The sequence below is a fragment of the Anolis carolinensis genome, chromosome 1, assembly GCF_035594765.1.
Source record: "Anolis carolinensis isolate JA03-04 chromosome 1, rAnoCar3.1.pri, whole genome shotgun sequence".
NCBI classification, from domain to species: Eukaryota; Metazoa; Chordata; class Lepidosauria; order Squamata; family Dactyloidae; genus Anolis; species Anolis carolinensis.
Window position 1 is genome coordinate 222,031,443 of NC_085841.1, and position 288,358 is coordinate 222,319,800.

General features: G+C 40.3%; 1 protein-coding gene and 1 long non-coding RNA gene across 2 annotated transcripts; one reads left to right on the forward strand and one right to left on the reverse strand.

Moving 5' to 3' along the window:
- Positions 1-46,244: 46,244 nt before the first annotated feature.
- Positions 46,245-226,309, reverse strand: kcnj3 (potassium inwardly rectifying channel subfamily J member 3). Its single transcript, XM_062965632.1, has 3 exons — positions 224,904-226,309; positions 213,292-213,508; positions 46,245-58,650 (listed from the first exon to the last, which is right to left on the reverse strand). The coding sequence occupies exons 1-3, from the start codon at positions 225,582-225,584 to the stop codon at positions 58,061-58,063; spliced, it is 1,488 nt and encodes a 495-aa protein (XP_062821702.1). The 5' UTR covers positions 225,585-226,309; the 3' UTR covers positions 46,245-58,060.
- Positions 198,387-202,004, forward strand: LOC103280046 (uncharacterized). Its single transcript, XR_507116.3, has 3 exons — positions 198,387-198,675; positions 199,693-199,914; positions 201,510-202,004. It is a non-coding gene; the product is annotated as an uncharacterized LOC103280046 (long non-coding RNA).
- Positions 226,310-288,358: the final 62,049 nt, after the last annotated feature.

The window sequence follows — 288,358 nt, forward strand, 5'->3', positions numbered from 1 at the left end:
GTGTAACATTTACCGTGCTATCTTCCACCTGATCTGCCATTAAGGTCTTTGGACTGTGCTCGGTCTGCAACCTCCCCATCCCACCCCCAGGAGTGCATGACTCTGGTGGTTATGCCTGCAGGTTCATTGGAACACGCAAGCTCCCTCAACACGACAAAGTGACAATCCATTGAGGGGCCTTCAACACCCTTCCAAGACACCCCCCTGGGCTTCTCTTTTTCTGGCCAAAAAGTGAGAAAAGGGATTGTTTCCCCTGGAAGTCTTTTGGGAGCAGCAATTCTCCTTCTGCATAAATCACAGAGACCTTCCCCATAACACCTAAAATATCAATTTTTCAAAATAAGAAATTGATTTCTTTTTGGTGTATAGTCAGAATGAGGGAATCCTCCACATGGGTCCCTGGATCTTCTGCAGTTATAACTGGGTTATAAGCTAATGTACACCCAAAAAGCGACTTGGTGCTGACAGCGATTCTTCTATAATCCATGCTTTGGAGATTGCTGAAGAATATGCTGCAGGAAGAACTGAGTGTCTATACTTGAGCAATTGCTCTTAATTACTATTCGGGGTTTAGTCACAGAAGTGACCTCAAAAATGATGGTGGTTGCTTGTGGCAGCACAGTGAAAGGGAAGGGAGAGAGACTACATTTTCATGAGTCAGGTGCTACCAGACTCCCAACAACAGAAACCTGAGAGAAGCCAGATGGAAGTGGGGAAAGACAGGGAAAGGACATGGGATGGTTGACATCCCTGAACAGGGAAAAGCATATTAGGGAAAAAAAGAAGATGACTTTCCCCTCTTTTATGTGACAATGTCCTTATATAGAATTATATACAGTAGATCATAATTTTTTGGTACATAAACTATTTGCTGTCAGATCAGAATTCAATGGTAACAGTTTAAATGGCCAGCTTTTGTGCCGCAATGCTTGCTTGTTAGCAAAAAATGACACCATAAACTTAGGGGAATTCTTATCTATCTTGAATAGTGTTGGGTTTTATGTGATTTTGTTATCGATATTGTTTGTTCAGTTCTACTTGTTTTTATCTGATCTGTTGATCATAATAAGTTATTCATTATGTGGACTTTAGAGAATCAGTTCAAGATTGGGAAAGGAGTACGGCAGGACTGCATACTTTCACCCGACCTATTCAACTTGAACGCAGAACACATCATGCAAGGTACGGGACTTGAAAAATCCAAGGTTGAGTGTTAAAATTGCTGGAAGAAACATTAACAACCTTAAGTATGCAGATAACACTCTGATGGCTGAAAGTGAGGAGGAGCTGAGGAGCCTTATCACCAAGGTGAAAGAAGAAAGTGCAAAAGCCAGGCTGCAGTTAAACGTCAAGAAAACCAAGATTATGGCAACCAGACCAATTGATAACTGGCAAATAGAGGGAGAAACGTGGAGGCAGTGACAGACTTTATATTTCTAGGTGTGAAGATCACTGCAGATGCAGAGTGCATCCAGGAAATCAAAAGACATCTATTTTTTGGGAGGAGAGCAATGGCCAACCTTGACAAAATAGTGAAGAGCAGAGACATCACACTGGCAACGAAGGTCCGCATAGTGAAAGCAACGGTATTCCCCATAGTAACCTATGGATGCGAGAGCTGGACCATAAGGAAAGCTGAGCGAAGTAGGATAGACGCTTTTGAACTCTGGTGCTGGAGGAAAATCCTGAGAGTGCCTTGGACTGCAAAAAGATCCAACCAGTCCATACTCCAGGAAATAGTGCCCGACTGTTCACTGGAGGGAAGAATATTAGAAGCAAAGATGAAGTATTTTGGCCACATCATGAGAAGACAGGAAAACTTGGAAAAGAACATGATGCTGGGGAAAATGGAAGGAAAAAGGAAGAGAGGCCGACCAAGGGCAAGATGGATGGATGGGATCCTTGAAGTGACTAGCTTGACCTTGAAGGAGCTGGGGGAGGCAACGGCCGACAGGGAGCTCTGGCGTGGACTGGTCCATGAGGTCACAAAGAGTCGGAAACTACTGTGTGATTGAAGAAGAGAGAATCAGAGCCCATCTGCACTGACCATTTAATGCAGATTGAAGCTAGTTTGAAACTGTGATGATGCAAAACACATAAAGGCACTTTCTTCCATGTTTGGTGGACCTGTATGGTGATAAAAAAGTTTGGGATAAAATGAATAAAGAAGCCAACAAAATGATTACTAAGAAGATTAAGAAAAACCCAGAAATGTGCTTACTGAGTTTGTTTCAGGAGAGAATGGGCAAAAATGATGTAGAAATTTGCCAATATAGTTATGTGGCAGTGAGAATCATTACAGAAAAATCTTAGAAGAGGTGCTTGGATACATATCAGAGGAAGTGTATAAGTTTTTACACACTCCATGGCTCAGAACCCCTGTACTATATGCTCTACCTAAAATACATAAGAACATCAGGCCAGTTCCTGGCCATCCTATTGTATCAGAATCGGGTTCTATTTTAGAACCATTAGCTACATTTGTGGACTACTATCTACAACCCTTTGTAAAACAGACTTCATCCTATATCAGGGACACTAAATACTTTATCAATATCACTGAACCCTTGGTGATTCCAACAGATGCAGTTCTGATGTCTGTAGATGTAACATCACTGTACACTCGCTTTCTGATAGAGACGGCATGAATTATATGTGAATCTACTTTGAACAGGAGGTCTAATTACCACCCACCCACTTTCTTTTTGTTGGATCTTCTTGAAATCATCCTCAAAAAAATTAATTTAAATTTGACCAAAAATATTATTTCCAAGTACAATGAGTAGCCATGGGCAGCCCTGTCGCGTCATCTATAGCAAATTTATTTATGGACAATTTGGAAAAGAATGCTAATTTGAATCGTACAAATAACCCTGTAGCGGACAGCATAATCAAATACTGCATATTCATTGATGACATCTTTATTCACACCATGAGGCAGTAACATTATTATCTTGGATTAATGCCATTCACCTCAAAATCAAATTTACAAGGAACATCATTTCCACATCCCTGGTTTTCCTGGATGTCCTGGTTATAAACGAAAATGACTGATTGAGAGTGAAAAACCACTGTAAAACCACTTATAGAAACTCTTTGTTACATTATAACAGTTACCACCATTGGGCATTTAAAAAAATCTACCCTTTGCACAGATGCTCAGGAGTAAATGTAACTCCTTGACCCCACAGGACTTCAATCATGAGATTGAAATGACAAACCATCAGTTTAGAAACAGGATATCCAGAACACATAATACAATCATCTTTTTTAAAGGTTGCCAGAATTCCCAGATCTAAACTTTTAGAGGACAAAATTAGACCAAAAGTAGAAAGATTGGTATGGCCACTTACTCTTACAAATATGTCCAATCTGGCCATTAGAACAGTTAAGAAATACTGGAATTTGATAAGTGATATCCCAGGATGTGAAAGACCCCCATTGACAGCACCTAAAAGAAGCAAAAACATTAGGGATATATTGGTACAATCAGATATAACCCATAATGCCCAGACTATCAAGTCCAATCTGATAGGCAATTACCGGTGTTATCATTGTTCAGTGTGTCGCCAATTGGTGGAGACAAAAATCTTCACACACCAACATCCAGCATTTGAATTTAAATTCTCCCATTTTGCAACTAAGAGTGTAATTTACATGATCATTTGTGAATGTAATCTGTCATATGTGGGTCAAATTCGCTGAGAAGTGAAATCTAGGATCATTGAACATAAGAGTAAAATCAGAAATCACTCCAGAGAGTCAATACTTTACAAGCATTTTGATGATCTACAGCAGGGGTCCCCAAACTAAGGCCCGGGGGCCGGATGTGGCCCTCCGAGGTCATTTACCTGGCCCCTGCCCTCAGTTTCATAATATAATATATTGTATATACATATAATATTGATAATAATATTATAATGTAATACAATATAACAGTAATAATAATACCATATAATAATATTAATTATATATTCTATATTACATATAATATTACTAATAATATTACAGTATAGTGGTATAGCTTAATATAGTAATAATTAATGCTAATATTGTGCTATGCTAATAATATATATTGTATGTACATATAATTTGTAAGCCACTTTGAGTCCCCTTTGGGGTGAGAAGGGTGTGATAAAATTGTAGTTAATAAATGCAGTAAATAAATAAATATTAAATAAATAAATTTTAGACTTAGGCTCGCCCAAAGTCTGAAAGGCACACAATAACAACAACAACAACAACAATCCTAATTTACTTGACTATCTCATTGGCCAGAAGCAGGACCACACTTCCATTGAAATCCTGATAAATGTATGTTGGTTAAAATTGTTTTTATTTTTAAATATTGTATTGTTCTTTCATTGTTCTTCTTGTTGTTGTTTTGCACTACAAATAAGACATGTGCAGTGTGCATCGGAATTTGTTTGTATTTTTTTTCAAATAATAATCTGGCCCCTCAACAGTCTGAAGGATTGTGGACCGGCCCTCAGCTTAAAAAGTTTGAGGACCCCTGATCTACAGCATAACCCTGAATCATTTAAATACCATATACTGGAAGTGGTTGCACAATCCAAACATATGGACCTCAACAATAAACTCCTACAAAGAAAAACATATTGGATTCTGAGATTACAGACAGAATATCCACATGGCCTAAATGAACAAAATTTGTATAGTTGTTATCAGAGCTGGCCCTAGGTATTTTTCAAGTGTAGGAGAACAGAATTTTGGCGCACCCCCCCCAAACCAATCACTGAAAAATAAAAGCGTTGGATAAGTGAAAATGTTGGATAATAAGGAGGGATTAAGGAAAAGCCTATTAAACATCAAATTACATTAAGATTTTACAAATTAAGCACCAAAACATCATGTTTTACAACAAATCAACAGAAAAAGCAGTGTTGACTGTGCCCCCGTATGTTTTGCGCCCCAAGCGACCGCTTAATTCACCTCATTGTTGGACTGGCTCTGGTTGTTATATATAGAGTTGTGGTTTCATTCAAATTATTCAAATCACACTATACATCTCAATTTGAGTACATTGAGGGCACCCACAGCACCATCTGGTGTCTACATTTTTCATTCCTTCAGCCTTAAATGAGCTTCTCTGTCTTTTTAATATTTTACATCTTCCCCCTTTACAATGAGGGATCTCTCAGACTTTTCTGATACTCTCAATTAGAACCAAACACACAGCAGAGTATCCCATGGATGCACATTTATTCTGTAGAATACGTTTACAGCTTGATAAAACATTTATTTTCTGTATATGTAACTTTCAAATGCTTAAAGCCACATTTTGTTCCTTTTCTTTAGATTCCACTATGTATAAAAACCTGTATCTCTAAGGAGAACAAGTGTCAAGTTTATAACTATTGTAAGTACCTTAAAATGTGTTTTAGTATATGATGTTCAATGGATATATTTGCAGCAAATGTTGATGTATATAACAATTTCAGACCACCAAAAGAAGGCCTGGAGTAAGGCCGAAATCGGTCGTGGTTGGCTGATTCATGTTCAACTCGACATAAGAACACACAGTGTCGATATTATATCAGAGTGATTGTACAAAACCCATACAATATTGTTTGTGATTACTGTGAATTTTAACAGTATAATAAGTATAACAGTCAAATTATTAGCTGAACTTATTTATTTTCTACTTTGTATATAAGTGGGCTATTTGTGTTGGGCTTACTAACTCAGGAACCCATTCATAAGGAGAGGAAACAAAGAAGAAAATTGTTAGAAATTGCTAAAAAATCAAGATTGGCCTTAGGATATTTTTAAAAAGAAGACAAAAATAGATTTTGAAATAGCCAAACAGGGGATTTATTAGTGTAATGACAAGGTCAGAATTTTGTAAGATACTAGTTCTATATGGTGTCATGTCAGAAGTTCACGGGTGGGAATGTGGAGGTGGCAGGACAGGAGGAATAATACTTGAATTTTGATTGTTGAATCTCAAAGATTGTATGTTGTTTTGTTCATGTATTACAATAAAAATTTATACAAAAAAAGAAGCTGTGGTGACCAGACAACAAAAATCCCATAATAATGTGTGAAAGAAAGCTCTTAATACACATCAGTACTCTGTGGTTTGTGTCATCACCATCCAGGCCTCAAACGGGTTCCAGGATTTCCTATAACCACTTTCTTCTATATCAATTTGTGACTGCATGAAATTATCATTGTAGATGGGGTGTTAGTCTGAGCTAGAAAAGAGAATCAAACCTTTCTATTGCTTTAAGCAATTTACTAAAAATAATCTATTTGGGGAAAATAATATAGTCATTTTTTTTTTACAAAAACCAACTTAGATACTATATGTTATTGTGAAATTGCATGCTACCTTCTTCAGCAAAAGGTCAATGCCCTAGTTATTATTTTCTGCTGGAGTAGAAGAACTCCCATTATTTTTGCAACAATTTGCTCTGATTTCTCCATGACATTCCAGAAAGTCTTATAGTTTATCTCTTATCTCTCACAGTGTGACAGATAACAATGTGACATGAGCTTGTTTTTTAACCCTCCAGAGAAGCAAGTAGTGCTTGTGAAAGTCCATTTTATTGAAGTGCTTTTAATAGATGTGTGGTGGGTGGTATGAAAGAGAGAAGGTAGAGAGAGAGGGGAAGAGAAAGGTCTCTAGACATTCAGGTTGAGGCAGAAGAGTGCCTGGGGGAGACAGGGAAAGTAACACCAACAGTAAAGAGAAAGAAGAAAGGAAAACTTCAGTCAAGTTGTAAAATAATGTATGTAAGAAAGCAATTCTGGTTTGTCTCTATGCCATGGAAGACCATGGAATTGTACAGATAAAGAATTTAGCTATAAATGTCCAGTTCATCATGTGGCAGAACACACTTACAAAAAAATCAATATAACCTTGACTAGTTGGGTAGTTGTGCACAGTGTGTTAAAGCGTTGAGCTGCTGAACTTGCAGACCAAAAGGTCCCAGGTTCAAATCCTGGGAGTGGAATGAGCACCCGCTGTTAGCCCCAGCTCCTGCCAACCTAGCAGTTTGAAAACATGCCAATGTGAGTAGATCAATAGGTACCGCTCCCGCGGGAAGATAATGGCGGTCCATGCAATCATGCTGGCCACATGACCTTGGAGGTGTCTACGGACAATGCCGGCTCTTCTGCTTAGAAATGGAGATGAGCACTAACCCCCAGAGTTGGTCACGACTGGACTTAACGTCAGGGGAAAACCTTTACCTTTACCTAGTTGGGTAGAAAAAATTATATTAGATGTGCTACCTTTCTTTATTGTTCCTTCAGTTTATGGTGATCCCATGAATGAGAGACCTTCAAATCTTTCTATCAACAATAGCCTTGCTTGGGTTTTCCAGATTCAGGTCTATGACTTCTGTGATTAAGTTTAAACATCTAGATCCCCAAAAAGATGTTTAGCCATTTTTCTTTTCCTATTGCCTTTTATCTCATTTTTTATAATCAGGCACGTTGTCTCGTGATATGCCCAAAGTACAACCAGTTCAGTGAAGTCATTATAATTTCTAAGGAGAGTTCAGGCTTTATTCACTCTACTACCCATTTATATGTTCTTTTAGCAGTACATGGTATATGTAGAACTCATCTCCATTACCACATGGTTATTTTTAAAGCATATTTTGGCATTATTTTGTTTATGCAAATGATTAGCAGCAGAGCAGACTCAGCACCCATTAGTATCAATGCCAGCATTCAAGTACCCCGGACCTGTTTTAAATCAGCAGTCATGTCACTGTTTTGACTACCTGCATATAATATATTCTTTGATAAACAAGGGTATTTGGCATTCCTATGTTAATCATAGAAATGCCTAATAATAATAATAATAATAATAATAATAATAATAATAATAATAATAATATAGAATAGTATAGTTGAAAGAGACCTCATGGGCTATCCAGTCCAATCCACTGCCAAGAAGCAGGATATCACATTCAAAGCACCCCCAAAGCCATCCAGCCTCTGCTTAAAAGCCTCCAAAGAAGGAGCCTCCACCATAGTCAGGGGAGAGAGTTCCACTGCTGAACAAGGAAGTTCTTCCTGATGTTCAGGTGGAATCTCCTTTCCTGTAGTTTGAAGCCATTGTTCCGTGTCCTAGTCTGCAGGGCAGCAGAAAACAAGCTTGCTCCCTCCTCCCTATGACTTCCCCTCACATACTTGTACATGTCTCCTCTTAGCCTTCTCTTCTGCAGGCTAAACATGCCTAGTTCTTTAAGCCGCTCCTCATAGGGCTTGTTCTCCAGACCCTTGATCATTTTAGTTGCCCTCCTCTGGACGCTTTCCAGCTTGTCAACATCTTCCTTCAATTGCGGTGCCCAGAATTGGACACAGTATTCCAGGTGTGGTCTGACCAAGGCAGAATAGAGGGGGAGCATGACTTCCCTGGATCTAGATGCTATACCCCTATTTATGCAGGCCAGAATCCTGTTGGCTTTTTGAGCAGCCGCATCACATTGTAGGCTCATATTGAACTTGTTCTCCAAGATCTTTTTCACACGTACTGCAGTCGAGCCAGGCATCCCCCATTCTGTATCTTTGCATTCCATTTTTTCTGGTGAAGTGAAGTATCTTGCATTTGTCCCTGTTGAACTTCATTTTGTTAGTTTTGGCCCATCTCTCTAGTCTGTTAAGATCGTTTTGAATTCTGCTCCTGTCTTCTGGAGTGTTAGCTATCCCTTCCAGTTTGGTGTCATCTGCAAACTTGATGATCGTGCCTTCTAACCCTTCATCTAAGTCGTTAATAAGTATGTTGAACAGAATCGGGCTCAGGATGGAACTCTGCGGCACTCCACTCGTCACTTCTTTCCAAGATGAAGACGACGCATCGATGAGCACCCTTTGGGTTTGTTCGCTTAGCCAATTACAGATCTACCTAACCGTAGTTTTGTCTAGCCCACATTTTACTAGTTTGTTTGCCAGAAGGTCGTGGGGGACTTTGTCAAAGGCCTTACTGAAATTCAGGTAGGCTACATCCACAGCATTCTCTGTATCGACCCACTTTTTCTCTTCACAAGGAGACTCAAAGTGGCTTACTCTAAAAGAATTTCAATCTACAAATATACAAACATTAAAACAGGATTAAATATAATTGGTATTAAAACTCAGTTAAAATCTATCAAAACATATTCAAACAAGCAACCAGAGTAAATATCTGCCAAATATTCTGAATTTTACACTGTGGCAAGCCAAACATCCTCCAAATGTGGTGAAAATGTGTCAAACTCTTTTTTCATGATGTAATAAAAACAGACAGACAAATAATAACTTTATTTAGATATTGTATTTTTATTTTATTTTATATTAGGCAAATTTTATTTATGTAAATACTATGACACAAATCGTGCAGTAATAGTTTCATTACATATTAAAGCTCCCAATACATGTCCCAATCCTTCAAGACTTGCATACTCATTTCTACTGGAAGATTGCCACATCAAGGAAACTGATAATTATTTGGCAATCATTAGAGTTGTGCATGGATTCGTTTTCAAAAATGGTCTTCAGCTGGTCTGGCTGGTTTGGCCAGTTCGGACTCCCATAACGGCATAAGCTCTACTGTCATTTTTTTTCCAGCCACAACAGAAAAATGGCTGCTGAAAGATGGCTGCTTTCAGATTCTTTCAGCTACATGTGGATACGGGGAGGGAGATCCTTGCTACAAGGGAAAGAATCCCAGAATGGGTGTTATCTTAAGACCTTGCCGTAAATCAAGGTCTCCTTGAAAGACTGAAGGGAAAGGATTGCAGAAATAGTGGTATCTTAACTCTGGTGCTTTTAATCCAGTCCTTACTGAAGGATATACGGACGAACAATCCCAGAAAGAGTGGTGTCTTAACTCTGGTGCTTTTAATCCAGTTCTTAATGAAAGATATAAGAACAAACGATGCCTAAAATGATAGGAAGGGGAACCTGGGAAGTTCCCCTCCCCCATTGCTGACAATGTGCCAGTTCGAAAACAAATTCTTCAGCTTTCCAGATTGAAAACTGATTTCTGTCCTCCTATATTTGGGAGATTTCTGAAAAATAGATCAGGGCCCCCACTGAAATCTGGGACACCAAAACAGATCACAGTTTACCCAAATCACACAACCCTAATAGTCATATATAAACTATAAATACATTACAAATGGAGATGGGCTTAGTATACCTTTTTTCAGGTCAGAGAATTTTTTTTATGTAACTATCATTTTTTAAAAGATGGCAATAAGCAATAGCCATTCTGAAATGTAAGTGTATGTGTAATCATGATGATGCAAATTCAAGTACAGTTCTGGTAGCACAACATGTTTAAAATGTAACAATTATTAAGACTTTAAAATTATGAGTAATATCCTGTGTTCTAGAAACCTATTATGTGATTTATCAGGAAATTGAGCATGCCAACTAACTCAATTTGTAATGATATCAGGAAACAGTGGGAAGGCCTGAGATAGTGTTCTTGTACTCAGACTCTTTTTCTGAGATGAGCAGAGTAGAAATCAGTGACTAGTGAGGTAATAATTTATAACAGTTAAATATCTAAATAATAGAGATAGAAATTAATACAATACCCTTACTGTCACATGTCATCCCTCAACTGCTGAGAAGGAAGAAAAAAGCTTGAGTATATCAGTCACAGAAAGATTCGGAGAAATGAAATGAGGAGCAGGCTTTTTCTAGACTCTTCCCTCCTACTAATCACTTCATACAAGCATTAATGCCTATTTACTGCCAACAAACCATATCCCTATATCAGCTGAAACATCATTAGAATACTACATATAATGCCCAACATAAGCATTGATCATTGTTATATATTGTGGAGTTTCAACTGCTCTGAATGCTGTGTGCTTATTTTACTACTTAAACATCTTTTGTATTGTGCATTAGTCTTAATTGTCCTTGAGAGAGGATTGGCTGGAAAAAAAATCAAATTAGTGTTCCTCACAGGCTCTCTTGAAGCAAATTCTGTGTACGTTCCATAGGCCCTAATACTGTCGTTAGTCCTGAGGAGGAGACTCATTGAATCAATGGAATTGATCTACATGTTGACTCCCATCTGAACAAGAGACTCAATGAATCTACTTGAATTGGGACTGAATAATAGGATGATACCTATAGTCTATATGGTAAGTATATTCCAAGCAAGCTGTCTAAATTAGGAAAAAATCTGATCAGCTGTCCAGACACAATTCAATGTGAATTTTATATGAACAGAGTTTTATTTATATGGTTGCAACATAAGTTTTAAAGCTTTTATTTATTTCAACTCATGAATAACTTTTTAAATGATGTTCCATATTGGTCTATATAGCCCTGTGAAGTTTGCATATTTCACATATGTTAGTCTGTAATATAAGAATATCACAAATATACCTCCAAAACTATTGTGGGGTTCCCACTAGATAGCCTAAAAACATTTTTACAAGTAATTACATAAAGCTATACTCCAGGGAAATTCACATAGTAAGCATCATAGTTACAATTTTCAAACTAATGTTACTTTACGTTTCTAAAAATAACTAGAATCTTTAAAACTCATTTCAATTGTATTAGTAAGTGTCACTCCAGCTAGATAGATATAGATATAGATATAGATATAGATATAGATATAGATATAGATATAGATATATATATAGAGAGAGAGAGAGAGAGAGATACATTTGGATAACATGGGGAAGGGTTAACACCCCTATGGTGTTCGTTTTGCTGTTCAGAAGATTTCGCTTCACTTTATGGCCCCATAATAATTGGATTTTGAAAAAAATTGCATGTTGTGAAAACAAGGATTGGTGATAAAGCTTCAGTTGACACACTTTTTCCCCATGGTAATTCTTCCAGGAGTGGGTTTCCCTTCTGAGAGGTAAATTTGTCTCACTTCCTGGTGTCTCACCGCTGTTCTTAACTACGAGTTGTTTGTAGGTTGGATGTTTGCAACTTACTTTGTACAGGGACTGCCTGTACTTATAAAGTCCAAAGACCAAATTATGACAATACCTTTATTAGGGAAACAAAAGGCACTGTCCTACCTTTCAAAGTTTACAGTCCTTTTTCTTTCCTTACTTTCCTTCTCCATGTGATTTTAACCTTTCTTAACTCAGTTAAGAATGGGGAAGGAAAGTGAGAAACACAAGTTAAAACTATCCAGTTTCACTTCTGTTACATGCTTTCCCTGTTCCATCACCAAAATTTATCCCCATGTCTGACAGCACAGATATCTAAGGGATTAAACAGGCTGAGGCCCCTTCTACACTGCCCTATATTCCAGGATATGATCCTTGATTATCTGATTATCCCAGATTATCTGGTAATGTAGACTCAGATAAACGAGTTCAAAGCAGATCATTTGGGTTCAGATGCTGGGATATAGGACAGTGTAGATCCAGCCTGAGAAAAAGTGCCTGTTTGTTGCTCTCTCTCTCTCTGTGTAGCTCATTTCAAAAGATTTTTTGTAAAAACCCAATGCAGCAATAATAGACAATATTTTCCTTTTTATAGAATATCCAGAACAGTTTTGGGGTGAACAAACATTTTACCTACCTAACAATGAGGATTTTTTATTGTAGGATAGATTGCATCAAAAGATCCAATTTTTCAAGGTTAATGTGAACTCTAGATGGGAAGGTGAACACATGGTATGTACACTAGAATAATAAGAGTTTTGACACATTTTACCTTTAGAACTTTATTGTAAACTTGTATTGAAGCATGTGCTGTGCATATTGCAATTTATCTGCCTCCTTCCAGTAAACGGATTTTTTAAAAAATAGCAGGACTATTTGTCTTTTAAAAATATTCACCATACATAGAATTGTGAAATTGCTTCCATATATATATATATATATACACACACACACACAAACAAACAAACAGTGGGAGGGCAGAAGCCTAGGCAGAACTGCAAATGCAGGACAACAAATTAGTGCAGTTGTGTGAATAAAGAGATGTATGACAATGGAGGTGCTTGTGCTAGTTTGTACCACTACCTGTGGTCAGACAAATGCTGTGGAATATCAGTCTTGTGTGACAACGTCTTTTAAAAAAGAAGTCATGCTCAACAATTCTCAAGAGCCAGTAGTGAGCAATGACACAGAACACATCTCACACTGGCCAATTTTCTATAACATTACAACAGGTAGGCGTGGTTCCCGGAGTGAGGTGCTTTGTAATGTCAAATGGAGCAGCAAAACATTCTTGTCTGTCTTTTCTTATAGCCTTTATCTCTAGTCAGGTTAGCCCCATCCCATCCCACCATGATCAAGAGCTTTCATTTAACCTTCCTTAAAATAACATCTGAAAAAAAGTGTAGGTGCTATCATACCAGCACCCTCCCTTTTTTCCCTCTGAAACCTTTTTCACTATCTTTGTCTGATGAAAGAAGCATGTGAAATCTAGAGTGGTATACTTTTTGGTTAACTGAATAAAGGCATCTCTACAAGATGGCCTTTGGATTTTGTTCTCTGGTCAGTTTGTTGTTTGTTGTGTCTGTCTTTCAGTCATTTTTAACCTATGGTGACCATAAAGCATGGCAATACAATATATGGCCCATGGGCCACATGCATCCTGAACAAGCCTTTGTTGTGCCCCACCAAACATCCCTTACATCACAACACCCCCTCCCCTCCCTGCTACCATTGTCATCATGCACCATCCCCACCACCATATAATCATAGAATCATAGAGTTGGAAGAGACCTCACGGGCCATCCAGTCCAACCCCCTGCCAAGAAGCAGGAAATCGCATTCAAAGCACCCCCGACAGATGGCCATCCAGCCTCTGCTTAAAAGCCTCCAAAGAAGGAGCCTCCACCACAGCCCAGGGGAGAGAGTTCCACTGCCGAACAGCCCTCACAGTGAGGAAGTTCTTCCTGATGTTCAGGTGGAATCTCCTTTCCTGTTGTTTGAAGCCATTGTTCAAGCTTGCTCCCTCCTCCCTATGACTTCCTTCACTGCACAGCTTCACAAATTGTTGTGTATCCCCAACTGTTGCCCCCCACTGTCATCACCACTACCACATGCCCTGGGAAGGAAGGAAGGAAGGAAGGAAGGAAGGAGGGAGGGAGGGAGGGAGGGAGGGAGGGAGAGAGGGAAGGAAGGAAGGAAGGAAGGAAGGAAGGAAGGAAGGAAGGAAGGAAGGAAGGAAGGAAGGAAGGGAGGAAGGAAAATTAAGGAAAAAGGAGGGGGGAGGAAAAAGAGGGAAGGAGGGAGGGAGGAAAGGAGAAGGAAGGAAGGAAGGAAGGAAGGAAGGAAGGAAGGAAGGAAGGAAGGGAGGGAGGGAGGGAGGAAGGAAAATTAAGGAAAAAGGAGGGGGGAGGAAAAAGAGGGAAGGAGGGAGGGAGGAAAGGAGAAGGAAGGAAGGAAGGAAGGAAGGAAGGAAGGAAGGAAGGAAGGAAGGAAGGAAGGAAGGAAGGAAGGAAGGAAGGAAAGAAAAAGGATGGGAGGGAGAGAGGGAGGGAGGGAAAAGAAAGGGAGGGAAGAAGTCACACACTCTCAATCTCCAATGAAGACAAAGGAAACTTCCCTTTGAATAAATCTTGACAAGAAACCTCTGTGATAGAGTTTCCTTAGGGTTGCCCTAAGTCTAAAATGACTTGAAGGCATACAACAACAACAACAACAACAACAACAACAACTATTATTACAATTCTAATTAATCATTAATTATACTTTACTTGGAAAGTGAGGTGCTGAAAACCTATTTGCAGTTGCAAGAGGCTTAGCCTGTCTAATTTCGGCCCCTTTCTACTCCCAAGCCGGGCAGTTCTGTCCTAAGGCAAACCTAGCACAGGGTTTCCTTGGCAAGATTTATTCAAAAGAGGATTGGTAGTTGTCTTCCTCTGAGGCAGAGAGAGTAGGGGTCTCATGGTTAAGTGGCAATTTCTCATTGCTCAAACCACAATACCACACAAGCTCATTCCTGATTTCTTGAAAAAAGTTACAGTTATACCCTAAAAGTTTGTTATTAGAATTCTAGTATCATGTGGTTATCCTAAAGTTATTGGAGAAAAGACACGAACTGCAAATCACTAGTTTTATTTCTAACTAGTCACTTCAAAGCTTGGCTCAAATCAATATTCTGGGGGTGGGGGGTGTATCTCAAGTTCATAGTGGCTAATACAAATGTACAGTGCTTCTGCTGTTAAAGCCAATTTGCCATGGCTTTTGCTGCTATTAGACATTTTAAAGGGTTAGTTTTGAATGGTCCCATTGGTGTTCTAGGGTAAATTAATTTTAAGAGGATAGTAGTGAGCCCAGGGCTGATAGCTTTTGAAATTCTCATCCATCATTTGTGAAGTACAGGTAGAGGAAAATATCCTAGAATGTGTTTATGCCTAGAGTGCTCTCAGCTGTCACCCCCAGAATCCCATGTCTTTCAGTGGACTTTTGGCAGGAGAACTTCTCACTCCATTGTGCCTGCCTTCCTTATGGGCCATAAAACCACTTCACCTATGGCCCTGTTGCTAGCAAACAGCTTATAAAAAGATCACAGGGATTGACAGGCAAACAAAAAGGCCATTAGAGCTGCAGGAGAACCATTCTCTGAACTCATTAGAAGCTGTGCTGCTGTTAAATATTTCATAATTTCTTGATTCAAGAATTTAAAAATATTTACCTACAGAATATTACAGGGTGAGATAGTTGGGCTTTGACTAGCAGTATAGAAAAGAAGGAGGCAATATTATACTGTGGGGCAAAACAGGCATTAAGTGGAATGGTCTCCTCAAGAACAGGAAAAGGGGTCCAAAAGACGAGGCCTGTGCACATAGTACCTATAGAGAGACCACCAGAAAAAAAGCAGATGATACATCCTTCCCAGAAGACTTCCCTTTAGTTCTTTTGTTGACTTTTGCCATCATTGCACTTCAGGTGCCTGCATCTACAGATTGGAGAGATATTGTCTTGGGAGAATGAAGTGTTCCCTCCACTGGTTTTTCAATTTTAGAGTTCTCCTGCCCCATTAAATACTATGGCAACAACTGTGCCAGTAGTTTTCTTGTGCAAACTCAATTTCATTCTGAAACCATAATGTACTCCAGGGCTTTCAATAAGGAATCTTAAGATATAGAGGGAATGTAGGAGATTCTCAAGGTAGTGCTTATGCCTTTATTTGAATGTGACCTTCCAAGATCACTCCCAGGCTACATGTATTGGAACCATATTAATATAATTGTGCATTACCCAGTGGTGTCATTAGGTTTGGTTCACTCAGTTCAGTAACTAGTGGCGTAACCTTTAGTCACTTGTTAGCCAACATTGCCACCACTTTCTCAGCATCTCACCTTGGCTCTGCCACTGGTCTCCTCAAATGGAGCAGTGATGTCTTGTAGGAAAATTCTCCTGTTGAGTCTTCTTCAGCACTGTCCATGGCCAGATCTCCTGGCGCCTCCCTCAACATCTCAGCTTGTACAGCTCCTTGACTAATACTGGCATTGGTTCCTGTTAAAAAGGAGGAAAAGGGAAGGCAGGAAAAAATATGCAGAAGGAAGCTCCCCCACAGTGGAACTCAGGGCCCTTTTACACATGCTCTAAAATGCGGGAAAAAACAGGATAAAATGAGGGAGGTGGCTATATGATGTTTCACAAAAATGTGCACTGATTCAGATTAACAACTGAAAAACATGTGTTTAAAGATGTACTTAAAGCCTGTTTTTCACCCCAAAAATGCACATATTTGCATGAATGTATATCCCTGTAACGGCGCTCCATGCAGTCATGCCGGCCACATGACCTTGGAGGTGTCTATGGACAACACTGGCTCTTCGGATTAGAAATGGAGATGAGCACCAACCCCCAGAGTCGGTCTCGACTGGACTTAATGTCAGGGGAAACCTTTACCTTTACCTTTTATATCCCTGCAGTAAAGGAAAAAAACATGATTTCATTTGTATACCCTGGTGGTAACTGCTCCAGTGCGTGTGTGCATTTTAAAATCCTGGGCTGTAAACAAATGGAGCCACAGACACACAGGTAGCTAAATGGAAGCACAAACGGAAAGCAATTACAATGAGAACTCTCTGCAAACATTATTTTGTTTATGGAATTAAACAGAGCTTGACTTTACAGTAGAGTGTGGAAAGACAATAAAAATCTACTTGTGTGTACATTTAGATATCAGCATGAGTGCATAAGAGGTCCAGCACAACTCAGAGCATCAATGTTTAAAAAGTGAACTTCCGGCAGATGTCCCCCATCTATCTTGCAGATTTCTAAAATCTGCTACAAACAAAGGTGTCAGGATGGCGAAGGACCATTTACCAGGATAACAGGTCTGTGTTTAGACTTGCTGTCAGGTCCCATGATTTTTCCTCACTTATTTGTTTTGCATTTTGACACTGTCTGGAAGCACCATCATAGGAAGGAATCTCCTTCTTTGGAGGCTTTCAAACAAAGATTGGATGGCCATCTGCCAGGGGTGCTTTGGTTGTGCTTTTCCTATATGGCAGGAGGTTGGACTGGATGACCCATGTAGTCTCTTCCAACTCCATGATTCTATGATACTCATTTTGGTGAAACCCATGCTAATGGTGTCACTTGGTGTAGTATGCTCTCCTTGAGTGCTCCTGGTAATGCCACTGGCATTGCTTGTTTGATATACTAAAAGTCCTAAGTGCTAGGGGGCCTTGTGGGAAGAACAGAAGTTTTCAGCTGTAGGGCTGCAGGGCAAATGTTGATAGACTCTATTGGGCCTACATAAACACTCCAAATAAATTTTGATCTTTTCCAATTATTGGCTTCTAGTTGGAACAATTGTTTGTTCCAATTAATATATGTCTTTCAACATACATAGCTGTTGACTTAGGTGTTGGGGCTAAGAATTAAATTTAAAATGGTAGAAAATTGCTGGATTACAATGTCCAGAAGACCTAACCAGCATAGCCAATGAAAAAGAATGCTTTTAAGAACATTTGAAATGTTGGAAAACACACAGAGAAATACATTGTATTTTTTACAGTCAGATGTTGCCCTGTGGTCTAGATCAGGGCTTTTCCACATCTTTCCACCTAAGCATTTTTACATGTTCCCAGGTATATAACCAAATAAAAAAAAATATAAAAACCAAACATTTACTGACAAGAAATCAACATTTTTGCAATGCCTGCTAAACAGGTTGATTTTCCTTTTTATGAAGTACAGCTGAAGTATCCTCTCCAGAGTCCATTATAAATGTTGCACATTGTTGCTAACAGATTTATATATATCAGGGACATTTAGAATCTCTTTACTGTTGTCCAAACAATGCCTCAGGTAAAAACAAATTAATTCAGACTAAATAAAATTATTTCAAATTAATTTGATATCCTATTAGAGCCAGGCTTTCCTGAAAGGCCCGGGTCTAATCAGGTATAAGGGCTTATGGGTATCCACTTCCAGGTAGTCCTGGGACTACCTGAGAGTGAGTCACCATTGTCATCCAGAATCTTTTGGGCTCCTGGAGCCCAAAGGTCTGGGATGGTGCCCAACCTCTCATCCTAGCCCCCAATTTACCCCCCAAAAGTAAGTAAAATGCACCTTGCTGCCATAATTTTTCCTCCCCCCCCCCCCCAAGTCTCCTGGTGCATCATTTTCTTGCATTAGGAGGACATGAGGAGGAAAGTTATGGCAGCCAGGTATGGTTTACTTGATTTTAGATGTAAATTGGGGGGCTTCGGGTGGCTTCACTTAGGAGCAGATTTTGGTACTGTCTAGAAGCACCCTCTGAGTTTCAGGACTATTCCTGAAATTTCAGAGTCAGAACTTGAAAGCTGGGGATGGGCCTTTGCAATATGATCAGAGATAGACCCTGTTGATATTAGAAGGATGATATTACTAAGATCTGTTAAGGATATTGAGCATGAATGTATATGCAGAAAATTAAAAAACACACACCAAGACTAGAAATCTATTGGTCCCAACTAGAGCAGACTTGTTGAATCAATTGAATGACTTATTGAATGAAGAGTCAATACATGGTAAATTTCATTGACCCAGTGGAACTACTCATTGTGTGACGGGCAATAGGCTGTAGTCTAACAAGTGAGGAAATATGTTTTGTGTGTGTGTGTGTATCAACTTGAACTGTTTTTCTATCTAAGTAGAATTTAAAAGCTCTGAAAGTACTGATTGGCAGCTGTGCAAAATCCCTGCTTCATTTAAAACAATGTTCAGTCAGCCTCCTGGACTGAATGATTTGCATCACTTGGAATGATAGAATATTTGAAATTAAAGCATCATTAGAAAAAGAGAGACCCATTTTAAGGAGGGAGAAGGATTTGATAGATACAACATTTTAAATCTCTCACACATACTCTAGACAGATACTAATGGATTAAATCAGAATCATGAATCGGTAACAAGGAATGGGAACTCAAGAAAACCTATTCTCTGTATGCATGTATGTGCCTTCAAGTCACCTGTCAGCTTATGGTGCTCCATGAATTTCATACCGTTTACTTAGGGAAGGAAAACTGAGAAGTCATTCACTTCCTCAGAAATATAACCTACAGCATCAGGTATTCATTGGCAGTATCTCATTGAATTACTAACCAAGGCTGAGATCAGACAGGATTTGGTGCCATAGCTATTTTCATACCAGCCTCTTCATTCTTATTTTTATATTCTGTTACTTTAACTGTTAGGCAAAACAGTAAATTTTTGACCTTTTAGTAGTGTGTCATTTTTCATAACAAACATATGTTGTAGAATTACTTGACTGCATTTAGCAGTCAAATTATGTGCTCAAGGTCCATAAATTATTCCTCTTTCATTGATTTTTTTTTTGGACTGATATTTGATCCCAGTCACTGGGATATGTGCAAGCTGGATTCAGTGGTAAAGAAATCAGAAAGCCATATTTTTCATCACTTGATAAAGTAGATATAACTCACTATCATGATTCAGCAAGAAGCCACACAAATTTAGATGCTCCACTAGGCTTCCTATTCTTGAAGATTTTCGAACTGTAGAATCCAATAAAAGGACAGATATCAGGACCACTACTGCTAATATCTATTTTGTAAGCCCCAGTCTTTGGAATGTGGAATTATGAAACACTAGGTCTTACAAGCAGACCTCTATAAATCTACTCTAGAATAACAGTTGGGTATGGGGTAGCATCACAAGCTCTGAGGCAGGGCTGAGCTTCTATCTCTGTCCTGGGGCGCCTGCCAGGATGGAGGGGGGGCGGGGCCTCTTCCCAAGTGCCTGACGGGGCTGAACCACTATACACCGCCCCCATGTTCTAACAAGCGCCTCAGGGGAGGTATACAGAGGCTCAGCCCTGTCTCATGCTCTTGGGAAGAGGCCCTGCCCCTAGCCCCACCCTTTAGTCCTAAAAGGCCTCTCAGGAGAGGTATAGAGGCTCAGCCCTGTCTCGGGCTCTTGGAAGGAGGCCCTGCCCCCTTCCCTAGCTCCGCCCTCTGTGTCCCAACAAGCACCTCAGGAGAGGTATAGATTCTCAGCTCTGTCTTGGGCTCTTGGAAAGAAGCCCCGCCCCTTCCCTGGCCCCGCCCCCATGTCCTAATAGGTGCCATCACCGCCCCCCTGGATTGCTGCAGCACCCACCAGGGGGTGGTAGTGCCCACTTTGGGAATCACTGATCTAGATGTAACAATAGGCAAGGGTGAGGAATGATAAATTGCTGTACAAAAACAACACCATGCTTGTTTTACAAGCACAAGTCAGAACAAAGTTGTTGAATTCTTCAGTCCATTTCGCAAGTTCCCAAAGAGTTTTCAAAGATATCTAACATCTTTACTAATATTCTCGTATATTTTTCTTTGTTATGTTTTGAAATGTTTACACCTACATTTAGAAAAAAATGTTTTATTTCTTGCATCATCGGGATGTTTTGCCTTGGATGTTTCTCCCCATCCCCACCCCTTCTGGGAGTCAAATAATTTTACTGTCTCGTGTAACATCTGTGCCAGAATCCTGATACAAAAGTGTCAGACCTCATTGCACGCAATCAGTACCAGGACTGTGGCATGATTAAGGGTTATTTATTTGTCAATAGGTGGGGGCAGCTTTGATACAGAGATGTGGCAGACTCACAATAGATATTACCTAATGTTGTGTGATATGCCAGTTTGTCACCCTGGTGCAATAAAGTCCTTGGAGGATTTTTCTTTTTTTACTTCCAACACTGAACAGGAAAAACACAAAACTTCTGTCAGATATGGACCTTGTTATCTTCCTCAAAATAATTAAAATCTTTGGCTTAGGGATTCATTTGCCTTCAATGGATCTCTGGGAATTTATCCTGTTTGCTGAATGAAACCTTTAGGAGGTGAACCATAAACATTTGGCATTGCCAAGTTAAAATGCAGAAAATGCTTACTTTATACCCTCTGTACTGGAGCCCTTCCTTTACAGAGTTAATTGCAATAACATTATTTGATAAAACTGTAGGTTGTGTTTTTACATTTTAAGTCTATTTGATTTTACATTAGTGGTTTCTACTCCCAAGAGTAAGATAGAAAGACATGCAGTGTTAAAATGGGATGCTTGACATTTCTGAATGGCATTTTGAGCAGCAGGGACTGTCATCCCATTACTATTTTTCTTAGCAACAGAAAGTGCAGATACCACTTATTAAGAAATGTAATTCATCATGAGTCTTTCACCTTTACACTCTAAGAAGATGGCATGACTTAAAACTTCAATGTAATTTCAGATTATGTCTCTCTGAATCTTTATGCAAAATGGAGAAGTGCTTTAAAGTTGTTGTTTTTTAAAAAAAAACACATGGGATTGCCAGGACAACAGTATTCTACTTGAGATTTCAGGGCCAAAATCTGAAACCTATAGACAGCCCCTGATACTATCACACGTAACTGCTTATGGTAACTGCTTTTCAAGATAGAAATCTAGCCCCAAGATTCCTCCCACTTGCCCTGAATCCAATATTTAGATATCTATTTCCTGATTCTGAATCAGTACACTTTCCACCTATAGGTTGTGTGAAATGTACCCTGGCCTTGGAAATATAGGCAAAGTTGCAATCTACGGTATTCACAATGCATTTCCTCCATTCATTTCAATTGGGTTTTGGTTACTCTTGGCACAGCAACTACTTTGGTTATCCTGTTGATTGTCTTTGATTTCCTGGCATCTTATAAAATTGTTGATCATGTTATTCTTCTGGAGACGCTGTCCAGTTTGAATATAGTGATACAGCATTGCACCTTTTCTGTTTGTACTTGCAGCTTTTTTCGATGGTACTAGATTTATTTTATTTTAACTCTGTGACATTTACATTGCAGGAACTCTAGGGTTCCCTCTTTTTCTCCCGTGCTCTTCAGCATATATATGAGATTGTTAAGTGACTTATTGAGAGATATTGGATATCTTGTCATTAATATGATGATGAGACATTGTTCTCCTCTTTCTTCCATGTAATCTAGGAGGGGTGGTGAATGCAGATGAATTCTTCATTGCAGAAAGAGAATAACAGCTGCCAATGTAAAACCACATCCAAACAGGACAGAGGCATCATCTTAGTTCCTTTGTCCATCTGTGTGATGTGCAACCTGTTCTGGACAGAGTTACTATCTTCATAATGCTGAGTGGGGAAACCTGTAGACCATGGAGGACTTAGGACATACCATGGTACTTTCTGGAACATCTGAAGGAAAATATGGATTTCCCCCCCCCCCCCCCAAATGAAATAAAAAGCCTTCCCGGAACAGGTGAGGGGGGGTCACAATGCCATTAAAAGTGGTGTGGGAGGGCACTCGAGCCACCAGAACAGCATTGTGAAATTGTCCCACTGATTCTTGGCACGTGCTCACTCCTTCACAGAAGGATAACATTTATAGCCTCGAGGCATTCTGTCTTTTAGAGACTCAAAATAATGACTTTTATTACCTAAAGTGTTGATAATTTGGTTTCTGTGATATTTTTATGATTGAAACCATGCATTGAACTATACATACACTTGGCTTAACATATCAGTAGACCACTGTCCTTCCCAGAGAAGGTGCAGAAACCACTCCATTCTTAACAATAATGTACCCACAGCTGGACTGTGGGTTCATTGACCCACCATGTAGACAAGCTTCTGTCTGGCAACAATGCAGGCCCAAACCAATATTTTTATGTGAGTTCCACCTACATTATGCACCTGGGTAGAACTACCTCTTTTAGTTACGAAATTCTCAGACTGGGTTCACTTCTCTACTTATTCTCTCTCACACACACACACACACACACACACACACACCCAAGCTCTTCCAGCTCTGCTCTTAACAAGAACACAGTGCAGGCGAAAATGCAAAGGAAGATCAAATTGGAAGTCATGCAGCTAATCTTACCCAGTATTTTCTGCATGTGGCAGAATAAATATAGTGGTGCTAGCAACAGCAAACATAGAAATTTTTGTAAAGAGCTGCTCGCATCAATCGGGGATTTTGCTCACTGTTTCAGTGAGACCAGTTGGCTTACTCCTCCCATAGGAAATTAACCAAAAAGTAAAAAAGAAGAGTTTGCCATAGATATAGCTTTTTATTGCTAGCAAGTGGGTTTCTCAGATATCAAAACAGACATGAAATTCATACTATCCTCACCAAAGTTTCCTCTGAGAGCAATGGTGTTGTTGTTTATTTCCTAGGAAGATCTAGTGTGCACAAACAGATTTGGCAGTTACCGCATTGGCTTCTTTTCATGAAAAATCTGCACTGTGAGTAAAGGACCAAACTTGGCTGTTGAAGTCAATACAAATGTCTCAAGCATCATGACAACAAGATAACATGGAAAGTATTACACCAAGGAAGCATCGGCTTTTTCAGGCATCAAACATTCTTCAAATGGACTTTGGAAGGTAATGTTATAGCTTTTTTTTAAAAAAAAAACAAAAACAAAAACAAGGAGGTATATTTAGATCATATTCCTAAGATTTCTGGAGCAGACCCAATTTAGTTCTACAGTTCCCATCAGCCCTAGCCAAAATAGCTAGTGGGTAGCATATGGGAATAGCAATCTATCACTATCTGGAAGGCCACATGTTCCGTACACCTGTACACAGAGCGCATATGTGTATACCACCCTAGTTTGGTTTGTGTTATTTTCCTTTAGTAAAGCATTGTTTTCATTTCAGAGCTCATCATTTTGCCATCCAAGCCTTTGGCAAGTGACATTTCTATACATAAAAATGTGAGCATTATTTTTCCCCCTCTCTCTATCACACATAGGCAGACACATATCTGTTATAACTAAAGCTCAATTGAAATTCCTTATATAAAATTATCATATTCCAATGGGAACACTATATGCACCTATACAATTATAATTATGACGTTAAAATGTATGATTATAAGAATTAATCTCATACTGTACTTAAGTATTTTCATTGTATCATCCAAACAAAACACTCAATTTGCCTTCTAGTGGGTTTTTAAACTAGTACACTATCTAAAATTATATCTAGCTCTGTGAACATAAAAAGAAAACTACTTAGTTTCCCAACTTCTGCATTCCAAATGCATTTTTGCCTAATGATGGAATTATTTTGCCTAATGGTTTTCAACATGAGAGATTATCCACTATTTGTTTTATCATCACAGTCCTGGGGATAGTCCTAGGTGCAATAGAAGCCATCGGAGAACCATCGGACTATCTACACAGGCCACTTATTGCAGGGCCACGTCAGCAGGACAGAGTCCAGATAGTCAAGCAAGACTGAACCAGATTTAGCTCTGCTGAACAGTCATGCCTATGGTTGTCCAGCAGAATTGATCAACCATATAGTTCCCGTCCCTTCTCTGAAAGATGCACAGGGACAGCTAGATGCTTTTTGGGGGCTCCATGGCTGCAACTGCAGCAACAACAAAACAACACGGATAAGTACCACCCTATTTTCCCACATTGCAAAATACAGGGAAAGCATGATAGCAGTACTGAGTCATGTAAATAGTAGGAGCAGTTCCAAATTAGAACCAGCTCAGCTGTTCACACTTTGGGGATGCTCCGGAGCATTCCCCAACTTTCCCTAATTTGCATTGGGGGCAAGAGGACTCCATGTATCATGTAAACCCACTGCATGGTATAGTGCCCACTTAGATATGTCCCTAAAAAGCTGCCTACTCTTTATGGAAATGTCTGTAATGTTGTGCGGTATTCCACATTCAGACTGCCATTAAATGCAGACTCTATGGTGCAAAGTTGTTTTCATCCTTTGTGTACTGTCTAGGCAGATGAAGAGTGATGGAGTATGCTAAATTTTGTTTATTGGACTTTGGTGTGACTTTGGCCTGATGAATGCATTATCCTAACACACGTTTTGGAATATTAAACAAAGTTGTGTGTAATGTGGCTCAAGTACCTTTGGGGGTGGGGGGTGGAGAGAGGCTGTCATGCAAAGTTGATTCTGACTAACATTTACAGCTTTGACTAGAAATACAATAGTCTCACTTATCCAACATAAAGAGGCCAGCAGAACATTGAATAAGTGAATATGTTGGATCATAAGGAGCGATTAAGAAAAGCCTATTAAACATCAAAATAGGTTATGATTTTACAAATTAAACACCAAAACATCATGTTATACAACAAATTTGACAGAAAAGGTAGTTCATTACACATTAATGCTATGTAGTAATTACTGTATTTACGAATTTAGCACCAAAATATCACAATGCATTGAAATTTTGGCAATTCTGCAGATGACCTGCTGAAATAAAAACTGGAAAGGAGCCCTCCGAAGCCTTACCAGCACAAAATTCAAGCCACTGGATCTTTGGCTAAATTTGGGAAGGATTTGTTGATTCAGACTTATTTTTCATGAGATCCTGCTCTGCTGCCTCAGGGGCAGGGTGGCAGCTGGTGATGTGATTGACACCCTCCAATCTCCCAGAATCCTCCCAAAAACAGAAGGGGGGCACCCGAAATTCAAAATGAAAAAGGAACAGATTTCTGCCATTTCGCACACCCCTACTACTGATACTTATTGTAGCTTCAGTGATTTATTTTAAGCTTAAATCAAATTATTAATCCTAACTAGAGTACCTAATTGCAACATTAGAATATAATATGTATTGACTTACCAGGTTTCCATTGATATTTACATTTGTTTTAGTTGCAATTTGGGATCTAACAGTAGTTTAAAAATGGTGGGAAAATACATTTTCCAAATGTCAAAAAATTCTGATAAAGAAACTCCTGGACTGACAGGAATTTTGCAAAATTCACTGAAAACAGCATTCTCTGTACAAAAAAATTATTATTTCTGCATAAACCTGCTTGCTATGCAATGTGTGTTTGCTGTGTATGAATTTTATGCACAATAAGTACTGAGTTTTGAATAGACTTTGAAAACTGAGTTTTGACAACATTCTTTTAGCACAAGAAAATTGCTAAAATTGCTTATTGCTTCATTTGAAAATGAAATTAATGGAAAATTATGCCCCTATGACTATCCCTTTCAGTTTTACCACATAAAATGGACACACTAGGAGGCTCATTATCTTTGCTCTTTTGCTATTAACTTATCCTTTTGCTTCTTTTTAGGGGCATCAAATAAAAGCACCGATTATTCAGTAAGACTTTTTAAAAGGTCATTTTGCTTATTAGAGGAAGAAAATGACATCTTGTTTTCTACAAAAGGCTTTTTCTGTTGAGTGTTTTAAGAACCGCATTTCAAGAAGGATATTGGCAAGCTAGAACAAGTCCTAAAAACCATGTCCTACATGGAAAAGCTTAAGGAGATGAGTATGTTTAGTCTAGAAAAGAAAAGATTGAGAGATGGCATGATCAAGATGTTTAAATATGTGAAAGCTTGATTTTTGGTTGCTGCAGAGACTAAGACATGGAGCAATGAATTCATACTATAGAACATAAAATTCCACTTGAATAATATTGCTCCCTGACAGTCAGAGCCGGCCCTAGGTATTTTTCAAGTGTAGGCGAACAGAATTTTGGCGCCCCCCCCCCCCAAACCAATCACTGAAAAATAAAAGCGTTGGATAAGCGAAAATGTTGGATAATAAGGAAGTATAAAGGAAAAGCCTATAAAACATCAAATTACATTATGATTTTAAAAATTAAGCACCAAAACATCATGTTTTACAACAAATCAATAGAAAAAGCAGTTCAATACATGGTAATGTTATGTAGGAATTACTATATTTGCAAATTTAGCACTAAACATTGAACAGGGATATAGGGCAGTGTGGACTTAGATAACCCAGATAGCCCTCAGTATTTTAAAAAAAACCTCTAAAATCAGGACAATAAATAAAGAACAACACTCTGAAAACAGAAGAAATCCAGACAGTAAACAATCAGGGACAGCTAACTCCTCCCAAAAAAAGATTCTCCCAGGCAAGAAGAAGCCAGGCCTTGAAGCCACAGGGCCATTAAATGCTAATCAAGGTGATTAATTACAACATTCACACCTGCTTCAAAGAAAAGTTCTTTCTCCCATCCTGGACCTTCTACAGATATATAAACCCCACATACCTAGCTTCCAAGTTCCTACAGACCTCACAATCTCTGAAGGCCCCAAAGGTGGGCTTGCGTGGTGCAAAGGTGGGTCTGCGCTGGCCGGAAGGCCCAGCGCGGTCGCTGGAAGGCCCGAAAGAGAAGGAGGTGGAGAGTGGTGCCCTCCTCCCAGGACGATGGTGCCCCCGGGACCATGGCGCCACAGGCAAATGCCTATTTCGCCTTATGGTTGGACTGCCTCTGCTGACAGTAAGAGCTGTTCAGCAAAGGAATATGCTGCTTTAGTGCCCTTCTAGACATTTAATGCCAGCTCCTCTCTGAATTTATACCACACAGCAGACACAAACCTGACAATTTTAATGCGGGGGAGGCAGTCTTCAGACCCTCATTTTCCTTCAAAACATATTGGAGAGGCCTACAATGCATGTTGGCCTCTTTTACGGAATTCCTGTCTCATCATTTTGAGGATGGGATGGATGGCTCTTGTGGTGTCTTCCAAAACTATAAATCAATGATATCTTCAAACTAAAACTGACCTTTGAAAGCAGCATTATAATGAGGTATGTACTTTAGAAGCATCACACTCTTCTCATTAGAGCTTCACCTTGGTCCTGTAATGTAAAGTTAAACTACTCACACTTTTATTGTTTCACGAGGGTGATGTATTTTTTAGCAAACTGACATGTTGATAAGAGGTTAGTACTGAAATATTAATAATAGTCCTAAGTAAATGTGGATTTCCAGATCAAAGAAAGACATTTTTGGGTGCATCCAGACAGTGGCAAATTGCGGGATAAACAAACCCTGGACCTCAGAGCAGGTCCCCACACAGACCTACTGGTCCTGGACTTTTTTCCCTCACTGTGTCTGGGGATAAAATCGAGGGTGGATGGGGAACATCTGTCAGAAGTTTTTTTAATCACTCAATTATGCACTGATGCTTATATGTGCACATGTGAATATCCTACTACAAATATGGAAATCCCGAACTTTATATGACTGTAGGACCATGCAGTCATGGGAAAATCAGCTTTGTTTGCCTGAAACCAGGATAAAGAAAGACGTTTTTGAATTAGGTTTTCCCTCTATTGCTCTTTTTCACTGGTAAAACAACCATCTTATGAGCATGAGACATGTATCCAGTTTTGCCCTGGATCCTGATACCTTCACACACAAGCCTCACCTTTTGTGAATATATCAATATACACAGACACCTGCATACATACAAACACACATTGTTTTATGCTGCTGTTTTCCTATTACTCCTACTGTTTTGGTGCGCTTAATTGTTTCCTCCAGGATGAGTAACATTAGTAATCCCAGCCAACCAGGACATTAGGAAAGATTCTCTTTTTTTCACAAGCATCACCAAAAATCATTAGCAAATTAAACAACTCTTAAAAAAAACCCAGCTAATACTGTTATTAAAATAATTGGCACAATTAAATGCTTCCCAAACAAATAATTTCTCTTCTAAGTAAACATGGTGCTATGTTTAATTAATGTATGTTTCCCCCTTGGGGTGAGTAGAGTGGCAGTTTAAAATGGCAATGTCACAAGGCTCCATCATTCACTGGCAATGAGTGAGTATAAAAAGTTACGAAGAAGGGAAGCTTTTAATTTGGTTAATGGAGACTATATTCACAGGGGAGAAAAGTTTAAAATAACATTCTTTGCAGACAAAGTAACCAAAACCAAAGAAGCATGTATGAGTATGTGTTGTGTTTGTGGAAGGGATAATTTCATGCACTCTATTGTACTTTTTGCTCTTTTATCAGTATTGATATCAGTTGCATATACTGTACTTGTAATAGTAATTTGGCCTGTTCAGAATCCAATAGCAGGTTTCATGAAGGGAGTTTCTAGAGTAGGTTTGGAATTCCTTCTCTAAAAGAGATAGAAGGGTTATTTTAAAATATTCAAAAATGTCAAAAATTGCCCATGTTATTCAGTTTTCAAGAAACCTTAATGAGAGGAATCATGAACAGTCGAGAATTTTTGTAGTTAAGGACTTAAATGAATGAAATAATGGGGTGTGTACAGTCCCTCCACATGTCAGTTCCCAAAGTTGTGTTTCCTGGGGGAATTGTGAAACTTCCTGTATGATACTAAGGTCCCATCCAGTTCAATCTACATTATAATGGGAGTGTAAATGGGGACTTAGTTTATTCAAACCTGTCCGAATTCTTGTATTTACTCTTCACTGCATCATTTCCCCCATGTGAAGCATTTCCTCTGACTTTATTTTTATACCTATGCTTTAGTATTTTTGTAATTTTAATGTTAATAAGTTTAATTAGATCACAAACCCCCTGTTTAGAAATGAACATACAGAAGTAACTGTTAATAATTAAGACAAAAATTGCAATAGGATTTTTTTTTAAAGTATGCATAGATTGATATAGACAGAGGTGAATTCTTTGCTTGTCAAAAAAGTCAGAGACACATTTAAATATAGAGGCAAAGAAAGGTACAGTGCGACTTTGTGTTCAGTAAACAGTACAGGAGAGGTATCATCTTCAAATAATAGGAAGTACCCAATAAAAGGCAAATCTGATGCTCTTTGGGTGCTCTTACTAATTCTCTCAGGAAACTAATAAAGGTGTTTCTTTCAACAGAGTCTTGGGGCACATCCAGACAGGTGCTAAAGTGCGCGTCCTTCTGCGTCTTCAAGTGGACGTCCAGATGACATCCCACAGAAAAGAGATTGCATTCACCACAAAGCAGGGAAACCCAGCTTTGTGGTGAGATAATTTGATAGTGGGTTTGATCCATGCCTTCTTGAAAGGCGGTGGCCAAACCCACTATTTCCACTGACTGGACTGCTTGCTCAGAAGTTCTGGACTCAAAAATAAAAAGGAAACTCACCAGGAGCCTGAAGGAACACACCAATGATGCCCAAAAACATGGGGGGGGGGAGGCAAATCACCCCTGGCTCCTCGCATGTTTTCAGGAGTCATTGATATGTTTCTTTAGGTAGGAGGAGAAGCGAAATGGCTCCCAGTGAGTTTCTTTTTTATTTTTGAGGGTTTTTTTCATGGAGGGAGCGGGTGGATGGCCACATGTTATCCTGGAAATACTCAGGATGGCATGTGGACAGCCACCGGGAAAAGTCCATTTCCCCCCTGCCTGTGTGGGTTTAAACTCTCTTTGGAGCAGGTTTCTTAAACCTGCTCCAAAGTGTGTTTAATGTATGTTTGGAACTGCCCTTGGTCTTCCTTGAATATTTATTCTTCTCCATGGCTACTATGGGGTAAATTTGAAATAATTACTACCTAATTAAAGTAGTGTGATTTCACTTTAACTGCCCTCCTATGACTTCATTATATGCAAGACTGGGATGTATAGTTTGGGGAGGCACTAAAGCAGTCTGGAAAAGATTCAGAAAACCTCACCTAACTGCAGATCTTCGGATTCCATTGGATAGAGTGGAATCACAGCATAATGACTGTGTGGAGATTCTGGGTTAAGCCCGAGGCTCAAGTAAAATATTATGTTCTCCCAAGAATAATCTTTGAGTATGAGGACAAAAATCACTTTTGCTCACTAGGTAATAAAATAATGTCTAAAATCAATTATGCCTGCTTTACCAAGCTTGTATTAAAGATTCCTGTTCTTTATGCATAACTCTGTAGTTTATCACCAACGTTTCTGTAATAAAAAGATAACAAGAAATGGCAGAGTGATCAAAATGACTGGGTTTTTCATATTGCATTTTTATGTCAATATCTTTGTTTTAATCAGCATCAGTGCAATTTCTCTTCAAAGCATTGCTTTCCTTTCTTCTTTCTTTTAAAGATCTGAAATATGTCATCAGCTGAAGTTTGTGGTGAGTAATTGCTCCCTGACCCTTACCCAAAGAAACTAACCCAAACCAATGTCAAATATTAATATATTGTTCAAAAAACCTAGCATCTTGGAAGCTGTAAGTGTAGATGGCCCCATGTTTTAGTGGAAGCCATGAATAAATGGAACATATTATTTCTGTTTTGGAAAGTCTTGGCTTTCACTCAGTTGGGGGAATTTGTGTGCAAATTCCCTGAACTGTGTCTATGTGAGCTTATTTGTTAAATAACAAATAAAGTCCCTTTGGGCCTGCAGAATTAATTTTACAGTTTTCTGGATCCTGGCTATGAATTAAAATGAAATTCATGCTTCTCACATGTTTGCTTTTAATGCTAAAATGCCAATCCACTTTTGACAACCCTAATTTTGAGTCGAAGTACTATTTGAGATGAGTGCAGTGCTGTTTTTGCTAATCTGTTTACAGCCTTGCCAAGTGCGGGATGATTGCTATGAAACAGTACTTGAAATATTGCTGCAAAGATGTGTGTATAATCTCCTCGATGAAGCACCCAAGCTGTTATATCACAGTCTGTTTTTTTAAAAGACCAAGATGACTCTTTTGAAATAAACAAAAGTTTTTTCATGTTTATTAGTTTCCTGAGAGAATTTGCTTGTTGATATAATCAGCAATTAAAATTTAAATTATTCATTTCACCCTCCAAAAATATAAGTAATATTCGAAATAGTTTTCAGGATACTATCTTCAATCATTTGCTAGTGGGATAAAGGTAAATATTAATTACCACATTTGAAGATGACAAATAAAAGTATGCAAAATCTGAGAAGCAAAACACCAATGCACTCCCTAGAAAAGGAGATTTATGTACAAAATGTTGTTTCTGGGTATAGATACATAGGATAATTTAATTTGGTTCTCTCTTTCCAATTCTACATATTTCTTTAAATATGAAATAAATGACCTGATTATATTTTTAAAAGCATGTAGGGGGTGGGGAGAGTAAAACTAACAGTTACACTTTTTTTCGTGTCAGGAGCAACCGGAGTTGCTTCTGGAGTGAGAGAATTGGCCATCTGCAAGGATGTTTTACCATCCTTGTGGGAGGTTTCTCTCATGTTCCCACATGGAACTGGAGTTGATAGAGGGAGCTCATCCACGTTCTCCCTGGGTGGGATTCGAACCTGGCAGCCTTCAGGTCAGCAACCCAACCTTCAAGTCACAAGGCTTTTATCCCCTAGGCCACCGGAGGTTCCTAACAGTTACACTAATCAAGGCATAGTGGCTTTGAGTATATTTAATTATGTAGTTGGTGTTGAATTTGTGTTATTTGCTGCCACTTCTATCTTACAGGCTCCTTATCTTTAACCGTTACAGGGCTGCAAGATACAACCATAAGCTTTCTATGTTAAGAATAGCTTATGTACCCACTGAATTTAGCTGGTACATACAGGTCTAACAATTAAATTCATCTTGTTTTTGATAACAGCTAAAGAAAATCACAATAATCTTCATTAATAGGTTGGAAATCACTTGACATTTTAAATATCTGAGTATGAGAAATTAATTCTGTACTCTGAATATGATTTCTATCCCTTCACAGCAGTGGTTCTCAACCCGTGGGTCCCCAAGTGTTTTGGCCTACAACTCCCAGAAATCCCAGCCAGTTTACCAGCTGTTAGGATTTCTGGGAGTTGAAAGCCAAAACATCTGGGGACCCACAGGTTGAGAACCACTGCTCCACAGGAATATCTTTTTTGCCAGGCATCCTGTTCAGTCTTCATGATGTCATAACGGTTTGGGTCCAGACTATTTGACATCCTGCATTCCTGTTTATTTATTTATTTTTTAACTATTTTTATTAATGTTTTTGTGATGCAACCATACAAACTTATGGATAAAAACAGGGGAAAGGAATACATTGGGGAAGCAGTGAAGGGGCGGGGAAAAGGGGAAGGGAAGGAAAGGAATAAGGGGTGGGGGGGGGAAGGGAAGGGGAGTAGAAGTACATAGATACAGACAGCAATTCCTCAAATTAATTCATTTTAAGTAAGTTATAATTTGTGACCGGGTCCTCCTATTGATTTGGTTTATACTTTTGTTTTGAGGTACATGTCCACTTTTTCCCAATTTCTCCTCTTGACAGGTTTGTCTCTTAGTTCTTTCATATAAAAAGTTAGTTGGTCCATGTCCCTGATTTCTTTCACCTTCTCTAACCAAAGATCTAAGTTAGGAATCTGTTCAAGTTTCCATTTTTTGGCCAGTACTATTCTGGCAGCAGTTGTTGTATATATGAATAATTTGTCATCGTTTAATTCCCAATTTAGTGCAGGATCTAAGATCCCTAGTAGATAGGATTCCTGTTTATAAACTTGTTCAGACTCTGCAATCATCGGAGGGGGGCTTTCTCTCTGTCCCACCCCCATCTCAAGTGTGGCGGTGGGGATGAGAGAGGGGGCCTTCTTCAGGGCCGTAGCCAGAAAAAAAATTCGGGAAGAGTTTTGAAAATTTCGGGGGTGGGGTTGAATCCCTGACCCACCCGCCCTCTGGGTTCAGACCTGTCAATATCTGCTTGAGATAGTGCCTGGAGGGACTCTTAATTTTTTGCGTCTCATAGACTTAGCATGGGGATTTGGTTAACCAGTTAAAATTCATGAGTAAATCAGGTTTTTTTAACCTGAAAATTTGGGGGGGGGGGGGGTTGAACCCCTACCCCCCCCCCCCCCCCCGGCTAAAGGCCTGGCCTTCTCCGTAGTTGCCTCTTCCCTCTGGAACTCTCTCCCAAAAGAAATTAGAACAGCCCCCACACTCCTCTCTTTCAAGAAAAAGCTAAAAACTCACATTTGCTCACTTGCTTATGGAGAGGAGGAGGATTAACATCACTGACTCTTTTATGGATGAAGTTGGCAATTATTGTTTTATTGTAATTTATTGAAGAGCCAAATTTTTACATCGTATACAGTTTTAACTATCTGCCTGTATGTTCCTTGATGCTTGACAGTTTGATTCATTCTTTTAGCCAATGTCTTTTATTTTGTTTTAATTATATGTATACATGTATTAATGTTTTAGATAGCATTGAATGTTTGCCAATTTTATGTTTTATGGTTGGAAGCTGCCCTGAATCCCTTTGGAGAGAGAGGGTGGGTTAAAAATAAACTCCATGGCACCTGGAGAAGAAGGAGGTGACCCAGTCATTCCTGTTACTGAGCTGTGGATCCCAACTTCTAGGTGGCCCCCCCAGGCTAAGTTCCATGCAATTTCCAACTAGCTTCATTCTTGAGTCCTTCAAAACCTCCTCCTTGATTTTGAAGGTCACATGAATGAGGCCAGTTGGGAATCATGCAAGACTGGTGCGGGGGGGGGGGGGGTGGCGGCTTCCTAAATAGCCTCATTTATACTGCTTGCCTCTCTGGTGTGCACTGTTGGGTACATTACACTCGAGGGAAATCCACTTTTTGTAATGTGCACCTTCAAAATTAAGTTGTGCATTACATTTGATGCTGCATTATACTTCAGTAAATACGGTATCAAGAAGAAATGAAGTGACATCTGATACAGAATCTTGGTCTCTGTTTTTCAGTACCTTAATACTGGAGGAGGGGAAAGAGTGTCAAACAGTATCTTCATGAACTTGGTGATGAATGCACCAGCCTGCCCATGCTCTCAGACTTGAAGGGTAAATCAGTCTTGGAATCTCATCAAGCATTTATATGTGATGAAAGGTTTCTTTCTGGTAGCACCTTGATTCTGGAATATAATCAAATAAATTTATTGACATTTTGACACCAGTCTGAATCCCTCATGATGTTTTGTGCACTTAGAGTCAGTTAAATTGCTGAGGCAATTAACCTTCCTGCTAACCATTCATTGACTGCTTATTCATTTTACTAACTGCTTTTATTACCAGCTTCTTGAACAGCTTTTATCAATTGTGAGATTTTTTAGGAATTATTTCCTGCAATACATTTTACTGAGGCAGGGGAAGAGGAAATGCATTCTGTTTGTCTTTTCTCATGATTCCTAACTTAATTCTCTAAGATCTACGCAGCTAGGACCATAGAGATAGTTATCCTACTTCTGTTTGAGATCTATATTGAACTGTGAGACTTTGGGAATTCCTCCTTGACTTTGTTCCCATGCAGTTGAGTATGAAGGAAGCTTCAGTTGCCCTTTAAGCCTTAATCAAATCCAAGTAATTCTTGATTGGATTAGAAAATTGGTATTAGTTGTGAGCCACTTCTAAAGGTAAAGGTAAAGGCTTCCCCTGACGTTAAGTCCAGTCGTGTCCGACTCTGGGGGTTGGTGCTCATCTCCATTTCTAAGCCAAAGAGCCGGCGTTGTCCGTAGACACCTCCAAGGTCATGTGGCTGGCATGACTGCATGGAACGCCATTACCTTCCCGCCAGAGCGGTACCTATTGATCTACTCACATTTGCATGTTTTCAAACTGCTAGGTTGGCAGAAGCTGGAGCTAACAGCGGGCGCTCACTCCGTTCCCCGAGTTTGAACCTGGGACCTTTTGGTCTGCAAGTTCAGCAGCTCAGTGCTTTAACACACTGAGACACCGGAGGCTCCGAGCCACTTCTACACTGCCCTATATCCCAGGATCTAATCCCAGATTATTTGCTTTAAGCATGATTATATGAGGGCTCTTCCAGACAGGTCCAAAATGCAGGACTTGTCTTGCTTTTACCTGATGTGTCCAAATGACGCTTCCAGTAAAAGCGAATTATTTAAACACACTTAAGTTAAGGTCTGCATGCACGCATTACACATAATGATTGCCAAAGATTGGAAAGGTGAAAAATGCTAAGCATTAAAAACTGGAGCTACAAACTGTGGGATTACAATATCTGCACTGTTTAGGTGCAGATGGCCAAGATTTCTAATAATTTGAAACATGAAAGCCATGAAGTTTTTGGAAGAAACTGGAAGCTAGCTATAGCATATCTGATGGGAGAATTTAAAAATAATAATAACAAGAGGAATCTATTGACCTAGAAATATGCGGGGTAAATAAAATGAGGATAAACTCTACAAGAATGGCAATGGAAGCCAAGGTGGTGGGTACACTGGGGGTGGGGTGAGGGGTAACTGCAAAGTGGGTTGTGGGCTGTCTATGTATGTATACATGTTTGCATATGTGTATTGTAGGGTTATTATAATATTAAAATAATTTAAAAAAACGTAAACTAAGCTCCGTATCTTTATAAAAGTTTTTATTTTACTTTATAATCATAATTGTAAAAGTAATACTTCCCTTTCTTTAACATTTTTAACCTTTGCCTTCCAAATCTTCCTGGAAGGGAGAGGGAGGGAAAAATATATAGCTAAGCTCTGTATCTTTCCAGGTGCTGGGACTGTGAGGATTGACTCCCGGGACACAATCCCCACAGCCATCCCGTTCTGCAGGCTCCTGGAGCCTGAAGGAGCAGGAGGGCGTCCATCCCTGCTCCTTCAGCCCCCCATTTCCTTACAAAAAAATTACCTGAGGGGGTTGCCAGCAGTGCAGGCCCCTACACAGAGTCCTCCTGATGTGCAAAAGTGGCATGTCAGGAGGTAGGGCATCAGGAGCCCCTCCCCACCTCCTGACATCATTTTCATGCATCAGGAAGACACTGCAGAGGGGCTTGCGCTGCTAGCAGCCCCCTCCAGTAATTTATTTGTGCAGACATGGAGGGCTAGAAAGCGGCTGTTCAGGGTTGGGGTTGGGTGTGGGGACACATCATGAGTATTGGAGCGGTGTAGGAGGGGCCTCCCAAAGTGTGAACGGTGTTGTGTTCTTTGTTCCTCCTTCATAGCTAGGGAATTCACCAGGGAAGTCTAGTGAGTTTGCAGGTTTTGGCACCAACAAAGGCTGTGTTTCGAAGTTCGGGAACAAGTGGCCCTATTGGCTGCTCTATATATTTTATTACCCAAGACTGATTATGTGATATAGTTGTATAATGGTTTGAGTGTTTGACTAGGATTCTGGAAGACCAAAGTTCAAATCCTTTCACAACCATGGAGACCCACAGAGTGATTTTAACAAATCACATCTTCTCAGCTTTAGGAGAAGAAATTTACGAACCTCCTCTGAAGTTGGATCTATACTGCCCTATATCCCAGGATCAGATCCCAGATTATCTGCTTTGAAGTGGATATTAACACGCTATACTGCCAGATATTCTGGGATAAGCAGATAATCTGGGATCAGGTCCTGGGATATAGGGCAGTGTAGAACTCACCTGAATAAATCGTAAATCCTGCCAAGAAACGTCTATGAGAAGGTTTCTATAAATCATTGGAGCTTACTTGGACTCTAAAATAATAAGAATAATGGACATTACAGGGTTAAATATGTCAGCTTCATGAAAGTAAAATTTATTTTCCATTTGAAAATAAGAACTGGCAATTCATTTGCTGTCATTTCTGCTTGATTCTGGTCTGTGTTAACATTTAGCATCTGCTGACACATTACAGTCATGAACGATAAGACGGATGGGGAAAAATCAATCAATCATTATTCAATTGTTTAAAATGACAAATTATAGCATTGAAATTTTGTTGTTTTTTATTATACTTGTGGAATTCCTATAGCTGGCAAACTCTACAGTTATGTTGTTCAGGAAACACCTATGACTATATTCAGTGGACTTTGGTTTTTTGCCAAACTTCTCTTGTTACATTTTAAATTGCATTTTTGCCGCATGGGCCTCCAATGACCATTTTTTTCCCCATTCAATAGGATAATCTGTTCTGTTTCCACCAAGTAATGAAACTTTCAAGTTCTGTACTTTGTTTGGATTTTGACACTCATGGATTGGGTTGTTTTGTTTTGTTTTTTGTAGTGCCGTGCAAAATTTTGAAAGTGGTTTATAAGTCGTATTAATTTTGGCAAAATACATATTTACAACACGGCTTATGAACCTGAACTTGAGGCCCCCAAAACTGAGGCAGAACAAAACTGGGGTCCCCTGAAATTCTGTAAAATAGGGTAAATATTTAGTTAATAATCTATGTACAGTGTTCTCTCACTACTTTGTGGTTCGCTTTTCACGGACTCGCTGTTTTGCGGGTTTTTAAAATAAGCATTAAAATAATATTATAAATCATAAAAAATTATGATTTACAGTGGCGATGGTCTCAGTCAGGTGCGGGTGGTGGGGCAGAGAAGGAGTCCAAATGGCAGCAGGAGAAGAATGAGGTGGTGCCATGCTCCCCTGCCTCTTTCTTCCCTCCCTCCCTCCCTCCCTCCCTCCCTCCCTCTTTCTACTTCCTTCCTAAGGAGAAGCTTAGCGCCCCTACTTCGTGAATTTTCACTTATCGTGGGTGGTCCTGGAACATAACCCCCATGATAAGTGAGGGAACACTGTATTATATTATATTCTTACTGACCATTTGTTTTGCAAGGGTCCGCCTCCTCCTCCTCTTCCCCCTTTGCGCCAGGAAGGAAGTTGGGTGCTGCATTGAGCTCTCCTCCACCTCTTCCTCCGCCTCCTCATCCTCCTTTTCACTGAGAAGAGAGCTGGGCACCACTTGAGCCCTCCTCTGCCTCTTCGTCCTCTTTTGCACTGGGAAGGGAACCAGGTGCCACAAACAAATACAGCCCCCCACCAGAAAGTAAATCATAGCATTTCCATGGGAATCCTCAATTGCTATCTCTTGCCTTGCTCTCTTTCAATCAAGCACTGAGGCCCTTTCTACTAGGGGTGTGCAAAATTCCTTCAGTCAATTCAGATTTCAGATAATTTTGGAGATCTGGAAGCCGAACCACCAGACACAGACTGGGAAGCACCCCTTTTGAGCCTTCCCAGAACAAAAACGGGCCACCTAATCTTTAGGCCAGGGGTCCTCAAACTTTTAAAGCAGAGAGCCGGTCCACAATCCTTCAGACTGTTGAGGGGCCAAATGATCATTTGAAGAAGAAAAATGAACAAATTCCTATGCACACTGCATATGTCTTATTTGTAGTGCAAAAACAACAACAACAACAAGGAAAGAAAAATACAATATTTAAAAATAAGAACAATTTTGACCAACTCAAACCGATCAGGATTTCAATGGGAAGTGTGGACCTGCTGCTGGCCAACAAGATAGTCAAGTTAATTAGCATTATTGTGTGCCTTCAAGTCATTTCAGATTTTGGGCGAGCCTAAGTCAAAAATGTATTTATGTATTATTTATTTATTTACTACATTTATATCCTGTCCTTCTCACCCCGAAGGGGACTCAGAGCGGCTTACAATTTATATCTATATACAATAGATATAATAGAACTATATTAGCATTATATATTACTATATTGAATTATACCACTATATTGTAATATTATTAGTAATATTATATGTAATATATAATATATACTTAATATTATTATATGGTATTATTATTAGTATTACATTGTATTACATTATCATATTTCTATCAATATTATATGTATATACAATATTATATTATTAAAACTGATATAAAATATTATATTATAAAACTGAGGGCAGGGGCCAGGTAAATGACCTTGGAGGGCCGCATCCGGCCCCCGGGCCTTAGTTTGGGTACCCCTGCTTTAGGCTAAAAGAATTGGGGAAGATTTATAGATTCAGACTTATTTTTCATCATTAGTATTCTGACAGTTCATTTGTTTTACAAGCAGAAGCAGTAATCTCTCCATGGTAGTGTGGATGAGACTGAGTGGTGATCACAGCCACACTTGTTGCATCACATTTCTCAACCAATGAGAGGGCTGGTTCTATCAACCCTCTTGTTGTAGTTTTTTCAAAAAATTATTGGTAAAAACTTTAAAGTGTCACAAAAATCAGTGGATTAACAAACCATTCTTATACTTGGGGGGGGGGGGTATAATTTTTAATGTGTCCTACAAGTGTAGAAAGTTTCATTTTCATAGCCCTAAAATGAGCCCTCTGAATGTTCCTGAATGCAGCCATCTGCATCATGTTTCTCAGCCAATCAGAGGGCTAGTTCTGTCCATTCTCCTCTCCTCTTTTGGCGTGCACTGTTTTGGACTTTAAATCAAATAAATCCCTGTTTTAGTTTTTTTAAAAAAATGTTATTGGTAAAAACAGTGAGGTAGGGCAGTTTGAGACTGATTAATTGAAGATTAGCTACTCACTATATTTTAGTGAATTTCTGTAGCAACTTTAGGTGACCTTGCCACAAGGACAGGAAACCCAGGATGGTCTGGGAGATCTTTTTTTTTTTTTACCTCTGTTAACATATGTGGCTACAAGCAGGTTCCCAAATTCAAAGAAAACAAACCCAGAAATTGCTTTCAAGTTTAATTTTGGAGGACATGTGGGGGTATCAAGGTGTTTTAGAGGGTTCTGCAGGCTTCAAACTCTGGATCCACGTGGAACCAATGGAGTGCATTTAGCCCACACCTGCTTTTGTAAAAGATGGGAAGGTCCACCGGTATTACAGCTTTCTGCCCATTCATTTATTTCTGCTTGAATCTGTGCAATGATACACCCAGACTTTATAGCTATTAATCACCATAATGGCACTGCTCCATATTGTTTCAGCAGTGTAATCTTCCATGAAAAGCATATGTAGAATGTACAACAGAAATTAGTGTAAAATGGTTAGGATATCTTTGTATTCTGCATATATTTCTACTTCTATAGCTGGCTTTAAGACCAGTTTGTTAAGTTCTCATATATTGCTGTTTTTAATGGGAATTTGCCTTGATTTTCATTGAGACAATAGCTTGGATTAAAAGTACTATGAACAGAAGGAGAAAATGCATCAGCAGTGTTCTGCGAACTCTTGCATAAGAGCCTTTGGAGGACTTCCCACTGTGCCATTCCACAGTCTTGGAGGCTGCATTACAGCCAAAGAAAATAAGGAAAAATACCGTCTGCAGTGTATTGAAAAGGCTTGTGAATTAGCTTTTACAAAGTCATACATAACAGACTGCATTTTCTAATGCCCTTCTGTGGGTGGAAGAGGCCTCAAACTGGCAAAAGGACACTATGGATCCAACTCAAGGTAATTTTCTTCCCTGAAGCCTTATATCAACCCTGACCTGAAATATTTGACTACCTCAAGGCAAAGGAGAATGTGATGCCTCTTCCCAACATGCTATATATAGAAATGTTGATTACAATTCTACTGGAAGCTTACATTATTCAAAATTAATAATGGGTTTGGCTGCTCCAAAAAAGACAGAATAAAGGGCAGAACTGTTTACATGCAGAACAGATCAGGTGTCACACCCAATATTTTCTTCCACCACAGGCCAAAAGGTGGTGTGAGTTAATCGTAGAACTTCTAGAAGTGCTACAGTTACTTTGTCTTATTTAAACTGAATACGTTTGTCTCTGATATATTGTGTACACTGGTAACTTAGGCTCCTTCCCCGAGTATCTTGACTATTACATTTCTGATGAATGGATCTGCCAGACATATACCCTCCAACATTTCACTGGTGAAAACTGAAACAAAAGTGACCAAGTAACATCAGAATGGAATCAATATAGCAGGAGTCATTAATGAAAAAGCACAGGTAAAGATAGGCTACATCAGTTTGTTTTTTCCTGAGCCTAATGGGAAGTGACGACTCTGAAACAGAAAAAGAGGGACATCCAGACAGGCCCAAAATGCGGGACTTGCTTCAGTTTTACTGGAGGCATCCAAATGATGCCTCTGGTAAAAGCAAATTAACGCAGAGTAAACTGGGTTTTCCCGTTTGCTCTGCATTAATTAAACTCATTAGATTCAAATGTTTATGAAAGATCTGGGTCTAATGAGGTTTGTGGGGACTTACTCCTGGGACTGTTTCTGCAGTCCTGCGGGTGAGTCCCCACAGCCATTCAACATCTTCAGTTTTTGAAAAGCCCAAAGGACCATGATGGCACCCACCCCCTCCCCCCAGCTTCCAATTTACCCCCTAAAACTTACTGAAAGAGTCCCTGGCTGCCATGGAGCCTTTCCCCGTGTTCTCATGGCATGAGAAAATGATGCCTGAGGAGATGGGACGGGTGAGGATGAAAATTCTTCCACTTCCCCCTGTCTCCTCATGCATCATTTTCTTGCACCATGAGGATGTGAGGAGAGGCTCCATGGTGGCCAGGGATCCTTTTCAGTAAGTTTTTGCCACCCTGCTTCTCCGGGCTTTTCAAAGTTTTAGGAAGTAAATCAGTGGCTTCGAGGTGGCTTCATGTTATCCCGATTTCAATCAGGATACCATGTAGCCACCCTGGGAGGGAAATCCCAGGGTTGTGGAAGAAGTGGGGACTAGAACCCACACTGAATTGGGTTACTTTAACCCATTTCAGAACAGGTTTTAGCAATGTGCAGAAGCACCCAGATAGACCTTTCTACCAGTATTTTCTTCTCCACTGGTGGTAGCTGCATGTACATAGTGGTGAGGATGTGTTTGATTCAGTGAAGCTGAGCAAATTTTTATTTAACATTTTCAGGCAATTTATATCTCCACATCAGGCAGAAAGCAATGCAAATACCACCCCTACTCCCTAACCCCTGCAACCATGTACTACCTATTAATATCCATTTTTTTCCGCAGCCCCCTTCAAGGTGGCAACAGAAAGTGATACATCACTTCCTGCCCTCATTTTGAGAAGGATTGCAAAAAGAATATAGAGGTATTTGAACTTCCTCTAAGGATGTTGGTCCATGGGGATCATAGATGGTGAATGGCTTTTAGTTCTTATGTAGTTGTCCACCTCTAGTGTAGGGAATGCAAGTAGAGGAGGGTAGCTGGATCTAGAACAGAAATTCTATCTGATTGTACTGCAAAACTCCATTAAATGTATTAAAGTCAAACCTCTCCTTCAGTAAATAATATTTCCTTTTATTTATAGTTCTCCTTCTTGGTATAAAGGACATCAATTCATATTCAGGTCCATGCTGATCCTTGGCACTGGGCTCATTTTTTGAAAGATTTGAAAGAGGTTTTCAGGATGCATATAATTTCATTTACTGATGAAGAATAAGCATATGTAATCTGAGATATGTACTATGAAAACACAATGAAGCTGTGAATAGAATTCTTTAGTGTTTTCCTTTTCAATGAGTCTAATCATCTGTTTTTGAAATGAAAGTGACATGGATATTGGAAGCGAAACATATGCAAGAGCAATAAAAGAGGGTGAAGCAGTGAAATGCTCAGTATAGATGAATTTGTACAAAGTTCATCACATTCAGACCATATGCATAGAATAAGCAGCACATTTATATGTTCTGGGCTTAAAACAAATGGATAATTCAAAGAAAACCTACTCACTTTTTGCCATGTGCTCCGTTTCTATTAATAAGATTGTTTCAGCATTGTGGGATGCAACGTGGATTGAAAAATGAAATAAAAGCAATGCAATGAGAGTTTGATGCCTTGTTTCTGTTAATAAAATAGAAAGACAGGGTGATTCTACGAAACATTTTAAATGATGCTCTTTTTTCAATGGTTGTAAGCAAATATAAATGCCTTCGAGAGACCAAAGATGAGTAAAATTTGAACTGAAGGGACAGACTCTTTGTATACTTAACCAAATATTTTCAAACCAACCCAAGGTATAGATTTTGCTTGGCATGTATGGATGACCTCTCCTCACTGGAATGAATGAGGGTCTTGTACACTCAATAATGTGCCTGGCAACAAAAAGTCATTTAACCTTTGCTACAAGTTGTATATTGAGTGGTCTGCTACCTGTAACTGTAGATTCAACAAGGAAGGATGAGACAGAAGACATCTGTAGCCAAAAAACTATGGTTTCATGACTATCTTAGGCCCCACCTACACTGCCATTATAATGCAGATTGGATTATATGGCAGAATAGATGCATTTAATACAGTTCATTCTGATTATATGAGGGTGCTTCCAGACAGTCCAGAAATACATGCCAAAGTGGGTTTTAAGAACCAACCTTGGTGAGGATTTCTGTCCCCACTTCCACCCAAAAACCTGGGCTTTCTTGGAGGGGTGGGTAGTTACATGGCATTCTCATTATTGGGATGGCATGCAGCCACCCTGAAGCCAAATTTATTGGGGGGGGGGGGAGAGGAAAATTCATACTTCCCCCCCTCTTCCAGCACATCATTTCCTCATGCCTAGCGCGAGGAGGAAAGTTATGGGGGCCAGGTAAGGTTTTTTTATTTTTTAGGGGGAAATGGGGGGCTGGGAGGAAGGGATGGGTGTCATCCCAGACCTTTGGGCTCCTGGAGCCCAAAAGGTTCAGGATGGCAAATGCGGACTCACCCCCAGATAGGCCCAATACCCCAATAGACTTGGGCCTTTCAGGAAGACCTGGACCTAATGGGGTATCAGAAAACCCTGGTTTGTTCCCAATTAATTAGTTTTTTTCTGGAGACGTTGTTTGGATGCCTGCGTTAAAACTGAGATAGGTCCCACTTTTTGGGCCTGTCTGGATGGGCCCTGAGTCTACACTGACCATATAATGCAGTTCATTATATGGCAGTGTAGATGGGACCAGAGTTAATTTCTGTCTGCGATCATTGAATCTGCTTAAGGAAGTTACACAGTATCCTATGATACCATTTCCTTGCCTGCTTTTCAGGCCACGTGGGGCTCCTCATATGGTCCTCTGCAGGAGGAGTACTATCTTAAGCTCTGTATCTTTAAACTCAGTTGTCTTCTGCAGATGGAGGGGAAAGTACCACAGAAATAGTGGTATCTTAAGCCCTGTCTTTAAACTCTTCTGCAGACGGAGGGGAAAATATCACAGGAAGCATGGTATCTTAAGTAACTCTGATGCTTTTAACCCAGGTCATAATGAAGAATATAAAGATAAACCATGTGATTGCCAAAAATGATGGGAAGGGGAGGGGAATTCCCCCACATTGCCACCAGTTAATGAACTGAAATAGTGGGGCTGGGCACTGGGTTTTGTGTGGTGTGTGTGGAGCAGCTTTGACATTTGGCAGTAAGGAATGGTGCTGTTGTAGATCAGCCTGAGACTGAGTCAAATGGGGAATTAAGTTATACAGAAGGCTCCCAGGAAAAAAGCACCTGGAGATACGGAAATCAACACAGACCTTTGTTTACAGATCAGTGCAGACAATAGGCATTGCAGGATGGAGCGTTGATGTGGAAAAGTGGGGGAGAGATTTCAAAGGAGACAGAATGCTTTCATGGGCAGCATTTAATTGGCAAGCTGTTTATTTTCAAGTTAGTTCAGGCAACGGAGTGTATGGAGTAAGAAGCTAGGCCTGAGTTCCTGGTTCATGTTTCAAGTCAAGTCATTTGGTTTTGGGATTCATGTATCTTGGAAGTTTCTTTGTTCCTTTTTTGTATTCATGATCAAGTTTTACTAAGGATACCCTGTGCTTGTGGACTCAAACTGTTCATTGTGTTTCTTGGCTAATCTGTTTGAGACATCTGAATTCCTATTGGATTATTGTTTATTGCTAAACCTTTTTGGATATACCTCTTCTTTCTCTATTCCTGCATTTTTGCTTATATTCTGGATTCCTGTGTGGTGCTGTGATCTTAGGAGTTTCCAAGCCTGGGGTGCAACAGGTGCCCTGCCTCCTTCTTGCTGCTGCTCCTAGAAGGAAGGGCAAAAGAGGGGAAAGAGGGAATGTTTTTATGGAGATTTTATTTATAGAAAGAAACAAAATCTGTAAAAATTGGGGGATGATCCAAACGTTTTAAAACTTGGTAGCAAAAAGTGGTAGATGTGCTCTCCATGTGTGGTGATTTTCACCCCTCTAGCCCTAAAACTGAGGGGAAGGAGAGCCTGGGGAAGCCCATCCACAGTGGCAAATGGGTCATTTTTTTTTTTAATGCAGGACAAAAACGCCCACTCGGAAAGGCGCCCATTTTCAGAAGGCACTCCAAAACAAAAATGGGGGGCTTATGAATGAAACAAACAGAAATGGATAGCAATCCTATACAAATGCACAAGTCTAATATGCATCTATAATAGAGTGAGTCTTCAAATGAAGTCCACGATACCATTTTCTCTTTGCCACCTCTAAATAATATCAAAACAAAATGGACATTTTTTGCTTTTACTCCATACCCCGATAGTGATGTCAATTAATTAGACAAACACTGAGATTGAAATCCAGCATTTTTGGAAAGTTTAATATAGCTTTAGATAAAACTGAGCTTGCAGTATTTATGAATACAAGAGTTTGTTAATTTTATATTATCCAAATATACTTGTACATTTATACAGTTATAGATTTCATGCCAGAAAATGCAACCAGCTGTTTCTAATTTGAATATATACAATTTACAGTAAAATTCAAGCATAAATTCAGCAGTCAAAAACACAGACCTGCTGTGCAGCCGAACAGAATTGGCTTTGTAGCATAAGCACTAGGGCTGGGCAAAAATATGAATAATGAAACTAAAGTGGCTGCTAAACTATGAACAAGGCTATTAAATGCAAAAAAAATATTAAAAGTTGCTACAGTAGGAAAACAAGGGCTAAATACATCCTTTTGAATGTTTAACTGTTCTGGGGAAAGCAAAAATATTTTAATTTAAACACACAACACAGTGCTAGCATACCAACGAGAATGCTTAACAATTATTCTGGCAATAAAATTGAAAATCTAATTTAACTTAATAATTCAGACTCTTTTTTTTCCTGTGGCAAAATATTTCAGATGCTTTGACTGGACTAAAAGTAACCTTTTATTTCATTGTGACATATCATATATTCCTAGCAGAAAATAAAATGGGGACAAAAAGAATCCAATAACAGTGTGTTAGTTCACAACACAGAGATATCATTTTGTAATTGCTGTTATTTCTATGCAATCTTGGAGCCTAATGCATGGTTATACAGTTGATTGTGCAAAGGTTTAATAATAAAATGTGGATAAAGTTAACATTTAAATTAATGAGACAGATACCATCAAATGTGTAACCTTTACACTTAAGCAGAGAAGAAGAGAGAAGGAGAGAGTGTGAGAGAGAAAGATTTAAGAGACATTGCAAGGTGGGATTCTTTAAGTGATGTATTCATAAGAAAATAATCAAATGCATATTTTCAAGAGGCTTGGATGTAGAGAAATCATGTGCAAGTTCTTTGATCTGATACACAGCAAAAATCTGGTCACATTCTATATCTTTGATGTGTTCTTGTTACTGTTTTGTCAGTGTATTACAGACAGCACAATGACATCACATTTTGATCTAAACATGCATTTCAAGCCAGAGATTTCAAATCAGCAAATAAGTAAATGCAGAGACCATACAAATGCCATATGATTGTGACAATTATGTCCCCGTGGTTTCTGAAATTCACTTGGTTTCTCAAGTATTGTAGAACTGTCAGCTTTTCATTACTTAAAATAGGTCACAAAGCCCCCATCTGACATCTACACTGTCATATAATGCAGTTTGAACTGCATTGAACTGGATTATATGAGTCTACACTGCCATGCAATCCAGGTCAAGTTGCATTATAATGGCAGTGTAGAATGGGCCAAAATGGCATGTGATAGATCTTGTAGAACCCTTGCCATCAATACATCCCGACTTATGAATGGCCACTCATGGTTTCAAATGGTTCAAGCCCTTTATGAAATTAACGGACTTACAAAGTTTTATTTAGATATTTCTTAGGAGCAAATGTGAGGGAAATTTGTGGGTCTTACTTCCAAGTAAATATGCTTAAGAATGCACTATGGTTTAATGCTGTCTCCCACACCAGCTAACAAATTTTCAGATAATTATGTATAAATTGTCTCACAGGGAGTCTAAAACTTGAAATTGACATCTTAAAGTAATTAGGTATCTTCCATATCACTTCATAAAACATTTCAAAAGAGGATTTACAAGACCTATTCTTCCATTTTTCCCCCAAAGTCCCTGTGTCAAATCTCAAGATGTTCCATATAGTTTTCCAGTCTTCTAGAGTAGCTTTTGGGATGGCTGTCGCAGGAGGAGATGGGAAAGCCCTATTTCATAAATGATTCATCAAAAAAAGTAAAAACATATCATTGCGGAGCAGTTCACAATTTCCGATACAAGTTATCAAGTGACTGACATTCATAAATTGAGTAGATCCTCAATGCATCAAAAATATGAATATAAAATGTTCAGAAGTGAGGATGATCAGAACAGAACCTTTGAACAGCATTGTAAGGGATTATTTCTGTCTATTTCAAAAGTAATCTTACTTAGTACATTGCCTCCTCAACCACATTCTCTAATATGAAATGATTCACCCCCAACAAATCAATAGGTAAAGGTAATCCCCTGACATTAAGTCTAGTCATGTCTGACTCTGGGGGTTGATACTCATCTCCATTTCTAAGCTGAAGAGACGGCCTTGTCCGTAGACACCTTCAAGGTCATGTGGCTGGCATGACTGCATGGAACACCGTTACCTTCCCGCTGGAGCGGTACCTATTGATCTACTAAAATGTTTTCAAACTGCTAGGTTGGCAGAATCTGGGGCTAACAGCAGGAGTTCACCAGGATTCGAACCGCTGACCTTTTGGCTTGTTGGTATTTACCATTATTGATTTATTACCCTAAATCAAGTCAAAAATCAAAACCAAATTTTTGCAGTTCAAAAATCTGCCTGAACTTTCAGTTTGGGTATTGTTTGCCTCTTTTCCTTGACCATGGATTAAACTGAATCTACACTGCTCTATATACCCTGATCTGATCTCAGATGATCTATTTTTATCCCAGACTGTCTGGCAGTGTAGACTCATATAATCCAATTCAAAGCAGATAATCTAGGATCAGATCCTTGGATATAGGGCAGTGCAGATCCAGCCCTTGTCTTTGAGTAAAATACTGTGCTCTCTTGGGCTGCTCTTTAATAGGTAAGAGAAATTTTGAGAGCCTGTATCATGTGATGGTTTTAGCCTACAACCAGGGTTCATTTTCCTGCTTCAACATGGAAACCCACTGGATGACCTTTAGTGAATCACAAACAGGCTGGATCTACACTACCTTATACCCCAGAATCTGATTTCAGATTATCTGCTTTGAACTGAGTCTACACTGCCAAATAATCTGGAATAAGCAGAGAAAGGTGGATTAGATCCTGGGATATAGGGCAGTGCAGATCCAGCCACACTCAGCCCTAGAAAACCCAGTGATAGGTTGACTTTAGGATTGCTATATGCTGGAAACAATTTGAAGGCACACAGCAACAATGAGAATTTCCTTCCTACGGATTCTGACAAGGCCAGAGGAACTGCTGCTGAATGACGAACGGTGGAGAGAGACAGAAGCTGGATCTACATTGCCCTATATCCCAGGATCTAATCCCAGATTATCTGATTTGAACTGGATTATACAAGGCCCCATTTCCACAGAAAATGGGATAAAACGGGGGGGGGGGGGGGTTGCAGCTAGAAAACATAGACTGAAAATCCATTTTTGATTGTGGGACTGCATACGATAAAAATGCACGTGATAAAAATGTTCACACAAAATCTAATATCAGACCAAAAGTGGGCTGCTACAGAGAGCTGTATAGCTCCCAAAAATGAGATTTACTGGTGGTATGCTGGTATAGAGTGCTCCAGCACATATCCTCATTTTAAAATCTTGAGCTGATGAGGGATGCAAACAGATGGAGCCATAGACATACTGGTGGCTAAATGGAAAAACAAGAGGAAAGCAATTCCCATGAGAACTCTCTGCAAGATTCCTTTGTTTTCATATTTGTGAAATGAAATGGAGTTTGAATTTACACAGTGGGCACCAGCATGGCAGTCAAGTTACCCCAAAGGGAAACGGGGTTCAAGAGGGCAAACCTGAAGGGACCAGGAGGGTGACGAGAGCTGATGACAGGAAATCTGCTTGTGTGTACTTTGTTATATCTACATCAGTGCATTAGTGCTCATAAGTACTGGCAAAATGCTTCTGAAGTGCAGCACATCTCTGAAGGTCATTAAGAAAAAAAAATACAACCTCTGGTGGATGTTCTATATTTTTTATGGTTCCCTTCAATCCACATAAACCAAAATCTTTGTAGATGCAGTGGAACCATTTCCCAGGACTAATGGCTCTATGTGAGGATTCTGTTTAAAATACCAGGTTTTTTAATCCCACTTCCTTACTCCAGATTAAGCAACTGTCTGGAAGGGCCCTGAGTATACACTATCAGATAATCTGGGATCATATTCTGGGATACAGGGAAGTGTAGATCCAACCATAAGCTCTTGAATATCTCCTTGCATCCTGGCTAAAGATTTTGTATTTTGTTGAAAATAACATGTTTGCCTAAAGTTTTCATAGGAGACCTTTGTTTTGCATGGAGAGAGCTGCAATTATCATCTTATTTGGAAGGTGTTTTACTGCATTTATTTACCTCCCCATAGAAGTCAAAACAATGTCCATAATTAAGCCACCAGTGTTTTTATATTAAACTATTTTCTCTTCCTACAGGCACCAATGGCATTATTCATCTTTTTCCCTGATTACTTATGTGTGCAGCACACTGTAAACAGAATTATTATAGGCTATATTTTATGGGATACTTTTAGAATAACAAGTAATACTATTAGAAATGTGGCTCTTGTTTTAGTGCAAAGAGTAGGAGAAGAATTATATGACTTTCCCAGTGGACTTTTTCAAGAAATGCTATTGGTTTACAATTATATGAATTTGATTTTTTTAAAAACAACTGAGCATGCAAGATTCATGCTATCTGGGGTGGGGAGGTGGGGGAAAAGCCCTAAAAGTGCTGTAAATATGCCTTTCTCAAGTTTACAATGGATAAGAAGCTTGTGCTTTTATAGCTAATTTGCTCCCAACTATTAATTGGAAAAATCAGCCCTTGTGAGGCTTGTTGTTGAATTTCTATGGAAATTCTATAGATCACAGCAGATTAGGCTGAGCCCATTGGGAGCTCACGCAATGCTTTGTAGTGGCTTCTGAATGCCCATAAGTGCGGTTTTCATCTGTGTGAAACCACATATCTGCTACTGATTTTGTAATCAATGGAATTACACTGCAACATTAAGCCTGGAAAATGAGGCTTGCTATTCAGCTTTGCACCCTGCAAAGAACTTGTTCTGGCTTACTTTGCTACTTATTAGAAAACAACTCATGTGCAAAACTGTTGTTCTGGCTTTTATTTCTTGTTTATTCAGCAGCATTTGGGTTGCTATAAGAGAATGTAGAAGAAGCACAGATGTCATATACTGGTGCAGCAGCACCAGTGTTTGCCTGTATACAAGCTATGGCCATTTTGATATATTTGGACCCTTATACCTGATATACTTACTGTATATACTCACGTATAAGTCAAGGGCAGTTTTGGGGACCAAAATTATGGATTTTGATATGAGTTGTGAATGTTGAGGGTCAATTCTGCAGAGAGGAGAAAGCACTAATGGCACCTCAGGGGGCCAGATGCCCTTGACTGCTGTTGCCATTTATTTGCCCATTCATTCAAAAAGGCCTGAAGTGGTGCTGCAGTGGAGACAGTAGAAGGGATTGGTGCTTCTTTTAGGTTCCCCCAGAATGAACTAAGCATTCACCTTTTGCCAGTTTATTCTGAGAAATGGGTGGTTCCATTTTGAAAAGAGTTAAGGTCCTGCAGTCACAGAATAAGACCCAAGAATGAGTCAGTTCAGGTTTTTTGGGTTGATTTTTGGACTAAATTTTTTACACTTAGATATGAATACATATAGGATAACCTATTTTTCTACCAGTTAACATGAATACAGTGTTGGGCCAGAAATACGATTTTTAAAAACCCTTGTGCAGCAACTTATAACATTCCAAGCACCTTAAAGAAAGATTACTAAGGACCTAATCACATTAAGACTGGTACTCACCACACATTGTGGCAAATTCAGTGGTGTCTGTCATGGGGCATGGGAAACACTTTGACCCACACCCAGAGGCGGTCCAACAATGAGGCGAATTAGGCAGTCGCCTGTGGCGCAAAACATACGGGGGCGCAGTTGAGACTGCTTTTTCTGTTGATTTGTTGTAAAACCTGATGTTTTGGTGCTTAGTTTGTAAAAACTTAATGTAATTTGATGTTTAATAGGCTTCCCTTAATGCCTCCTTATTTTCACTTATCCAACGCTTTTAATTTTCAGTGATTGGTTTGGGGGGGGGGGCAAAATTCTGTTCGCCTACACTTGAAAAATACCTAGGGCCGGCTCTGCCCACACCTGTATCACCTGCCTTCCCCCTCACATCCCACGGAGGGAAAAGCATTGCCTCCGTGCTTCTCCCCGTTGTTTCCTATGCCTCATGTGTTGTCACCACTGTCCCCTGTGACACTTCCACTTTATTTGAGGCATGCAGCTCTGCTGAAAGTAGATTAATGTCATGTGATGGAAACCAGTGGGTTCTGTGCCCCAAGTGAAGTGGAAGGGTCGTAGGATGGGCAATTTTGTCCATCTGATGATGCTATAAATAGCAATATTTCTTGTGATTTTTTAAAATCTATAACACTGGCCAACACACATTTTCGTAACCAAATATAGACCTGTTTCTGCATATACCAAAACGAGTACCATTTTCCCCCTTATCAGCTCTAGTTTTTTAGATGGAGAATATATGCCATGTACCAATCTTCATCTGCTCACTCATAGAAATTCTTCATAACTCTAAGAAACTAGAGCTCAAAGCAATGTTTTGAATCAGTGCACCAAATAACCTCAGGAACAGGCGTATAAACATCTAGAAAATACATTCTTCATTTCCTTTAACACACCCATGAAGAATCTTGGTAAATTCACACTGATAACTATTGCCAGAGAATGCTATCTGTAATGTGAGAACCCCCTCCCCCAAATAAAAATCTACAAATACTAACGCTGAAGGACCAATCATGAAAGAAACCTCAAGGTAGATTGAGACGATTAGAACCATTATATAAGTCTCTAAAATTCTTAATCTTTCCCTGGGGCAATGGATATTCAAGAAGCTATTCAGGGTGATAATGTTAGGCACATCTTTAAAAGTTATAGATAAATACTCTCAGAACATTATAGAAGCTTTCCAATAAGCAGCTGTTCTTGTCCAGAGCTTGGACTCTTAGGCTTGAAACTCAATTTGATAATTTCTCAATATTACACTTTGAGAAATTCAGTAACATAAACAGTAATGATCAAAATTATTTAACCTGGTTAGAATCCTTTTGGGGGCTGATATCTTTGTAAGTGAACTTAGGTTTGTGAGAATTAGAATTATGCAGTTATGTAACATCCACAGCCAACAGAAGGCTGCTGTGATGTTACTAAGTAGCAGAGCTAACCAAGTGCCAAATACAGATTGGTGCCAAATGCTCACCAGGACTGATGCACAAGCAGCACCACATACATAAATCCTGGTGTGTATCAGATTGTCCTGATATATCAGTCTTAATTTCTACTGAGCACCAATACATATGGGCACTCTTACTGGGGTATTGTTACATATTGGTAAAGGGGCTTCTTAGCACCTATATGACTGACTACTTATACTAATGTAGCAGCTTATGATTAAACCATTGGTGTGGGACCAGACCAGGGGATTTACACAGGATGACATGGAAGTTTCCACTGTTGATCTTAGGGAAGCACATTTTGTTACTGGCTTTTTCAAAATAACTATTTTTTTTGTTTTTAAAGTTGCCTAATCCAACTTAACCTCCCCCCCCCCCCCACCCATGTATTAAAAAGATATTATGGCATGACTGTTGCTGAGAAATGTAAAAGTCTAGAATGTCTAGGAAATGTCATGGTAGAAGGCTATCCCAAAGTATACAATCTTGTCATAACAACATCTTCAGTTTGTCATTATCTTCAGCTTTTTCTTTTCTACTTCACCAGCACATACACTTCACTCACTTTTGCAATGCTTTCTTTGGTAAAGGTTAATAAGGAATTATTTGTTACAGTTAGAGGGCTCTGACCCACTGTAAGAACAGCAAAAAAGTGGATAATCCTACACATCGGTCAGTAACTTCAAAATTCTTAATATGTTGTTAACAAAAGTTAACGTGAACATTTTCTGAACAACTGAATCACTGCATCCTTTCTGCTTTCCAATTCTCAATCAAAATGTGCAGTCTGCAAAGAGCAGTAGCAGAGTAAAGCTTATGAACACAGAGCTTAGGGAATTCAAATACAATCTGTAGTACAGTAGAGTCTCACTTATCCAACACTCGCTTATCCAACGTTCTGGATTATCCAAAGCATTTTTGTAGTCAATGTTTTCAATACATCGTGATATTTTGGCGCTAAATTCGTAAATACAGTAATTACTACATAGCATTACTGTGTATTGAACTACTTTTTCTGTCAAATTTGTTGTATAACATGATGTTTTGGTGCTTAATTTGTAAAATCATAACCTAATTTGATGTTTAATAGGCTTTTCCTTAATGCCTCCTTATTATCCAACATATTTGCTTATCCAACATTCTGCCGGCCCGTTTATGTTGGATAAATGAGACTCTACTGTACATTCAATTCAAATGATTATGTATTTGACAAGCCCCACTTTTCTTTGCACCCATCTTATCTTAATTGTATTATTAAAAGAAAATGGTGTTAGAGGAGGAGAACGGTTAAAAAAACGGAATGGGAATGATGGTTGTGGGGTGGGAGCTAAACAGAAAAAATGGGTGATAGAACTAATGGGGATTTAATTATCCAAGAACCTAGAACTGTGTTAAACACTAAATAATTTCAAATGGGTTCAATGCAGCTCACCCCCAAATAATATATATTATTTATATTTTATACAACATTGTACAACAGAAGTCAGTCAAGAATTTAATCAATTGAGGTGGAAAAATTACTGTAGAGTCATTATACAGACATTAAAAGGACTCCAAATACATTCCTTTTCTACATGCAAGGACACCTGTAGGCCTAAAATGCTTTCCTGAAAAGTCTAAAGTAGAATTGCATAACTGTATATCATTACATAAAACATAATAGAAACCAGAATCCCAAGTACCCCATACCCAAAAAGAAAGGGCATTGGATGCCTGAGGGCCTCAGCCTTCTGCTCAGCAAACACATCTAACTTACTTTTTCTTTTATGTTTTCCTTCTTTTCCAGTGTTAGCTCTTCTGTTTCACAAACCCAGCTATCTGTTCTGGATTCCAAAATATTCTTTGTCCTTCTCTTTCTTTTCCCCTCTCCTCTCCTCTGCTGTCTTCATGAAGAAACCACAAAGATTAGTATGCCTAACAACAGATCATTGTGATATATTGTTTTCTAATTCCAAAAAAAAAATCTCTGAAGCAAGAGACCCTTTTTTTTTTTTACTAAATTTGACAGCAGAAACGGCATTTGTAAATTCTAATGAATTCTAACAAAGTATATTTATGACTTCCTTACTAATTGGGGGGTCTAGAAACACTAGAACAATTTTGTACAATTAATACCTTAATGAATTCGTTCCAAGCTCTAGTTTTATCTGAGGTTCCCAACATTCAACTTTACTGTCTGAAGGACTAGATCCTAAAATTTTTATTTATTTAGTGTAAGGAGTGGGTTTACCATTTGCATATCTGTCAAAAGCAATATGCATAATGAAGTGAGAAAATATTTCTTTTTGGAATTTTTCTTCTGTATTTATTTAATAAATATGAAATAAGTTTTCAAATTATGTCTTTTGGATTTCATGCCTTGTTTCTAAAAAGAAAGGTCTTTTAAGGCTATCACCCACTTTCAGACATCTTTACAAAGATCAAGTCTGTCAATAGTAGCAACAAGGTGGTGGCAGGAGGAAAAAGATGGCAGATGCAATGACAGTGAAGGAATGAAAAGCCACTCTCAGCATTGCCAGGGAAAGACGCCTGATGGCCTTGAGCAGACTATTTCTTCGATGTCTGCCGTACAGTGATGTGAAAACAAGGTGTTCTGGCATGAGCTATTACCTAATAAGCAATATCCCAGAATACTTGTAAAATACATAAACAAACACAATATAGTCTGTGCAGTAGGGGAACTATAATGACCCTATAGCATACAATAACACCATAATCCCCAATACAAAGCTCAATACAATACAGTGCAATGAAAAAAAGCAATAGAAAAACAGCAACTGCTCTCAAATGGAAATTATCTCGGTCTGATATCAATCCCAATGTATGAAAGCTTCAGGGGTCCAAATCTGATGATAAAATCTTCCAAAAGGGAGTGAACTGGCAATTAGTCAGGTAGCTACTATGCAGAACGGACAGAATAAAGACGGAGCACAGAATGGACAGAATAAAGATGGAGAATTTCCATGAGCAGAGTCTATTTTTCTTGATGTTATTATGCACGGTGTGAGTCATTACTTGTAGTTGCTAATCACCTTATCACTTGAAGAAGGGGAGTTTTCTTCCCAAAACAGGGTATTAGCAAACCTGGACACCTCTGTATGGACCTTTACAGCTCTTCTGAATCATGAATGACTTCATTCGCAGAGACTTTGTGTTTTGAGAGCTGTGCTCCATGTTTATTCTGTCCATTCTGCATAGTAGCTAGCTACCTAACTAACCACTAGTCCACTCCCTTTTGGAAGATTTTATCATCGGATTTGGACTCCTGAAGTTTTGATACATTGGAACTGATATCAGACTGAGATAATTTCCATTTGAAAGCAGTTGCTACTTTTCTATTGCATTTTTCATTGCATTGTATTGTACTGAGCTTTATTTTGGGAGTTATGGTGTTACTATATGCTATATGGTCATTATAGTTCTCCTACTGCACAGACTATATTGTGTTTGAGCAATTACCTGCCATGTGGTGTAAAGCACCTAGACTCCAAGAACACAATCCCATTCACCCCAATTGCTGGAAAATTGGCAGCTTTTTCTTCTTGATGATGACCTAAGGTACATCTACACTGTAGAAGTGATGCTGTTTGTTACCACTTTAATACCATGGCTGAATGCTACGGAAATATGGGAGTAGTTGTTTGATGAGACACCAGCACTCTTTGGTAGAGAAGGCTAAAGACCATGTAAAATTACGGCTCACATTATCCCACAGCATTGAGGCATAGCAGTTAAAGTGGTGTCGAACTCATCACAGCTTCAGGAATCTAGCAAAAGTGGAAGTAGCAGTGTAAAATACAATTACTCTCCAACAGGATTCAAGTTTTTTTATATAAAGCATAGCTATGGGGTTCTTGTAGCAAAAAAGAGGGATATGCTAAATGAAACAATTAAAAAGTTTAAGGCTATATGTTTTGGTGCTTGAACCTCTTCATACGCTTTGCCTCAACAAAGAAAATGTGCACAATAACTCTCCGAAGAAAACATTCTAAATTGCATCAAGAAAATGGGCATGTTTCAGCCAGTGTAAAACACTTGGACATTCCACTGCTTGAAACAGAAAATATTTGAGGACTTATTTAGATTTTTGAAGTTGCACTCAACCCTCCTATACAATTCTTCACTTGTAAAGAAACTGTTATTAAGTGGAAAAGAGACTTGAGAGCAGAAAACTTTTCCAATGTGGAGGATATAATGGACAAAGCTTTGATGTCCAAAATGGTTAACTTTGGCTGAACTGTACCAATTACAAATTAATCTATAACTTGTCTGCTGGAAACCCACTTTTAAGTTTTACATACTATTTAATACTTAAGAAATATAGGAGAATAATATCCCATTTACATTTTTTTTTCAGAATATACAGTATAAATATAGTAAGAACCATGCCATAAAACTATTTGCAAAATTTGCACACTATTATTGCATGCTTATGGTGATACTACATGCCAATTAATATTAGCTTTTTAGCTTTCATGTGGCCATAAGCCGAATTTCAGATCTTTTGCCAAGTCCTCAGTGTTGGTTAATGATGTTGTTTCCAAAGGCATGTAGTTCTAAGCAAAACTGGTCACCAAATGCTATTTCATTGTGTTTGTTTTTCTGCCCAAATTGGGCTGAATGGCATTCAGACTTGAAGTGGTACCCAGAAGGTTTGTTCATGTTATGTAAATCGATCAGAATTCATTTTCCTCAGTTTGGGGGGGAGGTTTCCCTCCATTCTACCTCCCCCTCCTCCCGATAACTTTTGAAGTTTTGGTGGCAAGTCTGCCATAGACTGGCTCATAGGATCTGATAACATCTTTGTGGTTTTAGATACAAGTTTCTCTTCTGAATTACCAGGGACAGAACTAATTCGCTGAAGTTTCATAGGAAGGTCCCCCATGCTGTAGGCCTTTTCAGATGTGGTAGAACTCATTCTCAGCAGCTTTTTAGGAAAGTCTTCTCTTCCCGTCATTTTCTGCAGTTTTGAGGGTAGCTTTGTACCAATGTCATCTAGGCCATCCAGACATTCCACAGAATTATTCCTCTCCTTACTGTTACTTACAGCTGGTGCTATTAAAGGGGAGGACATAAGTAGCATTTCTTCCTGTTCCTTCACACTGTAAGGTGCTGTAGGGACTTCAAATGTTGCATGGAATTGGGAATAGTCTACTTTGAAGAATCCTTCCTCTAAGGAAATAACAGGAAAGAAACGATGACCCCAGAGAACTTCATCTTCTGTGTAGGATGTTCGGGCTTGACAAGTCATCCCTATTGTAAAAAAGCAAACAAATATTTGATAAATCACTTCAAAATAAAATTATCTAGACTACATTTAATGTACTTGGCTTTAATGTTTTGTTCTGTGGTCATAAACATATATAGATTTAAGTCAAATTGCCAATGATTCAGATATTATAAGAACCACATGAAAGTAATTTTCACATCACACAATGGATTGCATGCAATCCCAAATTTTGTTTTTAGCCTCGAGTGCCCTTTTTTGGTCATTGCTGAAGGGGAGAATCCAATACTTCCTTGGGCAATGCCCACAATCACTCAAAATGTTGGTGAAAACTGGTTGTATCCTCTTATAGTCAGATCTGTGATGTTAAATGCATCATCTAGGAACTATGTGCATAAGAAATAAATAAAACATTAAAAAATTGTGTTTACACTTGGATCTCATCTCTAATAGAACTTATTATTTATGCATATACAAATATAATACAGTTATTTCAAAAAAAATTGAGAGTCAAAAACATTTTTGGTGCCAAGCATGTTGAATTAGAAATATTCAGCCCATACCATGTGTGTGGTGTCCATTTTTAACTGGAGAGACCAATGATCAAATCCTAATTCAGCCATAAAGCTCACTGGAGTCTGATGCTGTTTTCTAATCTGTTCTGTGACTCAAGGGATAACAGAGTATAACAAAGTAATAAATCCTATTTATGACTTGCCACCTGATGCATCTGAGAAGGATAGACTATAAATAATGGGCTACAAAGAGAAATTCATGACATCTAAAAGCATATTCGGGATCATCTCTGCAGTCAGTGTGTCACCTTGCTGCTGCTTAAAACAAAATACATTATAATGTTCTAGAATCTGTTTGGGAATATAGCTTGCAGTTTGTGGCAGTAATTCTGATTCCTTATCTGCTTTTTTACCTTCAGGAGACAGTGAGGAACATTAATATTATGTAAGGCAAATCAGACAGAGCTAACACAATATAAAACAAGAAAGTGCATTATATATGACGGGCAACAAAGTACTCATACCTTTATTCTAATGCAAAAAATACTTCCCTTCAAATATAATCATTGTTTAATGTTTTTCTCTGCCTGGTTTTTCTTTTTTAAATCTAACCACATAGATAATATTCAATGGGTAATATACATTTGTTTTCACTTCCAAAGATATTTTCTATTTCCAAAAAGAAGTTAAGAGATGAAAAATCACAGGTTTTACTGAAAATGAGAGAGAAATGTAAGATAAGCACATGGACTGTTCACCAAGAAATTCAAAATTCAATTGCCAGATTATATTAGGCATAATATCTACTCAATATATTCAATTATAGCAGTTCAGAAAGAAAGGTTTCCATTTACATTTACAAACCTTGTAATTTTTAAAAGAAAAACGGAAGGTCAATGTGAAGGATTGAAGAAAAGGAAGGAGTGACAAGGCACATTGAACTATGGAGGGCAAAGAGGCATCACACTAGATACCTATCATATTAGCCATCTGTCGGGGGTGCTTTGAATGAGATTTTCCTGCTTCTTGCAGGGGGTTGGACTGGATGGCCCGTGAGGTCTCTTCCAACTCTACTATTCTATTATTCTATTATTCTATAGTCAGGCGAAGCGTCCAGCTTCACTGCCAAAATGAGGGCAGCTGGAGCGAATTTGTCACCCCACTCACCGTTCCCTCTTAATGACACTTTCCCCATCACATGGGGGAAACATTGCCCTCCTGGTGAGGCTCCGTGTTGGCTCCATTGGAGCCAACACAACACAGGAAGCCTCCCATGTTGAGAGGGAAGCATCGTATGATACTTTCCTTCCATTTGGAGGAGTGGCCTCCACAGGAAGTACCCTTATGTCGTGTGATAGACGGCGGGCCCATCCATCCTCCAGCTGGAGTGGAAGTGTCATAGGATGCTTCCAAGGGTGAACAGAGACACAGAAGCACACACAAAGTTGTTTATTCTGTTGGGAAAAAATGCAGATTGCTGTACTTAAAGGACCACCAGAAACATTGCAAGATAATTTAGATCAGAGTAATAGTGGTAAGAGCATTAACTAAAAAAATAAAACAAGCACAGATGATCTGTATCTTCTGCATTCAGGACCCCAAAATGTGCATTCATCATAAAATTATGTCTATTGAACTGAAACCCCACCATATAGACGGTAGATTCCCATACTTTAACTCAAATAATTCAGTTGCCAAAGAAAATGTAATCTGCCATGGAGGGCCAATTGTAGACAAAAGACACCTTACTGCTGACAGAAGAGAGATATATTACATATGCATACAATTATATGCTAAACAATTTGTTGTAATTATTTTTCACAGGGATATAAATTGCTTTAACAGCCCACTTTTTCTCCCACTGTTACATTTTGTTTATGAAGTTATCATATAAAAAGAATGACACTGCATAGCAGGCAATGTCGAAATTAATTATAGACACAAAGTAATTACTCTGAATAGTCTAGACAAATCTGGGTTCTTTATTCTGCTGCTCTTTATTAGTTATAGCTGCCCTGGAAAAAGACAAACAAGAAGGCCATAACTTTCACCCTCCCTAGGTTCAGTTGGAATCTCATTTTAAAAGGCATTGTTATAAAATGAATGGGTGAAAAATGAACTCCATGGTGTTAGATACTGGGTACAATATGCCAGAAAATGATGAAATACAGCTGGATTGAAGTGAGAAGTCCATTCTACTCATCATGTCTTCCATATGATAATAAATCTCATAAAATGCTATGCATAGCCTGCAGAGACATCTCACTCTCTTCTTCTCAAATTTCCAGAGTCAATACTTACAGAGGCCACTGTGGCCTCTACACAGGCCCAAAACACATGATAGGTGACGGGTTTACCTGAGGAGTTCAAATGATCCCTCAGGTAAACCTGGGGTAATCCAAAATAAACTGGGACACTAACGGGGCTTTTACCTCCCTCAGATTTAGAGCTATCAAGGCTTTTGCCTCCCTCAGATTTAGAGATATTGGGATGAAAATTGCTACAACTGTGGTACATATTTACCACTCTAAGCCCCTGCATGCCCAAGTTTCAGAATGTTTCATTCATCTACTGATTTTTAGGATATTTTGACATTTTTGCGAACAACATTTTAAAAAATACAGGAGCTATTCCTCAACTTTCTCTAAAATGACACACCATAGCCAGGGCATCCTTTTCCCCAAGTTTCAGAAAGATTCACACATCCACTGATTCTCAGGGAATTTTTAAAGTTTTGCCCATAAAAAAACCAAAATAGGTACCTGAGTCTTATTCGATTTAGTCCGGGTTTTAAAAACACCTACAGAGATTTGAACCTTAAGCTAAGGTCTGAATCTTTACAGGTGAGGGCTTTGTGAAAACCGACTCCTAAGACTGCTTCTGCAAATTCCTCTCCCGCCCCCCCCCCCCCCCCCACCACCACCTCCTGAAGCATCATTCTGACATAACTTCAGAGCTCTCTGTTAGGGATCTGCACTGCCTGCAGGCCCCTCAGGTATGTTTTGGTAGAGGGAATGGGGGACTGGAGGGGGGCTGGATGCCTTTGGTTGACCCGGGATGGCATCTAGCCCCCCCCCCCCAGGAAAAGCCCGGATTTGGGGGTTGGAGTGGGGACAAAGAGGAATTGAGATTTAACCTCCTGATTCCGACTGGGACTTTAATATGTCTGGGAGGGCCCTGTGTAGATGGTGCTAGATCTGCACTTGCAAATAATGCAGTTTCAGAATGCGGTTTAACTGCATCGAACTGGATTATATGATTCTGCATTGCCATATAATACAGTTCAATACAGTTAAACTGCATCCTGAACCTGCATGATATGGCAGTTTAGATACAGCCGGAGTTATCTAAGGCTGAATCTAAACTGCCAAATGATGCCCATTCAATGCAGTTCAAACTGTATAATATGAGTCGACGCTTCACTGACCGCATAATGCAGTTCAAATCTTGTTGTTTTGTACTCCCCCACCCCATCATTGTGCCACCAAAATAAGCACTTTCCTTTGCAATATATCCTGGGGGGAAAGGGGGTGGGGAGACTTCCTTCATTATACCACAAGGGAAGAACATCTTGGAACTGCTGACACTTTTCATGGGGAAGACTGAACCACATCAGGCAGCTGGAAGTGGCATGAAGTATTACATGCACACCAATAAAAGGGGTTGACAGAAAAATTCTGCAAGGCTAGATTTAGAAATCTATTTAAACAACCGTCTATTATCATTTAATGCATTCTACTTTGTTACACCTGATGAAAAAATAAGTGACATTCGTGTCATACTGCTTTAAGCAACAATTAAATATTTGTCTTCAAACTTGAGTCTACTGTCATGGTGAAGCGATGTACTGCTTTTGTGCGGTCTAAGGATTCATTAATGTAGTTCCCCAATACATTTAGAGCTTCAGTAATTCAGCAAGATCGCATGCATGGTATACATAATTGCATTTCTTGGTTTACGTTGCTGTTTTCTTGCCCAAGATTGTCCTTGGGGCAGCATTCACATTTTGCTGCAAAAAGGAAAATCAGGCTTTTCACAAAAGCTTTTCTTCTTCCACCATTACCAGCATCACCACCAAATTATTACATAACATGATTTTTGTTCATAGTACTATTCAGCAGGAGACTTGATATGACAGCAGAGCTCAAGTTGTTTGAGAAAGAAAATGAATTCTATTATTTTTATATGCACATAAGTAATGCATGCTTCTTTCCCTGCCAAATAACACCTGCAGTTCACATTTATTCCCCTAGCAGTGTAATAACCCAGCACTGCATAGGAGAGAGCTGCCTAATTCTTTCTGTGCTTCTGGAAATAAAGGTAGCTTCTATCATTATGGCTGAAGTAATCCAATATTGCAATCCTACAAACTTCAGCAAACCACAGGATTTAGGGACAGATTGCACTGTATGATATCTGGTATTGGCACATTAGTACAACACCAATGTTTGGTTTGCACCAAACATTGGTGTTTTTTCCTCAGCTGCTTTTGTTCACGTAGAATTGGGAACTTAAAGAAACCATTAACATTTATAATTTTTGGTGCTTGATATTTAACTCATTTGTAACATCCAGTATAAGTGTATATATTATGTGGAATACATTCCTTGAGTTAGCATGAAAATGTGAAATCCCTGTTGAAATAAATGACTTCTGGTAAATGTATACCATAGAATAGGCTGGAGAACCTACAACATGTCTACGACATGCCCTCCTCTCGCTCTCGGCTAGTGGGGACGAGAGAAAGGGCCTTCTCGGTGGTAGCCCCCTGGCTCTACAACTCCCTCCCGAGGGAAGTTTGATTAGTCCCAACTCTGGCCACATTCTGGAAATAGTTGAAAAACTGGATATTTCATTGTGCATTTGACTGAATCGTCACAATTGACGCTGTCCTATACCCAGCCATTGCACTGTATCCTGGCCCAGCTCTACAGGTTGCAAGATATTGCACATATATAAATTCTATTGCCTCACTCCAATCTTGAATATGCTAACTGTGCCTTGGTTATTCGTTAGTTGAGTATGTTTTTATTGTATTTTATATGCCTGTTTTTATATGTTTACATGTTTTAAATGCATTTTGGTATTGTATATTATGCTGTATTTGGACTTGTTCCCCATGCAGAGCCGGCCCTAGGTATTTTTCAAGTGTAGGCGAACAGAATTTTAGCGCCCCCCCAAACCAATCACTAAAAAATAAAAGCGTTGGATAAGCGAAAATGTTGGATAATAAGGAAGTATAAAGGAAAAGCCTATAAAACATCAAATTACATTATGATTTTAAAAATTAAGCACCAAAACATCATGTTTTACAACAAATCAATAGAAAAAGCAGTTCAATACATGGTAATGTTATGTAGGAATTACTATATTTGCAAATTTAGCACTAAACATTGAACAGGGATATAGGGCAGTGTGGACTTAGATAACCCAAATAGCCCTCAGTATTAAAAAAAACCCTCTAAAATCAGGACAATAAATAAAGAATAACACTCTGAAAACAGAAGAAATCCAGACAGTAAACAATCAGGGACAGCTAACTCCTCCCAAAAAAAGATTCTCCCAGGCAAGAAGAAGCCAGGCCTTGAAGCCACAGGGCCATTAAATGCTAATCAAGGTGATTAATTACAACATTCACACCTGCTTCAAAGAAAAGTTCTTTCTCCCACCCTGGACCTTCTACAGATATATAAACCCCACATACCTAGCTTCCAAGTTCCTACAGACCTCACAATCTCTGAAGGCCCCAAAGGTGGGCTTGCGTGGTGCGAAGGTGGGTCTGCGCTGGCCGGAAGGCCCAGCGCGGCCGCTGGAAGGCCCGAAAGAGAAGGAGGTGGAGAGTGGTGCCCTCCTCCCAGGACGATGCTGCCCCCGGGACGATGGCGCCACAGGCAAATGCCTATTTCGCCTTATGGTTGGACCGCCTCTGTCCCCATGTGAGCCGCCCCAAGTCCCTTTGGGGAGATGGGGCAGGATACAAAAATAAAAGTTATTATTATACAGAGAACACTGCTTAAGCATTTCAAGGTGCTCCAGTGTGACTCTATGGACAATTTCCAATGGAAGCATACTGTATAATGCTAAAGGACTTAGAAAATGCCTAGAGAGAATGCTTTATTCAGAATTGGATAAATGAAATTGCAGGTCCCATTTCCACAGATACAGAGGTCATACTGTGCCACTGGCCAATAATTTTGATGAGGGAAAGTTTTCCATCAGTACATACCCAAAGTAGCTGGTGAAAGGGTTACAGATTAGGTAATAACACCCTAAAAGGCCCAAAATTCATAGAATCATAGAATTGCAGAGTTGGAATGGACTTAAAGGCCGTCTTGTCCAATTCTCTGCTGTGCAAGAACTCACAGCTAAAGCACTTTTATATGATATCTCCAATGTCTGTCTAATGAGTCTATCACCCACTGAGACAGAATAATCCACTGTTTAACAGTTCTTTCAATACTTAAGATTATTTTTTCCTGGTAATCTAAATCCATTGGAGCACTAGAAAGCAAGCTTTCTTTACCATCCATATGCCATCTCATTGAATATATAAAGATGGGTACCGTATCACCTCTCAATCTCTCATCAGTCCATTTCTCTCTTCTTACTGTAGCCTCTAAATCCTCTAAAATTCAAATGTTAGAGGTGGAGGACCATTGGATGGGGTTTGATTTGTTGTAGGATGTTGTAGATCAGTCACCCCCAAACTCTAGCTCTCCAGATATTTTGGACTTCAACTCCTCGGCTGTCTTAGCCAATACTTTTAAAATCTTCTGTCTGGTTTATCAGGTTTTTTTTAAAGGCAAGTAAGCCAGTTCTTTAATGAATATAATTCTTTTTATTAGAAATTTGACTATGTTGAAGATGTCACTCCTTCCTAAATATTATTGGACTTGTTTATTTGCAAACTAAACTCTTTTTTAAAAAAAAATAGATATTATATTATCTATTATATTACTTATAAATTATATAATGAATAGCTTCTTTGGAAATAATCTCTGCTCTAAATCAGTAGGAAAAAAATGGTAATAATAAAATCTAATGGTTTTGTTTTTATGACTACAAATACCTAGTTAAGATAAGGATAAAAATGTGTTGGACTAAAAATATTCACTGAATTAATCACTGAATGGCAAGTCAACACTTATATATACACTGTTGATTCAACGCCTTGATAGTAATTCGAACTAAAAATTAAACTAAGTGCATTAATAACAAAGCACACACACACATGCAATTTGAAGCAAGGTTGAATATTATCAGTTCCACCTGATTCCTTGATTTCTAATCCAAGGATATGAATCATATGGTCCTCCAGATGTTGTTGGTCTGCATCTTCTTGGATATGGTCATCTCTGGTCACAATGCAGAGTATGCATATCTACTTGTGGTTTCTTGAGAAGTGGCCATCAAAAACTACCAAAATGGTATGCGATATCCTAAATATTTAAATCAAGGGCAGGAAACACATGGCCTTCCAGAAGTTATTGTAATGTAACCACCATTAAACAAAGTCAGCATAGCAGATGGTGAGGGGTGATGTAGACCTCAAAACAGTAAAGGACCAAATGTTCTCAACATTTACTTTTCCCCCATCTAGAATTATTCATAGAGTTGAAATGAGGAGGCTGTACTAAAAAGGGTTTAGTAGTTTTGTATAAAGCGTAACTTGTCTGAAGATCTATATATTTTTTTAAGCTACCATTCTGGTGCCAACAGAGCGGTGCTGAAAGTGGTATTCAAATCCAAAAAAGTGCCACTAAACAACTTCACTGTAAAAGAATACTAATGCAGATACAGAAAACCTGCTATCCGAAATAGCAATGCTAGCTAAGTCTTTCGTTGTAAATTAAACTAACATATTTTTTTTTAAAAAAAATGCTTAACAAATGTTTCTAATTGTCAGTGAAAAGTGGGGTGGAAAGGGATTTACCAGAACTGATATAGTAACAAACAAAACTTATTTAATAAATGGGACTTATTTAAAATACAGTTTGAGCATCCCTTTCCAGGACATCAAACATACTCCAAAACCGAAATTTGTCCAGATGAGTGGCTGAGACAGGTTTCTGAAGCTTCAATTTACAAAAAACTTGACTCATGCACAAAACTATTAAAATATTGTATGCAATTGCTTTCAGGGTAGGTGTGTAAGATATACAGTAGAGTCTCACTTATCCAACCTTTATTCATCCAACATTCTGTATTATTCAATACAGTCTGCCTTTTAGTAGTCAATGTTTTTGTAGTCAATATTTTCAAATCTTTGCAATGTTTTGGTGCTAAATTCATAAATACAGTAATTACTACATAACATTACTGTGTACTGAACTGCTATTTGTCGATTTGTTATAACATGATATTTACCAATTAATAGGCTTTTCTTAATCTCTACTTATTATCCAACATTTTCGCTTATCCAACATTCTGCTGACTAGGGTTGTCCAAATATTCGTTATGTTTCTCGTTTCGTAATTATTTCGGATTGTTCTCGTTTTTTGAAACAAGTATTGAAACGTTTTCCCTGGGCGCAACTGGCAATGTAATTTGAACCATCGTTGGCCCATTCTCTAATTGTTTCTTAAAATTTTCGTTAAATTTTTTCCTTCCAAATTTTTTTTAAAAAGATTTTTTAAATTTTTTAAAAAAAATTGTTGCTGGTTCGATATTGTGTTTTTTTTGGGGGAAATTGGCTGGGGGCTTGGGGCAGAGTCCTTGCTGTGGCTGGCTTTAGGGAACTTTTTTTTTCCAAAGGACGTCTGCGTCCCTGCTAGTGCTGAGCTTGGGGTGCTTTCCATCTACTCCTGAGGGAGACCTTTTGCCTTTCTGTTTTCTTTTTTGGAATTTAGCAATCACCACATCAGCCCTTCTTTGCAATCCTGAAAGTGGGGGGGACTTGAAAATAATAGTTTCCAAAGGACGTCTGCGTTCCTGCAAGTGCATTGCTTCCCTCCCGCTCCGTTTGTAATCCCAAGCCCCCGGGCTGAGTGTTACTGCAGCAATCACAAAGACACACATTGTTTTCAAACCTAAAGGGTACATTGGAAGAAATAGTTTCCAAAGGACGTGGGGCACCCGCCAAGGCATTGCTTCCCTCATGCTCCATTTCTATTCCCAAGCCTTGGGCTGAGTTTTATTTCTGCAATCACAAAGTCAGACATTGATTTGATTCAATAGAGGGTCCACAGCAATTTATAGTTTCCAAAGGACGTTGCCAATCCTGTCAAGGCATTGCTTGGCGTGTGCTGCATTTCTAATCCAAAGTCTACACAAGTAGAAGAGGGACTTTTACAGTGATAAGAACCCAATTGAACAGGAAATAAGACTTTCAAACCAGGAACAGGTTTCTTCAAATATTGAAAAATAGTGTATTATAAAAAGTTATGAAAATTTGCCAAAACTCATAGGAGACAGGAAACATTCTGCAATTTGTTGAGCAAAGAGTGTGGAATGTGTTCTCCCACTGTACCAAATTTGATGAGAATAGCTCAAGAAATGAGGGTGGGAGACCCCCAGAAAAGTCCCTCCCGGTTTCCTGTTTTTTGGCGATTGCGCATGCGCGTCCACCATTTTAGAAACATTTTAGAAACATTACGAATTTTCGGAAATATCCGAAAATTTTGGGTGAAACATTAAGAAATAATTTCTATATCGAAGAGCCGGCACCCCCTACTTTAGAAACGAGAATTGAAACATTTTTTCCATCGATCGGACAAGCCTACTGCTGACCCATTTATGTTGGAAAAGTGAGACTCTACTGTATATGAAATATAAATGAATTTTGTGTTTAGACTTGGATTCCATATATCTTTTTGAGTAAATACAGCTATTCCAAAATTTTTAAAAATCTAGCCCCATTTCAGGTAAAGTATACTCCACCTGTATTGTTAATCTAAATTCTAAAGCATCTACTGAATGCATCCACAGATCGGAGCCATCACTATTCAGTTGGTATGATTACAACAATATATTGATTTTTCAAAATTTAGCTGTCCTATGATGTTTAAAGAAGATGAAAAAGATTAAGAGAAAACGTGTCATTCTTTCTGTGCCTTTCCATGTGGAACAACTATGAATAATCTAATGAAAATATTATTAGAAATAAAAAATAGTGCATACTAAAACCAATTACTTTTTACTCTGATGCATAGATGCATGTACATATGACAACCTACTTCACATATTCCACTGATGATCCCAATAATACAGACAAATGGGTCAGTAAAGTCTGTATACTAGATTTAGGCTGTGTCAAGTGCAAAGCAGCCAGGTCATATTATTTATTGTATAAAACCTTTCAAATTCTATTCTTCTATCCCTGACATCACAGATTCTTGAGGTTTGTGTGACCTGATTCTATCACCTGCCCAGTGCATTTAGTCATTTATCAAAGATGCATTCCTACTAAATTTCTAAAGACACAATTTTAAATTTGCCTACTATCACTGCTTAGAATAGCTGACACTTAAATTTCTGTTCTGTTATGATTCCTTAGCTTCAATCATTCATTAGAAGGTGATGTGTTAAGACTTTTGTTCACAGAAGCATAAAAATAGTATGCTGGGATGTTTCTCTTTGTTCTTTAGATTTATGAATCACAAAAAAGATACAGGGAAAACTCAACTTACAAGCATCCCTACTTACGAGCTTTTTGACTTACATGCCCTCACTTGGCCGATATTTTGCTATGAATTATGAGCCTTCCTTTCTGCCCTGCTTTACCTGTCCTGCTCAATCTCCCCTCTCATTGTCTTCGCTTACCTTGAGCCAGTCACACTCTCTCACACACAAACAAAATGGCAGCTCTCTCCCAAATCCTCCAAGGGAAGTCAAGCAACCATGACCAGAAATAAGCCAAGAGGAAAAAGAAGCATGGCCAAGGAGAGGGGCGTGGATGGCATGCAACTCATAAACACAATGCAACATGGAGGTGGCGGGGTCAGAGCCCAAGTCGGCCACAACCTGAAAAGTATGCTGCAGGGAAAGAGGGCATGGAGTGAAGGAAGGAGGGAGGGAGGTCGCTGTTATTCAGGCAGCACAGGTAGAAGTTGCTGCCAAAGGAAGATGTGGGTGCGTGGTTGAGGGTGGCACTGGGGGCTTGGGTCTGGTGTCCAGTCCCAGCAGTGGCAGCTGAGGTGGTGGCATTGCTGATGTTGTTATTGGTGACAGCTGAGACATAGGTGGGTAGGGCAATGAAGACAGGGCATGAGAGCCATCAAGGCAAACATTGGTGTGGGGTTTTTTTTGGGGGGGGGCTGGAACAGGTTCAATGGGAAATTTTGATTTGACATATGAGCAAATTGAGTTATGAGCTTGATTACAGAACAAATTAAACTCTATAAAGAAACAATGGTGCGAGCTTTAGTGGTCAGCCATGAGTACAGAAAACTCACTGAATTAACTGTTGAGTGGTGAGTCAATTTGTGATCCAATCCCAATAATGTCATGTTCTCTGTTTAGTGGGACTAGTGCAGAATTTAAGACAGTATTAACAGTCCAGGGGGAAAAATACTATTCTTAGTGGAAAAAAATGAATACAATAATTCATATGTTAGAATACATTAACAGTATTTACACCAAAAGAAGAAACATGAATAATGTTGCAGCGCTGGATGGCAGAGACACCTCAAAATCACAATAGAGTCCCAGACTATAAGCGAAGCAAGTTGTTTATTGAAGAATATATGTAAGCAATAGCAAATCAAAGTTCAAAGTCAATGAAACAAGGTTTGAGTCCACCAATTACAAAATACTTGAGGGTCATGAAGCAAGGTATCAAAATTAGTCCAAGGAATAGGAACAAAACTGGAACAAATAACAGGATCTTTGACTGGAACAAGGGATCCAAACTACAAAACTTTCAGGAACAATGATTGGATAATCCAAAATTCCCCAAGAACAAGAATTGGAACAAAGCACAAGATACAAGGCTACATGAACTTGGTATGAAAGTCCACAGGAACATGAAACAGGATTCTATGAAGCATGAAACATGAGTCCATAAACAGGAACAACATTCTCGATGACCAAAGTTACCACCTCTGAAAATCTCTCTCAGAAGCGGTTTTTCTTAAAGCTGAAATCAAGGCCTCTTTCTGTGGGAAGTTTGCTCTCAAACCCCTTTCTCATTAGCAACCATCTGCTCTGTCTCAAAACCTCCCTTTCTTGTCTCTGTTGACATATAGCTTTCTTTCTGTCAACCTCATTAGTCTTATCACAACTGGAATGCCCATTTGCCAAGGGATAGTTTGACCTTGACACTTCCAAGGAATGTGGTTCAAGCTGCCTGCTTGAAACCATTGCATGCTTGCTCCCAGAATCCACAGGAACAAATTCTGGATGTCCAGGAAAAGCAGCTTCATCCAACTCTGGCAACATGGGAATCCTAGGCCCCAACCCAGATTCATCTGACAAGTCAGGTGCAGGTACAATCACAGGCTGAACAGGCACAACCTCGGGCTCACCTGACAGGTCAGATGTAAGCTGGGATACAACAAATAAAGGATCTATTTCACAAGAGTGGTTTATTGAAGTATGAGCAAACTATCCCACAGATTTATTTATATTTATTTACTTACTTTATTTCTACCCTGTCTTTCTCCCCATGGGTACTCAAGATGGTTCACAATTACATGGCACAGCTCAATATATTTAAAAACAGCAAACACACAAATTATTACCAGCATTATTACTATTTTTTCATGCTGTATATAACTCCTAAGACCTACCAAAATACAATGAACACAAACCCAACACTAACACATTATGTTCTTACAGTGCATATAATTTACAACATTTTAGTTTGCTTTATAGTCCTGCATGTAGTTGGCTTTTTCATATCTCACAAACTTCAGTAGTGCACCATATTTTACCCTTTCTCATCTTTACTACCTTTAATTGAGTTTATGCTTTTAAACAAAAGATTCACAGAGAAAAATTAAGAATACAGTAATTATGATAATGGTGATATACTAAATTACACAACATTTGAAAATGCATCCTTAAAACATAAGATATTTTATCTCTAATCTACAATGTTATGGTCTTAACTATCGGCTTTTTTCATTAGGCAACTAAACTATATGACTAATGATATTTTGTCTCCTTTTTGTATGCTCTTTGTAGTTCTTTTAGCTAGGAAAAAGAATTGGTTCATTAAGAAATCATGGGGCCAACAGCTCTTTTCTTGCTTTCATTAAGTTAATAGTCCTATTAAGATTTAACAGAGTTTATGTACTAATAACATCTATCTCAGCATACATTCTAATTGCACTTAGAAAGACAACTTGAATGGCATACAATGTTTATGTTAACAGCTATCTTACAAATCATTTTATAGCATTCAAGCTGCTTGCTTTCTACTCACTTAAAAGATATCCAGCATATAAATGAGCAATTCCTTTTGAAGTATAATAATCATATTCTCTGTATGGATACTCATGTACAAAAGAATGCCCTGTGAGATATCCTAGTATTCAAGAGAAAATAATGCACATCAATTGCTACTGTACTTTCCCTAATGAGCAGATGTAGGTAACTGTGACCCATCAGATATTTTTGGACCCATGGCTAGATTGGTTACAGTTGGTGGGAACTATTGGTCAAAGGTTATCAATTTCTGAGAAGAGATGAAATGGGAAGATACTTTTAATGTAAGTCTCCTTTATTCAGAAGAGGAAATGTCACCCAAGTTAGGGCTCATCTACATGAGTTACATACTCCAAAGTCTACATGACATACAGGGCCTTCTTGGAATAAGGTCACTAACAAAGTTTTGCTCTGTGTTAGGAAAAGTCAGGGAATGCTCTGGTACTTCCTCAAAGCTCTGAAGCAGCTCTGCACTTTAAGGATGTGTGAAAAGTTGGACTTGGTCCAATTTGGAACTATTTACATGGGCCAGTGCTGCCATCCTGCTTTCCACACACTTCAGGGTGACACACATAGGTAGTAGATAAATATCACTTTGAGCAACTTCAATATCTTCATTACTGAAGTTGTACCATTTTGCCATCCCATAGTCTTGCAATCATCTTAGTACTTTCTCATGAAAGAAACTACAAGATATCAACATTGTTATACTGAAACACTTGGTAAATACAAGATCAAAGCCTCTTCAAATGTTATGTATTTTAGACTTCAATATTTAATTTCCAGATTGTATTTTACACATGTCCCTAGAAGTTATTATTTTTGAAATATTTTTTATTGTTAGGAAGGAATTCAGAGAAAGGAACTAGCAAAACCACCTCTGAGTATTCCTTGCTGAAGAAAACCCTATCAAATTCATGAGATCATCATGTCGACAGATGTCTTGAAGGCACATGCACACAGTTTTGTTGTTGTAAACGTATTCCCATAGCCAACATATAAGTGATTAAATACAAATTACATCTAATGAGGTAGAACTTTGGGTTTTGGAACAGAAGATCTATGACTGTACTAAAGGACAAAACACAAAATAGAATTGCTTTTGCTTCAGCTAAGATAGTAGACCATCTAACTTTTCATTTTAGCTAGTGAAAAAATGCTGCATTTCAATCCCAGGAGCAACAAAAAGCCCCAGGAAGGCTGAGTTATCCAGCTATTTCGAGAAAGCTTTTAGGCCAGAACTACACTGCAGATTATCTTTTTTCTATGTCTGAAGTCTGTATTGCCTTGCTTTTATTTCGGCTAATTAATATACAATGGTTTGCTACCTCCAAATGTTCCACATATTAAATTAGGTCCTTTTTTTTTAACATGCTTGATTTTTCAGTAAGTGGCTAAATACAGTTGAATTCTCTCATTCTTTTTTAAAGCCAAATTAAGTGGATTTGAAAGATTTTCTTAATGCTATATAGATAAAGACATTGCCCATAGATTTCTTTTTCAGTTAAGTAGAACATGAAGAGTTAGGAGGATAGCATAATTTTTGTGCAGATAACGCAAGAAAGGAGTCAGCTGTTTACCCCGCTACCCCTCATCTGGCACCCATTCATATATCACTAGGCACTATTTGAAGACTTAGGAAATGGGAGATCTTTCCTTCCAATTTAAAAAAGAAAGCAGAGACAGCTTTCTGTGAAAAGTTGTGGGATAAAATTGAGATATGCTCTTTCAGTTTTCTTTTGCTTGTCTTTCAGCTGCTTCCAGGAGAAAATCAGCCAGGATTCCCTGTGCTCTTTTGACTAAAAGAAAAAAGACTTGCATTCTGTCAGCCATGTGAGATCCTGGGAGCTATGAAATGATGATGGAGCAACATAACTGCTCTCCATAAATGTCAATCAAAGCTCAGGATGCAGAAGTTTTGGATGGAAACACAAATTTCCAGAAAGAAACCTGTGGACAGTGAAAATTTTAGAACATTAAAAGTAAATGAAATAATTAGCTTACTTGGGCTGAAAGAGGTCCACTGAAATCACTCTAAGGTAATTCATTCAAACACTGACTTGGTGAAGTTATTGCAATATTTACTTCAGAGGTATCTGTACCACAGACTTGAAGAAGTTTTGTATCACTTTGACTGCCATGGGTTTATTTTGTGATTCCTAGAATTTGGGAAGTTATTTGAAATTTTCTGTAGACATGCAGAACATTCGAATAACTTCAAAAAGCTACAATTCTTATGCTTTCAGAGGATGGAGCCATGGCAGTTCAAATTGGGCTGGAACTGTTTACTGTAATCTACATTACACAAAGTGCAGATAACCATGCTAATATGATGTGTAAGAGTGCTGCCTAATTTAAACTGAGAAACACATCTACATGGACTCTTTATTCTGAAGAGTGGTGATGATAAATCAGCTCCCTGAAGGCTGCATGGTGCATGGAGCTGATCTTGCTTCAATAATAATAATAATAATAATAATAATAATAATAATAATAATAATAATAATAATAATAATAATAATAATAATAATAATGGGTTGTTATGTGTTTTCTGGGCCGTATGACCATGTTCCAGAAGCAGCCTCTCCTGACGTTTCACCCACATCTATGGCAGGCATCTTCAGAGGTTGTGAGGTCTGCTGGAAATTAAGCAAGGGAGGTTTATATATCTGTTAAAGTCTAGGGTGGAAGAAAGAACTCTTGTCTGTTGGAATCCAGTGTGAATGTTGTAAATAATTGTAATTAATTCTGTTCTAAAATCAGAACAGTAAATAAAGAACAACACTGAAAACTGAGGAATTCCAAACATGAATCAATCAGGGCCAACTAACAACTAACAAAGGATTCCCCAGGTGGGAAGAAGCCAGGACATAGAGCTGGCAAGGCCATTTATGCTAATCAAGGTGATTAATTACAACATTCACTGGCCTCCAACAGACAAGAGTTCTTTCTCCCACCCTTGACCTTCCACAGATATATAAACCGCACCTTGCCTAGTTTCCAATATACCAAACTACCTCTGAGGATGCCTGCTATAGATGTGGATGAAATGTCAGGAAAAAATGCTTCTGGAACATGGCCAGACAGCCTGAAAAACTTACAGCAACCCAGTGATTCTGGCCATGAAAGCCTTCGACAACACAATAATAATACATATCCTGCTTTATCTCTTCTGAATGAGACGCAAAGTGGTTTAACATTAAAACATTAGCATACAATTTAAAATACGCAAATATGCAAACATTAAAACAGAATTAAATATAAACAGTATTAGAAAATTCACAGTTAAAATCCATTAAAACATGTTCATACTGGATTTTGTTAACAAAAATTATGGATTGCTCCAAATTTTCCTTGAGAGCAAACCATGACTTTAAACTCATGTAAACAGTTGGGCTGGTTTCAAGATGGCCATCCTGTATTCCCTGGGCCTAGGTGGATGGCACCTACCATCTCCCCACTGTTCTTGTTGTAGCACTGCTCCAGGCACAAAGCAACTGGGGTCTATTGCTCATCATCTGAAGAAAGGAGAGGTGATTCTCCCCAGCTGACGTTATTTCAGGCGAGAGTGATGTCCACCAGGCATTGCACAACCACGGACCTCTGCTTCAAGAACAGGACAGAGATGGTAAGAGTGGCACTGCTGAATGGTCAGGACTCCTTCCTGTCTCCACAGCAGCCAAGAAGCTGGGGGTAAGAACCATACCAGGCTGATCTGGAATTTGATTTGGGATAGTGTCCATGTAGAACAGTCCTAGAACTTCATTGGGTGTTTCTAGTAACCTCTTGGTTGCTGTTCACTGCTATTTAGTGGCCATATCACATAATTAGAAGTTCTGATTCAAGTGATTTGTATTCAAGCACTGCATACTAAGCATATCACTCAAAGGCTTTGTTATATCTCATTACAATATGAAAGTGCAAATCAGAATCTGTCCTTACATAATAACTCCTGAGGTTTTGTTTTTTTTTTAAGAGAAACTAAATAGAAGTTTTGGGCTGAATGGGTAAAACTTTAAATTCCTTCTTGGAATAGCTACTTCTAGCCAGCAACTCATTGGTGACAAACTAGAATTCACAGCAATCCTGGCTTACTTACACACGTGGCTTCTTGTTCTCTGCAATTAAATTTTAATCCAGAATATGTGTCCGCTATTTTAATAAAGAAATAAATTAAACGGGTTAAACTGCTAAGCTGATGAACTTTCTGACCAAAAGGTTAGTGGTTCAAATCCAATGAGCGGGGTGAGCTCCCACTGTTAGCTCCAGCTTCTGCGACCTAGCAGTTTTGAAAACATGCAAATTTGAGTAGATTAATAAGTACTGCTCCAGCGATAAGGTAACAGTGCTCCATGCAGTCATACCGGCTACATGACCCTGGAGGTGTCTACAGACAATGCCGGCTCTTTGATTTAGAAATGGAGATGAGCACCAACCTCCAGAGTTGGACATGACTAGACTTAATGTCAGGGGAAAACCTAGCCCCCAGTGGCATAGTGGGATAAAGCCTTGTGACTTGAAGGTTGGGCTGCTGACCTGAAGGCTGCCAAGTTCAAATCCCACCCGGGGAGAGCGTGGATGAGCTCCCTCTATCAGCTCCAGCTTCATGTGGGTACATGAGAGAAGCCTCCCACAAGGATGGTAAAAACATCAAAACATCTGGGCGTCCCCTGGGCAACATCCTAGCAGACGGCCAATTCTCTCACACCAGAAGCGACTTGCAGTTTGTCAAGTCGCTCCTGAAACGAACGAAAAAAGAAAAAAAGGGGAAACCTATACCCTAGAATAATTACGATAAAGCATTACTTATTCCTTCAAATGAATACATGGATGCCATGGTTTTTAACTATGAATATGTTTTGATGAATTTTAACTGGATTTTAAAATGCTGTTTGTTTTTATGTTATGTGTTATGTTTGAATATTTGTATATTTTAAATTGGATACCCATGCTTTTATGTGAAGCCACTTTGACTCCCCTTTGAGGAGATAAAGTGGAGTATAAATAATAAGAATAAAAATAATGAATACATCTTTTTTCAAATGAAAACATTCATTCATTCTCCTTCCAACTTAATCAGAAGGCTGGTCTCAGCCAACTGGACGTCCTATAATGAATGATATGATGACATGACGCTGTGTTACTGCAAATGAAGGCAGTTAAGAGTGAGGAGCAATACTTTCTGTGATATCTAAGTGTTTTCAGATTAGTGAGTTGGCTTACTTTACAGAGAGGGATACTTTCTCCCACCTTTCAATGCATTCTGTCAAGAGTCACCAAAAAGATTTCCCTGTCACAGTTGCTGAAAACTTCAACCAAAATTTCCCTTCCTGGCTTGGACCTAATTTTAGCTACCTTTAATATTTCTACACACCTACATTAGGCATTGATTTATTCATGTTATTTATCATTTTCTGATAATTGTATTATCTCAGGGCTGTTATGTCAACTTTTCCAGGGGCCAATAGAAAGGGATGTTTCAGAACATGAACCGTTCCCTTCCATTTCCAAAAGTCCAATTGATGTTTGGGGGAGCACTTTTTTTAAAATGTCAACAATGCAGGTGATACTTTCAATTTATTTAAAATGTTCATTACTACTCCTGTAGGTAAACATTTGATATCTTGCAACTGACAATATCAAAAGGTCCCTAGTGATGTATTTTTATATTTAGGATGCTCAACAAATTACATTAATAATAAGTACAATTTACAGACTAAATTAACTTTTGCCTTATGGAAATAACTGCTTACTATTTTTGGCTTGTAATGCTACCCTTACTTGAAGACGGGTGCTGTCATCATTTGGCGTTTACCAAAATGTCTACTATATTTTATTATAGAACCACAGATGGTTTAAATATTTAAAAAGCAATTTATCCTAGTGTTTCATTGTAAATGTTGCTATCACAGGGAAGAATTAATAGTTTCCAACTTATCTCCTTCTTACAAGAAAGCTATTGAAAACTGCACAGCTTGTGACTTCTTGTGTGAAAAAAATGCATGTGGGGTTTATGAGCAGAAAAAAAATCTAAACACGATAAACACAATCTAGTCATATCAAATAGATCAAAGTTTATGACCTCTGGGGTATCGAAATGACTAAAGCAATCTGCTGCATAAGCCCCCTTTCACACAACAGTATAAAATCTCACATTATCAGCCTTGAACTGGGTTATAAGGCTGTGTGGACTCAGATAACCCAGTTCAAAACAGATATTCTGGATTATTTGCCTTGATATTCTGGGTTATATGGCTGTGTGAGCCCTAAGTTGCCATCACACTAACACCCTGGGTTAAGATTTTTTCTGAGGGCCCTTCCACACAGCCATGGAGCTTTGTTCTGTGCAAAATAAATTTTCTGCACAGAAAACAGCATTTTATGTTTGGAATATAATATTTCAAAGCAGAACATGTTTTCTGTTTTCAAAATGCTGTTTTTGGAGCAAAGGTGCAAATGTTGTGCAGAATAATTATCAACCCATGAAGAAACCAGCATAAAGGAAATGGCCAAACTACATTTTTGCTTCCTTTGAGAAAAACATTAGTGAACAATTACATCCGTAATCCTGAATCACAAGATATCTTACTTCCATATCACTTTCATTTTAGCTCCCATTATGGTCTTTTTGCTTGAAATTATAAGAAGCAATAATTCCACAGTGCATATCCCAAAATGATTTATATTTTGACTCTCAAGTTATGAATTGACAACTGCAATCATTCTTCTAAAGTTTCATTTCTATCTCCATATTTCTGAAAACCATTAGATGTGTTTTTACATTTTCAGTATACTCTTACAGAAGCAATAGGAACTCCTTTGTCTACTGGCATATGAAATTCATATGAGATTCACAGCTGCAGTCAAACAGAAATAAGCCCATTTATCTATATCCCATATTGAATATTTCAGTCTACCAAGAAAGCATGCATATGGATTGGGTGATTTCCATTCAACCTATTCAAAGATCATATTGGTTTGACTCTATTAGATCACATCAGTTCCCTCTGCCCTTTGCTTATCAATCCAACACTGTAGAGCACAAGAGGAAGTATTACATTTATCTGACAGCGTTTATACAATGTGATATAAATAAGCTATAGTTAACACTGTTCCAAAAAAAAATGCTGACCCAAGGTAATCCCCCAATTCTATCTGGATTTTGCAGGTCTACTCAATCATAGTCTATAGCCTGGGTACAGCTGGCTGTGAATTTGCATATACACAGCGAAACTTTAAGGAGTCTACAGGTGACTTACGCAACTTGGACAATGAATGTTCTAAAATTACCTTTCCATATTTGTACATTGATGAAATACTGAAATATTAAAAGTGTGTGATAAACTTCTTGCATGTGATCAATGCTTCTATTGCTGAAAAGCTTTGCAATTACAAAAGCAACTCTGCACAGTGTTCCCTCAAATGCTTCTAAGCAGGGGTCCTTTAAATTTCACTTGTGACAATTTCCAGGGCAAAAGTTGATGCTGGATGTGGATAACTGGAATTGTTGCTCAATGTATTTGGAAGACACAATTAGTTCAATACAGGTTTAAGGAAAACATAAAACCCCTCCTTGCAAGCCCTCACAAAGAACATTTTTGAGCTTCCACAAGGACAAATGCAAGATACTCCACTTAGGCAGAAAAAATGAAATGCAAAGTGGCTCAACAGCAGTACGTGTGAAAAAGATCTTGGAGTCCTCGTGGACAATAAGTTAAACATGAGCCAACAATGCAATGCGGTGGCAAAAAAAAGCCAATGGGATTTTGGCCTGCATAAATAGGAGTAAAGTGTCTAGATAGTATTTAGCCTGTAGAAGAGAAGGCCAAGAGGAGACATGATGATCAAGCATAAATATGTGAGGGGAAGACATAGGGAGGAGGGAGCAAGCTTGTTGTATGCTGCCCTGGAGACTAAGACGCGGAACAATGGCTTCAAACTACAGGAAAGGAGATTCCACCTGAACATTAGGAAGCACTTCCTCACTGTGAGGGCTGTTCAGCAGTGGAACTCTTTGCCTTGGAGTGTGGTGGAGACTCCTTCTTTGGAAGTTTTTAAGCAGAGGCATGATGGCCATCTGTCAGAGGTGCTTTGAATGTGATTTTCCTGCTTCTTGGTAGGAGGTTGAACTGGATGGCCCATGAGGTCTCTTCCAACTCTATGATTCTGTAATCTATGGTTTTGTATTTCATAGTTGTTGCCACTATGTTGTCCTGCCCCTGCACCACCTGTACCAGAATTGCCTGATGTCTTCTACATAATCAGCATTATGTCATGATGATACTGTCTAACCAATCTGGTTGGGGCTGTCCCTGCATTTTTTTATTTCCTCTGTACTGTCCTAATTCAGGGAAACAGAATATTGTAGATTCCTTCATTAATAACAGTTGATCCTCCACATTTGTGGTTTTGGCCTTTGTGGATCTGATTATTCACAGATTTGATAAATTAACTTCTGACTTGGAATCTCTAGGTCTTCTATGGTCAACATGCTCTAGTCATGCTGGAGGACATATAAATTTCTAGAAAGAACACCTTTCTATGAATCTTTAGATTCTCCAATGTGATTCTATATTCAGCTTCCAGTAGAAACTGACCATAGAGTTGTGCTAGAAGACCAAAAAGTCCTTAGAATGATGTTCTCTTGAGAAATACAATAGCAATGTATTTATTTGCAGTTTTTCACTTTCAAGAGGGTCCTATGCTCCTAACTCCAACAAATGTTGAAGGCTGCCTGTATTAATATTTACCATTGCCATTACATTCAGATTGCACATTTTCCTCCAAAGAAACATATCTGTGAGAAACAAGTATCTTCAAAAGATGTGAATAATAAATGTTGGAAATGTCAAGATCATGAAGAGTTCAACTACATACATACATACATACATACATACATACATAGTGGACTGTAAAATCGGCGATAAATTTGTGGGGATAGTGGAGATGTGGGATATAATAGAAATGGGCATGCCGATGATGGTTTTGAGGGATAAGTCACTGGAAACATTCTCAGAAGAATGGAAACCTTTTTGTCTGAGGAAAAGGGAAAACTTTATGTTCAGGTTTGGAGATATAAACTGTTTGGAGATATTAATGTTAAAATAAGCAGAAGTAAACAACTTGTTGGATATAATGTGGAAGAAAAATGTTAAATTATAGAGAAAATGACATGAAAGCAGAGTTGAGATGTATGTTGTGTATCTTGTTATGTAATTGTTGTTCACGTACGTCTGTGTTAATGTAGGTATAATTATCATTGCTTTTCTTTGTGTCGTTTTTGGTTATTTTTTAAATTTAAAATATTGACGGGGGGCATATCTATGAGGTATGTCAGACTGAAACATAGTGAGAAGTCCAAGATCATTCAATGAGCTTTATTTCTGAGGCGGGTTGAATCTGAGGCCTATTCACATTGCCATATAATAACAATTTGAAACTGCATTATATGATCAGTAGACGCATATAATACAGTTCAATGCAGTTAAACTGCATGATATGAATTAAATTGCATTATATGGCAGTGTAGATGGGGCCTATGTCCTCGGTCATGTCCTGGTTGGATGGACCCATGAGTTCTGAATTGAGAAACTGGCACTTTCCTTGTAGTGAAATGCGTCTAGGAATAAGACATGGCTATCTTGGCAATAGGAATGCTTCCTTTCCTAGAGTAAACAATATTTCATCTCTTTCACACATATGGAAGGGACAAGTTTTTTCAGATGTTTATATTTAATTCAGCTCTATTCTGAATTTTTTCAAACACTCAACATTCTATACATTAGCATATCCATGCCTAACACTATAATCTAGACTAGTAACAACAAAAGGTATGAACTAAACAAATATATCCCTCCTGAATCCCAAGAGAGACCCATCAGGATGTTTTTGTTCTGCTTTGTCTTTTAAGAATCTGATAGCCAAGTACTCAAAAAATACATACACAGACACCATAGCAATATCCAAATATGCAGCTCTCATTTCTACTGGATTCATTTTAACATAAATTCTGCTGAGAAATCTGAAGCTTTAATTTTGTTTCTCAATTTAGAAGCTTTGTGTATGTGCCAGTGCTATAAATACTTTTATTCCATGTTCAGAGTCCTCTGTTCTCCCTGGACACATTTCCATTTATAAAAATACAGTGTTAAGAGTCAGGATATTTTTGACCAAATTTCTTATGGAGAGGATTTATAATTCTTTGCCTTCACCACAGTCACCTTAATTATAATAAAGAGTAAACATTTATGAAAAATGGGTTTTTTTTCCAATAATTATATGAGAATTAAGTGATTGCCTGGTAAATTCTGCACTAAATGTGGTTGCTTGGAACCACTCTCATAGCCAGAAAAGAAATTGAGAAGGGAGGGATTTTATTTTTTAAGAATGAAAAAATTACACAAAATAATTTAAATTTCATAACTTATTCTATATTTTTATATAAACTTAACTATATCGTATTTCTATTTTAACTACAAAGTTTCAATTCTAAAAAAAAAACCTTGAAAATGACTCTTAATTGGTAATTTAGTAGTTACAAAAGAATACCAAAATACCTGTCGGAAACACTGTAAAACTGTGTCAATACACGTTGACAGAAATCAGGTTTCATCAATAAGTAAAGGTAAAGGTTTCCCCTGACGTTAAGTCCAGTTGTGTCTGACTCTGGGGGCTGGTGCTCATCTCCATTTCTAAGCCGAAGAGCCGGCGTGGTCTGTAGACACCTCCAAGGTCATGTGGCCTGCATGACTGCATGGAATGCTGCTACCTTCCTGCCAGAGCGGTACCTGTTGATCTACTCACATTTGCATGTTTTCGAACTGCTAGGTTGGCAGAAGCTGGAGCTAACAGCAGGCGCACACTCCGCTCCCGGGATTTGAACCTGGGACCTTTCGGTCTGCAAATTCAGCAACTCAGCACTTTAACAAGAGCGCAAATCCAGTCAGTCTTTCTTACCCCATTGTACTTCTTATGTATATTTTAAAACGTTTAAGATTTGAAAACAATCTTTGATTTATAGCTGTTAACACTGGCAATGTTGCAGAAAACTGAAGAAGTTTCTTCAGAAAAAAACTGTATCACAGACAAGATATGCTTCCAGTGCATTTGATGGTTTTTCTGCAGGTGTAATCTTTTTGCATTTTCTACACCATAGGTCAAGTCTGCCTTGAACAGATGCAAGGAATCCCAACACCTCTACCCATAGACTCTGTCATTGATCTTGCTGTGTCAAAGTTCTCCTGCAATTCTTTCACAGATCTCAGTGGCGCAGGGGGTTAAATACTTGTGCCAGCAGGACTGATGACTTGAAGGTTGGGTTGTTGATCTGAAGGCTGCTAGTTCGAATTCAACCTAGGGAGAATGTGGATAAGCTCCCTCGATCAGCTCCAGCTCCATGTGGGGACATAAGAGAAGTCTCCCACAAGGATGGTAAAAACATCACACATCCGGGCATCCCCTGGGCAACGTCCTTGCAGAGGGCCAATTCTCTCATACCAGAAGCGACTTGCAGTTCCTCAAGTCACTCCTGATGCAACAAAAAACAGATTTGTTCCTTCTTAAAGCCAGTTCTTGTCAGCCACAAAGGACAATAGTTTCTACAATTGGCAGAGGTTTCTTTATGTTATCTTCTGCTTTCTTCTTTTTTTTATCATGATGGCATCAAGACTTTTTCCACTGTGAATTAGCAAGAAGTTTTCAGACAAGCACAAGTTGTTCTGATGGGACTCTATTTTTTGTGTCCATTGAGGACCTTTAATGCATCTTTTGATAGCACAAATTGTTTAGCAACCAATGCACCAAGCTAGAGGTCGTCTCTCTATTTTCAAGTATTTTCTACTCATTTCAAGTCAAATAGGTGGCTCTGAATAAAATATACCTTGAAAGATAATGTCAAATATTATTCTATTCATTATTTGTGGTTTTTCTTTTTACAGAAAAAATGCAACAAACAGCACTGGAAAGAATGCAAGAAACAGCACTGGAAAGAATGCAACAAACAAGATAGGACTTGGACAGTCTCATAAAGAGAATACAGAGTTGCTTGTGACTGGAAATAATTGGGTGACAATAACGGTCTAATGATGATAAGGTAAGAGTGTGCATTTGTGTGTACAAATATGTGGCCCATATTCAATTGTTAGTCCTTATTAGAGTCCTTGAATCCTTGGGAATTATTTCTTCAACAGGTCTGTTGTAACTTGGACTAACAGCTAAAGTCTTGCTCTTTGGCATCAAGGGAATATCTACATGGACACAATAAAGTAGCATAGGCAAGAATCAGTCCCATGCTATCTCCATGAAACACTCACAAGGGGCTTGGTGCAGTTTTGCCCCACATTAGCTAAAGTCAGGGAAGACTCCAGAGCTTCCCCAAAGCTCTATAAAAGCCCCACACATCATAGTCATAGATACAGACTGGATTTCACTAGTTCTGCTGTTTACACAACCACACAGGCATAGCATTTGTCTTGGTGATCTTGTTGCTATTGTAGAGGTAGCCATGGAGTAGCTGGCAGCCCCTGGATGTTATTGCTGATGTTTGTCAGTGCCTTCATTTCCCCCTCCTCTCTCCAAGTTATGTGAGTGCCCTTGTAAATAAATATCAGTCACAGAACCTAGAAACAGAAATTCTTTGGAGCTCTGTGGCCACTTCAACAATGGCAACAGGATGACCAAGCTAAGGGTGGCTGCCCAGTAAGGTAAATAAAGATGGAAGTGGACCATCTCTGGGTTACCTGTCTGTGTAGATGTGCTCTAGGTCTTCAATCCTCTTTTATTTTTTTTATTTTTTTACAAAGGAGTAGACCCTCTGATGTAATCAAAGATATTACTGTCAGCTCACCACAGCCGCTCCTGAATGAACACACGAGACTCTCTGTGATATCACCAGAAACTTTACTGCAGGAAACATAAACATCAGAAAAGCCAAGAATGGGAGACTCCGGCCAACCATCCTTTATATACCCTCCCCCTCGTTTGAAAAGTCTCTTCCCGCTCAGTAAAACCCCGCGCAAATTCCCCGCCAAGTCCAGCAGCCGTTTCTTCTCCGAGTCCTGAGACGCAGGTGTCTTATCAATGTCAGTGACCCTGAAACTCAGAGCCACATACAGGCTCTAGTAGCAGGGTTCTGACATATTACCATGAAGAAATTGTGCATGAACTCTTCCTTTTATTCCTTCAGGAAATATACCAAGGAACATAAGACAATGTTCAAGCATCTTTTCTCTGACCATAATAAAAATAATAATAAGGGAATGGAAACTGTGCTTGATTTTCAGTTAGCTGGCAAGGCAATCCTGAGCCCCAGTCTTAAAATAGTCACTCTTAGCCCAACCTTCCCCACAGATTTCTCATAAGGATAAAGGAATTATGTGAGCAAGAATTATGTCCCCAATTTTTTGTTCATCAGAGGAAAATGAAATAGAAAGGGTGAGAAATAAAGCAAATAAATTACTTTAGAGGCAAGAGATTTAGGCCATTCACTCTTTAAGTGATTGCAGGGAAGGATCTAAACACTCTCCTCTAATATGAAGCAGGTCCTCATGAACATTACATTCAGAATAATTATAGTCTAAAACTAATCCACTCTTAGAGTGAATCAATTAAAACAGATAATTTTCAAACACATTACAGTGTTCCCTCACTTATTGGGGGGGTTACTTTCCAGGACCACCCGCAATAAGTGAAGTTCTGCGAAGTAGGGGCACTATATTTATTTCAATATTTACACATTATATTAGTAGTTAGATGGCTTTTCTCCCCTTTGCAAGCCTTCTTCCTGCGCTTCTTCCTCTCTGGCACCTGTTTCCCTTTTTGTGCATGTGCCTCTCTCTCGTCGGCATCCAGAGTTGCCCGGCTGGATGCCAACGAGAGGGAGGGCGCATGTGCAAAAGGGAAACTGGCACCATTTGTGCATGTGCACCTCTCAGAAAAAGAAACTGCAAAGCAGTGAGGGAGTGAAAAGCAGACCACAAAGTAGGGAGGGAACACAGTACAACAAATGTACAAATGCCAGGACACAAATAGCTGAAGACCCTCTCTCTCATTCCCAACAGCCACACAAACTGAAACAAGGATTTAGAGATCATTCAACATTTCAGGACAAGTCTTCCTTTTTAAGGAAATCTGCACAAACCGAGCATTGCTTCTGTCAGTACACAAGGCTAGCTTTGAAATGGTAGATGTTAAGAACACATGGAGCTTTTAAAAAGGCTATATATATAGATATATACATATATATGAAGGAATAGACTATACAATGATGAATACAGTGATCTGAATTTAAATAGGACATCATAAGGATAAGATAAAACTTGATTCGGTCATCCAAAGTCTTTAGAACCAAAGCTTCTGCTTCTTGGCATTAAAGGACTTTTTAATGCAACATTATTAAAATTTTTGGGGCTTTTTGATGTTAATCCCACATTTTATTCCAACTAAAATTTTCCAGTTTTAGCAGGTCTATTTTTTTTAACAGTAGGAGAGATAATATTCTATTTCTACTCTTGTTTCAGTGTCAGATATGTTAAAGCTTTAGGCTTTAGGTTGCTATAAGAAAGGTTTCTCTGTAGATTGTACTGAGTCACATCCTCAGCAGAATTTTTTAAAAAAACACAAGACACTTACTTTTGGAAATGAATGTGAATCTTCAAAGGAATTTTTGTGAAAAGGAAAACTGTTATTCAAGGGGGAAATGTTCTATAGAGTTTTTTACCCCCTCCAAAAGGTTTGAAATGAAGAACAGTCCAATAATTCTTATAAAAAGCTTGCAGTCAGTACTGAACTTAACCTTACTTTAACAGACAGTTCTGTTTATCACAAACTCATAGTTAGATACACCAATTTCAATGTCAGCTCCTTTCTACTAAAATTCAGCTGGTCTTAGCAGGCAATGCTATTGACAGGAAGAAGAGGGCTTATAGAAGAATATTTGGTCTTATGGATATCTTTAAAATGTACTGTTGAAACAGAGTGGAGAGGGATTCAAAGTTTATGGGATATTGACACAATACCCTTATATCCAACAGAACTCAGCTTTATTTAAGCAGAATCAAGGAGAAAAGGGCATATCCTTTTCTACTGCAACATTTTACTAGCACTATTCTCATACTGACTGTATATACTTGTGTATAAATCGACCTAAGATATAAGGTGAAGGCAGGTTTTGGGGACAAAATTATGGATTTTGATATGACCTGTAAATAAGTCAAGAGTCATTCCACAGAGAGGTGAAAGTGCCAGCATTGCCTCAGGGGTGGGTGGGTGTAGTTTCCACCATGATTTTCCCAAGGCCAGATGCATTGTCATGGTGGAGAAAGCAGTGGAGTTGGTATATCTTTTATGTTCTCCCAGGACAAACTACTCTTTCACCTTTCACCATTCTACTCAGAAAAGGAGATAATGTATAATAATAATAATAAAACTTTATTTATATTCCACCCTATCTCCCCGAGGGGACTCAGGGCAGACTCCAACAAACAAAAAAGGCAAACATTCAATGCCTTAGTGAAACAACAGATACAAACATAATAGCCCAAAATAAACCCACTTATAACAGCAACTTATAACATGACATCTATAAAATTAAATAAAATGTAACATATCAAAATTATATCTAACATAAAACTTAAATATAAAATAGCCACAAATATTTACAGGAGCCAACAAAGACTCACTAAGATATGTGAGTTACTTATGTGGCCCGTGATGTTAATTGGGCAAACAAGGTCTAACAAAGCCCAATTAGAATAATAGTGTTCAGTCAGAGGTCTAGTGGAGGTCTTTCATCATCTAATCCTCCTCCTCTCCATATGCTAATGAGTAAAAGTTTTCAGTTGTTTTTTTTAAGGAGGGGAGGGAGGGGGCCAGTTTTATTTCTTTAGGGAGGGTGACTACAAAGAAGACCCTCTCTCTCATTCCCAACAGCCATGCTTGAGATGGGGGTGGGACCAAGAGCAGTGCCTTCTCCGCAGACCATAGTGCCCAGGTTGGTTTGCAGGAGGAGATGCAATTAGTCAAATAGCCTAGGCCTGAACCGTTATAATAGTAAGTTATAGTATTTACATAGACCCATGGATAGCTCATCCCAGGTTTTTTGGGTTGATTTTTGACTGAAATTGTTAGGTTTATATATGTATACTAGCTGTGCCCGGCCACGCGTTGCTGTGGCGAAGTCTGGTGGTATGGGAAATAAAGTATTGAGGAATTGGTGGTAGTTAAGGTCAAGGGTAAAGGTTTTCCCCAGACATTAAGTCCAGTCGTGTCTTACTCTGGAGGTTGGTGCTCATCTCCATTTCTAAGCCGAAGAGCCGGCGTTGTCCGTAGACTCCTCCAAGGTCATGTGGGATGACTACATGGAGCGGCGTTACCTTCCCGCCGGAGCAGTACCTATTGATGCACTCACATTTGCATGTTTTCGAACTTCTGGGTTGGCAGAAGCTGGGGCTAACAGTGGGGGCTCTCTCCGCTCCCCCAATTCAAACCTGTGGCCTTTCAGTCCAGAAGTTCAGCAGCTCAGCGCTTTAACACGCTGCACCATCAGGGATATTATTTCCTAAAGGTTGTGAATATACAATATTTCTGATTGGTTTTTTTTTGTTTGTTGGAGGCAAGTATGAATGCTGCAATTAGGAAAAATGATTAGGGTGTAATGGCCTTGTAGCTTTAAAGCATGGCTGTTTCCTCCCTGAGTGAATTTTTTATTGGGAGGTGTTAGCTGGCCCTGATTGTTTCCTGTCTGGAATTCCCTTGTTTTCAGAGTGGTGTTGTTTGCAATATTTTATGTGCTTCTACTGTCTGTGGCCCTGAGAAAACAGAGGATTTTCCAGACTTTGATGATGGGAATACTTTGTTGGGAGGTGTTAGCTGGCCCTGATTGTTTCCTGTCTGGAATTCCCCTGTTTATTTACTGTCCTGGTTTTAGAGATTATATTGTTCTGCATTATTATATCCCAGTAATTATTTCATATTAAAGAAGAATCTCACTTATCCAACATTTGCTTATACAATGTTCTGGATTATCCAACGCAGTCTGCCTTTTCATAATGATTTTGTAGTCAATGTTTTAAATTCATTGTGATATTTTAGTGGTTTTTAGTGTCTTATTTTCGGGGAAACACGGTATCCAACATAAACGGGCCGGCAGAACGTTGGATAAGCGAATATGTTGGATAATGAGGAATTAAGGATAACCCTATTAAACATCAAATTAAGTTATGATTTTACAAATTAAGCACCAAAACATCATGTTAGACAACAAATTTGGAAGAAAAAGTAGTTCAGTACACAGTAATGCTATATAGTAATTACTGTATTTATGAATTTAGCACCAAAATAGCACGATATATTGAAAGCATTGACTACAAAAATGCGTTGGATAATCCAGAACGTTGGATAAGCGAGTGTTGGATAAGTGAGACTCTACTGTAAATACTACATAGCATTACTGCGCATGGAACTACTTTTTCTGTCAAATTTGTTGTATAATATGATGTTTTGGTGCTTAATTTGTATAACGATTACCTAATTTGATGTTTAATTGGCTTTTCCCGAATCCTTTCTTATTATCCAACATATTCACTTATCCTGCCGGCCTGTTTACGTTGGATAAGTGAGACTCTACTGTATATTTCTAATCTTATATTATCTGCTCAGAACTGGATTATATGAGGCTCCTTCTTCACAGCTGTATAAAATGCACACTGAAGTGGATTATATGGTAGTGTGGAGTCAAGATAATCCAGTGCAAAGCAGATAATATAAGATTATAAATGGGTTATATAGCTGTGTGGAAGGGCCTTGAGTCTACACTGCCATATAATCCAGTGCAAATTAGATAATCTGTGGAAGAAGTCTAAGTGAGGCCTAAATCTGCCTGTCCCCTAACTGAAGCCTGGCTGTCCCTTGGCTGGTTGCTAGGCAACCAAGTGGGCAGAGATTAGCCCTCTAAACTGGCAGCAATTGGATAAAAAAATTATTGCTCTCCCTCTAATTAGGACTTTATTTTTCTTTTCTTTTTGTTGTATCAACCTTGAGGCGTGGATGATGGGTTGTGTTGTCAAATTTTGAGGTTGGGGGGCCTGTACTTTTGTTGTTTTGTGAATCGCCGTGATGCCATCACTCTTTTATATATATAGATGTAGGGAATTACAAGGAGGAGAAATATAGCAGCCGAGACACACTAGATTACTGGTGTTGCTCAATCGTTTAGTCATCTCCAACTCTTCGTGACCTCATGGACCAGTCCACGCCAGAGCTCCCTGTCGGCCGTCACCGCCCCCAGTTCCTTCAAGGTCAAGCCAGTCACTTCAAGGAACACTAGATTCCAACACAGCCCAATTTTATGTAATTCCATTTTTTGGATCCCACAATACTTCCAAGAGAAGTCCAGAGAAAGGCGTAATAGAGAGCAGCATTCACAATGTCAGAAGGGAAAAATTAGGAGTTAAAAATAGCATATATTGAGAAAATATTTTAATTCTGAAGCAAACTCTCAAAACCAACAGATCAAATAATAATATTTTTTCTCTCTTATACATATGTATATTGGAATACCCATATTCATAAAACAAGATCAAAGTCATATTCTTATTAATTTATGATAGTTAAATAGCTTATTAAAACTAGGATGCATAATTCAAAGTGGATAACATTGCACAGACGTTTTCTCAGTTAAGATTTGTAACCTGCAACAAAGGTATAAAACCGAACTGTCCCATTGAAGTGTATGGTAAATGTTTTCTTAGCACATCATATTCTGAGCTTATCAGAAATATAATGTTGTTATAAAATGTTTTCCCAGCATCAGTCCAGCTCCTAAACTGTAATACATACCTAATAGCATCCCAACTCAAAGTCATGATTGCTGTTTATGTTATTATTTTATTTTTTCCACGTCTTTCACTGCTTCTTAAACTGTGGGTCTAAACTCTAAATGGGATCCCCTTTACTCAGTGTTGGGGTCTCGAAAAATTTGGCAATAGTATAAGGTTTCTGAACTAAATCTAGTGACTGTTCTACAGTACAACCTGCGGTGTTCATAGTGGACTTTGTAGAACAGGGGTCCTCAAACTTTTTAAGCCGAGGGCCGGTCCACAATCCTTCAGACTGTTGAGGGGCCGGATTATCATTTGAAAAAAAAAATACAAACAAATTCCGCTGCACACTGCACATGTTTTATTTGTAGTGCAAAAACAACAACAACAACAACAATGAAAGAACAATACAATATTTAAAAATAAAAATAATTTTAACCAACATACATTTATCAGGATTTCAATGGGAAGTGTGCTCCTGCTTCTGGCCAATGAGATAGTCAAGTTAATTAGGGTTGTTGTTGTTGTTGTTGTTGCTGTTGTTGTTGTGTGTCTTCAAGTCATTTCAGACTTTGGGCGAGCCTAAGTCTAAAATGTATTTATTTATTATTTATTTATTTACTGCATTTATTTACTACATTTGTATCACACCCTTCTCACCCCAAAGGGGACTCAGAGTGGCTTACAAATTATATGTACATACAATATATTATATTATTAGCATAGCCCAATATTAGCATTATATATTACTTTATTGAACTATACCACTATACTGTAATATTATTAGTAATGTTATATGTAATATAGAATATATAATTAATATTATTATATGGTATTATTATTAGTGTTATATTGTATTACATTATAGTATTATTATCAATATTATATGTATATACAATATATTATATTATAAAACTGAGGGCGGGGGCCGGGTAAATGTCCTCGGAGGGCCGCATCCGGCCCCCGGGCCTTAGTTTGGGGACCCCTGTTGTAGAAGATGCTTCAGCATCTTCCACAGAGTTCACTGTAAGGAAAATCAGACTGTTTAGCAAGCCTTGCAAAAACAGATTTGTTATTAGTAAATGTTTGATTATAACACCTGTTTTACATACACATGTACCCACACATAATAAAAGTGAAAATATGTATGTGTGTATGTGGCTGGAGTGTCCACTTACACAGACAGGGTCCCATTTCCACAAATAGCTATAGCTCCCACTACGCAGGAGACACCAATGGCCCTCCCTCCAATGACATTGCAAGTTATAGCAAGTGCCATGATCATGTACAGCCCCTGCCAATGATCATGTACAGCCCCTGCCAATGTCCTCCACAAACACAAGACTGACAACCATCCAAGTGAAGGCTTTCATACAGGAACAATTTCATCCTAGATTTTGTGTGTTTCATTCACCACAGACATCCCAGTCTTTCTTAGTTTCTCCATTGGTGTGAAATTTTCTTGATCCTGCCCATTACCTCTCTCATAACACTCTCCTACTCTTTTTTACAGAAAACAGAGCAGAATTGATCACCAACTGAACAGACTGGAAGGGTTTGGGGTACTGATTCAACATAATGGAAATTGTAGTTCACTCTGCATCAAGACACAGCACCGTGACCCCCACCAGCAATGGACCTGGACCAAATTTGGCACACAGAACCCCCATGACCAACGAAAAATACTCAAGAGGTTTGGGGGAATGGACCTTGATTTATATGAGTTGTAGCTCACATCCAGAAAGCACTGTGAACCCAAAGAAAAATGGATCTGGACCAAACTTAAAACATAAACCCGATAAGCCCAAATTTGAATAACAGTGGGTTTTGGGGTGAATTGCCCATGACATTTGGGAGTTATAGGTAGTGTTGTGACTGCGCCTTCGGGGATTATGGTTGATGGTGATGGGATCCGAAGAGGAAGAAAAAACCCTCGTGATGAGGGTTCACTGGAGGAGTTGCGCAGGAAGCGACTTAGAGAGCTATATGGGGGATCTTCTGAGGAAGATTCAGATGGGGAGTTTGGGGAAATGGATGCTGAGGAACAGGTGGTGGCTGGGGAAGTGGGCACTGAATGGGCACAGCCACCAGAGATGTCTGGGGATTTGGGGCCTATGGATACTACTGAACCTGGGGTTTCTGCAGGAGCTGATCCCACTTGGGATGCTTGGAGAAGGGAGGATGGTTCTTTAAGTGTTCATGGGGCTAAGTGTGGGCAGGATGATTGGGACTCCGATGAATTGCTAGGTACTCCGGATCCACGAGCTCTAGCTGTGTGGAGTTCAGACTCTGAGTAGATTTGGGACACCTGGTGTTTGGGTGTGATTGTTTGGTCACCCAGGAGGAAGGGGAATAAAATGGGAATGTTTGGCCAATGCACTTTGCATGTGGCAAAGTGTTGCTGAGGTGCCATTGGGATCTCTGTGTTTCCGTGAAGACTGGACTTGGACTGTGATTCGGATCTGCTGATACCATCTGGCTTGGCTCTCGCTGTGTCTTATCGTGGACCTGGTTTGGATGACTGCACCCTCTTCGGACTTTGGCTTGAATTTGACCTGGCTTCTGTCTACGCTCCCTGACTGACGATTACTCCTGGCTTCTGACTTCTGGAATTTGCTACTGCCTCTCGACCTGACCTTGGATTCTCCTGACGACGGCTATTCATCATCCCTTTGAAGCTTCAGCTTTATCTGCACTGTGGAAGCAGTTTACTGCTCTTCTAGTTTGTTTGTTTTTAAGCCAGTTTGCTGTTTTTCTTTTGGGAACTGTCCCTTTAACTCCGCAGAGCCTGCTGTCTGTTTTCAGAAACGGTTTGAAGCTAAAAGAAGCTTTTGCACTTTCTGTTATACTCTGCAGCTTTTGGAAGGTTGCAAGCCTTCGTTTATTTTGCATGTTATCTTGCAGTCAACTCTATTTGTTTCTCCAAAGCTGAATTGAAGCGTTCTTAGTTTTTATTGAATGCCAGCATGGGAAAATAGCATGGCTTGTTTTTGTGTTATTTTTGACTTATCTTCAGAATAAACTCTGTTTTGTTTGTTAACTGGCGTCTGACTCTTGACAGGTACTGGGATTTAAAGTTCATCTGCAATCAAAGAGCACTCTGAACCTCACCAAAGATGGACCTGGACCAAACTTGGCGCACAGAATCCCCTGATCAACAAAAAATACTGGAGGGCTTTTGGGGGGGGGGGGGATTCACCCTGATTTGAAGGAGTTGTAGTTCACCTACATCCAGAGAGCACCATGAACTCAAGTGACGATGCACACATGCCTGATATGCCCAAATTTGAATATTGAAGGAGTTTGGGAGGGACAGACCTCGATTTCTGGGAGCTGTAGCTCACCTGCAACCAGAGAAACTGTGACCTAGATCAAACTTGGCACACAGAACCACCATGACCAACTGAATATACTGGAAGGGCTGGGGGGGGGACTGACCTTCATTTCTGGGGGTTGTAGTTCACTGACATCCAGAGACAGTGATTATCACCAATGATGGGTCTGGACCGAACTTGGCACACAGAACCCCCATGACCAACTGAACCTACTGAAAGGAATTGAGGGGGACTGACCCACCATGATGGGAACTGTAGTTCATCCTGCAGCCAGAGAGCACACTGAACTCCACCAATGATGAATCTAGAGCAAACTTGCCTAACATGACCAACTTTAACTACTGATGGAGTTTCAGGGGTTAACCTGGCATGATGTGAGCTGTAGTTCACCCACAACCTTATGCATTTAACCAAACGCAACCTTATGCACCCACATTTTTATGCAATAAAAATGACTTTTTCAAATAACCCAGACAATGGCGGGTACCCAAGCTAATATGTAATAAAAACATTTCTGTTTTCAGCTACCTTCTAAGCTGGAATTTGGAAATGGGTGGGTGGGAAAGCATATTTGTGCCCAATTCCAGCTGTATCAAAATTTGACATGTGTTTTTTCATTAATACCTATGGGCCACATTTTCTAAAGTTCTTGTGAATATTTAACAATTACCTCTCAGTACATATCAGGAAATGACATCCATAGAATCAAAAAGTTCTCTATACCTTGTGTCATTTTGTTGCTTTTTCCAACCACTCCATTTTACTGCTCCCTCACTTAGTTTCCTCTCTCAACAGTCAGTCAAAATTATATGCATACTAAATTCTCATTGCTACCTTTGCTGGGTACTTTAATCCCTTCCCTCAATATGTATTATTGCAAACTGCAACATTTCCCAAGTCTACTAATACCTTCCGACTGTCTAGGTCTTTGCCAGCTTATTGGAAAGAACTGGCTTTTATCTGTAGGCTGCAGCACTTTATGCAACAATTAACTTTACTGATATAGTATTCACATAGACTGCAGCACTTGTGCCAATGTCTTAGAAGTGCACAGCTACACTGGTTTCTGGCAGTCACTGATTAGAGAAGTTCTTGCTACCACAAGGTCCTTTGAAGATGTGGATAGCAATATAACAAAATGCAGTCACAATTTCTAGGTTAACTCATGCATCACCAGCAATGCTTTACAAGGTTTTATAAGTTTTTACAGTGATAATTTTAATATCCATAATTGTATCCCTTCTATGGAAAGCATTTCTATGTAGTGACTGGACATTAGAAGTCAAAGTGTCAGCCATGAACTGGTGGACTGGTATATCTCTTGAACTTTCACACTTTGTGACCACATTTGTGTTGGCTGTTGACAAAGTGAGAACACTGTTAGTCTGCTTAGAAAATATTGCAAAGAAGGATGGGAGGGAAGCATTTTAAATTTGCTAAATGAAATTCAGCTATTATTACTTTAACATACAAAAAGTTATGACAAAAGGTATAATTACGACCAACTTTCAAATATGTTTAGTATGCCAAGAGTTCTCCTGATATACTTAGGAAAGGTTGCAAAAGAAATATATCTAAGGCTGGATCTATGCTGTAAAAGGTAAAGGTTCCCCCTTGACATTAAGTCTAGTCTAGTCCGACTCTGGGCGGTGGTGCTCATCTCCATTTCTAAGCCGAAGAGCTGGCGTTGTCCGTAGACGCCTCCTAGGTCATGTGGCCGACATGACTGCATGGAACACTGTTACCTTCTCACCAAAGTTGTACCTATTGATCTACTCACATTTGCATGTTTTTGAACTGTTAGGTTGACAGAAGCTGGGGCTAACAATGGGCGCTCACCCTGTCCCACAGATTCAAACTGTGGACCGTCCGGTTTAACCCGCTGTGCCACCACGGCCCCCATTATCTACGCTAATAATTATCTATACTGTAGATTAGTGCAATTTGATGCCATTTTAATTGCCATGGCTATAAGATCAAAGGAGTTATAGTTTTACAAGGTTTTTAGCCTTCTTAGCCAAAGAGTGCTGGCATTCACAAAGTTAAAACTCCCAGGATTCCACAGCATTGAGCCATGACTATTTAATTGGTATCAAACTGCATTAATTCTACAATGCACAGTATAAAATCAGAGAAACAAGTAGTGTGACTTGGGTCAGACAGATTCATGAACTCTATCTAAACACAAATCTGGAAATAACATGTGGAAATTATATATGCTTTATCAAATTCTTCAGGAAAAAAATTATTGAATGAAAAAATACAGATGTATATTAATGCATGCTATTGTTCTATATCTACTTTCTTTAGAAAAATTTGCTGTAAAATGCGACATCACATTACAATGGAAGCAATCTTTTAAACATCCCTTTCAATATGTGTGATTAATAAACAAGGAAAGAAATGTATCACTTAAATATGTGGATCAATTTCTTTGCATACAAATAGTTTTGATTACTGTCATTATTATCAAGATCCACATAATATTTTTATACAATTTGTTTTCATTTTAGAAGGAAATAAGATGAATGCACATAACGGAGCGCAGCAAACAATTAGATGAATAGTTTGATGAATCAGTACAAGTATGTTAGAAATGTCAGAAATATTAGAAAAAGAAACTTCCAGTTGTGAGTAATCCTTTCTGAACTAAAGGTTGGTTATTAAACAGTCATCTAAAAATGAATGCATATATCCTATGGACTTATATCTAGAAATTTTAGTCAAAAAATCAACCCTAAAAACTGGGTCACCTTATCCATGGGCCAGTATGAGTACTGTACCTTAACTCTTTTCTTTTCTTTTTTCCAAAAAAGGAACATTTGTGGAATTAAAGTATCCCTCCAATTATCTTTGGAATCTTTGAAGGGCTTGGTACCTTTGACCAACCTGGAGAAAGAATATATTTATTTTCATATATATCAGTTTAGACTATGAGTGATTGTGAATATAGATAGCTTGCCTATAGATAGTCCATATTTTTAATAGTCCTTATTTCGGTAAACTCGGTAAACTACTGTGATCCATTTATTGATTTCACTGTTTTTTACTACCCTGGAATTTGTTAATTAAAGGTAATATACAAATATTTCAAACGAAGAGACACACACAAATGTATACTACATTTTAATGACCTTTATTTCATGCATTGTACCATGAATAGGTGAATTACTTCAATTTTAGCTTTCAAAAATGAATCCATTAAAACCTAAGAATTTAGAAGCACAACTATTTTGAAACAACTATTTTGAAACAAACTATTTTGAAACAACTTAAAAGCACAACTATTTTGAAACAAATCCTATTGAATTCAGTAAATTTTCTTCTGGTGTGTGTATCATTATTGTAGTTTGTGGGAGTGAGGGGGGAGCATGAAAGGATTCCATTCAATAATCTAGCTTCTTTAGTTCTTTAAACAAAACTGTTGATGTTGAATATCTAACAATCACATCAAGCAGTGCAATCAAGAAATTCAAATAATTCCCCATGGATTTTAAAACTGATACCTTTTTTCTGTTATACAGAAAGAATATCACAGACAGAACAAGCACCAAAGTAATCATTGTTCATGCTTTGAAGACAGAACTATATACACCAATGTGTATTACAAAATTTCTTTACTAGTAAAATCAAAGAATCATAAGTGATGTTACAAAGCAATGGTGGCTCATGGCCAAAGTGAGAAAAGAGTTTTTCTGAAATGGACTGAGAAATGCACCCTGTTCGCTTAGTCACCCATGGAACAAAGACAATGTTCATTTCAAAGATTCACTTATGTCATTTTAAAGAGAAAAAGATAACAAGAGCTGAACATATAGTAAAAGTAAAGGTTTTCCCCTGACATTAATCCTAGTCATGTCCGACTCTGTGGGTTGGTGCTCATATCTATTTCTAAGCTGAAGAGCCAGTGTTGTCTGTAGACAACTCCAAGGTTCATGTGGATGGCATGACTGCATAGAGATACAATTAATTGTGAGACCAACAACATAAAACATTGTCTCAAAATTCATTTATTGGAATGACTTCCCTCCTTCAAGTTGAAGATGATGATAATTTATTTCTATCCTCTCTTTTCCCAGATTCCCAGACATTTTAAAAATACCTAATTAAAAATATCAAGATACAAAATTTAAAACAAGATAAAAGAATCTCAAAAATTAAAACCAGATTTAGTAATATCAGGAGACCCCTAAACTTGATGTGGCTTAGGGCAGAGCCATGTCTTAATTTGGTCATATATATATATATATATATATATATATATATATATATATATATCATTAATACTTTGTGAAAAGTTGTTCAGAGTATATGTGAAGAGCAGCATATGATCTTTTTCAAGGAGAACAAATGAATGGTGATAGCCTCCAGGCTATGTGAGATGTCCAGACCCACTGCTGACTGACTGATTCATTGTTTTAATGAATATCCTATCTTCCAGAATTGGGATGCAAGGAAACTTAAAATATAATAGAAATGTATAATAAAATACATTAAATTGTTAACATTAAAATATGAATTAAATTGGTTATACTATTTAAACACAAATTAAGGCAACTTAAAAACAGTATGCTAATATTGAACGTTCAGCAGAACCATTTTAAGACTCCTGACCACGACAGTCAGTTACTGAAGGTCTGTCCAAATAGAAAAGTCTACCTGAAGAGAAAAAAGTGAGGGTGCTAGCTTAGCTTTCTCTAGGAGACAGTGCATTGATCTGTTCATCTCTTGTGTGGGAACCAGATATGACTATGAAAATACTGGAACTAGAGAATATGCTCTCTTTCAAAACTCAAGGCCAGGATAAGATTTTTTTTAAGGAGAATATGGTTTTTAAGATAGCATAAACCCAAGACATATATAGCTTTTTGTCATAGCAAATACTCTGAATTATGCCCAGAAACTATAGATATCCTTCTTTAATCCTTTGTCCTCGTAAACAAATAATCTCTGTAGTTACTGTCCTGCTTCAGAATAAAACAAAGATACTAGTAAAGTTATCAAGAAATGTTAATGGTTTGTGAAGTCTGAAAGGGAATTATGATGTACAGGAAAAAAGTAGTTCTTGTATTTACAAATGCAAGACCACGGAACTGTGTTTTATGTGCAAAACATGCTGTTTGTTGGCAGGAAAGTCATCAAGTGGGTGAATATATTTTGGACATACACAAAATATGGTAGAGTTTGGAATTTGTTATATGCATAGTGACCCAGGTTCCATTGGACTGAGACTTTGTAATAAGCAAAATGGAATCACTGTAGTCTTTGGCATGATTGCACCAGTTAGGAATTCACTACTGACTCATGTTCAGCCTGTAGTCTACTAAGACTTCTTGTGCCCTTTCATGTGTGTTGATGCCAAGCTAGGTGTCCTATGCCATCACACCCAGGCATCTTTTAGAGCCTTAAGATGTGCTTCTTTCTTTGCCCGGGTGAACTGTGGGGGCCTTACTTTGAATCTCATGAATCCCAGTAACCAGAGTCACTTCAAGTTGAACAATCAAACAAGATTTTATTTTCTCAAAGTCCTTGGCAGACTTGGCACATGTAGCTAAGGTTACAAATACAAATAGTCAACTTATAAAACCTTGCAGACATTCCTTTCTTGCCTTTCCCCTTAGCTGCTGGGTTAACTTCCTCCAAAGGTGACGAGATCCTGAGATCCTCTCTACCCTAGCCTTGAGCTGCTATATTTAGAAAGAGCAGATCTTTCCCTATCTAAGCTCAAAGCTAGCTTGGAGACGAAGTAGTTGGAGCTTCTTCCAATGGCAGAGAAATCCTGAGATATTTTCTGCCCCAGTGCTGAGTTACTATTTTTAAAAAGATCAGGTCTTTCCCTATCCACACTCAGCACCAGTTTCAAAGGCAGGTCAGTACTTACGATGGCTTGTCTGAGCTGGCCTGGCTTGAGCACACAAGCACATCTGAGTTCTTTTCTCTTCTGTCTAGAAGGCAAAAGGCTTCTCAAAATGGAGCCTTTTTCCCCAGGAAAAGGGGCGGTCTCCAGAACAAAAAGATACTTTGCAAGCCTACAGCAGCAAAGACTTTGCTGAGCTGGCTACAAACTGCTAATGGCTAACTATCAGGGTGCTATAGAATCTGCAACAGCCCTGGAAGAAATGCAAACAGGTGCTATTCCTACAACTATGGAAAAATGCAAATCGAACCCCTGGGAGATGGAACATGTCCCATCCTATAACTGTGCAGTACAGTGTTCCCTCACTTATCGCAGGGGTTATGTTCCAGGACCACCCGCAATAAGTGAAAATCCGCGAAGAAGGGACACTATATTTATTCTATGTGTGGAGGACAGCAAACCACAGACCACTTACTACAATGCAGTATGTTCTTTATTTTAGCAATTACAACATATAGTACACTGGCAGAGAAGAAGAATGGAAGCTAAATAACCCTTTTTTATTTCTAATCCTTCCCTACCCTCCCCCTTCCTTTATTTCTCCCTCCCCCCACCTTCTAAAACCCTTTGCACACCGTAAAACCCCACGAAACAGTGAAAATTCCGGGCTAAATGTGTACATTAATATTAATTGAAAACCTGCAAAACAGTGAGGGAGTGAAAAGTGAACTACGAAGTAGTGAGGGAACCCTGTACATACTGTTAGATGTAAAGCTACTCCTGAATATTGAGAGTCATTAATCAGGATGCAGAAGTGCACAAAATATTGCATTCTCCCAAAATAGCTCACAATCGGCAATTGCATCCACCCCAAGTCAAGGGAAATCATACTTCGTTTGATTAGATTAATGAAAAAAACTGGGCAACTAAATGTAGTCATCAAACATATTTTGATATTTTTTCATTTACCTTGTGCATATCTCTAGTATGGGGTATGCACAGTTGTCTGCTCTAAGAAACTGCATAAAAGTAATTTTGACTTCAGTGTCTGCTGATGTCACACACACATGCTGTATTTGAGACTGTCATGATTTTTACTGCCACTATCCAAAGATGCCAGCATCAGCATCAGCACTATCCTTGGCTATATCTTTTGTTTGATAATACTAAGATCATTTAATAAGTTGGTAGAAGAGATTTCCCTTTCTTCCAGTTCCTACGACTTGAAAATACTAGAGAGTGACCAACCCCACTCAACTGGGAAATATATGGTGCACTGGTGAGCTGAGATTCCTGAAAATAGGATGTAGAAGGCAAATCCTGAATCCAGCACACAAACTACATTGAGAAATGGTCAAATATTAGACAGCCAAAAAATACCCAAAATAGCAGCACATTTTAAACTTATTATAAGTCTTGCTGGCAAATAATCAGGGAAAGTAGGTTGAATTGATCATGCTTTTAAGATGAAAAAAAATTCAGAATTTAATTAAGCAAATATTGACAGCATTTGTATACTTTTTATCATGTTTTTATCATGTTTTTATCATGTTTTAATTGTTTTTTTTTATATAGTATATTTGTTGCTGGCCCTCGTGGCAGAATGTAAGCCGCTCTGAGTCCCCTCGGGGAGAAGGGCGGGGTATAAATGCATGTAATAAATAATAAATAAATACATTTATCTTTCTAAAAGCTATAAATAAGATGGGGTAATCTGCTAGGATATCACTGGCACAACTCTTGCTGCTTTTAGTAGTTTATATCTACCTTTCAAAGGACAATAAATTTACTACTACTCTTTGCTGGAACAAGAATATGATAAATCATTGTTAAGCATTAGACAATGCCATAAGAAAATATTTTCACAGTCATAATTGTCATTGCTTGTTATTATATATTGCAGTGTACTGTGGGGGAGGCAGGGAGAGACATGAAAATGAAAGAAAATGCAACTTATAATAAAGACAAATAAATAAAAACAAATAAAATGGGGGGGGGAGGACAGTTTCAAAAAATTATCCACCAGATGGTCACCCTTACAATCCCCCTCCCATTTGTATTGATGTGGCAGCCAGAGAGCGCAGCATGGCTAGTGTCTGTCACTTGTCACCCGGAAGATATCAACCAAGGCACTAGAGAGAGGAGGAAATGCCTTTTCCTCTATACCTCCTTTCTCTGATCACTTGGTTTCTCCAGCCAGTATCACTCAGGCAATAAGTGACTGATATGACCCATGTCACATTCATTGGCTGCCACTATGAGAAGAATGGGAGGGAGGCAGTGAGTGTCATCCTGTGTTCCCATGCCACACAAAACTAGGAAATATGGGATGGCTGTGTAAACAGCTGCAATTGATTATATCACTGAGTCAGCCCAACTGTTTACATAAGGCCAAATCTGTGATTTGCTCTGGATTCTCGGGACTTGGTTTAATGAAGTTCAAGGCCACATTAAAGTGACCTTTGTCATTGTCATCACATATCTGACTCACCTACCCTTCGGATAAGTGGTTAGTGCAGATGCACCCTAATTAATATTTCTTAGTGTATTTTCTAATTCTGGTTACTTGACCATTTTGATTTATAGAGCACTGTATTATTTATAACTGCCATCCTTATCTTTTGGTACATTCACAGATTTTGCATCCTCTTTCTTTACAAAAAAAATAATGATTTGTAAAATATTCCCACTTAGGTCATTTCTTTTGATAAACATCAGTGCCATAACAGTGTGAAGTAGCATGCATGTGTGTGTGTGTGTGTATATATGTATGTGTATATATATGGCAATGTAGTATATATATAGTAATATAGAGTATACAGTATAAATATATGTGCCTGAGAAACTGATTCCTTATTGATCTAGTTTAATTCACCATATTGGGAACCAAGACAATGGGTCACCTTGACTAGAGCTACAATCCTGTAAAGGAGAAAATTCCATTAAACTCAACTATGGTTGGCTTCTTTACATACGTGCATAGGATAGCTCTGTAGCCCTATAATAAATGTGTTGATATGACTTAGTTTGGTTAAAAATAATTATAATGTAAACTTAGAGTCTAGAATGATTAAATATTAAAAATTGCTTTGAGTGTTTTGGAATTGTAACACATTAATTAGCATGTAACGGAAATATAAAACAAGGGTTTGATACAATACAATTAGCTCTTTTAATAGCTAATTGCAAATAATTAGAGGTCATGTGCATTACCTACAATCCAAAAACAAATTAAGACTAGTGATGTAAAGAACTTTAAAATCTTTTTTAAGACATGTTTTAAAAACATTTTCTTAGTCTTTTAAAATACTGAGATTCCTGGATTGCGAACCTTTGCGATTTAGGAGTTATTCTGCACACAATTCCCATTTTTTTTAATTGGACGTATTTTCTGTGCTGAAAGAATGTTTTCTGTGTAGGCAAAAGAACCAGTTTCTGTGCAGAAAATACTGTTTTCTGGGGTGAAAACCCCTTGAATTTTGCAAACAACTATAGCATTTTCTGTAAAGGAAAATCACATAAGCAAACTTTGTGCATAGTAAGTTCCGAATTGTGAATAACTTTAGAAAACTATGACAAAATTATATGTTGCTTCCTTTGAGAATGAAATTAGCAGAATTATTTCCTAACTTAAGACATCAAGATCTTTCAAACGATTGAAATTCTGCACCATTAAAATTGATTTATTTTAAAAATCCATGATGTAAATTGATTTGTCGTTTTTGTTTGTCAACTTTTAGCATACAGCACATGATCTCTATTTTAAACTTCACAGTGCAGATACCAGTCCTTATCTATCACCTCAGCAGAACACTGAACACCAAATATGTTTTGCAATAGACAGCTTTTTAAAGAAGCTGTCTGCTAATCACATGAGCTACAATAAAAACTTAAACTGCTCAAAAGTACTTCTCATGCATCGCACATGTAAAGAAGAAACTCTGGCCTCGGCCCAGTTGCTGCCACAACTAGGGGCCTCATTTTACTTGAGCATTTTTCCACTTCAATCCACTTTAAATTCTGTGCAGAATTTAAATTCCAGCAGAATTCTGGGGCTTGTAGTTTAAGGAGGCCCAGGGCTTCTCTAGATCAGCAGTTTAAAGGCTCCTCCCTAAACTACAAACTCCACAACATTTAAAGTGGATTGAAGTGAAAAAATGCTCAAGTGTGATGAGACCCTGATTACACTCACTAAATCAATGGGAAATGCATATTGGATAACAAAATTTCAGGGTGGAACTTATGTCGGATGACAGCTGTTGCACAGGAGTTACTGTGTTTGCTTGCCCCCTGCTCTCATTCCTTCTTTCTCATTCCCTCCCCTCCAACACTTTGTTTTCTCTTCCTCCCCCTCCTTTTTCTTCCCTCCCTCCCTTCTCCTTCTCTCTCTCTCTCTCTCTCTCTTTCTCTCTCCCTTACCCTCCCCTTCCTCCCTTCTCCAGCTCTGAGAGGGCCAAGCTCACAATGTCTGCATGGTAACACGGCTCTCTTTCCTTCCTCCATACATGTAATCTTTATTTCCCAGTAACATCACAAATGGCCACTTCACCTAGCAACAATCAATCTTTCATATAGCAACAGCTAACGCAGTGGCATCACCGAGATCTATTTTACCTAGCAACAGCCTTTGGGATACAGACAGACACAGAGAGATATATTTTGACACATATAGACATAAATATATTGATCATTATTGATCAAACAAGATTTTTCCCGCCGATAAGGGTTCCAGGTCATTACAGCACAATCCCCATTATCTATGGTCCCAGATTGATCATGGATGGGCAAAACCACAGATAATAGGAAAGCCCATTGAAATATAGGATGTCCTGTCCAAGGATAACTTAACTAGAAAATGCCTAGAGGGCATATTTCGTCAGATGTGAATAAATGAAATTGTGACTATCAGTCTTGCGAATGCAAAGTTATGTTATATTTTGCAATACATTTCACAATGGCTAAGGCTATACACAATGTTATGGGGTATAATGCTTTTTAAGGCTATATGCTATTCAGTTGTATAGAATTCCCAGCAAGGACACCCTTTGCCTTTTCTTTTATTATGAAGCAATCTCATTCTAAAGCAATATCCTCCAAAGGAGTATAAAGGAGTGCAGGATTAGGATTAGGGCTGCATTTAATAGATTAATTACTGTTGTTATTTCTCAGTATAGCTTATTTGCTTAATTTCTACTACAATGTGCTACAATGACTGCTTAAGATAGGTTTACTCTGAAATCTAATTGGCCCAACTTCTGGATGCACATCTGTGGTGAGCTTATTACATTACCTAAACACTATTAATTATTCGATTGACTTTTCTGATGTCCTCAGGTTGAAATAAATGGTTGGCACTAATGAGGCTTTTACTCTCAATTAGAAAGTTTCTTTAGAATGCAGCTTGAATTCCAGAGAGTTTCTCAGATGAGTTAATTAATGTCAACATTCAACTATTTTCTTGGAACAGATTGACCTTTTTTCTGAGCAAAGCCTTCATATCAAAAGTTATAACGCTACAGTGCTCTGTATCAGTGCTTTGTTTTATCACGGAAGAGTATAAACTTAATGGGTTAGGCAATAAATCGCAGCTCTTATAACACACTTTTGATAAATGTAACAGAAAACTATTTTTAAAAATTTATAAGGGAAGGAAATAATTATTTAATGGTTCAATGAATCTATGAAACACTGATTCCATCAAAGGCAGATGAATGCGCTTTAGTCTGTGTTTGTGTCCACTTTCACTCTTTACAATTAAAGAACTTTGATGTCATGTTAACTGCCATGGCTGCATATTATGGAACCCTAGGATTTGTAGTTTGGTAAGGAACTTGAGTTCTCTGTAAAATAGTTCTAAATAACCCATGAAGTTACAAATCCCAGGAATTCATGGCAATTAAAATGGGACCAAAGTGTTATAACTGTATAACATGAAAGCGCTACCTTTTACAATAAGCAAGGAAGTAAAATAGGAAGTTCTAGGAGAAATTCGCAAACTAGGAAAATGCACCCTGAAAACAGATTTTTAAAATCCTGTCTCCTGCAACACGCAACTGGAGTATATCTCCTTACTAATTTCTTTTCTGAAGGAATCCATTTCATTTCCACTATGAGAATGCATTCATTTCATAGTTCAGGACTTACTCTGAACAAAGTTCATACATGGAGATGGCAGAGGGAATACAAAATACATCCTGAGTTGCAAAAAAATATATCCCTGGGAAAGAAAATAGCATCAGTGTTCCCCAACTCTCAAAAATGCACTTTTCAAATGGATGTTTTTCCTTCCCTAACATGGAATGCCATTTTCCCAGATGTTGAAAATATCTCAACTGTAATATCCACACTGCTTTGAGAGTGTAATATAAAGTACCTAGGTCATGAGAATGTAAAAAACTGCCTTGATAAGAAGTGGGAAACTATACTTGACCCAGGAGCTAAGTGTGTGATTCCCAAACTCTGGCCCTCCAGGTGTTCTGGGGCATATCTGCACTGACCACTAAAGTCGGTGTGTGATTTGATATGCCCTGTGGCAGCTAAACACTGCACCTGGCTGAACTGGGTTAATCGGGGTTAACCCCTGGGTTAAACTCAGAGGAAAATATGGATCCTGAAGGTTATCTCTCAAATTAGGAACAATCTATGCAGACATGCTGGGCTGAGGCAGCCCAGGGACACGGGGTGGCTATCCCTTCCTGTCCCTCCCCCTATGCCATGGGTAGCTACTAGGCTTGAGCGATCCACAAAAAAATTGATTCTAAACTCGTTTCAAAAGTAGGGGGGTAGCGTTTCGTTTCTGAAGTCATTTCCGAATTTTGCCCCCAAAAAAATTCGAAATTAATGAAAATTCGTTATTTTTTAAATTAATTCGTTAATGGCGGACGCGCATGTGCAGTGCCCCAAAAACAGCCCAAGAGGGGGGGGGAGTTAGGGGGCTCTCCTGCACTCATTTTTTCAGCTATACTGATCAAATTTGGTACAGTGGGAGAACACAATCCACCCTGCTTGTTCGCAAAATTGCAGAGCGTTTGCCCTTTCCTAAGATTTATTGCGCAATTTTATAGTTCATATAAAAAACTTTATTTACCAATTGCAAAAAATCTGTTCCTGCTTTTGAATTGTTATTTCCTGTTCAATAGGGGTTCCTTCACTGTGAAAGTCCTTCTTCTACTTGTGTAACATTGTTTCAGTGCCCGTAAATCTGTCAAAATGTACTGCATTGGGGGCCATTGGCCAAGAGACACATTGTGCTGCCTGCCACAATGCGCAATGACTTTCCCCAGGCATCCATATTGGAGGCCATTATACCACAGTGGTCAAGCCCCTCCCCCTTCCAAGAAATGTAAGATTTGTGCAACGTTGGTTTGATTTATCACCTGATGGCAAAATGGGGGCTTGGATCCCACTCCCCTGGGGAGCCGGCCACCGTGGGCTGGCTCCCACCCCCGCCCCTTTCCCCAAAGCAGCAGGGCATGGCTTAAACTGCGGAAATAGACATGGGGCCATGGATCCCACACCCCTGCCCCTTTCCCTAAAGCAGTAGGGCGGGGGCTCAGTTGCAGAGATACACATGAGGGTTTGGATCCATTAAAAGCACTGGCAGGGGGAGTGGGAAAAATTGCAGCAAAAAGAAAGAAAAAATCAACGTGGTGATCCGAACTGCAATGGCCAAGATGGAGAAAAAAGCAGAAAGAAAAAATCCCCGTGGGGATCCGAACCCCAATGTCTATCTCAGCAGCAAAGACCCCACCCTGCGCCGGCCACAGTTGGCCGGCATGCATCCCCTAGAGAGAGAGAGAAAAAAAAACAGAGGACCCCGCCCCAAAGGAAGGATCTGGGCAAAATAGCTCAAATGTGTGCGGAAGGACAGCTGCGAGAGAAGAGAGATGCGGTGCATCGTGGGAAACTCGACCACGTAGGCCGAGAGGCAGCAAAAAGAAAAGAAAGAAAAAGGCCGCAGGCAGCAAAGACCCCACCCTGAGCCGGCCACAGTTGGCCGGCATGCATCCCCTAGAGAGAGAGAGAAAAAAAAAACCAGAGGACCCCGCCCCAAAGGAAGGATCTGGGAAAAATTGCCCAAATATGTGCGGAGGGACAGCAGCGAGAGAAGAGAGATGCGATGCATCGTGGGAAACTCGACCACATAGGCCGAGAGGCAGCAAAAAGAAAAGAAAGAAAAAAGCCGCAGGCAGCAAAGACCCCACACTGAGCCGGCCACAGTTGGCCGGCATGCATCCCCTAGAGAGAGAGAGAGAGAGAAAAAACCAGAGGACCCCGCCCCAAAGGAAGGATCTGGGCAAAATTGCCCAAACGTGTGCGGAGGGACAGCTGCGAGAGAAGAGAGATGCGATGCATCGTGGGAAACTCGACCACGTAGGCCGAGAGGCAGCAAAAAGAAAAGAAAGAAAAAAGCCGCAGGCAGCAAAGACCCCACCCTGAGCCGGCCACAGTTGGCCGGCATGCATCCCTGAGAGATCGGCCCGGCCCTCCCACAAAGTTTTCTGCTTTAGCGACCTTAGCCTCTACCCACGCCAACACCCCACCACCCAAGGGGAAGGGCATGTTTTCTTCACGTCTGCTAGTGAAATGTGGGCCCAAGCACCTCTGACCAGGGGGGCCGGCCACCGTTGGCTGGCCCCACGCCAACACCCCAACACCCAAGGGGAAGGGCGTGTTTTCTTTACGTCTGCTATTGAAATGTGTGCCCAAGCCCCTCTGACCAGGGGGGCCGGCCACCGTTGGCCGGCCCCACGCCAACACCCCACCACCCAAGGGGGAGGGCGTGTTTTCTTTACGTCTGCTATTGAAATGTGGGTCCAGGCCCCTCTGACCAGGGGGGCCGGCCACCGTTGGCCGGCCCCACGCCAACACCCCACCACCCAAGGGGAAGGGCGTGTTTTCTTTACGTCTGCTATTGAAATGTGGGCCCAAGCCCCTCTGACCAGGGGGGCCGGCCACCGTTGGCCGGCCCCACGCCCACACCCCACCACCCATGAGATCTCACCCTGCACTGCCCATTTCTGCCAAGCAGGAATTTCCTTCTTGATTGTCTCTCTCATACCACGGTGTTTGTCACATTACCCTGGTCGATCACAAACAAGATCCAAGCCTTCCGGTTGCCTGGGCACCACACTCGCATGTTTCCTAACCAGACTTCTGTGTCAACCAGACCAGAGCCCCAAAGTCTCTAGCCGCCACAAAGGCACACTCCCTGAGAGCAAACCGTCAGCGGCCCTGGCCGCACCCCTACCGGATGGACACAAGCAAGCTGGCAGTCCACAGGGTAGTCGTGGCCACCATCACATCAATAATGATTATAATAATAATAACAACAGTAAGATCTTTATTTTTATTCCCCGCCCCATCTTCCCGGAGGGACTCTGAGCGGCTTCCATGGGGCATGCCTGTCAACAATACAATGGCAGAAATAAAACCAAAAAAATATATACAAGAAAATGTTGCATCAATAACACATAAAATAAAACAGCTGTCACAGTCAGCATACAGCATTACCTGCTTAAAAAACAGTGGTGTAAAAACACGGCTCTGGTCCGAGGGCAGAATACTTCCACAGAGATGAGGTAGTTTGACAGTTAAAAATCAATAAAGTGCGAAATACTCTTGGCCTGGCAACCAATTCTTCAATAGGCAACGATCCACCACACAGTCCTCGAAGGATTTTTGGAAGAGGAAGGTTTTAAGGCTCTGATGTTAGGCTCATGTTTCTATGTAGTTGAACTAGAGGGAAGACTTGTGTGTGTCTGGTGTTATTAAAGTTCTCTAGCAGATGAGCTGGAAAGAGGGAAATGACTTCTGTTGATATACAGTTTCAGTAAAGTTGAGGAAGTAAAATAATGAAAGATATTGTCTTTATGGAGTAGAAATGAAACCAAAGAACTTAAACATAGCACAAATGTTGAGACAAAAGAAACCATGAAGACATAACTCATTGTTTTTAACAGCAATACAGAGTTTCTGAGTGGTTTGTTTCTCTACTTATGAGTCTGCGGAAGATTAGCATCACATACTGTCTACTACACCCGCTCAAGGCGATGGGACAGTGAAAGAAGACAATCTTGAGAAGTGGCGAAGGCCGAGGTGTCCCATTTTCTGCTGTGTGATTCCACCCTCTTCTATCGTCCCACCAAAAAGCCAGCAAAAAGCACTTCCGAAGCCAGAGAACATGCGCCCAGAGGTCACTAGCAGCCGCAAAGGCACACGCCCTGACGGGCAAACGGCACCGTCCGTGTGCGCGGACAGAGGGCGAGGGGACCATAAGGCGGCCGTCCCGCGGCCACAGCGTCGACCACAGCCTTTCAAGGCGATGGGACAGTGAAAGAAGACAATTTAGAGAAGTGGCCAAGGCCGAGGTGTCCCGCTTTCTGCGGTGTGATTCCACCCTCTTCTATCGTCCTACCAACAAACCAGCAAAAAGCAGTTCCCACGCCACAGAACCTGCGCCCACACATCAATAGCAGCCGCAAAGGCACACGCCCTGACGGGCAAACGGCACCGTCCGCGTGCGCGGCCAGAGGGCGAGGGGACCCTAAGGCGGCCATCCCGCGGCCACTGCGTCGACCACACCCGCTCAAGGCGATGGGACAGTGAAAGAGAAAAATTTTGAGAAGTGGTGGCCAAGGCCGAGGTGTACTACTTAATGCAGCAAGACACAGCCACAAAGGTTCTGATGGACCGTTATCTCTGTAAAGTGAGACTCTGCCGTATTCCTTCACCAAATATGTCTTACCGAAGGATCCACATCGATTATAACAATGTTCTTTCTGTACAGGAACTGCGAGGATCTGGAGAAGACCTTACAGTCCTGGCGCATTCCCGAAATATTTTTTGCCAAAAAAAAGGGTAGAGATTTGAATTTAATCCGTTCTGAACCCAAAGCGGATGCATTTCCTACCTTGGCTTTTATGGACTAAGTTCCCCCAGAATATCCTTCTTCCCATCCAGAATCGTTATAACGGGAGACAAAACCTATAGGAACCTCAGGGAACGGCCCCTAGAGATTGATTTACCCAAAAACGAAAGTGGGCAATGGTGTGTGATGATAAAGACGAGAACAGACGGGATGAGAGGAAGGAAAGCATAGTAGGATAGAGGAGAGAGTTGTTGAACAACATAGGCCAAAGGGGCAACCCCCCCCCCAACAGAAATAGCCAAAGTTAATCAGAAGCAGAGCTGCTTAAAGGAGGAGAACTGTTGCTCTAGGAGGCGTCGGTGTCAAAATCCAAATCGGGAAAATTCAACACGGGAAGGTTGGCCTTCAGGAAGACCAGTTTCTCAACTGTTTGAGGGTCCAGCAAGCTGCGGTGGGGCGTGACTACATCTCCCGCTAGGCTGAAGACCCTTTCGCTCTGCACGCTGGTGGGCGGACAGCTGAGAAACTGGCGGGCTACGTGTGACAGATCCGGCCACATGTGATCACGTGAAGCCCAATAGGCCAATGGATCACAAGAAATTATCTCAGGAGGCTCCTCAAAGTACTTGTTGACCGAGCATTCGGCCGAGTCTACCTTTTGCGCAGAAGCCAGCAAAGAGGAATAGTATGGCCACCGTCTCTGCAAAGAAAGCGTTTCCTGGTCGCGGCTGGAGATCCGTAACCCTACGGCAACCCCCTGCCAGCTCCCCGGGACTATCACTCTCGCCACTAGCGCTAGTGCTGGGGGTGGCAGGCATTTCCGGTAGAGGGGCCACTGTGCCCGTTTCCCCCACCCTTGCAGCAAAGACCTCCCTCACAAGGTTAACTAGTTGGGCCTTCCATACGGTAAAGTCTTTTGGGCAGACGTTGTACTTTAGCCGTGGATCACACAAGGCCGCCAGCATATGGACCTTGCTGGAAAGAAGTGGCTCTAGGCGTTTCCGTACAGCAAAGGACAACCTCCTCACCACCTCCTGGACCGGCGGTGTCAGCGGTCCAGCCAGGGAGTCCAGTGTTCGACCGGCCCCAAGCCTTTCTAGGTGCCTCCTTAGCCCCAAGACCATGGGCACTGCCTGGCTAAGAAGGGCTTTTGATTCCGAAAGGGTCTCTGTGGCATGTTTGAATGGCTTTAGGACGTCTACCAGCTGGGAGATGGTGTCCCACTCTTGCTTGGTTGGAACAAGCTTGCTAACAGGCGCAACCAATGTAAGGGAGATGCCGTGTACCGCCTTCTGCTGCTCGACCATGCGTTCGAGCATCTTATAGGTTGAATTCCACCGGGTAGAGACGTCCTGGAGCAGCTTGTGCTGCGGGAGGCCTTCAAGGCTCTGCCTGTCTCTCAGCTGCCGGGCTGCCTTGATGCTCCTGTGGAAGTAGCCCGCGATCTTTCTACAGCGCTCGATCAGCAGGGCGATGTTTGCGGTGCTGGCCGGCTGCTCTTCCGGGCTCTTTAAACCTTCCTTGACGGTATTGTGAAGCAAGTGGGCCATGCAGGCGACATTCAAAAACCCTGCACTTTCAACCGCTTTGATCATATTTTTACCAGCGTCAGTCACCATGAAGCCCCTCCTCATTTCTTCTGGCCTGCTCCGCATCCACTCCCCCATCATGTTTCCCAGATAGCTGCAGATGGTCTCTGCCTTGTGATCACGATCAACTACCTCCAAAGCGAGGAGTGCCCAACGATGGGATGTATCCATACTGCCTTCCTTCTCCCACCAATGTGCCGTGAGAGAGAGGTAGGAATGGCCTCCTCCCAAGCTTGACCAAATATCAGAGGTAAAATGGATGTGTCCTCCCATGGCGCTCTGCAACATCTGGATAATGCGTTCCTTGCAGCCCTCGTACAATCCGGGAATAACTTTTCTGGAAAAGGTGTGACGGGAGGGGATTTTGTAGCGGGGGCACAGGCGTTTCATAAGGCGGACGAAGCCTTCTTGTTCAACCAGGCGGAAGGGATGGTGATCAAGGGCCATCATCTCTCCAACACTTTGGGTTATCTGCTGGGGTGTGGGTAATGTTTCCCCCGTTCTCTTCCTGGCTAAAGGCATGCCCCAATCCTCCAAGGTGGACTGTGTCTGCCTTCCACCATCTACACCAGGAGAACTTTGTGTGCTAATGCTGCCACTGCAAGGGCTTGCAGCTCCCCCTCCTACCGATATCGAGGGATGGTGTCGCTTTATGTGAGATCTCAACCCCGAGGTCGCAAGATGTCTCAGGTCTCTGCCTCTGCTGATATTTGCCCCACAGTGTCTACAAACTGCCAAAGTGGCACGCTGAGTGTGGACATGGAAATGGTCCCAAATATATGACCTTGGCCTCCCCACAGCCACTGTGCCAACGCCCAGGGAGATAGGAGTCGTGGGCACCCTTTCAGCAGCATGAGAAAGTCTATGATTTGATGGTACTACCTCCTCTACCTCCTCCTCACTGTCAGTAGCGGGTGGAGGGGTGGGGTTATCAAGATCCTCACTATCCACCACCTGTAGTTCCAGGACGGCAACACCTGCATGTTCCATTGATCGTCCACTTGTCTCAGCTCCAACTGACAACTGGCTCCGGGTGGAGGGCTGTGAAATTTCAGCTGTCGAACAGCCAGCTTCTTCATCAAGTCCACCCACTCCCATCATTCCACGTTCCAGACGGATGGGACCCTCCCTAACTTTTTTGGCCCCCCACAGTGTCCGGGCTGTTGCTTGACCACTAGCAGGACTTGCTCCACCAGACCCGCGTTCAGCTGAACGCTTCATGATAACGGGAGTGTTTTGAGGTTACAGAAGGGAGGAAGGTATTGTGTTACCTTTTGCCAGACTTTGCTTTTGAATCACTGCTGCCCTGGCACAGACAAGCCCTTTAGAGCAGCAGAGCAGGAAAGCAACCAAAATCAGGGTCACTTTTTTCCCAAAACACAGGTGTTATTCTAGGGAGGAGGATGGGATGTGCAATCCTTTTGCCAGACTTTGCTTTTGAATCACTGCTGCCCTGGCGCAGACAAGCCCTTTAGAGCAGCAGAGCAGGAAAGTAACCAAAATCAGGGTCCCTTTTTTCCCAAAACACAGGTGTTCTTCTAGGGAGGAGGATGGGATGTGCAATCCTTTTGCCAAACATTGCTTTTGAATCACTGCTGCCCTGGCACAGACCAGCCCTTTAGAGCAGCAGAGCAGGAAAGCAACCAAAATCAGGGTCCCTTTTTTCCCAAAACACAGGTGTTATTCTAGGGAGGAGGATGGGATGTGCAATCCTTTTGCCAGACTTTGCTACTAGCGTTGAAAAAAGAAAAACGAAAGCCCACCCCGCCCGCACCAGGCAAAATGGCGCAGCAGAAAAATTGCAGGCCTGGTGGGAAAATGGCAAACGCCAAGCTTGTGGGGAAAAAAGGCCACAGACCCTTTGGGAAAAAAAATTCAGAAACACCCAACAGTTTCCCACCCCACTTCACCCACCCAATCTTTTCTCCCGGTCTTCTAATCTGTAGCCTAGCTCTAGCTCAGCCAAGGAAGCTGTGACGCAGCAATGTTGCCTGCCTGCGGAATCTCACTCCCAACCCACCCTCTCTCTGCAGATCCCGAAATGAGCCACGAGGCTCCCGTGCACGCTCTTTTCATTCAGGACGTACTACCAGCCCCTCCCCTAGGTTAAACGTGCTCTCTGATTGGCCACAAGGTGGAAACAACACGCTAGGTTGCCCCAGTGCACTTACACAAGTTTGGGTGATTTGCAAAACCTTTTTTTCCCAACGAAAAAAAACGACGACATAAGGAAAAGGGCCTGTCGCGGTTCGAAACCGCGATATCCAGACGTGTGGACAATCAAGGTCGTATATTGCTTCACAAGTTACAAAAGTAACGAATTAGTAATGAGTAACGGGGAAATCGAATTATTTGAGCAAGCCTAGTAGCTACTGTCAAGAGTCAGATGCCAATTTGAGAGCAAAACAGAGTTTATTCAAGAGATAGCCCAAAAAATAGACACAAACACAAAAGATGGCTTTAAAACATTTAACTTTCAGTGTTTTAAAGCAGTCCAAACAAATATATATCAAAAAGTATGCTTTAGCAACCAAACCGGATTATCCAAGGAAATAATCCGGATAAAACAAGAGGTGCTTCAATTCAGCTCTAAAAAAACTAAGTTGGCTTGGAAAAGCAGCCAAAACAAAACAAAGACTTGGAAACTCCCCAGAAAACTCCCAAGAGTCACAATCTAGTAGTTTTAACACAAGGCTCTAAACAGAAACTAAAACCGGGCAAAAGAGCTTGCAAACAAAATCAGAGCCGGTGCAAAAGGGAAAGAATGGTTCCAAACCCTTTCTGTTGCAGGCAACAGACCAAGAGGGATCTGCTTCTGAAGATACCCAAGGTTCAGCAGTATCCATGGGCCCCAATTCCCCAGGCATCTCCGGTGCCCGTGCCCAGTCAGTGCCCACTTCCTCAGCCACCACCTGTTCACCAGCATCCATTTCTTCCACAAACTCCCCATCTGAATCTTCCTCAGAAGACTCCCCATTGAGGTCCTTAATTCTCTTTCTGTACAAATCCTCCAACGAGCCCTCCTCGCGAGGGTTTTTCCTTCCTCTCCTGATCCCACCACCATCATCCACAGTCCCCGAAGGCGCAGTCACAACAACTACAACCATGACCCAGACACCAACCGTACTCTTGGGAGTCTTGTGAAGGAGGCTGGGAGGAGGGAGAGGTCATGGCTGTAGCCAGTCATAACAGGTGTGTGCGTGTGTGGGGGGGGGAGTGCAGTTAGGGTACTTGTCTAGTGGCACCAAACCATCAGCTGCATGGCTGAGCAGTAGGGAGTACCCATCACCACCAAGATGGGCAGGCTTGTAGCGAGGGGGGGGGGGGTAGGGGTTCAACCCCCCCCCCCAGATTTTTCAGGTTATAAAAAAAACCCGGTTTACTCATGAATTTTAACTGGTTAACCAAGTCTCCATGCTAAATCTATGAGACGCAAAACATTAAGAGCCCCTCCAGGTACTATCTCAAACAGATATTGACGGCCCTGAAGATGGGTCAGGGAGTCCTTATCAGGTCCGCTTCAAGTTTTTGTGTAGGAGGACCTTGGATTCCTATTTCAATAAACTCTAGCTGACTTAGCTAACAATCAGAAATTCTGGAAGCTGAACTCTAAAACATTCAGGGGACCAAAGTTTGAACAATGTTGGATGAGGTAGTCCATGAGGACATTTTCTAGAGGGTGGGGAGGAGATAGACAATGTAACAAGTTTTTCTCAAGCTCTGACTTCTGAGACTACTCTGACTACCTTTCTTGATTCAGAACCATCATTCTGTGCCCTTCTCTACACTGAGAGAAAGTGGTTCACTGAGGTAACTAACTTGTGTGTCTCCTCTGTGCCTCTCCCTGCACCAGAAAACAAAATGAATTGGTTTCTCCTGAATTCACTTAATCCATCTCTTTATTGCCCTTCTGTTGACTGGCTCACATTTTGCAGCAAGGTAGTGGTCCCAGCATAGTTTGATGAAATCAAGGTCTATTTCTACAGACCTTCTTCAGCAACACAAAAATGAATTGCTTGTGAATTACATGATTTGCATATTAGCATGATGAAAATCTAAAACTAACACAAGAGGCAGAAACCATTCTAGGTAGCTTGATGTCACCGTTGTAACCTTGTATATTACCCTAAATATTTTATTTTTGAAATTTAAAAACTGCTGCTCCATGATGGATGTTCTGAATAGCTGTACATGGTTCACTAACTCTGCAGAGCTACTTTTTAAAAATAATTTTGCTACAGTCAGTATAGAGGTTTGAGATACATTTTACAACTTATAGTCTGGCATTGCCTTGTGCACATGGATCAATTAAAATGAATCCTTTAAAATCTTAAGGAGCAATTTCACACAGTTTAATACCAACAAATCATTTGCTTTTCCAAAGCATCAAAAGTCAGGAAGGATTTTTTTTATTTTAAATAGACTAGTCTGTTTTATGAAAAGACAGGAAAGCTTGGAGAAGACAATGATGCTGGGGAAAATGGAAGGAAAAACGAAGAGGGGCCGACTAAGGGCAAGATGGATGGATGGTGTCCTTTAAGTGATTGGCTTGACCTTGAAGGAGCTGGGGGTTGCCACAGCCGACAGGGAACTCTGGCGTGGGCTGGTCCATGAGGTTACGAAGTCGGAAATGACTGAATGAATAAACAACAACAAAAGTCTGTTTTATGGTTGAATCTAAAAATGTGAACTCTGTTAAGATACATTTCTCACACTGACCCATGGACAAGCTGGCCCAAGTTTTTTTGGATAGAGCTTTTTTCTAAAATTAGTAGATTTGTACATGAGTATATAGGATAGCTTTCCTTTAAGATCTATACTGTGCATGCTGGGACACCTATATAGAACTACTGTAAATGCTACAGCTCTTGAGATGCAGGCCAATGGCCACAAGTACTTCAGGATCACAGGATATCATTGGATGAATTACATTCTATAAGAAAATCTCACAATTTTATTTATTGCATGTATAAAGTTAATTTCAAAACAAACTGTTGTACTCTCCCCATTAATCCTACAAAATTGACAAACTACTTGCTAGATACATGGGTCACATTCTGAACCTATTTATAAGTACAGTTTTTGCATCCGTCAAGTGATAATTGTCAGACAGTTAGCTGGTGGGGGTGGGGCGGGAAGAAACAACTGTTTTGATCTATCAGTAAGGCACACATTTCATTCAGGTCCATGAGGCTGTTATATAAGCACCAAGGAATGGGAAAATGAAACAAATGGGACTGTTCGACAGTTTAGTGTAAAACCTGGCACTGGGTTGTAACAGATGGGGAAATCTGTTCCTTTTAAAATAGTCCTGGAATGATAGCTGCCTCATGCAAAACTGACTGATCAAGAAAGAATGCAGATACACCAGTATAATTGGCCAAGAAAACTTGAAATATCTCTGTAAGGTTGAGTGAACAAAGGAAATGGGTGGGGTGGACAACCTCCAATAGCTTCATGCATGCAAAGAGCAGAAAGGCATTTTGGTGAGCTTCACTGTAAAATGGCCAAACTTGGGCCCTTCTACACTACCATATAATCCAGATTATCAAATCAGATAATCCACATTATCTTCTTTGAACTGGATTATATGAGTCTACACTGCCATATACTCCAGTTCAAACCAGATAATCTGGATTTTATCTGATAGTGTAGAAGTGGGCTTGAATATTATATGACTCAAAGACTGGGGGAAAACATGATTATTAGCTTAATGCTTTGTTTCTGCCTCTTGTACATTGTTAAGAGTGCTGAACTAAACTTTAAGGCTTTAAGAATGCATGAGAGAGACACTTACAAATGCAAAGATGTTATCTTCTCCATCTAAAAATAGCTATCCTTGGGTAAGAATGCAGGGTAGCTGAGCAGCCAAGCTATTTGTTTGGTGCTCCACTCTCAAATGGTGGATTTGCCATCTAATAGTGAAAGGACATTTTAAACTACCAGTGGGGCAGTATTTTAGTCCTCCAAAAATATCTACATTCAATTAATCTGAAAATGAAGAAACATTAGTTCAGGAGGCTTATCTTAGACCTCTTCCACACAGCTGTATAAAATTCATATTGGACTAGATTATATGGCAGTGTGGATTTAGATAACCCAGTTCAAAACAGATATTGTGAGTTATCTGTCTTGATATTCTGGGTTATATGGCTGTGTGGAAGCACTTAAGGAAGTTATTCTCTAATAGGAAATGTTTTTTCCTGGATTTTTTTTTTGGGGGGGGGGGTTAAATCTGTGGATACAGGGGGGGCGCTTTTCAAACCACCGATGGCCTGTACACTTCACACTCCTGTTCTGGACAGGTACAGGAGACAGAACCAATTATGTCTAGCTAGATCTACACAGCCAAATATTGCAGTCTGGACTGCATTGCATGGTTAGTGGAGTAGACCCAAATAATGCAGTTCGATGCAGTTCAAACTCATTATATACATCTTCTACACTGACCATAAAATGAGTTCAAATTGCAATTTTTTGATAGAGTACATCCAGCCTATGTCTCACCTGGAGTCAATTATGAAATTAGATGTTTAAAAGGATAATTTCAGAAGCATCTGAACTATAGAATTAATGTAGTTTGATGCCATTTTAACTGCCACGGCTTGATGCCATGGAACCATAGGAATTGTGGTTTTGTAAAGTCTTTAGCCTTCTCTGTCAAACCACCAAACTATGAATCCCAGAATTCCTCAGCTTTTAACTATGGTGATTGAAGTGGTGTCAAACTGAATTGATTCTACAGTATAGATGCATTCCTGGTGTCTGGTTTATGATACCATTTAAGGTTACCATGCCTTCTGGATCCTGATAAAGACAAGACACAAAGCCTTTTCTACTTGAACGGTGACATTTCCAACTCCAGGAAAACACCTTAGCATTTCTAAGAATTGACATTTCATCACTTTTTACTAATAGCTGACATGTATTATGCACATATTTTAAAAGTCTGTAAAAATTGTATAGGAACATTACTTCAGAACTCAAATAAAGCAAATTACATTACCATCAGTTGAGGAACATTCTGAACAAGGAAGAAATAAAGAAAATTCAACTAATTAAACTTTCTATATGTCTCTATCTCGCTATCCAATCTACTTAAAATGGAATTAAATTCTACCTTCTACTCATAGTCAGTCCCATTTCCCCCCTTAGCTGTACTTACTGGATCGGCTTCAGCTAAATATAACACCAGAGACATAACACATACTGATAATTTCAATAATACATTCCCTTTAAAAGCTTCCAAATGTACTAGGCAGTGTGCAGGACTGAAGAGTATAATAGCCTTCTGAACAGCAAGTAAAAGGGCTTTAATGGGAGAAACATATTGATAAACCAGATTCTCATTAATTTATTTTCATTTTTCCCTTTTCAATGCATCATTTTCATCAATAATAATAGAAGTTGAATATATTCACTCTGAGGATCTTGTGGTATCAGCAAGGCAAGAAAGCCTCTATATTCTACAATTTTAACTGAAGTAAAAGAATAGGTAGCTAATATTAGCCTACATTCTTATCACCCACTATCACTTTATAATGGCCATTATTCCATTCTAATGATGTTGCCAAGTTTTTGAATGCTGTGTGTAAATTATTAACAACAATGCCCCAGGTCTGTAAGAGATTTTTTTTTACAATTTCAGCAACAACCACATAACTTTTAGAGGTTCTAGCCCTAGTTCCTAACTGCAGAGTGAAAATGGGAGAGTGGATAATCCTGACGTACCAGCTACCTCCAGCATATTAAAAAATCCTGACCCTAAAATAATTTGGACAACCGTTTAGCATGTGCACACCTGCAAATTGATGACAGCATGATCCACAGTTGTAGTAATTTAGTTAAGGCCCACTTTTTTGTTTTAAGCATTCTATAAAATTACTAACAAAAATGTGATTGATAAATGATCAAAACAGTAACTATAAAAGCAAAAGAAAGTGTTAGCTATTACTGCTGTGGGGTGCCTCACCCAAAAATGTGGTGAGAGATAAAGCAGGCATCGCCATGCTCCATCCATGAGGTGCCCTTTGCACAATAGCAAATCATCCTCTATGGCTTAGCATTTAAAAGTAAGTGCCAGATTGAAAATAAGAGCCTTGATTGCCCATCCAAAGGTCATGTACTCAGCTAACTAGGCAGCCTTTTATTTGATGAACTTGAATTCAGTGTGAGCTATTTGTACCAGGCAGATGGTGCATAAAGAAGGTGGTTCAGATTTCACCATATGCAGAAAACAAGTTTCTGATAGTATAGCTTTTCTGCATGTAAAATTTTCTACAAGCCAATGAACAGGTAAATTTAATGCAAAAGTCATGTAACATGCTAAGCTAATTTATACAAGGACTGGCCATTTGTCTAATAAGCTTGTGCAATTTGGCTGGAGGGTGATCTGTTTTTGGTATTCGAATTTCATTGGGTACCCAGATCTGTTTTCAGCTAGGCAGCTGAAAGATCCAAGAAGATCTGTCCCATTGGCAGCAATGGAAAACTTATGAAGCTCCCTTTTCTGTTCCTGGGCTCCTTTTATTTCTTCCTTTCAAGGGAGCTTGGGTTTGAGGAACAGGGTTAAGGAAGCATGTGCTGCGTGCTCCTGAATAGAAAGAAAGAAGCCATGCCTGGCAGCCACGTGAGTTGTTTCAGGCAAAAAAACCATGGTGGCTGAGCCCTTGCCATTACAGCTTTCTGGAGAAGCCGAAGAAGCCAAAGGAAAATGGCTAAAATGGACCAGGTGTCTATGGACAACGCCAGCTCTTCGGCTTAGAGATGAGCACCAACCCCCAGAGTCAGACATGACTGGACTTAACGTCAGGGAAAACCTTTACCTTATAAATATTTAAATAAATTTTAAAAATATCAGCAAATTATTAGTAATCTGGAGAATCCAATTCTATTCCATAAACACAGAGGAGATTTTAAATGCAACCTATTTTCAAGTCTGGAACAAGACACTTGCAGGGGTTTTTAAATGACTACTTTGAATCGATAGACGTAAAGAGAGTATATATTATGCTCTTCTTAAACACTGCTTAGGTCTGATTATCAATCTATACCCAAACACATGTAAGATTCAATTCAACTCAAGAATATTGATTCATTGTGCCCATGGGAAAACCTCTACCGCCACTTCTGACGGTGTAACTATGTGAACGTATTGTAACAATAGCTTTACAATTAAAGGTTCCTTCGGCTTATGGTTAGGATTGAAGTCCAAAAAAGAAAGGGAGTTGAATTTCTTCTCTGCTCATGAGATTTTCATGGAGGACAAGGTGCTGTAGGAGAGGCGGGGTGATTAAAGTCACTTCCCACACTTTTCAATGGTGAGGGCATCCTGCAAGCAGGACTCTACTAAAGAGGTTCCCAACAGTGGAAGCCCAGAAGTGTCAAGTCTTGATTTCGGAATACAGATTCTAAGTGAATTATTGCAGTTTCACTTTGATAAGGCACCAGCACTATCCGGCATATAAGGTGAAAGAGCTTGTAAAACAACAACTCCCATGATTCTATAGCACTGAGACATGGCAGTTAAAGTAATGTCAAACTGCATTAAGTCTACAGTGTAGATGCACCATCTATAACATCCTTTCTGAACCTACCATTATAAACTTGGATTTTAAAAAATCAGTAAAAAAACAGACTGAGAAACTGACTATACAAACCACCAATGTGTGTATTCATGTGCATTCAGGTCACTTAGGAGCTGCAGTGGTGTGATGGGTTAAACCCTTATGTCGGCTGAACTGCTGACCTGAAGGTTGGGTTGCTGACCTGAAGGTTGCTAAGTTCTAGCTTGCAGGGATATGACAGAAGCCTCCCAGAGAATGGCAATACATCTGGGCATCCCTTGGGCAATGTCTCTGTAGATTGTCAAATCTCTCACACCAGAAGCGACTTGCAGTATGTTCTTAAGTCACATCTGACACAATAAAAAAAAAACGTACCCCCTTATGATGACCCTATCAATTTCATATGATTTTCTTAGGCAAGGAGTACTTTTACAAGGTTTTGCCACTTCCTTCCTCTAAAATACAGCTAACAGCAGGTATTTGTTGATGATCTTCCATCTAAGTACTAACTAGGACTGATTCTGCTTTGCCTCCAAGATCAGATGGGATCTGGCACCTTTGGGGCATTTGGCCCTGTGCAAACTATTCCTTTCATAGCAATATAAACACTTCTTAATTTCACAGTGAGGTGTATAAATGAAAACCAGGCACCATAATATCTCATCGTTATGGGAGATATATGCCCATGGTTTGTACACTGAAAGTTTTATGGCAGCATCTGTGCATGTTCTCATGGGTAATGAAATAACAATATTGCTCTCATGAGAGCCACAGGCTATTTTTAGAAACTATTGTAAAAGGATGGCTGCACTGCAGACTGAATATCCTTCTGTCATATTGTACACCTTTAAGAAAGTAATATAAATTATTAAATGAGTTTATAATACAATTTTCTACTCATGATAACATCCCAGGAAAAGATGGGCAATGTTTTGTTTACTGTAGTTTAACGTCATCCACATACTGTCACTACAACAAATGTCAAATTTGTTGATTTTCGTTGATGCTGTGCAAGAATGCTGAATTGCTTCATTTTGTTTTTTTATTGCATTATGTAAAAATGCATGACTCCAGGACATATAAGCAAAGTAATTGTGTTAAGTAGGCAGAGAAGGCTTTGCAGTGAACCCATCAGAGAGAGAGAGAGATGTGAGCATAATTCCACACACATTGCCAGACAAAATAAAACATCCATGTCACAATGCCCATCTGCACCATAACAGACCTGGAACCACTGAGTGTAAAGATATTTCCCCAGTGCTGATAGTACCATTGCCTGCCAGTCTATTTCTGAATCCAGCTCAAAATACTGATCTTCACCCACAAAGCCCTAAACGTTTTGGGATTCAGTGCTAGAAAAAATTTTGTATATCAATCTGCCAATTTAGTTTTATTATCTCTGTGTGCATGCTCTTAATATTTCACGTAAAGGAAGGAGCAATTCAAGATTGACATTTTTTAGCCATGTTGTCTTGTCTGCAAAACAATCTGTCAACAAAAGCTCACCTGGCACCTGAGTTGGTTTAAACAGCTGATTTTAAAGTAGATATGACTGATTTAATTTTTTAAGTAAGTTTTTATTGTAAAAACACAGGTAGAATAATATCAAAATCCATCACCATTTCAATATACATATCACATGATATTTTCTTAGTAATATTAACCTTTCTGATTCCACCTTTATCTCCCATTTGTGTCTATCGGTATTTCACCCCTCCCCACCCTCTGGGAACAGTACTTTTCTCCATTCTGATATTATTTTAATTGATCAATTGTAAAAAGATAATGGTTCATTTTTTTATATTTTCTTTTTCCTTTGACTTTATCAGTCTTCCCCATTTCTGATCCCAGTTCTTTTTTATTCGACCTGATGTGTATTTGGTTCTCTTTTCAAGGATGTAATCCTGGAGCATAAAGTCAGCTAGGTATCCATACCATTTTTAACTTTCCCACTTTCTTTGCTGTTTCCAACCCAAGGCAACAGTTGCTTGAGCAGAAACTATCATTTATTTTATAATTTCCCCCAATCCTTAATGTTTTGTTCTTGTCTAATTTCCTGGTGAAGAATTCTTTATTATTCCATACCAATTTGTGTCCTTTTAAATCTTCCATTTCCTTCTTTCCCCTGTTATAAAATTTTTGTACTTTGTCACATTCCCACCACATATGCATATATGAGCCAATTTTTCCACACCTGTGCCAACACAATTTTGTGATGTAGTTATGAGGGTTGAATGAAAAGTAATGCCTCCACCTTCATTACTTCGGTTTGGATGGGAATATTTTAATAAATCAAACACAGAAATAATCCTTAGAATGTGCTCCTTAACTACCACTATTCACTTTTCCACATAATCACCAGACAATTGGATACATTTCTGCCAACAATGAACAAGTTTTTTGAAGCTGTCACAAAAGAAGTCAACACTCTGTTTCCACAACCGTCTCACAGTACCCATCGTGCACAGATCCTACAATACAATTTTGTGTTTAACTTCCACTGGATGTTGGTCACAGAGTTATGCTGGAAGACAAAAATTCCAAGAGAGGCCTTCTCTGAGTAAAAAAATTTAATGACATTCACATTTTTTCACTTTCACAGTAGTCCTGTGCCCCTAAGCTGTGGAGGTCTGACTACAGTGCAAAGGAAATGTGGACTTTCTCTAACTGTGAGGTGTGTTCAACAAGGAGAAATGTGTGGCTGATCATTGCGATCTCATCACAATGCGTATGATGGGTATAACATTAATGGAGTCACTGGAGGGAAAATGCAATGCCAAGCAAAATATTTTTGGCAGTATACACATGTTCTTGTTCTAAGTGTTTGAAGCATTTAAAAACACACACTTCTCAGTGTTTAATAAGTTTTGTAATAAATTCCATTTGCTCCTTTGTTTTGATTTCTGATCTGGTTTGATGACTGTGTTGTTTCACAACACTAAACCCAGGAATATGTTGAGAAGGACAATACACATTTTTTTCAAATACATTAATAAAGCAAAGTCACTTGTTGCATCTTTTGTTCAGGTGAAAATGCACACCTTTACATGGGGCCATCCAGTTCTCACATGGGATTAATTGCCTATACCAACAAGAGCTATTCTATCATGTTTTGCAGAAGATAAAGTATACTCCTTGAAGTTTGAAGAATAAGCTCCACAAAATGCTGTCTTTCTCACCTTACATAATTTTATAATAAGTTTTTAAAGTATAGAAATATTACGGTCTGGGAAATTTATTGTTTTTCTGGTAGGAAATTCATTACTCAACATTACCATACATTTTAATTTGTGACATTTACAAATCTTTAAATGGGGCACTTGTTTGCAAATTACAAATTCATTTTTTTCAACCAGCTTTCCTCCTACTGTGCTCATTATAGGGCATACAACAACATTTCAAGCAAAATGGCAACTTCCTAGCTCTACTGCAACAATATTTTAGCTGCTAATTACAGAAAGTCCACTGTGGAGACCAGCCATGATCATCCTGTTAAAAATGCAATTAAAGTTTGGGCAAACAGCACATGCAGGGAGAAACTGTTCGTTTATATTAGCACAATGCAGATGCATCTATGGTGTTGCTAGGAGACAAGCTATTGTTGCATCACACGTCTTTTGGATTATTGTTTATTTTTAAAATAAAATTCAAATTCCCATAAAGGAAACATGTCAAAAATACAAGGAGATGTGGAGGGAAGAGGACAGAGAAAGAGAATGACCTGAGATGGGCAAAAAAAAAATGTTTTTTGACTCTCCAGCTGCCCTCTTGAATAGTGATGCCAACAAAAGAAAAACAGCTTTTCTTCTTTCCCAACATGGTGTCTTTTATTTTTAAGATACATTAAAGTTATGAAAGGGGATGAGATGGAATAAGCTAGTAATAGGACACACTTATGAATTGCTTAAAAATGATGGAAAGGCAGACAAGGATTCAATCCTCAAAACCCTGCTCTTAATTTGCAGAGATTATGTCGTTCATCAAGGAACCTCTGGTGGTGCAGTGGATAAAACCACTTGCTGACCGAAAGGTTGGTTGTTCGAATCCGGGTAGCGGAGTGAACACCCGCTATTAGCCCCAGCTTCTGCCAATCTAGTAGTTCAAAAACATGCAAATGTGAGTAGATTAATAGGTACCGTTTCTGCAGGAAGATAACGGCACTCCATGTAGTCATGCTAGCCATATGACCTAGGAGATGTCTAGAGACAACTAGACCGTAAAAGAAGATTCAGGGATGGATTGCAATAAACCATCTGACTAGACCTGTGGATATCTAGTTCACAACTGTGAAGAAATGCACTATGCTGATGTTTCTTCCCTGAACCACTGCAGAAATATATTTTGATTTTAATTGAATCAGTAGGTTAACTGTTTGGTCCTGTCTGCACCCTCTGTTACCTCTAATAACACATTTTTAAGCATTTCTTGCATTGCTCCCAAATTCTTCAAAAGCTGTTGGATTATAAGCAGTCATCGGACTCAAGGAATGTGCATATCCATCAAGGAAACCAACTCTCTTTTTTGTGTCTCAAAAATGTATCCATCTTCATTGTAAATTAACTTTATAGCAAACCCTTGAGAAGGACAGGTTGCTTACCTGTAACCATGTTTCTTCGAGTGTACTCTGTGAATTCACACTAATGGAGAGGCTGCGCCTGCGCAGGTCCCAACGGAAACTCTTCCCAAGCTGAAGTTTAAATTTTGGCGGTAGCCACGCCCCTCCGTCCCCGGAGGGCATATAAGGCAGCCCTCGGCGTGTCCTCCTCAGTTCCTACGCCGCTAAGGCAACGAGAAAGGAAGAGGGTTTGCCAGAGGGGAAGGAAGGGCGGGCTTGTGTGAATTCACAGAGTACACTCGAAGAAACATGGTTACAGGTAAGCAACCTGTCCTTTTTCTTCGTGTACTCTGTGAATGCACACTAATGGAGACTAGCAAGCTTAAGTCTCGGAGGCGGGCTAAGCAAACCCTGACAACGAGAAACTGTCCAAACATATGTTTATTAGACATGAAAAACATGAAAAAACATGAAAAAACCATGGTCCGAGGACCCAATAAGGCATTGCATCAATACACACCAAATACCGAGAACAGTCCGGTAAGGCATGATATAACCCTTGTAAGAGCACATGTGTAGGCAGGAACATCATTCTCCAAGGGAGAAGGTAGTAACAAATAAGGCACAAACTGTCAGAGAACAGTGCAAACATGTATCGAACAGGAGAAACAATAAAGAGAGTCACATGAGAAAAAGGTAGCCACAGAGAAGTCATAAGAGCAGAAGGTTTAGGACAAGCATGAAGATAAAACTGCTCTAGCAAAGGCTGAGTCCTTCAAAGTCCTTTGGTCTACCCTATAGTGAGACACAAATGTAAGGGGGTTGGACCAGATTGCTGCCCTGCAAATAGAGTCCAGTGGAATGCCCCTTAGAAAGGCAGTCGACGTGGAGAGACCTCTCATCGAACGCGGGCGAACCGACGGGGGGGGAGGTCGTTTGGCTAGTTCATAGGCCAGTTCAATGGCCTGGGCAATCCAATGGGACAGTCTCTGTGAAGAAATGGGATTGCCCAGTTTATCCGGAGCATGGGCCACAAAGAGTTTTGGGGTCTTTCGAATGTCCTTAGTACGGTCCCGGTAGAAAAGAAGTGCTCTACGCACATCAAGGAGGTGCAGTCTCCGCTCAAGGGAAGACGAGGGGTCGGGGAAGAAGGCGGGAAGGACAATGTCCTGGTTAAGGTGAAAGGCCGAGACCACCTTGGGGAGGAAGGTGATGTCCGGACGGAGAACGGCGCGGTCGTGATGAAAACGGAGGTAGGGTTCATCAACCCGAAGGGCCGCCAGCTCCGAGGGTCTGCGCGCTGAGGTTATGGCCACCAAGAAGGCAACTTTCCAAGAAAGGAGACGTAGGTCGGTCGAGGCCAAAGGTTCGAAAGGAGAAGCAGTGAGCTGGGAAAGGACAAGCTCGAGGTTCCACCCTGGGGTAGGAGGTTGGGCTGGTGGGCAGATGTTGTTGTATCCTTTCAAGAAGGTCTTGACGAGGTGATCGGAGAACAATGATGGTCTACCATGTTGTTGAAAGCACCAGGATAGAGCGGCCAGGTAAGATTTCATAGAGGCAAGAGAAAGTTTTTGTTCTGCTAGAGACATAAGGAAGTCCAGCACAATCGGTACCGAGGTTGGGAAAGCAGTGATTCCTCGGGAGCGAAGAAAGGAACGAAAGCGAGAGACTTTATAAGTGTAGGCCCTGGTTGTAGCCGGCTTGTGAGCTGCGCGGAGGACCTCTTGTAAGTTCTGCGGGAGGGAGGTCAGGCGAGAATCCTCCAAGCAGTGAGATGTAGAGAGGGGAGATCCGGATGCAGAATCTGGCCGTTTTCTCTGGATAAGAGGTGTGGTAGGAGAGGCAGAGTGAAGAAGGTCGCCTTGGAAAGACGAAGAAGAGCCGGGAACCACGGCTGACGAGGCCAGGCTGGCGCTATCAGGATCGCCGACATCGGTACCGACCGGAGCTTCTGCAGGACCTTCGGTATCAGAGGAAAGGGCGGAAAGAGATAGATCGGTTCCGCCGACCAGTCCAGAAGGAAGGCGTCTCCCAGGCAGCCTGGAGAGGAGGACGGGAGAAGTCTTGCCCCGTATCGAGGCAGCTGAGCGTTCTGGGGAGAAGCGAAGAGGTCTAGGGTGGGGAAACCCCATTTGAGAAAGAGAGAAAGAAGAGTCTCGGGGTCGAGCATCCACTCGTGGGAGGAAGTCGTCATTCTGCTGAGGGCGTCTGCCAAGTTGTTCTGGATCCCGGGAAGGTGAGTCGCCGAGATTTGGATGCTGCGGGCTATGCACCAATGCCACAGCTGGGAGGAGAGAAGCATCAGCTTCCTTGAGCCCGTGCCGCCCTGTTTGTTGATGTAGAATACTGCTACTGTGTTGTCTGACTGTACGAGGACAGATCTTTGGGAGATCAGGCGGGAGAAGGCTTTCAGAGCCTTGAAGATAGCAAGGAGTTCGAGAAAGTTTATGTGATTGGCCTTCTCGGAGGGAGACCAGAGGCCCCGAACAGTGAGGCCCTTCATGTGGGCTCCCCAGCCGAAATTGGATGAGTCTGTGGTTATGGTGATCGAGGGAGGAACCGAGTGAAACGGAAGACCCCTGCAGACGTTGGAGAGGGACTTCCACCAGAGAAGCGACCGACGAACATGAGGCGGGACCGAGAGAAACCTCGAGTTGGGGTGGCGAAATGGCTTGAAAACATCTATGAACCACCTCTGCAGGGACCGGAGACGGAGCCTGGCGAACGGGGTCGTGAGGACTGTGGAGGCCATGTGGCCCAGCAGTATTTGGATGGATCGAGCCCGAACCCTTCGGTGGGTCTCGCAGAAGATGATTTGATGACGGAGAGCTAGAAACCTGTCGAGCGGGAGCGAGACAGTCTGAGCGATTGAGTCGAACAGGGCGCCGATGAAGCGGATTTTGTTCGACGGGTTGAGGTGAGATTTGTCGTGGTTTAGCTGGAGACCGAGAGAATCTAGAAGAGAGAGGGTGTAGTCGACGTGTCGACGGAGTAGGACAGGGTCGGATTCGACCAGAAGCCAGTCGTCTAGATAGGGAAAAACTGTGATCCCCTGGAGCCGGAGGTGGGCAGCCACGACAGCGACGACTTTGGTAAAGACCCTTGGGGCGGTAGCGAGGCCAAAGGGTAAAACGGTGAACTGGTAGGTTTGGTCGAGGACCTTGAAAGAGAGGAAGCGCCTGTGGTTTTCTCGAATCGCCACGTGGAAATAGGCGTCTCGGAGGTCTATAGACACGAAGTAGTCTCCGCGGTGAAGCATCGGGAGGATGGAGGCGATGGAGACCATCCTGAACTTGGTTGGGCGTATGAAGACATTGAGCATGCGTAAGTCTAGAATTGGGCGGAGGCCCCCACCCCTCTTCGGGACCGTAAAGTACCTGGAGAAGAAGCTTTGAGGGTCCTGTGCCGATGGAGAAGGCCGAATAGCCCCTTTGGCGAGGAGGGTGTCGACCTCTGCGAGAATTTCTTGAGAGGGGTTGGAGAGAAGGACCTGACCGGTGGGAGGGAGTTCCTCGAATTCTAAGGCATAGCCTTCTTGGACAATTTTTAGAACCCAGGCATCTGAAGTAATAGATTTCCACCGGTGAAAGAAGGGAGCCAGGCGGTCTATAAAGAGACCATGAGGTTGATTTGGTGGAGGAGAGGGGTGCGGAGGAATGGGAACGACATCGGTACCGGAGAAAGAGTCTTTGGAAGGAGAGATGGCGTCAGGAACGCCGGATAGGTTGACCAGCGGTGGGGGTGACCCGGCCGCGTTGTCTTTGAGGTTGCGCGGCCCGACGGGGCTGTTGGCGATTTTGGTTGTTCGATACCGAGGGACGTCTGAAAGATTGCTGGCGGTAAGAAGGAGGCGGGAAGCGTCGGAAGCGTTGAGGAAACCACTTGGTGCGGTGAGCCTGGGGTTGATCGCCGCATTTAGTGGCTAGAACTTTAAAGTCATGGTTGGTTTTAAGCTTGTCGTCGGTGCCAGTGTTAAAGAGGCCCATGGCGTCGAAGGGGAGGTCCTCGATGACCTGCCTCGAGGAAGAAGATAAGCCGGAAGATCTCAGCCAGGCGTGGCGGCGAATGGCAATGGCGTGGGCGATCATCTTGCCGGCCGTGTCGCCCGTATGCTTAGCCATCTGGATTTGATGATGCGCTAACGAATCGGCCTCTTGCTGGAGGGTGGACATGACCGACCGGTCTTCGTCGGACAACTTCGCGAAGAAGGGCTGAGCTTTTTCCCAGAGGATCTGCTGGTATGCCCCCATACAGGCCCCATAGTTCGCCATTCTACAAAGTAGAAGGGCTCCGGAGTAGAGCTTTCTGCCGACCGCGTCGAACCTTTTACCCTCTCTGTCTGCAGGGGTGGTGGATTCACGACCGGAGGACTGAGAAGCTTTAACGACCATGGAATTCGGGTCGGGGTGGTGTTTAAGCCATTCTAAGGTGTCGTCATCCGTACGATACCAAGACTCGATTCTCTTCGAGGTAGGAGGGATCGAGGAGGGGGTCTTCCACGAAGATTGGATAACATCGAGGAGATAAGGTAAGAACGGCAACAGCGTGGCTGGAGGGGCCTGGGCTTGGACCCGTTTGAAAACCGGGTCAGTTACTGCTTTGGAAGTCTGTTTAATTTCTAGACCCAGGGCATCAGCCATTCTAATCATTTGTTCGGAGAAAGCCCGAATGTTGTCGGTAGGCGAAGGGGGATCCACCTCATAGGCATCATGGGGAGGAGAAAGATCGAGGCCTAAGGATACCACCGAGGCCGAGAGAGCAGAATCCGGGCGATCAATCTCTATCTCATCGTCCCCAGCCCCTTGGGGGGACTGGGGGGGAGATGACAACGCAGTCTCTGGTGGCGGCACCGCCTCAAGAGCAGGAGCTATCTGCAGCCGAGTTTGTTTGGAGGCCGAAGCCTGGACCGCTCGAGCCAGGCGAGTGGTTTGTCTACCCCGTTCCGGTGTCGAGGTCGGGGGAAAAAGCTGCTGACGAGAAGAACGATGAGAAGCAGCGGGTCGAGGAGATGGGACCCTGACCACTGTCTGAGTGGAGTGGTGGGGTGAGTCCTGTAACTCGCCGTCCGAGAGTTGGTGAGGAGAAGGCTGGCGAGGTCGCTGAGCGGGAGCGATCGGAGAAGACCTTCTAGAAGAAGTTGCCGAAGAAAGGACATCCATCTTGGAGGAGGCAGAAGAGGAAGAGCGTTGGGTTGCCCTCTTCTTAGCGAGCGGTTGTTTTGATGGAACCCTCAGGGATTTACCCGGTGTGGGAGGGATCATAGCTGAGTCGGATTGGGTCCGACGAGCTTCCTCATGAGCCCTTTTAAAGGCGATCTTCATTGCGGAGGTCGACGGAGGAGCCCCGAGCTGGGATCGAGCCGAGGAAACGGAAGCTACCGAGCTCGACGTCGAGGAAGGACCGACCCGACCAGAACGTGTCGACACCGTGGCCGTGGTGAGAGTGCACGGTGGTTTAGCGGCCTTGGACGACCTGGAGGCTCTGGACACCTTAGACGAGACCGAAGGGGCTTTAGCCGCTGAAGACGACATCGATTCCGGATTAAGCGGCGACTTCGTGCCCGAAGTCGACGGAGCGGGTTCAGGGGCGAGCGATTTTTCGTAGAGCGCCGCTCTAAGCCTCGCGGCTCTATTTTTTCGAGCCTGAGCCGTTAGGGCCAGGCAGAAACGGCAGGTACCGACGACATGTGCTTCTCCGAGGCAGTAGAGGCACTTGGCGTGGCCGTCGGAATCAGGAATTTTAGCGGCACACTGAGTGCAACGCTTGAAGCGAGTCATAGACATGAGAATCCGAAGTGAACCTTGCGGCGGAAAAAAAGGAACTGAGGAGGACACGCCGAGGGCTGCCTTATATGCCCTCCGGGGACGGAGGGGCGTGGCTACCGCCAAAATTTAAACTTCAGCTTGGGAAGAGTTTCCGTTGGGACCTGCGCAGGCGCAGCCTCTCCATTAGTGTGGATTCACAGAGTACACGAAGAAAAAATGATATTAACACTCTTATGTACAAATTGGAAACTAAAACTATCAAAAATTATTTAAACCTAGGCCATTTGCAATAATGTTCTACAAGACTATTCACTGATTATGATGGCATCAGGAATGGCTTCCCAGCATTTCAGTTTTAAAATCCATCTTAAATAATCAGCCAAATCTAAAAGGTTTTGTCACAGTAAATGATTTTTGAGGCTCATGAGGAGTGGGATGTAAAATAATCAATTGCGGACTTACAAAAATATCTCAGTGCCACCAATCTACAGATAAGATGGTCCACACTTTAACTATTTGTTGCAAGGACAGAAAAGTGATGTATTAAATGTTTGATACATTTGCTTCAAAATATCCCACTTAAATTTATGTTTAGACTGGCCGATGTTTGATACAATGTACCTTGGTGTCTTTTGTTTTTGACACTCTCCAATAAGAATAATCTTAGGCCTCTTCCAGAGAGCTGAATAAAATCCCACATTACTTGCTTTGAACTGGAATATATGGCAGTGTGGACTCAGGCAACCCAGTTCAAAACAGATATTGTCGGATTTTCCACCTTGATATTCTGGGTTATATGGCTGAGAGAAACAGAGTTTAATTAAATAACTCATTCTTGGGTCACAACCACTTTGTCAATTGCTGAAGTTGTCACAGATGACTTAGTTATTGTATACCTTGATTTGATAGAGTGAGAAGAGACTAAAGCAGGGTCTAGTTGGTTGTGCATTTAAGTAAATCAGATCAAATTTGCCAAACAGTCACTGTTGAATGTTTTTATGTTGAATGTTTTTATATTGTGGAATGATATTTTAAACTGTAAGTCGCTTGGAGCACTCTGGTGGAGAGCGACTAATTAAGAAATAAAGTGAAGTGAAGTGAAGTAGTAATGCAAGAAATGATCCTAGACATGCCACCCAGTGCTAAATTAATTGTGTATTTATTCAGTTTTCCCACTGTTCAACAGCCCACCTCTATAGCTTATAATAAAATGCCACATACACCTCCTTTAAAAATACACAATGAAATGTCACATATATAATAAAAAGGAAGCAACAGCCTAGTAATAACAGACAAGAACACTTGAACTTAAACAAAAGTTTTTCACTTGCTGCAGCAGAAGAAAGTGTTTCCAGCTTAAAAGTTCCATTTAATAATTCATTAAGTATACATATAACTTTCTTGCTAAAGAGTTACCCTTCTTGATAGGTTAGTCAAATAGAGTAACTGGCCATCTGAACCTACTCAAGGAGCTTTTTGGCTGAGTTGTTAATGTGAATATAAACCCACTGGTCCCAATATGGCATTCTAATCAGATTTGGAGAACCTCTGACCCATGAGTAATGGTAAGAGACTTTGGGATTTATAGTACAAAACATCTGGAGAGTCAAATATTACTGTCTGTGCTACAAATACGACATCATACAGCCTATGTCACTAGGATGACACTACAGAAAAATGATCTCCAACTTTTAGTCACTTGCTGTTCATCAGATGTGTAGGCTAGCTGTAAAACATCCTCTCAGTGAGAGAAGGCACACCTCTCAAATTTATATCTGACCCAATCAAAATAGATGTGACCACCATGCTTCCTGAACATTGACATTTTTGATGTCTGGATTTGGCTTATTAATTTCAATTTGATAGCTTCACACTGAAATCTCCCTTTGAAACTTTTCTGTTGGAGTACACTGGCTTTAAAGTCTGTTACAGAATGTCCTGGGGGAGTGAATGCTCACCCACTAGTTTTTGAGTATTGCCTTTTTGATGGGCAGACATAAAAAGGGTAACTCAGAAAGCAGTGGGCGAGCATTTCTGTCTCCCAGGACATTCTGTAACAGAGATGAAGTAACCACAAAAAGCTTCAAGGGAAGAATCCAACTCAAATACTCTAAATTAAAATTCATTAGCAAATTTGACCTGAAAGAGTTGGACATTAAACTAACAAAGAATTATATTGCACTTATTGAAGATTTTCAGAAATGGATTGGGGTAAAACAATGTTACTTTAAGGTGTAACAAACAGCTATCCCACAAACATATCAGAAACCTAACACAATATATCAGCTGTGATCCCATTCTGGATAAGATTCCTTTCTCTATTTGTGTTGCTCAAAATGAATTCAGTAAAAAGAATAGATCGCTTTTTAAAGCTTATTCTAAGTATTGGACTTCAGATCTACTGTGTGGTCCTATATATATATATATATATATATATACCAGAACCCATGGTCTGAGCCTCACTGTTTTGTTATAGTGCCCCTTTGCTTGGATCATAGACTGCCCTTATTATAAGTTTACTGAGACCTAAATCATTGAGTTCCTCAGTTGATCGATATGGGACTACAGCAGAGAGTGTTTGAGAATCGGGACATCCTTAGGGATACCAAAGTGCTTGTTTATAAAGCTATTGTCCTCCCAACCCTGTTATACATCTGCAAAACGTGGACTGTCTACAGATGTCACATTCAACTCCTGGAACAATTCCACCAGCATTGCTTCCAAAAAATCCCATGCAAATCTATTGGGAAGAAAGGCAGACAAATGTCAGCATGCTGAAAGAAGCAAAGACCACTAGTATTGAAGCGATGCTCCTACGCCATCAACCCTGCTGGCGACATTGTCCAAATACCCAATCATCATCTCCCAGACCAGTTACTATACTCCCAACTCAAGAATGGAAAACAGAATATTGGTGGGCAGGAAAAGAGATTTAAAGATGGCTTAAAGCTAACCTTAAAAACTGTGGCTTTGACCCTGAAAACTGGGAAGCATCAGTGAGACCAGCAGTCAAGCCAACCCTGACTGAGACCACCTTCCACCTGGAAAACAATGTCCTCACTGTGGAAGAACAGGTCAAGAATAGGTCTCTACGGTCACCTACATATCCACTGCAAAGACACTGCACTTTGAATAAGCCATCATATTCGGACAACACGGGATCACCTAAGTAAATAAGTATAGCCCTAGTTTATTAAGAATGCAGATGATATAATGAAGATGACTTGGTTCTGTAATGGGAATATAACAACAATTACCAATATAGTATTTTATAAATATCAATCTATCATATCACAGAGCTGCAGTCATTTACTATGGTCAAATGTTTTAGAGCAGAGATCCCCAAACCAAGGCCCACAGGCCAGATATGGTTCTACATGGTAATTTACCCAGCCCCTGTATTAAACTTTAGACTAAACTTAAGGATCCTAATTAAATTGACTATCTCATCAACCAAAAGGCCAACACTTCCCACTGAAATACTGGTAAATTTATGTTGCTTAAAATTGATCTTCATTTTAAATACAGTAGAGTCTTATCCGACATAAATGGATCTGCAGAACATTGGATAAATGAAAATGTTGGATAATACGGAGGCTTCTGGGAGTTGAAGTCCATATCTCTATCCTGGAAGAGATCAGTGGTGAGTGAGTTCGCCTTCTGATTGGTTTTCCAGACATAAGGAGAGAACTCACTCACCACTGATGAGTGACAAACAAGGAATTGTAATGAAAAGGTATAGTAAACTTACACAAATCCTCAAGACAACTCCCCACCTTCATTCTTTCCTCTTCCCATATTTTCTACAAATTCCCATGTAGCCAAGGTACCTCAGACTGAACCATGGCTGTGCGCGGAGATGGGGGGGGGGAGGAGAAACAGAACCATTATGCTTTTGCTCCTCCTTCAGAGTCTGCACAGTGGTACCAGCCAAAATGAAGACGAAAGAAAGAAACTAAAAACATGGATTCTAAAGGGGAAATGCTGGAGGAAAAGGAACAGGTGCATTGGATGAGAGCGTCGGATAAAACAGAAGGTTGGATAAGCAAAGGTCCGATAAGCGAGGATCTATTGTAAAGCATTCTTCTTTCATTTTTTGCAATACAAATAAGTTATGTGCAGTGTGCATAGGAATTTGGTCATGTTTTTTCAAACTGTAGTCCAGTTTCCCAACAGTCTGAGGGACCACAAACTAGCCCTCTACTTAAAAAGTTTGAGGACCCCTGTTTTAGAGGTATAAACTAGATGTAAAGTAAAAGCCATGCCCAGGTTCTCTTGCAAATGATTGTATTATTATTTTTATTTCAATAGGTCAGTGGAGTCCTTTCTGCCTAATAATTTGATCAAGGATGTGACACCAGAGAAGGAAGAGTCTAACAATTCCAGTCTAAATCTCCCTCTCTCGTCCTTCACGTGATGCTATTCACCCTGCATTATCTATGAAATATACCCCATTCACCAGCAACTAGCACTTTCTGAAGAAAAGGGAGAATTCCAAAAATAATATCGCTTCAGGAATTAAACTGCCATGTCAATGGAGATACTTTGAGGCAAATGAAGAATAGATCCACTATAGAAGACTCTAATTGCAAATTTCATATATGATATCTATTTAAGATATCTGTTTTGGGTGCCAAAGTGACTTGACCAGCCTTGGGTATTATGTAATCTCATAGAAAGCAGGAAAACATCTTGGATTGGCTTTTATCTTTTATTATATCATCTGCACAAGGGCACGGTTTATTTTTGCAAATTCTAGTAAAAAGTGATAGTTATTCTCTTTAGAACTGTAAACTTGTTGTGATTTGGCTACTTGAAGGACTATCCCTCCCACCTCCATGCAAATTTGCCCATCTCCTAAGAAGTTACATTATTTTCCTTTTTATTTGTGTTCATGGACAATTTCAACAGAAAGGAGGAAATACAGTAGAGTCTCACTTATCTAAGCTAAACGGGCCAGCAGAAGCTTGGAGAAGCGAATATCTTGGATAATTAGGAGGGATTAAGGAAAAGCCTATTAAACATCAAATTAGGTTATGATTTTACAAATTAAGGACCAAAACATCATGTTATACAACAAATTTGACAGAAAAAGTAGTTCAATACGGAGTAATGTTATGTTGTAATTACTGTATTTACGAATTTAGTACCAAAATATCAGGATATATTGAAAACATTGACTACAAAAGTGGCTTGGATAATCCAGAAGCTTGGATAAGCGAGGCTTGGATAAGTGAGACTCTACTGTAATGAAAATGAACAAAATCTGGCTACCAGTATTAATATGAACTCTAAAACCAGAACAGTAAACAAAGAACAACACTCAGAAGACAGGAGAATTCCAAACAAGAAACACTCAGGGCCTGTTAACACCTCCCAACAAAGGATGCCCCCAGACAAGAAACAGCCCGGCTTTGAAGCTGCAAGGCTATTCAATGCTAATCAAGCTGGCCAATTGCAACATTCACACTTGCCTCAGGCAGACAAGAATTCTTTCTCCAACCCTGAACATTCTTGCCTAGTTTCCAACAGACCTCACAACCTCTAAGGATACCTGTCATAGATGTGGGTGAAATGTCAGGAGAGAATGCCTCTGGAACATGGCCATACAGCCCGGAAAACTCACAGCAACCCACTGATTTAAGCTATGAAAGCCTTCAACAACACAAGTGAAGACATTTTTCTAAACAAGCATTAAAACTGCTTTGCTTTATTTCTGAAAGTTTTGTTGGTGCATTTTCTACTACGTTTATTAACTTGCTGTGTTCTAATATTAGTTATTGCACACATATTTTAAGCTGCTTTGAGGAAATCCATTTTTAGAGAAATTACAGAACAAAACAAATAAATCATTTATATTTGTATGAGATACGGAAAGGGGTAGAAGAAGAACTACTTGAATGAAGTAAGATGAACTCACGGCTTGTAACAGTCCTTTTGCTATTCTTGAGGAAGTATTTTACAGAAAGCCATACTGTTGAAAATAGATCAACCTAAGGTTGCAGGGTAGCATTAAAAATCTCATTTGCTATACACAATAATTTTCATGCATGCATTTGAATGACTCATGAGAATTCATAAGACTTCAGCGATGTCTCTCATAATTCTTACAATAAATCAATACTTTCAAGCGATCTTTCTGTCCTACAAATTCAGATAACATAAGTTTTTTTGCAGCTACTAGTCAGTGTAACTAAGAAAGGAGGGAAGTATAATTACATCCTTTTCTCCCTCTGGAGAAACTGCTAAGTGAGAAAAACTCACAGAGTATTCATTCTCTTAAGTTTCCCTGCCTTTCTTGCTACCTGTATTAACTGAAATGCTCCAAAAAATCTGCCTACAATGAAAAGTCTATAAAAACTCATCACTGGCCATTTGAGAAGCCTTAAGGCTTTTCAGAATAAAGAAGCATGCTTTGCATTTTAGAAGGATTCAGTCTGAGGCAATTTTCTCTTGGAACGTCCATTGTGTTTGTTATATAACAGTCCCCTTAGCCTCAACTGACTTCAGTGTTTTTTTAAAAAAGGGAATCATGAGCTAAATATTGCCTAAGGATCCCAAATAATTTCTTAAGAATGGACAAAAAGAGTTGCTTTTTAGGGTTCAATATATTAAAAACAAATTCTGCACTCCACTTACAATATATGTTGCAGCATTAAATAAATGAAGGGAATACGAAGTGAAGATGCAGTGTCTCAAAGGATCCACATTAATTTAGCAGCAGCTAAGCACTCTTTTGTTAGGCATAGCATTATTGTTATTAAGGATGATTGAATAAGATAGTGAAGAAGTGCCATCTCTAGGTTACTACATAATTTGCTTGGATTTGTTATACTGACCACATTACATGAAGTCACACTGAACAGAAATTTGGGTTTTAATCAAATTATCCTGTGATTGATTAGAAAGCAACCTTCCTATGATGGGAGAGTAAAACACCTAAGGCTGGGATATCACCTTAATCATAACTGGTTATACAACAATAGTTTTGTTTTGTTTTTTGCAATATTTTTTATTATTCTCGGGGTTTTTTGTGTATAATTATATATGCTACTCACTACTAGTATTAACTTGTCCATGCAAACAGTCGCTTTTTTTAATTGAACAATAAGCAGAGATTTGTTAAAGCTTGCAAGCCCTCATCCCCTTTCTTCTAGCCCAGTGGTTCTCAACCTGGGGTCCCCAAGTGTTTTGGCCTACAGCTCCCAGAAATCCCAGCCAGTTTACCAGCTGTTAGCATTTATGGAAGTTGAAGGCCAAAAACATCTGGGGACCCACAGGTTGAGAGTTGAAGGCCTAAACATCTGGGGGACCATCTCCTTGGGTCCCCAAGGAGAGGACCACATAGACCAGTGGTTCTCAACCTGGGGTCCCCAGATGTTTTTGGCCTTCAACTCCCAGAAATCTTAACAGCTGGTAAACTGGCTGGGATTTCTGGGAGTTGTAGGCCGAAGCACCTGGGGACCTCAGGTTGAGAACCACGGGTCTATGTTTTACCCGCCTTAAAGCAGCAGGCACACGTGATATAAAGTTTACAGAATATGTAAAACAATCATCATATTTCATGGCATGTGTCAAACCAAGTATGTGCTTGTGTCTCTGTATACTATTGCCTTCCTTAAAGTTACTCAAGGAAGCATGCATGACACTCCATCTTCCTATTTGATCCTCATAACCATCCTGTAGGACATTGGACTGAGAACTAATGAATGCTCAAGGGCACCTTTCAAAGTGAGCATTTCAACAGTTCCTGGCCCAGTATTCTAAGCCTTGTACCACACAGACTTTCATATTTCAAATAAAAGTTTCACAGCTGCATAAGTGCACACAGACATAGCCATTAATCAAAGAAATCTGAAGTAGGCTAAGACTTAAAAAGACAGCTATGGAGGAACCAGGTAAGATCTTCAAGTGTAAAGATCTATTATTAAAGAACAAAGTCAGAATCATCCACTTCACAGTATTCCCAATTTCTATTTTTGGTTGTAGGCACTGGACAGTGAATAAAGACAACAGGAACAGAATCTGCTTATTTCAAATGTGGCTCTGGGGAAAGATTCTACACTGACCATGGACTGCCAAGGACAAATAAAAGGGTGTGAGAGCAAATCAAGCCTGGATCCTCTCTAGGAGCCAAAATGGCTTAAGTGATGCTTTCGACATATCACAAAATCACACCATGAAAAAGAAGGCGTAACATCACTTTCTCATTCTCTAAAAAAAAATCCCATAAAATTTGGATTGATTACAAATACCTCTGTGAACAAAGGAGTTTGGCAAGCCTGTGAAAAGCCAGTCAATCATATCCTGTTTAGGTTCTTATGCACATGTCTTTACTTTTTTATTTTTATAGTATTTGTTAACAGATTTAGTGAATAAATGGGATTTACCTATATCTTGATTCATCATTTAACAATTGAGTCAATGGGTCTACTCTACTTGTCACATATTAAGAAAACTTAAACGTACATCTCTGTCTCATTTTACCAAACTGAACTCACCAATGAAACACATCCAGTTATCTAGTACAGTAGCCAATTTGGTCCCAAGTACCAAATCCAATGTAAGATCATAAGGGTAAAAGGGCAAATGAGTGATAGGAAGTTGGAACATATGGGCTGGAACTGGAGAGATGACCCATCCCAATCTCATAATCTCTTTTTATATCAATGGAGAGCATTTTGGTGTGTTTGTTTAACTATATACTACAATCAGCACAGCTCATAATGATAACATTCAAATGTAAACAAAAACTGTAAACAGATCACCAAATCATAGTTGGAAGACCCCAAAAGGGTCACCCAGTCTAACTCCCTGCCAAAAAGCAATATATAATGAAACTCACAGATGGCCATGCAGCTTCTGTTTAAAAACCTCCAGAGGAGGATACTCATCAAATATATCTAAACAAATTAATTTATAGATAGAGGTGATCCACCTCCTCTCTCCAAGCTGGAGCTTTGGCAAGCATCAGCTCTAGCAACAAGCGACAGCCAGGCGGGCAACTGTAAGGGTGACTGTCCACCAGCACCTAACCAAGTTAGGAGCTACTACATGGTGTGGTCCCCTTCCTGCCACTGGGGTGGTACAGTGTCTGCCCATGTGAACACTCTCCAGCAGCTAAGAGGCTGTTCATGAGGACCCTCCAGGGACTGATCTGATGTACTCCCCTCTAGATCAGCTCTGGGGTTAATGACCCATGTAGGTGTACCCCAAGTACAAATAAAAAATGATGGAAACAATACATTGAAGAACTATGTAAGAGACAAAAGGATGAAGTGATGCAGCTCTCTATATTCCTCAGAGAAATAATGAACTAACAATTGTCATCCCCCCATTGCAGTTTTTGAGAGAAGAATTGTAAGTCTTGTAAAATTCACCTCATCTGACCCCCTTAAATTATCTTCTCAAACTGACCTAGAACAACTTTATTATCATCTCTACTTGGTGTAAGGTTTGGTTCCTCTTTACACAGATATGTCAGTGATGGGATCAAACAATCATTCAAAAGTTATTTTATGTAATTTATTTGAAACTGTTTTTCTTTCTTTACACAATACTCACTGATGTTGCATTTACACCTTATACATGGCTTGAAAGTAATTTTATATAGTATTTGTAATACCTGTATGTGTGAAACAAAATTTGTATACACTGAATCATCAGAAAGCAAAGATGTCACTATCTCAGCCATTTGGAGTATTTCAGATTTTAGCGTTCCAGATAAGAGATTTTCATCCTGTATCTGGAAACCCCAACAAGCAGAATTAGGAATTAATGAGAACCTTTGCATTTTGGAACTTATTATGCACAAACACTACACATTTCTGCATTTTCAACATTTTCTATGCAGGGAACATACATCACAATATTTCTGCATAGAAATACCATTTTTTGTTATTGTATGTGATTTATTCTGTGTAACGTCTTTATTTCTTATTACAAGTGAGTTCTGGTGCTGAGGGTCAATCCAGGAAAATAAAATTTGGTTGTGAAGAAAGAATAATGCAGAGACAAGGTGGGGATTTTTCATATGAATTTTGTAATAAGACATGGCCAACTCTAACTCAATTTACAATACACAGATTGCAGAGCTCATTCCTGAAGTGGCAAAAATAATTGAATAGCTAGTTGTTTATTTTGTTGTCTTGAAAAAAATCACGAAAAAACCTTGAAAAAAATCATGGTTTTAAATATGAGTTTTACATATGAAATCTAAGTCTTAGCAAAAGTAAAAACACTTGAATATATGTGAAACTGCCTTTGATAGTGCTGCTTTCCCAATTCAGTTTTCTCTGTGCTTTGTAAATTTATTCTGTAAGAATTAAATAAATACTTGTTGGAACTCTATATAGATTGCCTTCTTCATATCTCTCCCTGCTATTTTATTGCCATTTAGACTTTGCTGTCCTGAGCTGTAATCCTTTAATAATGCAATAATGCAAAATCAAACTGGAGATTTAAGCTATGACCCAGAAGACTTTGCAACTTGGTCATCCATAATACTGTGTTATGGCTCCAACTGTGTTCAGTGAGTTCACCCACTCATGGTGTACACGCCATGTGCCTGACACACAGTTTGCTCTTGACTGGACTCCAAGAACCGATTCATTTTACTTTTTGATATAGAAAAGATTATTGTACCTTGTCAGTTTCACTTGGTGAATAATTCTTGTGCATATGCCCACGCGCTGTGACAGCTGGTATTTACTGTGGTATGTGGAGTTGGATTAATAACAATTAGCCATTTTCATATTTTGTGTTAAATGCCAGAGTCAAGCTGACATGAAAAACCTGAACCTGACCAAAAGCTAGACATTTTTGGAATAGATTGTGGAAATATCTCTTTGTTAGAACTGAGAAAGGTGAATGGTATTCCAATTAAATTAAAATATTTTTGACTAATTGGACAGAACTTTATTCTAGCAAACACGGGTATTGCTAGGGACAGAAAAATACATCCAGCTTGCTTTCTGCCATACCTGGTTAAAAAAAATCCCTAAAACCAACTGGAGAAAAAGCACTTATGACTTGTTGCTAACCATTGTTATTAATGTTAGCCAATGTTATGTAGTGGTCTGAGTATTCAACTATGACTCTAGAGCAGGCGTGGGAAAACTTCGGCCCTTCAGGTGTTAGACTTCAATGGGCACAATTCCTAACTGCTAGTAGGCTGTTAGGAATTGTGGTAGTTGAAGTTCAAAACACCTGGAGGGCGGAGGTTTTCCCATGCCTACTCTAGAAACTATGGTTTAAACCTCCACTTGGCTATGGAAACCTGCTGGCTAATCCTCTCACCTCAGAAGAGTGCAAAAGCAAACCCTCTCTTGAACAAATTTTGCAAAGAAAACTGAGATAGTTTGGTTTGCCTTAAATCCAAAACAACTAGACGGAGCAAAACAATGACACAGTCTTGTGCACTAGTTTTCAACTTTTGGTAAAACAGACTGTTACCATTCAAATGCTGTGTTGCTTATTTAATGAAATTAAATCCTTAAATAGATGAAGACCCGGGCTGTGGAGCAGGCGGGAGAGCAAGTCAGTGCAATTAACTGCAATGAATCACTCTGACCAGGAGGTCATGAGTTCGAGCCCCGCTCGGAGCCTATGTTTGTCTTTGTTCTATGTTAAAAGGCATTGAATGTTTGCCTATATGTGTAATGTGATCCGCCCTGAGTCCCCTTCGGGGTGAGAAGGGCAGAATATAAATGCTGTAAATAAATAAATAAATAAAAATAACTGGAAACTTAGGAAAATAGGAGGGAGTCAATTTTTCCCAAAGCTTCCAATCCTTGTTTTTTTTTTAATGGAATATTGAACCTTTTTCTTTTTATCCACAAGCAGTGTCAAGAACAGTCTATATTTCAAGTTTAGTTAGGGTGCACGATTTAAGTAATGTGCTAATAAGAGTTAGAGCCCCTCTCCAGACCAGTGGTACTCATCAACATTTGGTCCTTCAATTCTTTTGGGCATCCAAAAGCTCAGTAAGCATGGTGAATCTGAAAGTTCAAAATATCTTTGTTGGGGGGAGTAAACATTGAGAACAAATACTCTACCTATACAGTTAGTTCCAAACAATGGCAAGGCGATACCTGTTCATCACTGCCATCTTTGACCAGTTGTGTGCCATAAGGTTTGATCCAATTCCCCAAACTGTACATTTGTATAAAATCACTGGGCAGAGTTATTGGGTAGAGTTATTAGGTGAGTTATGGGTGCCATCAATATGCTGACGACACTCAGCTTGACTTTGCCTTTTTAATTGACTTAGATCCTCTGGAATCATGCCTAGATGCTGTAATGTGTCAGATAAGGTTAGATAAAGGCTGAATCCCAATAAGGTGGTTCTTTTTGCAAGTTACTAAATTATTGGGAAACATATAGCACCTTAATAAATAATACATTTTTCCAGATTTCAACAGGCATAATAGGAGCCCTTCTCAGCTATTGCCAAGGCAACAACAGAAAAGGTGCTGGTGGGTCTGTGGAAGACAGAAGCAGAAAGGATCTGGCCAAGAATTGTTCTTACTCTCTGTTCTCCATGAAGTTGTTCCCCTGCTTTAAGGTGAGAGCAGAGGCTTCACGGGAGGGTGCGAGGTGAGTAAGAACCACACCGAGTGACACCATCAGAGCGGGTAATGCCAAAATGATTGTTTATAAAAACTGAGTAGTGTTCCAAAATAAATTCAATATCTTTTATAAATAAAAATACCCCTGTTGTTAGATGTAACCACAAACATATTTTTCACAAACCCAATTAACATTGCTATATCAATATACCTAGAAAATTGTAACTCAATGCTGATTTACTTTTTAAACCTTTTAATGAGCATGTGATCCTGTTAGAGCTGTCATTAGTATCTAATTACAATAACACTTTGGATTGATTTTCTATGCATGCACTACAACCTCATGCTATTGTTTTCATTGCTGCTGGGTTTTTTATAGTCACTGATTTTTAAAATAATTATGGTATTTTAGTTACAAAACTGTAGTATGGTAAGAGGCCCATAGGTAAGATACCATGAGTTATCACATAGGGTGACACTGATTCTAGTGATGCCACTATGTGGGAGACAAATAAAATTTTCTCTCTACACTTGTATTCAATATGTGGTGCAGGGAGATAACAGTTATAAAAGCAACTCGGACACTTACCTTCCCATATTTTCATTCCTATGGGATCTTTACTGTCAGCAAATAAAGATGTCACCATGAAACAAGCTATGAACTGGGGACTTTCTGAATGTCCTCATATAATCTTTTTTCATTCACATTAATGAGTGGCTTCAAAACTGAACAAGCCTTAAATGCAATCTTATCAGTGTAAAGCACAAGAGAACAGTGAAGTCGAGAACAATTGATATCATCATCACCTCAACCAATGAAAGACCAATTTTTGCTCTGTGAGGGAAATCTCAATCTTTACATTAATTTTAGAACATATAAATAAACGGAGGGTAAAGGCGGAAAGTAGGAGGAAGTGACAGAAACTGGGTTAGTTGAAAGTCAGCTGAAAAAGTGAGATGACGAAGGATTAATCAGAACCGTCACTGCTAAATTGGGACAGTTGGAGGGCACATAATTACTTACAATCACATTTTAACATTTTGCAAAAGGTTTTGTTTGGCGCACATGAATTCTATATTAAATAAGGCCATAATTGATTTTGTGGAATGAATCACATAAATATGTAGCACAATAAATAAAACATGGAGGGGAGTCGTGAAATTTTTATTTCATTCATGTAAAAATAAACTTGCTAAAAATAGTTCTCTTCAGAAGGGAGATGAGAGACGATATAATTCTTAACCATTCAGATACTTAGACATTACTGTATAGTAATTTCTGCATTACCATATTAGATATGATACAGGTCAAATACTTCTGGGAACATAACTTCAGCTTTAAAATAGCTTTGACTGATTATGACACTATAGACATTTACTACATTTTAAAATCTAGTCTGCAATAAAAATGAAGTTTAAAGAGTTCAGGTTTCTAGCTTACTCGACAATTAGACTGAAAAAGGCCCTTTTAGATATATCCTTTTTACATGAGAAAATTATGGTGTAATGTTCATAAATAATCTCCCATATAAATGTATTTTTAACCTTTATGCCCTGATCTCAAAGAATAGCATAGCTGTATCAGCACAAGTTATGGCTCAAGCTACTATTACTACAGCATCTCATACTTGAGAAACCATCTGTATCTTTTCATTGCCAAATAAATATTCTCCCACACCATTTTCATTCAGCCCAGAGTAGTGAAGAGTTGGCGTGTCAAGCTGAGTCTACAGAATGTCACATAAAAAAAGCACGCAGGTGTGAAACGCAAAGCCAAAGGCCACAGTTAGGCCAAGGAACACAAGTTCGGGGCAATTCCAAATAAATTAAAATACTCATAAATATTGTTCATGCCTCAGACTCAAGCCAGAATTCTTAGCAAATTAAGCTGAACAAGGAATTCAGAATAATCATAACTTGGGAGAAAAACGTTCTGCAGTCTGTTGGACATGTTTTAGAAGTTGGGGAGCACCAAAATGCTAGAAAGGTAGATTTTATCTGGTCAACAAGATATGACAGGATGAAGATATTAGAAACTGGGCTAGAAAGAGTGATTATATCAGGAAATTAATGTCTAAACTAGAACTGGAGCCATGGTAGACCTTTAAGAGACTCATCTATCACCATCATATACCACTGGAATATATTAACAGTAAATAGATACAGCAGGGTTCCACAGCAGAGAAAACCGTATGTATGTCCTTTGAGTAATTGAAGCCAGATTCTTCTCACGTGATGGTGTGAGTCCACAGACCTACTGCCCCATGGGCTAGCATTTTATTTTCAATGCGGCTATATATTCACTGAACTACATCACACCAAGGAAAGTGGATTATATAATGACAATTTACACAAAAAAATCCCTATTGTGAAGAAGCATCTTTCTTCCAAAACTCCCTCCCAGTCTCTAATTGGAAAGTCGTGATCTAGAGACAGCAGATATCATTGTGAATAGTCCAGGATCACCACCTACCTGGACTTCATCTAATTGTCTTCGGGTTCATCTTCATGCGCTTAGGAAATGGAGCCCCACAGAGGACGTCTTATGACATAAGTGGGACTCTGTAATGATTTTTTTCCTAAGTGCATGGAAAAGGAGCCTGAAGACCATTTTCAGGAATCAGGTGTTACCTGACTCCAAATTGGAGAAAGTGGAGTCAAGTGGGGAGAAGACAGGGAAAAACACAGAAAGGATGTGGGATGGCTGGCCATCCCAGGAAAGGGGGAAAGATGGTAGGGAATGGGGTAAGATGGTTCCTTCCACTTTCCCCATTTCTCCCCACTGCATCTGATTAAGCCCTTGAGTGTAAAACAACTCTTTCCTGCCTGCTTTGAGCTATGCTACAGCAGTCTATTTACTGTACACATATTCTTAACAAATTCCACAAAGGTTCTGCCTTTTTTACCTCTTAGGTGATACCTATCTTAATATGATGACCAGCACCATTGATGCCCCACTATTTTGCACTGTATTTATGTAAGAAACTCACTAATAAAGAACACAGGCAGCTCCTGTTGTACAAATATTAGTTCCAGCCTAAAGCCTAAAGCCTAGAGTCTAGATGCAGTATGTTAAAAACTTTCCGGAAAGACCCAGGCCTAATGGGGTATGGGTCATGTGGGGACTGACTCTCGGGTAGTCCCAGAGGTCAGTCCCCACACCCATCTCACTTCTTCAGGCTTTCAAAACTCTGGAGAAGTGAGGACAACTCCCCCTTCCGAACCCCCCCCCCCCAGCCCTTAAAAGAAAATAAAAACATACATCCCCCCCAGCATGTCATTTCTACATGCCAGGAAGCCTGCCAGAGAGGCCTTATAGTACCTGGTAAGTTTTATTTTTTTTAAAGGCTTTTGGGTGGTTTGGTGACACCATGGCTTCCCGGAAGTTACCGAAAGGGCATGTAGACACCCAACAGGAAAAGCCCATTTTTGGGGGGAGTTGTGGGGACATAAATGTGTGCCAAAGCAGGTTTAAAAAAATCTGCTTTGGCACACAGTCCTGTCATGTCTGGTAGTGCCCTTAGTTCTATTTGCCATTCACAGGACTGGTAGGGAAATGTACATACTTCATACACTTATAAATCTACACAACTGTTAAATATTTTTAAAAGATAGACACTGTTTGGCTCATGATTTTAAAACCATATGAACATCCACAGCGCTAAAACTGGGATGAGGATGTGAGTATACACATTAACTTCACTCTCAATGTCCCTACACTTCTAGCAGTAATTTAGACTATTACATCTTGGGAGCAAAGGGCTCTGCAATCACATTTAGTGGAATGCGGTTACAAAAACAAACCTTATCTATACTTAGTGTGTGAAGAATTCAGGGAGCTGGCGGCTATATTTAACTATGTTGTGCCTCATCTTGAGCTGAAAAGAGAGGCAAGTAATAAATAAAAATGTATTATGGTGACGGTGGTGATGATGTTTATATTGGGCATTGGTCTTTCACACCGCCTGTATCTCCATCCCTAGTTTTAGTTTTTACATGTATTCAACAAATGCCTGAACTGTCTAGTTAGGTACAGATTATATGGCATGTAATGGTGTAGCAGATTTTTTTTTTTTGTGGGATGAGGCTGCTTAATAATGTAGATTTTCATACCACACAAAACAGCAAAGGACAGATATAGTCAACACACAGTATGAGTTCCTTGTGCAAAAGCTTATCCCTTCAGCAGTAACATACTAAAAAAACAAAAACAAATTTGCTAATGTACTCTCTACATCAGAAGAATTGAATAGCCTGCTGAGAAAGAAACACATTATTGACTGCATGACTTTTCTCCTCTTGAATATGGGCAGGTCTTCCCCCTCCTCCACTGAATCAGGTATTTATTTATTTTCTAAAAAGGAAAGAATAGATACCATGCAAAGCAACTCAGCAACTCTAATGTCAACAAGAGCATTTTCAGTGGAACATAAAATACACCAGGAACCAAACTTATTATATATTCCAAATAGGGTGGTGTGGGGGAGGATAGATAAGCAAATACAAAAGGCAAGAAAAGCATTCAAAAGTACATAAGTTGGAATGTATTTATTGACAGAAGGTCAGGACTCCCTCTCATCTCTGTAGTGGCCTGAAGGCAGGTGGTAAGAACCTCCTCGGAGCTGATCTGGAGTTGAAATTCCAGATCCACCTTGGGATAAAATGCTTTTCTGCTGCTCACTAGTCCAGACATGCCATGGCAGGATGGGACTCTGTCTTGAAAAGGTGTTAACATCCAAGGTGAGGAAAGGGAAGAGGGCCCAAACTCTCCTGATGTTGGATGCTGAAATACATCACTGGATTTTGCCATCTGTCTTCAAAGTTTTCCAAGTCAGTTTTAAAGAAATGTTCAGCCAGTTGGACACATTTTCTAGCAAACTAACTTCAATTATGCAAAAAAAAATCTCAATCATATATTAATTTACAATTCAGAAACTTAATCTAATCCAACTGTTCTCAATAGAGATATGCATGAACTCAGCATACAAAATGAGAACGAAAAAAAACTAATTTTAACTGGGAAAATTATTCCATAATAGAGGTTGGGGAAAGGTTTGAGATTCTTGTCTGAATACTTATATTTCCTGCCAGGCTAAAAAACAAACAAAAAAAAACATATAAAGTCGGGCAAAAGGAGAATGACACCTTCATTTCATTACATTTTAAACATGTGTCTAATTCACTAATATATTTGATTGACAATTCTCGATCCCAATTACTTGTTTCTGTTCTCTAACCAAGAAAAATATGTTTGAACTTGACTTGTCTGTGTCAGTCTAAAGTAGGATGAAGCAACAGATGAAATGAGAGGCCACTTAATTAGTACAGCTCTGCAATGAAAGAAGGAAGCTGGAAAAAAATGATCCACGTAAGTGTTATAGTGCTTTAAATCTAGTGAAATTATATAATCAGAAAGAGTTACACAAGGGAAAGTCTTATTTGAATATGCACCATTAAATAGAAAAGACATACTAGATAAGAATATAAACAGAGCTATTACCAGAGGAAAAACAAAGAAAAGGCCATGGGTGTCTGAACACCTACTGATGAAACACACTCTAATTCTTTTCTTTCTCTCCTTCCTGAAAACTACCAAGTCAGTACAAATATATTTGGTAGCCTTGAAAATGTCATAACATCTATTGGAGCTAATATTTTAAACTTAAAAATTAATCAACATCCTAGCTATTCAAGAAGGGTAATATAATTCTTCCATAACAATAAAATGACTGTGGGTACATCTACACTGTAATATTAATGCAGTTTGCCATCACTTTAACTGCCAAGGGTCAAAGCTATGGAATCATGGGAATTGTAGTTTACAACCTCTACCAAGGAGTTTTGGTGCCTCACCAAACTACAAATCCCAAGATTACATAGCATTGATCCATGAAAGTAAAAGTGGCATTGAAGCACATTAATTCTACAGTGTAGATGCACCCTGTGAGTATTAAAGGCGGGATATACTGGTAAAAGAAATAAAATGCTTGATAATTTTAAAACAGCATTACATATACTAACCCAATAACCCCCACAAAACCCTCTATAACACTAACCAGTTATCACACCAATATTACAGGTGATTAAATGAAAGCTTTTGAGAGTGATGGCGAAGAGCACCTACTGGGTTCACACTCAGAGCAGAAGTAGTCTTTTGAATCACGGACCTCCTTCTCTTTCTTAGTCATGATACTAATACAATAAATTTAGACAACTGAGAGTTAAATACACTTTACCACATTTTCAAAAAGACAGGGTACCAAAGAAGAAGAAGAAGTGGTTGGGATCATGACCCATGATCCATATCTGCTCCCAAGATTATGACTTTAAAAAGCAGTGAAAACTTATTCAAAATATACTGGTTTTTAAAGTACTTCTTGATAAAGATTAATGAATAAAACAGCTACTTAAAGTATTTGAGCGTCATGATCATCATTATAATATAGTCAGAAATGAAACCAGATGGGAGTAAAAGCTAATTTTGAAGTAAATTTCCATCATCCATTCCCTCTTTTTTGTCTTTTATGTGATTTCATAACAGTATGGCCTTTCTGAGAGCACAACAACTTTTTAGGTATAAACATAGCTTTTTACACAACTGGTGCCAATTTGAACTTTCAATTGGTATCTACACACAGGGTGTGGATCCAGTATCATGGATATATGGTTTATGGTGATATGACTCACAGCTATGGATTTATATATATAAAAAAATTACAGAGCATCTAATAAAAAAGTGAATTTTGTACACTCACCAGCACCCATGGACAGAACGGAAGATACCAGATAAATGTAGTTTCTGGTTGCTTGAAACTTACTTTTAAAAATAGGCTGTACTGATATTATGCTCCATATTATACCATACCATAAACTCTGTATTGACTTGATATTAATATGGAAATACAGTAATTAAAATCAAATAAATACAAATTTAATACAACACAGTTTTACTGTTTTAGAAACTGCAAGATGCAATTTTAGTTAATTTTTTTTTTGCTGGTTGCTTGAGAATTCCCGTTGCTTGAGTTTTCGTTAATGGAGAGTCTACTGTAGATTTTGTTCAGTAGTGCAGCAGCAAGACATTGCACGTAACAGAGTTCCACACAAAGAGGAGTTAAAGAGAAAATGTACATTTGATTGGTTTCATTCAAGGGTGTTGCAATGGTGAAATTTAAAACGTTGATGTTTTCTATATCTAAGTTTTAGCCAAATGCAAATTCTATATCTACATTAACTGAATGTGAACCGAATAAGCAGTGAATCTGGCTGTTCATATTTCCTATTTTTATTTGTTTTTATGTTTAGGCATTTTGCTTGTATACTTTTCTATTTTAGCAACTCTAAAATAGAAGATTATAAACATTTTGTTTGAGCCTGGCATGATACTGAGGTTTTATTATTTTTACCATTTGTGCTCCTGACCCCTTCTATGTTGGATTCAGAGACCAAGCTGTGATCTAAAGGATAGTCTATTATCTACCTGTCAGTAAACATTAAGTAAAGTGTTAGAGATTTGATGTTTCATCAAAAACAACACAATTAGAACTATTTGTCTTCTATATCCAAGATAAGGAGCATTCTGGAATAAGTTTTCATTAGAAACAAAAGGCAGACTTTGTTTATCTGTAATTGTACTATCTGACCCATTTTTGCTGTACTGTTGCAGTATTGTAAGCTTTGAAAATACTCTTCACATTCACTTGCAAAGTTGAATTGTTCTCATCTATAAATAAGCCATTATCTGAGTCTTTTGTTTTTAAACTTACTATTTTCATGTTTTCCTTCCATGTAAAATCTAGCTTCCACCCATGTATTTGTCTCTCTTGCTAGTGACTGAAAACTATTATACATGTAACATTCGTCAGATTTTCTCCTTGCATCACATAATGAGTCTAAGCAAGGGCAGCCCATTTGAAATATCAGAGAAAGTCATAATTTTCTGATAGGTCTGATCTGGAGTGGGATACTCCAGATCAACACTATGGGAGTCCACATTGCCAGCCTTGGTGGCTATCCACACTATGTGGCACTGAGCCAGGGTGGTGGCTGGATACAGTGGTGCTGCCAAACTAAGTGTTGCACTCTGGCCTGGATTCACCTTTGCAACCAACATCACAGAATCGTTCAGCAGCACTAACTAAACAGTTTATTGAAGAAAGCACATATACAAAGGCAAATGGCAAAAGGCAATATAAAAAGCAATGTCAAAAAAGTAATTGGAAAAAAGGTTTTCAAAAGGCAATAGTCCAAACAGCAAAGTGACAAGATACATGAAAAACTCAGGAATCAAAAAGTAGACATAAATGCATAATCAGGAATACAGAAACTTCTTTCAAAACATCAATCCATGAACATGAGCACAAGACTTTCCCAAAGATCTTAGCCATAGACTTGAACGTGGAATGACAACAAGACCAAAAGTGGACACGGTAACGTAGAATTACCTGCTCAAACTCTTTCAGTAAATAACACTGTAATGTAAGGTCCACAAGCCATGAAGTCATGCCTTTTACATCTGTTCATTTTCAAAGATTTCTCATTGTCTGTTTCACGGATTTCTCACAAACTCTCTGTGACCTTCATAATCTGACTCCCTCCTCCCGTAGATCAAGTCTCATATTGACCACAGGTGTTTTCCAAGAAGAAAGATCTTTCCCTTCAAGCTCCTTATCCTTTGTTGCCAAGGAGCAACCAGGGGAAAGGTCTTCCTTATTTTCCAGTGCCAAAGCATCTCCATCTCCTCCCTGCTCTGAAGCCATTCCTATCTGACCAGACACAGGCACATTCTCCCATACAGAACCATGATCCAAAATCCTCTCATTTCCCAGAGCAAAATGCCCATCATCCCTCACAACTTCTGACTGAACCATCCCCTCGTCTTCAACCTCTGGCTGAACCACAACACTCAGTACACCATCAGTTAACCAGGACCCTTATCTTCATCTTATTGTTCTCAGCTTAACAGAGACCTCAAGGTGTGAAATCCCTCCACTAACACTGGCTGGAGCACCAGAACAACATGGGGGGAGGATCACACACTCCTTTCCCCCTTCATTTTTTGTCCCTGAATCACCTGTCTGGGAATGCAGAATGGCTGCATGAGTAGCCATGACTGGTTCTAAATATGAACCAGGCCAACTGTTCACACATGCACAAAATGCAGGAAGCTCCATAGCTTTGGAAAAGTTCCAGAACATCCTGTGACTTTTCTTAATGTAGGGCAAAGCCACATTCATTGGCCTTGATGAGTGTTAGGGTGAATGGAGCACATGTATCTGGATGCAACAAAGTCCATTAATCCTTACCACAAACACCCCCATTTGGCCATGTAGACATGCCCTAAATCTCACATCATCTCTCTATGTTACAGCCATCAGCCTCTGATCCCAACCATCTTGATGGACCTGGGACCATCAAGAGACTGCATGAGCTACAGAAAATATAAAACAAATAAACCAAAGGAAGAGATATGGAATGGACCAAAAGTTCACTTTTATTTTTGGAATATTATTGTTGAACACTTTAGGAGGCTCTGTGGCCCATATAGATGATAAATCATCATTCCTAAAGTCTATTCACAGTACACAATTAGAACCCAAAACCATGCAAGTTCAAGACGCTGGCACAGGCTGGGGTCAGATTCCTACTCCTGTATAGTCCCACACACACTGCCTAAAAGATGGCAAATTGTATATAGTAAGCATGAATGGAGTAATGATGAACACTTACCTGATGGAAAAATAAAGCATGATTAAAATCTAATAAATTGAAATGTCAACAGCTTACTGAAGCACATCATTGGTTGACAAAGCTGGATTGCTTCAAGAAACTGGACTTAAGATAAATCACAGTGGATAGTGATGGTTTTAAATAATGGTCCCCTTCGAGGTAGGAAGGGTGGAATATAAATGTTTTAAATAAATAAATAATAAAATAGTATAACCATAAATTGCAATCAACTGAAAAAGTGATATCTTCTATATGTCTCAGGGTTGAATCAGAGAAAAAAGCAGGAGGCATAATTAAACTTTAAGAAACTATACTTTTTAATTATATACCATTATCATAACTACACCATGTCCAAAAGGTGTCTCAAAGCTCTGTATAAATCATTGTGAATTATACATTCAGTAGCAACTAATTTGGAGTTAAGAAGAAAGTCATTAATTCCACAAAATACCTCAGACACAATTCAATTTAAACAGTGCTTTTTAATAAGAATAGAATTGATAAAAAAAACTAGCCTCCTGAATGTGTTAGAAAGGCACAATAATAATAATTAGATATGTATGAAGAAATGTTACATGAGGCAGAAAACTGAGAACTTAAATAATAGCTGAAGCAGTTGTGACCCACCAAACCAATCTCTCACACATAAAGCAATACCAAATGCTTCTATTTTGGTACCTTCCCGGAGCTGCAAATTGTGATTTTTTGAGAAAGGGTACAAAAACCATTCACTAGAGAGATAGCCACAAGGTTTCCTGGGATCATACATGCAAACCTTTTTTTGGAATTCCATAATGAAGACAGGAGAGCAATAGAAACTCCTGAATTTTGCTCGATTTCAGATTATTATTTTTTTGCATCTCTGGTCATAACTTTTGTAAATTAGCATTGTTTGTTCATTAGTGAGATCATGAATCATTACTGGTATTTGTAACAAGTGGAAGAAACCAAAGAATGAGGCAATTCTCCTGCTCCATAACTTTGTTGATATGTGGATGTAGTGTGCGGACAGTTGCTCATTTAGTAATGAAACTATCTGTATATATATATATTCCTATTTCCTAATCACAAGAAAGGAGGTTTCTAATGCCTGGAACAATGTCAACTTTTACCATAATACAGAACTATGGTTAGAACTTCAGACTCTAGTTCTATGCCTCCGAATCCAGTTTCCTCACAAATGCAATGCCCTCATTGAGGAAAAAAACCCCAATTTTCAGCAACAAAAAGAAACTGAAGGCAACATAAAGCAATAGAATAACAAAATGCTTCTAATAATGCACTTCAGAAGCCTTGGCTGAAGCCAGTGAAGCATTTCCACTTCCAGTCAATCACACAGTCATAATATGATTAACCATAAAAAAACAAGTGGCAGACTCCAGTGCTGGCTAATGTAGAATCCTTGTCCATGCAATATGAACCTAAATGACAGCAGTACTGAAATATCACATTTTTCAAGTATAGAATGTGTAAGAACAACATGCAGGGAATAAGCTTGCCAGTATCATGAAATCTTAAAACAAACGCTAATAAATCAACATTCAATATCCAAGCTCTTCCTTATCATAAAAATAAGACAACACAGGCACATTAAATGATGCAGTACTTAACAGTACTTGTCCTTCTGCTTGTACTCAGAGATGAAAATAACTCCTCCAAGCTGAGAACTTTCCTGCTTACTTCTCTGAAATAAGAAAACCGTAGATTATTTTCAGACTGAGCTGCATTAATGAATCTGTGGAGCAGAACATTTCTGCAGTTCTGTGCATGGCATCGTGCACTGATCTAATCAGAAATCGTAGGGATTGAAATGAAGCTTCAAAAACACTTCGAAGTGATGGATTTGCTCACTTATTATGCTCTATAATAATTTGTCAGACTAATGGAGGAATGAAAATTTAACAGGGAAATGCTTAGTAATTTTTGAAAAAAATATTCTTCTATTAGTGGTTTATGGGTGTTATTTCTGATGAAAGAACGAGCTGAATTATCTGTGCTAATGCTGTGTTCTGAAAGGATTTGCATAACTTAATGAATATTTCTGCTTTTAAAATTCCCCAAAACAAGGCACTCAACTCAGATTCAACTGATTTGCAATATTATTTTTTCAATCAGTATCTAATTTTCCTTCCCTGGACCTTTTGTACTACTGGCCATTAAGGTGATTGTACCACCACTCACCCAATTTCAGGATACAGGGCTTGGAGATGGACAGTAGGATTCAGAAGCCTCCACATATCCCACATATCAGGATGCAGATGGACAACATAATTTAGAATTCAAAATGTATACCACAAGCTGAGAAACAGCATGTCCTTCCATGCCTTCAAATATATAATCCTGCCATTTTGCTACATATTTATGTCACATCAAAGTTCCTCCTATTCAGGATCCACAAAGAGCTGGCTGAAGCAAAGCTCCAGGTATAAAGGATGGAAGATGAAGGATGCCACTGTGAAATCTATGAAAAACAGTGTGCTTTTTCCCACATCTTATGCTTAGTTTTAAGTTTTTCCTCTTCAGAGAGGCAACTAACTTTGATAAATTACTTGGCAATTGTGGTTGCTTACTTTAAGTGATACTTCTGGTTCACTTAAGGCTCTATTTGCAATCCTATCACTTCATCACATGGGCTAATTTGCCCATCACATGCTGCTTCCTCTCCACTTTCAACATGATGCACAGGCACCTCCAGTTGGGCTCCATGACAAAAAGGGAGTGGAGGTGGCGCACGTCAATGCTGTGGCAACACGGGAGCCTTTCCGTGTTGCATTCCCAGCAATGGGGGGAAACCAGGTGGTGACACTTCCCCCATGGGATGAGGGGCATGGTAAAGTGGGTGATGCAAGGCGTGGAGTGATGGGTTCTCCATGCCCCCCACTGAGAGCCCATGGATTTACCTCAGTACAGTGTGAATCCATGGGCCTTTATGATGAGGTCCCTAGCTGAACTGATCTAGAACTCCCAGATCCCCATGGGATTAGTAGTCAAGTAGACATATAAGACCCACTGTTCCTTTTCCAAACATTTTGTATGCACCTTGACACAAACATTTACATGAATAATATTAATATTAGTAAGTTCTGCTGTACGTAGTATTTTAATCACTAACTGTAATGTATTACAGTTGTAATGTAATCTATTAATGCCCTAGGAGTACAATATTTATATATTCTATGTACTGTATTCTAATATGAGAAGTTCCTCACTGATACTTTACAGAGAATCTATGTGAAGACTATTCATTTTTTTAGTTGTTTTTTGTAATCCCAATTTTGTAAAAAAGAATAATTTCCATTTCAAGATACTCTTCACTGCAAATACAAAGCCACACAAAATGTTAATAGGTCATTCTTTCATAGTATCCTCAAGCTGGCTGACCTCCATTAATATTTTAAAAGAATCATGCTAGGTCATAATTCTGTCATTGATGCTTAGTAACAATATATTTTATTGATCATTGAAGGTAATCCCTTCACAGTCACATCTTGGAGATCAGACAAGTGAGCAGAGGACAGGGAAATTATGCAATGAACACTGAACATTTTTTTTCAAAAAAAAATACATTGCTTTTGGAAAAACAGATTGCTATACAGGCATCTTCAACCTTTTCTGTTAAAGCAATATAGCTGGCTAGTGTACAAAATGTGAAATGAAAGAAAATCAGGTTGATATAGCTGTATGTTCATCAACAAAATTATGCATTGCTAGATTCGTATATTGCATGAACATCGAGAAAACCAAAGTGCTCTTCCAAGAGGCACCAGCTAATCCCTCTGCAATGCCAGGAATACAGCTTAATGGTGTCACATTAGAAAATGTTGACCATTTCCGCTACCTTGGCAGCCACCTCTCCACAAAAGTCAACACTGACACTGAAATACAACACCGCCTGAGCTCTGTGAGTGCAGCATTTTTCATAATGAAGCAAAGAGTGTTTGATGATTGGGACATCCGTAGAGATACCAAGGTGCTTGTTTACAAAGCCATTGTCATCCCAACCCTGCTCTACACCTGTGAAACGTGGACGGTCTACAGACTTCACACTCAACTCCTGGAGCGTTTCCTCAGAAAAATCCTGCAAATCTCTTGGGAAGACAGGCAGACAGATGTCAGTGTGCTTGAGGAAGCAACGACCACCAGCATTGAAGCGATGCTCCTATGCCATCCACTCCGCTAGACTGGCCATGTTGTCCGAATGCCTGATCACTGTCTCCCCAGGCAGTTACTCTACTCCCAACTCAAGAACGGGAAACGTAATGTTGGTGGGCAGGAAAAGAGATTTAAAGATGGGCTTAAAGCCAACCTTAAAAACTGTGGCATAGACACTGAGAACTGGGAATCCCTGGCCCTTGAGCACTCTAATTGGAGGTCAGCTGTGACCAGCAGTGCTGCGGAGTTTGAAGAGGCACAAATGGAGGGCTTAAGGGAGAAACGTGCCAAGAGGAAGGCCCACCAAGCCAACCCTGACAGGGACCGCCTTCCACCTGGAAACCGATGTCCTCACTGTGGGAGAACATGCAGATCAAGAATAGATCTCTTCAGCCATCTACGAACAACCCCCCCCCCCCCCCCCCAAGATGGAAGACAATCATCCTTGAACTACAAGGGATCGCCTAAGTAAGCACTCAATAATTTGTTCCAGAGTTGTAGTTATCATTAGAAAAAAATACCTTCAAATGAATGCATCATGATTCAGCTTGTCTGTTTTCAAAGAGATTGGGGATATGGAAAATTAAAATCGTTGGCCAATATCAAAATGTTTTTTTCTTCTCATTCCTACTATTGGGTTTGTGCATTTGGAGATCATTCTTCTGGAGGGAAAGCCACAGGTTTGTCAAACAGAAATACATGTGTTTGTTTATTTTTCCTTGTCTTCCTTGGTCCCTCACACGTTATATAATAAAAATAGCTTTTTAAATCACATGGAGCAGAGCCAAGCATAAGATAAAATCCAAAACCTGCAATTATATTATTGTGTGCACAGAAAACATCAAGCTGCATTAAAAAACCTAACAGACTGACAGTGTTTGTTGACTGTCTAAAATATAGTGCCAAAGAAGTTTTTTAAAATGAGTGAGTTCCACAAAGGTGCTGGCGAAAACAATAGGAAGAACCACATTCTTCTCAAACACCTACTAACCTCATCGACTTTTTAGGCAGCAGGAAGCACATCAGGGTCTTTGGTGATGATCATAAATCACAGGCAGGTTTGTTTGAGAAAAGACAGCCTGTCAGATATCCAGGCTCTGAGTAATAATAGCTTGTGGATAGAGCAGAAGTGTTATCAGAAGAAAAACACACTCCTCTTCATTTCATAAGGCACCTGCGGACACCAGCCATTCAAAGTTTTGTAAGTTAAACCAGCACAATGATTTGTGTCCAGAAATAAACCAGACACAGGGAAATTGATCTCAGATCAATGTAACATAGTTTCCAAAGTTCAATACTAACTAAAATCTAACCATCACAGGTCAAAGGCTATGAATCTAAGTAGGAATGTGCAGCAAAAGTCTCTTCAAGTCCATTTAGTTCAAAATGTGTGAAGGATGCTATAACGGATAGTACTGATGGCCACTGAGAAATCTAGCAGAACGGATAGGGATACATCTGCCACTTCTCAATAGAGGTCCTCATTGCATGGTGAGTTCTGAATATATAGGGCAATGGGTGGACTGGTCACGCAGCATGGCAAATTTGTGGGGCAATGGGGGGGGAACCATTGCTGCACCTCTTATCCCATTCCATGGGGGGAAGAGTTACTGCCCAGTTTCCACCCATTGTTCCCTATGGAAAACGGGAAGCCTCCCATGTTCCCAGGGAAGCATCCTAGCACACTGCCAGGAAGTTTCCTCTATGGCAGTGGTTTTCAACCTGTGGTCCCCAGATGTTTTTGGCCTACAACTCCCAGAAATCTCAGCCAGTTCACCGTTGGTTAGGATTTCTGGGAGTTGAAGGCCAAAAACATCTGGGGAGCCCAGGCTGAGAACCACTGCTCTACAGAGCCCCGCCAGAAGCTGGAAGTTGCCTTACATCGTCCAATGGTGTTTGGTGAGCTTTTTGGAGGAAGCGTTCTGGCAGTGTGTTAGGACACTTCCCTTACTGCATGTGATGAGGTGGTAAGTCCTTTTCCATCCCAAATACAAGGTTGAATCCATATTATTTGAAAATTGTCCAAATAATAAACCTCACTCAAAGCAAAATAAAACAACTGCACACATTTATCAAGAGCAAGCCTAGAAATCTGAAAAATTTGATGTCAAGAAATATATCAAAATAGTATTGTTGGAATGAAAGCTATTTTAATGGCCAGAAAAGAAGTGTTATATTCAGCTCCCTCTGACATTTTATTTTACAACATTGATCCTTTATCCTAAATTGGGGAGATTCAGTGAGAGAACTCTGGTGTTTCATACGTTTTCACATCTAGCTAATTTTCAGCAAGTTATACATTTTATATAAGCAATTATATTTACAGAAGGATCTCTGAACATCAGAGCATTCAAAAAGTTAACTCTAACCCATGCCAGCAGGTGAACTATTTGCTTTCTAATTCTGTATTAAAGAGGTCAATGATGACCATGAGATTATTCAAGTCATGACACTATAAAACTATAAAAACTATAAAATGTTTTAGGTGAAAATTATATTGTAAGTGTTTAATTCAGATATCCATATAATAGAGAATTATATTGAACAACAGCTAACTAATACAACCATATCTAAGTAACACTTATATGTGACTATACTATTCACTCTGGAAATATACAATTTTTATGCATGGGAATAATTAATGTTCCATACTACTAATTAAGGAGCTCCCAGTGGCACAGCGGATTAAACCACTGATATGTTGAACTTGCTGACCAAAAGGTCGGTGGTTCAAATCCAGGGAGCGGGGTGAGCTCCTGCTGTTATCCCCAGCTTCTGCCAACCTAGCAATTCAAAAACATGCAGATGTGAGTAGATCAATAGGTGGGAAGGTAACGGCGCTCCATGCAGTCATGCCGGTCACATGACCTTGGAGGTGTCTATGGACAATGCTGGCTCCTTGGCTTATAAATAGAGATAAGCACCAACCCCCAGAGTTGGACACGACTAGACTTAATGTCAGAGGGAAACCTTTGCCTTTAACTTTACAACTAATGACTAAATGTATAAAATCTTTATTCTTTATCATAATATTAACTGTCAATTAAGTAAGCCAAAAAGCATTTTGAAAAATAATGAAAGCAGTTCAGACTGTGAGGATAAATACTGACAGTAATTAATTTCAAAGCATGTACACGCAAAACAGATGGTATATATGTATTTTAACTTCATGAATGAAGGAGCTCCAAGTCTTTCTATCATCAACAAATATCTAAAACTTCCATCTAGGTCATTAAAAATGAATGCAAAGAATTTATCATATTGATATATATAAAAATAATCAAATTTTGCAACATAGGTGGTAGGATATGACAGTTATAACTTACACATTTTAGAAATATAACTAATTACCTTATTACATATTTATAAAGTGAGCCATGGTTATCCAACCACTGTTCAAGGAAACAAAATATCAATATATGAGTTAATCTTTAACTAAAGTCAAATAATATTAGTAATTACATAATATGTTGAAACAGCAGTCTCACCTTGAATGTAAATGCCTTAACACTTAAGCAAAATGTGATATATTAAAAATCTTTAGGGAGTCAGTTATTTAATCATAGAGCATGTCTACACTATAGGTATAATAAAGTCACACTATTTTAACTGCCATGGCTCTGTGCTATGGAATCCTAGGATTTGTAGTTGGTGAGGTGCCAGCTTTCTTTGGTAGATAAGGATAAAGACTTTGTAAAACCACAACTCCCATGATCCCCAAAGCAATTAGCCATGGCTGTTAAAATGGTTTTAAAATAGAATTAATTCTACAGTGGAGCCGCATCCAAATCAGCCAAAGGGAAGATTATGTCCCAATCACTACAGATGGAGAGGCAGAGAATACTTCCATATGCAGGTCTAGCAAAATGTGGAAAATGCTAATCAGTTAAAAATGGTTGTATCTACTGAACATAAAGCAAAATACATACATATTTTTAAAAGTTGAAAAAGCAACGATCTTCCGCTTTCCTTAGGGTAAAGGTAAAGGTTTCCCCTGACATTAAATCCAGTCATGTCTGACTCTGGGGGTTGGTGCTCATCTCTAAGCCGAAGAGCCAACGTTGTCCACAGACACCTCCAAGGTCATGTGGCTGGCATGACTGCCGCTTTCCTTAGCCTAAAGCAATTTAAACCATTTAGCCACATGATTTTTTTTCAGAGTGTAAGTTATCCAAGATTACCTAAAAGCATTTTTTAAACACTATATGGACCTCATCCCATGAGGTGGGGAAAGTGGGAGGAATCATCTTAGTGTTTTGTTCTGTTCCATTTATAACAGAAATGGATAATATATTCAACCCCATAATACGGGATTGTACTTCTGTCCATTTCTACTGTAATCCTCCGTGTTCTGAGCTATGACATGGGCAAGTGTAGACTTCTGCCCATTCCGCAGTCTTCTTTCTTTTCTTTTTTAAAAAAGGGAAACTTCGCAATGGCAGATTTCAAAAATCTAGGTCTAAAAAAGGAGATATAGTCACCACAAAATGGTGATATATTGAAATTGTACAATTTCTGAAGAATACATTATTTTTTTAAATGACTATAAAAGTTTCATGCAAGAGAATTACTGATGAGAAAAAGAGCATCGAGGCTCATTTTGAGACTGCCCACTCATAACATCACTAAAATTATCTCTGAATACTCAAGAGTAAATTTCTGTTTTTTGCATTCTTCATATTTGTGTTGCATATTTTTGAACTGGCTAATCTGTGCATTATATGACTGGATTACTGGGTTACACGCACTGAACAATGTGCAACTCCAGAACTTTGCATGAAATTTTCTGCATATAAAACCTCTTTCCTCTCTGTCATTTTTACAGCTATGTGGCCAGTATAGATGTACCCTATGTCATGTCTGTGTGGTTTTCAATCTTAAAAGAACCCTCTTGTTTTTATTTTCATGGAAGAGAACCCGACCTAGTGATGAAATATATGACTGTGCACAGGCCCGTAGCCAGGATTTTGACACATAGACACAGACACACATACATTTAGCTTAGGATAGTATAGAAAGGGATTAACACCCCTGTGATGTTTGATTTGCTATCTGTGCCCCTGTTCAGAAGATTTCACCTCTGTCCCTGTGACAATTGGATTTTGAAAAATTTGGCTTGTTGTGGAAACAATAATTGAAAAGGGGCCAAAACACAAGATAAAATAAAGTGAAATGTATATCTTTTAACTATGGCTTTTGGATGGCCTGCTGATAAGTCTCTATAGTTGATGGTTTCACAAACCTAACAATCCCTCTCTCTGGTTCTTCCATGGCTCTGATGCTCCTATCTTAGGGAACCCAGATTACCCCCCCCCCCCCACACACACACACATAAACTGTTTTCCTATGGAAAGGTTAAGATTTTATTCCACCATGTTTTGGAAAACTATCCACTTTATAGAGAAATGGCTTTTAAAAATTGTGTGGTACTATTCCCACTTACTATTTTAAGACATTTTACATTCTACAAAAAGTGTGAGTGTATTATACATTTGTGTGTTTTAAACTGGTAATATTTTTTGTAAGATGCCCTGATCACAATTCAGAGAAAAAAAACTGTGAAATAAAATAAAAGGTGATGCTTATGTCGACTTATGTGGCCCCATGTAAGCCGCCCCGAGTCCCTTCGGGGAGATGGGGCGGGGTATAAAAATAAAATAATAATAATAATAATATACCTCACAACCTCTGAGGATGCCTGCCATAGATGTGGGTGAAACGTCAGGAGAGAATACTTCTAGAACATGGCCACATAGCCGGAAAGACATACAACAACCCTGTGATCCCGGCCATGAAAGCCTTCGACAACACAATTATTATTATTATTATTATTATTATTATTATTGACACAACGACGTTGTATGACACAGCAAACAAGATAGACATGCTGGATTTCGTTTCGCAAAACCACAAGTCGAACACTTCCCAAGTGTCTAGGACTGTGTGATGTATTTATTATTATTATTATTATTATTATTATTATTATTATTATTATTATTATTATTATTATTATCATGAAGATAATGACAATGATCTAGCTGGGGATACCTAGTCTTATGTACATTCACTCGCTTTTCTTCAGAAAAATGTATCTGCACTACACCTGTCAGTCTCATATTATTTTAATGGCATGGCTCCATCCTAAGGAATCCTGGGATCTGTAGCTTGATGCAGTGTTTAAAGATCTTCACTATAGAGTTGTAATCCACTCTATGTGAAATATAGTTTCCAAGATACCAATCTATATTATAGAGCTAAACTGATATAATCCTTAGCTCCTCTGTATCCTGGTACTGCCGAAGTAACTCATCAAACTACAAATCTCAGGATCCTTTGAAAATGAAATGAGCCATGGTGATTTAAGTGGCATGAAATGATATATCTGTAGATACAGCAATATTATCAAACTGTCATCCTTTCTCATCCACAACTTTTCTCCTCTATTTCTTATTTGTCCTGTTTTTCTCTTTAGAAGGATATAATCTTCACCAAGCTTTCATTTAAACACCAGCAGCTTCTCTATTGGTGCTGAAGGCAGCAACCCATCTGGAATAAGGAGCAATCTTTTCATTTGAAGTAGTGGGAAGCTGGCACTTAGACTCCAAGCACTGTTTCATTACTCACGATATCTACAGAGATGGCCAGGCTGAATGTAAATGAATGATAATATCTGAAGAGAGAACTTGAGACTCCAGATTCATTTCCACATAGACAACTCATTGCAAAGGATGCTGAAGTCAAGGACAGATTTCTTGCCTCCTGGGCCATTTGTCCCTCTTCACTGTTTTTTCATGATTTTTTTAAAGCAATCTGCAAATAATCTCAGAAGGTCATGCTTACTTTTTTGGACATTGCTTTTGGTCTAAAACAAAATTCACAATTCCTAACAGATCATTTAGGATCAATCTTAAGAAATATTGTGAAAATTAATAGTTTTGACAATAAACAATTACAGTAGAGTCTCACTTATCCAACATTCACTTATCCAATGTTCTGAATTATCCAACGCAGTCTGCCTTTTAGTAGTCAATGTTTTGTAGTCAATGTGTTTCAATACATTGCGATGTTTTGGTGCTAAATTCGTAAATACAGTAATTACTACATAACGTTACCGTGTATTAAACTGCTTTTTCTGTCCATTTGTTGTAAAACATTATGTTTTGGTTCTTAATTTGTAAAATCATAATGTAATTTGATATTTAATAGGCTTTTCCTTAATCCTTCTTTATTATCCAACATTTTCACTTATACAATGTTCTGCTGGCCCATTTATGTTGGATAAGTGAGACTCTACTGTAACAACAAACCATGCCACATAAATTGCTCAGTCCTAAACCACTTTGCAACCATTTGTTAGATAGTAGCTAGTCAGTTCTCTCTTGCCTGTACTCACTCTTCCTCCATTTTATGATGTCTTTTTATTTTTAACATGTCTTCAAGCATCACTCTTTTTTCTTATACTTTTGTTACCAGCCAAACCAGTTTTTCCTTAACCACATTCTTTTAATTCCCTACTTCATATACCACAACATCATGACAAGATTAGTTTTCTACACCAATGGTGGATAATGCTCTCTCTTAACGCTTTTTGTGTGGTCACTGCAGCTCCCATGTCACTAGTACTGGTGAATTTAGGGGAGTGTGAAGGGAATGCAATTTAAAAATCCCCAGATTTTCAAGTGTTGAGAGTGGAATTGTTCTCCAAGAGAAGACTTTGCAAGCTCACCGTATTGGCTCCAGCTTTGAGAAGCTGGAGAGAGGTACAATGAATCAAGCTTGAATCAGATACTAAAGAACATGCACCTTTAATATATGATTTAAATTGAATGAAAGAAAGAGTCAAAAGGCATTCAGTAAAATAATCTGTAAGGTAAAGGTTAAGGTTTTCCCCTGACATGAAGTCTAGTCATGTCCAATTCAGGGGGTTGGTGTTCATTTTCATTTCTAAGCCGAAGAGCCTGCATTTGTCCCTAGACACCTCCAAGGTCATGTGACCAGCATGATTGCATGGAGTGCCGCTCTCTTCCTGCCGGAGCACTACCTATTGATCTACTCACATTTCCATATTTTTGAACTGCTAGGTTGGCAGAAGCTGGGGCTAACAGCGGGAGCTCACCCTGCTCCCCAGATTCGAACCCCCGACCTTTCGGTCAGCAAGTTCAGCAGCTCAGCAGTTTAACCCGCTGCGACACCAGGGGCTCCATAGAATAACCTATATTTGAGGAGTGTAGAATAATCTATACTCAAATTATTTTTGAAATAAACAGATATGGTATTCCTATAACTACCTGATAATATCAAATTATGTCCAACACAAACATATTTCATATGCAGACAATTCAATAACCTTACTGACAGATTGTTTCTTGTTAAAAACCTTTACTATTCTTTTCGACTATGATCCAGGCCTATCTCATTATTTAGATTAGGTAAAAAAAAAAGAAAAGAAAACCAACATCTTAAATTGATAAGGACCTTAATGATTGTCATGAAAATGGATGAATATATATGCTGTTTATTTATTTCCTAGACATACCATATAGTTTTACCCCTTCCATTGTCACAAAACATACTAAATATTTATTTATTTATTTATTTACAGCATTTATATTCCGCCCTTCTCACCCCGAAGGGGACTCAGGGCGGATCACATTACACATATTAGGCAAACATTCAATGCCTTTTAACATAGGACAAAGACAAACAACAACATAGCTCCGAGCAGGCCTCGAACTTATGACCTCCTGGTCAGTGATTCATCGCAGTTAATTGCACTGGCTTGCTCTCCCGTCTGCGCCACAGCCCAGACAATTCCAACGCATATACAAAATAGCCAAAAGCAAAGGTAAAGGGATCCTGCTAATTTTGTCACAGTTATCATCAAAAGAAGGTACAAAAATCATTGGAACACTCATGGAACACATGTATGTTTCAATCCAAGTTCATGTCTAATTATTGAAAACAACTTTGAGTGAGTCTGCACAGGCATGAAAACCCAATCTCCACCTAAATTGACTATTGGCTGCCCTCATGACATTCCTGTACTTCTGGTGAGTATTAAGACTTATCCTGAGTTAAACTGGAGGTATTCTAGTACAGCTGCTTGATCGCTTCTGCTGGTAACAGAGCTTTGCTGCATGCTTTGCTTTGCGTATGCCCCAAATATGGGTGTAGTCCCTTGACAAACCAGAGACAAAGTTTTAGAACAAACCTTAGACTTCTTTTATGGAGGAGACCAAACAATGTAGGGCACTGCACTAGGGAAGCAATGTTCAACATAATATGCAAAGTATAATTTACTCACTATAAGTCAAAGCAATCAAGCAGAATCCAACAATGACTTACTCCTAACCAATAAACCAGGATACCTGTGGATCCCTTGTTTATTACATTGTCTAAATTGTATTGGTAACTCTTCATTTAAAAAAACAAAACAAATTAATAATCCATATTTGTATACTGGACAATGATCAAAACTTTCGTTCTTTTTTCCGATACCATTTGAACCTGAAATTGTATCTGCATTTTTGCTAAGAACAGTAAGGATTGAAGGTGACATGTATTATTAGCAGAAATTGTCTTCATTTTAGAATAAAACTATGATCTTGTATGTAAAGTGACATTTTTGAACTTCAGTCTCAGATATCAACCAAGATATAGCTAATTGGGAAGTGTGTTGACTAGATAAATAAAATTACTGATTGATGGATTGGGACAGATTATTAGCCAACCGAGGAACCCCGGTGGCGAAGTGTGTTAAAGCGCTGAGCTGCTGAACTTGCAGACCGAAAGGTCCCAGGTTCAAATCCTGGGAGCAGAGTGAGCACCCTCTGTTAGATCCAGCTTCTGCCAACCTAGCAGTTCGAAAACATGCAAATGTGAGTAGACCAATAGGTACCGCTCCGGCGGGAAGGTAACAGCGTTCCATGCAGTCATGACCTTGGAGGTGTCTACGGACAACGCCGGCTCTTCGGCTTAGAAATGGAGATGAGCACCAACCCCCAGAGTCAGACATGACTGGACTTAACGTCAGGGGAAACCTTTACCTTTACTTATGGAAATAGCTGGTTGTGGGGAAAAAATCCTCTAAACTGCTAATCTTTTCCTTGACAATTTATTCCCTGAAGATTTTGTGAATTCATTTCTTTATTAACCATTGAAATCTATCATTTCATTTTAGATTAAGAGAGTATAAAAAGAATTCTTAAAACAACAATGAAGAGATTCACTGTAGCAGTGTCTACAATGCAAAAGAAGGAAGGAAATTAAAGAAGTTATGAAAAATATTAATATTTAATCACCAAAGTCAATGCATCTCTCTTAGAAATATTAAAAACTATACAGATTAATAGGAATGCAAATTCCCTGAAGGTTTCACTATTTCTCCTTTTAATGTTCAAGTTAAACTGGCATTATTGTGTCAATCAAAAACACTTGGGCAAATGCCCCTAGGAAATGCCAGAACAACAGAGTACGTCAGTCTAGATGCCTCTCAGAAACCATCTCATCCAGCTGCAAAACTACAGAAGGTTCTGGAGTAGTCCAATGTTCTCTGCCTAAGAAAGTGGTGAGTACACTGAGTAGCTTTGCCCAGAATCTCAAAGGATCTCTTCTTGAGAATAGAAGTTTTATATGATGAAGCTGGAGAAGCTTCGAAAGCTTGTGTCTTACATTTTATGCATTTTGGTTAGCTCAATAAAAATATTGCTTCTATGTAAATTCTAGATGTTATTGTATTTTTCTGTATAGCCAACACGGTTACCTCGATATGTCATCTTATGCAAAATAAGCTTTAATGCTTGGGAGCATATTTCCACTGTCAGTTTATGCCAGTCTAAATAAACATTTTAAAAACCTGGAGAAAAATTCAGCTGAATAATCTCATCTATTTTTAACCAGAGGCTTTGGAAGTCCATAAAATACAGTCATCATTCATTGACGAACACTGAAATAAATCTGGACTTTCCTAACTTAAATAAATATTATTTTTCTTTCAATGTTTTTTTCTCTTTTCCTGAATCATGTTTCAAATTTGCTATTGAGAGAGAGAGATTAAACGAAAGTAATAATTCAGTACCACCACAGATATAAATACCATATATACCCGAGTATAAGCCAACCCGAATATAAGCCGAGGCACCTAATTTTACCACAGAAACTGGGAAAACGTATTGACTCGAGCATAAGATGAGGGTGGGAAATGCAGCAGCTATGGGTCAATTTCAAAAATAAAAATATATTGATAAAATTGCATTATTTGAGGCATCACTAGGTTAAATGTTTTTGAATATTTATATAAAACTGCAATTTAAGATAATAAGATTTTAATAAGATAAGACTGTCTAACTCTGAATACTTTTATACTCAAGTATAAGCCGACCTGAATAGAAGCCAGCCAGGACCCTCACTCGAGTATAAGCCGAGGGGAGCTTTTTCAGCCCTAAAAAAGGGCTGAAAAACTAGGCTTATACTCAAGTATATACCGTATATAGTCAGCTGTCACAGTGACAACAGCAGCTGCCCATCCATTTCAATACAGGAAGCACAACTATATATCTATATCTATATATGATTTTCAAGATGCAAACTGAATTGTTTTGAAGGGAATCAAATATTTCTGTTGAAACAGAGCAAGACATAAAAATGTGGCAGAACAATTGCTGTTGTGTGCCTTCAAGTTGTTTCTAACAAACAGCAAAAAGTGAACCTATTGCCATTGAATATAGCCTTCGGCATTTTCATTAAGAAAGGGGGAAACCTATTTAACATGCATTTGGTTAGTTAACAACACTGGCCAAATAATAGTTTTTTGATGTGCTGGCTTTCAAAACCATAGCAAAGGTATAAACAACATTCTAGGTCTAATATCATATCCAGTCTGAAACGCTAGAGAAAAATCCTAGAAATGCCATGTCACGGTTTGCAATATTTTAATGGAATAAAATTTACTCAGATTCTTCTTAAGTACTTAATTTCCAATGCAACTAGAAAGGTCAAACAGATTTTGGGCCATAAATATCCAAGGGAAATAATCGATAGCTAGTCACTCTGTGAAACAGCATGCAAATGGCAGAAATCTACTTAGGACTCTTGATGCTTGTTGTTTCATTGTATTTGATTTTGTTTTTCTCAAACAGAGCCTGACAAGTTTCCTTTTAACCCAACATATGTATTAAAGTGTCAGGAATAATTTTTCTCTTTTAGTGTCTCTCCTCATGTTCATCAAGTAGAGTAGCCAAGATAGGTCAAGGAAATAACGGAAGTGTTTTGAACAATGCTACTTTAAGTGGTGGCCTAAAGACTAGTTCCAGTCCATGGGCCATCGACTGCTGGTCTAGGGCAAGTTTCCAAGAAAGAAGCAAAAATTGTAAGAATATGACACCAATATGTTACTGGTTCTGGGCACATTAGGAGACAAGTTGCTGGTCTGCCCCCATCAGATAGAAAATGTCAGTTCTCCACCATTTCTTCCTTGCATGCATGAATCAAATTATATTACTGTAGTCTCCATGCTGCTGTGAGAAAAAACAAGGATTTCACTATATTATCTCTGTATGTGAATGTTCTAAAGTGTTCTAAAAAGTAATTTGTTCTCACTGGGTTTTTTAATGAAAAAAACTGTTTCACAAACAAAAAACAGTACCTTTTGTTCACAAACAAGAACAGAAACTGCCTTGAAACTGCACAAAAGTCTCTGCCTTTTCTTTTCAACAGGAATTCGTGACTATCAGGATTCTGGAACTTCATTAGGATCCTGACTATCATGAAACCCATTTTGAATATGAATAAGAAGATTCCTTTCAGCCATATGCCCAAAAATGTGAGATTAATTTGTTTAGTATGATTCTCTCTTCCTAGGATTCTGAACATTTCTTCTCCTCCTGAAAGCCCAGTTTCTTCTATAATTTGCAAAACAGATGAATCCAACAGAGGTACCAAAAGATTCATCAATTTGGGCAAATATTAGTACTTCAAATAATAGGAAATATTATAGTTGTATGACATTATAATAAAGACTACCCAAAATTAGGTTTCACTGTAGACTAATAAATGCAGACAAGCATGCTGTAACAAGGTTGTAGGTAAAGGTAAAGGTTTCCCCGATGTTAAGTCCAGTCGTGTCCAACTCTGGTGGTTGGTGCTCATCTCCATTTCTAAGCTGAAGAGCCGGTATTGTCCGTAGATACCTCCAAGGTCATGTGGCCGGCATGACTGCATGGAACGCCGTTACCTTCCCGCCAGAGCGGTACCTATTGATCTACTCACATTTGCATGTTTTCGAACTGCTAGGTTGGCTCAAAAGCAGATAATCTGGATTTTATATGGCAGTGTAGAAGGGGACCTCAAAATCTGCCAGCTCTGACCAGCCTATTTATCCACTACTTTGCTTTATTCATAGGCACTAAGCCCACAGCCTTTCCTCCTACTGCCATCTATGCCAACATAGTTCTGCTGACATAATTCACTAAAATGATTCCACCTAAATTTTGTAGTGCTATGAAAGTTTTTGGGATAAATGGTGCACACTGAACCTCAACAAGAGCTTGATGCAAATTTAAGACTGTCAGCCACCAAACCATGGCTAAGCTCAAACTATTTTGGTAATTGTGATTATCATGAAAATTAAGATCCCCTTTGATGGCTGAAAGTGAGGAGGAGCTGAAGAGCCTTATAACCAAGGTGACAGAAGAAACCACAAAAGCTGGGTTGCAGTTAAACATCAACAAAACCAAGATTATGGCAACCAGACTGATTGATAATTGGCAAATAGAGGGAGAGAACAAGGAGGCAGTGACAGATTTTATATTTCTAGGCACGAAGATTAGTGTAGATGCAGATAGCAGCCAGGAAATGAGAAGACATTTACTTCTTGGGAGGAGAGCAATAACAAATCTTGATAAAATAGTCAAAAGTAGAGACATCACACTGGCAAGGAAGAGCCGCATAGTTAAAGCAATGGCATTCCCCTTAGTTATCTATGTATGCGAGAGCTGGACAACAAGGAAGGTTGAGCAAAGGAAGATAGATGATTTTGAACTGTGATGTTGAAGGGAAATTCTGAGTGCCTTGGACTGCAAGAAGATTAAACCAGTCCATACTCCAGGAAATAATGCCTGACTGCTCACTGGCAGACAAGGAAATTAGAAGCAAAGATGAAGTACTTTGGCCACATAATGAGAAGACAGACAAGCTTGGAGAACAGAATAATGCTGGGGAAAATGAAAGGGAAAAGGAAGAGAGGCCAACCAAGGGCAAAGTGAATGGATGTCATCCTTGAAGTGACTGTCTTCACCTTGAAGGAGCTCGGAGTGCTGAGAGCCAACAGGGAACTCTGGTGTGGGCTGGTCCATGAGGTCACGAAGCGTCGGAAGTGACTGAACGAATAAACAACAAAGAATTTATAAAATAAACAAAACTGGGGTTGAATATTATTTCTGGTAGCAATAATTAGAAGATATTACAATGCAAACATAAAGTTAATTGTAATTATCTCCCAAGCCCAATGGGATAGAAAATGACTTGCAGGACAAGAGGGTGGGCTAGAACCTCAGAGAAAGCCATGGCAACCTACACCAAACTGTGGCTTGGCAATAAATCTGAAATAAATAAAAAGGGTTGCTGACGATGAAATGAAAATAAAAACTGCAATCCTACTTGTTTAAGTCAATTTGTCTTTGTTGTTGTCATTATAAGCTGTCAATTCAATGTCAATTTGTGGTGAACCGGTGGATGAGAATCATAGAATCATAGAATCATAGAATAGTAGAGTTGGAAGAGATCTCATGGGCCATCTAGTCCAACCCCCCGCTAAGAAGCAGGAAATCGCATTCAAAGCACCCCCGGCAGATGGCCATCCAGCCTCTGCTTAAAAGCTTCCAAAGAAGGAGCCTCCACCACAGTCTGGGGGAGAGAGTTCCACTGCTGAACAGCCCTCATAGTGAGGAAGTTCTTCCTGATGTTCAGGTGGAATCTCCTTTCCTGTAGTTTGAAGCCATTGTTCCGTGTCCTAGTCTGCAGGGCAGCAGAAAATAAGCTTGCTCCCTCCTCCCTATGACTTCCCCTCACGTATTTGTACATGGCTATCATGTCTCCTCTCAGCCTTCTCTTCTGCAGGCTAAACATGCCCAGCTCTTTAAGCCGCTCCTCATAGGGCTTGTTCTCCAGACCCTTAATCATTTTAGTCGCCCTCCTCTGGACGCTTTCCAGCTTGTCAACATCTCCCTTCATCTGCGGTGCCCAAAACTGGACACAGTATTCCAGGTGTGGTCTGACCAAGGCAGAATAGAGGGGGAGCATGACTTCCCTGGATCTAGACGCTATACCCCTATTGATGCAGGCCAGAATCCCATTGGCTTTTTTAGTTGCCGCATCACATTGTAGGCTCATGTTTAACTTGTTGTCCACGAGGACTCCAAGGTCTTTTTCGCACACACTGCTGTCAAGCCAGGCGTCCTCCATTCTGTATCTTTGATTTCCATTTTTTCTGCCGAAGTGAAGTATCTTGCATTTGTCCCTGTTGAACTTCATTTTGTTAGTTTCGGCCCATCTCTCTAGTCTGTCAAGATCGTTTTGAATTCTGCTCCTGTCTTCTGGAGTGTTAGCTATCCCTCCCAGTTTGGTGTCATCTGCAAACTTGATGATCGTGCCTTCTAACCCTTCGTCTAAGTCGTTAATAAAGATGTTGAACAGAACCGGGCCCAGGACGGAACCCTGCGGCACTCCACTTGTCACTTCTTTCCATGATGAAGACGACACATTGGTGAGCACCCTTTGGGTTCGTTCGCTTAGCCAATTACAGATCCACCTAACCGTAGTTTTGTCTAGCCCACATTTAACTAGTTTGTTTGCCAGAAGGTCGTGGGGGACTTTGTCGAAGGCCTTACTGAAATCCAGGTACGCTACATCCACAGCATTCCCTGTATCAACCCAACTCATAACTCTATTGAAAAAAGAGATCAGATTAGTCTGGCATGACTTGTTTTTGGTAAATCCGTGTTGACTATTAGCAATCTTGGAGAGATCTCCAAGAGCCCCAGTCATCAACTGCTTCACTCAGGCCTTCCAAACTCAAGTCAATTTACCTGCAGTATGGTCTCCCTTTTTTCCTAGTGTCTTCTAGTTTACCCAGCATTATTGTCTTTTGCATTGGCTTACATACAATGTTAAGTATATTAAGTACTGTATACAAAAAGTGCCTCCCAACTGGCTTGTATAATTTTCAACAAAACTGTATTCCATGAAATGATTTAAAAGATTTTGACTGATGATGCTAGGTGATAACTGGTGATGTTTTCCTTGGTAAAAGTAATTAAAGATTAATATTTCTTGACTTGATCAGTTTAGTTACTTCATTTGTTCACATTCTTTTTCTAATTAATAATTCAGAAAACTGAAAACTTAATTAAGTTCAATTAATTAGCATTTCAATAATTCACTTTTTATAAGGACAGGTTGCTTACCTGTAACCATGTTTCTTCGAGTGTACTCTGTGAATTCACACTAATGGAGAGGCTGCGCCTGCGCAGGTCCCAACGGAAACTCTTCCCAAGCTGAAGTTTAAATTTTGGCGGTAGCCACGCCCCTCCGTCCCCGGAGGGCATATAAGGCAGCCCTTGGCGTCTGCTCTCCAGTTCCTACGCCGCAAAGGCAACGAGAAAGGAAGAGGGTTTGCCAGAGGGGAAGGAAGGGCGGGCTTGTGTGAATTCACAGAGTACACTCGAAGAAACATGGTTACAGGTAAGCAACCTGTCCTTTTTCTTCGTGTACTCTGTGAATGCACACTAATGGAGACTAGCAAGCTTAGGTCTCGGAGGCGGGCTAAGCAAACCCTGACAACGAGAAAACTGTCCAAACATATGTTTATTAAACATGAAAACATAAAAGAAACCCTGGTCCAAGGACCCATTAAGGTATTGCATCAAACACACGCCAAACACCGAAGGCAGTTCGGTCAGGCATGATATAACCCTTTAAGAGCACATGTGAAAAACAGGAAAACATCATTCCCCTAAGGGGGAAGGCAATAGCAATAAGGCACGGATCATCAGGAGAGTAGTGCAAACATGTACCAAACAGGAAAAAACAACAAGAGGGTCGCATGAGAAAAGGCACCCACATAGAAGTCATAAATGCAGAAGGTTAGGACAAGCATGAGGATAAAACCGCCCTAGCAAAGGCGGCATCCTTCAAAGTCTTTTGGTCTAACCTGTAGTGAGACACAAATGTAAGGGGGTTAGACCAGATCGCTGCCTTGCAGATGGAGTCCAGGGAAATGCCCCTTAGGAAGGCAGTCGACGTGGAGAGACCTCTCGTCGAACGCGGGCGGACCGACGGGGGAGGAGGTCTTTTGGCTAGTTCATAGGCCAGTTCAATGGCCTGAGCAATCCAGTGTGAGAGTCTTTGAGAAGAAATAGGATTGCCCAGTTTATCTGGGGCATGGGCCACAAAAAGTTTTGGGGTCTTTCGAATGTCCTTAGTACGGTCTCGGTAGAACAGAAGTGCTCTACGCACATCAAGGAGGTGCAGTCTCCGCTCAAGGGGAGACGAGGGGTCTGGGAAGAAAGCGGGAAGGACAATGTCCTGGTTAAGGTGAAAAGCAGAGACCACCTTGGGAAGGAAGGTGATGTCCGGACGGAGAACGGCGCGGTCGTGATGAAAGCGGAGGTAGGGTTCATCGACCCGAAGGGCCGCCAGCTCCGAGGGTCTGCGCGCTGAGGTTATGGCCACCAAGAAGGCAACTTTCCAAGAAAGGAGACGTAGGTCGGTCGAGGCCAAAGGTTCAAAGGGAGAAGCAGTGAGCTGGGAAAGGACAAGCTCGAGGTTCCAGCCTGGGGTAGGAGGTTGGGCCGGTGGGCAGATGTTGTTGTATCCTTTTAAGAAGGTCTTGACGAGGTGATCGGAAAACAATGATGGTCTACCATGCTGCTGAAAGCACCATGATAGAGCGGCCAGGTAAGATTTCATAGAGGCAAGAGAAAGCTTTTGTTCTGCTAGAGACATAAGGAAGTCCAGCACAATCGGTACCGAGGTTGGGAAAGCAGTGATCCCTCGGGAGCGAAGAAAGGAACGAAAGCGAGAGACTTTATAAGTGTAGGCCCTGGTTGTAGCCGGCTTGTGAGCTGCGCGGAGGACCTCTTGTAAGTTCTGCGGGAGGGAGGTCAGGCGAGAATCCTCCAAGCAGTGAGATGTAGAGAGGGGAGATCCGGATGCAGAATCTGGCCGTTTTCTCTGGATAAGAGGTGTGGTAGGAGAGGCAGAGTGAAGAAGGTCGCCTTGGAAAGATGAAGAAGAGCCGGGAACCACGGTTGACGAGGCCAGGCTGGCGCTATCAGGATCGCCGACATCGGTACCGATCGGAGCCTCTGGAGGACCTTCGGTATCAGAGGAAAAGGCGGAAAGAGATAGATTGGTTCCGCCGACCAGTCCAGAAGGAAGGCGTCTCCCAGGCAGCCTGGAGAGGAGGACGGGAGAAGTCTTGCCCCGTACCGAGGCAGCTGAGCGTTCTGGGGAGAAGCGAAGAGGTCTAGGGTGGGGAAACCCCATTTGAGAAAGAGAGAAAGAAGAGTCTCGGGGTCGAGCATCCACTCGTGGGAGGAAGTCGTCATTCTGCTGAGGGCATCTGCCAAGTCGTTGTGGATCCCGGGAAGGTGAGTCGCCGAGATTTGGATGTTGTGGGCTATGCACCAATGCCACAGTTGGGAGGAGAGAAGCATCAGCTTCCTTGAGCCCGTGCCGCCCTGTTTGTTGATGTAGAATACTGCTACTGTGTTGTCTGACTGTACGAGGACAGATCTTTGGGAGATCAGGCGGGAGAAGGCTTTCAGAGCCTTGAAGATAGCAAGGAGTTCGAGAAAGTTTATGTGATTGGCCTTCTCGGAGGGAGACCAGAGGCCCCGAACAGTGAGGCCCTTCATGTGGGCTCCCCAGCCGAAATTGGATGAGTCTGTGGTTATGGTGATCGAGGGAGGAACCGAGTGAAACGGAAGACCCCTGCAGACGTTGGAGAGGGACTTCCACCAGAGAAGCGACCGACGAACATGAGGCGGGATCGAGAGAAACCTCGAGTTGGGGTGGCGAAATGGTTTGAAAACATCTATGAACCACCTCTGCAGGGACCGGAGACGGAGCCTGGCGAACGGGGTCGTGAGGACTGTGGAGGCCATGTGGCCCAGCAGTATTTGAATGGATCGAGCCCGAACTCTTCGGTGGGTCTCGCAGAAGATGATTTGATGACGGAGAGCTAGAAACCTGTCGAGCGGGAGCGAGACAGTCTGAGCGATTGAGTCGAACAGGGCGCCGATGAAGCGGATCTTGTTCGACGGGATGAGGTGAGATTTTTCGTGGTTTAGCTGGAGACCGAGAGAATCTAGAAGAGAGAGGGTGTAGTCGACGTGTCGACGGAGTAGGACAGGGTCGGATCCGACCAGAAGCCAGTCGTCTAGATAGGGAAAAACTGTGATCCCCTGGAGCCGGAGGTGGGCAGCCACGACAGCGACGACTTTGGTAAAGACCCTTGGGGCGGTAGCGAGGCCAAAGGGCAAAACGGTGAACTGGTAGGTTTGGTCGAGGACCTTGAAAGAGAGGAAGCGCCTGTGGTTTTCTCGAATCGCCACGTGGAAATAGGCGTCTCGGAGGTCTATAGACACGAAGTAGTCTCCGCGCTGAAGCATCGGGAGGATGGAGGCGATGGAGACCATCCTGAACTTGGTTGGGCGTATGAAGACATTGAGCATGCGCAAGTCTAGAATTGGGCGGAGGCCCCCACCCCTCTTCGGGACCGTAAAGTACCTGGAGAAGAAGCTTTGAGGGTCCTGTGCCGATGGAGAAGGCCGAATAGCCCCTTTGGCGAGGAGAGCGTCGACCTCTGCGAGAATTTCTTGAGAGGGGTTGGAGAGAAGGACCTGACCGGTGGGAGGGAGTCCTTCGAATTCTAAGGCATAGCCTTCTTGGACAATTTTTAGAACCCAGGCATCTGAAGTAATAGATTTCCACCGGTGAAAGAAGGGAGCCAGGCGGTCTATAAAGAGACCATGAGGTTGATTTGGTGGAGAAGAGGGGTGTGGAGGAGTGAGAACGACATCGGTACCGGAGAAAGAGTCTTTGGAAGGAGAGATGGCGTCAGGAACGCCGGATAGGTTGACCAGCGGTGGGGGTGGCCCGGCCGCGCTGTCTTTGAGGTTGTGCGGCCCGACGGGGCTGATGGCGATTTTGGTTGTTCGATACCGAGGGACGTCTGAAAGATTGCTGGCGGTAAGAAGGAGGCGGGAAGCGTCGAAAGCGTTGAGGAAACCACTTGGTGCGGTGAGCCTGGGGTTGATCGCCGCATTTAGTGGCTAGAACTTTAAAGTCATGGTTGGTTTTAAGCTTGTCATCGGTGCCAGCATTAAAGAGGCCCATGGCGTCGAAGGGGAGGTCCTCGATGACCTGCCTCGAGGAAGAAGATAAACCGGAAGATCTCAGCCAGGCGTGGCGGCGAATGGCAATGGCGTGGGCGATCATCTTGCCGGCCGTGTCGCCCGTATGCTTAGCCATCTGGATTTGATGATGCGCTAACGAATCGGCCTCTTGTTGGAGGGTGGACATGACCGACCGGTCTTCGTCGGACAACTTCGCGAAGAAGGGCTGAGCTTTTTCCCAGAGGATCTGCTGGTATGCCCCCATACAGGCCCCATAGTTCGCCATTCGACAAAGTAGAAGGGCTCCGGAGTAGAGCTTTCTGCCGACCGCGTCGAACCTTTTACCCTCTCTGTCTGCAGGGGTAGTGGATTCACGACCGGAGGACTGAGAGGCCTTCACGACCATGGAATTCGGGTCGGGGTGGTGTTTAAGCCATTCTAAGGTGTCGTCATCCGTACGATACCAAGACTCGATTCTCTTCGAGGTAGGAGGGATCGAGGAGGGGGTTTTCCACGAAGATTGGATAACATCGAGGAGATAGGGTAAGAACGGCAACAGCGTGGCTGGAGGGGCCTGGGCTTGGACCCGTTTGAAAACCGGGTCAGTTACTGCTTTGGAAGTCTGTTTAATTTCTAAACCCAGGGCATCAGCCATTCTAATCATTTGCTCGGAGAAAGCCCGAATGTTGTCGGTAGGCGAAGGAGGATCCACCTCATAGGCATCATGGGGAGGAGAGAGATCGAGGCCTAAGGATACCACCGAGGCCGAGAGAGCAGAATCCGGGCGATCAATCTCTATCTCATCGTCCCCAGCCCCTTGAGGGGACTGGGGGGGAGATGACAACACAGTCTCTGGTGGCGGCACCGCCTCAAGAGCAGGAGCTATCTGCAGCCGAGTTTGTTTGGAGGCCGAAGCCTGGACCGCTCGAGCCAGGCGAGTGGTTTGTCTACCCCGTTCCGGTGTCGAGATCGGGGGAAAAAGCTGCTGACGAGATGAACGATGAGAAGCAGCAGGTCGAGGAGATGGGACCCTGACCACTGTCTGAGTGGAGTGGTGGGGTGAGTCCTGCAACTCGCCGTCCGAGAGTTGGTGAGGAGAAGGCTGGCGAGGTCGCTGAGCGGGAGCGATCGGAGAAGACCTTCTAGAAGAAGTTGCCGAAGAAGGGACATCCATCTTGGAGGAGGCAGAAGAGGAAGAGCGTTGGGTTGCCCTCTTCTTAGCGAGCGGTTGTTTTGATGGAACCCTCAGGGATTTACCCGGTGTGGGAGGGATCATTGCTGAGTCGGATTGGGTCCGACGAGCTTCCTCATGAGCCCTTTTAAAGGCGATCTTCATCGCGGAGGTCGATGGAGGAGCCCCGAGCTGGGATCGAGCCGAGGAAACGGAAGCTACCGAGCTCGACGTCGAGGAAGGACCGACCCGACCAGAACGTGTCGACACCGTGGCCGTGGTGAGAGTGCACGGTGGTTTAGCGGCCTTGGACGACCTGGAGGCTCTGGACGCCTTAGACGAGACCGAAGGGGCTTTAGCCGCTGAAGACGACATCGATTCCGGGTTAAGCGGCGACTTCGTGCCCGAAGTCGACGGAGCGGGTTCAGGAGCGAGCGATTTTTCGTAGAGCGCCGCTCTAAGCCTCGCGGCTCTATTTTTTCGAGCCTGGGCCGTTAGGGCCAGGCAGAAACGGCAGGTACCGACGACATGTGCTTCTCCGAGGCAGTAGAGGCACTTGGCGTGGCCGTCGGAGTCAGGAATTTTAGCGGCACACTGAGTGCAGCGCTTGAAGCGAGTCATAGACATGAGAATCCGAAGTGAACCTTGCGGCGGAAAAAAAGGAACTGGAGAGCAGACGCCAAGGGCTGCCTTATATGCCCTCCGGGGACGGAGGGGCGTGGCTACCGCCAAAATTTAAACTTCAGCTTGGGAAGAGTTTCCGTTGGGACCTGCGCAGGCGCAGCCTCTCCATTAGTGTGCATTCACAGAGTACACGAAGAAAAAAGGACATTTCCAAAGGGAGTCACCTACAGTTGATTCAGAACAATTGGACCCCATGAGAGAACTGCTATGGTTTGAAGAGAAGATTCATAATCTGATTTTTTAGGGCAGTGAAATGTAAAGAATTAGTCAAAAGGGGACATGGAACAGATGAGAGGATGGCTGTGATCCAAGATCCATGTTAAGAGGTATAATGTGTGTTAAAGGGGAAAATGTTATGCCTACATTATTCTGGTCTTGGAAATTGCTCAAGATCTTTTCCTTCAAACTAGTATTTCACGCCCCCCCCCCCCAAAAAAAAAAAAAAAAAGAACCCAAACTAGCTACAGTCATATTAATGGATTTGACTGTAATCTATGCTGTTTTTATTTAACTAGTATGTTTCTTCAAAATCTTTTTTAATGGTTGAGTCTCATAAAACTCTAGACTGGGTGAACCTGGAAGTAAGTCTAATTGAAGACAATGGGACTTTACTTATGACCACAAATGAATAGCACTATAAAAGATGTTCAGATATAGACAGACTGAAGGCATTTTTATTCACTGAGAATGAGATTATACTACAAGATATTTAAGAAAATATTAACAGTGTAATCCACTCAGTGTAAACTGATACAAGATTACAGCCTAAATGACACATGGCGTATGATATAACTGTGTTCTGGCATGACTATGCTGTGTGATTCTCAGCCCACATTCTATGTGTAGGCAGGAAAAAAACATAGCATAACTAGCTTCTGTTGGCAGGGAAACACACAATGTGGTGATATTAGGACACAGGGTACCGTTTATTCTAAAACTGATGCAAGTATTCCAAGCTTGTAGATCTCGAGCCAAAATGGCACCACCTACACAAAAAGAGAGGTATAAGCAGTCTCAGGAAATCCTGAAGTTTCAGGTTCATCTATAGATACACAGATACAGATAGAAATAAATATAAGGATGTTTTTTAAAATGCAAACAAACCCATGCTGCCCCATAATTAATGTCGCAGAGTCAAGTAAACCTAATAAGGAGGAAAGATGATTTACAAGTAGAAAAAAGAAAAGGTCCCTTCTGCACAGTTACATAATGTGGCATGAAAAATGCCAGTCCTGGGTCACATTACAGCCACACAGAGGTATCCTTGGCAGTGGGATACTGGTCCATAGCCCTCCTCCCACTCTTCCCTGGTTCTTTTGTCAGTCACATGGCAAGGAACAAGGAAAAGAAGGCTACTACCATTAGTAGGCAATTTTTCTTTCATCTTCATAGGAAAATCAGGGGTGTAGAGGGCAGGAAGAAATTGCCATCCCACCTCCCTACCTGAGCCAGGAGAGTACGGGGTGGCTGTGGGGACAGCAATTCTGGAATCACCCTCTCCTCAAAAGTGTTTGTGAGTCTCAGTAGGTTATCCAATGAAATGATATGGTATTCTTTTGACCAAAATATAGTCTTTGGAGTTTGCTGTTATCAATGTTTTTGGGTGTCCATGGGGAGAGGGATCTTGGAACATTATGTCCCACGATTACCGAAGTGTGTGTGTGTGTCATATTATACTATAGCTGAAGTTGCCCACACATCACCACCTCCCTGAAAAGGTGTGGACCCTTTCTGGTGTGAACAAAAATATGACAAGAAATCCCAATGAAGATTGAGGGTGATGACTTAGGGTTATTCCAGATAGCACCAAATTGTGGGTTTTCCATAAGGGACAAAAAAAGGGGGGGGGCTTGAGAGGATGTCTCCACACAGACCTGTTGCTCCCAGGATTTCTGCCTGTGACGTCTATATTTGCTGCTTCGTTATGGAATTTCGAAGCTCGCATGATGATCGTCATAGGACATTCACCAGAAATTTTGGCTTTAAAAAACTTCATTAAACATGTGGAAGACAAAGTTTATCTTGCCAGGATAAAGTTTTCACCCTCTAATCAACTATTGCCATGTTTTTAGGATACATCCAATCAGGAACTGCCATGTATAACCCAGGAACAAACCAACATAAAAAAAATCCCGTATTTTCTGACTGAGGGACATACAGAGATTTGAATAACTGGATTATCCGGCCAGAACTGGGATATTCCTGCAAATAAAAATCTCATGTTTTTTCACGTTTGCAGCAATTCCTCCTGTGTTTTCAGGGGATGACGTTTGCTCGCCCACCATTTTGAACCAGGAGCTTCTGAGATAAAGGTACTGTGTGGATGGGCCCTAAGCAAACTCAGTGGGCTGACTGGATATAGTAGTGAAATTGACTGGCTGGAATTCTGGATGGAATGCATTCTGCAATATAACATTTTGTTGCTGGATGCTATTTATGAAATCTTTATTCATTTTAGAGAGAGAAAGTATGCAGTCATGCTTTGCCATTTTCAGTAGTAGTCTCAAGTTCCTCGTAGTACATATTTTTATGCTTTTTTGTCATACATTTGAAAGCATTCCAGATAAGAAGATTGCTTTGTGCATTAAAGCATGGCCAAACAATACAACACAAGACCCTCCCTCCAAAAAAAGGATAATTACAGTGCTGTGCCTTAGCAATGAAGAACTACTGAATAATGATCCTGCTTTCTCTTCTCTCCAAAAACATATCTAAATAGTGTTCAAGGATCTTCTTTATTTACATATATCAATACTCACTATGACTGCATTCTCATTTTATTATAATTACTTAAAGGTTAACCTGCACTCAGGTCCTTCTCCCAGGCATTATTTACTATACAATCATTCCAAAAAGAAAATACAAATATCCTTGTTGCATAGGGAATATAAATCACAAGTGCTTAGAAGGCTGGGAATTAACATCTTGCTTCCAGCACTTCTTAGATTTATAGAGTCTAGAGATCACAGTTTTCTGGATCATTGCACAAGCCGGTCCCATAGTGATTACCAACTTGCTTATCGCTCCAGCACTTGCTCATAAAAACACTGAAAGAAATGTGCAGCTAGAGTATACACAGCCAATTTTAAACTTCTTTGTAATCAATCGGTAAAGGTACACACCGTGATCTTAAAAAGCACCGATTATGGTACCTCACTGCAAACACGACACAAGCTGTATGAAATTCTCCACTTCCTTTCTCAAGTTAGTGAACCAGTCATCCCTTCAATGAAAGAAAGAATTCAATGTTGCCTTCTTGGTCAAAACATGTAAGTGGAGATGTCACATGTTGTTAGACTGTCAGCTACCATGTCTCTTTACAATTGTCTATGCCAAGAAGGCCAAATGGGAATTTTTGTTCTTTTGGCGTGCTTTCAAGACATTTCCAACTCATTGCAACTCTGAAGAAAGCTTGTCACAAGGTTTTCTTGTCAAGAATTTTCAGAAGGAGTTTTTGCCTTGGCCTTCCTTCAAGGCTGAGAGAGTGTAACTTGTCCAAGCTGACTCAATGGATTTGCATGACTGAGCAAGTAAATGAACCCTAGTCTGCAAAATCATTGGGCCCTTCTACACTGTTCAATATCCTACAATCCAAACAACGCCTCAGGCTAATTAATTAACTGGGATTCCCCAGTTTAATCTGCATTAATTGGGCACCTGAAAAGATCTGGACCTTAAGATAAGATCCGAATCTTTGCAGGTGCCAGGCCTGTGGGGATTAACTCCCGGTACTGCTTCTACAGACTCGGGGCTCAATTCCAACAGCCATTCTGGATCCTTGGGCTCCTGGAGTTCAAAGGAGCAGGATGATACCCACCCCCTCCCTGCCAGCCCCCCGCCCATTTCCCTGGCAGCCCCCCCCCCCCGGTAGGTTTTGGAGGGAGAAATAAGGGGCTGGAGGAGGGTTGCATGCCATACTGGGCAAACCTTTGGTTGACCCAGGATGGCATCTAGCCACCCTCCAAGAGAAAGCCCGATGTTGTGGGAAGGTGTGGGGACAGAAACCATGAGGGCCCATAGTTCAGTACTCAAACCCACTACATGATGCTGGCTCTCTCTAAATCAGTGGTCCCCAACCTTTGGCCCTCTAGGTGTTTTGGAGTTTAGCTCCCAAAATTCCTAACAGCTGGTAAGCTGGCTGGGATTTCTGGCATTGAAGTCCAAAAGACGTGGAGAACCAAAGGTTGGAAACCACTACTCTAAATGGAATAGTTCAACAAATTTGGATATAAAATGTTTCCCACCCCTAGGCTAAATTAATGGAAAACATGAATCACTGGATAAATGGAATTGGATAAACAAAGTTTTAATTTGAGCTCAGCTTGAGAATAAAAATTGCCATCTTGTAGCTCCACTAGTATCCCCTGTCCATCTGTCTTTGTCTGAAAAGCTTTGCAGCTAATTAGAGAAAATTGAATTATGTCAGTACACACAATTGCTAGAGATTATATTCCTCGCTAACCTTTGAGAATTTATGCCTAAAGTAAGGCACCAAAAAGAAGCTCCACTGCTTCCAACTAATTTACAAGGATTGATAGTAGCCTGAAATGTTAAAAACAGCAATAGTAAACTGCTAAATCTAATAGAAAACCACTCATCTACAAGAACAGCCCACTCCTGATCTGAGCTCATGTACATGATAATAAGCTAGTCCTGAAGATGTACTCAGCCTGCCCACTCATCTCTGAATGACTGTCAACAAGGTTTATTCATTTAAATTCTCCTAACACTGTTTTCTATTAACATTATCCAATCATGGAACAGCAGGATGATCCAAGCACTTTTACCTTTAAGAATCTTGGAAGTGTCATCATCTTTGATTAATTATTTATTAAATGAAAAAGCTGCATATTTCTTTAAAAATTGAACAGAATTCTGTTTCTATCCACTATTAAATAATATTACTTAAACTGGTTGTAGATTTCCTGTTTATTTTGGCAGGTCCATATAGTACACTGAAAGTGTGGCCCTTGGATTCCTCTCTAACTGCCTCTACAACCACACACATTTTCTACTTTTGCTAGCAAGGTTTGCCTAGCTGTTTAACTTTTTTATTATTATTATTGGTGGTACTTTTATCCCACCTTTCTCAATTCTGGAGGGGACTCAAGGCGGTTTCACATCATAGCAACAATTCAATGCCTTTAAAAACAGAGTACAAAAACAACAATTTAAATAAAATAAAATATTAAAATACAATTAATAACAGTTAAAAGCATTTAAAGTCCATACAACTAAGTAAATTACGTGCTCCATAGGCATAGTCTGGGCCAGTCAGTTACACATCTTTTGTATCTATTATTGCACTAGATTTCCAAAGGCTTGGTCAAAGAGCCACGTCTTCACTTTTTTGCAGAAGGTCAGGAGGGAGGGGGCTGATCTAATCTTTCCAGGGAGAGAGTTTCATAGCCAAGGGGCCACCACTAAGAAGGCCCCGTCTCTCGTACCTTCCAATCGCGCCTGCTAAGTGGGCAGGACCTAGAGCAGGGCCTCCCCAGATAATCTTAAACTCCAAGATGGTTCATAGAGGGAGATATGTTCAGACAGGTAAGTTGGGCCAGAACTGTTTAGGGCTTTATAGGCTAAAGCCAGCACCTTGAATTGTGCTCAATAGCAAACTGGCAGCCAGTGGAGCTGGAGCAACAGGGGGGTGGTATGCTTCCTGTACGTAGCTCTAGTAAGCAATCTGGTTGCCACCCATTGGACCAGTTGCAGCTTCCGAACAGTCTTCAAAGGCAACCACACGTAGAGTGCGTTGCAGTAATCTATTCGGGATATAACCAGAACATGGACTACCATGGCCTCATTCCTCTCCTAATCCAAAAATGGAATTTTTCAAGACCAGATATGATATGGCAAAAAGTCCCTTCTGAAGACAAACCAAGTCAAGGGAAAAAGGAAAAAAATATAGTAAAATATCCAACCATGGTTCCCTGGATGATGATAATGTTGATGAATGGAGATAAAAAACAGGGTGAGCAGGTTTACATGGCCATATGTTGCCCTCCACAGTCTGGCCCTTGTATCCCTGGAAGCTCCCCCTCCTGTTGTACAGCTTGGTCTCTTTGCCGTTGTCATCACTGTTGCTGTTCTTTGATCTAATTATATTGATCTTCCTAGAGATCAAGTGCTTCATATCACCAAACTGCAAGATAATTACAAGTGGCGAGAACAGCTTTTCAAATCATCATCAAAACTAGCTTAACTCATAAGAACTTTATGACTACTAGCTTACTTTCATGACCAAAGCAATTAATGTCGAGTTGGATGTGACCCTGAATATTTAAAAAAATATTTTCCACTTTCTTATGTAAGCATAAAGTTATGCCTTCCATCTTTCTTTGAAACATTTTCTTTATTTCCATTTATTGGCATATTTTCACTAGAACATGGCAACTTCAGATGATCTATAATAAAACTGGTCCTAATAAATATCTTTTCAAACAGGTTAGATATGTGTGTGTGTGTGTGTGTGTGTGTGTGTATGGAGTTGGAAGAGACCTCATGGGCCATCCAGTTCAACCCCCTGTCAAGAAGCAGGAACATCGCATTCAAAGCACACCCGACAGATGGCCATTCAGCCTCTGCTTAAAAGCCTCCAAAGAAGAAGCCTCTACCATACTCCAGGGCAGAGAGTTCCACTGCTGAACAGCTCTCGCAGTGAGAAAGTTCTTCCTAATGTTCAGGTGGAATCTTCTTTCCTGTAGTTTGAAGCTATTGTTCGGTGTCTTAGTCTCCAGGGAAGCAGAAAACAAGCTTGCTCCCTCCTCCCTATGACTCTCCCTCACATATTTATACATGACCCTCACCATGTCTCCTCTCAGCTTTCTCTTCTGCAGGCTAAACATGCCCAGCTCTTTAAAATACTCCTCAAAGGGCTTGTTCTCCAGACCCTGGATCATTTTAGTTGCCCTCCTATGGACACATTCCAGCTTATCAACATCTCCCTAAAAATGCAGTGCACAGAATTGCACAAAGTATCCCAGGTGTAGTTAGACCAAGGTAGAATAGAGGGGTAGCATAATTTGCCAGGATTTAGACACTTGTGATTAGTGTAATTATTTTATCGGTTTGATTTTACAATTTGTTTTTAACTTGATTTGATACATGCACTATATATAGCACTTTAATCCCTTCCTACCTTACCTTATCCCATATTATTCCAGTTTACTCTCTGACACTTGCTTATGCATTTTTTAAATCTTTGGATATTGTGTTTTATATGCCAGACCCCTTTTATCTCCAGTGGCTGATGCTGTATTATTACTCATTTGTTCTGATTTCATGTGTTTTATTGTATTTTTATAATGTTTAAATTGTTTATTTTATTTGATTTATGTTATTACTGTTTTGTTTTGATATTCATTGAAATTGCTTTATTCTGTTTTGTTTTGGGCATCGCCCATGTTAGCCGCCCCGAGTCCCTTCAGGGAGATGGTGGCGGGATAGAAAAATAAGTTATTATTATTATTATTATTATTATTATTATTATTATTATTATTATTATTATATATCTCAGAACCAGGTATGTATGGCTCATCACTATGTTGGCAAATCTTAAGTGCCATAATTCTTTTTAGCACATTCTCTTGGCAGCAGATATGAAGGTAGGATTTCTCTCTAATTCTTCAAGATGGTTTATATATGCATTCATTGCTTGCCTTCTTTTAAAAACACACACATATGCCATGTCCTTATTTTAGAAAGAAAAGCTGGGATGGTTAAAAAAAAATCAACCAGATGCTGGTCTTTGGTTAATTCACCAAAAAACTTTTTTTATCATGTCAGAAGCTAATTGAGAATATACTGGAAGTCACTTCTGGTGTGAAAGCATCGGCCATCTTCAGAGACATTGCCCAGGGGACGCCCGGATGTGTTACTATCCTGTGGGAGGCTTCTCTCATGTCACTACATAGAAGCTGGAGCTTACAGATGGGAGCTCACCCTGTATCGTGGATTTGAATCACCAACCTTCAGAACTTCAGATCTTCCAGAAACTGTTTACTATTTTAGATCACTGGTTGCTGCTGCTATTTTATGCTGTCTTATATTGTTGTTTGTTTAATATTGTTTTAAGATGGTGGTATGTGAATACTAATATGCTCATTTTAACTATGTTGTTGAGTTTCCCCATGTGAGCCACCCCGATTCCTCCAGGGAGATAGAGGCGGGATACAAAAATAAATTATTATTATTATTATTATTATTATTATTATTATTATTATTATTATTATTCAGGTCAGCCATTCAGCCGGCACAAGGGTTGAGTAAAGGACAATAGACAACTAAGTAGTCATATTTTATGTTGAAAAGTGTGTCTGTTGTGTGTGAGATAGAGAGGAGAAGAGGGGGAGAGGAAGAGAATCTAGTGTTCCTATAAATACAACAATATGTCACACAGTATTTTAAAGTGAACGTGCTAGCCACAGAGTGTTTGATAATGCCTCTCTAACTATAAGCCTACCAGCGATCAAAAGGAATATTTCAAATGTTACTTCTAAAAGACCGTATGCCAAGTAAGTGGTGACTCCTGAGGCAGAACAATGATCATTGCAGCATTCCCCTGCTAAAATAGTTTGTGTATATTCCGTTCTTCCAGATGGCCTCTGTTCTGTGGATACCCATGAGTAGGCACAGTAGGCACAATGAACAGGATTGAACACATTTCAGGCAAAAGATCTAGCATATCTACCAAATGCACACCCTGTCAGCTTTTGCTTAGTACAGCCAATATCAGCAATTCAACAATCTGGAATGCCGGAGAAATAGAAAAGCAAGCATTTTAAAAGATCAGGGCCTGCTGCTGCCTTTTACTAGAGTTTATTATATGTCAGTGGCCCTTCAAATATATGAAGTGTCAAATCCTGCTAGTCCCTTGACCTTTTCCCAGTTGAACATGTTAACCATCTTTGCACATATACAAATATGACATGGCAAATGCAGGGGCAAGGTTTCAACAGAATGCCCATGGCTCTAACTCTCTCATCTCATTGCATCCGAGTATAAAAACTACCCATTTTAGTTGAACTATCTCTTTCTGGTGGACAGATACAGTTTAAAGGTTTGTTGTTTTCAAAATAATGTTAAGAATGAAGAACAAATAAAGAATGAAACCCACAAACCAGCTTCCTTTGAGATTCTTCTATATCAAACTCTCATTAGCTAATAGCTTCTAGTGGAGTAGCTTATCTTTATGTTGCTGGATAATCTTATTTAAAAGAAAATATCAATTGCAGATAAACACACAATTGATGCTAATTCAATTTAAGAGCAACATATAATTGCAGTTTTGCTATGCCCAGACCTTAATTTATTTATTTTTTTAAAAAAACCTGTTTATCCTTCCTTGGTTGAAACCTCAGAATATATGATATTGAGACTGTATGTGTTTTTTTTTAAAGAACTTAAAAGAAACTTAATTAACAAGAGTGATTCAAGACAAAGGTTTGCTAATCCATAAGTAAAAGGAATTGCATAGCTTTTGCTTTTGTAAAAAACAAAAACAAAGCAAAAACACGGGGGGGGGGGTTAAAATGTGGAAAATGACAAGATCAGCTGTAATGAGTAACATAGTAAAACTGGATCATAAAAGCCTTGTTGAAAAGCATATTATATCTCAGGACACAGGCATGTAGCCGGATGGTCTCAGGGTGGTCCACGAGAAGGCCTTACATTTATTATTTAAACTGCTATGTTTGTTCATATCATGATCTGATCACCATGCTCAATATATCCCATATGCATGGGGGGTATTGGGATGATAAAAAGGTTTGCTAGGGTAGATCCTCTCTCACTCAAACTCACCCCCCCCCCCCCCAAATCAAAATCCTGGCTACGGACCTGTCAGGACAGTATTGTAATTTTAAAAGGATAGCAACACTATATGAATGAATATCCTAACATTTTTGGGGTACAAATGGAACATCTCTTTTCTGAAACTTTGAAATATTCCAAAATGGGTGGCTGAGATAATGACACCTTGACTTTTTGATGGCTCTATGTACGCAAACGTTATTTCATGAATAAAATGACTAAAATATGGTATATATAAAATTACTTTTAGGTTATGTGTATATACATTTATTAAGATATAGGTATAGGTATTCTGAAATCCATAAAAATCAGAAATCGAAATGCTTCTGGTTCCAATCATTTCAGATAAGGATACCCAACCTGTAGAGAGGAGATCCAAGCAAATAAGAGACAGATTCAAACCATATATAGAGAAAGTCTAAGAGAGAATGAAGACATTCATAATACAACATGAAATCTATTTGCAGCATTCCATAAATAATCTGAAATGGCAGGTTTCCAATTTTTCAATATCACTTATAAATATAAACTTATATCCAATATTATCATCTAAAAACAGATTCATTGAGCAAAAGATTTTTAAAGTCACTCAACTCTGCAGAATTTAATGGAATTTTGTGAACTTTAAAAGGAACATATAATTTAGCTATTGTATTTTCATATCCTTCTCGTTATGAATGAGTTATTTATTGCTCCCCACATGAAGCATATTTCTCAGTACATACAGCCTGACATAAACCTCACTTAACACACACCACAGCATGCTCGTAACTGCATATTGACATTATTGTTATGCAACAAGTTATGGTAGTTTTATTATCCATTCTTAGCTTCTAAGACAGGAATAGTCAGCCAGTGGTCTTGAAATGGCCATACTGGCCACCAGGGGACCTGGGAGGTTTGTACCTCTTGGAACATCTCCACAAATAGTCCCCAAATATCCTCTCAAAATAATCTTTAAGGTGTGTAGACCACCAGCATCTCCAATACCACTCTATCTGCTCAGATTCAAAAGATGGACACTCAGAAATTATTGGACTTGCAGCAGGCATTTCTCAAAGGTTCTTAGGCACATACCAGACATTTCACAAAGAACAAGCAACTCAACAAGGCAAGAATGATACCCACAAACTATTTACTGTAAAACAACAGAACACCTGTAATGGTCACTTATAGTCCCCATCCTCCACAAGCTACAACCAGTTCTGAAGAATAACACAGCCCCCTCATAAGCTCTGGAAAACAGGCCTTTATGGTCTATAACAGTGGTTCTCAGCCTGTGGGTCCCCAGATGTTTTGTCCTACAACTCCCAGAAATCCCAGCCAATTTACCAGCTGTTAGGATTGCTGGGAATTGAAGGCCAAAACATCTGAGGACCCATAGGTTGGGAACCACTGGTCTACAGACAGCTTCTAAATTTTTAACAATTATTCACTTAAAACAGGATTCATAACATGGATTACATACTTACTATAATAAGACAAAACCCACCCCAAACTCAGATTACAACTCTGTCCTCACATCAAACAATATTAGAGGGGTTAATAAGACCACCCACAATATTTGAAGTACATTAACATATTTTTCTTCATTGTGATATATACTGTCCTTTCCCAGCAATAACTCTCGACACTCTACCTTGGACAAATTGGACTATTTTTTATGAAAGAGTATAAAAAGACGTAAATCTGACATCAGAACTGACCATACACAAAAACCAGTTACAAAACATTTTAACCTTCCTGGAAAATTATATGGTATTTTAAAGTCATAGCCCTTGAGCAAGGAAATTACAAAAAAGACTATTATATTCAAAAATTCCAATACATTAGCAGACGTATGAACAAAATTAATGGTTTCACGGCACAGCACAATGCAGTCTGAACCCTGCCACATGCACAATGGAGGACCTTCTTAGAGCAACATCAGAGGCACTATAAATGGTCAGCTACTGGTCAAAGGACATTTAGTATAATGCCAAGTTTTTTAAAACTTTGTTTTCTCAAATATATTACAACTTGTATCCTCAGTTCGCTTCTGACATGATAAATAAATAAATGGCACAGTACTAGAGTTCTGCAACATACCAAAATCAAATCTTCTCAGAGAACGTTTTGAATGCAAATAAATTGAGTTTGGATAAACAGATTTATTGCTTTCACATGTCAAGACCTGCATCACCATAGGCAAGGGTCATGATTTGCCACTGTCTGAATCTTCTTATGTTCAGTATCATTATCACAACAGTACAAATATGCTTTATGTCCTGAGGCTTAGATATCACTCTGTACTGCATCTCAAGAAGTCAGTTTATATACGTGAAGCTCATACTAAAATTTTAAAAAGTTAGCCTTATAGATGCTGCTACACTCCTGTTCCCCCTCCCCCCACCTACCTTTTTCCTTTTTATGCTGCAAGTGCATATCATAGCCACCTTTTTGAAAACTACAATATTGAACTTGTTGCGCATAAGCAGATATCAGTCAGGTCCAATGCAAAAGACACACAAACAAGAGGAAAAAGGAACAAAAATCTTTACTCTTGTCAGCAGAGACACAAAATAAAATAGATCAGGAAATTTACATAGTCCTTGTAAGTAGCACAGAGTAAGGCTTCTTCATCCAAAAGAGTAGAAAATAAAACAAATAGCTATTCCATCATAGCAAAGAGCTTTTTCTGTTAAGCCATTGTTAATTCAACATCTCCAAACTGTATTCTAACATCCATACTGTTATACCCCATCAGTGTGGTCTAAACTTGCTTGCTGACCTACTTCAGCAGCTGCTCATAATAATTAACATTATAAGGTTTTCTTTAACACACAAACATACTTGATCCTGTTACTACTTACTGTAACAGAACTGTGGTTGATGAAAAAAGTCAGCACTCGATGTTTACAGTACTGCACAATATGAAACTGAAACATTTTACAATATAATTGTATCCAGTGAGCCAAAAGCAATGAGAGATTTCCATTGGCAGAATGGAACCAGGAATGGGCTTCTTTCTGAAACTCACTCAGGAGGATTGGGAAACCTACTGGGGTCGGCTTTTTAGGTCAACAACGGGCTTCAGGGGAGTTCTGCTATTATTGTCATTATATATTGGATTTAGACCAATGTAACAATGAAATAAAAGCTGGGAACAACATGAAAATGCTGCTTTAACAGGTAAAAATAATACTCCACAACTAATACAAGCCATCTCTATATCTTTGTGATACAGTCCAATTAAAATTGAATATTCATCTCCTTTCAGTAAAAAGCAGAACGGCTTTCACCATACGTTGTCTCAGAGACATCAGAGTATAATATAGATGCTAATCATGCTGTACACCAGGGGTCCCCAAACTTTTTATGCAGAGGGCCAGTCCACAATCCTTCAAACTGTTGAGGGGCCAAATTATCATTTGAAAAAAAATACAAACAAATTCCGATGTACACTACACATGTCTTATTTGTAGTGCAAAAACAACAACAACAACAACAACAACAAGAACAATGAAATAACAATAAAAGAGCAATACAATATTTAAAAATAAAAACAATTTTAACCATTATACATTTATCAGGATTTCAATGGGAAGTGTGGGCCTGCTTCTGGCCAATGAGATAGTCAAGTTAATTAGGATTGTTGTTGTTGTTGTGTGCTTTCAAGTCATTTTAGACTTTGGGCGAGCCTAAGTCTAAAATTTATTTATTTATTTACTATATTTATTTACTACATTTGTATCACACCCTTCTCACCCCAAAGGGGACTCAGAGTGGCTTACAAATTACAAATTATATGTACATACAAGATGTTATATTGTTAGCATAGAACACTATTAGCATTATACACTACTATATTGAACTATACCACTATACTGTAATATTATTAGTAATATATAATTAATACTATTGTATGGTATTATTATTATTAGTGTTATATTGTATTACATTATAATATTATCAATATTATATATATATACACTATATTATATTATAAAACTGAGGGCGGGGGCCAGGTAAATGACCTTGGAGGGCCGCATCCGGCCCCCGGGCCTTAGTTTGGGGACCCCTGCTGTACACCTTCTCAGTGGATATGAAGAAGTAACACCTTCCAATGAATCCCTCACATAAAATAAACAAAACACATGAACTTAACTTAAAGAGTAAATACTAGTGATATAAATTTGCAACTTACCTTGTCCCATTTTGTGTTCCGGCTTTCAGTAGGGCCCTGTTCCATTTTCATCTGACCTCCCGAAATTGGGAGGTCAGACATTTGTTCTGTTTTGTCTTCCAGGCTGAAAGATCAGTTGTCTTTCAGCTCAAAGCACCTGGGCCTATGGGTGCAAGCTTTGGGCACACACACCCGGGCCTCGCAGGGCCTGCAGTCGAGTGCCGAGTAAGGAGTACTCCTTACTCAGCAATTTGCTGCAGGCCCTGCGAGGCCCGGGTGCGTAGGCCCAAAGCCAGCACCCGTAGGCCCAGGAACTTTGGGCCTAGGGGTGCAGGTTTTGGGCCTACGCACCCCGGTCACGCAGGGCCTGTAGTCAATCGATCCAAAAAGCAAGCTTGGAGCCGATACTAGCTGCTGCCTGCCTTTCATTTCAAATTGGTTTTTGTTCCTTTCCATTTCGTGCCATCCAAATGGATGGTATGAAATGGAAATACAAATGAAACAAATGGAACAAATACCGTACACATCTCTAGTAAATACACAGAGTGAAAAAAAGTCAGGCCGAAATGTGGGACTCATACTATTGCCAATTTTATTCATTCTGATCATGTAAGCCGAAAACATGCACTTGCTGTACACATACACAATCGTGTTTCCAGACATTTTGTTTTCTCTACTATATTTCAACGCTTTGAAAAATGGGGAAATGTTTAACACAAAAAGGTTTGACCAAATAATCATTTTTGAGTGTAGCTGAAGCTCATATTCATTATGCATTTCGGTGAGAGGTTTATAGAGCAAAATCTATCCTATAGCAAAATCTATAGATCTCTGTCTCAGTACAGACAGAGAAGTATTGAATTTTCATTTCAATTCAATAAGCGTTATAAATGCACCAACATCTCTTCTGTTTATTTTGACATACTAGCCCTGGCAAATGCCTAGGATTAAGCCTGTAATGAGAACCAGGGAGGGTCAGCTTGGATGAGGAAGTACTTAAGGGAAATCTTCACCAATGAAAGAGAGAGAAACACAACTCTTCTGTGTGGCATTTTTATTACTTCTGCACTGATCCATTACTCACGAGTCTGACTTTCTGAAAGTCAATATTACAAACAGAATGCAGCTTTACAACACACTTGAACTGAAAATGACAGTGCATTATGAGCCCACTTAATGTTTTTTATTCTTCTATATTATTTTCTCATGACTCATGAGTCAAGTATTGGAATACTGAAAGGGGAAAACAGGGTAAACAGAATGAAAGTGGACACTAAATTACAACTATGGATTTGGATCAAGTTAAAATGCCTAGGTTTGCAACATTTAAAATGACCTATTTAAAATGGTGAACATTCCTTCCAAGTGACCATGCATCAAAATATTTTTCAAATTGAAAGTGGTTTTGCTTTCATTTTTGTATAGAGTAAATAAAACCAAGTTAATCTTTAAAAAGTATCGGTCAGTTACTGTTTGGTTTTAATTGGCTCCATTATTGTAATGATTAATGGAGCCAATTAAAACCAAACAGTAACTGACCGATACTTTTTATTGTAATGATTGGAGCCCCCAGATGGCGTAGTGGACTAAGTGACTTGAAGGTTGGGTTGCTGACCTGAAAGCTGCCAGGTTCGAATACCACCTGGGGAGAGTGTGGATGAGCTCCCTCTATCAGCTCCAGCTCCATGCGGGGACATGAGAGAAGCCTCCCACAAGGATGGTAAAAACATCAAAACATCCGGGCGTCCCCTGGGCAACGTCCTTGCAGACGGCCAATTCTCTCACTCCAGAAGCTCCTGACACGAAAAAAAAAAAATGTAATGATTGAGGAATCCTTTCATCAGGAGATAAAATGGAATGTTAACATTAGAAAAGTTATAAGAAAAATATCTTATTTCAGTAATTTTGATAGAAAAAAGAAAACAGCTATTCTGCAGAAGGACATAGCAAAATCATATACCGTATATACTCGAGTATAAGCCGGCCCGAATATAAGCTGAGGCACCTAATTTTACCACAAAAACTGGGAAAACTTATTGACTTGAGTATAAGATGAGGGTGGGAAATGCAGCAGCTATGGGTCAAATTCAAAAATAAAAATAGATATTAATAAAATTGCATTATTTGAGGCATCAGTAGGTTAAATGTTTTGAATATTTATATAAAACTGTAATTTAAGATAATAAGACTTTAATAAGATAAGACTGTCCAACTCTGAATACCTATATACTCAAGTATAAGCCGACCTGAATATAAGCCGGCCAGGACCCTCACTCGAGTATAAGCCGAGGGGAGCTTTTTCAGCCCTAAAAAAGGGCTGAAAAACTAGGCTTATACTCAAGTATACACAGTATATTATATTTGATTTTCAAAAGCCTTGCTAGCAAAATGTCACATAGAAATCTGTGTTTAAAAAAATTCAAATTGTCAAGTAAAGCATGTATAGCAACTTATAGGACAATGGTGTGCTTATTTATTCAGATATTAGTTCTAGCACAATGAAGATTACTTTGAGTTAAACAGGTATAGAATGATAGCCTTAAACCCCATTCCTATATTTTACAACAGTGGTTCTCAACCTGTGAGTCCCCATATGTTTTGGTCTTCAACTCTCAGAAATCCTAAAGGCTGGTAAACTGGCTGGGATTTCTGGGAGTTGTAGGCCAAAACATCTGGGGACCCATAGGTTGAGAACCACTGTTTTACAAGGTAGGAAGTACAGCTTTAGATGCAATGGTATCTTCTAAATGAGATAGCTGAAAAGCTGGTGACGAAACATCAAAGTATCACACAAATACCTTGTAGATTGTCACATTGTATTATACTCCATGCTATGGCTATTGGGGCCTGCTGCAGGAGAGACCCTGGGGCCTGAATATTTTCCACCCAGCTTTGCTGCCTTGCTCAGCCCTGGGCTTACCCACGAGAAGACCTGCAGCCACATCCTCGTTCCATCCAGCTGACCCAGCAGTCTCCAAGAAGAGGACATAAAAGGTCTGACCTATAGGCCTGGGAGAGTTGTTGGGCCCTGCTGCAGGAGAGATCCTGGGGCCTGAGTATTTGCCATCCGGAATTGATGCCTTGCTCAGCCCTGGGCTTACCTTTTACACTAGCACTTTATACCGCCTTACCCCATGGTAATAATGCATAAGACCACTTTTACTAGCAAGCTTATGTTTGGCCTGTGGGGGGGGGGGGGGGGCAACGTGATTGGGAAACTATGTTTTTAGCCTGTTTTATTGCATTTATGTGTTTTAACCGTTTTATAATTTGAAATCTTATATTTATTATTTGTATATATAATGCGGCATTGAATTTTGCCATAGTCTGTAAGCCGCTCTGAGTCCCCTTCGGGGTGAGAAGAGTGGGGTATAAATATAGCAAATAAAAAAAATAAAAAATAAATAAATAAATGTCTGCAATCATCTACAGAAAGTCTTAAGGCAGGGGTGTTCAAACTTTTTAAGTTGGGGTCCAGTTCACGGTCCCTCAGCCTGTTGGGGGGCCAGACTATGAACGCATTCCTGTGCTCACTGCATTTCTTATTTGTAAAGAAAAAACCATGAAAGAACAATACAATATATAAAATGAAGAACAATATATTTATTCATAAACGTACCAGTCTTTCAATGGAAAGTGTGGGCCTGCTTTTAGCCAAGTTAATTAGGATTGTTGTTGATGTGTGTCTTCAAATTGTTTCAGACAGTGGCATATGCTATCTCTGGTGGAGACTCCTTCTCTGTAGGTTTTTCAGCAGAAACAGCATGGCCATCTGTCAGGAGGGCTTTGATTGTAGCATGGGAGCTATAGATGTCACCTTTCCCAAGGGAGGAACCACAGCAAAGGGCAGCCTTTTTGGAAAACATGGGGTGGTAATGTGGGACAAAAACAAGGTGGAGAAAGAACGGAAGGAAGGAAGTCAGTCAGGCACTTGGCTACCAGAGTCCACCTTTCCTGGCCGGGCAGCAGCAGCAAGCACCTGGGGCAAGCAAGGCAATTGGGGAGCTGTCTTTTGCAAAGAGATAAAGAAAAAGTTGTTGGGGGGGGGGGGGGAGAGAGAAAGACAATGGGCCACTGGGACGGGATGCTCAAGGCAAGAGCCACCCGAGGAGGTGATCAGAGCAAAGACCGCTATCTTAATTTCTCTTCTCCAGAGGATCCTGTCTTTTCCCAGGCCCTAATCCCCAAGAAGGAATGAACAAACAAATGAAGAGAGGAAGGAAGTCAATAAAGAGAGGGAGGAAGGAACAAAGTCAAGAAAGGAAGGGAAGAAGGAAAGAAGCAAGCGAGGAGGCCTGGAGTGAGAGGGCCAGTGGAAATTTGAACAGAGTCTGCAATTGGTCCCCAGGCTCGACTTTGGACATGCCTGTTTTAAGGTAACTAAGAGCTGTTTTTGTACGCAAATACAGGTATTTCAAAATTCAAAATAAATCCTAAATCTAAACCATTAATGGTTCCAAGTATTTTGGATAAAGAACACTGGCAGGAATAAGACTTCTAGAAGATAACAAAAAATTCAGGCAACTACATTTTCATGTATGTGAACAACATATACATATACATTTAATATAGCATAGATAGTTTATTTGTAAAAGCTTATTAAATATTTATACATTTTGTGAACACTGGTAGAGAGTACTAATCACTTTGGAAGAGCAACAGAAACTAAACATTATTGCAAGACATGATTAGTAAGGTCTAGAAATGTTGAATACATAATTGTAGTGAAACAAGCAATGCTAACATACAAATTGACAATACAGCCTAATAGGCACATAAATTAGATTATGTTTCAAACATGAACTGATGTATTACTAGTTTTACATTATTTGAAAATCAATAATACCATGCACTGAGAAAAACTGGCAACAATCATGAAAAACTGGCAACAATCAATGCAGTGCAAATAATAAATAAATAAATACAATGATTCATGCAAACCTTTTCTTGATATTTTATGATTGCTAATAGTATAAGAATGCACTCAGTTCCAATACCAGATTCTCCAATGGCCTACTTAATTTTTCCTCCTACCAAAAAAAGCCATTAGGCTCTTTAAACTTGTATTGAAAGAGTGGACACGTCATTGATACATTGTTACAGGGAATTTCACAACCATAAGGTAATGGTTTTCCCCTGACGTTAAGTCCAGTCATGTCTGACTCTGGGGGTTGGTGCTCATCTCCATTTCTAAGCCGAAGAGTCGGCGTTGTCCGTAGACACCTCCAAGGTCATGTGGCCGGTATGACTGCATGGAGCGCCGTTACCTTCCCACCGGAGCGGTACCTATTGATCTACTCACATTGGCATGTTTTCGAACTGCTAGGTTGGCAGAAGCTGGAGCTAACAGCGGCCGCTCACGCCGCTCTTGGGGTTTGAACCTGGGACCTTTTGGTCTCCAGCGCAGTGCTTTAACGCACTTCGCCACTGGGTTCACAACCATACAAGGCAGATATTCATTAAATATCAGCCTTCAGAGTGTTTCCAACTGATGGCAACCCTAAGGCAAACCCATCACTGGGTCTTCTTGGCAAAACTTCTGGCGGGGGGGGGGGTGCCTTTGCCTTTCTCTAAGTCTGAGAGACTGTGCCTTGCCCAAGGTCAGATAGGTTCAGTCATGGCCAAGCAAGGATTTCATAGTCCAGTGCTCAAGTCACAACTTCACTCTGGCTCACTACAATCAACAATACCAAACAACACTTGTAACAATTTAATCCAATCCATGTTTTGAAAACTAATCAGAAGAGAAGATGTATACCATAGTAATGTGCACTGGAAATGCAGCATAAAGTCTCAAACATTACTTACATTCACTGACAAGCAGATCCACCAACAATACATGGTGGCTCTCCTCCCAACTTTAAGTATCATTCCCACTTCTAAACCAGGATGGTATATATTACAAATGTTCTTCAGGATCCCTGAAATAGGTTTGAAATTAATGCCATCTTATCCTCATCCAAACTTTTAGGTGTCAACATCAAAGGCCCTCTTTAGAATTCCTCCATAGATACAACCTGCAAGCTGCAACTGAAAGAAGGAAGCCACTCAAACACTGTTACTTGTTGCAGAAAATGTATACAGACACTGTGAGCAAAATCAAATGTTGGATTGAAGAGAAATAGACTCACTAAAATGGATGAGACTTGTTATTCACCATTTAAATATGTCCCATCAATTTCAATGGATCTACTTTAATTTCTTGTGCAATAGTATAATGATAATAAAGCTATTTATTATCCTGTGTGATCAAGTCTGCGTATCCAGCAGAGTATAGCTTGATGTTGACAATCACCTCCATTTAAAATATGCTCTGTATTATCCTGGGCTGATTATTTTCCCATACAAAACTGCCATTTTGCCATATGTGTCATGACCCAATTAATTTTCAAGATATGTATATATCTTGGCCTATATACTTATTTTCCATGATGTCAAATACATTGCTAAAGAGGAAGGGGGGGAGAGAGAGTGCCTAGCAAAGTTCAAGCCTACTAATATAGCTGTTTAGATAGGTAAAGGTTTTCCCCTGACCTTAAGTCTAGTCGAGTCTGACTCTATGGGTTGGTGCTCCTCTCCATTTCTAAGCCAAAGAGCTGGCATTGTCTGTAGACACCACCAAGGTCATGTGGCCGGCATGACTGCAGGGAACACTGTTACCTTCCTGCCAGAACAGTAGCTATTAATCTACTCACATTTGCATGTTTTCAAACTGCTAGGTTGCAGAAGCCCCTTCCATCCTGTCTTTCAGAAAAAAAACTTAAGACATTATTATGGGACCAAGTGTTTGAGCAGCAAGTATAGTAGTGCAATTATTAGAAACCCTGAAAGTGACTAACTAATGGACTGATCCTGGACTATGATTATGAATTTGCATGATTTTAATTGTTGTTTTAATAAGTTATGTTTTAATGTTTAGTTTTAAGTATAACTGTTATTCTGAAATTGTATGTGGGCATTGAATTATTGCCAGTTTGTGAGGCCACCCTGAGTCTCCCTTTGGGGGTGCGAAGAACGGGGTATAAATATGGGAAATAAATGAATAAATAACCTGTGGCTAACCATGGGAGCTCACCCTCCTCCCTGGATTTGAACCACTGACCTTTCGGTCAGCAAGTTCATCAGCTCAGTGGTTTAACCCACTATGCCACCGGGGACTCCTTTCATATATATATAGCTGTTTATGTGGAAAAAAAAGATTACATTACTGGAAGTATCATATGATTTGTTAAAAAAGCTAGAATATTGCGTGCTAAATTCAACTTTCAGAACCTTTGTTCTTCAAAGAATATATATTCTCTTGCATAAACCAGACTATACGTTGGCTTCATTTCTTACAACATTTACTGTGTCTGTTCTCCAAAACAAATCTACCCTCGTCCCAAAACCCATGATATTCTTCTTATGCATGAAATCATTTTCCATTTTTATCTCTGTCTACTTACAGTATCATTCCCTTTTCTATTAAATTTCTTATTAGCTGACTTTGATTTGGCACATAGCTTAAATTTTCCATCTACAATTGCTAATAATCAGCCTGATGAGTTTTTTGAGTTCCAGCTCCTCCATCTTTCATTTCTACAGTATTTTGAATTATACATCCTACTATTGCATCTCTTTATATATTATTTTTCATATTGTTCATTCTGCAAATCGTTACTTTTATTCTTAACACCAGCAATCTCTGATATCTAGCAAATACACAGCGGAAAAATTAAAATGAGATTAGAAGTCTAAACTAACAGCATCCAGATGCTCCAAAGCAGTATTTTGCAGCCCTCACTGTTTTGAAATTCTCAGTTGCTGCTGCAAAAGCAAAACCAACAAAAACCAAGGGTGGCTCCACTCACTGTGTCAAGATGAATATATCTGACATAAGGAAACAAGGTGAGAAGGTAAAGGGAATAAGCAGGACAAACTGGCACTCTTTAGACCAGAACATCTAGCATAAGTGAGTTTTATTTAATAATCCTTTTCACAGGTATCATTCTCCATTATGGTTGGCCATTATGGTAGGAATATCAAACATATTGGAAGGCATTCCTTTCTTACCTTCCAAGCATGGAACAAGAAAATAGTAATCCACTTGCTGCACAGAATAGACATTATGTGTTGAACCTATATTCATCAATATTTTCTGCAGTGAACACAAAATATTACATAGAATCATTGAGTTGGGAAAGCCCACATAGGTCATCTAGTCCAACCCCCTGCCATGCAGGAAAAACACAAAGTATCCCTGACAGATGGCCAACCAGCCTCTGTCGAAATGTTTCCAGGAAAGAAGCTTCCACCACGTTCAGAGGCAGAGTGTTCCATTGTTGAGCAGCTCGTGCGGTCTGAAAATTCTTCCTAATGTTCAGGTGGAATCTCCTTCCCTGTAATTTGAATCCATTGCTTTGAGTCCTACTTTCAAGCCAGCAGAAAACAAGTCTGCTCCCTCTTCCTTATAACACTCCTTCACATATTTATGCATGGCTATCATGTCTCAATCTTCTCTTCTGCAGGCTAAACATACCCAGCTCTTTAAGACGCTCCTCATAAGGCATGATCTCCAGACCTTTGATCATTTTAGTTGCCCTCCTCTAAACACTTTCCAGCTTGACAATATCTCTTTTGAACTGTGGTGCCCAGAATTGGACACAATATTCCAGTTGAGGTCTAACCAAAGCAGAATACAAAGGCACCATGACTTCCCTCGATCTAGACACTAGACTGATGCAGCCCAAAATCCCATTGGCTTTTTAGCTGCTCCATCACACTGTTGGCTCATGTTCAAGGTCATTTTGAATTCTGATCCTGTCCTCTGGAGTATTAGCTATCCCTCCTTATTTGGTGTCATCTGCAAACTTGATAAGCACGCCCTCTAAACCTTAATCCAAATCATTATTAAAGATGTTGAACAGTACTGGGTCCAACACTGAGCCCTGTGGCAATCCACTAGTCACTTATTTCCAGGATGAGCACCCTTTGGGTTCAGTCGCTTAACCAATTTCAGATCCACTCTATCCAGCTTGTAACACTATCAAAAAAAGATAAAATTAGTCTGGCGTGACTTGTTTTTGAGAAATCAATGTTGACTTTTAGTAATCACAGCATTCCTTTCTAAGTGATTGCTGCCTTAATAATCAGCTCCAGAAACCTTCCTGGTATTGATGTCAGGCTGACTGAATGGTAATGGTTTGGGTCCTCTTTTTTTCCCTTCTTAAAGATAGGGACAACATTTGCCCTCCTCCAGTCTGCTGGGACTTCTCCTATTCTCCAAGAAATCTCAAAGATTATTGCAAGTGGTTCTGAAATGACTTCTGCTAGTTCCTTCAATACTCTTGGATGTTGTTCATCTGGATGTGGAGGCTTGAATTCATTTAGGTAGTCAGGTATTCCTAGACTATTTCTTCACTTATTTTAGGTTGCATTTCCCTTATTACCTCATCCACTTTGTATTGCTCAGGTTGAATACCAATCTCCTTTTAGGAGAAGACTGAGGAAAAGAAAGTGTTGAGCAGCTCTGCCTTTTCCCTACATCCATTGGCATTTCACCACCTTCTCCTTGCAGAGGCCTTTCCATTTCCTTTTTCTTTCTTTTTCTACTGACATAACCAAAGAACTCCTTTTTATTGGTTTTAATCTCTGGCAAGCCTGAGTTCATTTTGTGCCTTTGTTATGATTGAGCCTCATGGCTCTGTTACTGACAGACGTGGGCGTAAGACTCCTCGGGAGTCAGATACTCTCGAGGAGCGAGAGAGAAAAAGACTGCGAGACATATTTGCAGCACCATCTGACGAAGAATCTTTCGAAGGGTTTACGGAGAGAATGGAGGAGGGGCTGGTTAGCTCAGAGGAGGATGAGATGGATTGGACTCGGGTAAGGGAGGAATTGGGTGCCACTGGCCATGATGGGACAGAAGATGAATGGGGACCTTCAGGATTAGACCCATGGCTTAGCTGGAGGGATGGGACGGGATCCACAGCTGGAGATGCTGTTGGGCGTAGTCAGAGGTGTTCCAGCTCTGACGAGGAAAGTGATGAGGAAACGCCCGGGTTAAGGAGGACAGCTGACAGTGATGAAGATTTGTAACTGGCATAAAATGGGGCTTGGGAGCAATTGCAAATTGCGTCGGGCAAGGTAATCTGGGCAAACGCTTGGGATCCGTGTGTGTGTGGGACGCTTCCCTGAAGACTTGTGTGCTTTCCTGTGCTGAGACGTAAGTTGATTGGAATCCAAGGTCAGACGGCGGGAGGGATTGTGTGGGCATTTGTTTGTGCAAACCTGTGCTTACTCTTATTAGCTTGACCTTCCGTCGTCTTTCTGACGGACGCCATCTCCTGCTTTGAGAACCCGGACTGAACTGACCACGGCTTGTCTTCCCCCCTTCTTGGACTTGGAAAAACTACAAACGTCTGCTTCTGGCTTTGATCTACGGAACGGAACTGGTCTACTCTACTTCTGCAATCCTTGGCTGAATTGCTCGTGTTGGAGATCCTGTCTACTGTGTGTGTGTGGGAGCGACGCAAGTTACTCTAAGCACAGTGCTGGCAGCAGAGAGGAATCTGCTGCCAATTAGTTGCATTCTTTGTATCTTTTGTTCCTTGGCTTTTGTTCTGTTAATACCTAGGCTGAAGCAAGCAGTTTGTTTTTACCCGGATTAAACTCCGGTTTAATCCGGTTTATCTTTTGAACATTTACTTTTGTCCCTTTTTGCTACTAAAGGCAAAAACTGCCTGGCCCTTGTGTTTTTACGGGCATTTTTGAGTTCTGTAATCTAATAAACTCTGTTACTTTGAATCTTGTGGCGTTCTGTCTTTGACAGATTGCCCGACGCCCATAAAAAGTTTATTGCAGCAATAAACCCGTCAGGAAGACGATGGATGAGTTAAGAGCCAAAGTAGACCAATTGCAAACGGCCTTTACCGTAAGCCAAACAGCTTTTGCTGTGAAAGGACATGTTTTGACTCCTGAACGCTTTGACGGAACCAGGTGCAAGTTGCCAACCTTTTTGGCACAAGTGGAGCTTTATTTTTCACAGCTCAGTGTTCATGCTTTTCCTACTGACACTAGTAAGGTGGCTTTTATTTTGAGTTTGTTGACCGGTCCCGCAGGACAATGGGCCACTAATTTAATTTTGGGAAATGACCCAGTCAAGGACAATTTGAATAATTTCAAAAAGTTGTTAACTGATACTTTTGGGGATCCTCTCCGCACGGAGAACGCTGGGTGGGCTCTGTATCGGTTGAAACAGGGAAAGGGGACTGTTTTGGATTACTTAAATAAGTTTAACCTGTATCGCCACCAGCTGGATTGGGGGGAAAATGCATTCATGCTTTTATTTACTGCCGGGTTAAGTGATATGCTCCAGGATGAATTAGCACGCTTGGAGCCGGCTGAAAGCTGGGACGCCTTAGTAGCTAAGGTGCTGCGTTTAGACGCAAGGTTCGAGGCTCGTAAACACTCAAAAGCAATGTGTGCGCCACCCATGCATGTAACCAGGGCACCTGTGGTGATGGGGGAAGAGCCCATGGAGCTTGGGGTCTTTAAAAAACTGTCTACAGAGGAAAAGAGCCGTAGGAGGCAGCTGGGCTTGTGTTTGTACTGTGGGAATGCTGGGCATTTTGCCAAAAATTGTAATGTGAAACCTTCCCAGCTTTCGGGAAAAGGCCAGCCCTAGTGCGACGTGAGTCCAACGCACTAGGGCTCCTCAAGCAGTCAACTGAGGGGAGGAAGCATGTTTTCGTACCCATTACATTATCTGTTGGGGGAAGGGAACTTGTTTCTACTCTGGCACTGCTGGACTCAGGAGCTACGGTCTCCTATATAGATATTGAGTTTGCTAAGAAGCATGGCATTCCTAGAGTGCGCAAGGCATGCGACGTGTGGGTGGAGGGAGCAGATGGGAGACTGCTGGAGACTGGGGTGGTTAACCAGGAAACCTCAGCAGTAACGTGGGAGGTGCAGGGAGTAACGGGAACGTTTGTGTGGGATATTACGAGCTTGCCTAGATATGATGTGATCCTGGGGATGGATTGGCTAGCTGTAGTAAACCCACAAGTGGATTGGGCAACACGTAAAGTGATCTTAAAGAGGCAGGATTGTTGCACTTTAAACGTTACTCATGCTGATATGGAGGGAGTGCCTGCTGAGTATGGGGAGTTCTCTGATGTATTTTGTAAAAGAGAAGCGGACAAATTACCACCGCACAGGCCATATGATTGCGCCATCAAGCTGGCAGAAGGTGCGAAACTGCCAGCAGGGAGGCTGTATGCCTTGACTGTACCGGAAAGGCAAGCTTTGCGGGAGTTTTTAGATGAAAATTTAGCCAAGGGGTTTATTCGCCCATCTAGTTCTCCAACTGCGGCACCAGTATTCTTTGTAGCCAAAAAGACTGGGGAACTTAGGTTGGTCTGCGACTATCGGATCCTAAACAAATACACCATTCGGGATAGGTACCCGCTCCCTTTAATCTCGGAACTGTTATCAAGGGTGCAAGGGGCTAAGGTCTTTACCAAGCTTGACCTGCGGGGGGCCTATAACTTAATCCGTATACGGGAAGGGGATGAATGGAAGACGGCATTTAACACGTGTTTCGGATGCCACGAGTTCCGAGTCATGCCTTTTGGGCTTTGTAATGCTCCTGCGGTCTTCCAGAGGTTCATGAACGATGTGTTCAGGGACCTAATTGACCAATTTTTAGTGATTTATTTGGATGATATCTTGATTTTTTCTAAGGACGAGAAAGAACATCGTCAACATGTCAAGCAGGTTCTGCACCGACTGCGGGCTAATGGGCTTTTCGCCAAGGCTTCCAAATGCGTCTTTCATGTGCCTGAAGTGGAGTTCCTAGGTCATGTAGTGTCAGGTAGGGAACTTAAAATGGACCCACATAAGGTTGACGCCGTCAACTCATGGCAGGAGCTGAAAACTAAGAAGGATGTACAAAGGTTCTTAGGTTTCGCTAATTACTACCGGGAGTTTATTCCGAATTTTGCAAAGCTCACGGTACCTTTGACGCAGCTTCTGCGCAAGAAACAGCCATTTGTGTGGGGGCGGGAAGCTCACGAGGCGTTTCTACAACTTAAGTCTAGTTTTCAATCGGACAACATACTAACCCATCCTGATGTTGACAAACCGTTCGTGGTAGAAGCGGACGCTTCTAGCTACGCGTTGGGGGCTGTATTGTCTCAGAAGGACTCCTCAGGGACCTTGCGTCCCTGTGGATTTTACTCGCGGCAACTAACACCCTTCGAGCAGAACTATACCATATGGGAGAAGGAGTTGTTGGCGATTAAGGTGGCGTTTGAGGTGTGGCGGCACTGGCTTGAAGGGGCACGGCACCAGATCGTGGTCAGATCTGATCACAAGAACTTAGAGCACTTGCAAACAGCAAAGAAGTTAAACCAGCGTCAAATCCGATGGGCTTTGTTTTTCTCCAGGTTTAACTTCAAGGTGCAGTTCGTAGAGGGGAAGGCAAACTTGCGGGCCGATGCTTTATCCCGCAAGCCGGAGTTTAAGACCAATGAGCAGGTTGTATGTCAGACCATCTTGCCTACTGCCTCTCTGTGTGTTGTAGATAATGAGCTCGGGTTACATGACCAGATCCTTGCGGCTCAGAGGGATGATGTGTGGACACAGGAGCAACTGATGCTGCTCTCAGCAGGTAACCGTACCATACTGCCGCATCTACAAGATCAAGACGGAGTATTGGTACGCAGGGGGCAGGTCTACGTACCAGTGGGGGCCCTCAGGTTGGAGGTGATTAGAGCCCACCATGACGAACCCATGGCTGGGCACTTTGGCAGATTCAAGACCGTGCAGCTCATTACCAGGAGCTATTGGTGGCCAAAGATGCGGCAAGACATTCTGCGCTTTTGTGACAGCTGCGCCGTTTGCCAGCAGAGTAAGACGCCTGTTGGGCGCCCTAGAGGGTTGTTGTCGTCTTTACCTGTTCCGGACAGGCCATGGCAAATCATTTCCATGGATTTCATTTCAGATTTGCCTAAGTCTGGGGGTTATACTTGTATTTGGGTGGTGGTGGATTTATTTAGTAAACTGGCTCATTTTATTCCTTGTTCAACCATTCCGGCGGCCCCTACGTTGGCCTTACTATTTACTAAGCACATCTATCGTTTGCACGGAGCACCCGAGGTGATTATTTCAGATAGGGCTCCGCAATTTGTGTCACGCTTTTGGAAACATTTCCATGAGTGTTTGGGGACTAAGTTAAACGTTTCTTCAGCTTTCCATCCGCAAACGGATGGACAGTCGGAACGGGTTAATGGGCTCTTAGAGCAATATCTGCGTTGTTTTTGTTTAGACCAACCCACGGCTTGGGTGAAGTGGCTACCGGTGGCGGAATTTGCTTACAACAATGCGGTGCACACATCTAGTCAGCATACGCCATTTGAGCTAACTTATGGTTTTCACCCACGGGGAGGTGTGGCGCCGTCGACCAATGTGGTCTCTTCGGACCCTGTGTACCGCTCTACGGAAATGGCTGCATTGCATGATGTTGCCCGTCGCTTACTGCTGGAAGCTAAGGCAACGCAGAAGACTCAGGCTGACCGCCACAGGCAGGCAGGGGAGGAGTTGGAAGAAGGGGATTTGGTGTGGTTATCTTCCAAACATATTAAACAGGCTGGGGGAAAGTTTGCGCCTCGGTATTTGGGTCCCTTTCCTATCGTTAAAAAGATTTCTTCCGTTGCGTTTCGTTTGCGTTTACCGTCTAGTTTAAAGGTCCATCCAGTCTTTCATCGTTCACTGTTGAAACTTGATACCTCTAGTCGTCGTGGTGCTATAGCGGAGGGTATCACTGCCACTTCTCCGCCATCGGGGGAGGAGGCCTTTGTGAGAGGGGATAGTGTTATGATTGAGCCTCATGGCTCTGTTACTGACAGACGTGGGCGTAAGACTCCTCGGGAGTCAGATACTCTCGAGGAGCGAGAGAGAAAAAGACTGCGAGACATATTTGCAGCACCATCTGACGAAGAATCTTTCGAAGGGTTTACGGAGAGAATGGAGGAGGGGCTGGTTAGCTCAGAGGAGGATGAGATGGATTGGACTCGGGTAAGGGAGGAATTGGGTGCCACTGGCCATGATGGGACAGAAGATGAATGGGGACCTTCAGGATTAGACCCATGGCTTAGCTGGAGGGATGGGACGGGATCCACAGCTGGAGATGCTGTTGGGCGTAGTCAGAGGTGTTCCAGCTCTGACGAGGAAAGTGATGAGGAAACGCCCGGGTTAAGGAGGACAGCTGACAGTGATGAAGATTTGTAACTGGCATAAAATGGGGCTTGGGAGCAATTGCAAATTGCGTCGGGCAAGGTAATCTGGGCAAACGCTTGGGATCCGTGTGTGTGTGGGACGCTTCCCTGAAGACTTGTGTGCTTTCCTGTGCTGAGACGTAAGTTGATTGGAATCCAAGGTCAGACGGCGGGAGGGATTGTGTGGGCATTTGTTTGTGCAAACCTGTGCTTACTCTTATTAGCTTGACCTTCCGTCGTCTTTCTGACGGACGCCATCTCCTGCTTTGAGAACCCGGACTGAACTGACCACGGCTTGTCTTCCCCCCTTCTTGGACTTGGAAAAACTACAAACGTCTGCTTCTGGCTTTGATCTACGGAACGGAACTGGTCTACTCTACTTCTGCAATCCTTGGCTGAATTGCTCGTGTTGGAGATCCTGTCTACTGTGTGTGTGTGGGAGCGACGCAAGTTACTCTAAGCACAGTGCTGGCAGCAGAGAGGAATCTGCTGCCAATTAGTTGCATTCTTTGTATCTTTTGTTCCTTGGCTTTTGTTCTGTTAATACCTAGGCTGAAGCAAGCAGTTTGTTTTTACCCGGATTAAACTCCGGTTTAATCCGGTTTATCTTTTGAACATTTACTTTTGTCCCTTTTTGCTACTAAAGGCAAAAACTGCCTGGCCCTTGTGTTTTTACGGGCATTTTTGAGTTCTGTAATCTAATAAACTCTGTTACTTTGAATCTTGTGGCGTTCTGTCTTTGACAGCCTTAGTCTTACGAACCTTTTCCCTACATATGCTGGTTAGTTGTTTGAATTCCTCATTGGTGATTTCCCCCCCTTTTCCATTTTCTATGCATGTCTCTTGTAAATTGTAGCTCAGTTAAAAGTCCTTTGGGCATCCATTCTGGTTGTTTTACATTTCTCCTATTTTTTCTCCTTGCTGGCACTGTTTGCAATTGTGCCTTGAGTATCTCACTTTTAAGAAACTCCCACCCATCATTAACTCCTTTCTTTTTTAGTATTCCTATCCATGGAATCACGCCCAGTATTTCCTGGTGTCAACTTTCCTAAAGTCTAGAATGCATGTTTGACTTCTCTTAGTTTCATCCTTCCTTTGTATCACAAATTCTAGGAGCACATGGTCACTCGCTCCGAAGGATTTCATCACTTCCATTACACTGACCAGATCCCCAGTGTTGGTTAGGATCAGATCCAGAATAGCTAATTCCCTTGTTGCCCCTTCTACCTTCCGGACAATAAAATTATCTGCAAGGAAAATGAGGAATTTGTTGGACTTTGTACTCTTGGTAAAGTTTGTTCTCCAACAAATATCAGAGTAGTTGAAGTCCTCCATTACTACTAGAGTTCTTCTTTCTGCATGTTTGGTCATCTGATCAAGGAAAGCTTCATCCAGTTCTTCCATCTGGCATGGAGGTCTGTAGTAGACCCCCACAACTACATCTTTCTCCATCCTTGTTCCCTTAATTTTTACCCAGATGCTTTCAACCTGGTTTCCAGGATTTAAAACTTAGAAACCTGTTCACAGGTATAAATATTTTAAACATAAAATGCTACTCCACCCCCTCTACTGTTTGGTCTATTTCTCTTAAATAGTTTATACTCCTCCATTGTTACACTCCAGCCATAGGATATGCCCTTTGTATTGTAGGCTGGAGGTACGTTGCAGAACAAGGGCAAACATCTCAGCCAAATACTTTACTATTGCCAATTCATTTTAGGCCATTTCAGCTGATCTGTGAACTAGAGGCAAAATCTCCTCTTCTGATTTATTTCTTGTTACCCTGAAATTTGTGGTTAAATGCATACCTTTTCATCAGATTTTCCAAGGTGTCTGTGACATAAATAAATAAAGCCACTGTATACTGTATTTAGGACATGGAGCACAGTTCTATAGTATATGCACAACTGAAATTGAATTGCCAACTCAGCTTTGTAATCTATATATTGTAACTTGGAGTCTCCATAGGAGTATTTTCAGAATGCTTGTTGTGGAGTAATGCTAATCTCCTAATTTTTCCCCATAATAAAAACTGACTATATGAGAAGAAGCAGAAACCTAACATTGCATCATTTTTTAAAATTCTAGCATGCCGGCTGTCAAAGCTAACTGCTTATCTTACAGAGCTGGGGAAACTGTGGCTTTCCAGACTGTGAGCCACAAGTGCTTTTGTCAGCCTGGACAGTGATTAATATGGAAAGCATCCACGCTGGAAAGAAAAGTTCATGCAAAGTCAGTAAAAGATGCTATCAAGCATTATTATCCAAAACCATATATATAGCAAACTTTTTGTCACTAGCTCCCACTTTAACTTGGATATTCAAACATGTGCAATGCAGTCAAACTGTGAAACCATATGTCTAACATTTAAAATTACTGCTACGTATTTTGTTCATGTTGTCCTTAATGATCACATGCACAAAAATAACCTTTTAATTTTACTTTAGTGTGTGTACAAACTTGTGGTTTCATCATTTCGGCAATCGCTCTACTCACCCGTTGTCTCCACGATGCCCTCTAGGATGACAACAATCTCAAACTGTTCTGTTTGCATGCTTCGCTGGGAAAGGTCATAGAAGGGACTTTTGGAATCGATCACGTGGCAGATTGTAAGTGGCGAAACAAGAAAAAGTTGGTCTGCCCCTGTGCTAAAACCTACATCCAGTTCAAGCTGATCGAGTGGGAGAAATTCACCCTCAGGAGTTTGCCGGGACTGCAGAAAACATGAGGAAAGAAAGGAAGAGAGAGAGAAATCACAAACTAACATAATTCTCAAGACGGTCTGACAGCAAGTCACATCTCTGCCAACACTTTGCACTATCAATCATCTGAGTCAAATGCAAGCAACCGTGATTATACAGCAATGTTATTTTAAAAGCAGGGGGGAGGAAGAAATGGAACATTATAGAACATGCATGAATTATTTATAAATACATCTTACTATAATTAAAAACTAAACAGCTCATGAGATCTGAACTCCAAATTATGCAAACTGGAAAATTTTTGCACACCAGAATGTGGCAGCTAAAAAACAAGACAAAAGGAGGATTATTTTGTTCTTGCTCTGACACATCTACGATACCCACCACAGAGAACTAATGGAGAAGACACATTAAACGGAAGCATTTTCTGTATTTTACAGCTCTTCATAGGCCCAAGCTAGATCTACACTGTCCTATAATCCAGTTTCTGAATCCAGATTATCTGCTTTGAACTGTATTATACAAGTCTACATTGCTATATAATCCAGTGTAGATGGGGTCTCAGCCAGCAGCTACCTTGTTGGAAAGTTCTCCAGCCATTTTTTCCCAAAAATGTGTGGTGCTTCATGCAAAAGCTAACCCTACCAGGCATCCTAGAGAAGGAAAGTGACAACCCTAGTCTGGATTGAGTAAGTATACATGACAAATGAGCTCAGGTCTATCTGAAACACAACCCTTTCCCATGAAAATATGACCATAGTTTGAGTTCATCTTCAAAGGATGTGTCATATGCTCCACCAGCAACAGAGGTTCCAGATATGAAAACATGAGATAGGGTCTTTTCTCTGCCAATATCCCAATGATGGAATTCCCATTCAAGGAAGGTCAAATTAGCTTAATCTCTCATGGCTTTAAAATGGGTAGTGAAAGTGTTCTTATTTCGATTTCCTAATAATAGTAATAATGATGATGATGATGATGATGATGATGATGATGATGATGATGATGTCGCCATTCCAGGTGACAGTCGGATTGATGAAAAACAACAGGAAAAACTCAGCTACTATCAGGACCTCAAGATTGAACTTCAAAGACTCTGGCAGAAACCAGTACAGGTGGTCCCGGTGGTAATCGGCATACTGGGTGTCATGACAAAAGATCTCAGCTGGCATTTGGAAACAAGACATTGACAAAATTACGATCTGTCAACTGCAAAAGGCCACCCTACTGGGATCTGCGCGCATCATCCGAAAATACATCACACGTTTGGGAAGTGTTCGACTTGTGATTTCGTGACACGAAATCCAGCATATCTGTCTTGTTCACTGTGTCATACTATGTCATTGTGTCAATAATAATAATAATAACTTTATTTTTATATCCCGTATCCACCTCCCTGAAGAGGCTTACATAGGGAACAAGCCCAATACAACAGCAATTAAAACCAACCATAGATTAAAACATAACTCAATAAAATCAATAACATTACAAAAGACAATAAAATAACAAAAAACAGCATCATCAGCAACCAAAACTCTATCCCATAATGAGTACTGAAATACAGGGGGAAGAGACTTGTGCAATATACTTCCAGAATAGGACTGGAGGACAAAATTATGAAGAATAATAAATTAAAACTGAAGGAGCAATGTCATCTAACCCTAAACCTATAGGACAAAGGACAGGGATAACGTGCGAGGACTGATGGTAGTTATAGTTGGGGCCAAATATCCTATGGCTGTTTAATCGAAAGTGTTTTAGATCTTTGCAGAACGTGGACAAGGTGGCTGCCAATCTAATCTCCCTGGTGAGAGAGTTCCAGAGCCGGGAGGCCACTACAGAGAAGGCCCTCTCCCTCATCCCCACCAAATGTGCTTGAGACGGTGGTGGAAGCGAGAGAAGGGCATCCTCTGTAGATCTTAGATCCCATGCGGGTTCATAGGGGACGATGCAATCGTGAAGATAGGAAGGTCTTGTTTAGGGCTTTGTAGGTAATCACCTTAAATTGGGCAGCCAGTGGAGTTGTTTAAACAGGAGGGTTGACCGTTCCCTGTAACTTGCACCAGTTAATAACCTGGCCACTGATCTTTGTACCAACTGGAATTTTTGAGCTGTCTTCAAAGGCAGCCCCACGTAGAGCACATTACAGTAGTCCAATCAAGAGGTAACTAAGGCATGGACCATCATGACCAAGTCAGACTTCACTTTTAATTATTTTTAACTAAAGACTGAAAGCTTTAATTTTGCTGCTTTAACATTTTGATTTTAGTTTTTTTTATCAAGACTGGATTGCTTTTGATCCTCTATATAATAGTTAAGTTTAGCAACTGAAAATAAGTTTTAAAAAATGATTATATGTTTGTGTGTGTATTATGTGTCTTTAACCTGTTTGTCGACTTATGGTGACTTTCTAAAAGAAACCAAAAAATAATTGGCAAGCACACAGAATTCAATCTTAGAATCATAGAATAACAAGCATAGATTGGATCCAATATCAATAGTAGGCCTGTTAAAATAAATGAGACTGAAAACTCATTGACTTCATTAGGCCTATTCTAAGCATGATTAAGCCAGGATCTAGCTCCAAAACAAATAGCAATTTATTTCATTTTTTAAAGCGGAAAGCCTTCAGGAAAGTAGTGATTTGTTTTCTTTATTTACCCTTGTCCATAGTGAATAAATCAATACATGATTGCTCAATAATAATAATAATAATAATAATAATAATAATAATAATAATATAATTTGGTGATGGCCTGAATTAGAGCCAGCATGATGCAGTGGTTTGAATGCTGGACTGGATCCCCAATTTGCCATGGAAACCCATGGACTGATCTTGTACAAGTCACAACATCCAATCCTCAGAGGAAAGCAAACTCCCTCTAAACAAATCTTGCAAAAAGAAAAAAAACCCTGATAGGTTTTGCCTTAAAACCAACATAATCCAAATACAACTTGAAGGCACAGAACAACAATTGCAGCCTTAATTAGGATGATATCCCTCCATTGTTAACTTTTGAATTGTGCAGACAGACATTGACATACATGCATGGAATAGACAAGCTTGATTCACAGATTAAACTATGTATTCTAATAAAGATGTACTGTATGTCCAAAGATGAATTTCTACTATAATTGGCATGAGATTCTTTTACAAGATACCTTTACTTTTCAATGAACCCCTGGTGGCACAGCGGCTTAAACCACTGAGCTGCTGAACTGGCTGATCGCAAGGTCCGAAAGCTCAATGGTTCGAATTCGGGGAGTGGGGTGAGCTCCCGCTGTTAACCCCATCTTCTGCCAACCTAGCAGTTCAAAATATGCAAATTTGAAAATATGCAAAGGTACCACTCTGGCAGGAAGGTAATACTCCATGCAGTCATACTGGCCACATGACCTTGGAGGTGTCTATGGAGAACGCCGGCTCTTCGGCATAGAAATTGAGTTGAGCACCAACCTCCAGAGTCGGACACAACTGGACTTAATGTTAGGGGAAAACCTTTACCTTTAGTTTTCATCGGCCACCCCACAACTGTGGAACAACCTGCTGGAAGAGATCTGACATCAGCTGTCAGAATTTAAGACACAATTGAAGACCCATCTCTTCCGGCAGGCCTACCCAGCCAGTTTTAAGCATGAATTTTAAACTTGTTTATTGGGTGCACTATTTTAATAATTGTTCTGTGTATTTTGTAGAAATACATTTTAATATGTGTATTTTATATAATGATTATATGTTTTAGCTATGTTGTAACCTGCTTCGAACCACGAGAAGAGGTGGATAAGAAATAAAATTATTATTATTATTATTATTAGTAGTAGTAGTAGTAGTAGTAAGCAGAAGAGTAGTGGTGTAGTGGTTTGAGCATTGGACTATGGGTCCAGTGAAGACCAGGGTTTGCATCTCTACTCAGCCATGGACACCTACTAGGTGGCTCTGGACAAGTCACACACTCTCAACCTCAGAGGGAGGCAAAGACAACCTCTATACAAGACAATATAATAGCTTTACATAAGGCCCCTTCCACACTGCTGATTAAAATCCCACATTTTTCACTTTGTACTCGAATATATGGCAGTGTGAACTCAGATAATCCAGTTCAAAGCAGATATTTTGGGATTTTCTGCCTTGATATTATGGGTTATATGGCTGTGTGGAGTCAGAATGGGTTGGAAACTACTTGAAGGCACATGGCAACTTTTAATATGTTCCACTGTTAATCTCTAAACTATTCTCTTTCACATACTTGAAGCCTGTATTTTAAAATATCTGAACTTCTAGCTTTGAAAACATATGCTGTTACTATGAAGAAGAAAAAACTGAAATGACATTTAGCAGGTTTTATTTGAAAGGATTCCAGTGTGATAGGGAATTAACACTGACTACAGTTACGTGAGTGCCTCTGTTTGCCCAGATAGGCCATCCTCTTATACAACTGCGGGTTTTACATAAATATTTTAAACATGAATTGCTTCTTCAACTATATCTGCACATGCCATGCATCTTGCACTCATCCTTAGTGTTTTGTTTTGAAAGTTTAAGTCTTATTGATTATCTACAGGGAATTTGCATATAATTACAAAGTGATTATTACCTAATTGCATGACAGTTACAGGGCTTGAGGCAAACCAAATATTCAGTTCTATTTTTAAAAAGTAGGGTGTGAGGATGTTAGAATGTTATTTTAAAATATGTCTCACTTCTTAAGCAAAAAATATAAATACATTATATTGAGAAGGATTCTTTAACCACTGATTAATCTGAAGAATTGTTCCCTGCATGTTTTTATTTGTTGTCATTTATGACTCATGGCAACCCTAAGGCAAGCCTATCATAGGATTTGTTTGGCAAGATTTGTTCAGACAAGGTTCCCATGACTTCCCTCTGTGACTAGAGAGCGTGACCCACCCAAGTTCATACAATGGACTTCCATAGCCAAGCAGGGATTCAGATCATGGAATCCAGAGCTATAGTTCAAGGTTTAAGCCATTATATCACACTGGCTCTTAATCATTTATGTTTATCCATATTTCTGAGATGAACCCAGCTCTGCATGGCGCAGAGGAATTTACTTGTTTTTATGTTCACAGCAAGACAAGAACAGGTGGATTTGGTGGCTGAGTTGAGGAATGGAACCCAGCCCAAAATTACACTCCACCTTAAACCAACCAACACTTGATGCCGTGGTTTGTTGTTCTACCTTTATTGATATTATCTGGCTCTATTCCAGTGGTTCTCAACCTGTGGGTCCCCAGATGTTTTGGCCTTCAATTCCCAGAAATCCAAACAGCTGGTAAATTGGCTGGGATTTCTTGAAGTTGTAGGCCAAAACATCTGGGGACCCACAGGTTGAGAACCACTGCTCTATTCAAAATATTTGTCGCTACCCAACCCAGGTTAGAATTTCTAAAATGTGACCATCCAAAATGCAGTTCAAAGTGGTGGATCACATCTCTTTGTACATCAATATAGACATTAATAAGTACTATAGATAATAGTTTCTGAGAATTTGCTTTCTTTATTTACATATTTTGTTTATTTACTTAATTATATCCCATCTTTCTCCCGATATAGGGACTCAAGGTCGCTTTGTTCATTCCTTTGTTAATTTGTTTCTTCCTACATTGTTTCAAGTACAGTAGAGTCTCACTTATCCAACACTTGCTTATCCAACGTTCTGGATTATCCAACGCATTTTTGTAGTCAATGTTTTCAATATAACATGATATTTTGGTGCTAATTTTGTAAATACAGTAATTACAACATAACATTACTGCGTATTGAACTACTTTTTCTGTCAAATTTGTTGTCTAACATGATGTTTTGGTGCTTAATTTGTAAAATCATAACCTATTTTGATGTTTAATAGGCTTTTTCTTAATCTCTCCTTATTATCCAACATATTCGCTTATCCAACGTTCTGCCGGCCCGTTTAGCTTGGATGAGACTCTACTGTACTTCAGGCCTTGAAGCACATCCTCTTCAAAAAAAAAAAAAAAAAAGCACCACTGAGACTGAATGTGAATTAAGTATGCACGATATAATGCCCCATGCTTAATACCCATTAATTTTCTGGGCCTTGCATGAGATAATTTCCTAGAAACCAACAAGAAACTTTTTTTTTTACACGGGAAAGGAACTACTTTAGGTTTTGGGTTAAAATAAATCTAAACTAAATGTCACAATAATTCCCTCTACATATAAATTACCTTCTTACCTCCACCACCTTCCAGTTTATCATACTGTACTATCTAACTGTACAAATCATACCATCCTCATCAGAGTGCCAATCACTATGATTAATATTTTTAATATGATAACACAACCACTAATTGCCCTGATCTGTCAGAGACAGTTCCCCTTAATCTGTTGTTCCACTTTTTCATCTGCATTTAAATTGTCCAAATTTGTCTCTTCTCCCTCTTTCCTATTCTGTTCCCAGCTGACTCCGGGCCTTTTCACACAGCCCTATGTCCCTGAATATCAAGGCAGAAAATCCCACAATATCTGAGTGTGGACTCAACCCAGTCCTAAGCAGATATTGTGGGATTTTCTGCCATGATATTCTGGGAGACAGGGCTGTGTGGAAGGGCTCTCCATTTGCTGCAAACTGAACTGAGAGTACAAAAGTAGTTTGGACTCCATTTAACTCAGCAGAGAGAAGAGTAAAAATCTTGCTCTTTCCAGTAGATTCGAGCAAAGGCAGACTTCTTGCTTTGTGTGTTCTTCCTCACTAATAATCTTTGTCATCACAAACACACTCTGACAGTTTTCATCTGTGAAATGTTGGAGGGCATGGGATAATGTTCTGTGAAAAAGAGTGGGACCTAAATGTTCTTTCTCTTCCAAATCACAACAACACATCCACCAAATCAATGAAAAAATGGTAAGATACTTATGTAAGTTCTGCTGTTTCAATAAGTCCACACTATTTGGGATTAGGAATTGGATTCCTACTAATAAATGAACACTGGGGTGATGATCGGTTTCCTTTGAGATCTCCTTCTTACAAACAAAATACAAGTCTGATACAGGTATAGCTAGTCATATAGAAAGCAAGGTTATGGATTTTAAAAATATTATATCCTTTAAATGGAAATTGTTTCAACAAAACTTTTATTTCCAAAATAGATATATAGCCCATTGTTCTCCATATTCAAGTTTCAGGAGGAAGGATATGTGTCAGTTGTGAACCAGATGTAGATTTTGTTCTGTCTTCTGGCTGAATTTCCTCACAGTTACGCCACACTAATATTTACATGTTTTAAATTGTTGTTGCTATATGTTTTATTCTGATGTATTTATTGTTGTATTTGGATTTGTTTGTACTGTTGTATTTTATTATGCTGTTGGGCTTGGTCCCTTTGTAAGCCGCCCCGAGTCCCCTTGGGGAGATGGGGCAGGATATAAGAATAAAGTATTATTATTATTATTATTATTATTATTATTATTATTATTATTATTATTGAATTTATTGACTTTCTCTTGAGGACTCTGCTGAATTTTATGATATGGTTGTTTGGATTCAATATTCATACTCAACATAAATATTTGGTTCTCAGTGAAGGAGCAAACTACTACAACCATGGGGTTGTTGTATGTTTTCCAGGCTGTATGGCCATGTTCCAGAAGTATTATCTCCTGACGTTTCGCCTACATCTATGGCAGGTATCCTCAGAGGTTACCTCACAACCTCTGAGGATGCCTGCCATAGACGTGGGTGAAACGTCAGGAGAGAATACTTCTGGAACATGGTCGTACAGCCCGGAAAACATACAACAACCCTGTGATCCCTGCCATGAAAGCCTTCGACTATTACAATCATATCCTATAAAGCACAAAGAGTGTTGCTGTATATTTATTCTTAATCTTTTATGTTTAAGTCACCTTGTCCTGCATAATTACAAGATAAGCAAGGACCCTGATGCAGCCTATTCAGGGATTGTGGCAAGAAGAGGATCTCCACCTGGCACTGAAATGGAAGTTCTCACTCTGAATGGGAATAAATACAGGCTCTCACCAGCTTGCTTAACACTTGGGCTTGAATATCTTGCATTTTAAACCATCGTGAAATAAGATATCTACAGTAGAGTCTCACTTATCCAACGTAAACGGGCCGGCAGAACGTTGGATAAGCGAATATGTTGGATAATAAGGAGAGATTAAGGAAAATCTTATTAAACATCAAATTAGGTTATGATTTTACAAATTAAGCACCAAAACATCATGTTATGCAACAAATTTGACAGAAAAAGTAGTTCAATTTGCAGTAATTTGCTTTGTAGTAATGACTGTATTTACGAATTTAGCACCAAAATATCACGATATATTGAAAACATTGACTACAAAAATGTGTTGGATAATCCAGAACGTTGGATAAGCGAGTGTTGGATAAGTGAAACTCTACTGTATTTAGAAGAGCAATCAACCCTTTGTATTTGCAAGTCTAACATTTGTGGATTGAATTATTTGCAAAGTTGATTAATTTGGTCTCTCTACAAATCTCTAGGTCCTCCACCACAACTCCATGATTAATTTCCAGGATGAGTTGACCATAGAGTCATACTTGCAAGTAAATAAATTTAGTGTTTTTAATTCATATTTGTAGAGGGCAAACTGTATATGCTATACGGTAATATGGCTGTATACACTAGGCAGATTGCAGTGTTCTCCTGTAAAACATGCCACATTTTCTGAACTGTCAACTCTGAAAGCCATTTCAGCTACCTAGTAAATCATATGCAGAGACATCCCAATGTTACAGAAAGGAGCAGCTTCATAATGCATCAATTAGTATGGTAATTGGTATGCAATGCAAAACTAAACTCGGGGAAATAATTAATTTAAATTCAGGGTTGTGTTACATTCCATAGTCTGTTCTTCATAATTGGTTATTACAGCCTAATAGGGAACATTCATTTTGTAGTATACATTGGTACCCTCTAAAGACTCAAGGAACAATAAAAAGAGGTATTTCACATATAATTTTTGATCTTTTTAAAAAATGCTGACGAAGTAAACTGCCTGTTTAATAAGTTAAAAGTGTGGGGTTACAATGGGATGTTCCAGGTTTTTTTTTAACAGCCTTTGGGGAAAGGTGCTTCCAAGTTTCTTCATTTCTTGTTTATCATACATTAGTATCAGGAAGCAAAAAAGGGAAACTTCTTATAAACACTTAAAGGGAGGCAGGGATGAGGTGATTTGCAAACTTTCTTAATTTCTCATAATTTCATTTTCATTCTTAATGAATTAAGAAGTGAAACATTGCTAATTCTTTACTGAATCTATGAATCTCTGTTATGAATATCCTGCTATTGTAAGCCAGGTGCAACTTCTGTCTCAGATTTATAATTAAATTTAATGAAAATAAACTTTCTATAATTCCATCTAGTGAACAATACTAGATGCATTGAAACTCATTTGAATCTACTAAACTCTTTATAGCAAATCTGCATATTTATTTTTTAATATGAAAGAATTAAAGCAAGAATTCAAGCAAATAGGCAAGAATTCAAGCATAGTCCTGCCTATGTGAGCTCCACTGTGTTCAATTTATGGGCTATACAGAGTCCCAGTGATAACATAACTCCCTTAACCCAAAATGAAAGACTATCAACATAGTAGACCTCAATCTAATCAGTCATGGTTTTTGGATGGCAATACTATCCAAACAAGGAAAAGATTTAGCTCAATTCTAAAAAGTGTCTTCAAAAATCACAAAACCAGCAAAAATAAAAATCACTGCAATTTTATTTCTCCCTTAGCATGTGAAAAAAAAAACTTGCACAAGAACATCTACTGGTATCTCCATTATTTTGTCATGTGTCTTATTTTGAACTTGTTCCCACTAGAGTTGCATTTAATATTACCACTAATTGTAAATTAGTTTGTAAACCCTTTTTCCAGCCATGACTGCAAACCAGCTTGATGCTAACAACTGAAGTAACTATTATTATAGCCACCTCAGACAGGAGACCAACCCCCTAAAAGCAATTGAATGTTGTCGTCTGACAAAAGACCAGGCAATTCACCAAGCTAATCTGGTATAAATAGTCACTATTTTATATTATATATAACATTGAGGAGTACAAACTATATCTTAACTGGTTGTTTTCAGTTTCTAAAGGCCATACCTACTATTTTCTATGCAGTCAAAGCTCTGAAGCATAATGATACTAACAATTCTGAACAATTGTTTACACCATTGCTGCCCACAAACATTTTTGTAGTATCTGGATCAATGTATGAAAACAAAAACAATGTAATATTCAGAATATAGAAGATGCCTTCTTTTCACTGGTCCCTAAAAAGTATACAAAGTTATGACACCATTACACACAATCCATACTTTTGAAGCTGAGCTTCCGCTGAGCTTCAAGATGTTGGATATATATAACCAAGTGATTTTTTCACTTGAAGGACCAAGTGCTAAAAAATATGTTGCTCTTTTCTTTGAAGCATCAGCAAAAACAAATCAGTACATCCCAGCAGGCAGCCATCTCTCCATATTACTTACAAAAAGGCAAAAACATCTTGAACGGGAACTGACAATTGAAATGAGAACAAATGGTTTAATGAGCTTCAGGGGTCATGAAAATGCAAATTGTGATGGCAAAATATATCTACCAAAAAGAAAAATGAGGTGGGGTTGGGGGAAAAAAAAAGAAGTCTTCATTTAAATGCTGGGGAGTGGGAAAAGACTTGATGTGATTTCAACTTTGGGAAGCTGCTTATGAAGGGTGGGGAAGGAAAATGAAGGCTTTTAGGCTTTTGAGAGAGAGAGATGACAGAATCTATGCTTTCAAAGAGAAAGAAAGTAGATGATGCTGTGGAGAGTTTAAGGGTAAAGAGACACATGTACAGCAAGGGATATTGCTGGATTTTGCCCGAAGAGATCTACATTGCAAATGTGCTGGAAAACCAGAAAAAAACAAAGAGAAGGAGAAGTATGAGAAGGAATAGATGAGCAATGACTAGATGCATAAAAGGAGATATACAGTAGAGTCTCATTTATCCAACATAAACGGGCCGGCAGAATGTTGGATAAGCGAATATGTTGGATAATAAGGAGAGATTAAGAAAAAGCCTATTAAACATCAAAATAGGTTATGATTTTACAAATTAAGCACCAAAACATCATGTTATACAACAAATTTGACAGAAAAAGTAGTTCATTATACATTAATGCTATGTAGTAATTACTGTATTTACGAATTTAGCACCAAAATATCACAATGCATTGAAAACATTGACTACAAAAATGCGTTGGATAATCCAGAATGTTGGATAAGTGAGATTCTACTGTACTTGCAATAGGAAAGATGTGCAAGTAAACATTTGTATATACAGTGAGATACAGCAGGGTGTTGTTAGTGCAGAAGGGAAGAAAATGAGCGTGGACTTACTTTGAGGAGTTTGCAGCGAATTTGCGCAGAGACCATATGGCTGTTGCGGAGATTGCCCACCCTGAACATGAGAGTGAGTTTGCCATCCCTCATGGAGATGGCTGCATGCTCGCTGAACATCAGCGTCTCTGCCCGCTTCTTAGGCTGGGACATTTTGATGAACATACAGCCAATGAGGAACGCATCCACAATGGAGCCCAGAATGGACTGGAACAGGAAGAGGATGATGCCCTCGGGACATTTGTCCGTGATGTACCGGTAGCCATACCCGATGGTCGCCTCGGTCTCGATGAAAAAAAGGAAGGCAGAGGGGAAGTTGTAGACATTGGCCACGCACGGCGTGTATTTCTCGTCGTGGGCTTTGTTCAAGTCACCCCGCATGTAGGCGATGACCCACCACATGGAGGCCATGAAGAGCCAGGCCACGGTGTAGGTGAGGATGAAGATGAAGAGGTTCCAGCGCCACTTGAGGTCCACCAGGGTGGTGAAGAGGTCCGAGAGGTAGCGGCTGGTCTCGCTGCCCAGGTTGCCGTGCTGCACGTTGCACCGGCCATTCTTGTCCACGAACCGTTGGCGCTTCTTCTTGTGGGCCGACGCCTGCTGCTGGTGGAAGCCGGAGCCGCTGGACGAGGTGGTCACTACCTGGTAGTCGTCGCCAAATTTCCTTCGGAGAGCAGACATAATACAGGGAGCCTCGCCAGAGCCCCCAAGATGCTGAGGGGAAAAGCGGAGAGGACTGGGCACTGCACCTCTTCCTCAGGTCCCTTTCTCTCACACTTTTTATTCCCTCCCCCAGTGTCCACCTCTTTTGGGGGGGGGACACCCCTTTCCTCCCCTCCCCACACCCTCCCTCTTTCTTTCCTCTCCTCCTTCACAACCAGGACCTTGGAAAGAGAAGTGCCATCTTCAGCATTACCTCAGACTTGGAAGTTGGGAGAGAGGCTTGCTCTAGCCCAGTCAGAGGGGCAGTGGTGCTCTTTTGGCGCCTTTTTCCCTCGTCCCCTCAAGACTGGGCACAAAGGCATCGCTTCTCCAAGCAGCGCTGGCTCTCTCTCAATCTCTCTCTCTCTCGCCTGAAGCTTTGGTGCTGAATCCGGGTGGACAGCTCCCTCCAAGTGCCCGCCTTCCGCTCTCCTTGCCTTCCTCCTCCTCGGCAGGACAGAGAAGGAGAGGCTCGGGTGGGAAGAGAGGAGGAGGAGGAGAAGCAGCAGCAGCAGCGAGCAAAACGCCCGCGCGCTTGGCTGGCTACCTTCCACCTCCGTCTTCTCTCTCCCTCTCTGTGCCTGTGGGGCGCGCGCGTGTGGACGCGTGCGCGCGTGTCTAGAAGGCCCCCGGGGCTGGGTTGCGTGGAGGAGAGGAAGCCGGAGAAAGTGAGGTCCCTAGCGGTGCTTTTCCCACGACACTGGGGAAGAGAGAGAGGGACGAGGGGAGGTAGCAGCGGCTCTTTCAACACACACTCTCACACACTTCTAACACGACATTTTCTTGGAGGATCTCCAAAGGAAGGCATGGCAGAAAGAAAACGGGGCAATGGGCGGAGGAAAAGCCCAGCCACAGGCAAAAAACAGAGGAAGGAGAAGGGGGTGGGGGTGAGGAGCAGAAGATGTAAGACTTCCTGCCTGGAACACAGTATATTTGAAATGCTGGACCCAGAAGCCATTGAAATCCACAAGCATCTGGACACTTTCAACAGAAAAAGAGGAAACCATGAAAAATGAACAAAATCTGGCTACCAGTATTAAAAAAAACCTCTAAAATCAAAACAGTAAATAAAGAACGCTCAGAAAACAAGGGAAGTCCAGAAAGGAAACAATCAGGGCCAGCTAACACATGCGGGGACATGAGAGAAGCCTCCCACAAGGATGGTAAAACATCAAAATATCCGGGCACCCCCGGGCAACGTCCTTGCAGACGGCCAATTCTCTCACTCCAGAAGTAACTCCGGACACGGGGGGGGGGGGGGGGGACCAAACAGCTTCTGCCAACCTAGCAGTTCAAAAACATGCCAAAAGGTCCCAGGTTCAAATCCCAGGAGCAGAAGAAGTGCCCGCTGTTAGCCCCAGCTCCTGACAACCTAGCAGTTCGAAAACATGCCAATGTGAGTAGATCAATAGGTACCGCTCCGGCAGGAAGGTAACAGCACTCCATGCAGTCATGCCGGCCACATGACCTTGGAGGTGTCTACGGACAACGCCGGCCCTTCGGCTTAGAAATGGAGATGAGCACCAACCCCCAGAGTCAGACATGACTGGACTTAACATCAGGGGAAACCTTTACATTTACTTAACACAGCTTCTGCCAACCTAGCAGTTCAAAAACATGCCAATGTGAGTAGATCAATAGGTACCGCTCTGGCGGGAAGGTAACGGCGCTCCATGCAGTCATGCCGGCCACATGACCTTGGAGGTGTCTACGGACAACGCTGACTCTTCGGCTTAGAAATGGAGATGAACACCAACCCCCAGAGTCGGACACGACTGGACTTAACGTCAGGGGAAATCTTTACCTTTACCTATTTCAACAAAGGATTCCCCCTGGCAGGAAGCAGCCAGGCCTAGAAGCTGAAAGGCTTTTCAATGATCCAGGGAAATCATGCTACCCCTCTTGGTCAGACCACACGTGGAATACTGTGTCCAGTTCTGAGCACCGCAGTTGAAGGCCGGTGTTGACAAGCTGGAAAGTGTCCAGAGACTAAAAGGATCAAGGGTCTGGAGAACAAGCCCTACGAGGAACGGCTGAAAGTCCTGGGCATGTTTAGCCTACAGAAGAGAAGGCTGAGAGGAGACATGATAGCCATGTATAAATATGTGATAGGAAGCCACAGGGAAGAGGGAGCAGGCTTGTTGTCTGCTGCCCTGGAGATTAGGACGCAGAACAATGGCTTCAAACTTCAGGAAAGGAGATTCCACCTGAACATTAGGAAGAACTTCCTCACTGTGAAAGCTGTTTATCAGTGGAACTCTCTGCCCCGGAGTGTGGTGGAGTCTCCTTCTCTGGAGGCTTTTAAGCAGAGGCTGGATGGCCATCTGTCAGGGGTGCTTTGAGTGTGATTTTCCTGCTTCTTGGCAAGGGTTTTGACTGAATAGCTCATGAGGTCTCTTCCAACTCTGTGATTCTATGATTTTATGACAGGCAAAGGAGGACAAAAAATTGGAAAGAGGAAAGAGAAGGAGGTGGGGGTGAGGAGCAGAAGATGTAAGACTTCCTTCCTGAAACACAGTATATTATTTGAAATGCTTGACCACTCCAACAACTACAGTAGAGTCTCACTTATCCAACATAAATGGGCCGGCAGAACATTGGATAAGCGAATATGTTGGATAATAAGGAGGCATTAAGGAAAAGCCTATTAAACATCAAATTAGGTTATGATTTTACAAATTAAGCATCAAAACATCATGTTATACAACAAATTTGACATAAAAAGTAGTTCAATACGGAGTAATGCCATGTAGTAATTACTGTATTTACGAATTTAGCACCAATATATCACGATATATTGAAAACATTGACTACAAAAATGCCTTGGATAATCCAGAAAGTTGGATAAGCGAGTGTCGGATAAGTGAGACTCTACTGTACCATGTTAGACTAAGCAGAGAAGCCTTTGAAATCCACAAGCAGGTGGACAAATTTCGACAGAAAGGAGGAAACCATGAAAATGAACAAAATCTGGCTGTCAGTATTTATTTTATTTATTTTTTTAAAAAACCCTATAAAATCAGGACAACAAATAAAGAACCAACACTCTGAAAAGAGAGGAAATCCAGACAGAAAACAATCAGGGCCAGCTAACACCTGCCAACGAAGGATTCCACAGGCAGGAATCAGCCAGGCTTTGAAGCTGAGAGGCTTTTAATGCTAATCAAGGTGATTAATGGCAGCATTCACACTTGCCTCAAGCAGACAAGAGTTCTTTCTCCCACCCAGGACCTTTCAAAGAGATATAAATCCCACTTTTCCTAGTTTCCAACACACCTCACAGCCTCTGAGGATGCCTGCCATAGATGTGGGCGAAACGTCAGGAGAGAATGCTAATCAAGGTGATTAATGGCACATTCATACTTGCCTCAAGCAGACAAGTTCTTTCTCCCACCCTCGACATTCCACAGATATATAAACCCCTAGTTTTCCCAGTTTCCAATACATATCACAGCCTCTGAGGATGCCTGCCATAGATGTGGGCGAAACGTCAGGAGAAAATGCTAATCAAAGTGATTAATTGCAGCATTCACACTTGCCTCAAGCAGAGAAGAATTCTTTCTCCCACCCTGGACCTTTCACAGATATGTAAACCCCACTTTTCCTAGTTTCCAATACATCTCACAGCCTCTGGGGATGCCTGCCTTAGATGTGGGCGAAACGTCAGGAGAGAATGCTTCTGGAACATGGCCATACAGCCTGGAAAACTCACAGGAGCACTTCCTTTCTTTCCTTTTTTTTTTCTTCCTTCCTTCCTTCTTTTCCTCTTTTCATTCCTTTCCTTCCTTCCCTGTTCTTCCCTCCTTTCTCTCTTTCTTTCTTTCCTTCTCAACTCCAATAGCAACTAATCACCTCCCCATTGCTGCGCCCGAGTGCAGCTCCCAGGCTTGCTGCCTTGCTCATGGCAGTGGGAGGCGTGAGCTGGGAGGCGGGAGGAGGAGGAGGAGAACAGCTCCGGCTCCCTGGGTGGGAGGTAATGCATGCGGCGAGCTGCAGACCTACCGCTTTCGCCTGTCCCTTCCCTTCCCTTGCCTTCCCTGCAGTGAGAGCCAAAGGCGGCGGCAACAGCGGCGGCGACTGCGCCCCAAAGCCCTCTCCTAGCCCTCCAGAGCCAGGGCTGCTGCTATTGCTGCTGCTGTCAAAAGACTGAGCTCCTTAAAAATGTCTAATGTATACAGAGGAGTTTACGCCTAAAAGGATTAGACGCTCCCCAAATGCAGAGCAGAGCATCACCCAATGGAGTCCTGGGAGGGGGAGTGGGGAAAAGTCCAATCCTGCCTTTCAGAGAGAAAGAGAACAGGCACGGATTCCTGCCTTTTTGCTTTGGACAGCACCAGAATCTACCCGCTTTTTCTAATCTGGTGAAAGAAGCATCACCAAATGCTGCAAAATCTTGGCACATTGCTAGTTGGGGATCCTGAACTGCGGCAACCTGCCAAATTGTACTATTGTGTGCCTTCAAGTCGTTTCTGACAACATGGTGACTCCAAGATGAACCTGCCACAGTGTTTTCCTGGCAAAATGTGTTCAAAGGGGGTTTGTCCTTGCCTTCCTTGGAGGCTGAGGGGGTGTGACTAGCCCATGGTCACCCAGAGAGTGCATTATAGAATTAGAATAATAAAATTATAGGAGCCCCGGTGGCGAAGTGTGTTAAAGCACTGACCTGCAGACCAAAAGGTCCCAGGTTCAAACCCCGGGAGCGGCGTGAGCGCCTGCTGTTAGCTCCAGCTCCTGCCAACCTAGCAGTTGAAAAACATGCCAATGTGAGTAGATCAATAGGTACCGCTCCGGCAGGAAGGTAACAGCGCTTCATGCAGTCATGCCGGCCACATGACCTTGGAGGTGTCTACGGACAACCCCGGCTCTTCACCTTAGAAATGGAGATGAGCACCAACCCCCAGAGTCGGTCATGACTGGACTTAACGTCAGGGGAAAACCTTTACCTTTATCTTAGAGTTGTTGAAGGCTTTCATGGCCGGGATCACAGGGTTGTTGTATGTTTTCCGGGCTGTATGGCCATGTTCTAGAAGTACTTCTAGAACATGGCCATACAGCCCAGAAAACATACAACAACCCCAATCATAGAGTTGCAAGAACAGACCTCATGGGCCATCCAGTCCAACCCCATTCTGCCAAGAAGCAAGAAAATCGCATTCAAGGCACCCCCAACAGATGTTCATCCAGCCTCTGCTTAAAAGCCTCCAAAGAAGGAGCCTCTACCACACTCTGTGGCAGAGAGTTCCACTGCCAAACAGCCCTCACAGTCAGGAAGTTCTTCCTAATGTTCAGGCGGAATCTCCTTTCCTGTAGTTTAAAGCCATTTCTCCACATCCTAGTCTCCAGGGCAGCAGAAAACAAGCTTGTTCACTCCTCCCTATGACTTCCCCTCACATAATTATGCATGACCCTCATCAAGTCTCCTTCCCTTTTGCAGGCTAAACATGCCCAGCTCTTTAAGCTGCTCCTCAAAGGGCTTGTTCTCCAGACTCTTTATCATTTTAGTCGCCCTCCCCTGGACATATTCCAGCTTGCCAACATCTCCCTTCAATTGCAGTGCCCAGAATTGGACACAGTATTCCAGGTGAGGTCTGACCAAGGCAGAACAGAGGGTAGCATGACTTCCCTGGATCTAGACACTAGACTCCTATTTGTGCAGACCAAAGCCCCATTGGCTTTTTTAGCTGCCACATGACATTATTGGCTCATGTTTAACTTGTTGTCCACAAGGAATCCAAGATCTTTTTCACACGTACTGCTGTCGAGCCAGGCGTCCCCCATTCTTTATCATTTTTTCTGCTTTAGTAGAGTATCTTGCAGCCTGTTGAACTTTATTTTGTTAGTTTTGACTCATCTCTCTGATCTGTTGAGATCGTTTTGAATTCTGCTCCTGTCTTCTGGAGTATTGGCTATCCCTCCCAATTTGGTGTTGTCTCCAAACTTGATGATCATGCCTTCTAGCCTTTCATCTAAGTCATTAATAAAGATGTTGAACAGAACTGGGCCCAGGACTGAACCCTGCGACATTCCACTTGTCACTTCTTTCCAGGATGAAGGAGAAGCATTGGTGAGCACCCTTTGGGTTGTTTCACTTAGCCAATTACAGATCCACCTAACTTTAGTTTTGCCTAGCCCACATTTGACTAGCTTGTTTGCCAGAAGGTCATGGGGGACCTTGTTGAAGGCCTTACTGAAATCCTGATATGCTACATCCATCCAGATACGCATCTACCCAGCTTGTAACTCTATCAAAAAAAAAGAGATCAGATTAGTCTGGCATGACTTGTTTTTGGTAAATCCATGTATACTATTAGCGATGACTGCATTTCTTTCTAAGTGTTTGCAGACCACTGCCTTAATGATTTTCTCCAGAATGTTGCTTGGTATCGATGTGAGGCTGACTAGAGGATAATTGTTTGAGTCATCCTTTTTTCCCTCTTGAAGATAGGGACCACATTTGTCCTCCTCCAATTAATGCAGTTTCACCCAACTTTAGCTGCCACGGGTTTCCAACATCTTGAACCTTCATTGCCATAGAGCGGTGGTGCCCTACGAAATGACAAATCCTGGAATTCCATAGTCATTGAGCCAAAGCAGTTCAAGTGGTAACAAACTCCGTTGATTCCACATTGTAGATCCATGGCCAAACGGAGTTTCAAACCCAAGACTTCCAGTGTCCTCGTCTGACATTCAAACTACTACATCCCTCAGGCTGTCTATAGAATGTACTTCCATATAGATAATTTTTTTGTCTTCAGTCTGGTTCATAGTAATTGCAGATCTACTCCATGCTGAGAACTGGGCGTAAGGAGAATATTCTCAGATTGTGTCAAGGGGCCAATAGAGATGGCAATGTGAGGCATAGCATAAGAATGAGAATAGACTTGGCAACTAATATCTTATTCTGTTTAACCTCAGAAGTGCTTCTGGTTGGTGCTGCTGCTCTGATCTACATTCATAATACAGAATAGGAGGAAAGATCTGTGGGTGGATTAGGACAAGAGGGATAAAAATGGGTGAGGAAAACTCTTCCCAGAGGTTTTCAGAATTTCTAGGGCAGTATCCTCAGTGGTAATATCTGGTGGACACAGGATATCTCTAGAGTCAGCAGCCCGCCAATGAAACATGCAAGACTGAGCAACTAGGAAATTTTATGTAAGGTTTGTGGGTTTGTTTTTGAGATATAGTAGAACAGTATGATTTAATTGTTCATCTTCCACCTTGAATAGGTGAGCGTGAATTTGGAAAGGAGTTAAACATGCTCCTAGAGGGGTGGCTAAAGGCCAAGAGGACTATCATCCAGACTTTCTCCTTCCCTTCCAACAGCCCTCTTTTTCCCATATAAGGTCAAAATTTCCAACCTAAGAAGGAAGGCATGCCATAATTTCATAAGCAGGCTGGCTCTTCTTCTCTGAAAGTGGGACCTCATCCACCACCTGTAGCCCCAGAGAAGCCGAAATGTAAAGTTATCCCAAAAGGCAGAACTGCTTAATGCCTTCTTTGCCTCGGTCTTCTCACAAAAAGAAAGCCATCTTCAACCTCAGCAACATGGAATGGACGAAGGATTGGGGGAAATCCAACCCCAAATAGGGAAACAAGTTGTCCAGGAACACCTGGCCACTCTAAACGAATTCAAGTCCCCAGGGCCAGATCAGCTACACCCAAGAGTACTGAAGGAACTAGCAGAAGTTATTTCAGAACCACTGGCAATTATCTTCGAGAGTTCTTGGAGAACAGGAGAAGTCCCAGCAGATTGGAGGAGGGCGAATGTGGTCCCTATCTTCAAGAAGGGAAAAAAGAACGACCCAAACAATTACCGTCCGGTCAGCCTCACATCAATACCAGGCAAGATTCTGGAAAAGATCATTAAGGAAGTGGTCTGCAAACACTTAGAAACAAATGCGGTCATTGCTAATAGTCAACACGGATTTACCAAAAACAAGTCATGCCAGACTAATCTGATCTCTTTTTTCGATAGAGTTACGAGTTGGGTCGATACAGGGAATGCCGTGGATGTAGCATATCTAGATTTCAGTAAGGCCTTCGACAAAGTCCCCCACGACCTTCTGGCAAACAAACTAGTAAAATGTGGGCTAGACAAAACTACGGTTAGGTGGATCTGTAATTGGCTAAGCGAACGAACCCAAAGGGTGCTCACCAATGCGTCGTCTTCATCATGGAAAGAAGTGACAAGTGGAGTGCCGCAGGGCTCCGTCCTGGGCCCGGTTCTGTTCAACATCTTTATTAACGACTTAGACGAAGGGTTAGAAGGCACGATCATCAAGTTTGCAGATGACACCAAACTCGGAGGGATAGCTAACACTCCAGAAGACAGGAGCAGAATTCAAAACGATCTTGACAGACTAGAGAGATGGGCCGAAACTAACAAAATGAAGTTCAACAGGGACAAATGCAAAATACTTCACTTCGGCAGAAAAAATGGAAATCAAAGATACAGAATGGGGGACGCCTGGCTTGACAGCAGTGTGTGCGAAAAAGATCTTGGAGTCCTCGTGGACAACAAGTTAAACATGAGCCTACAATGTGATGCGGCAGCTAAAAAAGCCAATGGGATTTTGGCCTGCATCAATAGGGGAATAACGTCTAGATCCAGGGAAGTCGTGCTCCCCCTCTATTCTGCCTTGGTCAGACCACACCTGGAATACTGTGTCCAGTTTTGGGCACCGCAGATGAAGGGAGATGCTGACAAGCTGGAAAGCGTCCAGAGGAGGGCAACTAAAATGATTAAGGGTCTGGAGAACAAGCCCTATGAGGAGAGGCTTAAAGAGCTGGGCATGTTTAGCCTGCAGAAGAGAAGGCTGAGAGGAGACATGATAGCCATGTACAAATATGTGAGGGGAAGTCATAGGGAGGAGGGAGCAAGCTTATTTTCTGCTGCCCTGCAGACTAGGACACGGAACAATGGCTTCAAACTACAGGAAAGGAGATTCCACCTGAACATCAGGAAGAACTTCCTCACTGTGAGGGCTGTTCGGCAGTGGAACTCTCTCCCCCGGACTGTGGTGGAGGCGCCTTCTTTGGAGGCTTTTAAGCAGAGGCTGGATGGCCATCTGTCGGGGGTGCTTTGAATGCGATTTCCTGCTTCTTAGCGGGGGGTTGGACTAGATGGCCCTTGAGGTCTCTTCCAACTCTACTATTCTATGATTCTATGATTCTATGATTCATACTTGTGATTTCTTTACTTTTATGGCTTTGATTAGCCATGAATTCAGTTAAAATGTATTCTCTAGGAATCTCCAGGTCCTCCAGCGTGATTCTACGGTCAACTTCCTCCGATCATGCTGCCGGTTTCTAGAGACTGCACCTCTTTAGGAACTTCTTGGTCCTCCAATAAAATTCTCTTATGTACAGCTTACAGTGAAAGTTGACCATAGAGTCATGCAGGAAGACCTAGAAATTCCTAGAGAGAGATATTATTTCAGATAAAACAATCACATTTTCTTTATTTGTGATTTTTTACTTTGTGGGGGTCCTGGACCCTTAACCCCAGTGAATGGAGCCGTGGTGGTGCAGTGGGCTGACCTGAAAGTTGGGTTGCTGACCTGAAGGTTGCCAGTTCAAATCCACAAGGGGTGAGCTCCCATCTGTCAGCTCTAGCATGTGGGGACATAATAGAAGCCTCCCACTAGGATGGTAACACATCTGGGCATCCCCTGGGTAATGTCTCTGTAGACAGCCACTTCTCTCACACCAGAAGTGACTTGCAATATGTTCTCAAGTTGCCTTTGACATGGCAAAAAAAAAACCCTGATAAATGTGGGGGGCTGGCTGTACCCTCTTCTGCATTTGTAAAAACAGATACATTTGTAAGTGTATTGCATATTTTCTCAGTCATCTTCCACATTCATATGTAATTGTGCCTCCAATGCAGTTGCCAGCCCTTCCATTAGGCATAGTATTTTTCAGCCACATTCATCTGTTGGGGAGATGAGCATCACTTTCATGGCCTTCAATGTGCTCTGCTGCCATAAAAGATACTGCTGCATTCGCAATACTGAAGCAGGAATTAACTACCAGCCTGTTCAGCTTCTTTTCTGGAATTGAGGGAGTATCATCTATGCCTCTACCACAAAGCAGTAAGCCTGGCTTTGCTCCCTCCATTGGTAACATGGTCTTATAATATTCTGCTCTAACAGACAAAAGCCCACCTGAAGGTCATCTTTGTTTGTTGCTATTCAAGGCAAAGCAACAAATGCCACTCTCCACCTCACTCAAGACAAGGTACATGTCACATAAAGCTAGCTAATTTATTTGGCACATGAAAGGCAAAAACAACCCCACAAGTGCCTCTTGCCAACCCAGGCAGTAAAAATAAAATATACTGGATAACTCAGAATTTGCTGTCCTTTCCTTGACAACAGTAATCTGTTGTCTACAGCAGTTGCTTCACTTTTACTTAATGGTAAGGAGCCTCCGGTGGCCTAGGGGATAAAAGCCTTGTGACTTGAAGGTTGGGTTGCTGACCTGAAAGCTGCCAGGTTTGAATCCCACCTGGGGAGAGTGCGGATGAGCTCCCTCTATCAGCTCCAGCTCCATGCGGGGACATGAGAGAAGCCTCCCACAAGGATGGTAAAAATATCAAAAACATCCGGGCGTCCTCTGGGCAACGTCCTTGCAGACGGCCAATTCTCTCACTCCAGAAGCAACTCCAGTTGCTCCTGACACGAAAAAAAACAACAAAACTTAATGGTAAGGTCACAAATGGAATCTCTCTCATTCAGGTTGTTCCCAAGGTTTGGATGCTGCTGCTGCACAATAATGTCAGAGTGAAGAGAATGACGGAACTGAAGATGGAGCGCCAATTCCCTCTTTCACATATTAATTCAGCCTATGACCAGAATGAGAAGATTGTGCTTTGGATCTTCCTCTGTTAATTCACACACTATCCAAAAAGTCGCAAGAAGATTTTAGAAGGATTTGATAAAGTACAAATATTAAAGAACTGATACAGCTGAAAGTTAACAGTTTTTGATCACTGAAACATACAAGTCAAACCTTCATTGGAGCATAGGAGCCCGTGGTGGTGCAATGGGTTAAACCCTTGTGCAGGCAGGACTGCTGACTTGAAGATTGGGTTACTGACCTGAAGGTTTCCGGTTAGAATCCAACCTAAGGAGAGTGCAGATAAGCTCCCTCTGTCAGCTCCTGCTCCATGCGGGGACATGAGAGAAACCTTCCACAAGGATGGTAAAACATCAAGCACTCGGGCATCCCCTGGGCAACGTCCTTACATAAGAAGAGACTTGCAGTTTCTCAAGTCACTCCTGACATGAAAAAAATTGGAACATACAGGTATACTCAAGTTTAGAAACTAGGTGTATTCCTAAGCATGGTCTTTTTAACAGATAATTCATCACCAGAGAGAAAAATAACATGGAAATAAGAGGAATGGGTTCGTATATGCATATGTGCCTTTACCACACAAAAAGCGGAGCACTTCATCACGTTTTCATAAAGTCTTTATTTGACACTATACATGGATGGAATGAAGCAACCAGGCCAGGTAAACCTTGCATAAGCAAAGAAAAGAGTTTGGCATAAAGACACTCTTAAATACCTTCGAGGCTGGCACAAAGATGAGGATACTGGCCTGTTCTCTCTCTTGTTCTCTCTTGTTTTTTGTAATTACCCTTAATGAGTTCTCCAAGTAGCTAGCAATCCTTAAAAAGAGAGCTACCTCCATGAGCTAATTGCTCACAAATGGAAGGCAGAAGGATCATTATCCACAGTAGAAGTGCTACAGCAGAGCCACAAACTCCTTAGTGGAAGTAAGTGTTTTTCTTTGTTTAATGGATGTTAAACTAATGAGAAATTGTGTAATGTTACTGGGTGCTGGCAACAGCAAATCTATTATGTTGTCTTTTTTAAATATAGTTTACAAAAGCTTCAGGAGAGTCTACTACAAACTCAAAGTCTACTACAAAGAACCCTCAGAAGCTACCTGAAGAAGGGATTTTGATCCAGAAACAAGGATTACAAAATACCTGGGAATCCTTGTTGTTCTACATTGTTTTACAATTCTTTTGCGCATTTTCAAGACAATTATTTGCATGGAACAATGATGAAATTATCTGAAGTGTGAATCACAGTTTACAGAAGAAATCATCAGTTGTTTATTCCTTTGACCATGCATTTCTAAGACTTTTATTTATGTGGGACAATACTGGAAACTAAGTGTTGTACTCAGTTACTGAACATACTTATCTGTTATTGAAAAAACATACAAATATGAATATAATGTTTGTTGTAATGTTGTAAACAATTTTCATTTCTGCATTATTCATGCGCCTGTAAGGATTACAATTTGTCTGTTACCAGTGATCTATCCGGTATATCAGTTAGTAATAGACAACTGTATCTCTATACTGTTCTCTTCTGCCTCAGAAGGTAAGTCTAATAGTGCTACTAGCTAAACAAAAGGGTGACTGGGTGGGCAGCATTGAAGACTTTGTACAAGGAAACTTCTTTGCCAGAGGCTTTGTTAGTTCTTTTGTGTGTGTGTGTCAGGAGCAACCGGAGTTGCTTCTGGAGTGAGAGAATTGGCCGTCTGCAAGGATGTTGCCCAGGGAACGCCGGGATGTTTTTGATGTTTTACCATCCTTGTGGGAGGCTTCTCTCATGTCCCTGCATGGAGTTGGAGCTGATAGAGGGAGCTCATCCGCGCTCTCCCTGGGTGGAATTCGAACCTGGCAGGCTTCAGGTCAGCAACCCAACCTTCAAGTCACAAAGCTTTTATCCCCTAGGCCACCGGAGGCTCCTAGGCTTTGTTAGTGAGGTATGTCTATATAGTATGATCAATTATAAGATATTAAATCTGAATCATATTTCATATTTTATATGCAGATCTTATGCTGCTTATGAATTTCACTTCATTATCAATATGCCATTAGTATTCCCCCTCTCTCTTTGGGAAACTTTACATAGGTTCCAGAATCTGATAAATATACAGTCTTTTCCAGCATGATTCAATGCGTGTCCCTGTTCATGGCACCAATAAATGCTATCACCATGACAGTTTTTTAAAATTAGAAATCCAATGCACTATTTTTCATAATATTTCTTAGAGATTAAATGAGAAGCCATGATAAATAGCAGTTGCAGTTATATCACTGATTTAAATTCCTTCCTTCCATGTTGCGCAGAACAAGAGTGGAATGCTCATTTAGAACCTAAAAGGAAACAAGCAGATGTTTTGCTGATAAAATAAAATGGTAATACACAGTGTCTACAAATAAAAACAAAAGCCAGGCTACTCATGCTTTAGCAACATCATTCAGTCAATGGGCTGTACTGTCAGAGGGTACAGTTGTGCTGGTGTATAAGCATGGCTTTGTTAGGCAACTGAAGTCATACAAGGTTGCCACCAATTCTATCACTAGAATTCCTAAGAAAGTATGGGGTTCGTCAACCAAATACATTTTCTTGAAGTGCAAGGGAATTACCAACCTCTGCATTACTTTTTTGTGGACTCACTGCATACTATATTAAATATTTAAAGGGAAAGATTTGTAGAAGATGTGTTTTCTCTAAAGCAACTTATCCAAGCATAATTTCTGGTGTGCATCTACACTGTGGAATTAATAGAATTTGACACTGCTTTAACTGCCATGGCTCAATGCTGTGGAATTCATAGAAATGTGTAGTTTGATGAAACACCAGCACTATTTGGCAGAGAAGTCTAAATACCTTGTGAACCTACAGCTCCCATGATTCCATAGCATTGAGCAATGGCAGTTAAAGTGATATCAAACTGTATTAGTTCTACAGTGTAGATGCACCCTAAGTAGCAGTCATGAAGTTAATTCATAGTTATTGGAGCGAGATAGCTAATGGAATCAATAGTAGCTTTTTGCTTGCTATTCCACTGTGGTCCATCATGTTCTCCCACTTGGAAACTAACATTTTTATTTATTTTCATCAGGAAAATGCTAGAGATGGTTATAAAATTGCCACTGAATTCTACCTTCGATATAATTGGATTCAGAATGTCATGTTTGATAGATTTCTGGACAGGCAAGCTGAACAGTTCACATAAGATTTCCTGATTATCAAGTGCTTTCTAGGAAATATATATCTTTTTTTTAATAATATATAGCCGCAACAAGAAATATTTTATGCTTATGTGACATTTCTAACACAACTAGAAGTTCAAGATGAATACTGTAAAACTCTTCTACAAATTATTTATATAACTTTGTAAGAAGTTTGAGATGCTTTGACATTGCAATTTCATTGTAAACATGACAGTTTACATGAAATTATGGAATAATTTCTACCATGTGGATAATCAATGCCCACTTGATCTAAAATATAATACAACATGCATAACAAAACAGTATACCAAAGACTAGGACCCCATCTACAGTGCCATATAATGCAGTATAGATTATGTAGTCAGTTATATGATGAGTATAGACTCATATAGTGTTTAACTGCACTGAACTGCAATATATGAGTCTGCGCTTTTAAATTGCATTATATTGCAGTGTACATAGGGCCTAGGTGATCCCTCCCCTGTTGCTTAGATGCAAAAGTGAAATTTCGAGATATAATTTTTTCTGTAGGCTTCCAATGCCCTAATTAAGATGTAGTATTTCAGTTCGTGAACATTTACATTTCTCTCTGTTATATCTTAGTTACACAGATTCATGCTTATTTAATTTCCTTTGTTGTCAGTCTAGGGATTGCTAAATAAGCAAAACAGTAAGATAGAAAAACAAAATGTTTCCAAATCCCCTTAACACCTTTCTTTATTTCCATCTAAGGTTGCTTATTCACAATAAAAAACTTGCAAATTGGATTCATAAAAAAGCACCAGCACCCATAGACTGTCGTCATAATGACTGCAGCAATGCTGTTTTGGACATATCTTTTAGCATACTCTTTTAATGAGTGGCTTGCTCCAATGTTGTCTTCTGTAGTTGATAACTGGCTTATAATCACTAATAACTCTTACATCAAAATAAACTTATTTCAGTAAAATTAAACTCAGGGGTTTTGGGGGCAGAGCACAGTTTTTGTTTGTTTGTTTGTTTGCTTTGCAATGAGAGAGTGTTATCTCTTAGCCTTGAGATGGCTGGATTGTATTTAACAATGGCTCCTGTGAGATTACAGTGCTAATAAGGAAGCATTAAGCAAACTATACTGTGAAAAATAATCATTCCTATGGAGAAGGGCATGGGATTTGCAAAAAAAAATGGCTCAATGCCTTGAAAAGATAAAATATTTAAGATAAAAGATTGTATGGAGTCCAGTGTGTTCATTTACACTAATAAATCAGTGAGTTGGCGAAAAAGGTATTGCAAAAGAACTCAACCCACTGGACTCATGTGGGAGAAGGCAGTTCATCAAATAACAAGTTAGGACTTTCTAACAAGCATTTTGAGCTATGCTCAGAAATAATTCATTAGCCAGTAAATTTACAATAATACTGGAGGTAATATGCTCCAATATAATATTGTGTATGGAACAAAACATATCTACACTGAACCATTAGAAAGCAAAAGTGTCCCCATCTCAGTCACAAATGTGGAAATTTTGGAGTATTTCAGATTTTGGAATGCCCAACCTATGTTTGTTAAATCCTGAGATTGCAATCTTCAAACAGTACATACTGAGTCTGACACATAGGAAGCTGGATGTAGTCTCAATTTTTATTATTATGGTATTTTGTACTGCGGACACATAGAGAGGCAAAGCTGGACGGTGAGAGGGAAAGACTCCAACAGCGTTTCAGGGCCTGATTTATGTGTTTGTTTATCACCAAACCAAGGCCAGCCTATAAATAAAGTTGTTTATTTATTATTATTATTATTATTATTATTATTATTATTATTATTATTATTATTATTATTATTATTGTATGACACAGCAAACAAGATAGACATGCTGGATTTCGTATCACAAAATCACAAGTCGAACACTTCCCAAGTGTCTAGGACTGTGTGATGTATTTTCGGATGATGCATGCAGATCCCAGCAGGGTGGCCTTTTGCAGTTGGCAGATCGTGATTTTGTCAATGTCTATTGTTTCCAAATGCCGGCTGAGATCTTTTGGCACGGCACCCAGTGTGCCCATCACCACCGGGACCACCTGCACTGGTTTCTGCCAGAGTCTTTGCAGTTCAATCTTGAGGTCCTGATAGCAGCTGAGTTTTTCCTGTTGTTTTTCGTCAATGCGACTGTCACCTGGGATGGCAACATCAATGATCCAAACCTTTTTCTTTTCCACAACTGTGATGTCTGGTGTGTTGTGTTCCAGAACTTTGTCAGTCTGGATTCAGAAGTCCCACAGTATCTTTGCGTGCTCATTTTCCAATACTTTTGCAGGTTTGTGATCCCACCAGTTCTTTTCTGCTGGGAGGTGGTACTTGAGGCATAAGTTCCAATGAATCATTTGGGCCACATAGTTGTGCCTCTGTTTGTAGTCTGTCTGTGCGATTTTCTTACAGCAGCTGAGGATATGATCAATGGTTTCGTCGGTTTCCTTGCACAGTCTACATTTTGGGTCATCAGCTGATTTTTCGATCTTGGCCTTAATTGCATTTGTTCTGATGGCTTGCTCCTGGGCTGCAAGGATCAGGCCTTCTGTCTCCTTCTTCAGGGTCCCATTCGTGAGCAAGAGCCAGGTCTTCTCCTTGTCAGCTTTTCCTTCAATTTTGTCAAGGAACTTTCCATGCAATGTTTTGTTGTGCCAGCTGTCAGCTCTAGTTTGTAGTGTGGCTTTCTTGTACTGGTTTTTTGTCTGCTGTGCTTTGAGGAGTTTCTGATTTTTGACTTCAATCACTTTGCTTTACATATTCTGCCAGGGCATGTTCTTCTTCTTTGACTGCTTGTTTTACTTGTAAGAGTCCTCTGCCCCCTGATCTTCTAGGCAGATATAGCTGGTCAACATCACTGCGGGGGTGCAGTGAATGATGAATGGTCATGAGTTTTCTTGTTTTTCTGTCCAAATTGTCCAGTTCCATCTGTGTCCAGTTTATGATGCCAGCAGTATATCTTATGACAGGTATGGCCCAGGTGTTTATGGCCTTGATGGTGTTGCCTCCATTGAGCTTGCTTTTGAGAATTTTTCTGACCCTTTGTGTGTATTCTTTACTGACCACAGTCTTCACATGTTCATGCTTGATGTTGTCCAGCTGTAATATGCCCAGATATTTATAGGCCTCTGGCTGGTGACACTTTATTGTTTGGCCATTAGGCATATTTAGGCCCTCACTTTCAATGATTTTTCCCTTCTTCAATGCCACTGTCGAACATTTGTCCAAGCCAAACTCCATGTTGATATCAGTGCTAAAAATTCGGACAGTGTTAGTCAGAGACTGGATTTCAGTTTCCGTTTTCCCATACAGCTTCAGGTCATCCATGTACATCAAATACGAAATTTTGTGAGAATTCTTAGATGTTTGATAGCCGAGATTTGTTTTTTGTAAGATTGTTGATAGAGGGATCATGGCAATAATGAAAAGCACAGGGGACAATGAGTCTCCCTGGAAAATTCCTCTCCTGATGTTGACAAGTCCATAGCTTTCATTTCCAACAAACAGTTCAGTTTTCCAGTGCTCCATCATGTTTTCAATGAAGGTGCCAACGTTTTTACTAATCCCGATGGCGTCCAGGCACTTGATGATCCAGCTGTGTGGGAGTGAGTCAAAGGCCTTTTTGTAGTCAATCCACGTCATGTGAAGATTAGCTTTTCGGCTTTTACAGTTCTCCAGAATCATTTTGTCAATCAATAGCTGGTCTTTTGTGCCCCTGCTTTTCCGTTTGTTGCCTTTCTGTTCATCTGGCAAGATGTTTTTTTCTTCAAGATAGTCTTGAATTCTGTCAGCTATGATGCCAGTCAGTAGTTTAAACATAGTGGGCAGACACGTTATTGGCCTGTAGTTTCCTGGTGCTGCTCCTTTTGCTGGATCCTTTTGTATCAGGTAAGTTCTTCCAGTTGTTAGCCATTCACTGATACTTCCTTTCTGCAGCATCTCATTGAATTGTTGGGCCATTTTTCCATGTAAACTAATCAGATGTTTGAGCCAAAATCCATGAAGTTGATCACTACCAGGCGATGTCCAGTTCTTGACTATTTGCACTTGTCTGCTGATCATGTCAGTTGTTATTTCCATCTGTTCCATTTTGTTCTGTGAGAATTTTCCATCAAACTCCTTTATCCACCCAGCGTTTTTGTTGTAGTTCTTATTTTCCCAGAGCTCTTTCCAGAACTTCGTTGTTGCAGTTTTCTCTGGCTTTATGGTTACTGTGTCTGTTGTTTGGTTCAGGCTCTGATAGAACCGTCTTTTGTCTTCTCCATGATCGCAGCCCACGTCTGGAACTCTCCCCCTAAAGAGTTAAAAATGGCCTCCTCCCTCCTCTCCTTCAAAAAGCTATTAAAAACACTGTCACACCTCAGGATAACTTCACCTTGCTAAATACACCAGGCTGCACACAGGTTGAAGTCTTTTGTATTTTATTAGGAAATAGGAAATAAATAGTCCTTATAAACAAAAGTAAAGTTCCAAAAGAGATTGTTGTAAAACAAGGCTATAAAGAATAATTCAAGAAAACATTAGGCATAAAAGAAGGTTCCATTAATGCATGACAAAGTCCCAAGAACATGAACACACCAAGGCTGCAGAATACTCCGGGAAAGCAAGAGCTTACTTCTTGACTCAAACAAGAAGTTGCTTTGACTGTTTCTCTCTCAGCACACTCTTTTAATACCCCCTGCATAGCATGAAAGCATTTATTTGGCCTCTGACCTCCCTCTTGTTTGCTATTCTAACACTTCTGCAAATCCGGAATTCCAAACGATCCAAAGATTCTGTTTCGTCAAGGCCAGACAGCTTGTTAGCGTTAGTGTCTGTCTGTATTCTATCAGGCTGGGAGCTGTCCTCCCTTCCTGAGTCAATTTGCACCTGGCTAGTATCATCAACACCATTCCGTGCCGTGAGAAAGCCTCCCTGTTCCTCATCTTCCACAGCAGGAACACTCTGAACCTGACTCCCATAATTCCCATCAGAGTCATCTCGAACCAGAATCCCATCATCTTGAACCTGAATCCCACAATCCCCATCAGAGTCACTTTGAGTCTCCAGCTGAGTCACAACAAACACATCTATGCAATTTAGCTTATGGAGAGGAGGAGGATTATGTACATCTATTTTCACCTTATCTAGCTGCTAGCAGCCACCCTGGTAACCTGCTGTTTTCCATCTCTCTCCCAACAATTTTAGTCTAATTTTAGAGATTTTAAATGATATTTAAAGGATGTATATGTTAGTAATGATGTGGATTATGTTATGTTTTATTCATTTATGTTGGTCTATAATCTATTAAGTAGTTCCTGATTTGTTTATTGATTTGCTTATATATTACTGTCAGCATTGAATGTTTGCCATTGTGTATTTTGTTGTGACCTGCCCTGAGTCTCTTCGGGAAGACAGGGCAGGCTATAAATAAATTTTCATTTCATTTCATTAATTGACCCAGTTTGTGTATTTTGACTAACATTCCTAGACTTACACATAAGTATGTGCAGTATGTCGCAAGGTCTTATGCAGATTAAAACTTTACAAATATTTGCATATGGGAAATCTGTTTGAAGGCTCAGTAGTGGAAATACCATAAACTGATAATGTCGCATAAAAAAGAAAACAAAGAAAAATTAAAAGTAGTAGCATAAGAACACTTATTATCACAAGATTTATTTGTTACTCAATGTTCCAGATTTCTTTTTAAAGGTGAAAATATTTGCTATCCATGTTAGGCAATTGTAATCTGTGCTCATTTAGAGGAAGACCTACAAGCCACTTTGGAAAAACGTAAGTCTGGGAACAAGGCAGAAATGTATTGGGAGACACCAGAAGTAAGTTAAAATAATTGATGGAGCTGAAATCAGCAAGTTTGAAAAATTGAAATGTTTTATCTGTTATTTCAAGAATGCTTTTCACTTTAAAAATTATTTGTAAGCAGAAATGCATATACAAATCAAGTATATGTGTGTGTGTATACACACACATACACACATATAGAATATAGATATAGATATCGATATAGGATGTTTGTTAATGCAACAACTATACCATGAACACATGAACTCATCTGGCTTTACTGCTGCTGTTTTGCATTTAGTTTATTCAGTAGCCCATTCAGAACAACCTAAAATTACTTCATTACTGTTAGACTTTCTGGAATGCAGTTATAAGAATTGATTATATTTCAGTGGATATATTCAATTTGGCTTGTGGCAACCACTGTTTTAATAATCAATATCCATTTTTCTATTCTGGCTTTTTTCCATGATGTCACATAAGTCAAATTCAGCTAAACAGAGATGGAACAAAATGCAGTCCCATGCATCTCTGTGAGACAGAATGAAAAGTTATTTGAACAGGGAATTAAACCCAGAAATAAATAATACAATTTAAAATGTTTATCAAACTATGTAATCTATGCATAGATTTAGCATTTAGCAGGAAAGCAGTAATTTGATGCTTGCCAACATTTTGTTAGTTTAATGATACAAAGCCTCTGGTTTACATTGTTTAATCCTCTGTTTACAAAGCTATCTACCTTGAACTCTGAGATAGCAAAGGCTTTAGAACATAATACTGTATTTCTAGGATGAGGGCCAGCTTGACACTTCCATGCACAACTAAAAAAAAACAATCAAAAAGAGGGAGGATTAAATAAAAATTAATAAAACACGTGCTATAGAAATGTAGATACTGGAAAGGATGCACAAGACTTTTCAATTCGTTCTGAAGTTCATGAAGTAATATCAGTTGCAAGTCAAGGCAAACTCCAGTCTAGAATTTAGCTCATCTTGTAATAATCTCACCCTCAGTGACAACCGGCCCTAGTCATACAGAGCAGAAATGGCAACTTAAAAGTCCAGTATTACATTTGCACCTTTATGGAGATTTCTCAAAATGTTCAATAACCTATTATGTGCCGCTGGGATCTGTAACTAGGGATGGAAAAAAATTGCAAATATTTGAAAAATAATTGGAAAATGTTACGGTGTTCCCTCACTACTTCACAGTTCACTTTTCGCAGAGTCGCTGTTTCGCGGTTTTTCAATAAACTCTAAAAGACTATTATAAATCATAAAAATTACAATTTACAGCCTAAGGAAGGGAGGAAGGGGTAGCCAAAGGGAGAGAAAAGGAGCCCAAGCGGCAATAGGAGGAGAAGGAGGCAATTTATCAACACACGATTGATTGATAAAGTCTTAAAATAGTGTATAACTACAAAATAATGTAAAAATATTAAAATAAATATAGTGTTCCTACTTCGCAGATTTTCACTTATTGCGGGTGGTCCTGGAACCTAACCCCCATGATAAGCACTGTACTTGGGTTTTGAGAAATCCTGTTTAGGAGAAAACTGAACTTACAAGAATCTTTGCAGTTTGGGACTTTCTCAAAACTCACACATGGATTTCTCGGCAAAAATAGATGTGTGAATTTTGGTCCAATTAAGTCCCCAACTGTCAGGGCAGAAATATCTTCTGTGAAGTCCTACAAACCTGATCTCTGAGCTTTGGGGACACTCTTGGGAGGAAATAAAGGCTAAGTTTGGATTGAGAAGTTTCTGGAAAAGAAAACTGGAGTCATTTTAAATTGAAATATCAGGAGAAAAGTCATCTCCAGATAAATGTTCAGAACATTTCTCTTTATTTCTGGTTCAAATTCAATACTGCGCACAGTGAGAGTACAATTGGTAAGTCAAGCATCAACTCAATTGCCATATTATTTTTTTCAGATAGGAAAAGTTTTGGAAAAATCTAAAATACATACACAATAATTACAAAATACAATAAAATAGTAATAATGCAAAACTTCGTAAAGGTTGTGCTATAATTAATAGTATCTCTCCCAAGTGTTTTGAAAGTGTTAGAATGCTAATGACTGAATCTCTAAAGATTTAAGAGGGAAACTGAAAAACTCAGAATGAAAGTCAAAACATAAATGGTTTTCAAAGAATACAGAAACATGAGTCATTCCTAGTTAGAAATGCATCAATGTAGAATAGAAGTACTACTATAGCCAGACTAGTAACAAAGATTTTTGATTAACAATTCAAACAGCAATATGTTAAGTCAAAAGTGGATGGCAGGAATATACAGACGATATCTATATATATAGATGACATAAGATGCTTATAACAAAGATGAAAAGAGAAAAAACTTAAGGATTTGGAAAGATAAAAAGAGTAAAGTTTTTCCCCTGACGTTACGTCCAGTCGTGCCCGACTCTGGGGGTTGGTGCTCATCTCCATTTCTAAGCCGAAGAGCCGGCGGTGTCTGTAGACATCTCCAAGGTCATGTGGCCGGCATGACTGCATGGAGTGCCGTTACTCTCCTGCCGGAGTGGTACCTATTGATCTACTCACATTTGTATGTTTTCGAACTGCTAGGTTGGCAGGAGCTGGGGCTAACAGCGGGTGCTCATTCTGCTCCCGGGATTTGAATCTGGGACCTTTTGGTCTGCAAGTTCAGCAGCTCAGCGCTTTTGTTGCAGCTATCAAACTGGGGTTCCAAACATTCAACCCCTTTTGTGGAAGCTGCACCCTTCGTCCAAGGAGAAAACCCCAAAACAAACTGTCTTTTAGTAAAGAAAGATTTATATGAAAATATATACAAACACAACAGTCCTTGGCTTTTATCAGCTGCTTTCAAATGGCGAAACAAAATGTTCTTATCTTCAAGCTTTCAAGCTCCAACCTTTCAAACTCTCTCGTTTCCATACTCTCCATCTTCAAACTCTCTTCAGCTCCACTCCAACAGCTTTCCAACAGCAACACCATCATCGTCACCATTACCTTCACCATCACTAACTCAAGATTTACTCAATCTCTATTAATAGCACTCAGTCTTTAGCAGGTGTCTTGATTGCTGCTGATCATACATGGATAGGACATGATTCTTACAAACACATATCCATTTTCACATAAGAAATGATCTAAATAATATAAAACTCTGACAGCTTTAACACACTGTGCCACCAGGGGGCCCTTTGGAAAGATATAGGATACTAATTTTAACTTGATCATCATGATTTATGGAACAATTTCGTCCAAGTGATTATATTGTCTTTTATTTTGCAAGAGAAAACTGAAATACCTGCAAATACACCTTTTAGCATCATTATTGTCTTTATTGAAAACTGCTCTGCATCTGACCTTTCAGCAAAGGTCTAACTATCATTTGAACATTTTCGACATTGTGTAACTCTATTATATAGAATTGTTTGCATTTCCACTGTCAGAAGAGCAAGGAACATGTGGCCTTCCAGATTTTATTTATTTATTTATCATGTCAGAAGCGAACCAGGGGTACATGTTGCAATGCATTTGAAAACACAAACACAGTTTAAAAAACAACTTGGCATGATAATAAATGTCCTTTGCTCAGTAGCTGGCCACTTGGAGTGCCTCTGGTGTTGCTGTAAGAAGGTGCTCCATTGTGCATGTGGCAGGGCTCAGACTGCATTGTAGTAGGTGGTCTGTGGTTTGCTCTTCTCCACACTCTCATGCTGTGGACTCCACTTTGTAGCCCCATTTCTTAAGGTTGGTTTTGCATCTCATGGTGCCAGAGTGCAGTCTGTTCAGCGCCTTCCATGTCGCCCAGTGGGCTACAGGTCCCATCAACCTCAACCAACACAGCTAATGATGAGGTGTGGTGCGAATTCCAGTCCAAAAGCTCTTGAAAGTCCACACATTCTCCATCCTCTATCACCTCCTTTTCACCTTTATTAATTTCACACTCCAGACTTTATCGCATGAAGCCACTATTCCACAATGGTCACACAAACAGCAATATCAGATACATACCAGCATGAGTACTCTTGTAATTGCACATATCTCTGTTGTCTCAATAATGGTAATTTGTTGGTCCATGATCACATGGTCAGTGTTCGACATACCCCATAACCCCACCTTCCCACACTTCCACGGCCCTGTAATTTTTTTCGTATACCAGTTTTTAAACAACCATGCAGTTCCAACAGTAGTTAATTATAAAATACTGTAAAGTTAAAAAAACAACAACTCTGAAATAGCAAGGGAAAAGGGGGGGGGGGAGAGGGTGCTATCTCCTGACATCATGTAGAATGGCTCCATTGTGCAAGGTAAGTGATGATTGAAGGGTTTTGCCTATCAATACAGTACAGTCTCACTTATCCAACATAAACGGGCCAGCAGAACGTTGGATAAGCGAATATGTTGGATAATAAGGAGGGATTAAGGAAAAACCTATTAAACATCAAATTAGGTTATGATTTTACAAATGAAGCACCAAAACATCATGTTTAACAACAAATTTGACAGAAAAAGTAGTTCAATATCCAGTAATGCTATGTAGTAATTACTGTATTTACAAATTTAGCACCAAAATATCACAACGTATTGAAAACATTGACTACAAAAATGCGTTGGATAATCCAGAACGTTGGATAAGCGAGTGTTGGATAAGTGAGACTCTACTGTAGTTGTTAATTCTGCCACATTTCTGGATTGTATTATTTATTTATTTATTACATCACTTCAACCCCACCCTTCTCACCCATCAGGCGACTCAGGGCGGCTTACAATATAAACATACACATCAAAAAACAGTTTATATCAGACTTAAAAATCCATCGAGATTAAAAATTACAACAAAATTAAGAGTATACATTAAAAACATACATTAATTATACATTTTACCCATCACGGAACAAGAAACTGGTTCAAGATTGGGAAAGGAGTACAGCAGGACTGTATACTTTCACCCTACCTATTCAACTTGTACGCAGAACACATCATGCGATGTGCAGGGCTTGATGAATCCAAGGCTGGAGTTAAAATTGCTGGAAGGAACATTAACAACCTTAGATATGCAAATGATAACACTCTGATGGCTGAAAGTGGGGAGGAGCCGAGGAGCCTTATCACCAAGGTGAAAGAAGAAAGTGCCAAAGCTGGGTTGAAATTAAATATCAAGAAAACCAAGATTATGGCAACCAGACTGATTGATAACATGGAGGCAGTGACAGACTTTATATTTCTAGGCACGGAGATCACTGCAGATGCAGCCAGGAAATCAGAAGATGCTTACTTCTTGGGAGAAGAGCAATGGCCAACCTCGATAAAATAGTGAAGAGTAGAGACATCACACTGGCAACAAAGGTCCGCATAGTTAAAGCAATAGTATTCCCCATAGTAACCTATGGATGCGAGAGCTGGACCATAAGGAAGGCTGAGCAAAGGAAGATAGATGCTTTTGAATTTTGGTGTTGGAGGAAAATCCTGAGAATGCCTTGGACCTCAAGAAGATCCAACCAGTCCATACTCCAGGAAATAATGCCCGGCTGCTCACTGGAAGGAAGGATATTAGAGGCAAAGCTGAAGTATTTTGGCCACATCATGAAAAGACAGGAAAGCTTGGAAAAGATCACGATGCCAAGGAAAATGAAAGGAAAAAGGAAGAGGGTCTGACCAAGGGCAAAATGGATGGATGGTATCCTTGAAGTGACTGGCCTGACCTTGAAGGAACTGGGGGCAGCCATGGCCGACAGGAAGCTCTGGCGTGGACTGGTCCATGAAGTCACAAGGAGTTGGAAATGACTGAATGAATAAACAACAACAAACCCATCGATTGTGAGGGATGGTCTAAAGAAAAAGAACAAAACATGACAATTGAAACATGAATCTCCTGAGAGGGCCAGCCCTACAGTAGCTCTACTCTGTAGCAATGCTATTGCCTGTTCAGGAGATATAGGTCTCATATGCATTATATGTCTGTATAGGTGGGACCATAAGCTAAATCACTATTCTCCCATACATTACACTGCAGAACTATGAAAACTTCAAGCTGCTGCTGAGCTCCAAAAACCAGCTGTTTTGGATTACAACTACCCGAATCTTATAGTCAGCCTGGTCTCTCATAATTCTTGAAACTGTAACCTAAAAAACTATCCTTCAAAGGCTTTCCAGAACTGGTGATCTCCTAATATACTGGGTAATTTCTTGTACTCTGTAATGGTGTCATTATACCTGGATGGCTGTAATTCACAATATTTTATGCAATGTTTACCTTCATACCAACAGCAGTAGAGAATAGTCAGGAGACTTGCAAAATCTTTCTTGCAATAAATGTGGGGTGTTTTTTTTTTTTACATAAGCTCAAAGAGGTAAATATTATTAGCTTGGTCTGCTCTATAAGAAATTGCATTTGCTATATCACTAACAATATCAATATGCAGTGAACACAGAGGCTGTCTCTTGAGTGAACAGTACAGGGATGATACAATGAAGTCAATATTTTTCCTGAATTATTCTTAGGAGCTGAGTAATGCAGAAGAAAATTGAGGTGGTGTCAAGGAGCCCACCTTATTTTCTTGATACGGCAGATGCTTATGTGAACCACAATATACTAGCAAACCATAACACATAAAAACATTGCATAATAATGATCTAGCAGCTGACTTCATAGGAACTAAACGGTGAACATGTGCTAAAGCTCCTTTAAGATCTGCATGCTGTTTTAAGATTTATTGTCTCAAGCCAGAGTAACAAGAATCAATTAGCAGGGCAAACTCATACCAGAAAGAAAATTCACAACCCGTTTTAAAATGAAAATTAATAAATGCAATAGATTACTATTAGAGAGTGCAAATATGTTTCATTTTCAAGCACTCATTAATCTTCAGAGCACCCTAGGGAGATTCGTAGGTAAATACACACTGTTATAATTTCACTTAAAAGTTGTGGAAAATCAAGAGGGATATTAGAGGACTGCTAAACAGGCTTGGCTGAAAATGTGAAGCAAAAATGTTTGCCACTCAAAGTAATATATTTTGGACTAATATGTATTCCAAAAAACCTGTTATTTTCAGTTAGATTTTCTGTTTGGAAAGTGGCCATGTTGGTTGACCTAAAAAGAGAAATAACTGTTTATAATGTAATAAATGTGAATTCTTCTTCATCGAAAAATAAGACATCCCCTGAAAATAAGACCTAGAGCATCTTTGGGAGCAAACATTAATATAATACATTGTCTTATTTTCAGTGAAACACTGTATTGCGGAGCCCCCAGTGGCACAGTGGGTTAAATTTCTGATGTGCTGAACTTGCTGACCAAAAGGTCAGCAGTTCAAATCTGGGGAGTGGGGTGAGTTCCCACTGTTAGCCCCAGCTTCTGCCAACCTAGCAATTTGAAAACATGCAAATGTGTGTAGATCAATAGGTACCACTCTGGCGGGAATGTAATGGCGCTCCATGCAGTCATGGTGGCCACATGACCTTGGAGGTGTCTATGGACAACACCGGCTCTTCGGCTTAGAAATGGAAATGAGCACCAATCCCCGAGTTGGACACGATTGGACTTAATGTCAGGGCAAAACCTTTACCTTTACTTAATATATATTGCCCTTTGGGATCTGAGAGGGGAAATGATACTGAGGATATGTTGATATTGAGTTGCTATGTTAGAATCTGTTCATATAAATACAACTTCCATTATTACAGGAAAAAATAAAGAAGGGGAGATTGGTATCATGGTAATGTCAAGATATTTAATAATAGCCTTTTATTGTGAACAAGTCAGCATGAAATGCACAGTGAATAATTGTTTTTGCTACAAATAAGAGTACTTAAACAAATCTGGGATGTTTCATCCGTAGTTTATTTAACATACAACCCAAAAGGGGTTTTTGCTCTCCAGCAAAGCATGAATACTAGGTATGGCTATACCACAAAGGGTTTCTCATCCTCTTAGCTCATCCTACTTGGCTGCAAATTATGCATTTAGTTATTCCAGCCATTGCTCAAACATGTTTCGATGATTACACTCACAAGTGTTGTCCTTTTTCTTAGCAGTCTTCGGCACTGCCTAAAATATCGATTCCTGTTGCATTTTGGGGCCAGACAGGGAGCCAGAACCCCACCTTATTTGGCGGAGGCTTGAAGATAAATTCACCTCTCCCTTCTCCAGATCCCTGCAGCATCTTTTTTAAGTGCCACGAAGCTAAGGGAAGTATCCTCCATCCATGGGGAGGCTTTTCCTCAATTTTAAAGTTTAAATGGGGAAGGGAACAGGGAGTGGGCTGTGGAAATGCCTCCTGGGATCATGCATGTCAATACAGTACATGCAAAGACCCAAACCTTCCCAGAAAATCAGGTTTATTCCATATTAAAACAAATCATTTGGATGCCCCAGGCTAATCCTATTGCACATTATGTGACAGTGTACATGGGGCCTTAGTGCAGTCCTCACACTTCTCACACATTGTTGAGTAGGAGAAATTAATTGTCTGCCAGTTTATTTTTCATTGAAAGAATAGGACAATTTTAATATTGTTACTACCATTTTTAATGTCAACAACTCAAAATATAATTTTTCCCTAGTGTAATATCAGACCTCATATTTCGGTGGTTCTGAATTGCAAATATTTAACTTCTTACTAATAGCAACCACATTTGTCTGTGTAAGGGTTTGGAAACTACCTCTGCCATATCCCGTTGAACCTCCTACAGTGCAATCTATTTATTTTCTAATCCATGTTACTTGTTAACTAGATGTCTACTGGGTCAACTTTGTTTTAAAATTGCTTGACAATCCGTACATAGAAATATGCCTTTATAAAGGCAAAGTATTTCAACAGTCTCAGATTTCAAGCGGGCATCATTCTGGTTCATGAATACCTTTTTTATCCTGCCCAAATCATTATACAAGCACCTCTAAAGATTTCCAATACATCCCAAGAAGTGCTAGCATTGAGTGTACTTTGATTCTGAGTGCTTTATTTCAATGGTAAGGTAAAATGTTGCCAACAAGATTACATTTGATGTGAGAGATCAGCAAGGGGTTGACATTTGCAAGTCACTCCAATTGTATGGAGCCTCATTACAACTATTGTTCACTTATCTAGTAGTGCCTGATGCTGATGTGGGGAGTGAGGACATAATTCCTCACCAAGTTTGTTGTTAAAGGAAACAAGGAATAATTTTAACAATTTTAGTCCTGCTGAAAAAAGGCCTTGAAACCCTCTTACAGTTTTCAAAGCCTATTCACAATTCAGGACTTACTCTGTACAAAATTTGCACATGGTTGTTTTGTACAGAAAACAACATAATTTGCTATAGTTTTTTCCACATCTCTGCCATGTTTCTGAATATTAACAGTGTCACGCAATGAACTCTTTGTATGATATAGAACCATACACTTTTCTGTTTTGTGATTGTTTCTACCCAGTCATATCAAAGGGAGGTCATGCAATGAAATCGGTTTTGTAAGCCAATATTAATGACAAGCAAAATTACCATGATGTTAATATTGTGAATACATTTTTGTTTTGTTTTATAGAAATTCAGTAAAGTATAGGAAGACTATTCTTATCAAATGGATTATGGGCTACACACTGTAAGAAAATAGAAATGATGGGAAAGTGGAAGCCGTGTAGGGAATAGGAATTATGGGGGCTGGCTCCAGACCAACAATATTCATGCATGCACTGCTTGCAAAGTCTTTCAGTCATCTTGGCAGGACAGGCACATGCTTGTTTGGTTCCAAGCAAGCCTCAAAGGCTAGAAGAACTGACAAAAGACCAGACCCATCATCAAATTAATAGAATTTCTCCATATGTTGCAAGTGATGAAAGATCAAGTCATTGGAAAGTCAGACATCAAAATGTGGAGGAAGACTGCATTTTTTTACATACTGAATATCTTCGATTCTAAGACACCTTTTTCCTATGTAAACATCTCTAAAATAGGGTGCATCTTAGAATTGCAGATGTATCATATGTAATTTTTTTGTGATGGTGGAACTGAAATATAGTGCGACTTACAATCAATTGTATCTTACAGTTGAAGAAATACATTATGTTAAGTATATATATGTTGCATATGTAATTATAGAGTGTAGTGTTGCATAGGTAAGTATAATGATAGTGTGTAGTTTTCACTCAGTAGCCTGTTGGGAAAGCGCGTGCAAAGATGACAGGTGATTCTCTGGGAGCAGGACATTTGAAAACTGTTGTTTGATTGTTGATAGAGTCCATTGAAAGTGGGAAATGAGATTATCTGAAAATAGTTGTGGGATTTAGAGTATAACTGGGGGCCTAACCGGACAGGGCCCAAAACGCACAAGCTCGCGTGCTTTTAACAGAGGCATCCAAATAACATATCTGGTAAAACCAAATTAATTCAGGACAAAGCAGGAAAACCCTGCTTTGTCTCAAATTAATTAAGTACTGGATTTCTTCTTGAAAAACTCAGGTCTAATTTACTATGGGTCCTGCGGGGACTACTGAAGGGGCAGTCTGCACAGCCTTCTCAGGTTTTCTGGTCTGAATCACCCTGGAAAACATAGAGGGCTGTAATCCCCTCCCCAAAAAACCTTTAAAACCTCTTAAAAATAAAATTACTCACCCAGCTGCCATTAACGTGCTCCCCCCCCCTTCTCCTGGTATGTCATTCCTATGTGCTAGGAGGATTCCAGCAGCAGTTAAATAGCAACTGGGTGAGTATTTTTTTTCTTTTTAGCCCTTTTTGGGGAGGCTTTGTTTGGTGTCTGCTGGAGGGTCTGAAAACCCCAGGAAAGCACGGGTTTTGGGGGGGAGGTGAGCGGACTTTAACCTGTGTCCTTTTTTAAACCGGATTGGGCACGGGTTAAAGGCCTGTGTGGAACTGGCCTGGGATAGGTCGAGGAGAGTGGAGTTAGCTTTGTTTTTGATTTTGTGAGGCTGGAGTTAGTTCTGCTCAAATAAGTAAAGGTAAAGGTTTTCCCCTGACGTTAAGTCCAGTCGTGCCCGACTCTGGGGGTTGGTGCTCATATCCATTTCTAAGCCGAAGAGCCAGCGTTGTCCGTAGACACCTCCAAGGTCATGTGGCTGGCATGACTGCACAGAGCGCCGTTACCTTCCCGCCCAAGCGGTACCTATTGATCTACTCACATTTGCATGTTTTCAAACTGCTAGGTTGGCAGAAGCTGGAACTAACAGCGGGCGCTCACTCCGCTCCCAGGATTTGAACCTGCGACTTTTCAGTCTGCAAGTTCAGCAGCTCAGTGCTTTAATACACTTCGCCACCGGGACTCCTCATTGGAGGAAGGAGTTTATTTGGATGACACTACTACAGTAGAGTCTCACTTATCCAAGCTAAACGGGCTAGCAGAAACATGGATAAGCTTGGATAAGCAAATATCTTGGATAATAGGTTATGATTTTACAAATTAAGCACCAAAACATCATGTTATACAACAAATTTGACAGAAAAAGTATTTCAATACGGAGTAATATTATGTTGTAATTACTATATTTACAAATTTAGCACCAAAATATCACAACATATTGAAAACATTGACTACAAAAATGCATTGGATAATCCAGAACCTTCGATAAGCGAGTCTTGGATATGTGAGAGTCTACTGTGAGAGTGAACCGCAAAGTAGTGAGGGAACACTGTATAGGAAATAAAGAGTGATAGCCATGGAGTAGTCCAGAGTGGGTAATGACTCCTTGAGATTTGCAATGAAAACTATTTGATTACAAAACAAATTGCCAGTGATTATTTCCTCAGTGTGTATGCATATACACATGGAAGAAAAAAATAGACTGGCATTTAGAACATGGTTCAACTATATTTCTGTCCTCCTGTGGTTTCATACTCATTCACCGGGGGGGGGGGGGGGGGGGGGGAGAGAGGAAAGAAGAAAAAAGTTACTGTCGTCATCATGGGATGATTCATAAAAAGGTATACGAAATTATAAAATAAGGAGCTATTATAACTTCAGACAGATGTTTCTTCTCATTACTATTCTAATCTGATCAGCTGAATGTATCTGTATTGCAGAAAAGTATTGTTTTACATTTTCTTAAGTGGCTGATAGTGTTAATAATGAAACCATCTGTTTCTTAAACAATTATTAAACATAAATGCATTTAAACATTTTAGAACATCAGTGTTTGTTGTCTTCCAGAATTTCAATCTTAAATTAAACATGCAAATATATTGTGCATGGATGTGAAAACTCAAGTAGGGATGGGAATGGAAAAAAGCTACATTTGACATACCATACTGAGTTGAAGTCATAAATTCTCCCCTTTTTCAACCCCCACCTTCCCCTTGACCTCGCTCATTTTTCTGCCACTATTGGCCTCAATCCCTTATCAGGCCCTAGAAACGTAACCTAAGCATCCTCTATCTCTTGAACTTATGTTAGACACTTTGGATTATTATTAACTGCTATAATAATTTTTAAATTATTTATTTACTGGCTTTAGATATTGTAATATAGGGAAAGAGGTGCATATTTATTTTAATAAACAAATTTCATCATAATCATCATCAGAAATACAATGGCTTTGTCAATTATTCATTTAAACTGTTGTTTTTGTTGACCTTATTGAGGATTTTATTGTAAAATTAAGTATTCTAAATAGAGGATCAAATATTATATATATATATATATATATATATATATATATATATATATAGTCGAAGGCTTTCATGGTTGGAATCACTGGGTTGCTGTGAGTCTTTTGGGCTATATGGCCATCTTCCAGAAGCTTTCTCTCCTGACATTTCATCGACATTTGTGGCAAGCATCCTCAGAGGTTGTGAGGATGCCTGCCACAGATGTATGCGAAACGTCAGGAGAGAAAGCTTCTGGAACATGGCTATACAGTTCAAAAATCTCATAGCAACCCATTCCAAATATAGCCCATTCACACTGTCCACACTGGAATTAAAATACTACACACAAGTGGTTGTTTTTAATTACCTTCATGTCTACAAGTGCATCTCCACTAAGTACATTCCACTTGTACCTCTCTCTCCCCCTTTCTCTCTCTCTTTCACACACACACACACACACACACACACACAACAATGTATTCTTTAATTTGCATTCTGCACACATTTTTTATCTGTATTCTGCATTCATTTTTAGCTGTCCCTTTGAGTTTTGTCATATTTTCCAGAGTAGTCATTGGTCAGTAAGAAACATGTTCATTTAATAATAAAGATCTGAAAACTGCAAAACACAACAAATGCATGTAGATAAAGATGTCACTCACTGTCTCCAAAGTGTAATTCCATCCTATCCTCTGGACTAATCCAGGTTAAAGGAATTTGAGGCCATTCCTAAATGCCTGCTACTTCACAAGACAAATGCTTGGTACATTCACATTATGGTTTTGGAGCATTACAGACTCGGAAAAAGTCTGACCTGGGTTGTCTCTATGCCTCGGTATGTTTTTCGAAGCTTTAAATCTTAACCTTCTTCTACAGTGAACTTGACGCTGTGACAAAGACCTGCTGTTCAGTTCTTATTTTGTAAAATATAGGTTGCTAAAAATATAGTCAATTATTTTGGAGTGTAGTAAGCCTCAGCAGAGGCAGGTCTAGAAGAAATCATTCCTTTTGCGTGCCACTTTCCATCTCAAATAAGTTGCCTTTAGTTCTCATTTTGCTGAAGTTTTTTATTATGTATTCAAGGGATCAAAAAGGGGAATTTAATAATAAACCTCTTAGGTTAAGATTACCTGGCAGAAAGAACCGTGTTCAGCTTTATTCTCCCATTTCCTTCATTAAAATGAAAATGGGAAAGTTAGCACAGGGAAGAGAAATCTCCCAGATGTTGCTGGATTATAGACCTCATAACCAGGTCCATTGAACCATGGTCACTACTGATAAAGCTGATGCTATTTAAAGTCCAAAACAACACAAAGCTACAGGTTGCCCACCTCCATTAAGAAAACAAAAACAAATGAGAAGGCAGCAAACCACATAGTAATGAAATAGTAATCATCTGACTAGATGCATCACCATCCAATGGAAATTTGTACTGTTTTTCTAATATTTCAAGATAAAGATAAAAGTTTTCCCTTGACATTAAGTCAAGTCGTATCCGACTCTGGGGGTTGGTGCTCTTCTCCATTTCTAAACCAAAGAGCCGGCGTTGTCCAAAGATACCTCCAAGGTCATGTGGCTGGCATGACTGCAAGGAGCACCGTTACCTTCCCACCAGAGCAGTACCAATTGATCTACTCACATTGGCATGTTTTTGAACTGCTAGGTTGGTAGAAGCTGGGGCTAACAGCGGGAGCTCACCCCACTCCCTGGATTCGAACTACCATACTTTTGGCCAGCTAGTTCAGCAGCTCAGTGGCTTAATCCACTGCACCAATGGGGGGTTAAACATACAGGTAAACCAGAGGGGAATAACCAACTCCTTCAGTTAAAGGGATTACAAGATACCATTAGTCTTTCCAAAAGCAAATAGATATCTTTTCGGACAATTAGCTTCAGAAATTCAAACATAATTATCTTCCTCTGGACATTTTGTAGAATCTGCTTTTTGGTTGCTTAGAGAAGCCAATGACCATTGAAGAGCTCAAGTTATAAAGCAGGGTATTGCAGATTAAGTGAAAATACAGTTTCCATACTCTGCATTAAGATCATCATTTCCTACAAATGGGAGGCAACATTACTATAGTTGTCCTTTCTTGGGGTAGAGCTTGGATAGTTATATTTAGATCACTGACTCTTTCTCTTACTGAAACTCAATGGTGGAAGCAGCATAAAAATGACACATGTAAAGTATTCATATTCGCCTCAAGATACCTGTATTGGGTATATGGAAAATTCAAAGCAACCTTTCCTGGGGAGTTTGCTGTTATACATAATGAGGGCAAGACCTTCCTGTCTACTTCATTTTCCTGTGCTGACTCCATTGAAAAGCACTCCTGCTGTTGAATTCTTCACTTCCTCCTGCTAGAAAGCTTCTTCCCTGTAGCAATTAATCGGCTTGAAGGGCACTTGTTTTCTCAGCTGAACACACTGAGCGACATGTTGCAAGCATATCAAGGTCTAGTTCTGGGAAAGACAGCTGCCCTCAACAGCAGTTTGTCACACTACGTTTCTGCTAGAAACAAACACAGTGCCAACTGGGATAAGAATATTATGAAGGTGAAAACGTCTTCCTTCCTTCCACGGATCTCACTCGCAGATAATGTCACTTGCTTCCTTAATATATAGAGTCTATGACAGATATACAGTTGATCAAACACTTTCCTGCTATGCTAGTGTTGACCAACTGAATTAATTTTAGCTGGCTGAGTTTTGCTTACACAGCTAGTTGAAATTAAACAAAGGTGTTCATTATGGGGTAAAATACTGAGCTTTTTTCTGTAACAGTAGAATTCTGTCCACAGAAAAGGGTACCTGGATGACGTCAGCGACCACACTTTTATGAGCTAGACAGGATTGTCTTTTTTAAGGTTCAGTTTTGGCCATCAGTGCATCCATAAAGTATTTCTTCTTCTCCCTGTTCTGTTCCCACCTTCCTGGTTCTGCTTTGAAGCCATATTCAAATTTCCCTTTTTTGCTTTGAGAGGCATGTGGTTGTACCACGGATAACCAAACAAAGCACAGGTAAAGGTAAAGGTTTTCCCCTGACATTAAGTCCAGTCGTGACCGACTCTGGGGGTTGGTGCTCATCTCAATTTCTAAGCTGAAGAGCCGGCGTTGTCCGTAGAGCCCTCCAAGGTCATGTGGCTAGCATGACCGCATGGAGCACCATTACTTTCCCGCCGGAGCGGTACCTATTGATCTACTCACATTGGCATGTTTTCGAACTGCTAGGTTGGCAGGAGCTGGGGCTTGGATTAATGTTATTTTTCACCTCTGCTTAACCACTATATTTCATTTTCTTTTAATAAGTGATTTCTGCACCCTTTTTCTTGTCGTCTTTTTCTTCCCATCACAGAAACTGAGAAAATATCTTCAGTCCTTCAGTCCATACAGATATGCAGATATACGAATATGCAGATCTCTGCAAAAGTTCAGTTCTTTGTCCTGGTCAGAAAAACTGCGCCCTCCAAACATTTCATGAAGTATCTGCCACACAAACAAACCACTATTGCCCAAGTCAGCACTGCACAATGAAACAGGAACACTGTCGCACCTCAGGTTAGCTTCACCTTGCTAAAGACACCAGGCTGCACACAGAACGTAGTCTTTTGTAGTTTATTAGGAAATAGGGAAAAAGCAGTTCATAAAAGGCAAAAGTATAGTTCCAAAATATAGTTGCAAAACAAAGCTGTAAGAAACAAATCCATGGGAGCAATAGATGTAAAGCAGAGTCCTTTCAATAGACACCAAAGTCCCAGAAACGAGGTTACATCCAAGCCATAAAGTTACACAGGAAAGCAGTCTTGGTTCTAGATTCAAGTGAGGAAATTGCTTTGACAAAGATTTCCCTCTCAGCCGACTGCTTTAATAGCATAACATGAAGGCATTTCTTTGCCCTTTGACCACCCTCTTATTTGCTATTCGAAGACTTCTGCGCAACCCCCGAAATTCCAGATGACTAGCTCGATCGAGAGATGCAGGCCCCATCGTTAAGGCCACAGGCTTTGTTAGTGTTATCAGGCTGAGAGCTGCTCTCCCTTCCTGCTTCTTGCACCTGAGAACCATCCTCATTAACAACAACATTTCTTCCCATGGGAAAGCCTCCCTGCTCTTAATTTTCCACAACACCCTGCACCTGAATCCCATAATTCCCATCAGAATCATCTTGGAACTCATCCCGAACCTGAATCCCATCATCTTGAAACAGCATCCCAGAATCGTCATCAGAATCACACAGAGGCTGAGCCACAACAAACACACACTTTCGAGCCAGGAACAGAACTTTGTCATTATTGACACTTTTTAGAGCCTGGCTGCCTGGCTATCTGTCCAGATAGATTTGGTTGTCTACTTGTGGCATGGAACAATAGGGTGCTATTCCTGGGTTATACATGGCTGTTTCTATGAGCCACCTGCATGCCCTTGGCTCTCAGTATTTACATTCCTCTCCAGCACATTCATGTCCCAACAGCCAGTAGTAAGTTTTTGCCATTTACCAAACTGTACCCATGTTGTCAGCCTACACCCAATGAGGAACCAACATGTATTACCCGACAGCATCATCCTGTTGTTCCCTGGCACAAGTACACCATGAAACCTGTTTGCACAGATGGCCATACAAGATCTAACTAACTACAGAAATGATGACATTCTGTTCCTGATTTGAAAGTATCTGTTCCTGTTTCACTGTGTACTACTTAGTGTGAAAGTACTTGTTGCATCTTAGAAACTTCATTTTTCTGCCACAAACTTCATTAAATAGGTGAAGGACCAAGTTCCTCTTCCCAGGACAAAGTTTTTGCCTTCTACTTGACTATCACCTTCTTTTTAGGAACTGACCAATCAGGAACAAACATCTAAAACCTGGGAACAAACCTAGTTAAAAAAACTCAGTGATTTCTAATACAGACATGCGAATATTCGGATATTCAGCTAAAAACCGAGATATTCCCGTATCTGGAAATCTTGCGGTTTTTGCCTTTTGTAGCAATTGCTTCTGGGTTTACAGGGAACGGCATCTGGCCACCCTCCTGATTCTATGAAGCAACCTGTATGATGAGTGCACAAATTTAAGATCAACCCCACTAAGGATATAGTTGTGTGTATGTGTATGTGTTTGTGTGTATGTGTGTGTGTAGCAAATGACGGCATTAGTCTCCCCAATTCTGCCCTCCCGAATGAGGGCAATTTTCTCTCATTGTCTAATTTTTTTGCATTACATTAACTTCTTAAAATCATAGTTCAAAATTTAGGAATTCAACAAAGATATCCAAAAATGGGCAGATATAAGGGTCCTTGTTGTGACTATTTTCTATGCTTTACTCTGTAATATTAGAAAATTAGGAACTGAAGGAAAATGTCATTTGGGGGAAGGACAGAATTCCATTTGGAGGGCAATGTCATTATTTCCTTCCTCTTGTTCCTACTCACGTGATACACCCCTCCCCCAAATTTAATCATTGTGACTAAGATGCAATTTGAATTTTCTTGTTTAGATCATAAAATATGATGCCGTAAACATACTCATTAAATAACTTTGGGAACTTCAGTTTTATTAAATGTCTATAGCAATGTAACAGAAAAGCTCCACTGGCTGAAATTTCTTTATATGAATAATGTTTAAAAGCTGGACATCTTTGTCCTAGATCAAACTTGGTTTTGTCCTAAATATTATTCATAGAAGGGAATGGAAAAGAAATCAAGTAAGAGTTCAGTGAACTGGTTGGGTAAGAATTAGGTATAAATTGGCAATTTCTGTAAAAAATATGATAAACTGAAGGATATAAATTTCAGTTAAAACCATAGCCATCTTACCATAAATGACCAGAATTTAGTAGTAATGTCCAGAAATTCTTCAAAATATAAGAAAAATAGTAGAGCTTCTTTAAAAGAAAAAACACATCTGCTCTAATAATTTAGTTGCAAGTATGCTCATACTCTTGTTTTTTGCAACTGTGTCTACCACTGAAAATTTTGTTTCATTTCCATATGGTAAATATAGAAAATTGCCCTAGAATAAGTTGCAATCTAATCAGTATTTAGGCTATGAATTCCATATTAAAGTCATTAAACAATTTTTCTTTTGCTAATGCTTAGCACTGGGAATCACATTTCTATATTTTGATTAACCAGTGTAACATTCATACAATTGCTTAAATTGTAATAAAGCTCAATGCAACAGATTAACAAAATATCAATTATGAAACAAAGTAAACAAAATGGTAAATTGCAGAAGACTTTCTGGAAAGGGAGATGAGAATAGATTCTACACACACTTATGACTGCAATTCCAATATCCCCGAAAGCACATCTGAAGTACTATAATGCTCTATAGAGCACTATGTCATCAAGTTTCTACTTGATGACATAGTATTTTCTACTTCTTGTGCATGTCTCTTTTGAGTCTTAGCCCAGTTAGAAGTTATATGGACATCCATTCTGGCTTCTTTACACTTCTCTTTTTTTCCTCTTTGTTGGCACTGTTTGCAATTGTGCCTTGAGTATTTCACTCTTGAAAAACTCCATAACTCCCTTGTCTTTTAATATTGGTATCCACAGAATGCCACTCAGTATTTCCTTCATTTTCCCAAAGTCAGCTCTCCTAAAGTCCAGAATGCAAGTTTGACTTGTCCTAGTTTCAGCCTTCCATTAACAGATTACACTATTAACACTATTTTTGTTGCTGGATTATAAATGTCATTTCCTTATTGGTTTTATCATAAAAACATGGAAAATGTTTATTAAACTGCAAAAACTTTGTTTTTGCATGACATCCTGCAGTACATTTTGCTATATTTATTTAACAAATAACTCATCGAGTCTCAACCAATTCAACATAGTTTCTGGCAGCCACAACAACTAAGTTTTTGGAGAATAGCAACTACTTTCAAAATAAGTACCACACAATTAGGAGCCCCGGTGGCGAAGTGTGTTAAAGCACTGAGCTGCTGAACTTGCGGACCGAAAGGTGCCAGGTTCAAATCCCAGGAATGGAGTGAGCGCCCGCTGTTGCTCCAGCTTCTGCCAACCTAGCCGTTCGAAAACATGCCAACGTGAGTAGAAGGTAACGACGCTCCATGCAGTCATGCCAGCCACATGACCTTGGAGGTGTCTACGGACAACGCCGGCTCTTCGGCTTAGAAATGGAGATGAGCACCAACCCCCAGAGTCAGACATGACTGGACTTAACGTCAGGGGAAACCTTTACCCTTTACCTTACCACACAATTAAACAGGAAATAACACTTCCAGATCAGGTCATCATGTTTTCAAATGTTACATAGTGTTTTTTGTATTTGTAAAAGAAACATTTTCCAGGTAATTTACACCTAGGAGAGTGGCTGGAAAGGAGTGCCTTCATGTGATAAGTCTAAGGCAAAAAGGTTGTTGTATTGTTTCAACTGCTATTTGCCTGAAGTGTGTGAGAAACTCCTAAGTACACATATGAACTTATAGCCACAGAAACAGTTTTCAAACAGAGATTTTTGTTCTTCCTGGTTTCTTGACTTGTTGTGAAAAATGTTCCTTCCTTTGATTATTTTTTTAGGAATGTTATTTGCAGAAATGATTCAAAGAAGCACACTTCTTGGAGATGTTGTGCCTGGTCAAATTAGCAATTGCAACAATCCTCAGGAATATTACACTTTTGGGACAATATATTCCGAGCCAAACATTTCTCTCCACCTCTTCTTCCTGCAGTTCTGAACTCATTTTTCCTATCACATTCCTCACATCCCTTTCCCCTTTTATTTTTTAATAATGGAGTACACTGAGGAGGAACTGTGGCCGTTATCCCTGCACTCTACTTTTTATTCTAAATATTGAATATCTGCCCAGCTATGTAGCCTGAAATGTCCACACAGCTCTAGGACTTTCATGAAAAATTCATTCCCCACCACAGCAATTTGATAAAGCCCCAAACTGGCAGCTTTATACACAACACAATTGCAATTTTCCCCCCTGTAGCAGAAGGAGGAGAAGTAAATGCCAAACAATTTCTAAAAGGGAGGTATGCCATCTTCTGTACAAAAGAAAGAAAGGAAGGAAGGAAGGAAGAAAGGAAGGAAGGAGGAAAAAAATATACATACCCCCTGGTATTCTTTTGAAATGCATACTTTTTCTGCAACTCAATTACGAATGAAGTGCAAATGAAAAATGAACAGCTATGTGAAAACAATCTCATTTTGCTATTAGGTAGTCAGCACATAGAAGGAATGTTCTTGTTACTATTTTAGAAGCCTGGTCTGAAGCATCTCTGGTTGCCTGAGTAAAAAAAAAGACAAGGTGACTGAGAAAAGAAGCCAATTGTTATTTCTTTGCTGGTCTATTTTTTTAACTCTTAGAAAAATGGAAATGGTGGAATTTTGTGCTTATACTCCATAATCACCACCACCTAAGTTGGCTTGTTGAGTCTGTCTAATGGTAGGGCCAACCTCAAGAGGGCAATATCCAGTAACAGTGTGGTGTTGAATTAGCTAGCACAGCTTGGTTAGCTGAGGGAAGAGAAAAGTGGCACAGAACACAAAGCCCTGTAGAATGACACCAAGCAAAGTCAAAGAATGCACTTTATTCCCTAGAATATCTCCATCCTGCAGATACATGCTGCGATGAGTGGCACATGAACACAATGGCTACAGCTTGTGTTGCTATGAGAACATTGATTGGATTTGTTGTTGCTTACGTATTGCAAGCATCTCACTTGTCTACATTAATGGGGTGGAAAGAATAAATACAATCCTCTTCATTACTCACTGCTACTCCTTGATCTCAGCAGGAAGGATCTGTGGGGATTTTGTGCATCAAGAGTTTTGTATATCTTGTGAAAGGAGGAAAAGGCATATAAAGGAGATGGTCCCTTAAACTTTGCATATTGCAGCGTTTGGCAATCCTGTCAACTCTGTTGACAGTCCAAAGCCCTGAGGGGAAACTGAGATTTGCATTCCCCTCAATAGTTTTTCTCTTCTCTGAATTCAAAAGTATATATACTGATTGCCTAGCAAAAGCCAAACAAAACGTGATATGAATTGTGTGTGTGTAGTTGATGTCCAGGCTTCTAAAAAAATGAAATCAGCAACCCTGGTGGAAGTTGATCATTATAAGCTTTACAGCTGATGTACCTCTCTGTGTTGGTTTCTATGTCTGAGGTAGGGTACGCTCTTTCTTGTCCTCCCCTGTCGTTGTAGATTTTTTTTTAAATCTCCCTGCATTTCTGTCAATAAGGAAGCATCCATGGTGTTCTAAGTAAGGCCCCCGCAGTTCACCTGGGCAAAGGAAGAAGCACATTCTAAAGCTTAAAAAGGTGCCTGGGTGTGACGGCATACATGGATATCAACTTCTGTGAGGCATTTTTTTTCAGGGCAGGACAGATGCAGTGAGGGTTAAATTCTGCCTTCTTATCCTCTGTGGTCCCACTGCTGTTTGGCAAGAGGCAGCCGGAGACTACAGCTGCCATTGTACATTGTTAGAAACACTGCACATTCATTTCCTTCATGCAATTAGCCTCATGTCTAGTTTGGTCCAGCGGATGCTATTTTTAATCTGCAGTTTGACCTGCTGTTTCAGCATCCTTCAATTGGTTTTATACACAATATTTATTTATTGTAAACTGCTTGGAAATATCTGTAAATCAAATGTCAGAGCTGATAGGATATATAATATATGTGTATGGGTCTACATACACACACACAAGTTGGAGAAAGCCCTTTTATGCATCTTGGAGTATGGGTTCTGGCCAAATTGTGTGATAAACTAGCTTTTTAAAATTATCCCAAAAACAACAACAACTTTATTCTTATAACCCACCTCCATCTCCCCGAAGGGACTCAGGGTGGCTTACATGGGGACCAAGCCCGAAAAACAAGTGTACAAGATATAAAATAAAACACATAACAACAATATAATTTAAAGCCCCTTCCCCAGTAGTCAAATGTTTCAGAATATTGGGGAGGAATTATTTTGCAGAGAAAACAATATGTTTTTAAAGGAAATACACTGTTTTCTGCACAAGAAATCACTGTTTTTTGCACTGAGGAGTGATGGGGATGATGCACAAAACTGTCCCTCAAATAGGGGCTCTAGGTGCAGCTCCCCAACCAGCTTCCCCTATTGTATTGGTTCAATACTAAAATTATTGTGTTATACAAATCTAATGTGCAACCTGATTTTGGCAAGGTAATTTAGCCAAAAATGTGAGTGTTATGTTCAAGTAAATACAGTATATTTTTCTACATGGAATAATTCATTTGCAACCATTTTGGAATGCTCAAATACAAGGAATAGTCCTAAAGATAAATGTTTGTATTAGATTTGTGCCTTTATCTGAAGATACAGTGTGTTAAGTTTTATGTCTGAATAGTTCTAAATCAGACCAGTAATGACAGTTATCACAAGATAACTGTAATAACAGTAATCACACACAGTCAGAGAGAAATGTCCCATCTTGGAGTGGGCAATGTTCTGAAAGGCTTTGTTGTAGCTCCTTGGATGACTTATGTCTAGCTAAATCAAGTGATTAGTCAAACATCAAAAGACTAGATATGAATCCAGTCATAAATCAAATTACCGTATATACTCGAGTATAAGCCGACCCGAATATAAGCTGAGGCACCTAATTTTGCCACAAAAAACCTGGGCAAACATTGATTCCAGTATAAGCCAAGGGTGGTAAATTTCAGAACTAAAAATAGATATCAATAAAATGACATTAATTGAGGCATCAGTAAGTTAAATGTTTTTTTAATATTTACATAAAGCTCAAATTTAAGATAAGACTGTCCAGCTCTGATTAAATCATTATTCTCATCTTCTTCAATGTAAATGTTCTTATGTATCCTTTTAATAATAATAGAGTAAAATAATACATGTAATAATAATAATAAATACAGGAAAATAATACATGTAGTAATAAATAGAGTAAAATAATAAATGCAACAATAATAATAATATCAGAGTGAAATAATAAATGTATTATTAATAATAATAAAAATAGAGTAAAATAAATGTAATAATACCAATAATAATAAAGAAAAATAATAAATATACCATATATTCTCAAGTATAAGCTGATCCAAATATAAGCCAACCAGGACCCTCACCCAAGTATAAGCCGAGAGTGGCTTTTTCAATCTTAAAAAAAGGGCTGAAACACTAGGTTTATACTCGAGTATATACAGTATTAGAACTGCCTTAAATTCCATTTTGGGGAAAAAGCAACATAGCAGTAAAATAAAATAAAAACAAACAAAATAAAATAAAATAATAACTGGATTATAATTTAGAAGAATATATTTATTTATTTTGTGTCAAAAGCATTGCATAACAAATACATTTTAAAATGATGAAAAAAAAAGGAAATCACAAGCAACTAAATAGTTTTAGACCAAAAGCGTGCAACAGCAACCGCATTGTCCGTAGAAGAATTATTTTGTTATTAGAAGAATAACAAAATAAGAAATTTATTTTTCAAGGCTTGCTGTTTACATCTTCATCACGCCCATAGCCAGAAATTTTTTTGGGAGGGGTTGAAACATTTTTTTAAGCAAATCATGAAGAATAGATCCATAACATAAAATAATTTAAATTACATTTTGACAGAAATCAGACTCCATAGATAAACTTCGGTGGACACTCAAGAGTGCAAGTCCAGTCAGTCTTCCTTGCCCCCTTGTACTTCTTATGTATGTTTTCAAATGTTTCAGAATTGAAAATGACTTTTCATTTGTAACTGTTAATATTGGCAATGTTGAAGAAATCTGAAAAAGTTTCTTCACATTTGGAAAAAAAACTATCCATCACAGACAATATATGCCTCCAGTGCATTTGATGGTTTTTATGCAGGTGCATTCTTTCCAATTTCTACACCACATGTCAAATTCTTCTGTCTGTGTGTCAGTATCTTGAAAGAATTCATTGTAAAGTTCTGTGTACTTGTTCAAGTTGAATTTTAAATGACCACAATTAATAGGGAGGAACACTTGCAGTTCCTGAACTACTTCCCCGTGGCTTGTAAACCTTTCTTGAAGCTGACTGCAGAAAAAGTCCGGAAATCGGATGTTCACATTTAGCCTATAATATTCCATTGGTGTTGGTGAAGTTGCCTGCATGTTGCTGCCTTGAACAGATGTGAAGAATCCTAACTTCTCCACCCATAGACTCTACCACTGATCTTGCCGTGTCAAAGCTCTCCTGAAGAGTAGATATGCAAATCCTTCACCTGTTATATCACTTATCTTTTCACAAAGCCTATAAAATCATATCTTTTCCCTGCAATTTTGACATCAACATACCTTACCGAGAGCGATAACTGTTCTGAGGTACTCAAATCCAAAGTTTCATCTGCCAAAACAGAGAAACACTGTGATACATTGCGTATTTCAACAATTTTTAGTCTATCTTATCACTGCAAATGTCTATTAGTTCATTCTGTATTTGAGGACTAGTATATTGAGCATTCAAAACTGCAGTTTCAAAATGAGTTTTCTGGTCAGTGTCTCCTGATCTGGCACGAGATCTCAACAAGGCCCTGAAATTACCACCTCTGTGCAAAGGTTATTCAGAGGAAACAGGTCCTTAATCATTGCTTCCTCTTAAACCCAGTTCTTATAGGTCACAAAGGACAATAGTTTCCACAACTAGAAGTTTCTTTCTGTTTCCTTCTGCTTTCCTTTATCATGACGACATTTTACATCAGAATGTTTTCCACTGAATTAGCAAGAAGTTTTCAGCCAAGCACAAGTTATTTTGATGGTACTCTATTTTTTTATGTCATTTGAAGACTTGTGTTGCATCTTACCATCACACAAAATGTTTAGCAACCAATGCACCAAGCTTCTGATGACCACATTTACCACCAACTTCTTCTCCAAACACCACACGGTACTTACAGAGTGCACCTTTTACATGAAATGAGTAGACTAACTAGGGAAATCTGTTGAACCATTTGAGTTGAAAAGTTAAATCCTTCTTCTTATCCACAGAAAATACATATCCTGGCAATGAAGATCATGGATTTTGCACTAATTCAGCTTTCAATTGGTCATTTGAAACAGTCTTGTTCATATGAAGTCCAAGGTCTAACAGTGATCTTGTCTTTGCTCCTGTTCCATGGTTTCTTTGGCAGGGCTTGAATTAGATGAACCAGTGGTAGACGCCTCAGTATTCACAATTTACTCAATTTTCACCTGCAGTCCAGGTACACATGTTCTGGGGTCTTCATTAGTACCTGCTGCTGCAATGGTTCTCAATCTGCTGCCTTCTTGGTCTTCAAAATTTGGCTTTTCCTTTTTTGCCATGAACTCAAAAAATGTTCAGTTGCTTTGATAGACGTTGCCTTTCCTGAGACAACCCAAGAGGCCTAGATGGTGATGGGTGAGGAGGGGAACTCTGCTTAGTGCAGCCACCCAAATGTCCAGCCCTTGTGCTCTTCCTGGAAAGACCTGACAATAAATTCCAAGGGCAGAAACTTCCTGAATTGTAGAGTGAATCCCTGGGGCAAAGGCATAGCAATGGAAACCCTATTATCTGAAGAGTAGATATGCAAGTCCTTCACCTGTAATATCACTTATCTTTGTACAGTCCCATGGTTTTCCGGGCTAAATTAGCTTGGAAGACCGCAAAGACACCTACCCACTCCCCAAAAGCCCCCCAAACTTCTTTAAAAAGTAAACTAACTTACCATGCCTCCAGTACAGACGGAGGGGAGCAATTGAATCCCCCTGCGAAGGACCAGTTGGTTCTGGCTGGCATTCCCGCCAGTTGGCAAAAAGAGGAGGGGCTAAAGAAACATTGCTTCAGGTAGCCCCCTCATCTCTGCATTCACTTCCCTGCAGCACAAGGAGGAAGACGTGTTGTTGCTGCTGACCGACTGGGACAGCAAACCATCAATGTGGAGTGCCCCCGGGGTCAGTTGTTTCGCCCAGTGGTTGGCTTGGCAGGTGGTCCCAAAAGATACCTGGCCTCACCATTACCCATGTCGCAGTGCTCTCCCCCACAACTAGTCAATTATTTCAATTACCAGTTTTATAATTAGGTCAATAAATGGCCCATTTATTTCTCCACATCTTGTGTCTGGTCTCTTTATTTCGCGGTGGGGATTCAAAGGGGTTTGGGGGACTTTTGGGGAGGGGGTGTCCAGATGTTCCAGGATAACATCTGGACACCCACCACAGAAAACACGGGCTTTCAGGGAGGGGGTATGTGTAGACAGGCACCCAGGAACATTCACATTCTTTAAACACAAATGTTCCTGAGATAAATGCCTATCTGGAAGCGCCCTATGCCCTATGGAAACAGTTTTTCAGGGGAAGTAAAGTAGATTCTATTTCCCATCTATATATATTTCACATATTACATTTAATTTCATAACACAAGGGAATGGGCAAGGGGCAAGATATAGCACACAGTAGCACAATATTTTCTACCATTTCTTCAGCAAATGTTAAGAATTGGCAAGTTTGTTTCATCTACACAAAAGCAAGCAAGCTAGGATTCATAAGAAGGAAGCTGAATTCTGTGTCTAACAATACATTCAATGCTTTTTGTGTGCTTGCAGGAAGAAGAAAAGAAGGTGTTGTCCTATTTTCCCTTGGTTTACTGCTCTTTTTGCACATGTCTGGTTTGCTCTTTAGTGGTTATCCCTGCTCTGCGTGACTCTCTACAAGTACTTACTGCCCTTTCACAGTTAGCAGGAATTGATAACACTGGGTTGCCTAGCAATCCACTGTGAACAGCAGTAATAAATGGAGTCTTTCCCCACATGCATCTCACGCAGGGCCAGCATGGGATAGACAACAGCAGCCACCTCTGTTAGGCCCCCACAGATATTTCAATTAAGTATTAAGGTTAGGTCTGCATTTGCATTAAGTGACCCTGAAATGTATTGCAGGCTGGTGAATTTAGAGAAGCATTTGCTCCAGTTTAGTGGCTGTGCAACAAATGGGTTGGAAAAACAACAGTAGCTTACTCATCATGAGGATTATCAACAGCTGTCCCTCACATTATAATATTTCAAAATATCATGGTTCCAAATATCCATGGTTCCAAAAATCTTGTACGTACAGACACAGAACCATACAAAGAGAGGGAAGGAGGAAGAATGTTTGAAGACTGAGGCTTTACCAATTTCACAGTGAATCCCACAAAGCTGTAAAGTTGAAGACAGTTCTCCACCATGGGCTGAGTACACAGGACTGAACTGCAACTTTTGCTTGAAAGACTCAGGAGTTCAATAGTTTCTGTGTTCAGCTTTCATCCGAAGCCATGATTTCTCTAAAACCATGGCTCCCTTCATAAAGCAACACACTCCCTTCATAAAGCAACAAAAGCTGCTTTATAATTGCACTACTTTATGGCACTGAGATTCTTAGTTCCTCAAAAATTGTAAGCTATTAGTACCTATTCAATTAATTAATCCAGACAAAAATAACCCACATCTCAATGTGAGACCCTCAAAGGCACAGAATGCAGTGTAACTGCAACAGGGATTTAGCATGAGCCTCTCTTTATGGCATAGTCGAAGAACACTGAACAGTGATAATCCACACTCACATTGGCTCTGTCAAGAAGTCTTCATATTATATTTAGCATCCACCTTCATATTTTGAACAGAATCTTTGGAGGTGAAAGGAAAGCCAAACATTAAACAGCATAGGAAGGATGAAGAAAGGGGGGGGGAGGCATGTGGCAGAATCTTTATGATTGGTTTTTAATTTTACATGACCTTTTGTAGATATAAACCCACTTCTTCATATGATGCAGTTGTGGAAATAGGATAAGATTGTAATAAGATCCAGAAAGAAGCAAATCATGACCTTGGTACTAAAATTTTCGAAGGGCTGCTTAAGGTGAGAATGAACACTGGAAAATTAACCCTGTTTGACACCATTTTAACTGTCAAGGCTCAATGCTTTGGAGTCATGGGAGCTGTAGCTTTATAAGATCTTTAGTCTTTTCTGCCAAAGAGTGCTGATGCCTCACCAAACTACAAAGGGATGAAGGAGGGAAGGATAGCTTTGCCATCCCTTCTCCATGAGCTGTTTATCCCACGGAGGTGAGATCACTGTGTAGACTGCTCCTGAGATCGCAAATATCAATCTCCACACGCCCAACCTCTGCAAGGATCTGGACCTTACTGAAAGGTTCGAATCTTTGAAAGTGTTTTTTAACACAGAGAAAACCTGGACATCCAGGTTCACTCCAGGTTAAACCCAACTAGCCTGAGGCGTCATTTGGATGCCTCAGGCTAATCCGGGGGGAAAACCACGGACTTCAAACCTGTGTAGCTGGGCCCTTAGTTTGGATATTTGAAAGCAACAAATATACTTACCAAAAGCAGAATTACTTCATACCTGATATTACACCTGTTACCACTAAATCCAAACTTCAAACAGAATCCTCTAACCAGCATGGCCAATTGATTTGGGAATTATAGTCAAGAAAAATAACTTTCCCAAGCTTTGCTCATCTAACTCAGCCCAGGTAGGGGCAGACACTATTGTAAGCAAAGATTTTGTTTATTTCTCAGACATTTCAAAGATGCAAGCTGATGTCCACTTATATAGGAATGCATGTACAGCTGAAATAAATTGAGAAGGTTGTCTGGGACATATCAACACTGAAGTGTCTACATCATTGGAACAATTAGCAGTCTGTTTCAAAAAATGGCACAGCTAAAGGAAAGTGAGAGCAATTAGATTTCCAGCTACCATTTTAACAGCACAAATAAATGAGAATCTAGCTTCTGCCAGCATGGCAGGTTGTAGAAAAGGAAATGGTGTGATTTTTATGTGGGAAGCAATATTTGGCACTCCCTATTAGGAATACAATAACTATCCGCATGTGTGTTTTACTCTCTCTCTCCCCAGTGTGTTGGCAGCCACCTGGTTCATTTATTCTTTGCCCTGCTCCAACATTAGGAAAATTTCCATATGCAAATTGATACAATAATATTTTCTCTCTACTGGAACAGGCAATAGCTGGGGTTATGAGCTTTTACATGTGATTGATTGTTCAAATCGACAATTCATTTTGTTCCACCAGGATTGCAGAGCGGTGACAAGATGCTTCCTGAAAAAGGAATCATTTTTTTCTCATGTTGGACACCTTTCATTTATAATTTCTTGCACTGCTAAATTTTATGGCTGTTATTGTTTGCTTTGGGCTGTTTTCTCCCTGAAGTATCTGGCCTAATTTGTCAAAAAACTAGCCATGTATGCCAGATAATATCACCGTGCAGGAATCTCTCAGTAAAAGTAATGCATTACAAAATGCTGAAGCTGTGGCTATAGTTCAGTTAAGACTATTAATTGTATTTTATTAGGTGAATGAAGAAAGTGCAAAAGCTGGGTTGCAGTTAAACATCAAAAAAACAAGATTATGGCAACCAGACAGATTGATTACTGGCAAATAGGGGGAGATAAATGTGAAGGCAGTGACAGATTTTATATATTCTAGGTGCAAAGTTTACTGCAGATGCAGACTGCAGCCAGGAAATCAGAAGATGTTTACTTCTTGGGAAAAGAGCAATGACCAACCTCGATAAAATAGTAAAGAGTAGAGACATCACACTGGCAACGGTCCGCATAGTTAAAGCAATGGTATTCCCTGTAGTAACTTATGGCTGAGAGAGCTGGATCATAAGGAAGGCTGAGCGAAGGAAGAGAGACATTTTTGAACTGTGGTGTTGGAGGAAAATTCTGAGAATGCCTTGGACCACAAGAAGATCGAACCAGTCCATACTCCAGGAAATAATGCCTGACTGCTCACTGAAGGGAAGGATATTAGAAGCAAAGATGAGCTACTTTGTCCTTATAATGAAAAGACAGGAAAGCTTGGAGAAGATAATGATGCTGGGATATGCAGGAAGGAAAAAGGAAACGGGGTCGACCAAGGGCAAGGTGGATAGATGGTATCCTTGGAGTGACTGGCTTGACTTTGAAGGAGCTGGGTGTGGCGAGCTCTGGCACAGGCTGGCCCATGTGGTCACGAAGATTCAGAAGCGACTGAATGAATAAACAACAACAAATTGTTTGTATGTTATGTTAGGGAGTGTGTGTGATTTAAAAAAAATAAGGTATGTTTTTATTTTGTGTCAAAAGCATTGCATAAATAAGTACAAAACTGATAAAAATAGAGGGAACACAAGCGGTGAAATAATTGGGGAATACTGAAAGAGTGTCCTTGAGGACTGAGTAAATACAGCCGGGTGTCACCTGGACAATGTTTCTAAGTAAATAGCTAATCTTTCCAACCCAAAAGCATTGCTTTTAAATAAGGTGTCAGTTTGTGCTTCTAATGTTTGCTATGAAGTAGGTTCTTGGTATCCATTGGAGTTTGGTTCTAGCACTGCTTGTGGTTATCAAAATCCATAGATTCTGAAGACCTAATGATGTAATAACATGGCAAAATCAAGGTTTGCTTATTGGATCTTTTCAAGGATGACACAGCATGTCTCTTCCTGCCCTGAAGTTTGGAGTTATTGTATTACAGCTTGGGTAGGGAAAGATTTTGCACCATGGTTTGGGGACAGGAGATGATCTATGTCATTCCGAAGCATCTGAGCTACCTATACTGTAGACATCCACAACACAGAGTGACTCCCTAAAGGTTGAGTCCAGGTTAACTACAAGATCACCTTCTCCCATACAATCCGCCCTGCATACTTAGGTCCTCTGGGGGGTGTCTGTTCCAACCAGAACCCAGCTGGTGACTGTCACCCAGAGGATCTTTTCATCGGCTGCCCCAAGACTCTGGAACAATCTGCCGGAAGAATTCTGAAAGCTGGATGAGCTGTCAGAATTTATAAACTATCTATAAGCCTGCGGGCTAATTTCTGTTCTGTGTATTTTAATATGTATTTTATAGAAATAGGTTTTAATATGTATATTTTATAGAAATGTGTATATTTAGGAATTTTTACAATGTTTATGTGTTTTAATTATGCTGTAACCTGCCTTGAGACACAAGTAGAGGCGGCTAAAAAAAGATGATGATGATGATTAAAGTGGTTCTGGGGTTCAATTACTTAGGTCATTCATACCTACATTTATATCGTTATGAATGTAATGTAAGATGCCAGTCAATTTTTTAAGATTATACATCTGAGTTGTATAGCATAAATATGGAGTTATGCAGTGACTGTGCTTCACAACCATTGTGGTTAATGGTACCTCTTCACAATTAAACACACAACAAAATTTTCTTGCTTATGTCCATGGACATCATGTGCACAATGACACTACATAAATAACTCTTGTTCTACAACTTTTAATTTAATACAGATGTTTTGCTTTTGTAGGGGGACTTATGCATGTGTAAGATATCAACAGGATTCTGGTGCTGTTGTTCGTAAAAGGTGAAAATTGTGTTCTCATTAGGGAACATAAACTTCTTAGGGGTCCCTCTGCTGCCCTTGGCCCACACAGACTTCCACCTAGATTGTCAAACTCAAAATATTAAAGCAAAATGAAACATACTGAACAGAATTTCTTTCAGCTGAAATTTTTGACTAGAAGGTGGATGCTATTTCAAGGGACCCACCAGAAATAGATTTTAAAATGAAATTTCCAGTTACTGAAAATAATGACAGGGTGGTTTGTGGGAGATCTGAAGCCACTGAAAATGACCCTCCAGTATGGGCACACATTATGTAATATGTTATTTGTCACCTGAAGACAAATGCTTCACTCCATCACCACATCTGCAAATTCTGCATTCCTATTCAGCTAGGAATGAGTCTGTTCATTCATAAAGGTGTGTTATAGGTACTTGATGTTATGCATCTGATAAAGAAGCCTTAAGTCTATGGAAGCTTGTGCTACAACATCTTTCTCTAAATTAGGGGACCACTCAAAGAGTAATTGCAGCCATCTCTATGTCCAGAACATTGTTCCTTCGTCATTTTATAATTTGTTCCTCTTTGGCTCCTCAATTAATCATTTTTGATAGTCTCCCTTATGAATCTGGAAAAAGCACAAGCCATTACTGGTTTGGAGAAGATGAATATCCTGCTGCTTGGGAAACTGTCTTCCACACTTATTACTAGAATAAATCTCCAGCATGGTCATCCCAAACCTCTGTGTTCTCATTGATAATAACGGCAAAACCATCATTAAATCCAAAAGGAGCAGGGTCCATCTCCAACTCCTCGGGAAGTGAATTACTGCCTCTCCTTCCCTCCCCCAACGCTGGTGAGTGAATAACAAGGAAGAGAAGAATTTAAAAACTCTAAAACCACTCTGGAGGAAGAAGAAGGCAGAGGAGCTGACTTTAACAACATTCTGCCTCTGGCTTCAGTCCTACTGCCTCCCCTCCCCTCCCCCACGCTGGTAAGTGGAGGAAGAAGAGAGACGGCCACCCACCATTGGTAGGCCATAGAGATTCTGAAGCAGAGGAGCTGTTATACCATCATAAATTGCACTATCAAGACTTGAATCCATACTCTGACACTTGAACTGGCAAACCTCACCTCTTTGAATGGAATGGGTTGTTTTGTTTTTACCAAATTTGCCCTGCACTTTACAGACTCTTTTGAAATTCATCTTCCCAGACCACCCCTTAAGCCCTGTATTTTTGCACTATTATCTGTGCTCCGTGCAAGCAATTATACCTCCCTCTTGTCTACCCCTGGCCCATTACTTAGCCACATATTTCTTGAACTGCACTGGTGTTTTGACTAGATATAAAAGGTATATGTAACTTGATTATGTGCAGGTTAATGCAAATTTATATTGTCTGTATTTTATGAACTGCACTATTTTACACTGGTGCACTTTAAATCAGTACTTTAAATTTCCAGCAATGTCAATGAGGGGACGGGGGGACGGGCTTTTTGGAAGGAATTGGGGTAGGAAATTTTAACCCTATGGGCACTAAGCACTTTGAAGAGGGAGGTTGAGAGGGGGATGGGGGGAGTTTGCAGGGCTGGAGGGGGCATCAAGGTAGTGTGGGGTAGGAGGAGATCAAAATGGAGGAGACCAGGGCAACACCAACGCCCCAAGGTGCTCAGGCCAGTATCAATGCCTGTTGCTCCCAGGATGGCTCCTCCTATACATAGTAATATGAGTAGTCTGGGTAATCAAAGTGGCAGACCCCCCAGGCTTAGACTGCTGCTGCTCAATGCCAGGTCAGTGAATGGTAAAACAACCACCATCCAAGATTTGATCCATGATGAAAATGCCGATTTTATGAACTGCACTATTTTACACTGGTGCACTTTAAATCAGTACTTTAAATTTCCAGCAATGTCAATGAGGGGACGGGGGGACGGGCTTTTTGGAAGGAATTGGGGTAGGGAATTTTAACCCTATGGGCACTAAGCACTTTGAAGAGGGAGGTTGAGAGGGGGATGGGGGGAGTTTGCAGGGCTGGAGGGGGCATCAAGGTAGTGTGGAGTAGGAGGAGATCAAAATGGAGGAGACCAGGGCAACACCAACGCCCCAAGGTGCTCAGGCGTATATGAGTAGTCTGGGTAATCAAAGTGGCAGACCCCCCAGGCTTAGACTGCTGCTCTCAATGCCAAGTCAGTGAATGGTAAAACAACCACCATCCAAGATTTGATCCGTGATGAAAATGCCGACATGGCTTGTATTACAGAGACCGCCTGGACGAGGCTGGAGGAGTCATCCTGGTCCGACTTTGTCCTTCAGGGTTCTCCGTACATCAGCAGGCTAGGCTCAGGGGTGGGGAGGGGAAGTAGCGGTGATCTATAGAGATACCATCTCCCTGACCAGGTGCCCCATCCCACAATTGGGTTTGACTATGTCTATCTGTGGGTGGGTTGCCAGGACAGAATAGGGATTCTGTAAGTGTGCCGCCCACCCTGCTGCACTATAGTCTCCCTACCTGAGCTGACCGGGGTAGTCTCGAGCTTGGCGTTGGAATCCCAGCAGCTGATTGTGCTGGGGATTTCAACATCCATGCTGAGTCTGCCCTGTCAGGACTTCATGGCAGCCATGACAACCATGGGGCTCCTATTTTGTGGAATATATTGATAAAACATTTATTTTTGGTATACTTAACTTTCAAATGTTAACAATCACATTTTGTTCCTTTGGCCTAGATCCCACTATGTATAAAAACCTGTATCTCTTAGGAGAACAAGTGTCAAGTGTATAACTTTGTAAGTATCTTCAAATGTGTTTTACTATATGATGTTCAATGTATACAATTGCAGAGTATATTGATGTATGTAACAATTTCATACCAACAGAAGAAGGCCTGAAGAAGGGCCGAAACCGGTCGTGGGTGGCTGATTCATGTTCAACTCATCATAAGTACACACAATGTCATTATCATTTCAGAGAGACTGTACAAAATCTGTATCATATTGTTTGTGATTATTGTGAATTTAACCTATCTGCTGAACTTATTCATTTTCTTTTTTGTATATAAGTGGGCTATTTGTGTTTAGCTAACCATGGGGCCGTCCCAAGGAGTATCTGGCCCTACCCATGCAGCTGGACACACGTTAGACCTCATTTTTTTCTATGGGATGGGAGGAAGGTGAAAGTGTGCAGGACATATCTATAGTCCCGTTGTCAAGGACCAATCATCACTTGATCAGGTTTAGTCTTATCGCTGCCCCTGACCTCTGCAGGAGGGGGAGGACCAATTAGAATGGTCTGCCCCAGGAGGCTTATGGAACCAGATAGGTTCCTGAGGGCTCTTGGGGATTGTCCTGCCACAGAGATAGGTAATTCTGTTGAAGCCCTGGTTGATCTCTGGAATGGAGAAATGACCAGGACAGTTGACACAATCACTCCCAAACGCCCACTCTCTCCTCTCAGAGCCAAACCATTCCCTTGGTATAACAAGGAGTTGGCGGGAATGAAGCGGGAGAGATGAAGGCTATAGCTTTGTTTGCACCAGACCCGTAGCGAGTCCAACCGAGCATGGGATAGAGCTTATTTAAAAGCCTATTCCGCAGCAATGGAAGCAGCAGAAAGAATTCACATAACTGCAAAAATTGCATCCGCAAAGAATCGTCCGTCCGAGCTGTTCCGAGTGGTCCGGGGTCACCGAGTGGGATGATCTCTGACCTCTCAGTGGCTCACTGTGTGGAATTTGCATGGCACTTTGTGGATAAAGTCACTTGGATCTGTTCTGAGCTGGATTCCAGTTTAAATACAGTAACATTGAATGTGACTCAGGCACCAACATGTCCTGTTTTAATGGATTCTTTTCAACTTGTTCAATCCGAGAATGTGGACAGGATCCTTGGAGGAGTGAGAGCCACCACCTGTATCCTAGACCCTTGCCCTTCATGGCTGATAAAACTTGCCAAAGGGGCAATGGCTGAGTGGGTCAAAATGGTGGTTAACGCCTCCTTGGCCCAAGGTGTACTTCCAACTAGCTTGAAAGAGGCCATAGTAAGGCCTTATTTTTTTTTAAAAAAAGCCATCACTTGACCACTCAGACATGAACAACTTCAGGCCAGTGTCAAATCTTCCCTTTCTGGGCAAGGTTCTGGAACGCATGGTGGCCTCACAACTCCAGAGATTCCTGGATGACACAGATTATCTTGATCCATCGCAGTCTGGTTTCAGGCCTGGCTATGGGACTGAGACAGCATTGGTTGCCTTGGTAGATGATCTACGTAGAAAGCTAGATGGGGGATTGTGTCCCTTCTGGTTCTCTTAGACCTCTCAGCGGCGTTCGATACCATTGACCATGGTATCCTTCCGGACCACCTCGGGGAAATGGGACTTGGAGGCACTGTTTTGTAGTGGTTCCAGTCCTTCCTAGAGGGTCGGGTCCAGAAGGTGGTGCTGGGGGACTCCTGCTCGACCCCATGGCCTTTGTCCTGTGGGGTCCCACAGGGTTCAATTCTGTCCCCCATGTTATTTAACATCTATATGAAACTGCTGGGAAAGATCATCCGGAGTTTTGGAGTACGCAGATGGCGCCCAACTCTACTACTCTTTTACATCTGATGCCAAGGATTCCGTCCTGACCTTGAATCAGTGTCTGTCAGCTGTGAAGGACTGGATGAGGTTGAACAGGTTGAAATTGAATTCAGACAAGGCGGAGGTACTCCTAGTCAGCCGTAGGACTGATCAGGGTATTGGGTTACAACCTGTGCTGAATGGGGTCACACTCCCCCTGAAGGCACAGGTTTGCAGTCTGGGGGTCCTCCTAAACTCAGCGCTGACCCTGGAGGCCCAGGTGTCGGCAGTGGCCAGGAAGGCCTTAGCACAGTTAAAACTCGTGTGCCAGCTGTACCCATACCTTGAAAAGCCCGATCTGGCCATGGTAGTACACACCTTAGTCACATCCAGGCTAGATTACTGTAATGCGCTCTACTTGGGGCTGCCTCAGAAAAGCGTTCGGAAACTTCAGCTGGTTCAAAGGTCAGCTGCTAGACTGCTCATGGAAGCGGGATATAGAGAAAGAACTACTCCACTCCTGAAGCAGCTACACTGGCTTCCAGTTTGTTTTTGGGCGTAATTCAAGGTGCTGGCTTTAGCCTACAAAGCCCTATATGGTTTCAGCCCAGGCTACTCGAGGGACCGTATCTCCTTCTACCAACCCACTTGAGCCCCAAGATCTGCAGGAGAGGCCCTTCTCTCAGTCCCACCACCATCGCAGGCTCATTCCTTTGGTAACAAGAGAGGGGGCCTTTTTGGTGGTGGCCTCATAGCTTTGGAACTCCCTCCCTAATGAGGTACAATCAGCCCCCTCCATACTGGCCTTTTCTTCACAAATTAAAACCTTTTTGTGGAGCCAGGCCTTCCCAGACTAATGAAAATTGGCACTGCCAGTCTGATAAATTTTTTTAATAATACTTGACAAATAACTTCAGTGGCCAGAGGTTATGGATATCTTTAATATGGTGCTTGTTGTAAGTTGTTTAACGTTGTTAATCGGGATATGATGTTTTAATTGATTATGTATTGCTGTCTAATGTATTTTTATGAATTTTATAAGTTGTACGCCGCTTTAAATCCCACCCACGGGAGAAAAGTGGAATGAAAAATGAAATAATAATAATAATAATAATAATTCACTTGTCTTATGTTCCAAGCATTTAAAATTCACAAAACAACATTCATGGCTTGGTATGCTAGATTCCTTTCCCAGACTGGCCTTAAAATGCCAACCCTAAGAATTCTGCCACTCATCCTGCCCTTGTTCCTCACTCATTCCCTTCTTTGGCCTCAAAATGACTCTTCAGATATGGACCTGTGGCTATCATGTTGTGTAGGAACTATATTTGGTATGCATGGCATGACTCCAATGTAGGCTTTAGACAGCTGGAGACATTTTAGAATCCACAATAACCACAATATAAAGAAACACAGTAGAATAATATATTAACCTCTAATATTCTAATCTTTCAGAATCCCCAAAGCCATAGTAAATTCTCCCTTCTGTTTGGCTATCCTATTTCTCCTCAGTCCAATTCTGTCTCTGTCTCTCCTTCACACTCAATAAATGCATAATTGCATATTCCAACTGGAATAATGCTAGCTTGAAGATAGCAGTGGGCTTTAATAACAACCCCATTATATTCTGCACTACCAACTCAGGACATCTCCGTAATTAGTCATTGTGCTATTATATTGTACACTACCAATTAACAGGACATCTTCATAATTAATCATGGTGACTATCTTTTGGTGATGATTGAGATGGGTGTTCAGGAGGGAAGAAGAGAGGAACAAAGAGTGGTATACTAATATTGATTTCGCGATCTCCTTTGTTTTCACATTGAAACATATATAAAGCACTGCTATTACTATCATCATTTGTCAAGCCCAAATGCCACAATTTTCCTCTGTATCCCCTCTCAAAATTGTGACAAGAGGTCTGGGAGGTCTGACTTGGCCACGGTGGTCCACGCTCTGGTTACATCCTGTTTGGACTACTGCAACGCTCTCTACGTGGAGTTGCCTCTGAAGACAGCACGGAAGCTCCAACTAGTACAACGGGCGGCAGCCAGACTAATAACTGGGGTGACTTAGAGGGAGCGCACCACCCCCCTGTTAAGCTAGCTCCACTGGCTGCCGATATGCTACCGAGCCCAATTCAAAGTGCTGGTTTTGACCTATAAAGCCCTAAACGGTTCTGGCCCAATCTACTTGTCCGAACGCATCTCCTTCTGAGCCAGGAAGATCCCTAAGGTTATCTGGTGAGGCCCTGCTCTCGGTCCCGCCTGCCTCACAAGCGCGGCTGGTGGGAACGAGGGACAGGGCCTTCTCGGTGGCGGCTCCCCGGCTGTGGAACACCCTCCCCAGAGATATACGGCAAGCCCCAACCCTTTTGAGTTTTAGAAAAGCCTTAAAAACATGGCTATGTGCCCAGGCTTTTAACGAATAAATGACAAAGACGACCCAGACTGTTATATGGATAAAGTAGGAGGATATTGGACGAACGGATTTTAAGCATATGTTTTATGTTTTATACTGCATTTAACTGGTTGTAATACATTTTTATATGTTGTTGTTTTTAATGATGTGTCAGCATCGAATTGTTGCCAATTGTACGCCGCCCTGAGTCCCTTCGGGTGAGAAGGGCAGGATAGAAACATTGGAAATAAATAAATAAAATAATATTATTTTTGAAGGGACCTGCAATTAAAAATGGAGGTCCTTAGGAGAAGTGCAGAGTTCTGAGGGTGGAGTGGAGTGAAGGCATTATCGCATGTTTTGCATGTGTTTTGGACACTGAAAGATAAAAATTACTGGAATATGTCCCTTTCTTTTAAAAATTGGATGGATTGAGAGGTTGCAGAGCATCACGTGTCTTCATGTTCCTCAAAATGAGGAAAGACAAGGATTATTTTGTCTGTTTTTTCCTCCTTCTGGTCAACTACCCCACTACTAATTTAGCAGGTAAGGAAATTACAAAAAGAATTGGAAAAGAGAACCACTTTACACCTCAACACATTGAGAGGGGTGACCGTCCCTTTAAGAGTAGAAAATGGCCCCTCATATAGTTGTTAAAGATCCCTGAAAGCTGACAGAGCTTGAAATATCTCAGGCCTCTCCTTTGGATTCCCCCCAAAGTGTTCCTAAATCTGAGCTCAACCATGGAGAAAGTGCAGAAATGGATTAAACTGCGACACCATCACCATTAACTTTATTTTTACCTTGCCTTTCTCCTCATAAAGATTCAAGGCAGCAAACATCCTCAGGTGGGCCTTTGCGTGGCCATTTTCCCCTCAGAGAGGCTTTTCCCAGCCAAACGGGGCCCTTCAGGGGGCGAGGCATGGGGCGGGGCTTCATTCCCATCCCCTCCCTCCCTCCCTCAACTGCGCATGTGCACAGCCCTCCTGCATGGAAAAGAGGACTGAGGGAAGAAGGGAAGAAGGAAGAGAAGAAGGAAGGTGGGGGAGAGAGAGAGAGAGAGGAAGAGGAGGAGGAGGAGGAGAAGGTAGGCCAGGGCATGCCTCTGAGCATGGGCAGAGGGGGAGGGAGGTACTCTTTGGGACCTGGCCACTCCACCTGGGATACTCCACCTTCACCCCCACTTCCTGCCATGGAGCACACCCTACCAATCATATATATGAATTTCAAAAGTATGGCATTTTCTCTGTTTTGACTCAGGCCCCTTCTATAATAATGATAATAATAATGATATAATAAAATAATGATAGAATAATATAATATAATAATATTACAATAATAATAGAACAACAACAACAATAATAGAACTTTATTTCTATTCTGCCCCATCTCCCCTCAGGGACTCTTTATAATATATTATAATACTATAATAATACCATATAATATACAGTAGAGTCCCACTTATCCAAGCTTCGCTTATCCAAGCTTCTGGATTATCCAAGCCATTTTTGTAGTCAATGTTTTCAATATATCGTGATATTTTGGTGCTAAATTCATAAATACAGTAATTACTACATGGCATTACTGCATATTGAACTACTTTTTCTGTCAAATTTGTTGTATAACATGATGTTTTGGTCCCTAATTTGTAAAATCATAACCTAATTTGATGTTTAATAGGCTTTTCCTTCATCCCTCCTTATTATCCAAGATATTCGCTTATCCAAGCTTCTGCCGGCCCGTTTAGCTTGGATAAGTGAGACTCTACTGTAATATTATATATATAAAAGGGTAATGAAATTTCAGCCTAGGACAAAACAACAAAACTACACATCCCAGAAACACTAAACTTGGCAGCACAACCCCTCATCCATGCCTCTACGTTCATACAACAAAAAGAAAAGAAAAATAAAGTCCTAATTAGAGCGAGAGGATTAATTGTTTTTACCCAATTGCTGCCAGTTAGAAGGCTAAGCTCCGTCCACTTGGTCTCCTAGCAACCCACTCAGCCCAGGGGACAGGCAGAGTTAGGCCTCACTTAGGCCTCTTCCACTCTGCCTATAAAATACAGATTATCTGATTTTAACTGGATTATATGGCAGTGTAGACTCAAGGCCCTTCCACACAGCTATATAACCCATTTATAATGGACTTAATGTAAGGTAAAAACTTTACCCTTTACCTTAACTACCACCAATTCCTCAATTGTTTATTTCCCATACCACCATACTTCGCCACAGCAACACGTGGCCGGGCACAGCTAGTATTATATAATATATAATATCATAATATAGTATAACAGTATAATAATAATAATATAATATATTATTGTATAATAATATATAATATTATAATATCATAATATGATATCATATATAATAATATAATAATAATATAACAATGTGATAATATAATGGTAATATTATAATATGTAATAAAATAATAAACCTTTATTTGTATCCCGCTTTTCTCCCATAAAGGGACCCAAAGCAAAGGGACCCCCAGCTTGTTATAATGCAATTAAATGCAAAATGAAACCAACAACAATCAATAACAAATGCAATATAAAATTAACAACAATCAATAATAAGCAATTAGTAAAACATAAATAGAATCCTACAGTTGGAAAAGACCTCATGGGCCATCCAGTTGATTCGGCCAAGAAGCAGGAAAATCTCATTCAAAGCACCCCCGACAGATGGCCATTCAGCCTCTGCTTAAAAGCTTCCAAAGTAGAAGCCTCCATCACACTCCAGGGCAGAGAGTTCCACTACTGAATAGCTCTCACAGTGAGGAAGTTCTTCCTGATATTCAGATGTAATCTCCTTTCCTGCAGTTTGAAGCCATTGTCTCCAGGGCAGCAGAAAACAAGCTTGCTCCCTCCTCCCTATGACTTCTCCTCACATCTTTATACATGTCTATCATGTCTCCTCTCAGCCCGCTCTTCTGCAGCCAAAACATGGCCAGCTCTGGATTATATGGCAGCGTGGAATCAGATAATCCAGTTCAAAGCCGATATTGTGGATTATCTGCCTTGATATACTGGGTTATACAGCTGGATGGAAGAGTAAAGGTAGGTAAAGGTTTTCCCCTGATGTTAAGTCCAGTCATGTCTGACTCTGGGGGTTGGTGTTCATCTCCATTTCTAAGCTGAAGAGCCAGCGTTGTCCGTAGACACCTCCAAGGTCATGTGGCCGGCATGACTGCATGGAGCGCATAGAGTGGAAGAGTAGGCAAGGATTAAAATCACCGCATTGCAGCCAAGGCAAGCAGAGCATGGGTCACTTAAAACCAACAGACAGGTTTGTAGCAAGACTTATCATTAAACATACCTGATCATTAAATCTATTTGTCCGAACGTATCTCCTCCTATGAGCCAGCAAGATCCCTGAGATCATCTGGAGAGGCCCTGCTCTCGGTCTCACCTGCCTCGGAGGCGCGGCTGGTGGGAACGAGGAACAGGGCCTTCTCGATGGTGGCTCCCCGGCTGTGGAACACCCTCCCAAGAGAGATGCGTCAAATTCCAACCCTGCTGGGCTTCAGAAAAGCCTTAAAAACTTGGCTGTGTGCCCAGGCTTTTAAGCAATAAATGGTGAAAATGACACAGACTGAACTATGGACAAAGCATGAGGAAGAACGAATCTGAATTTATGTTTGAAATGTATATTTTTAATTCATTATGTATCTTAAGAGTTTTAACTGTTTTATATGCTGTTTTATATTGGTTTGTATGGGCATCTAATTGTTACAACTGTTGTAAGCCGCCCTGAGTCTCTTCGGGTGAGAAGGGCGGGATATAAATGTGAGAAATAAATAAATAAATTAAACATGACATCTCTTTGTACAGAGACACACAACATCTTCCAAAAACCAGTTTATCCATCCATCTGCCTCTTCTTTATTTCTCTCTCTCTTTGGGGACATCTACACTGTAGGATTAAAGTAGTTTGACCCCATTTTAACTGCAGTGGCTCAATGCTATGGAATCAAGGGAGCTGTGGTTTAATGAGATCCCAGCACTCTTTGGCAGAAAATAATAATAATAATAATAATCATCATC

What these genes read in the sequence shown, in the direction of transcription:
- kcnj3 (XM_062965632.1), bottom strand. Translation starts at nt 225,584, where the DNA reads ATGTCTGCTCTCCGAAGGAAATTTGGCGACGACTACCAGGTAGTGACC. An exon ending in TTCGCTGCAAACTCCTCAAA is followed by an intron (nt 213,509 to 224,903) that starts GTAAGTCCACGC and finishes TGTTTTCTGCAG; the next exon opens with TCCCGGCAAACTCCTGAGGG. An exon ending in GGGCATCGTGGAGACAACGG is followed by an intron (nt 58,651 to 213,291) that starts GTGAGTAGAGCG and finishes TTTTTACAATAG; the next exon opens with GGATGACTTGTCAAGCCCGA.